At 38.7% G+C, this 238,805-nt stretch overlaps 2 protein-coding genes across 8 annotated transcripts; both read right to left on the reverse strand.

Annotated features, from left to right (window-relative positions):
- Window positions 1–29,094: 29,094 nt before the first annotated feature.
- Window positions 29,095–142,312, reverse strand: POC1B (POC1 centriolar protein B). 7 transcript variants are annotated; one of them, XM_077111571.1, is made up of 13 exons: window positions 142,177–142,312; window positions 141,474–141,558; window positions 112,485–112,656; window positions 100,517–100,696; window positions 80,878–80,985; window positions 80,658–80,773; window positions 79,353–79,486; window positions 76,978–77,046; window positions 76,111–76,263; window positions 67,692–67,772; window positions 41,638–41,715; window positions 33,131–33,349; window positions 29,095–29,445 (listed from the first exon to the last, which is right to left on the reverse strand). In XM_077111571.1, exons 1-13 carry the CDS (start codon window positions 142,189–142,191, stop codon window positions 29,341–29,343), a joined length of 1,515 nt encoding a protein of 504 aa, XP_076967686.1. In that variant the 5' UTR covers window positions 142,192–142,312; the 3' UTR covers window positions 29,095–29,340. The 7 variants fall into 7 exon arrangements, with proteins under 7 accessions (XP_076967686.1, XP_076967687.1, XP_076967683.1 ...); XM_077111572.1 differs by lacking the exon at window positions 41,638–41,715 and having other exon boundaries at window positions 142,177–142,308; XM_077111568.1 differs by lacking the exons at window positions 141,474–141,558; window positions 142,177–142,312 and adding an exon at window positions 141,224–141,292.
- Window positions 136,175–141,181, reverse strand: GALNT4 (polypeptide N-acetylgalactosaminyltransferase 4). Its single transcript, XM_077111567.1, has one exon. It carries the CDS (start codon window positions 140,910–140,912, stop codon window positions 139,164–139,166), a length of 1,749 nt encoding a protein of 582 aa, XP_076967682.1. The 5' UTR covers window positions 140,913–141,181; the 3' UTR covers window positions 136,175–139,163.
- Window positions 142,313–238,805: the final 96,493 nt, after the last annotated feature.

Below are 238,805 nucleotides of genomic sequence, written 5' to 3' on the forward strand. Positions count from 1 at the left end.
AGAGCACTTTTCCCTACAAGGTAATGGCACAGGCTCCTAGGAGCAGCTTAGCAGTTTGGAAATGAGCGTTATGAATTCAGGCAGGAAGCACAGAAGTCTGGCTCATTGCTAATACTGTGTTCCAGGGACTTGAGGTCTCTAGCTTAAATAGGCAGGGTTCCGCAGCTGGTATTGTGTAATGACTGAGTGCTGGCTCGCACACTCTCAATTCAGTAAAATTCTTCATACGTAGCATCCTAACTACATTCTAAATTTAAGAGAGCTGTTTTCTCTAAGGAGCTCCAAAAGTGCTCTGCAAAGGAGCTTGCATAAACCTCACAAACAGGGACTTGGACGGAATGAAACGTTAGTTTCAAGATGGTTTGGCAATCTGAATTTGAGCTTGTTAAATCATTTTTTAAAAGTGGCCAAGACCAGTTCTGGATCAGACTGGCTTGCCATAAGATTTATTTTCTTTAAAAATATATGTTAAATCAATGGTAATAAGTCATGTTAATAGCAGCCACCCTTGATATGATGTGATGAGAATGACGCTTTACCTCTGTAGTTACCAAACCCAGCACCCTTGTCTGACCATGAGAAAAAACATCAAGTTGGGAAGCATTCTATAAAATATCTGACTCCTCAAAACTGTCAAGGTCATCAAAGACCTTGATGGAAAGTCTGAGAAACTGTCACAGTTGAGGAGCCCAGAAGACATGACATCTAAATATAATGTGGCATCCTAGGTGGATCCCAGAAAAGAAAAAGAACATTAAGTAACAATTAAGGAAATGTGAACAGAATATGAACTTCAGTCAACAATATTGTATCAGTTTTGGCTCATTAGTGTAACAAATGTACCATACTAATGTAGGATATTAACAGTGGGAGGAATTGGGTGTAGGGTATCTGAGAACTCTCAGTACTATGTTTGCAACTTTTCTGTATATTGCAAATTATTAAATTTTAAAAATAAAATGTTTGTTTTAAAAGAGAAGGGTTAAAAGTTAATTTAGGGTGGTTCAGTGGTAGAATGCTTACCTTCCATGCAGGAGACCCAGGTCTGATTCCCCGACCATGCACCACTGTGCTGCCACCCCCCCCAAAAAAGTTGGCTCGTGGTTCTGCAAAACAAGTAATTCCAGTCCATTTCTGCTTTGAATTGAGGTTGGCTTTAAAATCCTGCTTCCAACATCTCATTGTCACTGATACTTTACCAAGAGGAAAACTGAAACCTAAAAATAGGGATGATGTCCTATAAGAGAAATTTCTCTTCTGGAATTCATGCATTTGGTTCTCCACTCAAGCACCTGGCCCATGGGCCTTGCCTAACCTCCTGCCAAGAAGGTGGGTGATAAAGGAGCTTCAGGTGTTACTTTTTAAAAGCTGTATGCATTTCAATAGAATATTTGGGGGAGGGGAAAGCAGATCCTTAGAAATGATTTTATTATGGTGGAGTTTCCAATAAAGAGACAATTAGTTGGAGGTAGAGATGGTTCTGTTGGTCCTCAAGCCCCTTCTACTTGGGCCAGCCTCTATTCAAATGACACTGGCTCCTCAGCCAGTCAGTAACAGGGCAGTGGCCATAAATCCTGATTCCTAAGGCCATGGGTTCCTGGAGTCAATCAGAGATAACATGCCTTCTTATCTCAGGTCTAGGAGACATCGGCAGTGTGGGAGTGAGTCCTGAAGCCCAAGAGAACAGGAAGCTGGAACCAGCCTTGCTAAGAGGACCCATATCTTGCTTCTCGGTCATTAATAACCCGAGACCTTGCTGCCACTATTTAACCAAGCTCTGTGCCTGCTGCAGTGAAAAGATGACAGACCTTGGACTCATAAAAGTCCTGAGTTCAAGCCCCCACTTCCAAAATTGCATTTCCTGGCCATGTGGCCTGGGCCAGGCTACTACATCTCGCTGAGCTTCAGTTTCTTTGACCAGGAACAACTAGCCTGATCAAAACCCTGCCTTGTAAGATTTCCGTGAGGATTAACTGCATCGAGTTTGCAGGAACCCCTTGCCCGATGTCTGGAGTGCAGTAGATGTTGAACAAATGTCCCTTTCTCCTCGCCTTTTCCTTCCTTTCTCACCGAGCCAGGACAGCGGGGGCAGGCACGGCCTGGGCAGCTCAGCCCCTTTCACAAATGGTTCTCTTTGTTCTCATGAGATTAGTATTTCTAATAGGATCAGGAATTCTTCTGATTCAATTGATTATTAATCCTGAGATTGGCAAATCCTCCCTTCTGATTTGTGCAGAACCAAGCACTTCATGCTCTTTTCGGATCTATATGTATTTATTATTATTTTATTGTTATTCACTGGCAAGGTCCAATGTTATTCCACCAGGGATAGTCTGGGCAGCTCCCATGCAGTTGATTAAAGTTAATTGAGCCCAAGAGCCATGCAAAGTAGACACAAAAAGAAGATTGTTTAAAACAAGGAGCCTTCTACTAAAAAGACAGCTTGCTGCAAAAGGAAGCCTGCATATCCCGGCAGAATTGTGGGAACAAATAAGTAAGAAGAAAGATATCTAAGAGGTCAGGAGTTGTGGAAGAAGGAAGCAAAACAGAACAAAAAAAAAAAAAAAAGAAAAGGCAAGTGGTCAGGCAGAGTAAACAGGAAGGGAACACTCAACACAGACTGTCTGGAGGTGAAAAAGCTGGGGAAAGTTCCCATCTGAAACCCTGATAGGAGATGCAGAAGGGAAAGATTTCCCAACATCCAGGCCATTTATGTTTCTGAGTGGCGGCAGCCGCCTCCATGGTAAGTGTGTTTCTGTTATATTGAGCGCATCAGGATCTGTCCTAACAAAGGGGCCTGCTGGACTGTATAATTTACAGGGAGCTACTATAATAAAGCTTCTGCTTCTCTTTATCTGAGCCAGCGTTCAAGTGAAACGACCAAACTTTTATTACTGTTGTTATTATTTCACAGTCTGCATTATAACATGACAGTGACACCTGTCAAGTAATCCATCACTTAGACCAAACATGATTTGGGGGGAATTCCACAGAGATGTTTGTAATTTTACCCAAAGATCCTTAGGAATCCTCTGAACCATTATGAAAAGAAAGAGAGAGAGAGGAGAGGAGAGAGAGAAAGAAAAAAAAAATGTGGATTTTCATGGCAAGTATCCTTTGCTGCATTATTTTAGAAAACTTTTAAACTAAGCATTTACACATATTTATGAAAGAAGATTTTGAATGCGTAGACCCCATAAATAAACAAACACCATCTGTTATTTCATTGCCCAAGGCTAATACCATTACCATTTTAAACTTTGTTTACATTTTCAATAGGAAAATATAATCAAAAATGCAAAAAATAGGGAAAAGAAGAAAAAGCATACATGATTATAAAACCTTAACTACTAACGAGAATTTTTGTATATTTTTCTCAGGTTCTTTTTCCCTCTCTATGAATAATTGGTTGCGACCAAACTGTACATACAATTTAGTATCATAATATTATCACCTCACCTTGCCACAAATATTTTCAGTGTTACAAGGATTCTCTTCAAAAAAATCTTCATTTCCAGTGGCACCCTGATATTATATAGAGTGGTTATACTGTTGCTTTTATTTCAATTATTTCTCTACTGTTGGGATTTCATTTGTTCCCAGATTTTACTAACAGCTCTGTATCAGAGTTGTGTGACCAAAATAAAAATTAAACAAATTAAGATCTTAGGTTGGTATAATTTTGTTATCTTGAGCCGTCTCTGTTCACAAAACCGACATTTGCTGGGTGCTGACGTGGGCAGGGTGCTGGGATACCGAGAGGAGTAAGAACTAATTCTGAACTCCCTTGTGTAGTCGTGGAGTGGAATCAGATTACACAACTTGTTGAAATGCACCTTGAGAAGTGCTCTAATCGAAGTAATGGGCCATGATCTATGGATGAGCTAATGTTTAAAAACCATTTGCATGTTCCCAGACACACAGCATTCAATAATAAACGATGATGATGATGACTGCTGCCACCACATTTTTGGTAGAATCACTCAAATATAGGTTTCCATGATTCATGTTTACAAAAAAAAAAAAGTATATAAAACCAAAGGAGCAACAAAAAGAGCTCCGTGAATGATAAACATCAGTGATGGCCTGTATATGTCCAGATTGTGCCAGCAAAGAGCAAGGATGATCAATTCCTTTCTAATTGGTAACACAGAAGTTCCTCGTGGAGCAGGCTCCTTCCCTACCCATGTTCTAGCGGTGTGATGTCATCCCAGCTTAAATGCTTTCATGTGGAATGACCCTATTCTTTTGAACTCGACATGGGTCAGAGACAGCTATTTCCAGACAAGACATAGGTTCAGTTTTGTTGTACTTCTACTTCCTATTAAACACACACACACGTAACGTTGGGGATCAAGTTAGTTGTGAACTCTAAAATTTTCCATGGGTAGGATTTTTTGCATGTAATTCCTGATTCTCACCACTGCCTCTAATATCCAGGTCCACAGACCTTAACAATGGTTAATGTTTAAAAAGTTACAGTGTGTTCTGGTTAACAGACTTGCTCATTTCCTCTTCCTGCTGGTGCTGCTTGAGTTGCAGAATTCAAGGTTGTTTTTTTTTTTCTCATTCCATGAAAAATGATGCTCAGGTCATAATAAATGTGAGATTAAAGTCACTTGAAGATAAGGAAGTTGCTGCCTGAAGGAGCAACTTAAGTTGGCTTGTATCCCTGTGGGAGTAGATTTACTGCAGGACGTGGAAATAACCCACAGTCACCGCCAAAAGATGTAAAAAGGCTTTCAGACAGGAAGGGAAGGAAATGCTGCATTAAACTGAAAGCACAGTGGGATGCAAATAAGCTGAATATAGATTCTCCAGTGAGAATCTGATCAGAGCGCTGCTGGAATTGGGTAGCTCTCTCTTATGTGGTAGTGGAAGGAATGACACGGGACTGTCATCAAATCCAGAGTACAAAGTGCTTTCAAGTCCTCTAACTATGTTCTTCCTTCTTTTATTAACTCCATTCCTCATTCATCCCCTCCATGGATGTTAGAGCCGGGGCAGCTACTGGCCTTTCTCATACATGATTTGCCGTATTTTCTTGCCCCCAGTCCATTTCCTTCCACTCCCTTCAGACTTCACTCGGCACTCAATTCACCCAATAAGCTTTCTCGTTCCTTGTCATTGCAAATCCTCAGCAGCTATCTGTCGATCAGTCTGCTCACTAACTGGGGATTTGCTTTGTGCCAGGCGCGGAGGTTGCTGCTGGGGACGCAAGGAGGTAAATCCCTGTCACTGCTCTCGTGGAGTTCAAAGTCCGTATGAAAAAAACAGTAATAAAATGTGATAAGGGTAACGCTGGAAATAGGCATGTGGAAACGCAAAGACATTCGTCCTCTGGGAACGTCAGAAGGCTTCCCGGAAAAGCTGATGGCAAAGTTGAAATTTTCGGGGGTAAGTTGAAGTTAGGCAGGAAAAGGAGGGAAGGGAAAGCTAGATGGTACATGCGGTAGGTGGTAAGCCCAGGAACAGACACTGCAGCCCCGTAAACCATGCGTGATGCATGGGCATAAGAGTAATTTTTCACTTGCTGATGAGATGTTCTCTGAATTTGGGTACATTTCCCACTCTTGACTTATAAGTTCTTCCAGAGACCAGATACCAGATTTTATTTTTTTAACTTACTTTGCCTTTTTCCCAGGGGGTCCTTTCTAGGGCCCACTGTTTTCTGAAGAGTGTACTCCACCATCCTGGGAAAGGAGCTTCCCTGATATTGCCAACTCACTGACCACCTCCTGGCACACTGCCCACCAGTGCTGCCAGGGTTTGGTGTGGCCATGGCACGATGGCTGGTCTCTTAGCTGTGGGCCTCTCTCAGCTGTCAGGATAGACCCAGGAAGAAATGCAGGTCTTTGATTCAAAGCAGGGATAGTCTACCTAAACAGGGGGGTACTGTCCACACCACTTACCCAAGAAACTCCCCAAATCCCCACCAAATACCGTCTTTCTGCTGTTCCATATTCATGGCTTTTGTGATAACGAATGGCATTTTACATCCAAAAAGCTCCGCACCAATAATTCCGACAAGATTCTATTGGATAATTTAAAAATGTCACTAAGAAAGTATCAACTGAAAGTTCCAGTCTACTTACAGGAATAGAAAATTTCGGTTAAATTTACATTCTAACCACTTAAAAAATTAAGACCTGAAAATTTCCCTTTTATTGCCTTAGATTGCCACCTCAAAAGTTGCAAATGCTGGGTGGTTCACTGTCCTCCGTTGATCCATCTGACTTTGGAGGTAGAAATACTTAGGGGGCAGACAGGACAGTGTTCTGTGAGCCTTGTAGAGCCTCCTGGGGTCCCTGGGCTTCACCCAGAGAAGGCTGGCTTCCTCAGAGGCAGGCTGAGGTGTGGGGAGTATGCATTGTTTCCGGCCACAGATGGGGCTGCAGGTAAACAGACTTCTGCCTTCCGCGAAGGCCAAATTGCCATCTTTCATGGTTGGTTAAATGGCAACCCTTCCCCTCCCCCACTGCCTGGGGTGAGGGGGCGAGGACAGGTGGGCCCACAAAGCCAACTCACAACAGAAAAGATAGCGAAAAAGCACCAAACATGTTTTACAGGCTCTGCTGCCCCAAAGTTGCCACTTCAAGGTTATAGCTTTAAAATGGACAGTGGCGGCGGCGGCTTCCCACCTGAGTCCTCCTTGATGGAAACATCCAGGATCTAACCTGTCTTTGTAAATAAGAAAGGAAAATCCTGCAGTGCGGAGCCAAGTGGGGAATTTTGGTCTTCCACTGCAGAGCTTTTAGAACTGTCAAGTAATATTTCAGGAACCTTTGTTTCGATGGCCTAGTGAACAGATCGTATTTCATAGTGAAAATGGAGTGAATGGCCTGTTTTAACTTCCATAACTGGAGTTTCCAAACCCTGGTGGTAGTCTAATATGTAAACACCTTACGGATGACGTGGCTAAATAAAAGCCACCTCCAGATCCAAGGTCTGCAGCACGGACAGGAAAGAGAGGCAAACAATATGTCCTCATCCAATAGCATCCTGGTCAAGGAATCAATCGCAAACATGTTGGAGGAACTTGTACATGAGTACTTTGGGAAAGCAAATAGTCATATCCTAATTGACCTTTGCTCCAAGCCAAATATATAATTAATATATTAGAGATGTTAATACCTAACTCAAAAGAGAATTGTAAAGGTTACGTGAGATAAGATATTCAAGTGCTTTGCACAGTAGGCAACTAAAGATAATTTGTTTCCTCCTTTTATCATCTTGGCAGTTGATTATATAAGTGATCAGATCATCATGTGTTTCTTTCTTGGCTCCTCAAAAGGTCTGAAAACCCTTCTTCCCACAGTTTTACACCAGTAGGCAGACAATAGATATTCAATGGATACTTGCTTCCAAACCTGCAATGAATCGCTTCACTCTTGTCCAAGACTTTCCTGTCTCAACCACATACAAAGGATGATGGGAAAAGTACAAAGTGCTTTTCAATGTTTCAGTGGCCTTTCCCTACATTTAGAGACAATAAGCCAACAGCATGGAACCAAAGTGGGGAAAATATGTTTTGACCTAATTAGAAGACATTGCCCAACCAGGACAGCATTATAGGAGAAGTTACACTCCAAATAGCACCCCCCCCCTTTTTTTCTTTTGCATGGGTAGGCCCTGGGAATTGAACCCAGGCTCCGGCACGGCAGGTGAGACCTCTGCCACTGAGCCACCGTGGCCTGCCCTCCAAAGAGCCTTTTAAGTCAAGTCCCAGCAAAATGTAAATTCAAATCAATTATCCGGCCAAGAGTGCATTTTACAGAATACTCCATCTCTTTACTGAACACAGCTCTCTAATCTGTTACACAACACCAGTATCCACTGCTGCTTCCTTACTGAGGTGACCAACCACAGGACAGGGAGCATTTCGGGGAGACCTGACTTCTGTACATAGACAACTTCTGTGGCTCAACACAGAAGGACATCTAAGATGGCCCAGTCTCTCATCTCACTGATGGAAAGGCTGAAGCCAGAGGAGTTCTGATGTGCCCAAGATCACCAGGCTAGTTAGAGGTTGAGTCAGCTGGAAGAACCCATATCGAATGGTTTCTAGGCCAGTTCACTCCTTCATTTATTTTGTTCAAAAATACAATCGTTTTTAATAGAGCAATTGTATAGATAAATTTATACAATAAATAAAACTTAATAAAATTGTTAATTAAATGCCTACTATGTGTTTGGTGTGTTGGAGATACAAAGATGAGCATGACATATCCCTTACCCTCAGGGAACTTACAGTCTAAGAGAGAATGAGAAACAAAAGAGAAGCAGTCAGTTACAGGACAGTGTAGAGTGACAGACTTTTAGAGAGCCATGAGAGCTGGGCCTAGGGTGAGGAGAGTGAGGCATTCACCTTAGGCTCAAATTTAAGGGGATGCAAAAAAAAAAAAAAAGAAATTAAAGAGGATGCCAAAAAATGCCTGATTTATCAGGAATCAAGATAAAGAACAGTATCAAGGTAAAGACAGGATCAATGTTAGTGACTTTTTCCTTTTGAGTCTCATGGATTTTTGCATTAATTTCAATTATTTAAAATATTGCTTAAAATATTTCTTATCTGGATTACTGGGTTTTTTTTGATGCCCCCTAAATTTTTTTTTTAATTTTTATGTATTTTTATTGAGATACCTTCACACATTATACAGTCCATCCAAAGTATAAAGTCAGTGGCTCACAATATCATCACAAAGGTGTGTCTTCATCACCATGATCATTTTTTGGAATATTTGCATCACTCCAGAAAAAGAAATAAAAAAAACAAAAGAAAAGCCCTATACATCCCATAACCCTTACCCGTCCCTCTTATTGACCACTAGTATTGCAATCTACCCACTTTTAAGACTTACAATATAGGTATGTTAACTACAACAGTGTGGAATTGACAGAGATAGTTATATATATATATGATATATATATATCAGTGGAACAAAACAAACATCCAGAAGTAGATCCATATATATTTTTTGTACTATAGTTATACAATCATTCGCAGAGATGAGGGCTACTGGATTATAATTCAGTAACTTCAGGTATTTCCTTCTGGCTATTCTAAAACACTAGGCACTAAAAATAATATCTATATAATGAATGAGTCAGCAGTCACAGTCATTCATTAAATCCTCATTTCTCAGCTACACCTCCTCCCTCTCATTTGACCTTTCTCTCAGTCTTCCTGGATACCTGGGCAGTGACCATTTCAATTTCTTCACGCCGGAAAGGGTGTCGACCTTCTGAGTACAGGAATGACACTGGCTAATATCCTTGGAGAGACTGGTACCTCTGGGTTTCAGGACAGATCTGGCCTAGGCTCCATCTGGAGGCCTTAAGTTTCTGAGAAAATAAACCTACTAAGAAACACTTTTATAGAGACTTAGAGCCCAGGGCACTCCCTAAGGTTTTCAGGAATACTGTTGGTTGGGGCTTAGCACACTGGGGTAGTGTGACATATCTGGCTCAGGCTTGTATAAGAGTAACATCCAGAATGACCACTCAACTCTACTTGAAATCTCTTAGCCACTGAAACTTTATTATGTTTCATTTCTCAAATCCACGCTGCCACGGCCAGGCTCAAAAATAATTTTAATTATTTAAAAAAATAAAAAATAATTTTGGTTATTTAAGATAGTGCATTAACATATTTCTTACTTGGATTACAGAGGTTTGTCTTGGTGCCCGCCCTAAAACTTTGCCCCCGAGACGAGTGCTTCACTTTAGCCTCAGGGGACTCTAACAGAGGCTGGCTGGGGAAGGGAGAGGAAGGCGAATCCTTTGTGTGTCCTCCAGAAGAGGTGGATTCTGCTCCCAAGAGAGACCTACAGGTTCAGAACAGGCCCTCGTGGGAGGAGTGGAGCCCTCTTTGCTAGCACAGCTCTGTCTGCCTTTCTGTTTTGTTTGTTAACACTTTGTGCAAGCATTTGTCATATTCTTGTTTGGAAGACAGGGATTGTCAGGTTTTACAACAGCTTGAAAAGTACATGCGGTAATGAATAAAGGTCAGATTCAAATACGTAGGATCCATCACTTATAACATTCCCAGGATCGAGGATGGGAGGTGGGGGGCTGGGGTGGGGTGGGGGATGAAGCAGGCAAGGCAAAAGGGTCCGAAGAGGGACTGGGACATGCAGCAGATGTGCCAGATGCTGCTGGCTATCCAAGGATGTCCTGTTTCAGAGCTCAGCTGTTTGCTCCCCTTTCCTGTCACAATCCTGTTACAGCTTTCCCTGTACAACCTTGTTAGCAGACTCATGTGACAAGCATGCCTGGTCATTCTACTGCACCAAATGGCTTGTATCCCCTTCTGTGTGCACCAAAGAGAGTCTAAAAGAATAATTTTTAAATTCTGACTAATACTATAGAGTCTGCTTTCCTTAAACCAGTGCTTAATACGGGGTTGAAGAAGGGTAGAGCCAGAGAAAGGAAGCTTCTTATCAATTCATACACGCAATTCAAGTCCTAAAATTGAATTGTGTAAGCCAGCCCACAGTTTTGGGGACTGTTACATTGCACAACTCCAGTGGGCAACTATTCATTATGATCCATATAATTGACACCCCCTTGAGTTACGCAATGTCCAGCCAGCTCAGCTATTCAGGGCTGCAATAGTTTTTGATAATCCTCTAACTATGCACTAGGGAGGAACAGCTTGCACCCACGTTTGGCTAATTCATACATCCTCATTCAGACCATTAGGTTCTCTCTGTTTTAACAAGCTGGCCTCTCAGATCCTAGAGATTTTCTCTAGCAAGACTGTTCAATGGTTTCGTCAGGAGGAGAGATTTTCATTCTCCTTCATTCCTATGGTTATTCAGAGAGAAGGAGGTGTGTGTAGTGACAAGGGATTAAGGCGACAGCGGAATTTGAGAAGATGCTGCAAGCAAAGCCTGTTAAGAAAGATTTCAAGATCTGAGTTGAACTCATATTATATTGGCTGGATTATATACAAAACAAATCTGATAAGACCAAGTATAGGACAGAGGGTACAAGAGTTGACTCCCACACATTATGGGCAAGATGTAACTTGGTTTTTCTGAAAGGGTATTTGATGGTATGTGTTTAAAGTTTAAAATCTATGCATATCAAAAGTTTTAAAGCTAGCTATAAAACTATGTACATATAACCCCACCGGAATATTTATTAGTACAGAAAAAAGAATGTAAGATTATATGCTTGCGAACAATGGTTCTCTGCATAGGATTAGGGGGGATTTTTATCTTCATTATTTCCTTTTATTTTTCTAATTAAAAAAAGGTATTCATCCAATAGACTTTTGTTGAGCAGGAAATATAGAGCAAAACAGTCAAAATAACCTGACTTCGTAGCACCTCGTGGAAGGGAGCCAGGCAATCAAGAAAATAAATAAAATATATAGTGATATTGAGGGATATGGAGAAAAATATGGTGGGAAAGGGGATATGAAGGACCAGGAGGGAAGATTGATTTTAAATATATCAAGAAACACCTCATATTTATATTTCAATACCCTGAGCTAGATGCTAAGCTTCTTGAGGGCAGGAATAAAGTCTTACTCATCTTTGTTTCCCTGAAGGATCCCAGTCTGTGCCTTGCACAAAATTAACACTGAATAAAGGTGAATAAATTAATTCTGATGAAAAATAAAAAGCCTCAGAGAAAGGTGATCGTTAAGCAAAGATGGGAAGGAAGTGAGGGAATGAGTCATTCAGGTTCCTGTGGAGAAAGCTTTCCATGCGGAACTAACACATCAAAGGCCCCAACGGGGCACAGGCTGGGCCTGTTGAAGGACAGAGGGCAATAGGAGCTGAGATTAGGGAGGCCTTTGCAGGAATTTTGCTATTAGTCTGAGTGAGATGGAAAGTCACTGCATGACTTTGAGCAGAAGCTTTATATTATGTGGCACTGGCTTCAACAGTATCACCTGGCTTCGTGAGGAATAGTCTCTAGGAGAGCAAAGATGGGCAAAGAGCACTCATGAGACTGTTCCAATAATCCAGGCAAGGCATTCTGGTGGCTCTGACCAGATGGAAGAGGAGATGGTGGGAGTGTCATGGTGCTGGATATATTTTGGAAGCATGGCCAGAGGATGTGCTGAAGGCTTGGATGGGTAGCCTGAGAGGAGAAGAAAAGTCAAGGAAGGGTTCCAAGGCTTGTGTCCTGGTTGGAGTTGCCCTTGACTGAGATTGGGAAGTCTGTAAGAAGAGCAGGTTGAGGGGGGTAAGATTTGGGATTCAGTTTTGGACAAGTTATGCTTGTAATGTCAAGAAACAGTTGAATCTGGAGTTTTGGGGTAGAGGGTATTTAAAGCTAGAAAGTTACATTTGGGAGTTTGTCAACACATCTTGGATGAGATCACCGAAAGGTTGGATTTCAGCAGCGAGGAGACGTCTAAGCCCTTACCCTGTGGTACTCTATAATTAAGGCCACAGAGATGAGGAGGATCCAGCAAGGGATGTTGAGGAGAAAAAAGTGAAGGAGGGGAAAATCATGAGTTGATGGTGCTCTGAAGCCTGCATCCCACCCACCCCCTACCACACACCCCCCACTCGAAAAAAAAATATCTTTCAAGGAAGAGGGATTGGTTGGTGTGTCAAGTGCTGCTGCTGACTGATTACATAAGAGACTGAAAGTTGTTTGTTGGACTGAGGAACCTGAAGGTCATTGGTGACCTTGACAAACCCAGTTTGATGGAATATGGAGTGAAAGCCTGGCTGGAGGAGGTTTAAGAATGAATGGGAAAAACTGGAGACAGTGATGGAGATAATCATTTCCTAGAGTTTTGCTGCAAAGGAAAGAAAAGAACTAGATCCATAGCTGAAGGTGGAAATGAGGTCAAAAGAAGGCTTCTGATGATTTGTTCTTCAAGATGGGGAAAATAAAAGTGTTTGTATGCGGATGAGAATGACCTACAGAGAAGAAAGGGAAAATTCCTGATGCAGGAAAGTGATGTTGGAGCAATGTTTTTGTGTAGGCAAAGGGACATGGGACCCAGTGTCCAAACGGAAGCTCATTCTTTCTCGGCAGGAGAAGGGAAGGTGGAGCTTTGACCACAGATACTGGGTAGAGGTGGTGGTGGGGATTGTGGAAATGATCTTCTGATGGCTTCTATTTTCTAAGGCCTCACTGAGATGGGAAGTCTGAACGAATGAAAAATAGTAAGTCAACTAGGGAAATATGGTGTGATTCCTAGGGAGTATTGAGATTTAAGGACAAGAAAATAAGTAAAGAGAGAAAAATTTTAAATGTACGAACTTTTACCTGGCAACTTTACTTCTGGGAGTTTTTCTTAAGAAAAGGATTAAGGACTTTGGCCAAGATGTCAGTGGCAAGAGTGTTTATCAGACCCGAATTTTAGAAACAATCTGAAAGCTCCACAACAGAGGACAGGTTATGTTTAACCAATTGTATATATTTAACAATGTATTAAGTGGTGCAGCCATTCACATATGCACACTGCATATATTGATATGCAAAGCTGTTGCCATGCATTCAGAAGAAAAAGAAGGTTTCCGTATTTATAAGACATTTTTATTTGACTGGGCGTGTTTAAAAATCGATGCTCCTTGCCAGGTTGGATTAAAGATTGTCACTTATTTTTGTTGGGCTGTATTTTCTAACTTTCCTATAATAAGCAGAGAGTGAAATCTGTAATGAGAAAATAGTGACAACAACAAAACCCTGCTCAATTTTCCTGCATTGTTTGGCTCCTTTACCTTTTTTTTTTTTTTCCATTTCAAAATGCCCTCCATCTGCTTTGTCTACTGCCTCAGGCTTCTCTGAGCTTCCTGAGAGCTGAAACAAACCCCTGTGATGTGAGAGGGCTGCTACCTCCCTATTAAAATCCCTGAAAGCTACACCATTACCGCCCAAATCATGCCAACTAAAAATAATGCAGTATTATTATTTTGGGGGGTGCATGGTCCAGGAATCGAACTCGGGTCTCCTGCATGGAAGGTGAGCATTCTACCACTGAACCACCCGTGCACCCTTATAATGCAGTATTTCAATGTGTGACAAAGTATTTGAAAATTCTTCAGGGAAATTGTTGGCTAATCAACAACTCAAAGGGTGGTTAGTTAACATACGAAATGTCCAAATCTAAATCAACATCTTACATTTGGCTACTTGGCACAAAGAGTACACTTACATGGAACAATAACTGAGGATAGTTAATTAGCATAAAGAAATGTTAGGAATCATGTTTCGTGGGTGAAAACATGGTGAAATCATGTTTTGTGGGAGACAGTGCTGAGACAGGATGCCTTGACCCTGCATGGACAAGGATAAGCCTCGGGCAAGCCTACCAGGCCCTGGGAGTGGGGGTCAGGCCTGGGGTCTCCCAGCCTTGTACCCACCCCCTCCATGGAGGATCATCTTGCCTGATCCCGCCCAAATGCTGAACCCCACAATTTTGTGAGCACATCAGCACGTCCGCGTCAGATGGCTTCTTTGCTGTAAGATGCTGGTTGGCCCAGTGCACGGCAGAGGGGGCCTGCCCCAAGCCGCAGGAGGTTACAGGACCGTTTGCTAACATGTATGCTTACGTTTGGCCTGTCTGGCTTGAGCTTTGATGGCGCCACACCAAATGGTTCAGGTCAAACGATGCCCACTGGACTATGAGAGGAAGCTGCTAAACTTTACTGCCAAGAACCTCATCATAATCTGTTGGCCAGATGGGTTTAGGCCATTTGCAGCAAATGAAAAAAATAATTTTCTTTGAGATGTACAATGGATATTTTCTCGGCAGTATATAAAGTGGTATAAAAGCATATTTAGAGAATTTTGCTGTTCTGATTTATCTCCTTTAACAATTTAAATTTTCGAAGTGTGCTGCCTATAGGACTCTGCTTCCAGACATGTCCTCAGTCATCCTCCTTTCAATCAGATTGCAGACCTAAGCTCCCAAAATAAACAGATTCTGTGCCTTCCCTCCCACGGGGCATTCCATGTGGGCTTCAGAAGGGCATCTGCCTTGCCACGGGACGCCACTTCCAGGTGAAACGACTGTGCCAGAATTTTAATTTCCAGCAGTAAGTTGGAATTTCTCCAACCCATTTGCAACCTATGTACTATTAATGTCTGGATTAGGCTGGATAACTTTGGAGGTTGAAAATTGATTCATGCAAATGGATGGCTGAGTAAGCAGTAGAAACATGACCTAGAATAATCTCCTGGTTTGATATTGCATAAACATGTTTTATAATCTGTTTAACAGCAAACTTGATTCTTACTGAATGTGTCAACCACAGCACGCCCTTTTCTCTTAAAGAGAGAAAGAGATAAAAACGTGTTTTTCTTCCCATTCTTAATCAATGAAATTTATTAAACCAAGAATATCTGGTGGCCCCCAGTAATACAATTTCATGTGCTTTACTTTACACCCTCTTTTCTTTTCATCTTCTCTTTTCTTTTCTCATCTCTTCTTTTTCATCGTCTCATGCAGGGCTGGAGTAAAAGCAAGTATCAGTTCTCACACTTGGAATGGTGGCATTTGGCCTCAAGTTCATTCTTTTAAATACACCTGCCTGGCACTAACCCAAAGGTCAAAGTGAAGATCACCAGTGATGGGACAAATTGACATGTGTCCTCTGACATGAATCTTTCCGGATTGAAGGAGACGAAAGAGTAGTCAAAGTAAATGTAACACATGATCCTGGACTAAATCCAAACACAAAAGAAAAAAAATTTGTTTTTCTGTACATATTGGCACAACAGGTAAAATTTGAATGGAATGAACAGGTTAGATGGTAGTCCTGTAGCGATATCAATTTCCTGCTTTTGATGGCTGAACTGTGGTTATGCAGGAGAATGTCCTTGTTTTTAGTAAATACACACTGACATTTCTAGGGGTGACCGGATCTCATGCAACTTACTCTCAGTTGATGCAGGAAAAAAGATAGATACACAATAATAAATGAAATAGATAAAAAGATAAAACAAACGCGGCAAAACATTAACACCTGTGGAGCCTGGATAAAAGGTATTTGGCAGTTCTTTTGCATTATGCTTTCAACTTTTTTGTAATTTTGAAATTATTTCAAAATAAAGTTTTAATTAAATCGCATATTAAAATGCATATGTTCGGGCGGGCCGCGGTGGCTCAGCGGGCAAGAGTGCTTGCCTGCCATGCCGGAGGACCCCGGTTCGATTCCCGGCCCCAGCCCATGTAAAAAACAAACAAACAAACAAAATATAATAAAACAAGAAAATGTTTAAAGATGTTTCCCTTTCTTCCTCCCTTCCTTCCTTCCATCCTTCCTTCCTTCTCTCTGTCTTTCCTTCCCTTCCTCCCTCTCTCTTTAAAAAAAAAAAAAAAAAAATGCATATGTTCACAATCACCATAAAACAAGCTGGAAATGTATGTTATATATTCCTATATTACAGACATAATATATACATCTTACATATGCTGTATACTTACATATGTGTGTGTATGTGTAATGCATATAATTTGCTTGGGGTCCTGCTGAATAAGAATCTGGGGGAGCTCCCAGAAACTTCAGAGGGGATTATGGTGCTTGCCAGCGTGGTGAACCACCCTTAGGCAAAGTCCTCTTAGCTCTAAGAGGTGCTGGGCAGTTTCGGGAAGGAAGAAATTCTGCTTCCCGTTCCGGCCTTTAAAGGCCCTTTCAGCAGCCCAAGACCTGATAATGACTCAGCGCAACTTCCCAGACTGTGTTCTTCAAAACACACATGTCGCTAGGAGACTTACCCAGAAAAGAGATGAAAACAAAACAAAAATCCATCTAGTTCTTGGGTTGAATAAATTCTGTAGAATGCTGCGCACGGGAGCTCCTCCCTGGAAATGTACACTATGCATAAATGTATCAATGGCTTGGAAGTGGCCTGCTTAAGTTGACTCCATTCCAGCCTTTCACAAACAGTTTTGGTGGCGGAACACTTTCCCCCACTCTACACCGGGCATGTAGCATCATCGAGGACCATGGGGGTTCCCCGAGCTTACTTGCCTGGGAAGGCCGCGTGCACCATTTGGATGCTTCAGGTACCCAGGCCTGGCTCGGCCCCCGCCTCCCAGCTCTGCCTTCCCTGTCCGCAGCCTGGCTTCCCCGGGGAATCCACCACGCTGGGAGCAGCGGCTGAATCCAGTGCTTCCGCTTTCACCCCCGGGGAAAGAAGGGACTGCGCCCGGCTCTGGTCAGACCACCCTTGAGCGAACCAAGGAAACAGGCTCGCCGGGGTAGCTAGGACCCGTCGGAGCTCGGTGCGGTGGCTGGGAAGGGCCCCCCTCATCCACACGGTGCACCCGGGCCGGGGGGGGGGGGGGGGGGGGAGGCGGGGATGGGGGCGGCGGTCAGAGCACCTCCCACGCGGGGCCTCGCAGCCAGCAGAGCCCTGGGGGCGCTGACTCGCCTCGGGCCAGCCCCCCACCGCGCAGGGCCCCCCACAGTCCCAGCAGCTCCTCCAGCTCCGCCAAGGTCGATGCCACCTGTGGAGTCAGCCTGCCCTGGGGAGGGGGGGAGGGGCAGCACCCCGAGTTTGGCTTCATCCTCTCTCCAGGTAGAGTGCTGAGCGTGGGAGCAGAGGCAGGGGCAAAACACCAAGGAAAGGTCAAGAATACCTGAGTATGGAGCTACCTTTTCCTTTTTTTCTGCTTTTGTTAGTCCCCTGCTTTCCTGCGTTTCTTTTTGTTGGTTTTTTTCTTTAAATCCCCCCACATTTCCTCTTGGTCTAGAACTCCGGGACCATACTGATTACTGTCCATCTATGTCCAGGACACTTGTGAAAAGAATATTGAACAAAGATTTCTTGCCAGTTCCCTCCCTGGAGTTGAGTTCCAAAGGTTAGTACATTGTTACACTTTCAGTAATTGCCAGATCAGTGAGTTCAACTCTTTGTAAGGAACTTTGCATGGGACATTTAGCCTATGCCAAGAAAACCACTATGCCAGGTTAGCAATGGGGCTTCACTTTGATCTAATGCAAACAATGAACAGAAATCAATACAATTCTAACTTTCTTTTCCTGTGGAATTGTTAATAATGTAGTAAGCATAGTGTTTTCATATGAACAGGGCAGGCTTTCAGGCTGGGCCATCATTCATTCATTACCCACAGGAGAGGAGAGCTGGGCCCCAGAGCTCAGGCCATCCCGCTGTAGAAAGCCTTGGAAATTGTGGGGTGTCTGTCCCAGAGCAAGCGTCCAGTTACCTGCTATTTCTGTCCTTCCTTCTCTTCCTTCCTCTTTCCTTCTCCCAAAACATTGCCCCAGAAGAAAAGACCCAGGAAACCATTGAAAATTTGTGTGACAACTTATCCCATCTACCCACCTGTTGCCCCTTTTGAAATTGGTGGCCATGTTGTTACTGTGTACTTCACTTGATCAGTTACTATGTGATAAAGGTGTCTTGCCACACACATTTTAAATGACATCTTCCATGCCTCCTGTTAAAATAGTGATCAGAGCTGACACTCTCAGGCCCTCTCCCTAACACCAAGGGTTTGTTACTCTCTTTAATCAACCCTAGAGGTGAGTTAGGTTTGAAAATTTTTAGGGTTGCTTTAGCCTACTTCTTGCCAAATATGTCCTTCACGGAGATACTTGAGTCAGTACCTGACATTTTTGAGAGTTTCATGAGATTCAGATTCCTCACGTCTATCTTAGACTCGAGTTTTCTGTGGTCCCAGAATTACTTTCAAATTTACCGGTTCAGCAGATATAAGCCACAGAAACCTAGGGTCTTGGGGTGGGAGAAGATCTTAGGGGTTCCAGCCTCTATTCTAAGCTACAAATTCCCTGCCAAGGGGTATTCTAGCTACTCTTAAAATGTCTTCAGAGAGTGGGCCACGGTGGCTCAGCAGGCAGAGTTCTCCCCTGCCCCCCGGAGACCCGGGTTGGATTCCCGTGTGCCTGCCCATGCAGGAAAAAAAATGTCTTTAGGAACACGCTATCTTCTACCTCTGGGGAAGCTCATTTTACTTTGAGATAGCACTAATTGTTTGAAAAGTCTTCATTATTTCTGGTTAAAGTCTGCCTTTCTATAGTTCCTCCACTCCTTCTACCTCCTGGAATAAAGCAGAAAATGTCCAGCATTTCTACAGAGCAGCCTTCCCATACCTGGAGCCAGCTCTTTCCTGGAAAGGAGTCTTAAGGTGGAGCACATGGGCCTGCCCTGTCCACCGCCCCCAGGAGGAAGAAGCATATGTCCTTGTATCTACGTAGCCATGTTCTACGTGTGGCTCCACCATCCTGGTCAATCCGCAGACTGACTCATGGCCTACCAGGAGGTTTGCACAAGTATTTGGTTCACTAGGGAAGACAGTGGTTAAGTCATCAGTTAAATTCTTTCTCTTATGGTTTTAGACTAGAAAAATGGGGAGAGGGTCCGTTAAATGGTAATGTGTAAAGAAAAGACAAAAAATAGTCCACATGTTAACGAAGCGTGTTAGTGGTAAGAGCCCTCTGCTGGGGGATTGTATAGCGACCGCGTTGCCTATAGCTGTGAGGGACTGCAGGATTTTGCATCATCTCCCACGCTAATTCTCAGTTCCAGGCTCAGTAGGCCTGGCTAGACTATGAGTCATCGCTTTTCCATCAAGGCTGACGGTGAGCTCTGCCTGGGTGTGCACGATGTCTGGCATTGTAATTGGGACTCTTGCCCTCTTTATTTTCACTTCTATCCTTCTAAAAATTCCTTTATTACCTGAATAAACCAAATGAATGAATCTCCTGCCTCCTCACCCCCCGACAATCAGCATCACAAGTGGAGTATCCAAATGACAACCTATAACAAGCATCGTGCTCTGTGTGCTCCAGCAGGAAGGAAACACTTTTCTGAAATCAAATATGCACCTTCTTTCCATTTTTGGAATTATCAGGGTCCAGGCTCCTGCACTGGATCAACTCCATGGAACCCAAGGATTGTCACAACCAATCTTGTGAAAATGAACCAAAACGTAAAACACTTCCGTTAGGATGAATATCAACCTGCTATTGGAGGGGAGATGATGTGGGCTTTTCTCATCTCCTAACTAATCCCTGACCGAAAGTGTTGGCTCTCATTTCAGGTTCCTGCAGTAGTATTGGAAAAAGGAGTAAAATAATTCCAGGCTCTGGTTAATGTGTTTGAATTGATTATGCATCAATTTTTTGGCTGCAAGTAATTGAAAACCTAGTAGTGGCTTAAACCATAGGGAGATTGTTCGATTAATGAAGTATCAAAGGGTGGGTGAAAGTTCCATTTTTTTTTCCCCATGAGAGTTTAGAATCTGTAACTCTGCCTTTAGAATTGTGCTTGGCCTTTTCACACAACGATGTTCAAGGCTGAAGGTCCTAAAAATCTTTTTGAGCCATCACGAGACCCCCCCTTAGAGTCAGTCAGGGCTGAAGCACGCAAGGAGGTAGGGTTGTCAGGACCAGGCCAAGTGTCTACTTCATATGTTTAGAATTCCCAAAATAAAGTTTTATTTTATGACAAAAGTTAATATATAATTATTAAAAGAAGTTTGGAAAGTAGAAAAATAAAAATTCCCTAAAGCCACCATCCAAGGACTTTTCTCCTAAGCACTGTTTTCGTACTGTCCTAATTGTGCTCTATGGAGAGTGTGATTTTTCTTTGTCTCACTTACCATATAATTTTAAGGTTCTATCGTTTTAAAAATATACCTAGTATTTCGTGATAAAATATAGACTAGAGGAGGCAGCATTGAACAGTGGAGAGAGGCCTGGCTTGGGAGTGAGGAGGCAGCACTTGCGAAGTGGGTTCTGGCACGAAGCCGTCATTATTATCTCTGTTTCCTCAAAATTAAAAGGTATTTTTGCTTAATGCTACCACTTCCAAGTCTCCGAGACCATGAGAGCTGTGGCTTTGAGACACACTCTTTAGATACGAATCAGCATAGCGAGGAGGGGCCACCAAGGCAAGAGGTCAGGAGTCCTGGATGGTTGTGGCCGTGTGAATGAATCCCCAATATTTCCAGGAAGGCCAAGTGTTCAACAGAAGCCAGATTCTGGCTGATTTTGCTGATTCCAAAATGCCCTGAGCTGCTTTTTCACGGTAAGTTGCCTGACTTTTCAATATTAGCATCTAGTTTGGAAACCAAAACAAAGCAGCAGTAGAGGCCAAAGAAAACATGTCTGCCAGGCGCCAGTTTGCAACTTCAGCTGAGCCCCGAGTCACCTTGCTCCCCACCAGGGGAAGGATGTACAGAAGGAAGGTTAAAGAGAGCTGCGGCTTATTTGGGTTATGCAGTAACTGGATTATTACAATGAGCCTAAAACACCAAATGATTATGTTAACTGTAAATAAATAGAGTCCAAGATTTTGTTATCTCTAGTTTTTCACTTGACAGTATAATTACTTTGCATTCATTGCAGATTCCAAAATGCCCTGAGCTTTGATATTATTTTCTTGGATAAGCATGTGCTATATTGGAAACAACTAAATTAGGACCCTTGTCGGCCACAGATGCTTTTATATGCATTTTTCATGATCACATCTGGTTCAAAATCAAGTTTTGCATCTCTTGCCTTAATGACTCAGCTTAAGGTGAAAATGAAAATGAAAATGATGAAAGCATTAGACAGGTGTTCCCTTGTATATGAGCTGCCACCTCAGGCAGTTTATTCTGTGCCCCCCTCCTCATGTTCCCCCCCAGTGTTGTATCTAATTTTCTCCTTTTCAGAGAAAGAAGAGATCTACCTCACCAGACCCAGGTGGGCCATTGCACATGGAGATATGCCTCTTACTTGCTGAAAGCAGTGGAGAAAAAAGATTGAACAACTTTGAACATTTCATGTGATTTTTGTCTCCGACACAGTTGTTATTAAGAGTTCTAAGAAAGCAATAACTCCAGTTTCTAAATGAGTCATCTTTTCAGATCTTGATATCCGACCCAGGTGTAGGAATGAGCAGAAGAGCCCTCTGGTTCCATCCTCAGGGCTTGGAAAGACTTCAGTGAAATTCTAGAGCAAAAGGCCAGCCACTTCTGACTTTCTCTTTGTTCTACTAACTTTTTATCTCTGAAAAGCAAAGGGATTTCCTCTGGGGCTTAAGCAGAGGAAACAGTTTAAGGTAGAGGTAGTTTTTCATTAGAATTAAGAGACACAAAAGTATCCCCAAATCAACTCAACAAGACATCCTCCCCCCCCAGCCTTGGACTGTTTCCTCTCTATATCCACAAATCCTTGTCCCACCGAGGTTTCTCTTTCTCTTTTCTGTGGGCCGTAGGAAATTCCTTGGACAAACAGTAGTGGTTTCTTAAGTAAGGCAGAGAGGTGTCTCATCTGTAAATGATACATGCTATTTTTTTCTTTCAGTTTCTTTGTATTTTTCAAAAGATTTTACATGTAGTATTTTGTTAATATTTAATATTTTGAAATAAACATTTAAAAATCAATAGGTGCCTCTCTCATCCTGCCACTTCGTGGTTTCAAAGTTCAATGAAAGGATCAGAGGTAGAAGAAAAAGCAGATGATTCATTTCCTTAATGTTATTAGATCTTAGAAGCTGCTGTTCAAAGAATGAGATGAAAGGGTGGTTTCTTGCTCATAGAAGACTGGGTTTTGCAGGATGCTTAATAAGCTACCCTAAAAATCTGTTCTAGTCATGCTTTTTATTCTAAATTAGGAATGTGCAGAAAAATTTTAGGGTATGGCAATAAAAGGAAAGGATTCATGTCAAAGTAGCTCATTTGCCAGCCTGAGATAGTCATCTCCTGTCAACACAGGGCTGGGTAAAAAGTATATGTTTAGCTGCTATTCAAGAGCCACTAAATGTCCTGAAACAAACAACAATACAAACAATCATTTTTCTATTATACTTGTTTCTCAAATTTTTGCATTCTGATTTACAGCTTACTTACACATGTTCAGTGGAAATCTAAATGACCAAATCTTAAGTTCACCATGTCTTTTATTAACTACTTTTGAAGTAAAACAATTTTTTTTTCTTTTGCTTAATGGTTAACTTTAAAATTACCAAAGAATGAACTACTGATGATCAATTCTATTTTTTTTTTTTACATTCCTTATTCTTACTTTAGTTATATTTTCCTTTCAAATACGATCAGTATTCACTTTCAGGGAGATACTTGGTTCCTATTTGAATTGTTTTGACAATATCCCACCTAATTTGACATATTGCATTTTTCTATTTTTATTTTAAAATACTCTACGTTTTGGGGTTTTCTGTCTAGCCCAAATATTATTTAGTGGAGTTAGTTTTCTTTTTCATATTTTCTGTGCAATTGAGCATTTTATTTTGTTATTTCTAAGTTTATGATTTACTCTGAATATATGGCATATAGAGTTTTTAAGTTACATCTATTATTGTGGTCTAGAATATGGCCAATTTTTATTTAAGGTCCACTTGGGGAAAAAAGTAAATTCATTTATACTTGTATGTAGTTCTTTTCACACGTTGTCTGCCTTATTAAATTTGTGTAATTTTGTATCATGTGGATTAAGTAATTCTACCTCTGAATTGTTGAGCATATATTTTGATTTCTATTCCTGTCCATTTTCTCAATTTATGTACTACTTATTTTTTGTTTTATAAAATTAGAATTTTTAGATGATTGAACTTATTTCAACTGCTTTTGTTGTGAAAACTACTTTATTATGAGAAGAATCTCAAGGCAGTCTTTTTGTAAAAAATAGGAACACTTGGGATTTGATCCAAAAGAAAATGAAATCACTGTACTTTATAAAGAAAAAAATAGTTTTGATGTCTTCTCCTCCCATTAACCTCTGCCTCTTGGAAAGTCACTGACCTGCTTTCCTAGTTAGCTCAGGCTCCTATTATGTTACATGGCTGAGTCACAGCTGGACTTATGGAAGACAACCTGGCAATTACACTGTGACCCTATATTCAATGTACATTCATAAATTCTTTGGTGCATGAAGTCTAAGACCCTGTGACTTGCTCAAGCAATATAGTTATGTAAGCCATCAGGGAAAAGGAAGCATATAGTGCATTGATGGTATAATTCCATTTAATCATCTACTGTAGACTCATCTGTTTTATTATTAAATTTCTTCATGGGTTGAAAATGATAATTTGACAATAATCTCCAAGTATTAGAATCTTTTCTTTTTTTCTCTCTCTCTCTGGAATCAAATAGTTCTACTCAAGGACAGATGGTTTAACTTGCAATACTCTTAGATGCATAGAATTCCTCTTGGGAATAAAAGACTCAAAGTTTGCTTTACACAAGGATAAAATGTTGTGAGAATCTGGAATACCTTATCTTTAGAGAATGGGCAGTAAACAAATTATATCGCCAAATGGTCAAAGGGCAAAAGATAGTGTGAAATCCAGGTAAGTCTTTCTTAATGACACTTACTTGATCCACATTCCTAGTCCTTTCTCCACTTCCGATTCTTGCCTCACCTTTATTTAGGATAATTATGGCTTTAGTGTTCTCAGGCTGAATTCCTCAGGAATTACTCAGTGGCCAGCGTTCAGTTGGAACCTTGAGGATTTCTGTGTATGGAAGACTAGTTTATTCTATATAATTATTCTTTTACTAGAATTTAAAAAATGAAGTATTAACTGGATTAAACACCAAACTTTCTTAACTGTCAGTTAATATTAGTCCTTCTTTCACAGGTTGTGGGTACCTGCCCCAAAAGTTGCAGTGCTAGAGAATGGCAAAGTCAGAGTCTGCACCCAAGTCTTTCTGGCTTCAAAAGACTGTGCATGCAAGTACTGAGCTCTACAACAAATAACAGATCATAGTAATGCCTAACTCAGCCCCAAATCTCAAGCCTATAAACTCTTATTTATACTATTTATTCTAGTCTTCCTACTCCAGTTTTAGCTGCTTTGGTTCTAAGTGAAGTGAATACCAATGTTCTGACGGCACATGGAAAAATGAAAATTCTCATTTATTCATGACTATATGTTGAGCTCTTCCAGTGAACCAGGCAGCATACTAGGTGGGAAATCCAAAGGTAACAGCGCCTGCCTTTTGGAAGAGGCAGGTTGTACCATATTGCATTCTGTGTTGTACCAGGGATATGCAAAGGAATCACAGTAGAAAGTAAGAGTTATCTGAGCCGCCTTGTAGAGGATGAGTAGGGTTTTCCAGGTAGAGAAGAGTTAGATAGGGTGACAGGGACAGCATGCTCAATGTAAGTAGAGTTGGAAAGGCAATAACATGTTCCATCCCAATAATGGTGAGACATTCAGCAGGACTGTGGATAAGATGCTTGTATGGGAATGGAGGGGGAAAGAATCTGGAGGAAGCATGCAGTGGGGAATAACCCTGGAAAGGTGGAAACTGGAAACAGATGGTGACAACCCTAGAATAACATGGGAAAGACTTGAATATCTCCGGGAATATAAACAAGCAGGATCAAAAGCTCAAATGCCCGCTTAGACCAGGTAGGCAATGTAAAGCAGTGGAGGAGAGTGGGTCTAAGACAGGAAGGAATGGGGGACTGAGTCAAATGCAACATACCCGCCTCCTCAGAGGAGTCCTTTCTACCCAGCTCCAGCTCATTGCTACCGGGGAAGAATACAGGCCCAGTATTCCAAGTATTCCCAATATTTTCTTAGAGAGACCACAAATCTAACTTTTAATATAAAATCTCAAATGTTTTATATTGGCAGGTAACTCAAAAATTAAAAAAAAAAAACCTATGAGCCAAACAAAACAGCTCAGCAGCTGGATTAGGGTTCATCCCACAGTCAAGTGGCTTGCTCCATTTCTGTTGGCTGTGAGTAGCTCAAATTTGTAGGCAAATTCCAAATCCTTGGTAAAACCCTGAGATACTGTCATGTAATCATACATAGTTAGGTAAAACATATCATATTGCCTTCTTTCTACATTGTAGTTTTCTATACATTCCATAAAAATTATTACCGAATAAGTCTTACCTAACTTATTTTTCATATATTCCACTAAACCTCACTCATTACTGAACGTCCTAAACTACTTTCCTCTGTACTATTTGAAGAATTTGTTCTTCAAGATTAAAAAAAGAGATAATCTATTTGAGATGCAAACTCACCTTTCAGTATGTCAGGCTAAGGAGCATTTCTCTTTAACCCCTTTAAAGCCCTTAACATCTACTTCAACAACTTGAATATGTCTAAGAGAAATATGTGCCAGAAAAAAAATCCTTTCTGTAGCAGTGAGGAAGATGGGTGTTGAGAAACCACTGGGATAAGTTATATTTTCCTTGGTTGAACCACATTTGCTAAAGAGGAGGGGACAGTATCACCTGATGTGACTCAAAATGAATGTGGCTCCTCTTTCTTTTTCCTCAATCAAGAAATCCTTAGACCTCAATTCCTGGTCAACCACTCACCTGAAATTTAGTTTCTTGAAATGGGCTGCTGAGGCATACTGTTCAGGCAAACTGATGGTTTCTCAATCTTAATCACTTAATGAATGCCACTTCAGTGGTAGAGGAGGAAAAAATCTACAACTTATTAAGGGTTGTTTTTACTCATCACAGAAAATAAGCTGTATGCTTACTACAAGCTAGGACTGCTCTCCACTCTGCAGCTCCATCACTGATCAACAAACAGGCAGGATTCCTGCCCTCACGGAGCTTGCTTTCACAGGATATAGGTATAAACTAATACACAGTCTGTCACATGGCAGTTAGTACATTGGAGAAAACAAAGCCTGATAAGGCAGAAAGGGCGTAAGGGAAGTTTACTGTTTCTTTACAGGGTAGGGTCAAGAAGGTCTCTGAAAAGGCAACATGTGAGCAGTGGCTGAACTGTTGTGAGGGACCCTGGGGGCAGAGGATTCTAGGCAGAGGAAGGGACAAGTACAAATGCCCCTCAGGTGGGAGTAGTTCTGCTTTTTCAAAGGCACGGAATTACCATGGTTGAAATGCAGTGAGTGAGGATGATCCCAGTGGAGGTTAGGTGAGGTCTCAGAGGTGGGGCAAGGGACCGATCATGTAGTGTCAACTCCTGGGCTTTTATTCTGAGTGAGATGGGAAGCTTTAAAAGGTCTTTTGTTTTTTTATAATATATATATATATATATATTATATATATATATATGTTTAATGACAAATCTCCACACACATACATTCCATACATGGTGTACAATCAATGGCTCACAATATCATCACTTAGCTGTATATTGTATTCATCACCATGATCATTTCTAGAACATTTGCATCATTCCAGAACCTAAAAGGTATTGAGAAGAGTGATCTGCATTGACTCAAGCTTTTAAAGAACCATTCACCTACTGTGCAACGGTGACAGTAGGAAGACAGGAGGCAAGTGCAGTCAACCAGACGAGAGATGATGGTGGCGTAGACCATGGAGGTCAGAAGTTATCAGGTTTTACTTATGTTCTGACAAGGTCTGCTGAAGGGCTGGAATGTGAGTATGGAGAGGAGTCAAGGATCACTGTAAGGTCTTCAGCTTGGGCAACTGGAAGGAGATGGAGAAGACTAGCTGCTTGGGGGTGGGGGGAGGGAGTTTGATTTTGGACATACTTAGAAATGCCTATTAGACTTCGAGTTGAGGTTGTTGATCAGGCAATTAGATATACAAGTTAAGAAAAAGAAGGGTTAGAATCATGAGGACCAAGAAGATTCCTAATGTTTTTGTTTTTTTTTAAAGAGGAGAATTCTAAAGTGATCCTCCTGAAAAAGTTTCAAGGCACTTTAATTTATATCATCACTGCTTTTGTATTATTTATAAAGGTCAGTGATGATTGTAAAAAATAGGTGGCAACAGGCTGCTGTAAGAAGTGGCTAAAGCTAGTTCAGTTAAACTGTTATCATTAGACCAGTTTATGGTCTCAGCATCACCTGTTGGGTTGTTAGAAATGCAAGTTCTGGGGCCCCACCCTGACCGAGGGATTCATAATCTGTGGAGATAGGGCCCAGGACATTAGGAAAGTGTTTTGACAAGGTCTTCAGGAGATTCTTATGCACATTAAAGACTAAATGAGCTAGATGATAAGAAGTTTAACGTTTCCAGGTTTTAACCATTTGAAATATGAAAATAATAACTCTCTTTTGAAGGTAAAATATCTTTATTGTTTGAAGCATAGAAAAGGGTAAAGAAAAATCAGTGTGACATTTCATTTTTTAGCCTTCTTAGTGAGGTTATAAAAATACAATGCTTTAGTCTTTGTAAACTCTTGAAGATGCCTAAAAGTTCACACTTTAACAGCTATAAAAAAGGCACTTACAACAACACACAATGAAATGATTACAAAAAAAAGAAACCCAACTCTTAACAGGTACAATTGAAATTGCTGTGAGAAAATTTTTAAAATCTGAACTCACACAAATAGGACTTTCTTTAAGAAAAGGAAAAAACATAGTATTTTCCCCAGTCACCTAGAGGTATCATAAACGTGGAATGGCTTCTCCACCTTTGTTCTTGATATAGGTCAATAGAAAAGCAAGGAAAAATAAATTTGACTGCTTTTCTTCAATTTGATTTCCTATTTTATTTAAGACAAAACAAAACAAAATTCTTAATTTGTAATTAAGATCTGTTAATTACAAAGATCTGCTCATTTTCATTTTGTTTCAAATCACAATTCATTAAAAAAACATAGGAACACGACGATGCAATTTTTTTTAATGCTTATTACTCAGCTGCCAGAATTACCCTAAGCAACAACATTTCTTAGGTGTGTTGTAAATACATGTGTATATACGTTTAAATATTGCTGTTGCATCATTCTGGCTTTTGAGCGCACTGAAATCACACTAACATAATCCTGAACCGTGATCACATAACCCAAATCATTCAATGCATTCATCTGTGAAAGAGAAGAAAGGTGTGCTTCCTGTATTTCTAACCCTTCATCTTCCTTCAGATTGGCCAAAGGATAAACAATGTACACCATAAATTAAATAAACCCATTGCCCTATGTTACACATGTGCTATTTATAAATAAAATAAATATATTCTTGCTTGGAAGTACTGTGGTTTCACCATGCCAGTAATTCATTTTCTGCTTATAGGATGCTGTTTCCCCCAAAGGGGGTTATTCATTAAAGAAATATCTTAATTGCTTTATGAAATTGCTGGGCATGGTCAATTTTAAATGTTTTAACAACGAAATCCAGAGACTTGGTTACTTGCATGACCAAATTTCAACTATAAATGAAAACTGACATTTTAAATAATATGGGGGGAAAATACAGAGTCACTTGAATGGTTATCAATTTATTACTGCAATTATAAATGTTAATATTTAAAATTAGTCCTTGACATTGATTTGTGTGGTCAAATTAGTCCTTAAATACACCTTTTCTGCCTTTCGCTCTGCTGCTCACTCTTAAGAAATGCCATGATCATTAGCATATGGTCCCATTGCATGAGGCATCCTCCAACACCTTCCTAAGTTTATTTACACATGTTCATTTCCATGCCTCTACTTGTATTTTTCTATTCAGCTTCTTTGCTGGGCAGCAGAGAAAAGTTTTTGCTGATTTTCAAGGCAGTCTTTGAGCTTATCCTCTGTCAAAGTCAGTCGCTGCTCCAAGATTGAAACAGTCTGCAAAACGGAAGATAACATAATTAGTACCTGGAGACCTAGTGGTGAATATGATGGCAATAATTTCTAAACAGACCCCAGAACTTGCTCTGCTTCTGGGACCTTCCACAGGGTAAAGCACTGTTGAGCAGTTTGAAGAAAAGAAAAAAAAATGATGCATTTGAGGGGAAAGGAGTAAAAGATTAGGTACCTGCAGACAAGTCTCATGTCCAATTTTGTGAAGAGTCACAACAGGGAAGAGGCTGTGCATAGCATTCTAAGTGGTGCTATAAGCTGCACAGTAGTATGGGGAATGGAGGAGGGGGTAAAATTCCACTTGTCTGGTCCAAGTACTATTTAAATGCCATCACTGGTCATTCTGTCACAGTGCAATCCAATCCACGGTGGACCATATCCATGCTGTCCCAGACTACTTTGAAAATATTGTGTCTACCACCCATTTTTCACCCAGAAGATACTAACACCTGATAGGGTAGTTAGGAGGACTGAATGAATGAAATAATGCTTAACTAGTGCCTGGTGCACAAAGTTTGATCAATTGTAGCTATTCCAACTCCTCCAGCTAATAAACTAGGATAGGATTACATAAAGAATATATAACTACTTTTAGATTTAGGAAATCTAACGTTTGAGGTACTGACTACTTCACCTTCAGTCTTTTATATATTTAAAAAAAATTTTTTTTTTTTAAATAAAATATAGATTCTCCTGAAACCACACAGAATGCAATCGCTGCTTAGTGAATTCTCAGAAGAACTCTTGATAGCCAGCATCCAGTTCAAGAACTAGAACTCTGCCAGCCAGTTCAGGGCTCTCTCCATATGCCTTTTGCAGTCACTGCCCCTGCCCTGCCCCACAGTGGCCCTGTGCTACCTCAGAGCAATGCATCTTCTTGTATTTCTTCATGGCTTTATTTCTCAGGTGTACATCCTCAGATATAATTTTTTTCTTTTTCGTTTTCAAAATGTTGGTATGTCATTTAAGTCTCTTTTAATCTACAGGATCCCCCCCCCCCTTTCTTTTCTTACAATTTGTTGGTTGACAGATTCTGGCCATTTGACCCACAGAGTTTCCCCAGTCTGGAGTTTATGGATTGCACACTCATAGTGCTGTTTAGCCTCTTCTGTCTGTAAAATGCTGGCTGGATCCAGAGGCTCGATCAGCCTCGGTTAGAGTCCTGGGAAGCCACAGGTGATGGTGTGCTCTTTCATTAGAGGAGCATTAACAATGTCTGGTTGTTTCTCTTTCTGTGATGTTATTAACTATTCAATGCCTAGATTTGTTAATTCTTGGGGATTGTAAATGACTTTCTATCATTTTTTTTACTTATTAGTTGGGGTAAAAGTTGGGGTAATTTATAAATAAGAGACACTTCCCTCAACTACTGTTTGGCTATCCACCAGTACAATTCATAAAGTAAGACAGGATCAATATTAGGTTATTTTCATCACCAAATTTCAAGATAATGAATTGGCTCTCTATCATCCAATGAAGGTAACCAACTTTTAAAGATAACATCATTTAGATTTTGCTTTTACAGTCCATTATATAGGCCATGACTAATTAATCATAATAGTGATGCTGATAATACTTTCTACAATTTGTTGAGTGCCCACTATATGCCAAACATTTTGCCAGATACTAACACACATGGCCACAGCTATACATGTTAAAATGACTGATACATTTTAACTGTAATGTTAAACAACTGTAATGACTAATACTGTTTATTGATATAATACATATTATCAATACCTTTAGCATTTGATAACTGCATTTATCTACCATCTAAAATGTAATTTCATTTTGATTTAGTTCTAATTATAGCTCAGAAGAGATAGTTATGAACACTATGCAACAAAGTTAATAAACTTTAAGTCATCTGTCTTTAAAGTGAATTGGAACGTATTTATATTATTTGCAACTTGTCCATAGATTTACTACTCTTATTTATCAGTGTGTTGTACCCGCCTTTAACTTCTTTAATATGTAAAAGAAATCTGGCCCTACAAAATTAAAAATAAAAAAAATCACAGGGAAATTCAATAAGCTTAAAGTGATTCATATAATTTTAAGTAAGGTAAAAAGAAGGAGAAAGGGGTCATAAAACTCAAAGGGTGGAGCATGGAAATATTCATTTGGGAGACCCTGATGAGGTCCTGGTATTGACAGATTGCATTTTAGGTAAGGAATTTGTGGATTTACTGGAAATAAGACAACCGAAACTAAATTTGACCACAGAGCTGCAAAGGAAACTACCGTTAAAGGATGAAAATGTCTGATAAATACAGAGGAAGTCATGTCCAGCACAATACTGAGAAATGAATACTGGTGATTTTTTATTATTTTTAATTTATTTTTTCTGTTTTTGTTTTCTTGAATACTGGTGATTTTAATAGGATTTCCATTGAGAAAATCCTACAAGAACTCCAACTTTTCATATGGTTCTTTTGTACAATCTGTTAAGACCCCAAATCCACCTATCTGCCACTTAATGAAAAAGACTCTAGGATGTTTATCTTCAAGAAAAGAATAATCTCATAACTTGCGGTTCTGAACCCTGGTTGTTCAATAGAATCCTACAGGGTGCTTAAGAGACTGATGATGCCAGGGCCCTATACCAGACCAATGGTGATGGATGCCCTGGACTTGAGACCTGGACTAGTTTTGTTTTGTTTTGTTTTAAATCCCAGGTGATTATAATGCACAGCTAGGGCTGAGAACAGATGCTGTCTAGACAAGAGTTATTCTGACTTGAAATTAGCATCTCACATGAAATTGGCATCTCTCTAATTCACATTTTAACCCCTCTCTCTGTATATACTTGCAACAATGTCCACTCTGACAAATACTGGAATCCTACACATACACATTTTTTTGTTAAAAACTCCTTCAAAGGACACAATGAATCAGCAAGGCTAGAAAAGAGGCCTATGGTGTATCCATTTCAACATACGACTTCCCTTAAATTATATCTATACTTAGTGGCCAAGAGGTGAAAGACCTTTGATATATTAAAAACCTCTATATTCCTTTTTTTGCAAAGGTAAGACAATTTCAAAAGCCTGGGTAACATTCTAAAATGGGACTGCAAAGCCATCACCACCAGGGGAACACAGCATCATGAAGTAATGATTAATTTTCACAATAGGAAGCAGAAATAAAGTAAGAGGCTTTGGAATAAGGGAAAATATATATTGAACAGTGTGAATAACTTCAGACTGAAGAATTACAAACATTGGCAATATTTCATAGTAACTAGACATGCTAATCCTAATACAATTTTCTTCTGGCCCTAAATATCTCTTTGAGAATGACCTAATATGAATACACTGCATGAAAAACTTCTAAGGCCAACACTTCTGCTCAGAACCAAATATGTTTAGAACTGGAGTACCACCACCGCTCATAGATTACATTGCTTACTTCTGGTCTCCGGAAAGCAGAGACAGCATAGTATGTATGTTTGTGTGTGTGAACAAACACACATGAATGCATAGCTCTGGGGTCACTTCACCCAAAGCCTGCTAGAGCAGCTCACTAGCACTTGACTTGCCACACAGATTGCCACCTTGAGATCACCATCTTAGCTTTGCTAACAAGGAAAAATTTTCCCCTGCTTTGGTAGGTTTACAACCTGCTGTTTTGTATTTCTTACCACACAGTGCAAAGCAGGTCAACCCACCTGTGTCAATACATTGAGTTGTTCCATAATATGCTCTAAAGCATCCGTCACAGCCAGCGGGATGCTTCTTTGGCTCTCATAGGCAAGGTCATTAATGTCTTCTGTTCTCTTTTTCAAGGTTGCTGATGAACATTCTGCTGATACCAGGGAAGGGTTCAAGAAGTATCCGCTGACCTCTTCAGCTTTGTCTGGTGGGGTTCTACCAGTGGTTTCCGTCATCTTTGACATCATAGAAAAGATAAGAAGAAATATATTTTTTAAGCTTTAAGGTGATATTTATAAAAATTTCCAGCATCCCACTTCTAAAAAGACCAGCTTTACATTAAATTATTTATCCTCAACTATAGCAAATGATGGGAATTGTAAGAAGAAAAAAAGAGCTCACAGCAAATAGAGAAAATTTTAAATTTTCCTTGAGGTTTTTTTTTCAGTGAAATACATTTTGCCTATATCTGTCTGAGGGATCAGGTATTCTACCATTTAAAAGATTGGTAAATGCAGTTTAATGATTAGTTTAAAAACAAATATTTGGCAATGAATACTCCAAAAATAAAATTAAGAAAATTCCATAAACAGCACCAAAAAGAAGAGAATACTAAGAATAAATTTAGCAAAAGAAGTACAAGACTTGTACATTGAAAACTATAAAACATCATTGCAAGAAATGAAATAAGGCCTCAATAAATGGAAAAGACATCTCATATGCCATATTCAAAGATCAGAGGATTTAATATTTTTAAGATGGCTACATTCCTTAAATTGATATATAGTTTCAATACAAATGCTATCAAAATCCCAGCTGCCCTGTTTTGTAGAAATTGTCAGGTGGGTCCTAAAATTCATAAGAACAGAGTTGGAGGCCTTACACTTTCCAGTTTCAAAACTATTAAAGGGCAGGTCACGGTGGCTCAGCAGGCAGAGTTCTCGCCTGCCACGCCGGAGACCCGGGCTCATTTCCTGGTGCCTGTTTGTCCATGCAAAAAAACTTACCTTAAAACTACACTATTTAAGACAATGTGGCATAAGGATAGACATACAGATAAATGGAACAGAACTGAAAGTCCAGAAATAAATCCTTATTTTTATGATCATTTTTTTTTACAAGATTGCCTAGATCATGTAATGAGGAAAGAGTAGTCCTTTCAAAAAATGGAACTTGGAAAACTGGATCTTCACATGCAAAAGAAGTTGGGCCTCTACCTCACAACATATATAAAATTAACTCAAAATGGATCATACATCTAAATTTAAAAGCAAAAATGATAAAAACTCTTAGAAGAAAACAGGAGAAAAATTTTCCTGACCCTGCACGAGATGAAGCCTAGTCATTTGGTGATATATCTTTTCTACTTTTCTCCCAGAGGTTTATGAACTTATTATTACTTTTTTAAACTTATTTTTGTTTTATTGTCTAGAAGGCCATATTTACCTTGAAAAACCAACCTGGTTTTTAAGCAGCTATGCTCTATACCACAAATTTTCCACTTTGGGAATGTGCTTGACAATGTTAAAGTGTGAATCTAAAATACCTGAGTGAGAATGACTTTATGCAGTGGGAAGCACTCATTAAAATCCACACATACACTCCTCCCAAACAATTCCATTCACTATCACAGAAAACTGCTCAATTCTATGTGCACAAGAAAAGCTAAAATTGTCCTTAAAATATTCAGAAGCAAAATTTCTAGCAGCCACAGAACATAGAAGAACAACTTAACATAAATAATTTTTAAAGTGATCTGTATTCATAAGAATCGATGATTTACCATTCGTGCTCTGATCCAGGAGAAATGGAAAGCGACAGATAGCACTTACCCCAGCTACTGAGCAGGTGGCAGAGAATGAAACAAAAGCATTGTAAAGGTAAGCATGAAACATATGAATAATTCTCCAAAAAGCCTGGTGTCATGATCAAGTCTGCACTCCAACCCAGGCAGAAATTTTACTAACTGTGGATATTATAAGTTGGCCAGATACAACCCCACTCCAAAATAAAATGACTGTTGCCCAAAGGATAGATTTTTTTTAAACATTGCTTCTGCTCTGCAGGCAAAGGCCTTCCTCCGCCCTGCTAACACGATTGAATCCTTTTTTTTGATCTTCAAATCTCAGCTTAGTTGTTACATCCCCATAAAAGCAGGCCCTGACTACTTAATCTACGCCAGACCTTCCATTGTATAGCATGGCATTCCGATGTTTTCCTCCAAAACTTTCAGAGTTTGAGTTCATATGTTTGTTCCTTGTCTCCCCTACTAGATAGTACTATGCCTGCTCTTTTCGCCATTGTATCCCCAGGACCTAGCCTAGTGCCTGGTACTTAGGAGGAACTTGAATAATACATGAAACCCTTACGTACAGATTTTATTACTGTCCTCAGAGATGGAAGCCAAATGCTCTACAACCAAGAGTTTTATTTTATAAACAGATCACAACATATGTATCTTGGAATGTACACACGAAAGGGTCACAGATATCACTAATGATACTGTAATATCAACTCCAGTTGTTCAAGGGACAAGGCCCTAGCCTAATTAACAAAATCAGTCATTAAACACTGGGGATGCAGTCAGGTGGTTAGTGAAGAAAGGGAAAAGGAAAATGGGGAAAAAAAAGATTAAAGACTACAGACAGTCCAAGCAATAAGCTCCAATATCGTCTTAATAATGTTTTACTTGCCTGAGACTAGCAAAAAATACATTACTACAATAAAACAAATGGAGATGAATGAAAAAGGGAAAAAGGAATGGGCAGAGAGAGGAAAAATCACCAGATCTCTATCTAGCCACATTAGACAACACACATTTCTGTCTGTCTCTAAAAAGTATTGGAACCCAGATATTATTAAAACCTTTCCCACCAACCAACTCTGCCTTTGCATCCAGTTTGTACAAGAAAAAAGCAAGATAGGCAGCCTGAGAAAGCTTCAATGTACTCTTTTATAGTATTAAAAAAACTGGGAAAGGAAAAAATATGATTATTTTAGATTCTGGCTATTAGAAGTCCAGCAAATGAGGATTCAGTACCTGCTGTTTGCAGTGTACAAAGGTCTTCTCCTATTTCAGAGTTTTTAATATTCATTTTAAAAGCAAATACTACTGAGCACTTACATCATACTAAGCATTTACCATTGGTCAATGTGGATTTGATATGGTGCCTGCCACTGCAGATGTTACATCGTGGTGAGAGAATTAAGTCAGGGCAGAGCCTAGGTCTTCTGCGGTGACTGGCACATCACAAGCACTGCTGAATGAGCAGGAAACACAAGCAGACATGATTGTAAGGCTGCACTAGAATAAAGGCTTTGTGCGTTCAAAAAAGGAAGAAATCATACCATGTTTCCTTCTCTTATCTATTACTCCTATTGCTGACATTTGAAATACAGAAACAATTGTTCATTCACTGATTCATTCAACAAATGAGGACCTTCTATGGTAAGCACCAGAGCTATAGCAAAAAAGTAAGCGGGACATGGTACCTTCTTCATGGAGTTATGGTTCTGAGGGAACCCTTTTGCTCTCCTTCGGACAAACCCATGGTTCATCTCCAAGAAGAGACATGCAGCCTCATGGAGGGCATTGCACGAATCTGAGTGGCGGAGAAACCCTTCTCACTTCAGATTAAATGACCCTTCTCCCCACCCAAACAAATAAAAAAGAAGAAAAGATACAGAGCTGACTGACGAAACAATACGACAGTCCTGAGAGCTAGATGACATAAAACACGTCACACTGGGGGGAAAAATGACTTAATGGGTTGTTTAAATGCGATGGCTAATTTTGATGCATTTCATTAGTCACTTTCATTAGAGAGTGGATTCCTTTAATGTATAAATAAGAAGTAAAAATAGCGGCACTGCCAAACAATTTTTTTATTAGGCATTTAAACATTCACCTACGTAGCCAAGATCCACATACCTAAACTACTATTATTTCATATATTAACAAAAGAACATTCAAGATACTGTGGTGCTCAATTATATACTAAAGTTTAAACATTACATTTATTTCCTTCCCTCTTCTATTCTCTCTTCCCCTTCCCACCGTCTCTACCCACCACCCACTGTCTGGGCTGCTGAGTGAGAATTAATCACCGTCTCCACTTCCTTCCCACAAGACTTTGGTTGTGCCATTAGTAGAGATGACACTTGTTATCTTGTGCTTACATCTCTGTATTCCATACTAGACAACGACCTCCTCGTGAGGGTAGGACGCATAACTTTGTCATCTTTTTCCTCAGGTGCCTAGCACAATGCATGAAACGCAGCCAGGGCTCAACATTTGTTGAGTTTATTTCAATTTATTATCTACACATTGGCGGAGCCACTCACACACAAAAGTAATTATCAGAATTTGGGAGAAGTATTAACCCAAGATTAAGCCATTCCCATTTTTTTGCCAAAAATTATTGTCGTAAATGCCTCCTCAGGGGCATAGTAAAGGAGTAATGCAAGCATATGTCACCTAACTGAACATCAATTCTTGATTTTTATCACCCCAAAGCATATTTGATGGTTCTAGTAGAATAGCATAAAATTTTTCTGATGTATGTGAATGAAAATAGGCATTTCATATGTAAAAATAATCAGTGACTTGAACTTCAGATACATATTTAATAAATGGGGTTAAAATAAGTCAGTTTGGGTTTATAACTAACATTTTTGGTCTTGATTTACATTCTATAAGGGGAGAACAAACTGATGAAAAGCAGAGGGCCTAAGAGTGGTCTTGACCTGCTTCCAGCCAAAGCAAATTTCCCATTATCGAATATTCTCAAATAGACTTGGGATGGCCATTGTCAGGGATACTGTGAGAACTATACAAACATCAGATCAGGAAATTCAACTGGATGATCTTTAAAAAGTCCTTTCCATTCCTGAAATTCTGAAATTTAAAAATTGCTACACACTCACACACATAAATGTGCAAACACACACATACACACATGTATAAAATGCTTCCTGAAATAAACTAGGATAACGAAAACAAAAAATCTTTTGCCTGGAGGAAAATAAAAGCAACTACTTGTTTTTCAAAGAAAGAATAGATCATTTATTTTCAATGACAGCATTTAGGATAGGGATTGGAAATTTCAATAATCTCTATATGGGATCTATGCTATGAAGACATACCTTTTATTCAATTCATTCACACAAACTTATTTTACTGAGCACCTGTGTCATGCAAAGTTCTAGTTTCCGGAGATACAAGAGTGTAATAGTTTCTACTGTTGCTGTAACAAAGTGCCACATGCTTAGTGGTTTAGACAACATAAATTTATCTTATAGTTTGGGATGTGAGAAGTCCCTTATGGGGTGAAGGTCTTACAGGGCTAAGGCCAAGGTGTCAGCAGAGCTGCACCCTTCTGGGGGCTCTAGGAGAAAATCTATTCCTTGTCTTTTCCAGCTTCTGAAGGCTTCCTGCATCACTCCAATCTCTACTTCCCTTGTTACATCATCTTCTCTAATTGTCCTCCCTCTCTTTTCCTTATACTGACCTTTTCATTACATTAGGCCCACCTGAATAATCCAGGCCACTCTCCCCATTTCAAGATTCTTAGCTTAATCACGTGTAAGCTAACATACTCACAGATTCAAGGGATGAGGACATGGGCATCTCTGAAGAACCATTATACTACGTATCAGAAGGTATGAATAAACAAAAGAGACCCAGCCAATTTGAGGCTTATTCTCTAGTGAGTGAAGGAGAAAATAAATATATATGATATAATACTAGGTAGTGACAAAGGTTATGAAGAAAAATAAAGCCACATAATGGTGTTATATTATGAGGGTGGTCAGGGACAGCTTCTCTGATAAAGTGACATTGAGCAAATGAAAAAGATGACTAGCCCTATGAATCTGGGGGTGGGTGGAGAGTGTGAGTGAGGGAATGGAAGTGCAAAGGTCCTAAGATAAGGATGTGCTTGGTAAGATGATGTACAGCAGAGGCCAGGGTGGCTAAAGTGGAGTGAGGGAAAGAGTGGCAGAAAATGAGACCTGAGAGCAAGTCAGGAGCCAGATCAGGGGATGCTCTGTGCACCACAGTGGAGACTGAGAATTTTATTGTGTGATGGGAAGTAAGGGAGGGCTGAGGACAAGAAAAGCCAGGAAAGAATAGATCCAAGAGGGGTAAAAGAGGTAGAAGTAGAAGCAAGGAGACCAATTAGGAGGCCAAGTCACTATTAAAGGCAAGAAATAACAGTGGCTAAGACATGGTGGTACCATGCAGAAAGGAAGGCGTGGCCATATTCTGTATGCATAATGGAAGAAAGAGATGACAAGGTTTGCTGATGTGGGTTTCACATGCTTTAATTCTACAATATTTCTTCTGAGCAAAATGGAGTTAACAATGGCTATTTTCTGAGCTGAGGAGCATTGAAGATGTATTTTTTAATGGGAAGGGTATAGAATTAAATTTTGGGCATGTTAAATTTGAGTTGGCTATTAGACTTCCAAAGGAAAAATAATGACTGCAATTGGATACATATGATTCTAGATTTCTCCTGAGAAATTGGGGCTAGAGATATAAATTTCAGAGTTCTTAGCCTAGACGGAATTTCTAGCCACAGACTTACAATCAAGAGAAGAGCTACAAAGACTCTAGAAGGTAGGAGGAGAAGGAGAAGGAAAGCAGTCAAGGAGGCAGCAGTGATGGCCAGGATTAAGTGTTGCAGAGAGGCTGCTTTAGATCAGTCACTGGGACACTGACATGAGTTGTTTCAGTAGAATGGTGGGGACAAATGCTTGACTGTAGTACATTCAGAAGAGGGGAAAGTGAAGAGATGAAGAAGACACTGAATAGAGGCAATTCTTTTGAGGAGTTTTGCTGTAAAGTGGAATACAGCAATGGGAGAGGAGGTGGAAAGGGATGAGAAGCTTAATGACATTTTCATTTTTAAGGCTGGGAAGTATATTACAAATGTGGGCTGATGGAAAAGATTGAGTTGCTGGAGAGCACTGATGACACACGATAGTGAAGGGATAATGAGATCTGCTCCATAAATGGACTGGTAGTGCTGAGGGTCCCTGGACTTCTGTTTAAATTTGTAAAAAAAATTCTAATAAATTTAAAGTGAGACCAGTTAGTATGGCTATCTACTCTAATCTGGCTTTAAAGAGGGGACAGAGAAATAGATTTAACCCAGGTTGCAGTTATTCTAGGTGTGGACAATTGAGAGAAAGGGCAAGAATATGGCCATAATGATGGACAGTGGAATCTATGGGTAAACGAGAGAGGCAAAGGCATAGGGGACAGCCAGCGAAAAGGCAACAGGTTCAATGGATTAAGTGGCCTTGGGGGTTCAGAGGTCCAGTGGGGTTGAAAAATTACCAAAATTGGAGGAAGTGATGGCCAAAGAGTTGGAGGCTTTTCAATGAGTTTACCAACAGCCACAAGGGATTCAGATGGTCACTGAGTTCATCTGAGAATTCTGGCAGAGAGTTGGCTGTTTTTCAGAAGTGACTCAGAGAGCTGCTCTATCTTTGGTTCTTTCCCTGAGATCAAAAGCCAGTGTTGACCAAGGAGTGTATGGACCAGTCAGAGAAATAGAAAAAGGAAGTATAGTCACCCATGTGCGTTATCAGGGGACCTCAACACAGGATTCATTATCAATTTCTAGAATTTCTGCAAACAAAGGGCTGTGTTCCTGAAGGAAGTACATCTCATCTATATTATACACCTGCACAATGGATTGCGTATCTCCTAAGAACACACGATCAAGTCTGATTTTAAAGTATTTCTAGGACAAAATCAGAGAATATTATGTGAAATTTGTCTCCAAAATTAAATTTGCTGGGTTGAGAAAGACTTATTGTTTGTCCCTTGGGATAAATCACACTTCTTTTTTCTAAAAGAGACTTTAGGCTCTGGGGATAAGGTTTTGTGTTAGGCTTTTTTATTCTTCAAACTAAATTTGAAATTTCATTTTTGTCAGAAGGCTTGAAAAACACACTCATATGGCGCTAAAGACTAGAATGACTGAATTCAGTCTCCTTGCAAAAGACAGCTAAGGCCACAAATTTACTGTCTGATTTTGTCTTCAATCTTTATATTCATTCCTAGAGACTTATTAGTTTTGAAGCCATGAATTGGTAGGATACAACTAGGACAAATAAAATCTTTACAAAAATTTCCTTCCATGTTTCACTTCTTAAATGAATACGAAAATGCAAACTCCGAATTCCTTAAAGGAAGATCAACATACCAATGCCTTATGCTAAGTCTAAAACAGTATACTGTACTAGATATGTCTTAATTATAAAGTACTGATAGAAATTCTCTCAATGGGGTTTCTATTATTTACTGTATTCTTTAAAAGTTTGTTAACATTTAATTTTCAAATAATTTCAAACTTTCAGGACAGCTGTAAAAATAATACAAAACCCACTGAGAGAATGTAAACATACCGCTACTCCTCCAGATACCCAGATCTACCAATTTTGACCTTTTGCTGCCTTTGCCCGCCCACCCTCCCTCCCTTCCTCCCTTCTTACCTACCTACCTACCTACCGAATCCATCTTGTGAACATTTGAGAGCATGTTGCATACATCATACTCTTGAATACGTAACATTTTCATGTGTATTTCCTGAGAACAAGCACAATTGCTTATGTAGTCACCTTAAGTGCAGTTATCAAGTTCTAGAAATTTAATGTGGATATAAAGCTGATATTTTATATTCAATTTTTTAATGTTCCAATAATGCCTTTTTTCTTTTCTTAAAATTTTATTTTTTTATTAGAGAAGTTGTGGGTTTACATAACAATCATGCATAAAATATGGTATTCCCATATACCACCCCATCACCAACACCCTGCATTGGTGTGGAACATTTGTTATAATTGATGACAGCGCTTTTTTTTTTATAATTGTATTATTTCTTAACAGTAACCTTTGTTACAGTTAATGAAAGATTATTAAAATAATACTTTTAAACGATCATCCACAATTAACATTAGGTATATTTTCCCCAACATACCACTCTATTATTAACACCTTGTATTAGTGTGATACATTTGTTTTAATTCATGAAAGAACATCCTTATACTTGTATTACTATCTATACAGACCATCATCTACGGTAGGCTGCACGTTACTCCAATAATGTCCCTTTGAACATTTTCTCCATTTCCAGATCTCATTTAGTATCATGTTGCATTTAATTGTCATTACATCTTTAGTTTCTCTTTTTGTAATTGTGGAAACAGATAGACAACATAGATCTTTCCATCCCATCCCCCTCCCAAGCATGTCATTCAAGGGGATGAATCACATTCATGATGTTGTGGTACCTCACCCACCATTCTTTACTACAGCTTCCCTTCATTCCAAACCGAAATGCTTCACTCATTTCATATTAACTCCCCAATGCCCCTGCCTCCCAACCCTGGTAGCCTGTACTCTACTACTTTCCATCACTATGAGTTCGCATATTCTTTGATATTTTCTTTGTGGTTACCATGGAGCTTAAATTTAACATCCTAAATCTACAATAATCTCATTAATAGTATTGTTTTACACTCATTACAACTAAATAGTATCATATTAGATCCTCTTGTTATTTTTTTGTTAACATTTTCAGATTTGACATGGTGATACACATAACTCAAGTTTACTTACTTTCATTGCCAAATAGTATTCCAGTGACTGACTATTGTACAATTTATGAATCCTTTCTACTGTTAATGAATAGTGACTGCTAATATGAGCATTCTTGTCAATATCTCCTTGTATAAAGGTATGAAGTTTTTCTAAACTGGCTTTATCAGATATTGTCTAAGTGCTCTCCAAAATGGCTGAAAAAACTTATTCTCCCATACCAGCAGAAAGTCCCTCCCTTTTTCTAGTGTCACCAATATGTACTAGGCATTTTAATGTTGTCAAAATTGTGGTAAGGAAATGGTATCTCATGGTTTTAACTTAACTACATATTTCCCTGATTACTGGTAACTTGAACATATTTTTATACGTAAATTGATCATTCTGTAAATTGCCTGTCTAAATCCTATGCCCAATTTTTGGGGGGCTATTTCTATATTATAATTGATTTTTTTTTTTAAATCAAGCATCTATTTTAATTAAAGTCTCAGGACAAATCTTCAGGATATACAAAGAAATAACTTGTACTTTTCCCACAGTGAGGTTTTTTTTTAAATGTTTTTTTCTAATTGTTAAATATAACATATATACAGAGAAATGAAAGAAAAAGCAATCATTTTCAAAGTACACTTCAACAAGGAGTTACACAACAGCGTTCAGGGTTTGTTATGGTTACCACTTCACTATTTCAGATTTTTCCTTCTAGCTGCTCCAAAGCACTGGAGACTAAAAGAAATATGTATTTTTTCTTTTTTGTGAAAAATAATATATATACAAAAAAGTAATACATTTCAAAGTACATTGCAACAATTAGTTGTAGAAGAGATTTCAAAGTTTGGTATGGGTTACAATTCTACAATTTTAGGTTTTTAGTTCTAGATGCCCTAAGATACTGGAGACTAAAAGAAATATCAATATAATGATTCAGCCATCATACTCATTTGTTAAACCCTATCTTCTCTGCATAACCCCACCATCACCTTTGATCTTTCTCCCACTCTTTAGGGGTATTTGGGCTATGCCCATTCTAATTTTTTCATGTCAGAAGGGGCTGTCAGTAATATGGGACAGGGCAATAGGACTAGTTGATGTTCTGGAGAGGCTGGCCCTTTATTTTATAATTGATATTTAAGAGCTTTTATATATTCTAGATACAAATACTTTGCTGTTTATATATGTAATACATCTACTCTTCTTTGTTTTAGTTTTTCAGGAGGGGACAGATTTACATAAGTTTCTATTTTTCATGAAGCAAAATTTATAAAAATTTTCTTTCATACTTTGTACATTTTGTTTAAATAATCCTTGTGGAATCAGAGTACTTAAATATATTCTTCTGTTTTCTTTTAGAAGTTTTAAAGTTTTGCTTTTCACATTTAAGTCTTTAAACTATTTGATTCTGATTTTTGTATAATTAAAAGAAAATAATTTTATTTTTTCCATATAGCTGGTTGTCCCAGTAACATTTACTGATCAGTTACACTTAGTGACTAGTTCTCTCTTCACAGACTTACAAAACCAGATCTTTTATGTATCTACTGTCCATATTTGTGTAGCTCCTTTTATGTGGTCCTTCTGTCTCTCTGTCTCTCCCAGTACCAATATCATATTATCTTAATTATTAGGGCCTAATGAGCCCCCAATCTTCAAATTTTTTTCAAAATGGTCCATGCTACTTTTGGCCCTCTGCTCACCCACATAACTTTAAAATTTCATTCAAAATGTTACTGGGATCTTTATTTGAATTGCCTTGAATTTGCACATTTATTTGGAGAAAATTGACATCCTTTTGAAATTAAGCTTCTCTATCTATGATATTCCAAAAACCTTGGAATACATGACAAATTTCAAGTTATATCACATGGGGGGGGCACAATGTACTCTCTGCATCAATTCATTCTTAGTATATGTGTTGCAAAAGCAAATATACCAGCATTACATTTATCTTAATAATGTAGGCAGAAAGCCAACAGGTCAAATTATTACCTCAAATAACCATCCTTATTAATTTTAAGAAATACAAAATTCTGACAAAATCAGAAGCATTATTTAGAATATATCTTTGGAAAATTATTTCCCATGTCTGCTTATTCTCTGAGATTTAAATAATACCATTCCTTAGCCTTTCTCACAGGTCCTATTTTGTATTCTTCAAAACTCTCCATCTGTCAAATTCAACAGAAATGAGTTGTGTGTTAAAAGTCATGTGATTTTTTTTATTGTACGTGCAAAATAATCCATGCTTTGCTTACTTGAATAAGACTTCAGTTTCCTTACTGTATTTGTTTTAATGCTATGAAGAGACAATTTTAAGACAGGAATTCACCCCATCATTGAACAAAAGATACACTGAGAAAAATGGCAAGCTTTACAGACATCTTTTAGAGGACAAACATTATATTTATATATTGTTCTATTTACTATCTAGCATAATGCGGACATTCTAGTATGATTCATGATAATTATGCGATTAAAGAGTAATAGTAACGTCTATTCACAGCTAGATATTGAGGACCATTCTTCTATCTATTAATTAATTTGAACATTAAAAATTAAAGAATAAAAGGTTTCAATGTGAATTCAGTATACACAGTATACATTAGTTGACTTTAATTTGCATTTGCAAAATAATGAAATCTTTTCTCATCCTCTCCAAAAAAAACATAATTTCCACATCCTCTAAATCTCTATTATAACCCAAGTTTGCCTCTTGCGGCAATTATTAAATTTTACTTCACATTTCTGCTTTTTGTGTTACCATTTAATTATTTGTGTTATCATATAATATAGATTTATAAATGGAATATCATGTCACACAACTTGGGTTTTATTCTATCACTTTTCTGTATTAGCTGTATAACCTTGGACAAATTGATTAAACTTTCCAAGCCTTAGTTTCCTCACCCATAAATTGGAGATGATAATATTGGGCTACATTATGAGGTTGATTATGAAAATGTGAATAGAGAGCTTAATCTCTATTTGTATTCAACTATCTATCATCATCAATATCATATCTTATCATATCCTCCCCTCATCCATCAAACTCTAAATTATATTTTTCTAGAAGACAGAACTCATAGCTTACCTTTTTTTCAGGCAGCTAGTACCCCTTATGTGTAAGGTATACAGAGTGATTAATAAAATTTGTTGAATTAAAGATATTTCTCTATATATTATATTCCAAGCCTCCCCCCATTCTTCTATCTATAAGTCTGATTTTCCAAATTAAATAGGAAGTGATTTAAGGAGAGATGAGAGCTCAATAAATAAATGAATGAGCCATATGAAGTAAATGTTGACTGAGTATCTGCTGAATGTACATTTAAAATAAAAATCACTACTCCACAATCCCCAAACAAAAAATTATTTAAGACATTCTCAGATATACTTTAAAAAATTTAAAAAGGTTTCAATTTTCAGGCAGCTGGCTGGGAAACGTATATGAGACTTAAAAAAAATAAAAGACTTAGCAGACAAAGATCCAAAATCCATTTAAAAACTGGTTCCATCATTTCAATGGATGGAAAATATTTTTCCTAACCATAATACAGGGAATCAGTCTAACATCAAGCAATTAAATCTATGAATCCTACCTAAAATGCTTAACTCCTTGATAAAGACTGTATACTGTATATAGTTCAAAAGCTATAGAATCAAATCTCCAGGAAGAATACAGTTCTTAAGTTGCTTATGAGGAGACTATCAATGGCGAACACTTTATTATAAAGAACTGATAATAAGATGCTATTATAACTGTCTGCTGTTGGACAGACGTACCGTACTTTTCCTCCCACATTTCTGCATGTGAAAGGTGTGGGTGTTTTCCCTCCTTTCTCATTATGCTAAAGCAAGAAACCCAGAAGCCAAAGACAAGGAAAATAAAGACTGTTTGTAAACAATTTATCAATTATCATGGTGGAAAATGGCTCAGGAAAAATAACATTCAAACACTACCTTAAAATTCAAGAATACTTCCCACAGATGCCAGAAACCAAAAAGAATGATATGAACTAGACTCTTCAACACTGTAAAAAGGTTGGTAATGAATCATAACTTACCTTAACACACACACACACACGAGTAAGCAGGAAGTCCTTAAAGAGGAAGCTGTGACACCACTAAAGCATGTCTACTACTCACAGCCCTTAAACAGTTTTATCTGTTTCACATTTTAGTCATAGAATTTGCCAAATAACCAGACTTACTCAAATAAACAAGACCACTTCTGATTAGTGAGATGAGATTACTGCAGATCATCTGTTTATTGTTGTCATTACCACATTAATTATGGAGCCACAGTTTATCGTTCACCCTGTGGTGGTCATGGCTTGACCAATGAACAAAAGATTTTCAAATCTGTTTCTCTGGCCCAGGTGTTGCATACCCATGTCCTATCCTTCCCTGTACTGGTACCATTATCTACCTAGCAGCCCCAAATCTGTAGTTATTCTAGACTTGCTCCTCTTTTCCAATTTCCAATCAGTGAAAAAATCTTGTTGACCCTTTTTCTTCAGTCTCCTAATCTTTATTACCTCGACTACAGCCCTAGATCAGGCCCTGATCACTTTGATTCTGGATTACTACTGCCATTGTCTCCTAATTCTCTCTGCCTCAGTCTCGCCTCCCTCCAACCCCTTCTTTAGTACATCTCCAGATTTTCTGAAACTCAAATTTGTTCTTATAACTCTCCGGCTCACAATCTTTCAGTGATTTCCCAAAAGTTCTTAGAGTGACTCCGAACACCTTCAAATTATATTAAAGTCTATTCATGATCCAATTTCATCTTCTGACTCATCCCCCGCTATTCCTCAATCCCACCCAATGCTGCTGCCAACCTCAACTGTTCACATGGTTTCCTGAAGTAACCGCCCCTTCTCAAGCCTGCTTGCAGTTGCACATGCTATTCATTCTCAGAAAAATTCTTCAAGAATCAGCTCAAGTTTCAAGACTTTCTGGGAAGCCACTTAAACAAACTTCTCTGTCGACTACACCCAATCTTCAGTTAAGCACATGTGCACACGTGCACCCCCATGCCCCTTCTTTAGCCACTCCATTAATGCACACTCCCATAGCAATGCAGGCATACATCATTACTATTGGACTTATCACAGTGCTATTCAATTCCCCAATTAGTAGGGCTTTTTGAGTGCACAAGACTGTCTTTTATCTGTACATTCCACTGCTTGGTATATAATAGGTACTCGACAAATACACTGAATAAAAGAAAGATTAATCTATTGTAGCTGTCTCCTTTGCACATCCCTCCTCCTCTATTTACTGTTCAATCCACTTCATACTGGTTTGTACCTGTATTGCTCCAAAAATATAGCTCTTTAAAGCCTACCAACAACCTCTGCTAAATTCATCAAATATTTTAAAATCATTCTCTTGACTTTCAGCCATGTTGACTATTCCCATCCTTCTTGAAACATTCCTCCCCTGGCTGCCATGGTATTATGACCCTCTCCTGCTTTTTTTTTTTTTTTTTACTTCTTTCTAATCTTTCTCTACTTCCTATGCACCCTCATCCTCTTCTATCAGACCATTAAATGTTAAAATTCTTCAAGGCCCAGTCCTAAACCCTGTTCTTACTGTTCTCTCTACTCAGGCAATCTTATCTAATCCTACCACTTCAATTACAAAATATATGCAGAAGATTCACACATTCTTACTGTCACTCCATTCCTTTCCTTTCAGCTCCATATACTTGTACAAACAGCATACCTGCCGTATGCTCCTGGATGTCTAGAAGACACATCAAACTCTACATATCCAAGTTGGAACTCATGATCGCAAATTTGGTCTTCTTGGAAAGTTCCCTACCTTGATGAATGGTATACTGTTGAACAAGTTAGAAATCCAGGAATTCTCCCTGATAATTCCCTCTTTATCCACAAATCGTCACAAATCCTATCAATTTTAGCACTTATATAACTCTCAAATCAATTTCATTATTTTGATTTCTACTAAGATGATCCTAATCCCAGCTACCTTCAACTTTCATATGAACTAATGACTTAAGCTACTAACTGGTTTCCAGATGTCCATTCAGCTACTGGCTAGATTGAATTCAAACTGCAGAGGACAGCTATGAAAAGGCCTGCATGACCTGATCCCTACAGTCCTCTGGCCTTCCTCATATAACATCTTGCCCCAACCCATTCCTAGACTCCAGCCTTATTTTCAGTTCTCAGTGCAAAGGCGAAGTCTTTGCATACACAGCTCTGCCTAGACTACTCCAGCACTCCTAAGCCTTTTACTTGAACATCTACTCAATTTCAGATTAGCTCTCATGATTCAAATGAAATCACCAGGGGATCCTATTAAAAGGTAGAGCCTAATTTGATAGGTCTGAGGTGGGACCACAGAATTTCTAATAAGCTCCCAAGTAATGCTAGAACAATCTGTCATGGGCCATACCAAATAGTGAGTCCAAATGTTTTCTCAGGGAAGCTTTCTCTGATTCTTTCTCACCCCATTCCTGGCTTATTCAAATTACCCAAGTCATACTTTCACTGTACCATGTAACTTTCCATGATGGTTCTGTTTATCTTTATAATCCTCTCCTAATTCCCTTTCTCCTACCATAGTGCCTGACACATACATTTCTGAAATGCTAATACCACAAAGTTTACTACCTTGAATTCAGCTCCTATTGTAATCCAACCAATCTTTTGTTAGCACCCTGAACGATTTTCTGTGCCTGTCAAGTTTCACTCATTGGCCATAAGAGTAATTGATTCCATATGTACTAGCCTTTCCAATCTAATGAGCTGGCAGATTACAGTCTCCATGTACAGTCTATGAGCACACAAGATTCTCTTTGACAGGCATATAAGAAACAGAGGAATCTTAGTTATCATGGTCAAATCCAAATATCCCACCCTGGTGTGAGGAATGAGAATGAGAGTATATGTGTGTGTGTGGGGGGGAGGGAGGATGGGATGGGGAGTACGGGGGAGGAGAGAGGTACAGGAGGAAAACTATAAACCTTTTGGTACATATTGGCTTTTTTTTTTCTTATTACAGAATCATTGGCTAGGCCCCTCCCTGATTAATGGTGGAGTGAGATGCTTCACGGCTCCATCTCCTAACAGAAACTTTGAACAACTGTAAGAACTGAAAGAAACATCTTTCTCGAGGCTCTAGAAAACAATAAAAGGGCTGCAGTAGCAGGGAAAGCATTGAATCAAGGCTTCTTAGAAGCAGGAGCCTCTAGTGGTGCCTTGGCTGGCCTCTCCACTCTCTCACTGGCTGTGCTTGGAGCCTCCCCAGGTACCCATCATGGATCCTGGTCCCGGTTCCAGAGGGAGTAGAGTGGTCCTTGTGCACACGCTGGGGGCACCTAAGTCTGGCCCAGTCTGTCTAGTGGTGGCTTGTATGACTCATTGTCCCAGAACTTGCCCAGTGTGTGTAGAAGGAAGTGCAGAGAGCTCTCCTACAGAATGCTGTGGGAGTAGTCAAGTAGTGTTGCTGGGGGCAAGGAAGGGCTGGCTGTAGGATTTACAGTACAGTATCTGGGACAGTGAGGAAACTTGTTTCCTAGGGAAGAGGGGACATTTGTAACAATGTAACAGGAAATTCCTAGGGTCATATGTACATGACCTAGACAGGCCTCAAGCACAGAAGGTATCAAGGAGGCCCTTACACTTTGGCTTACAGCTATTCTCACACTATACCCACTGTATAGACAAGCTCTGAAGAAGAGTACTTGCACAGGTCAGTCTTCAAAGACTGGGAAGGTGTTTTCTTTTTCTTCTTTACAACCATTCTTTAAAAGTCTTTGCCTGGCCCCCTGTTCTAGTTTGCTAGATGCCAGAATGCAACACACCAGAGATGGATTGGCTTTTAATAAAAGGGGATTTATTTTGTTAGTACCTCAGAGGATAGGCAGCTAACTTTGAACTGAGGTTCTTTCTTATGTGGGAAGCCACAGAATGGTCTCTACTGGCCTTCTCTCCAGACCTCTGAGTTCCAACAACTTTTACTGGGGTTATTTCTCTCTGCATCTCCAAAGGCCTGGGCTGAGCTGCGAGTGCTGAGATGAGGTATGCTGAGGTGCTTGGGCTGTGCTACATTGAGCTCTCTCATTTAAGCACCAACCAATTAAATCAAACATCATTCATTGCAGCAGGCAGCCTCCTAGCCAACTGCAGAAGTAATCAACAACAGATGAGGTTCACATGCCATTGGCTCATGTCCACAGCAATAGATCTAGGCACCTTCACCTGGCCAAGTTGACAACTGAATTTAATTACCACACCCCCTCGTACATGGGGCAGTCATAACATTACTTGGACACAAGTGTAAGGAATAGATGCCTCCAAGTCTAAATTTAAGTGAAAACAGACAAAAATAACAAAATGTCAAGTTTTTAACACAAGATTTCAAAACATAGAAACAGGGAGTCATAGCCCAGGCAAAGGAAATTAAAGCTTTAGAAACCACCGATGAGAATGACCAAACACAGCAGGCAAAGACCTTTATTTAACATTTTTTATTGTGAAATATGACATATATACCAAAAAAAAAAAGCCAATAAATTTCAAAGTACCTTTTAACAAGTAGCTACAGAACAGATTTCAAAGTTTGGTACTTGGTACCGGTTACTGTTTCACAATTTCAGGTTTTTCCTACTAGCTGCTCCAAGACACTGGAGACTAAAAAGAAATATCAATATAATGATTCAACAGTCATCCTCATTTGTTAAGTTTATCTTCTCTGTTATAACTCCACCTTCTCCTTTGATCCTTCTCCCAAACTTTAAGCATATTGAGGTTTTGCCCATTCTAACTTTTTTCATGTTGAAAAGGGGTGTTGACAATATGGGATGGGGGTGGTGGTGGTGGAATTCATTGATGTTCTTGGAGAGACTAGTACCTGTTTCAGGACTTATCTGGCCTAGGACCCAACTGAAAGTCTTAGGTTTCTGAAATGTAAACTGTGTGTGCAGCTTTTGCAGACTCTCAGATAGAGCCCAGAGTGTTCTTTACAGTTAAAAGGAATGATGTTGGTTGGGGGTTGGCAAACTACAGCAGTTAGCAATACCTAGCTGAAGCTTGCATAACAGTAGCCTCTAGAATAGCCTCTCAACTCTCTTAGCCACTGATACCTTATTTTGTTACATTTCTTTTCCCCCTTTTGGTCAGGAAGGCATTATCGATACCATGGTGCTAGGGCCAGGCTCATCCTTGGGAGTCATGTCCCACATTGCAAGGGAGACTCACACCCCTGGATGTCGTGCCCCATGTATAGGGGAGCCAGGCAAAGACTTTTAAAGAACGGTTCTAAATATACCCAAAGAGCTAAAGGGAAACATAGACAAAGAACTAAAGGAACTCAGGAAAGCAATAGATGAACACAAACAGAATATCTATATTGAGACGGAAATCATGAAAAGGATCCCCCAAAAAGGTGAAGACTAGAGTAACAGAAATTAAAAATTCCTAGATGGAACAGGCAGAAGAAAGAATCAATGAACTTGAGGACAAGACAACTGAAATTATTCAGTTTAAGGAACAGAAAGAAGAAAAGCATAAAGAACAGTGAACTGAGCATGAGAAACTTGTGGGACACTATCAAGCATACTAATATATGCACTGTGGAAGTCTCAGAAGGAGGAGAGAAAGAGGCAGAAAGAATATTCAAAGAAACAATGGCTGAAAACTTCCCAAATTTAATGAAAGACATAATGTACACATAAATGATGCTCAATGAACTCCAAATACAATAAGCCCAAATAACTCCATGCTGTGACATATTATAATCAGACTGTAAAATGCCAAAGAGAGAGGATTCTGAAAGCTGCAAGACAGAAACAATGTTTCACATACAAGGGTGCCTCAATAAGATTAGGTCCCGATTTCTTATAAGAAACCATAGTGGCAAGAAGGCAGTGGGATGACAGAAATAAAGTGCTGACGGCCGCCACCCAAGAATTCTATTTTAGGGAAAACTGTCTTTCAAAAATGAGGAAGACATTCAGATAAAAGCTGAGGAAAGTTCATCACCACTAGGCCAGTCCTGCAAAAGAACCTAAAGATGCTTCAAAGTGGTTGAGATGAGAAAGTTTATGCTGTATATATGTTTCCACAATTAAAAAAAAACTAAAGAGACAATGACGATTAAGTGTTACACATGATCCCAGCTGGGATTAAGCAAGGGAGAAGAAAAGGCTCAAAGGGACACTACTGGGACAAATGAAAAAATTGGAATATAGACTGCAATCTTTATACCAATGTTACATTTTTAAATTTAATACCTGCACATAAGTGACTATCACTGTTCTTAGGAAATGTACATGACAGCATTGTGTAAGAAGCATGACATATATACAACCAACACTCAATGGTTCAAAAAAAGTGTACTGATAAATGGATTCATAGGTAGGTAGGTGGGTGGGAGTGAGAGAGGGGAGAGAGAGAGAGACAAAGAAAAAGAGAAAGAAGGGAGGGAGGGAAGGTGGGAGGGAGAGAGAGAGAGAGAGAAGGAAAGGAAAGGAAAGAAATGAAAAGAAAAGAAAGAAAGAAAGAAGGCAAATGTGGCAAAAGTTAAAAGTGACAGACCTAGGTGTCTGGGGATAGGCGTATGTTGGAGTCTCTGTATCGGGTTTGCATTGGCTTTGTAACTTAACTGTCCTATAAATTTGAACAGATTTCAAAATAGAATAAAAACAAAAACAAAAAAAAGAAAACCATTCCCTAGAGTCTCACAAAATTTATTTTTTCTTACATTTAGGAAAACAATTTTAACAAAAAAACTGTGTATTAGTTAATGGCTAGCTACAACTAGAACATTTATATGAAATAAGTGGTGGCAGGGGAATACAATGGGGGAATTTAATCATAAAAATCATTTGACAGGCAGAAGCAATGCCACCTTTGCGAAGAGAATTACTGGAAAGAGTGCCAAAGTGAAAGCTAAAAATAAATAAAACATATTTACAAACATATGCACAGTATAGGATGTAAAGTTCATGACTATCATTTCACTTGATTAATAAATATGTAAAAAGTCAGTACTTAGCAGAAATAAACAGAACTTAATGCTTGATTAAAGGTTAATAATATAATACTTTAGAGAAAACTGTGGTGCTCTTAAAATACATCTAATGGGAGAGAGAATTCTTTTTTTTTTCTTCTCAAGTCTAACTATTTGGTACACCTCTCAGTGAAATCAATTTTAAATGGTGATGTCAAATAACCCCTTAAGCGGAGATTTTTTTTTTCTCCCATTCTCCTTAATGTAGAGCCACCTGCCGGTTTTCAGCTTAACTTTTTGTAAATCTACTTTTCCAAACCTCTAGATCCACTATATATAATTTAATTGGCTACTGTACCTTCATATATAAAATGAGTGTGCTAAAAAAAAGGTGATATATTTTTAAACTTAATATCTACTTGAAATTCTCCATGTCATTTAATTAGAAATCAGGAGACTGTTTTTCCTGGGGGTAAAGGGAGGAGAATGTCACCCTCTGATACATTAATACCCAAATGTCAAAAAGTCATGTGTTTATGGCAGCTATAATTCACAGAACACTTTAATATATAAATACTTTCTAGAAGAGGAAAGAATATCATAATTTTCAAATGGCATTAACATTTTGCTTTTTTTCAATAATTTTACTCTGTGCTGTATTGTACAAAAAAAATACAGAATTTTGTAAAAATAAAAATCTGAGTGAACATTTCATAGTCAAATTCTTTAGATTTTCAACTGATTTTTCAAAACACAAAATTGTCTTCACTTTATCTTAATGTTGCATTTCTAATTCTTTTGAAAATAAGTAAATATTTTTATTATATTGTCCTAAAATTTTATTAAATTGTTAAATTATTGATTATCAACCTGAAAATGCACCTTTCTGAACTTATAAAAACATTTACCGAGCATGGTACCTTGCCTGATGCTGGATGTCATTTAAAATGAATTCATTTTAAATAATGTCAACCTTAGAAAACAAAGAATGGCCAAAATTCATTTTGGAGACTGAAGCTTCAGACAAAGAACCATTCAAGTGACTCATGAAATTTCTCTGAGAGTGCCACCTCTGGGGACTGTAATAGTTCTATTAAATAATCAGGCCTCTCAAAAAGAGAGCTGCCAAGTGAGTCTGAGTAGCTGTGAACTTGGAGCCATTGGTTCCCTTGGAATTACAGTTGCTCATGATCTGAGAAACCATAGTATATTTAGTCAGGGTTCTCTAGAGAAACAGAACCAATAGGAGATATCTTTAAATATAAGATTTATAAAAATGTCTCATGCAACCATGGGGATGCAAGAATTAAAAGTTCAAAGGGCAGGCCACCAGATTGGCAACTCTGATGAAGGGTCTCGACAAACTCCACAGGAGAGCCTTGCTGGCTGAAGAAGTAGTAAGAATTCTCTTTTCTTCCTTAAAAGTCTACCATTGATTGGATTCTCTCATATGCAGAAGTCACACTCTTAGATGATCTAGATGTAATTAGCCACAAACGCAATCAACTGACTGATGATTTAATAAAACAGCCTTCTGGTTTATCAACCTGTCACAAAAAATCCTTGCAAAATGGTTAGGCCAGTGTTTGCCTGACCAGACAACTGGGTACGGTTTCCTGGCCAACTTGACTCTGGAACTTAGCCATCAAGCAAGCAAGAAAGAATGGCCTCTGCAAATAGCCTCATAGTTGTAAAAATACCTCAAAGTGCTAGGGAAAAAAAATCAACAAAAAACTATTATGGGCTTGGGCATGCTTTTGCGTGTTACCCATAAAATTTCAAACCAACAAGCTACGGGTATTTTACCAAGAAAACAGCTCTAATGAAAAACAAAAGTCAATGGGAAATTGGATTCACTTCATAAAAAAAATCACACAGTAACAAAGCTGATGGAAGCTGATGTTATCACCTATTCCCCAAAGGAAATAATACCTGCACACACCAGAATTAAAAGCAAAAACACAACTAAAGGAATGCCACATACACAAAGGAGCTCTGCCACAAAGAATATCCTTTCTTCAAAAACAATGAACAAACAAAAAGAAAATTAGTATTAGGGTAGGGGTGGGGATGTGGCGAAGTAAAAGAAAAGTAAAAACGAAGCTCCACCAAGGGATGTAATGCCATTATGTCTCTATGAAATAGATTTAAAGGTATGATAGATCAAATAATTATTCATGCCAGGAAGCTATAGCCTCATAATCAGGCTTGAACAACGTATGACAAGTATGCCATATGGCACACCTTCTGGATAATCAGTAAGAGACAAGTGTGTCTAAATTAACTGTTTTTGATGAGGGTCCTAATACTAAGTAAAGGACTTGCACTTCTAAAACCTGGACATGCAAAGGATTTAAGTACTGAACAAATGGGAGTAGACATTATGTAGAATCCCTAAGTAACCTCCACAACCAATTATTTATAAGTACTGACTCTAAGGTCTGTTTCCCTTACTGCTCCCAAACTGGAGGCCCTCAAAATTCACTTTTGTCAGCCCAATCCAGGTGCTAGCTTGCCTCTATCACTTCCTAACTACAAGACTCTGGGCAAGTTATCTAACCTCTTTAAGGTTAATTTCTAGAATTAGAGAATCCATGTACATGCTTAGCAAGGAGGCAAAATGTTCAATAGTAATGAAAAATGGTGGCTATTTTTCTGGTAATCACAAGCATGTACAAGCACTCCTAAATCTGATCCAGTTTTATACTTGTATCTGATCAAGTTAATATACTTGCCTATAATACTACATTCCTAGATGAGAAAACTTAAGATGGCAAAGTTGGCAATTCTCCTCAAATTATTTTCTAAATGTTAACACAATGCCAATCAGCATTTCAATGGGATTTTTTTTTGAGAACTGACAGAATAATTCAAAAGTTCATGTGCACACACAGCAGGCCAGAATATCCAGGAAACTTTTGAAGGAAAAAGATGAACACTATATTTTAAAAAAATACTCCAAAGCTAAAATAATTTAAAAAGTGTGATAACAGATCAAGAACAGGCTAACTGAACAATAAGACAGAGCCTCCAACCACACACAAGTATTTAAGAATTTAATGTTTGATGAAGGCAATTCAAATCAGTGATGGAAGAGACAATACATCTTGGGGATACTACACTAACTGTAACTCTGAACCTCATAGCAAATTAATGCATCGGGAATTTAAGACTTAAATGTTTAAAAAATAAGACCTTAAGAAGACTGGCTGGAGATATATTTGAAGAGTGGGAAAGAGACTCTATACAGAATGCAAAAAAATCATAAAATTAAAATAATGATATTTAAAAAAAAATTAATGTAGCTAAATCTATCCACAATCAAAAACAAAATTTAAGGGAAGATGATAAATAAGGAAAACATATTTATATCATATGACAAAGGGCCAGACTTAAAAAATACTTAATGAACCAGGCAGTAGGGAAATGGGCAAAGTATACAAATAGGAACTTCTCAGAAACATAAATGAACAGTCATGAAAATAGGTCAACGCTCACATGTCACTAAAATCTGCAAATTAATTTGATAACATTCTTTGATTATTAAACTAAAAAGTTTTTTTTAATGTAAAAAAATATAAAACCTAGTGTGTTATAAAGCATAGGAAACAGGCACTCTCATATACTAACATAGTACACATATTACATACAAATTTGTATAAGTATTCTGGAATGAAATTTGCCAATCTTTTATAAAACATTCCTATTCTTTAATCTAGTAACTCTTCTTATAGAATTACTATAATTTCCTTCAGCTCCACCAAACCCACCACTCTAAACTGTTTTGTGATGCTGAAACTGGGCTCTGCAAACTGCAGTTTTTTTCTCTTGCCACATGGCTCCCGGTCAGGCTCTACCAACTGGGAGGTCCAAGAGGAAGAGGAGAGGCCGGAGCAAGTGAGGAGTGCCTGGCTCTGCCCTGTTTGCTGACAGTCCCCTCTAAGTGTGTAGGTTCTAATAACCGCCATGCCTTCTGGGAAGACTATGCTTCAAAATGCCCACAATATTATTTCTTCATAGTATTTCTTTCTTTGTATTGTGTTTGTTTTAATTTTTTTGACTACACATTTATTCTTTCTATAAATAGGAAGGTAATCCTTTAGAAACACGTATATTCACGCTACACGTGGTTCACGGTGGAGTTCAAAACCCAGCTCTATTACTGGATGGATGACCGTGGGCAAGCTCCAACGCCAGGGCAGTAGACGATGCATGTGAGACCCTCAGAGAGAATGCAGTGGTACGGATGAACACGTTCTTTCCTTTACAAAATTGGAATCATATTGTTTGTTATATACTTTTTCATTTCCTATATTAAGGAACATATTTTTGTTTTTTAGCTTTTCATTTTGAAAATAATTTCAAACTTACAGAAAAGCTGTGAGAATAAGAAAAAAGGACTCATACTCCTTTCATTCAGAATTTCTAATTGCAACATTTTGTGACATTTGCTGTATTGTAACCCTCCCCCCATTCCATCTATATCTATCATTGTATATGGACTTTTTTGATTCTGAACCTTTTAAGAGAAATGGCAGATAGCATGTTCCTTTACCTCACTTACTTCAGTGGATATTTCCTAACAACAAGGCCATTTTCTTATCTAGCCACAGTACAGTTTAATATTGGTCCTATTATTAGGTAATTTAACATTAGTCTTATTATCTAATACTCAGTATTTATAGTATTTCTATAATTTTTTTTTTTTTTTTGCCAAATGACCGAATAATGTCTTTTAGCAATTTATCCAACCATTCAGGATCAAATCAAGGATTACACACAATGCATTCAGTTGTCAGTAATCAAGGAATGGCTATGTAATATTCCATCTATGGATATACTATACTTTTATTTAACATTGTCTTAAATGACATTGGTTGTTTCTATTTTTTTTCCTTTTATTTACTATTGCAAATAACGCTGGCATGAACATTCTTGAATAAGAAGTTTCTGTGTGTCCATCTTATTATTTCTCTAGGATGATTTACTATGTATTATTCAGGATCCAATCAGGAAAATCAGAAACCACAATGATAATTTTAATAGAGAATATTTTATATTGGGAACTAGTTAAACAGGGTCAGAAGTGTGGAAAGGCTAAAAATGGAGTGCTGAGGTACAACAGATAGTAATTGCATGAAGCAACTACCTCCTCCCTAAGGTTGGTGAAACAAAGGAAAGAGGTTGGTTGGGGTTATTAGAAACTAGACACTCAGAGGCCCCTTGCTGAGCTGATGGTTTGTTCATAAGGAGGGAAAAGGAATGTCCATTAAAAAGACATTCTGAAAAGTAAGAGGAAATGCCTGGCATTCCTTTTCCACCTCCCCTTCAACTTAAAACAAATAATAAATAACTCATGTGCTTTGGTAAAATAACCCATACAATTATACAAAAAAATGTAAGAATTTTGCTACCATCAATATTGAAACCTACCAAAATTCTCTAGTGATTTGGAAAGCAATTTAAAAAATACATATGATATAAAAACTAAGTTTTAGACTACTGATTATGATCCCAAGCAAAGGAAAAACAAAATACTGTAGGAAACAGAAAAAAAAAATTGGAGGTCAAATTATACTAAACTATTCTTCAATTGTAAAAGTCAATTTAAGTGAATTTGAAATTTAAATGGCAGGAGTGGGTAGGCTGATTTAAAACAACCTGATTTTATTTATGCTTGAGGACATATGATTGTTCTCACAGTATGATATCTTCCATTAATGCTTGACCTTCTCAGAAAGTAAAAGCAAGGACACTGAAAAACACATGAAGGACCAGCTCTGGGCCTCAACAGCCAGTTCACTCAGATTAGGTTTGTCATCTCTCTGAAGCTCTAAAATATTGTATACTGTCTAACCTCATAAAGTACAAGGAATTAGGAGAAAAAAATTTCTTTTATACACTTACTGACCAATTCCATTTGATATTAACTGTCAAGTGGCTAAATATATATTTCTAAAGGGAGCAAAGCCAACTAGGTTTACTGTATAAACAGCACCAAAAACTCAAAACTAGACAGGCACAGATGTACAGAACAGCTGAGCACTAAATTCTGTATTTTCTGTGAAACTCTGACAGACCCGCAAATGGCATTTAGCTCCACTGTGAACCATCCTCGAGGTCAGCAGGAAGCTCATTATGGGCTGACAGTCCAGGAGACAAGCACTTCTGAGCGTGCGACGGCAGTAATTTCCTGCATGAAAAGCTCACTGCTGTTCTTGCATTCCTCAGGGTGCATTTCTTCTCATCTCAGAGGATGTTGCTCTTCCACAGGAAGAGGAAGGAACCAGTTGTTACTGGATGTGTGGGCTGAGATTTGTCGGGCATTTTCTGCATGCCTCAGTCTCAGCTGTGGGAACTGTGGATGCGGCTTAGATTCCCAGGCCTGAGACAGTGGATGTTGCTGCAGCAGCCAGGACGTTGGGGTTTAGAAACACAGTATATCAGGAAGTTTGAAAGCAGAAGTAATACCTGGAACTTCAAATCTCCGGTTCCCAGCAATGTGTCATTTTTTAATGGAAATCCTAAAAACTACTTCTTTAATTTGGGCTCACAAACAGCATGTTTTATAAAATACATTTGTAGCTATGTACAAATGTATTTATGTAGATATCTACATTTTTCCTTTTTGATGTTTTCATGTAAAAAGTTTTAAAGTCCTAAATCACTTTTGTCAACACGTATAAGGACCAGTTTCTCTGAATAAAGTATTCTTTAACTAAGATTATTTTTTAAAATATAGTTAGGTTGTATATAAATTTTAGTAAAAGATAATATTCAGTAATATATTTTCTTTCTTTGTGACCTTGAAACTTAAAGTGAATGAAGCTTAAATTAGTAAATTTTTCACTATACCTATATCAAATACTTGCAATTCAGTGATTATTATAATTTCTTTTAAGTATATTTTATTTGAAGGAAAAAAAGAAACTTGTGACACACAGTGGTACTAACTAAATATTTTTTTACAGCATTTTAGAGCTCTAATTTAAAAAAAAAAGAAAAAGAAAAAGCCATGTCCCTTTAACAGACTGAAACAAATTTTATTATTATTTTTTTTACAATCCCCCAAAAGTATTTTTTAAAAGGTCACCTATTACATTCACAACTGTTAGTAGTTTTTATGACATATGGGTCAGGATGTACTATAAAAGTAAGGATTCAACTAATTTGGAAACAACCTCTTTTCCATCTCTAATAGGTTGTCTTCTAATGCGAAGAGAGCTTATAACTAAAAAATATATAAATGCTGTTTTTTCTATTTCTAAATGGCAAGAGATCTGTGAAAATATATTTTTCCTTAGTTACTTTTATTAAATATCTTATATATACTATTATTTTTAATACCTTTGGCAATTTATTTCATTTCTTACAATTTCAAATGGGGGATATTTTAAAATTATTTCTTAAACTAAGCTTTCCTCTTTCACTTCTATTGTGTCTTAGATCTGTATACATTTAACATTTTGAGCTACAGGATAAAAGAAAATACTGTATCCCACTTGACATATTTACTCTCTTTGAAATTAAGGTCAAAAGTCATTTAATAAAAGTAGGGCAAACTAGAAGACACCAGCTTGAGTTCAGAAGCCTGGATCCTACAGATTCTATGTTCTAATTTCCTTTCAAACACTTAACAGCAGGACAGCATAAAGATAACGCAGGGCAACTGAGCCCGTGTCTAAACATCAAACAACATCTGTTCCCTAAAGTTTAATATAAGGATGCAATCTTATGAACAAATATGCCACTTTATAAAAGTGCAAAAACTTTAAAAAAAGGTCCTCACTTGACCCCCACACTTAGAGAAATTTTAGTACACATAAAAGTACAGAAAGCAGCAAGTTTGGGTGGCATGATTTTTATCAATTTACCTTAAAAAGTAAATGGGGATCTGTATGCCTAAAAGCAGGCATTATCATTTATTTTACTGACTTGTTGAAATGATTCACATTTTTAAGAATCAGATGGCATTATGCTTGTTGTACAATGCCATATTGGTATATGACATAACAGGAAACAGTATTGTATGTTATACTTATAAATATTAAAAAGAATTTAAAAAAAGCAAGTGGGGAATCTGGGGACAATAAATTGCATGTTGCCATTTTACACTTTCAAGGTCTTAGGTTTTAGTTTGAGACATTTAGATTTGCATACACTGTGTTCTTTCAAATAAGTCTTTCCAAACCTCTGCTTACATCAGCAGTTAGGAACTGGAAAAACTCTGAACTAGTTATGCAATGTTGTCTAGTAACCAGGATGAACTGTTACCACAACATCCACGGAAATATTCTCTGTGTATTCTGCAAGTTTGTTCTTTATATCTCCATATTTTGTCAATACTTAATATTTTTCAGGTAGCATATACTATATGACAACCTCCATGGGATTGTATCACCTTCCTAAATTAGGCTGAAGTGAAATCTTCCAAAAAGAGAGACCAATATACCTTGCTGAAAAGTGCAAATCAAAACAATACCTAGGAAGGAAGAATGTGTTTTACCACTGAACTTCCAAAGTCATAGGGAAGGCAGTGTCTTTCACACTGACTCAAATGAGGACTTTCCTAATCGTAGAACAGAAAATAGAAAAACCACAATTCTTGTTTTTACAGCAACCTTCTGCCAAAATGATGCAGGGCCAGGAGATCATCTCAGCAACACTGATTACTCAGGCCTACACCTTACTGTCCCTGGGGAAAGGAGTTAGGGAATCCCATGGCTGACATTCAGTCTGTCAGGAAATCCTCTTGGCACAACCATCAAAACATACCCAGAATTTGATCACGTATCACCACCTCTTCTGCTTCCACCTTGGGTCAAGTCACTGCTGCTTCCTGTTCACCGTGGCAGCCATGGCCAGCCTGTTGAAGGGTAAGCCAGACCATGTCCCTCCCCAGCAGGAAACCCTTCGTGGCTCCTATTTCACCTGCCATCTGCCCTTCTATCACCGTTCCCACTGATCTGCTATTCACATGACTAGGTCCCTTCATTCCTTCAGCTGTTACTCAAATGTCACCTTTCACATGACTGCTATCCTGGTCATACTATCTGAAATTGCACCCCACATTCTATCCTACCGTCAGTGTTTTTTCTGTCCACTAGATTACACAGTTTACTTTTTTACGTGTGAATTGCCTGTCTGCCATATTGGAATGTAGAATGTAGGCTTTTATGGGAAGGTATTCTTGTTTGGTTCATGCTCCCTAAAGCCAAGTTGATGAATAGTTGCTCAGGAAATATTTATTGAGAAACATGCATCAGTGTGAGTAGACCTTCACTTTAGATTCCACCACATCTGCTATCTGCCAAGTTGGACAACTTAAGGACCCGAAATTAGACTGATGTCCTTCCATTACCATGTTCAAGTATTTTCAGATGCTTCTGAGGTATCTACTTATACCCTGCATTTTCTACCTGGAATACTTTTATCAAAATCCTATCCATCTCGAGAACTGTTCGAAGGCTTCTTCTAGACAAGTTCTCCAGTTTCCTTCAGCCCATTGATGATCTCTGCTGAATACTCCCAGTAATGACCTTTTATTTGACAATCATGTACACATGGTATCCAGTATATTGTAATTGCCTTTTAATTCTTATAGCTTTATTTCTATCTGACTAGGTTGTAAATTTCTCTCTCTCTTGCCATACAAATTTTTGTAATTTTATTTTTTATCAGAAAAGTTGATTTTCCAGAAAAATCATGAAGAAAATACAGAGTTCCCATTTACCCACCTCACACACACAGTTTTCCCTATTAATAGCATGTTGCATTGAGTTATAAATTTCTTGGAGAAAGGCAGCCAGCTTGGTTGGCAACACCCTCAGCATCTCACATAAAGCCTCTGTGCAGTAGTACATCTAGAAATATTTTGGCTGATGGAGCAACAAAAGATTCCATTGATTTAGACCACAGATTTTTTCCTATAATAAACTGCCAAGTTCTCCATTTATTGTAAAGAATTCATTTGACCTGAAACAATTCCCTAATTCTAAGGAAAGGAGATGCACATTATGTTCCTATTCTGCATATCCTGCCTGGCTGCCAGGATGAAGTTCTCTGAGAGGAGTCCAATGTTTTGACAATCAAAGGAATATTATGAAGATTATCAATTTCATTTTGGTCATTTGTAGGAAAAATAATGATAAAATGATAAATAAATACATCAAAACTTATAATTAATACCTCAAAACTTTTTGTAAAAAAAAACATTTTATATTAAGATGTAGAAGAGAAATTTCTATCTTGCTTTTCTTTTTTTATGGGGTGGGGGAGGCGGTTCAGGCCTGGAAATCCCATATGGCCACAAGATATGTCAATATGAATACTAAATGCTCTAGTAGAATTCTGATAATAAAACCTTGGTATAGTTGTAACTAAACACATGGAAACATTTAAAAGATTTAAGTGGAATCTTGAACATTAGTAAATTAGTATATAATAATTAATGTAATCAGAATAAAGATTCAGAAATTTGGGACCAACATTTTAAAACTATTTCTGTATGAAAGCCAGTATAGTGCTTTATATAACCTTTTTGCAACAATGCTTTAAAATGTAGATTGGTAACAGCTTATTTTGATCCCCAAATATTGCATCAAATTTCCTCCCTGTATTAGAGATGCAACTACAAGCCACAGAAATACCAACTGATATGCTGTATGCCATAATTTCTTCTCTGTAATAAGATAACAGCATAGATAAGATATACAAATATAAGTAGGTCTACAAATCATCCTGAATATAATTCCAAAGCATGAATAGAAGCCAGCTATTTCTTATACCAAAACAAACCTGCTTTTATTTTACTAAGAAATTTGGCAAATTAAGGTTTTAAGAGAATGTTTTTAGGTCCCATCTTGATAAACTGTATTTCTAGAAACAAAAATCAAAGAAACCCCAAAAGGAAACACTAACCATAATTATAATAAAAACCCAAACCACTTTTAAACACTACTTTTTTTGGCTTCCGGTATTTACCTGGTATTTAAATTACAATCATATACAAAAGTTTAAGCCAAAAATATTTAATACAATTGTACTTCATGCCAGAGCAGAAACAAATCCCCTTCACTGTTATGTCTGATTTCTTGTGCAGAAGCTAAAGAAAAGTAGCTAATGACAGATGATGGATTAAGAATTACTTACCACTAGACTAACAGGAAGGCAAACTAAAGTGATTTCAGTTTAGTTTTCTAACCAATCATCTATCAATAAAAGATGTATACATTGAAAATTTGAAGGAGAACACTAGAAATATTTTAAATAAAAAGCTAAATGTTTTATAGACATCTATACATTCAGAAAATTGGCTAGTAAAATAAATAAAACCAAGAGTCCTTCTGCCTTATCTGGAGGTCTGCAACTATTTTCCAGATTGTAAAAGAATCTTATTTATGTGTGACTTCCTCAGCATTATCCCAAAACAGTTTATGGAAAATATGTATTTTCTTTGTTGTTGTTTTTTGTTGTTATATTTGCTTGCTTTGTTTTTATGAAGCACCAAGAGTATAACTCAAATTATAGATTCAACAATGGATTCTTCTTTTTCTTGCTTATATATCAGGTCGAACCATGTGAAATTACCAATAATAGACCACTTTTGCCTATAAAATGATTTTATGATTCAACCTAATATTTTCCCCAGGTGGATAAAATTGCACGTTTCAACCTTATTCTGCTTTTAGTACAACTGTAAATTTGTCATGTGTCTGTTATATAGACTTGTCCTCTAGAAGTGCCCCCCATATCACATAACCTGGGTTAGAGTCTATGGTAGGTTGAACTGTGTTCCCCAGAAAAAAACATGTTCTTAATTGTAATCTGTTCCTATGATGTGAGACCACTGTAAAGAGGAGATTCAGATGTTATTTTTAGTTATGGTGTGGACAAACAGAATGAGGTTGTGCCTTAAACTTATTACAGGAGGCCTTATGAAGAAAAAGCCACATAAGGAGCAGAATTCAGAAGTCAACAGAACCCAGAGGAAAGAAAGGACATCATGTGACAGGAAAGCCAAGGACCAAGGATCACCAGCAGCCAGTACCAGAATAGAGGAGAAGGCACTGTCTTGCTGGTACCTTTATCTTACACTTCTCCTAGCCTCAAAACCACGAGCCAATACATTCCCATTGTTTAAACCAACCCACTGCATGGTATTTGTTTTAAGTAGCTTGGAAACTAAGATAGGGTCCTACAACATAAACCAGTTGACTTTGGTACCACTGGATAACCACAAAGGGACAGATATCTTACTGTCACTTGCTAGGTAGCAGTTATGTCTACCTCCATATCACACTGTCCAGAACACCTGGATCTCACAGGTCCTGAGGCTGTGCAATGTTTGAAGAGTACTGTCAAGAAGAGTGAATCTCAAAGGGAGTACCAAAGATCTCTGATGTTCAATAACATCTTCTGGGCCAGAAACATCCAATTTTAGCCTATAGACTACCTCACAAAGAGGTGAATTTTCCCATAGACCACCAATTTTTTTTGTTCCCTGCTAGGAGGGGAAAAAAACACAGCTCAGGAAAATTTTTAAGCTTCAACAGCATGGCTTTTGAGTAATTCATTCAACACAAATATATAGAATGCTTACTATAAGACAGGCAATATAGCAAGAATTAGACAGTCTAGTTAATTTTTAATTCCATAAGTTATTAATGCAAAAACACTGGCAGGGTTATTTTATAAACATGAACACTTGAAGAGATAAGACTATAGACCAGCTTGAGGTCCTAACTGCCATCAACAATTACTGGGCTTCCACCCCCTTGGCTGTTCTCATGAGAGATCTAGGAATCTTCTCTGCTACAAAGAACCCTTTAAAATTCAGAGTTCTTTCTGTTACAGGATAAACTCAAGATGCACTAGTCTTCTGCAGAATTCTTCTACAATAAGATCTTGAGATCTATCAGAGAGTTTATAATGCCATAACATCAGTTTATTTTTTGCCATACCTTAATAATCTAACCAAAATATTTAACTAAACTGATGCCACCACCAAAACCACACCATTCCTCTCATTTGTTCTTCTCACTAGTTTTGCACTGACTGCCAGGTTTGACTGTGAGCATGACTAATAGGTCTGCTTAACTAGGACCTAATTTCAACAGGTCTCTTGAAAAGATTAAGCAGATTTAGAACTGAAAAGTTGAAACTCACAGTCTTTGAAGACCTTGGATACACCGAGTAAACAAATATATATTATGTAGTTTTTATAAACAAAATTACAAGTATTAAGAAATACTTCTAAATTTCCAGAAAATCCATCTAGAATAATTAACAAAGGGAAATGACTGCTTTCCTTATAATGAAATCCCCCCCAAAAATAGTAATCACAATAACAGAAACCCAGAACACCTTTAAACACTGCTTTTTGAGTAATTCTTCCAAAGAGAAAACCAGAGGAGGTTTAGAACTTTTGAAAAGCAATTAACAAAACAGGAAACCTGCTCTGTGACAGCAAGATGAATGTTATCTGGGTGGCATCTTAATAGATGAGCTGTTGAGTATAGATTAGACCAAGCTTTGTCGTCTTGAAGGCAAGGTTGGTGCTGCTCCCCATTGTGGCCTTTTAGACACATTGCAAATATGACTTTCTATACAAAGTTCTTTGTACATTAACATATTAAGCTAATTAGTCCATATTTTATACACCCTGCCCCCTACTTAATATATTTTTTTAGAGAAATTGTGGGTTTACAGAACAGTAATGCATAAAACAAAGGATTCCCATACACCATTTCACACCAACACCTTGCACTAGTGTGCAACATGTGTTACAACTGATGACAGCACTTTTTTTATAACTGTATTTTTTTTAACTGTAGTTACTTTTGTTATAATTGATGAAATATTATTAAAATAGCTCTCTTAAGTATTGTTCATAGCTCACATTAGGTATATATTTCCCATTTTTTAAGAAAAATGAATTTGGCCAAATAAACACAACTTAAATGTAAAAAAAAACAACTTACCATGGTAGAATCAAAAGAAAGGACGTCTACAACAGGGGGGTTAGAGGTCTGCATATCGATCACCTCTAGCTTTGGATTAATCTGTGTACATACATTAACACAAAGGGAAAAGGTTACGATTACCTAGAATGCATTTCATAATATATTTTAACTTAAAATATATTGGTATGGTCATGAACATGGATGGAAAAATTTTAAACAAAATAGCCCATAGAATCTATCAATGTATATATAAAAAAATCATCATAACCAAACCAAATACTTCCCAGAGATAATGTTTTTACATTAGAAAATCAGTGTAACGCATCCATAAAGAGATTTTCAAAACAAAATAAAATGACCCACCTCAAACCCAAAAAAACTCCTAGCCAGTTTATAAACAAGAAAAGGAAATTAGAGGTGTTAAGATGAAAGATAAGAAAGGAAGAAATAGAACTGTCATTCGTATATAGTATGATTACCTACGGAGAAATCTCAAAAAAATCTTACTACTAAGTCATTAGAATAAGAGAGTTTACCAAGATTGCTAGATACAAATTAATACACAAAATCAAGTACAGTCCTGCACTCCGGCATACAGTCAGAAAATGTAATTTTTAAAAAAGACACTTTAAAATACCATAAAATTTGAAAATATATTGGAATAAATATACAAAGAAGTGAAAGAGCTTTATAAACACAATAAAGGAGGCCTGAATAAATGGAAACAAAACACAGGATAACATTGTCACCACAAATTAATACAGGAAAGATTATTTGAAGGTGAGAAAACTGGCCCACAATATGGGTCCCTGCCCACTACTACATACATAGATGGACAACAGACAAATTAGAAACCTAAATATTATGTTAAAACTATAACGCTAATAGAAAAAAATATAATAAGAAAATCTTTTTGACCTGGGACTAAGAAGGACCTCTTAAACAAAAACTTCAAAAGAAAAACTTGAGGAAAAAAAAAAGGACACTATCTGATTATACCAAAATTAACTAGTTAAAAAAAAACAATGGATGCCACAAAGTTAATAATCAGACAGTGGAACAGAAAAAGTTATGTCAAAATATGAAAACGGACAAGCACCAAAAATATGCCAGAGAACCTAGAAATCAATGAGAAAAATACAGCAATTTCAAGGAAAAAAACATGGAAGAGAAAACCTAAAAGCTAACAGCATATGAAGACTAGCTCAGAAACCTTCGTGATGAGAAACATATAAAGTAAAATAAAATAGTACTTTACAGCTATTAGACTACAAAACCTAGAAAGTTCAACAATGCCAACACTGTTATAGCAGTCTTATTCATTAGAGCCAAAAAAAAAAAAAAAAAGAGAACAGAAACAAAAACAAAAAAACAGGAAATATCTCAAACGTCAATCAACAGGAGAACAGATACATAAATTATAGGAATTACTATTGTGGCAACTTAATTAGAATACTGTATAGCAGCAAAAATGAAGAAAATGAGTGAAACACAATTATATGCAATAAAATAAATGACTAGCAGGATCACAATGCTAAATGTAACTAACCGAATCCTGTCCACATTGTACTATGGACATATCACTAGTTCATGCCAACTTCACTGCAGACTGTCATGAGCTGAAATGGACATTCCTGGACCCCAGACAAAACCAAGCTTCTCTATTTGAAGGGGGAAGTTTTCTAAGTCATACAAAAATATATTCAGTACAATTCTATTTACATGAAGTTCAAAACTACCCTAAATTAAGCAATATCTAAATTATGGATTCAAATATATAAATATAGTAAAATTACAAAAATAAAAAGCAAGAAATTGATTAGAGTAACAACTACCTATCGGGAGGTTATTTCAGAATTCAAAAAGACCAAAAAATTAGCTGAGATCACATTACCACCAAGTATTTATTAAACACTGTGGATACAAAGAAGTAAACAATGGTTGTGGCTGCCATAATTACGATTTGTCTCTCAAACAAAAACATAATTATAATGAAATAAAGGGACACAAAGATAGCAGAACTTTCTATCAAATGAATGGTACCAGAAAGAAGTTTACTGAAGAATTAGAAGAAGAAACTGTTTTCTTAGCATTTAGATTGTGAAAAAGGCTCCCTATGAAGAACTCGGGCTTGAAGAGGCCCCTTAAACGAAAGGAGAGATGGGAAGAGTTAAGGAGGAGTCCTGAGCACAGAGGCAGAACACCAACATGATACTTTTGCACAAGACAGCAATAAAAGAAAATTAAGAGAGGTTGCCAACGGTCAAATTGTGAAGAGCAAAGGAAGACAGTAAAATTCTGGGCTACAACATGTTTTAAAAAGATTAATCTGGAAGAGACATGTAGAGTTGAAAGAATATATTTGGTATAACAGTGAAGACACTATTCCAGTAGTACAGGAGTATGGTTATAAGAGGGGCTGAAACAGTGTAAGAGGAACAGATGATTTTAAAAACTCTTATTGTGTGTTATGGTTATAGCTGTAGTTTTAGAAGCAGTATAAGACTACTTGTTAGAAAGGTGGTGTTAGAAGAGGGATGTACATGCCCAGTAATCACCGTGGTACAGTAAAGAAGGGATAAACCTCTCCTGGGTGAGAACAAGTGGACTCACAGAAGGGAAAACAAACTCTAGTTCTGAGTCTAGAGTTGAAGCAAAAGTAAAAAAAAACTGAGGGTGCCTCAATTTGTCTCAATCTTAGGTGAGCAATCCAGAGACTGTGCACAGACATTTTATTCTCTTTCATCTACTGCCACCTAGTGTAGATATGAAATTGTTTATCTAGGAAAATACAATCTAGTTTCACCATCTGAGTTTGGAATTGCTCAGGAAATCATCAGCATCTCACAGAAAAAAATCCCTGATTTCTACAGATTGGGAAACTCTTGAAATAACCATTACTGAGTTATTTCACAAGTTACTACTACATACATTAAATGGATCAGGAAATTCTTCTTTAAAATTTATAGTTCTTTCTTTCCATAGAGAAAATGTGCTGAGAAGATAACATGTATAGTTAAGTATGTTCTTTGCTGGCTAACCTACAGGAATATTAATAGTATCTTATAGTTTCCCAACATGGTGTGGTGGCTTGAAACCATAGCACCCCAGAAGAGATCATGTTTTTAAATTTAATCCATTCCTGGGGGAGGAGACTTACTGTAGGTGGGAACTTTTGATTAGGTTATTTCAATTGAGATGTGACCCACCTCCTTCAAGGTGGGTCTTAATCCTTTTACTGGAGTCCTAGATAAGAGGACAGAAAAAAAACAGAGACGCTCACAGAAAAAAAAAAGCCCCAGAGAAGCTGAAAGGCAAGGAAACACACAGAAACTCAGAGAGGAAGTCACTGAAGCCAGAAAATGGAAGCAACAAAACCTGGGAGAGAACAGAAGGACCAGCAGACGCTGCTGTGTACTTTCCTATGTGTCAAAGAAGCTGAGGCTCATAAGCAGCCAGTCTTTGGGGAGAAGGCATTGTCCTGTTGGTGCCTTAATTTAGACATTTAGCCTTAGAACTGCAAACTTGTAAGTTAATAAATCTCCACTGTTAAAAGTCAGTCCATTTTTGGTATCTTTCATTTCGTTAACTTTTACAAACTGAAACACATGGGAAGAATCCTTTAACAATTAGTTTCCTTGAAATGGAATGTAGTGACTTTTCAGGGGCTGAGCCTCCCATCCTTGAACAAGGGCGTGTAACTGAGGGAACCATGTGTAGGGGACAGCTCAGCCTGCATGGCATTAAAGGCACCATCATAGTGTAACACTCTGTGTGTTCACTGTACAGGGGAGTCCATGAGCATTAAACACTTCCACTAACAAAATCTGTATGTCTCTACTGACTGCAAGCTTCTGGAGGGCAAGGAGTATGCCCATCTTGTTCACGGTTGCATACCTTGAGAAGTTAGTACCATGTCCAGTACATAGGCATTTGGTATCTGTTAATTGGATGAAATTTAATTTTGATGATATTGAAGCATTCCATCAAAGTGGTTAAAAGCACAGAACGGAGCCAGACAGCCTGTGTTTAAATCCTAGTGTCATCACTTACTAGCTGTGAGATTTAACTTATACGAGCCTCAATTTCTCATGGGACTAATAATGGTAACTTACCGCATAGAGTTTTTAGGAAGATGAAATGACTTAATTTATGTTAAGCACTTAGAATAGTACTGTTCAAGTGTTAGATATTACTATTACTACTACTATGATTAGTATTAATCTCTTAAGGACATTTGTCAAGTCCCAAAAGATAATAAACATATATCACAGCTAGAACTAAAATACAATATTGTAGAAAACTACTCATTTTTAATCATAAATGGTTATATTTCAACTGTATTAGCAGATTGAGATGAAAAAACTAAGCCTTAGATTTTAAGACTTAAACTTTTCACTTCTAGTTTTTAACAATGAATCGTGGTCAGACTATCACATAATAGTAAACGAATATTTGGTTAGATTAAAAAAAGTTTTCCAACTACGTATCATACAGGAACTCCTATGCAAATAATAGATTATTCTCAAGTGGCCATTACAAAATTAAAAAAAAATAGAACAATTATTTTATTAATAAATTCTTTAAAAGCTCACTAACCGTAATTTCTTTTTAAAATATTCTACAATTTTGCTGCAGCCCAATATTCTACAGTAACTATTTTGATGCCTTACTATTACCCAAAATCTATGACAATCCCTATGAATGGCTCTACTTCTTCCCATCAAAATATGCAAGAGAAGAAGGGATAGCTCAGAAGAACAGTGTCATGCACACATTTTAAGTTCGCCCTTGAGGAAGGAGCTTTGGTTTTATCTAGGGGACAGGACTGTTCAATCTAGCTCATGACCATCTAAAGCAGATAAAGTCAGCATGAATTAGTGATGTGCCATAGCACAATGTGGGCAGGGTTCAGATACCTCATTTAAAAACTGTCCTTCTTTCAACAAGAAAAGAAATAAGATATTCTCATGTTTTTAAATAAGAAGGAGTGCCTAGACCAGGAGCTCCATAAAAGCTCTGTAGTTACTCCAATTGAAAGGACAGGAGGGGCCTGTTTTACACAACTAGTGATTTTATACCTTATGCACAAAACCTAGGATTTTATGTTTCATGCCTTGTTTCCTGGGGTTTTTATTCTCTCATTTATTCTGAAACCAACTTGGCTATACCAGTTCTCTATACAATTAGAAATGAGTAATTTGTATATCTAGTCAGGTAGTAACCAATGTCTAAGACTGCAGGACTCCCCACTTTCACTTAAGGCAGTTTTTGCAAAAGGCAAAATGATTTCACTTAGATTGGGATTATGGGATTCAAATGAGTCACAAAGAAAACATGATAAAAGACAAATCATAAGGATGCCATCTTGGTTCAAACTCAGTAATGAAACTTATGGTTACTGTAAAAAAAGAGAAAGTAAGAGAAAGTAATTAGTCACTTATATACTATTTACATCTAAATAATACTTTTTAGTTCTCTTTTACTCATGAATACAGTCTTCAAAATTTTTTTTTAGTTCCCAGATATTTCCAAAATAATGTATGTAAGTTGACCTTGCCTAAAACTTAGAAAAAAAAATCCACCAAATTTAGTATTTCAAAGTAAAATTTACTAATCACAAATGAATATAAAACAACTTCTATCCTAATTCATGCTATTTTATTCTAGGTGATATTTTAAAATTCGTAGTTTTTTGGCTCTGCAAGGGATCCTTTATCATTAACCTAAAGTTAAGTCTTTAAAAAATTTTTGATATTTAGCAATTATAATACTTAAGGAGATGTCTTCATTTCAGAAAACATTACACCCTTGCTTTATTTTAAGAGCTTTTAAAGAAAGAAATGAACACTTTGCTTTTGTATATCACTGGACCTGAAAGTGTTTTACAAAATAAGTTATATTGTGTACTTAATTTGAGCAAACATGAATGTTTACAGGTAAATTAAGCTGGGTACACAGAGGCTGATGTTCTTAGGGCCACAAGCATAATTCAGTCACAATGTTCAACATCCTCTACAGCATAACTGAACTCTAATTTCTATTAAAAACATTCGTTTTTAATATATATTTTAAAGTGAATATATGAACAATATGGTGTGTGGCTTTGCATGTCCTGGGCCATCTTGACCCAGCAATGCAAAGTAGCCCAGGTGGTTTCACTGCTTTCTGGCTGCACTATCAGAGCACAGCAACTCAGATACCCTGTTGAAATGGAAAAGAAAGTCCAGCACTCTTAAATTGACCAGGGCTAACACTAAGCCACAGAAAAAATGACTTAAGTCTCCAATGCTGCAGTAGCGTGGTATCATGAAATACAGCTGTATTAGGAGTAAAGGGGCCCCAGCTCAGTCTGTAGCTCTGCCACCCACCACTCTGGATTGATAGGGCAGCAGGGAACCTTCTCCTGATCAAGCTCAGCCAAGCCAAACAAATGCTAAAACAAGAAACACAAACAAGACTCAGTAAAATCAGCTTAGGTAAAAATAAGAAAAGGAAATTCAAGATAAATTAAAATATATTTCAGTTCCACAGAATCAACAAATGCACCCACAAAATTGTAGAAAATTAAAAAAAATGATTCATAAATAGTTACATTTTTCTGTCAAAAAATAAGAGAAAAAATGATGACATAATCAGTGTAGCATGTAAACCTATGAAGCACACTAGTAAGTACTTTAGAAGAACTAGAAAGATTGTTGGAAGTTGGAAAGAACAAAAACTAATAAAGAACTAAAAATAAACACTAGCAAGGACAAACTCTGTTAGAAATTCCCAAATATGGCTGGATTGAACAAGCTCTAGAAAGCAGTCCAAAAAACTTAGACACATACATGTATATACACAACCAGAGACTAGCAAAAGTGCCTGCAATAACAGAAAAGACCAAAACCAGGAAGCCAGCATCAAGGAGGTGACTGGGGTGGGCAACAGGGAGGCTGGACAGCACACAAAGCCCCAGTGCAGCTCGTACACAAGGCACACTGTGAGCACTCAGGAGTTAGGTCTTAAGAACTCAATACACCTAGTCTAAAGGCAAAGAAAAGTTCTGTAAATGATGAAAAGAAACTTTGAAGTACACAGATAATAGTGATTTCTGATGTCAGCTCTTAGAAGGCAAAAAGACTCAAGGAGAATCACTCAAAATGTATAAAAATAGGTGTGCTGGTTTGAAATGATGTATGTACCCTAGAAAAGCCATGTTTTAATCCTAATCCCATTTTGTAAAGGCAGTTGTTTCTTCTAATCCCCTTTCTATATTGTATATTTAAAACTGTAATTAGATCATCTCCCTGGAGATGTGATTTAATCTAGAGTGATTGTTAAACTGGATTAGGTGGAGGTATGTCTCCACCCTATAAAAGAGGAAACATTTTGGAGAAAGTGAGAGATTTCTGAGAGAGCAGAGAATGACATAGCCACAAGAAGCAGAGAGCCTACCAGCCAGTGACCTTTGGAAATGAAGAAGGAAAACACCTCCCGGAGAGCTTCATGAAACAGGAAGCCAGGAAAGAAAGCTAGCAGATGATGCCGTGTTTGCCACATGCCTTTCCAGATGAGCAAGAAACCGTGACTGTGTTCACCATGTGCCCTTCTCACTTGAGAGAGAAAAACCCTGCACGTCATCGGCCTTCCTGAACCAAGGTATCTTTCCCTGGATGCCTTAGATTGGACATTTCTATAGACTTGTTTTAATTGAGACATTTTCTCGGCCTTAGAACCGTAAACCAGCAACTTATTAAACTTCCCTTTTTAAAAGCCATTCTCTTTCTGGTATATTTCATTCTAGCAACTAGCAAACTAGAATAGGTTTAACACCAGCTAAGTACTGAAAAAAGATAAATTTTTCTTTGAAGAGAGAACACAAATCTATAGGAACTAAATTAACTTCTAAGAAGAAAGTTACAGTTAAATAGATAGTTACATATTTTAAAATATATAGAGACAAACAATTAAATGGCCTCACTTACTAGGTTTAATGTCTAAAATCTTTTTTTTTTATTGTCCATAAGATTATATATATTTCTATTAAATGGTTTCATCTTTTTCAATAACTGTTAAAAAATTTCTTGCCCACCAGTCTTGTTCTCATTAACAGTCATCTCACCAACTCCCTAAACGCATCTGGAATGGAAAGCTAGTTTGGACTCCATACTCACTAGAAGCCTTAGATTTGATTTCTCATTTCCTATCACTATCAACAATTTCTGTTTTATTTCTGGGCCTTCGAGTAGCAAATTTGAAAGGCTTTGGCTCTATTACATATTACCAGATGTAGACAGTTCTATTTTATTAGTGATAACAATTGTTCCTCAAAGTGTGCTGTTTTAAGTCTGGATTAGGTTTTAAATAAGTCAGTATAATTTCAACTACCTAGTTGACCAATAACCCCAAAATAGAAACTTAAAATTAGAACAATTATGCACTGAATACTCACTTCAACAGTCTCTACTTTCCCATCATGGGGATGTGGTGTTCTTGGGTAGAAATCAAGAAGATGTGGTGGTGAATCAAAATGCAATCTTTTGAGATTTTTTTTAATAAGATCTTTACAATTCAATTCATTGAAGTTAGTCCTCCACAATAAAACCTATTACAAAAATCAATAACAATGGCAGTTATTGATTTCCATGTACAAGCAACAGAACTGAATATATATATTTCATAATTGATTTAAAAACAATAAATATAAGGAAACAGCCTTCAAAGTAATTAGGAAATCTATCATGTCTCAGCATCTTGTGGAAGAAGGCAGAGGGAACACCACATTTCAAACTGTCTTCATGATAGTTTGAAACTTATATTTAGAATCTATTTATTACCTTAAAATCCTCTTTATTTTCAAAGTCCAAAACTGTGTTTTTGGTTTGATCAACCATCCTATTCTATGGATCAGGCCATAAATTATTTTTTGTTCATTAAAAAAAAAAAAAGATCTACTAAAAGATATATGCTTATTGTTTTTAAGAAACTTCATATTTGAAAAAATGAGACTTGAAGAGAAAAAGATTAGGTAATAATTCAAGCAAATGAATGTCCTATACAGGGTAATCAATAAATATCAGTTATATGTCTAATTAAGTATAACAATGAGCAGAAGAATAACTGATATTTGAGCTCCAAAAGAGGACCACAATCTTCTCAGCTATGAAACAGTAAAACCTCCTAGCACTAACTTGAAATCTAAATTCATTGATATTCATCTTAACATAGACAAAACTAGCTGGTTGTAAAAATCTTATCAGTGAACAAGGATTCCTTTATCCTAAGCAAATCAAAGAGGAAGCCGAAAAAGGCCACAAACCTGTGCGTCTGCACCTCCTGATGTAAATAGCTCTCCACCTTTTGAAAAAGAAACAGCAAAGACAGGTCCCTAAGACATAAAGGGAGATAAAAGAAAAAAGTACTTGGTGATGCTTCCTCATAGCCAAAAAGACTGTGAATACCATTTTTTCATCTTAATTTATATACACTATTTATGCAATAAATGTGACAGAATTCATCCTACCAACTAAGCCAGGCAGAGTAAAGATAATCAAAGAATCCAATTATGTTAAAACACGAATGATACTAAATAAAAAAGAAATGCTTATGAAAATAAGAAAAAATGTTTTTCCTTTTAAAAAAGCCTATACACGTGTAAAATGATTAGAAATTCCTTTAAGATTTTCTGACTGAATTCTATTTACTCAATCACCAACAGAAACTGAAAGATATAAATATAGGGGATGGGAATGAGGCTACGTAAGCAAGGGCCATTTCCTGACTCCACAAGACTTTACTGAGTTCTCCATTTATACAGGCAACGGTGAACCAGTAAGAGTTTTAAGAGCAGGAGGTTAATAGGAGAAGAAGTATTATTGATGAAAAAAAAAATCACAGTTCTGTGAATGATGAATTGGAGTGAGGAAGAATGAGTGCCTGAAGAGCAGTTAGGAAATATTCAATTACCCAGGTGAGAGATAATGAGAATTTGAATTGAGTGATGACTGTGAAGTTAAACAAAACTGTACTTTTTTTTTTGCCAATTTTTCAGTCAGATAAGAGTAATTATTTCTTATATAAAAATAATATTAACATGTATTGTTTGTCCCTAATCTATATGATATATTTTGGATGGATACATTTTGTCCCTTTCAAGTAGACCATCCCACAGACTTAGGTTATTAGAGCCTTGTGTACCTTCACCTCCAGATTTTTCCATCTTCAAGATTTCAAATCATAACTAACAACTACCCATATTGAAAACAGAAAAGCCTCTTTTTATGAGGGGAATATCTTCTTCAGTTAGGGAGAATGTTCTTCAAATCATCACACTATTTAAGTCACCTAATCAAATAAATGGTGACATAGACTGAAAAATGCCATCTTTTTCCCCTTAAAATATTCTGTTTATTTTTCTTTTCCATCATTTTGCACTTCTTTCATGGATATTTTCATCTTTGGCCATATTTACTAGCTATGACTAGTCAGCCTAAATCCATGGGTAAACATATCTCTGAGCTGGGAAGGAAGGAAGGAAGGAAGGGAGGGAGGGAGGGAGGGAGGAGAAAGGGAGAGAGTGAGAGACAGTAAGAGAGCAAGAGAGTGAGAGAAAAAAGAAAGAAAAATGAAAGAAAGAGAAAGAAAGGAATAGAAAGAGAGAATGCATTCTAAAAAATTTACAGAAGTCTGACTATTTACACAGAAAGAGGAACTAGTGTTATACTTGGAAAAGTTCCTCTTTAGCATGTACAGCAGTGCAGGAGGGTGGATGTATTTGAACAGGTTCAATAAGTAGCACCCTCTTCCTCAGTGGGTTATAAACCAACCAAGAAATAAGACAAAGGAACAAAGCATATGAGAGCCAAAATATCACCTTTGTTACTGATAAAAACTTATAAGAGAATGCGGCTTTTATCTGTGGACAAGTGAGCTTTCTAGTACTAAACCCTAGAATGACTCACAAGCAACACTATATAAGTAAGGGCAGACATCCCCACATGAAGTAGCAGAGGAAACAGTGAGGGCAGGCTCACTTCTGAAGATGTTTGGCTATGCTTGCTGAATTTCTTCTTCCAAATATACCAATCAGATAAGGATTAAGTGAGAGGTGTGAGAGGCGATGAGTGCCAGAGCTAGTGGGAGAGCCTGCACATGGGAGGAAAGATCAGAAGTTGGGAATAAGCTTATCCACCACCATTTAACCAGTAACTACATTACATACTGATGAAGACAGCAGCAGAGGATTAATTTAATGGCCACTGAAAGATACACATCAATTTTGTTGTTGTTGTTTTGCATGCTGTATGGTGGGGTCACATTTCATTCTTTTTCCATGTGAGTTTCCTGTTATTGCAGCACCATTTGTTGAATTTTTGTTTTTCTTTCTTTTGTTTGCTTGCTTGTTTTTTTGGCGGGGAAGTACATGGGCTGGGAATCAAACTTAGGTTTCCCACATGATAGGCAAGAATTCTACCACTGAACTACCCTTGCACCCCCAAGATACACATCAATTTTGACAAGCATTAAATAGTATTTCCAAGGGTTGCTTCCAGAGGATAAAAACAGCTTTAAAAATAAAAAAACTTTTTGTGATAGCAGCAATACGTGCTCTACTACCTAATAAATAATAAAGACATAATAAAATTGATCAAAACTTCAAAATGCATTTAAAAGCAAAAATCTTAGTGTTAATACCGTATGTCCTTGAAGTGTATATATAAGTCTTCCTTCTAAGAGATCAAGAATCTTAAGCGTACCATCTGAAGAAGCAGTGATGAGATAGTTACCCGAAGGATGGAATGATACACAATTAACTCCACCACTGTGAACTGATTTACAGAAAATAAAAACATAAATTCAGAGAGCAGTTCTTAATTCTAAAGACACTCTTTTGCTCTATTAGCAATATTAGGTTGAAAACAAGAATCCATTAGAGCAATATGTCACAACACCAAAATTCTATACGGCTTACTAAAATGGATGAGAATTTTGTTATACTGCTTTTTTGAATTGTTACACTGTTACAACAACATAATTATATTAGTAATATAACATTAATAAATTTTAATATATTAAAAATGATAATTGTGCCATAGAAAGATAATCTTCTTGGCTCCAAACTATCAAGTCCTTGAATATATCCCCAATATAACTAACAGTTCATTACTCCTGGCTCATATAAGGTGTACAATCTACTATCAAATTAAATTTAATAATCAATTATGGCCTAGGATAGGGACTGAAGAGTGTAGAGATATATTTGGAGAAGGATGTAATCTTTCATCGTATCTGGCAATTCATTTCTGGATAGTAATACACAGTGATCAAAATGTGCTCTACCATGCACTTTATAAACAGAAAGACCTATGTCAGCTTTATCAATTATCTGAGCAAATTACCTACCCTCCTTAAGCCTCAATTTCCTTTTCTGTATAATGGGAGCAATAATACTCTTAGGGCTGCGGTGAGGATTTTACAGTGTTTGCTATTATATAGTAAACACTGAATAAATGATAGCTACTATTATTATATGTATTAAGAAATGGAAATGTGGACTTAATATTAATCTAATATTATGAAAGAAAATCAATTCACTTTGCTTTTAGCTTGAATACAGAGGCAGAGGAAGAAGCTGTTTCCACCAGTCATAATATCTATTTATGTTCATCTCCTTGTAATTCAGAATTCAGAGTCAGTTTCTATCCCTGACTTCTCATGCAATGCAGGTAATCATAATTGAAAATCTCACGGCAGCTTTTTATTTTTTAATGGTGCCTGACTGTTAGTTTAAAGTTCCTCCCTTTCCTTCCACTCTGGCATCTGCCCCAGCTTCTCAGGCTCTCTGCTGGGTAGGGCGAACTGTTTCCTAGTCAGTTCAAAGGTAGCATGTGATCTTCATTAAAAGGGCCAAACCACACTCAGAAAGATAGTCAATCAGGTTTGAGAACTTCCCAGAGGCCCCCACTCAATAAATGAGCTCTATGCTACAGAAATTGTTACCTTGATAATGCTGGAGTAATTTGTTCACTCTTATATCCCAGATTTTCACAGTATGATCAGAACCTGCTGAAGCTATGCATGTACCATTAGGGTTAAAATCCACAAAATTTGCAAACCTAGGATGAAAGAATAAATGGAATATTTCAGTTTCTTTAATCCTATTCAAATAGTTATAATTAAATGCCTCCCTAGTAAACCAACCCCTATAAAGTAGACTTACCCTACAAAATCTGAAAAGTTATTAATGCACTGCTTATTTGATGTGTCCCAAATTTTAATGGTTTTATCCTCACTACATGATACAATTAGTCTCCCATCAGGTGAAAATCTGGAAACACAAGAAAGAAGATTCTATCCATGAAAGGCACCTGTCAACCACCATCCCAACCGGATACAAGTCAGGTTGTACATAATAAATACCATATCATGTAGCTAAGTCTTATCCTGCAACCAAGATTCTTCCATTCAAAAAAAAAAAACATGACAAACACTGACAGAACCACTAAAAATGAAAATATACAATGTCGACAAACCATGCTTCTTTTTTTTACTTTTTAATATTTTATTCACATAATTTAGTTTTATGGCATCTGCTTCAAGGTCTTTAATTCAACTCTCCACTTCTTCCAAGTCAACTACACTGTTGGGTTTTGTTATTTTTTTCAATACTGTTCCTTTCCGTCATTTTTCATGTTATCCATATGACTCAAGAGAGCCTTTCATTGTTCATCTTACCAATCCTGTGGGAAAGTTTTACTGTAAGAAAAGTACTGACGTATTGAGAATTAAAATGAAGTGGAACCCAACACTTCAAGTCTGTACTATTTCCAGACTTGGGAGGTCAAAGAGCACCAATGGACTGAAAATAGGACAACTCATTTACATAGAGAAGAAATTCCCTCATGGACAAACCTACCATCCATGTACCCCATTAAGGAACAAATGAGAAAATTCTCAGGCATCTTGACTATAGCTTTTATGCTGTCACTTCCTTTAAAATCCTTTCCATGGTTCTTTCTTGTTTTTCAAACTCTTAAATGACTTTAAAAAATAGAAAAGCAAAGAATCAAAAGAAAATGAAAAAACAATTTAGAATTTTAGGAAACTATGAGTAAAATTTTTATTATTATTAATATTTTAGCAATAGCAAAACCCAAAAGTGACAAATTAGGTCAGATACTACTTATGCTTCAATTTTATTTGTAGTTTCCTTCTACACCCAGATTGCTATATAAGTCATCGGTTAAGGGTGTGTGCTCTCTCCCTCTCTCTCTCTCTCCTTTTTTTAAAGGCTGATCTAAAAATAATTCTTCGTGACAGAAACTGAAGCTGGCATTTAGGGATTCATCATATAAAAAAATATCACAGAAGCATGATTAAGTTCTATATGAAATAATCTACAAAGATTCAAGAAAAATAACTTTGCAAGGAAAAATCTTCAGGTTGGGTAGTTTGCCCTGATTTTATAACACCTAATAATATTTTATTAATATTTTCCTCTATAAAATATGTGATAAAGATTAAAATATGAAGGATGATACTATAGAAATTCTATATAGATGAAATATTTTACATAGACTCTGGGGAAAAAAATCTACTCAGTAACCCTATGAAAACAAACTTTTCATAAAAATTATAAGTAACTAATACATGGAATCAAATTGTGTTTCTTAATAAGCTATCTTTTAAAAAATTATCTAATATGAGTATTTTAAATGACAAATATTTCTAAGAGATGAACCAATCCTATTACTTTGAGAAATATTTAATAAACTATTTAATAAAATAGAAGGATCAGAGAATAATAAAGTTTAAAAACACTCACCCTATGACATTACTGGTCAAAATCTTACCATCACCATCATCAGTATTTTCCTACATTTATCGAATACATAGTATGTGCTCACAGTACGTTATACCTACTGCAACTCAATCAAATAACCCTACAAAACATGTGCTATTATTGGCCTCAATTTATAGATGAATAAACTGAGACACATAAAAGATCAATAACTGCCAGAGTCACATTGTAAGTAAGGAGAAGAGTCTAGATTTGAACTACTCAGTCCAGCTCCATTGCCAAACCTCTGAATCACTCTGAGTTAGGTCTCTGAGAAAAATAGAAGTTTATGCTACTAGCCAAATTATTTAGAGCAATATTAACACAGAAAGTTCTAAAATGGAGTAGAAACATGAAAAGGTACTCTGAGGAGGCACCGTGACCAGGTGGTGACAGGCTAAACATTAGACTAGCCTTTTAATAAAACCAGGTGTGTGTTACCATAAGCTGAGTGAAAAACATATGGCCCTTCTCCTGGAGGTATTTATGAGGAATACATTTATTTATTTATTCTTTCAAATATTTACCGAACCCCTGCTAATGCCAGGCATTGTAAGTACGATGGGAATAGAGTTGTGAATGAGACTGGGAAGATCTTCGCCTTCATGAAGCTTTTATTCAAGGAAAGAGAAAAGAGGGTTGGCATACAAACAAAATAATTTTAGGTATTGCTAAGAAAAGAACTGTAACAGAAAGGTGCTAATTTTTTTTTTCTACATATGCAATCAGTAATGCTTAACATCATCACATAGATGAATGATCATCATTTCTTAGTACATTTGCATCGATTTAGGAAAAGAACTAGCAAAACAACAGAAAAAGATATAGAATGTTAATATAGAGAAAAAATAAAAATAATAATAATAAAAAAAGAAAAGGAAAAAGAAAAAAAAACGAAAGACAAAAAAACAAACAATCAAACAAAAAAAAACTATAGCTCAGCTGCAGCTTCATTCAGTGTTTTAACATAATTACATTACAATTAGGTATTATTGTGCTGTCCATTTTTGAGTTTTTGTATCTAGTCCTGTTGCACAGTCTGTATCCCTTCAGCTCCAATTACCCATTATCTTACCCTGTTTCTAACTCCTGCTGGTCTCTGTTACCAATGACATATTCCAAATTTATTCTCGAATGTCGGTTCACATCAGTGGGACCATACAGTATTTGTCCTTTAGTTTTTGGCTAGACTCACTCAGCATTATGTTCTCTAGGTCCATCCATCTTATTACATGCTTCATAAGTTTATTCTGTCTTAAAGCTGCATAATATTCCATCGTATGTATATACCACAGTTTGTTTAGCCACTCATCTGTTGATGGACATTTTGGCTGTTTCCATCTCTTTGCAATTGTAAATAATGCTGCTATAAACATTGGTGTGCAAATGTCCGTTTGAGTCTTTGCCCTTAAGTCCTTTGAGTAGATACCTAGCAATGGTATTGCTGGGTCGTGAGGCAATTCTATATTCAGTTTTTTTTTTTTTTTTTTTTTTAGAGAGAGGGAGGAAGGGAAGGAAAGACAGAGAGAAGGAAGGAAGGATGGAAGGAAGGAAGGGAGGAAGAAAGGGAAACATCTTTAAACATTTTCTTGTTTTATTGTATTTTGTTTGTTTGTTTGTTTTTTTACATGGGCTGGGGCCGGGAATCGAACCGAGGTCCTCCGGCATGGCAGGCAAGCACTTTGCCCGCTGAGCCACCGCGGCCCGCCCTATATTCAGTTTTTTGAGGAACCGCCAAACTGCCTTCCACAGTGGTTGCACCATTCGACATTCCCACCAAGAGTGGATAAGTGTGCCTCTTTCTCCACAACCTCTCCAGCACTTGTCATTTTCTGTTTTGTTGATAATGGCCATTCTGGTGGGTGTGAGATGATATCTCATTGTGGTTTTGATTTGCATTTCTCTAATGGCCAGGGACATTGAGCATCTCTTCATGTGCCTTTTGGCCATTTGTGTTTCCTCTTCTGAGAGGTGTCTGTTCAAGTCTTTTTCCCATTTTGTAATTGGGTTGGCTGTCTTTTTGTTGTTGAGTTGAACAATCTCTTTATAAATTCTGGATACTAGATCTTTATTTGATATGTCGTTTCCAAATATTGTCTCCCATTGTGTAGGCTGTCTTTCTACTTTCTTAATGAAGTTCTTTGATGCACAGAAGTGTTTAATTTTGAGGAGCTCCCATTTATTTCTTTCTTCAGTGCTCTTGCTTTAGGTTTAAGGTCCATAAAACCACCTCCAATTGTAAGTTTCATAAGATATCTCCCTACATTTTCCTCTAACTGTTTTATGGTCTTAGACCTAATGTTTAGATCTTTGATCCATTTTGAGTTAACTTTTGTATAGGGTGTGAGATACGGGTCCTCTTTCATTCTTTTGCATATGGATATCCAGTTCTCTAGGCACCATTTATTGAAGAGACTGTTCTGTCCCAGGTGAGTTGGCTTGACTGCCTTATCAAAGATCAAATGTCCATAGATGAGAGGGTCTATATCTGAGCACTCTATTCGATTCCATTGGTCGATATATCTATCTTTATGCCAATACCATGCTGTTTTGACCACTGTGGCTTCATAATATGCCTTAAAGTCCGGCAGCGTGAGACCTCCAGCTTCGTTTTTTTCCCTCAAGATACTTTTAGCAATTCGGGGCACCCTGCCCTTCCAGATAAATTTGCTTATTGGTTTTTCTATTTCTGAAAAATAAGTTGTTGGGATTTTGATTGATATTGTATTGAATCTGTAGATCAATTTAGGTAGGACTGACATCTTAACTATATATAGTCTTCCAATCCATGAACACGGTATGCCCTTCCATCTACTTAGGTCTTCTGTGATTTCTTTTAACAGTTTTTTGTAGTTTTCTTTGTATAGGTTTTTTGTCTCTTTAGTTAAATTTATTCCTAGGTATTTTATTCTTTTAGTTGCAATTGTAAATGGGATTCGTTTCTTGATTTCCCCCTCAGCTTGTTCATTACTAGTGTATAGAAATGCTACAGATTTTTGAATGTTGATCTTGTAACCTGCTACTTTGCTGTACTCATTTATTAGCTCTAGTAGTTTTGTTGTGGATTTTTTCGGGTTTTCGATGTATAATATCATATCGTCTGCAAACAGTGATAGTTTTCCTTCTTCCTTTCCAATTTTGATGCCTTGTATTTCTTTTTCTTGTCTAATTGCTCTGGCTAGAACCTCCAACACGATGTTGAATAACAGTGGTGATAATGGACATCCTTGTCTTGTTCCTGACCTTAGGGGGAAAGTTTTCAATTTTTCCCCATTGAGGATGATATTAGCTGTGGGTTTTTCATATATTCCCTCTATCATTTTAAGGAGGTTCCCTTGTATTCCTATCCTTTGAAGTGTTTTCAACAAGAAAGGATGTTGAATCTTGTCAAATGCCTTCTCTGCATCAGTTGAGATGATCATGTGATTTTTGTGCTTTGATTTGTTGATATGGTGTATTACATTAATTGATTTTCTTATGTCAAACCGTCCTTGCATACCTGGGATGAATCCTACTTGGTCATGATGTATAATTCTTTTAATGTGTTGTTGGATTCAATTTGCTAGAATTTTGTTGAGGATTTTTGCATCTATATTCATTAGAGAGATTGGTCTGTAGTTTTCTTTTTTTGTAATATCTTTGCCTGGTTTTCGTATGAGGGTGATGTTGGCTTCATAGAATGAATTAGGTAGCTTTCCCTCCACTTCGATTTTTTTGAAGAGTTTGAGGAGAGTTGGTACTAATTCTTTCTGGAATGTTTGGTAGAATTCACATGTGAAGCCGTCTGGTCCTGGACTTTTCTTTTTAGGAAGCTTTTGAATGACTGATTCAATTTCTTTACTTGTGATTGGTTTGTTGAGGTCATCTATTTCTTCCTGAGTCAAAGTTGGTTGTTCATGCTTTTCTAGGAACTTGTCCATTTCATCTAAATTGTTGTATTTATTAGCATAAAGTTGTTCATAGTATCCTATTATTACCTCCTTTATTTCTGTGGGGTCAGTGGTTATGTCTCCTCTTCCATTTCTGATCTTATTTATTTGCATCCTCTCTCTTCTTCTTTTTGTCAATCTTGCTAAGGGGCCATCAATCTTATTGATTTTCTCATAGAACCAACTTCTGGTCTTATTGATTTTCTCTATTGTTTTCATGTTTTCAATTTCATTTATTTCTGCTCTAATCTTTGTTATTTCTTTCCTTTTCCTTGCTTTGGGGTTAGGTTGGTGTTCTTTCTCCAGTTCTTCCAAGTGGACAGTTAATTCCTGAATTTTTGCCTTTTCTTCTTTTCTGATATAGGCATTTAGGGCAATAAATTTCCCTCTTAGCACTGCCTTTGCTGCGTCCCATAGGTTTTGATATGTTGTGTTTTCGTTTTCATTCGCCTCGAGATACTTATTAATTTCTCTTGCAATTTCTTCCTTGACCCACTGGTTGTTTAAGAGTGTGTTGTTGAGCCTCCACATATTTCTGAATTTTCTGGCACTCTGCCTATTATTGATTTCCAACTTCATTCCTTTATGATCCGAGAAAGTGTTGTGTATGATTTCAATCTTTTTAAATTTGTCAAGACTTGCTTTGTGATCCAGCATATGGTCTATCTTTGAGAATGATCCATGAGCACTTGAGAAAAAGGTGTATCCTGCTGTTGTGGGATGTAACGCCTATAAATGTCTGTTAAGTCTAGCTCATTTATTGTAATATTCAGATTCTCTATTTCTTTATTGATCCTCTGTCTAGATGTTCTGTCCACTGATGAAAGTGGGGAATTGAAGTCTCCAACTATTATGGTATATGTGTCTATTTCCCTTTTCAGCGTTTGCAGTGTATTCCTAACGTATTTTGGGGCGTTCTGGTTCGGTGCATAAATATTTATGATTGTTATGTCTTCTTGTTTAATTGTTCCTTTTATTAGTAGATAGTGTCCTTCTTTGTCTCTTTTAACTGTTTTACATTTGAAGTCTAATTTGTTGGATATTAGTATAGCTACTCCTACTCTTTTCTGGTTGTCATTTGCATGAAATATCTTTTCCCAACCTTTCACTTTCAACCTACGTTTATCTTTGGGTCTAAGATGTGTTTCCTGTAGACAGCATATAGAAGGATCCTGTTTTTTAATCCATTCTGCCAGTTTATGTCTTTTGATTGGGGAATTCAGTCCATTAACATTTAGTGTTATTACTGTTTGGATAATATTTTCCTCTACCATTTTGTCTTTTGTATTATATATATCATATCTGATTTTCCTTCTTTCTACACTCTTCTCCATACCTCTCTCTTCTGTCTTTTCGTATCTGACTCTAGTGCTCTCTTTAGTATTTCTTGCAGAGCTGGTCTCTTGGTCACAAATTCTCTCAGTGACTTTTTGTCTATAAATGTTTTAATTTCTCCCTCATTCTTTTTTTTTTTTTTTTTTTTTTTTTTTTTTTTTTTTAAGGGAAGGAAAGACAGAGAGAAGGAAGGAAGGATGGAAGGAAGGAAGGGAGGAAGAAAGGGAAACATCTTTAAACATTTTCTTGTTTTATTGTATTTTGTTTGTTACATGGGCTGGGGCCGGGAATCGAACCGAGGTCCTCCGGCATGGCAGGCAAGCACTTTGCCCGCTGAGCCACCGCGGCCCGCCCTCTCCCTCATTCTTGAAGGACAATTTTGCTGGATATAGAAGCCTTGGTTGGTAGTTTTTCTCTTTTAGTAATTTAAATTTATCATCCCACTGTCTTCTAGCTTCCATGGTTTCTGCTGAGAAATCTACACATAGTCTTATTGGGTTTCCCTTGTATGTGATGGATTGTTTTTCTCTTGCTGCTTTCAAGATCCTCTCTTTCTCTCTGACCTCTGACATTCTAACTAGTAAGTGTCTTGGAGAACGCCTAGTTGGGTCTATTCTCTTTGGGGTGCACTGCACTTCTTGGATCTGTAATTTTAGGTCTTTCATAAGAGTTGGGAAATTTTCAGTGATAATTTCTTCCATTAGTTTTTCTTCTCCTTTTCCCTTCTCTTCTCCTTCTGGGACACCCACAACACGTATATTTGTGCGCTTCATATTGTCCTTCAGTTCCCTGATCCCCTGTTCAAAATTTTCCATTCTTTTCCCTATAGTTTCTGTTTCTTTTTGGAATTCAGATGTTCCATCCTCCAAATCACTAATTGTAGCTTCTGTCTCTTTAAATCTACCATTGTAGGTATCCATTGTTTTTTCCATCTTTTCTACTTTGTTCTTCACTCCCATAAGTTCTGTGATTTGTTTTTTCAGATTTTCTGTTTCTTCTTTTTGTTCAGCCCATGTCTTCTTCATGTCCTCCCTCAATTTATTGATTTGGTTTTTGAAGAGGTTTTCCATTTCTGTTCGTAAATTTAGCATTAGTTGTCTCAGCTCCTGTATCTCATTTGAACTATTGGTTTGTTCCTTTGACTGGGCCATATCTTCAATTTTCCGAGCGTGATCTGTTATCTTCTGCTGGCGTCTGGGCATTTAATCAGATTTCCCTGGTGTGAGACCCAGCAGTTTGAAAGATTTTTCTGTGAAATCTCTGGACTCTGTTTTTCTTATCCTGCCCAGTAGGTGGCGCTCGTGGCGCTCATCTGTCTGTGGGTCCCACAAGTAAAAGATGCTGTGGCTCCTTTAACTTTGGAAAACTCTTGCTGTAGGGGAGGGTCGCCAGCCGAAGCGGCTTGGGCGAGTGCCAATCCGAATTTCCCAGCCGGTCCGGGGCGCCAAGCATTGTAGGGGGGTGCCGGCTGCCGCGGCTTGGGGGAGTGCCCATCCACCGTTCCCAGCAGGACCAGGAAGCCACGTGTTTGGAAATGACCCCGTTCACCGGTCTCAGCGGCATGGGGGATCTCCAGTCCAATTCTCCCAGCTGGTCCAGGGGGCCGCGCGTTGGGGGGGGGGGGGCGCCAGCCACCAGGGCTTGAGGGGATCACCTGTCCAATTCTCCCAGCCAGCCCGGGAAGGATGGAGGGAGGGACTCCGGCTGCCTGCCGCTCCGGCCCAGGGAAGCACACGCCCCTCGGTGATCTCACCACAGCGGGTTCTCCCAGCCAGTCAGCCGTTCCAGAATGGGGTACGCAGTCTTCTTGGTCTCTGTCGCGCCTCCGGGAGCTGTTCTGTACCGTTTCTACTTCCCTAGTAGCTGTTCTGGAGGAGGAACTAAGACCCGCCCATCTTACTAAGCCGCCATCTTCTCCGGAAGTGAAAGGTGCTAATTTGTTACCAGAAGCCCCACAGATGTGAGAGGATTTTAAAGAAAATTGTGAATAAGATACTGCAGGTATCTGGCTAGTTAAGAAACCATAGACTGGGAGAAATTTCCTGGCAGTAAAGAAATCAAAGGGATTCAAACTGCAGACGAGCGGAGCATGGCAGAGGTAGCTGGGAAGGAGCTGGTGCCAGAGGGAGGGAGGAAGGACCAAAGCGGAGCTACATTACACATAGTCCCTGCATATGCACTCTCTCTCTCTCTCTTTTTGCCTTTGGAAGAGTAAAAATGAGAATGGTGTTAGTTACTTCTCCCTTTTCTTTTCCCTTTTTCTTCCTCTCCCTATTATTTTAATTTAGGTACATTGAAAATGGGTTACTGCTAAAAAAAACAGTCTTTTCTTTGCATGGACCGTGATCAGGAAATGTTAGTTCTTTCTTTGTTAGGGCTCAAGAACACAAAATTGAGTTATCAATTTTAAGCATGATAAGAGGGTATAAAATTTCTACTGAGATTAACAAGTTACTAACTCTAATTCAGTACCACCTCCTTTTAAATTTTCCGGAGAGTATGGGCCCAAGAAGGATATTACATCATTCATTAGTGACTAATGGATCAGTAGACATGGGCTGTCTGTAAGGCATCTGAAAGGTTAACTCAACTACTCTGGAATCCCTTAAAATTTATTGGTATTCATTGGAGAGAATTAGAAAATTCTTGAACTTCTTTCTGGAAAAAATGATTCATACGTCCTTGAGAGTAGATAAAGTTATATACAGGAGTTCTTAACTTGGAATCTATGGAGTTCCTGAAAGTGTATATAAAAATTTTATTTCTATATGTATAGTCATAGTGTTATTTGTTCACTGGAGAACCAAAAGGGTCCATGAATCATGAATGGTTTTAAACCGTTTTCATATGAAGTCCAAATTTTCCTTAAGATATTTCTTATCATAGGAGCAAATATTTTATTAAAAAATATTTTCTGCCTTCAGAGTTCTGGGACCAAACAGAATAGTCACTATTCCAGGTTTCTTTTCTTTTTTTTTTTTTTTAATTTTTTATTAATTAAAAAAAAATTACAAGAAACTCAAACATTCCCAACACATACACTCAGCAATTCACAATATCATCACATAGTTGCATATTCATCATCATGATCATTTCCCAGAACATTAGCATCAATTCAGAAAAAGAAATAAAAAGACAACAGAAAAATACAACAAACAGAAAATAAAAAATTTTACACGCCATACCCCTTACTGCTCCCTTTCAATGATCACTAGCATTTCAAACTAAATTTATTTTAACATTTGTTCCCCCTATTATTTATTTCTATTCCATATGTTCTACTCGTCTGTTGACAAGGTAGATAAAAGGAGAATCAGACACAAGGTTTTCACCATCACGCAGTCACATTGTGAAAGCTATATCATTATACAATCATCCTCAAGAAACAAGGCTACTGGAACACAGCTCTACATTTTCAGGCAGTTCCCTCCAGCCTCTCCATTACATCTCGGATAACAAGGTGATATCTACTTAATGCATAAGAATAACCTCCAGGATAACCTCTCGACTCTGTTTGGAATCTCTCAGCCATTGACACTTTGTCTCATTTCACTCTTCCCCCTTTTGGTTGAGAAGGTTTTCTCAATCCCTTGATGCTGGGTCTCAGCTCATTCTAGAGTTTTTCTTAATCCCTTGATGCTGAATCTCAGCTCATTCTGGGATTTCTGTCCCACGCTGCCAGGAAGATCCACACCCCTGGTAGTCATATCCCACGTAGACAGGGGGAGGGTGGTGAATCTGCTTGCTGTTTTGGCTGGAGAGAGAGACCACATCTGAACAACAAAAGAGGTTCTCTTGGGGGTGACTCTTAGGCCTAATTTTAAGTAGACTTGACCTATCCCCTGTGGGGTTAAGTTTCATATGAACAAACCCCAAGACTGGGGCCTCAGCTTATAGCTTTGGTTGTCCACATTGCTTGTGAGAATATCAAGAATTCAACTTGGGGAAGTTGAGTTTTCCCCCGTTCTCACCATTACCCGAAGGGGACTTTGCAAATACTTTTCCACTCACTGATCAAATCACTCTGGGATTCATCAGGGCATCACCTGGACAAACCAACAAAATCTCATGTCCTATACAAAGTTCCATGTACTTAAGGTGTTCAATCAACTATCTACATAAGTTATATTAGGAGATGCACTAGTCAAAGTATAAATTTGTACCAAATAAACACTTTTTGCTCTAGTCTCACACATAAGTTGAAATTTTAAACTATTAATTACCATCTATTTTTAGCATACTGCTGTAATGACATTCTTTTGTTCTTCCTCATGCAAAAATTATTCCAGGTTTCTTAAGAAACAAATCATGAATAAGAGGTACTCTGATGCCAGCAGCTACGCAACAGGAAGAGGAAGCAGCAGCAAGGAGTGGTAAGAAGACGGTCCACTAAGTACAGAGTCCTGAGTTCTAGCCAATTCTGCAGCTTCTCAGCCATGTAACTGTGTGAAACTTGCAACTACACTGGATACCATATCTTTGTTTATCTGAGGGAGTTTGGACCACACACAGACCTAAAATTTTCATGGTCTCATTAAAAAAAAAAAACAACCCACAAAACCCCAAATTGGCAGTCTCAGAGTCGGCTAGGAATTTGGTGTTTACATACTGAAGGTGTCGTTAAAGGCAATAAGCAAACATTTAGGTTTTTAAAGTGTTGGTCAGCATTAAATAGACAAAAAAACACACATAAAAAAGAGTATCTACTAGGAGCCTCCTCTTGGATATCCTGCAGGCACCTCCAACTCAACATGTCCAATCCTGGACTCAATTATTTTCCTTCCCAAACTGCTTCTTCTTCAGTGTTCCCTTTCTCAAGTCAGAAACCTAGAAGTTATGCTTGATTCCTCTTTGTCCTCCATTCCCCCACATTCCAATCCATTTCCTTAAACCACAACTGAACCTTCTGTCTGCAGTTCTCCACAAACAACAAAATTTAATCTTTAAATCTTAAACTAAATTGGGACACTTTTCTGTTTAAAATGGGTGCAGAAAGCAGTATGGCAGTTTCTTAGAAAGTTAAATAAAGAATTATCATATGACCTGGCAATTCCACTTCTAGGATATACTGAAAGAAAGTGAAAATGGAGTCTTAAACAGATACTTACATATCAGTGGTTATAGTAGCATTATTTGCAACAGCCAAAAGTTGGAAACAACTCGTGTCCATCACAAATGAATAAACAAAGTATGGTACATACAACAATGGGATAGTATTTGGCCATGAGAAAGAATGAATTTATGAGACATGCTGCAACATGGTAAAACCTTGAAAACATTATGCTTGGTGAGATGAGCAAGGAACAAAGGAACAAATATTCTATAATATCACTTATAAGAGATGACTAAAAATAGCAAACTTGTAGAAACAGAAAATAGAAAGCAGATTAGCAGTTACTGAAGATGGATTGGGGGTAGAGTTTCTAAAAAAAAAAAAATCTCTAAAATTGTTTTTTAGAGACTATTCTTTAGGATAAATTTCCAGTTGTGGAATTACCACAATAAAACTCTAGATACATACTGAAAACTTATTTCTAAAAGGACAATACTAATTTATATTTTAAAAGCCTTGTGACATAGAAAAACAAAGCAAACTAGAAGACAATGGAATAACATCTTTAAAGGGCTAAAAGAAAACATGCTACCATCCTAGATTTCTAGCAAAACTATTCTTTAAAAAAATTAAAGAAAAACTAGGAGAATTAATCACCAGGAGATGAGTACTACAAGAAATGGTAAAAGAAGCTCTTTAGTATAAAGGGAAATAATACCAGATAGAAAGTTGAATCTATAAACAGGAATAAAAAGTGCTGGAAATAGTAAACATGGGGTTAAATATAAAAGAATTTGTTTCTTATTTTAAAAGAAAATTGACTAATGTATTATGGATTTTATGTCATATATGGAAATAAAATTGTCAGGGAATGGGTAAATGGAACTATGTTGGTATGAGGGTCTAACATACAATAAAAGGTATAAACTTAAAACAAGAATAGACCAATAAATTAAGGATGTATTTTATAATCTCAAGTGTTTACCACCAAACAAAAAATAAGACAAGGAGTAAAGCTTAAACGTCAATAAAGGTAGAAAGGAAGTTTTGTTTTTTTGGTAAAATTCTCACCTGCTATGCAGGTGACTGGGGTTTGAGTCCCAGTCCATGCACTTCCCAAAAAACAAACAAACAAGCAAAACAAACAACAAACAAACAAACACAAAAATTCAACAAATGGTGCTGCGATAACAGGATACTCACATGGAAAAATAACGAAATGTGACCCTGTCATACATCATACAAAAAAAAGTCAACAGAGGAGATAAAATTGAATACAAATAAATATTCAATGTAAAAGGAAAGGAGGAAAAAGAAACAACAAACAAATGAGACAAATAGAAAACAAAAAGTAAGCAGTGATGACTTTAATCCATACATTAGTTACACAGATTTAAATGAACCAAGTACTCCCATTAAAAGGCAGAGATTTTTCAGATCCAAGTACTTGGAAATAAAGTTATCCTCTATAGTATCAACCTCAAGACTATCTACAAATATGTAAAATTACTTTTGGAAAAAAAAAAACTAAAGATGACTTCAGTATAATTCCTAGGAGGAAGAACTGAAATATAAGGATAGATAACAATGACATTAGTTGACATATATTACCTCACTTAATCCTCACAACTCCATGAAGAAGACACCAACCTTATTCCCATTTTAAAGGGGAGCAGACTAAGGCCTAGATAGGTTAAGTAATGTGTCCAGGATCACGTTAGCGAACCCATGCTCTCAAAAACTAGCCTATACCGCCTCTCCGCTGAAGCTAACAATTGTATCTTGTTATCTGAAAAATACTGTGTCAACAGAGTGGGAGCATCCAGTAACAGCAAGAGGCAAAGAGCTAGAGCTGGTCAGCATGTCTTCAGCTGGCCCAGGAGAGAGGAAATTTAGAATATTATTTTCCTAGCTTCCACTAAGGAAGCATGATAAATTTTTGTTTTAATTTCTTGGCTGCTAAATCCCAAATATCATGCAATGGGTTGGCTTAAACACTGGGGATTCATTCATGGGTTTGAGTGCCTGAGAAGTGCAAAACCAAGGCATCATCAAGATGAAGCTTTCTCCCAGAAGACTGTGGCATTCTGGGACTGGCTGTGACAATCCTTATTTCTTGTCTTGTTTTTTCTGCCACACAGCGATACACATGGCAGCCTCTTCTGGATTCTCCCTTCTCTTCTGGCTTCCATTGACTTCTAGCTCTTGGCTGCTCCCTATGTGTCTTTCTTTCTGTGACCTTCCCTCTAAGGACTTCAGAAATAGGACTAAGACTCATCTGACTCATTTGGGTCACACCTTAACTGAAGTAACCTACTTATAGAAGGTCCTACTTATAATGGGTTCACACTCACAGAAATGGATTAAGTTTAAGAACGTGTTTTTCTGGGTACATAGCTCCAAGCCACCAGTTTCCTTGGCAGGTACACATGGAGAAAATGGCTCCTTTCACTATCCTAACCTAACAAAACTATCCATCAAAAATTTTTCAACAAACTCCCCTTGCTTGAGATCCAAAGTCAATTGAGCATCTTTCTGATGATATTCTGACTTTGTCTACAAAGAAAGAAAACTGTGACTGAGGGATGCAAATGTTCTAGTCCCCTTGGAAGTTAGCATTCCTATAATCAATAAGTAAACTAGCATCTGGTTTCTATTTCAGACACTTCTAAATGTACTGAGCATGGCTTCGTTTCCTTTGAGCTCTCTCACCTATGGGTATATAGCCAAAACAGATTCTGGGTCCTACAGACTTTTGGAAGAGAAACCTGAACTAGGATGGCTCCACCAAAGCTAAGTTCTTATAAGAAGTTGGACATACTGGGAGGCTGAGGTTTAGAGGTCAATCAGGCCTTCTAGTCAATGTCTTAATTCTCTCTTGTTCTCTAGCTGCAATAAAATGAGCTAATAAAACAGATAAAACATGTGTAAGAACCTATAAGCACGTTGTACAGCAAATATAAGGAAGGTTGTCATGAAGATAAGCATACTTATTTGTTTAATTTAACTAAATTATTTCTCAAAGAATGTTCGTTTAGAGAATCCTGTGCAGAATTTCATACAAATCAATTACTTCTAACAGGAAGAAATTGACTGATTGAAAAACAACAGCCCTCAGAACTCCAAGATAAATGTATTCTATTAAGACCAGTTATGCGGAGCATATAAATTATCAATCTGAACAGGAGTCCACCAAAACAGACAAAGAAAGCAGTGAAGCACTATCAACCTTTTCCATGTACAGCACCCTCGGATTTGATACAAAAGATCAACAAAAATGAATCTTCCCTAAAGGAGCCTATGAAAACAAAGATACTGCTACACTAGAGATCAACCTAAGCCTACTCATCAACTTTTCATTGACTATTCAACTCACATTTTTAACACATTGCCTCTGAATCTCCCTGCCCCCATAACTAATACTCTCCTGGGTTTCTTACGCTGTATATGATTCTGCCTCAAACAGTTTCCTTTGAAACCCATCTTACTAGCTCTCTCACTTCAGTGTGGTCTTTGCTCAAATGTCATCTTAACAGAGATACCTTGCCCTGAACTCCATATGGAAAACAGCATTTCCCAATCTCTGCCACTGTCTATCTTGTTTCCTTACATGGTTTTTCTCCAAAGTTCTTATCACTAATAGATCTGTTTATTGCCTGTTTCCTTTCAATACAGGAAGCTCCATTTTGCTTGTTTTGCTTCTTGCAAGATGCATAGAATTTATTGAACAGTGCCTATCAAGAGCATACCCTATGAAGAAAATACCTGTAATTAATGCCAATTAGGGAAGACACAAATTGGCTGGACCCAAAGCTAAACTATGTATTTAGACAGCAATTCATTTTGTCTTCAACTCTGAGCTCTCCTCTTCCCTGAATGAGCATCATTCTCTACTCAACTGTTTGTTGACAATGTTCCTCAGAAGCTATGGGTTAAATAAGCCCAAAAATAGTAACCCCAAAGCAAAGGCCCGTGGTTCAGCAAGAGTACTGAAATTTACTGGAATTGAGACTCAAACTAACTCTATTCCTGATGGCTAAACCTGTCTTGAATGCCCAGGGCTGAAACTGGGGACAGGGCCACTCCAGCTCATAACATATAGTTGGAAAGTGGAGGAAGGACTGCTTCCGCACAGAAAACTTGGGTGCTGCTACCAGAAAAAGGGAGAATGAATGCTAGGCAGACAAAAGTCACACAGTTCCCTGTTGGTGGCTCCTCCCCAATTCCTGAGTTTTTTCCTGATGGTGACTGGTTAGAGGAAAGGCAGTCTTATGGCATCACTCATTCCAAACACCATAAATTATTCTCATTGTTGTAATAGTCTAATGAAAGGAGCCTCACTACCCTAATTTTGCTCAAGGATAACAGTGTGATGCGAGTACGCATAAAAATCTTTGACTATCTTGTGACAATGCTCTAACCTCAAAGTCATACTGGTAGAACAGGCCAATTAATAAGTAAGACCTCAGAAATGATCATGTTTCTTCCCTATTCCAAGCCCTCCAGGGTCTCCATTTAACACCTGTAGGATAAAGTTTAAAGTCTTTGGCATACAACTGAGGTGTTTCCAGGACCCTGTGACTTTCCTACCTCCTCCTCCACTTCATCAGACTTCACTTCCACTTCTGGCCACCGTTGAACAATTAATGTTCCAGAACACACCATGTTCTCTCAGCCTGCAGTGCTTTGCTCCATCTGCTTCCCTCTTTGGAAAGGTTTGCCCTCTCCTTCCCATCTGGCCAACAGGCACCTTGTCCCTTTCCCCTCCCTCATTTCTCAATCCAGAATGTCTTTCATCACTTTTACTCACACAAGTCTAGCTCAATACTCTGCTGATACACTCCCCTGTCATCTTGTTCCCATAGAACACAGCACTTAAAAATTATTTAGTAACTATTGCTTTTTCACTGTACTATAAGGATCTTGAGATCAAAACTGTGCCTTTCATCTCTACCTAACTAGAACATGGCACAGATATGTGGTACATAGCAGGGGCTATGCTAATTAAAGGAATCTTTTGAAGACCAAAATTTGATGCTATTGGAGAGCTTTCCTAAGTTCTTCTGAAGTCCTGCATTACCCTTTTTCCCCTTGACATTTATCTTATAAAAAAAAATGGTTCAATACAAGAGCATTACACAAAGTACTGCTTAGAATCTACTTGCAGGAAAAATTTTCTCTCACTTGAACAACTTGATAGTATTGCTTTTTGTTTTTGGAAGATGAAAACCATGCCAGCCACCATCATTCTGTTCATGCCTGGGCTGCACGAAGCTCAGGCTATAAATGTCATGTTGAACTTAAACCAACACATAGTGGAAGCAAAATAATTTTTCCTGGTACTAGGGGCAGCCACTTGTATCATTCTCTATTTTCTGGGTCCTGTCTTTTAGATGAGAGATCTCTGCCTCCTCTTATTACAACATCATTTCATTTATTAAAAAAAAGCAAATTATTTGATCAACCTTTTAGGACCACCACATACATTACCTTGCTAAATGAACAAATTATCAACTCAGGTTACACAGTATCTTTAAAAATGAGATGTCCAACGATGATAACAAGGATGATGGCTGAGAATTATATGGTGATCACTACATAGGAGGTACAATTCTAAGGGTTCTATGTATACTTATTTCAATATCAAAATAGCCCTATGTGGCTGGTTACTATTGTTATCATCTTAATTTTACAGAGGAGGAAATTGTGGCACTGAAGAATTAGGTAACTTCTCCAAGGTTACTCAGCTGGTTAGTGGTGGGACTGAGATTTAACCTTTGTACGGAGGTCCAGGGTCCACGGTCTGCTATTAGAATGGCCAGCCAGAAAGTGACTGGGACCTTCAGAAGGAAAAACTATTGGTTCAAAGTATGACCATCCCTCTAGTCTCTTTTCTTTTAATTTACCTAAGGTTCATCACTATAGATTATAATCAACATTTCCTGAACAACAATATCCCTTTGATAAGAATGACAATGGTTAAGATGTGGGCTCTCAGGCAAGACTGAGCCACCTAGGATCTATTCTGGCACATCCTAGTCAGGGACACCCAGGTGTGTAATTTCACACAGCAGGCACAAACCAGGTGGCTGCAATGTTTGCAGCTCTTTCCCAGTGACCATATATATCCCTTTTTTCTGAGAACCATTCCTCTGGAATCCCACCCCAGTCATGTGGCAGGCCAGGTTAACTGGTCTAAGCCAGGCATCTCACCATAACTGAGGCAACAACAGTAACACACTGCTTGAAGAAGGTATGGCCCAAAGACACAGGCTGGACCAGAGTCACTATTTGGATATGGGAGAGAGAAGTTTTTCCTCTTTGGTCACAAGCCTATGAGGACATAATTCTGGAGTTGGCAGTAACCTCAGTACTAAGGTGTTTGAGAAAATGAAGCTGGCACATAGGGAACTCCAACACAAAATACAGAGAAAGATATGACTATTCTAGAACCTGGTTCTAGTCTTCCCTCTTTAACTGAAAGTTATCAAACACATCAGGCAATTAACCACCTTGGGGATGGGAATAATTTATTTGGGTTTCTGTCACTTTCAATTAAACAATTCTTAACTTTACTCTCTAAACTCAGTTTCCTCATCTGCACAATAGGAACAATAAAACAACAGCCCTTCCCTCACAGGACAGATCTGATGGTGAAATAAAGTATGTATTTTAAGAACTTTAGCATAACATCTTACGAGAAGAAGAGGCTCCATGGCTGTTAGCTGACAGTGTTAATAACACCTGCTAAAGCACTGGTCTACCAACAGACTGTTGTCAAAGGTTCTGGTGCCATTCCTGAGTCCTTGCTTTCTGTCATATCCAATATGTTCACTGTAACTTCAAACTATATTAAGAATCCAGTCACTTCTTGCAGTCTCCATTGAAACCGCTCTAGTCTAAGCTGCAACTATAACAGCCTCCTAGGTCCCCTAGCTTCTGCCCCACCCTCCAATAGTCTATTTTCCAAATAGCAGTCAGAGTGCCACTCCTTGGATGAACACATTTCAATGTCATCTCTTCCCTCACAGGGTATAAGCCAGAGCTGTTCCTCACCTGGCCTGTCTCCCTCTGGACCTCTCCCACTCCTTCCTGTGCTCTACTCCACATGGGCCTCCCGGCTCTTTCTCAAACCACAACCACCTTAGGGCTTTCTCACTTGTTTCCTCTACCTAGGACGTTTGTTTCCAAATTTCTTTGAGTCTCAGTCTATCCCCTCTTTTAGGTTTCTTCTCAAAGACACTCCTTGTATTAGTGACCTTGCTATGAGGCAGCTCCTGACTGCCCTAATTTAAAATTGCAGCCCCCCCCAAAACAGTTGTTATTCTTTATAATACCACCACCTGATCTACTATATCTATTTTCCTATTGTTATAGTCTGTCTCCCCTCCCTAGAATGTAAGCTCCATGAGGATAGGGGTTTTTGACTGTTTTGTTTATTTTAGGTTTCTATGATAAAAATTTGTTGAATGAATAAATTTATGAATGAATTTTCCCTCAATCCTCTTCTCTGGGGGTTGGAGGAAAACATGGACTATAGCAGAAAAAATTTACAAAGTAGAATTCTGATGAAACCTTTTTTTTTTTTTTTTTTTAACATGGGCAGGTACCAGGAATCGAACCCGGGTCCTCTGGCATGGCAGGCAAGGGCTCTTGCCTCTAAGCCACCGTGGCCTACCCTGATGAAACTTTTTGAACTTACTTGGCACAGCGTACCCAGTGTGTGTGTCGGTACAAGGAATATAAGAAACGCTGGCGATACATGTTCCATACTTTGATGGACTTGTCTTCAGAAGCTGTAGCTAGATACTGGCCATCAGCGGAAAAGTCTACACTTCGAACAGGAGCAGTATGAGCTTTAAATTCAGAGGACTTCCCTTTCCTGGAAATAAACAGTTTAATATTTATAATTCATTTGTTTTAATTATAATCAATATCTAATCAATATACAGGCTTTGAAATACATAAAATGGCTTAAATCTTGTAAAAAAAAATACTAAAAGTAAAAGGCTATGCTGTACGGATAGAGGTGGCCTAAGGGTACATTGACTGAGGAATGGAAGGGGGAACTGTGGTGTATTTATACAATGGACTACTGAGCAGCTGCAAGAAGGAATGAAGTTGTGAGGCATGCAACTAGGTGAATGAACCTTAAGAAAAGTATTTTGAATCAAATATCAGAAACAAAAAGACAAATATCATCATGCCTCACTTATATGGACTAACTATAATATAAAAACTCGGAGAAATGGAGTTGAGAGCATGGGTTATCAAGTTGGGGCCTACTGATTGTAAGTAAGTTCCTATATCATAAGCTCCTACAGCAGTCACATCTATTCTGGAGTTGTAATTAAATTCTGAGATGTTGAGCTATTTGTGAATAACTTGGCTGTTTCCTGGAACTTTGGATATTTGCATGACACCTGAGACTTAGAGAGTCAGCATTACCCCATATACCAACTGTCAAAAAATTTGAAAAAGTGATCAGACTTCAACTAGAGATATAAATAAAGGTGATCTGGATAGGACTAAAGTAAATCAGAATACAGGATAAAGGATGATATTGACTAATTTGAAATTTCTATGTGAGACCAAAGGAAAGGATGTTTATCTGGTGTAAAATTTATATTTTGAGTAGTACATTATATAATTTAACTTGTATGGTCAGTTTATTTTGTATTTTAACTTGTATGGTCAAATTATATTTGAATAATATAATTACATGGAATCTTGAATAGGGAATGAGATCTTGTTGGTTTGTACAGGTTAGTGTGATGACCCGATATATCCCAGAATATTTTGGGCACAGTTCTTGGGGGACTGGGGAGAAAGGAGAAAATATGAAACTTCCCCATCTGGGGAATTCCTGATATTGATCTTGATCTTGGAGCCTGTCCCCCTGAAACTTATTTTTGCAAAGGAGAAGCTAAGCCTACTTATGACTATACCTAAGAGTCACCCCCAGAGAACCTCTTTTGTTGCTCAGATGTGGCCTCTTTCTTTAAGTTAACTTAGCAGTAAACTCACTGTTCTCCCCATTAAGTGGGACATGACTCCCATAGGTGTAAATCTTTCTGGCAACATGGGACATGACTCCCAGGGATCAGCTGGTACCCATAATCATGGGATTGAGAAAGCCTTTTTGACCAAAAGGGGGAAAAAAGATATGAGACACTGGGAAAAGCACATTTTTATAACTGTACTACTTACTATAGTCCATGGTTTAACTTAAGAATCACTACTTGTATTGTGCAGTTCCATGGATTTTTTTCTTTTTGGAAACTTTGAAAGTAATATAAAAAATAATATATATGAGAGAGCCTTCAGGGAATAGTACTGTGAGGTTTCAAGGGAGATTTATATGAGTAGAAGTCAGGAGTATAGTTTGGCCTGAATTCAAGTAAGACCTGTAGAAAACAAACAGAAAAAACTTGGCATTTGTAACGACGAACAAGTCAAGAGAGTCAGCAGCACCAAAATCTGCCTTGATCTTTTAGTTCTACACTCCATATTCCAGCAGGCTGACCTGCTTTCCTTCTTTCTAAAGGCTCTCCTTCCTTCACTGTAGGTTGACCTAACCACTGAGTCCTGTCCTAACAGGAAGCGAGAAGAAATCAAGAGAGGAGTGCCTTGTGCTTGTTGTGTTGGTGCTTAACTAGTTTCTAGTTCCTCATCCTGCCTGTTGTAGGCTCCTTTCCTCCACTTGTTTACTTGCCTTTTGAGTCCAACTTCTCTTCACCTCCCACTATATGAGGAACTCACAGTCCCGATCTGCTGCATACTTGTTCCTACCTATCCTTTCTTAATCATCTAGTCACTGGCTGTGGGGCCTGTGTGAAAATATGGCTGCTAATTCATTCCTCTTCTCAGGAATGGGAATCCGTTTTTCATTTTTTTGCATCTGGCTTCTTGCCTGACTTACTCTGCCCAATCAAATGTGGCAGAAATTATGCTGTGTAGTCCCCTTAAACGTATGAACAGCTTCTATGTGGAGTTTCCTGTGACCTAGCTGCCATGCTGTTAAGAAAGTCCAGTTTGGGAGGGGCAAGACATAGACTTAGTGAGGTGTGGAATTCAATTTATCCTCCAGAGCAGCCAGTAAATAGCCAGCAACAGTACAGAACAACTGCCAGGGCCACATCAGTGACCAGAAACAGTGCACACCGGTCTGGACAAGCTGGACTGGCTGAGACCCCCACACAGAACTGTAAATCCCTCAAGCCGCAGAGGCCAGCGCTCCTCACCCCATGGGCATGGCAGGCTGGTTTCCCAAGGGGAAAGAAAACAGACTTTCCTAGCAACAAGGGCTTAGCTTAACTCCACTTGCGAAATTAATTAACAAAATCTGACTACTGAAAATAGGCTGCCAGCTCAGAAAAACCTGGAATAAGAACTAAAGGTACTAGGCAGTTTTTGCCCTGGCAGAGAGGGGGCAGGGCTGACAAAAACAAACAAACAAAACCAGAGGCTTTTTGAGTGGGACAGAATAAAATACTTGAAAAGGGCTGGGCCCTAAAAAGAGGGGGCATATAGAGCCTAGATATACAGAGCAATGTACCAACTTAGCCTCTTGATTAACAACTCAGGGCACAATCCTGTTCTGATAAGGATTTTTGTTTTGTTTTGTTTCTACTACTTAACAGCTCATAAGATAGAACTGCAAGCCTTCTCAGGCTCCAATGGCCCAGGAAAGGGTGAAATCAAGCATGTCTGAGAGACAAAGTTACTAGTTAGGTGGAAGAAGTTAATTTTCTAAAAGCTGTACCTTCTCCCAGAGAAAGGTGGAGACAAGCTCAAGCGGAATCCCTCCCTCAAGGAATTCAGGCCCCAAGGACTGAAAAACAGAAGCAATTAATGCCAACCTCCAACCTCATGCTCTGTCTCAACCCATGCCCCAGCAGGGAGAGTCTGCTGAAGTTAAAGGTATCGTATCGCTTTACACTGCTGGGAAATCATGGGCAGATAAGTGCCATATACTGGGCAGGATAGGAAAAGCACAGAGTCTAGAGGCATCACAGGAAAGTCTGTCAACCTTTTCCATCAGTGAAAACTGATGTGGGCTACTTATTTCTCTCTCTTTTTTTAAAATGCAGATTTCACATAAAGAATGGACAAGCTTAGAATACAATAATTTGACGGCCAGTTAGCTAAATGGACACCAGTCTTCCTTCATTTCCAGAAAGAAGAGTGGTATAAAAGGTCACACTAGGTTATGCTGAAACTATAGTTACCAGCTGGCAAGACTTCAATAAAATATATTGATTTAGACACTGGTGAAGTTTTTTGAAAGTGGGAAAGGTAGCTGTCTGCGTCCACACACTTGGGGGCTACTTTTTCCTACTGAGAGGAGGCTAGTCTGGTCTGGGAAAATCTGACTGGGGTCTATAATATATAAGTAGCCCTCCTCAAACAAACAAACAAACAAACAAAAAAGGCTCCGTATAGGCAGGGCAAGAAACAGAAAAATAAGAACTTGAAAATTCTAATCAGTTAAACAGAACTTATGCTATAAGTCTAGAATAAGCTGAACTGAATATCAAAGAACAGATAGAGAACAAAGCCATCCAGTAAGAGAATCTTAGGTGAAAGAGTGAAAACAATTTTCAGAATAAACTAATTAAGGAAATAAAATGCCTAGATGCCAGCAAAAAAAAAAAAGTCATTCTAAGAAAATCAAAGATATGGCCCAATCAAAGGAACAAAACAACAATTCAAATGAGATACAAGAGTTGAAATAACTAATTCAGAATGTTCAAGCAGACATAGAAAATCTCATCAAAAATCAAATCAATGAGTTGAAGAAGGATATAAAGAAGGCATTGGGTGAACAAAAATAAGAAACTAAAAGGTTGAAAAAAATCACAGAACTTACAGGAATGAAAGGCACAGCAGAAAAGATTAAAAAACAATAGAATCCTACCACAATAGATTTGAAGAGGCAGAAGAAAGGAATAGTGAACTAGAGGACTGGACATCTGAAATCCGACACGCAAAAGAAAATATAGGGAAAAGAATGGAAAAATATGAGCAGGGTCTCAGGGAACTGAATGACAACATAAAGCACAGGAATATATGTGTTGTGGGTGTCCCAGAAGGAGAAGAGAAAGCAGAAGGAGGAGAAAGACTAAAGGAGGAAAATTATCACTGAAAATTTCCCGTATCTTATGAAAGACGTAAAATTATAGATCCAAGAAGTGCAGCATACCCCCAAACAAAACAGATCCAAACAGATCTACTCCAAAACATTTACTAATCAGACTATTAGATGTCAATGAGAAAGAAAGAGTTTTGAAAGCAGCAAGAGAAAAGTAAGCTATCACATACAAAGGTACCCCAATAAGACTATGTATGGATTTCTCAGCAGAAACCATGGAGGCCAGAAGGCAGTGGTATGATATATTTAAGACTCTAAAAGAGAAAAACTGCCAACCAAGAATTCTATATCCAGCAAAACTGTCCTTCAAAAATGATGGGGAAATTAAAACATTTTCAGATAAACAATCACTGAGAGGATATGTGACCAAGAGATGGCTCTGCAAGAAATACTAAAGGGAGTACCAGAGGCAGATAGGAAAAGACAGGAAAAGACAGGAGAGAGAAGTGTGGAGAAGAGTATAGAAATGAAAACTATCAGTAAAGGTAAAAAGAGAAAAAATATTTGATATGACATATAAAATCCAAAAGGCAAAACAGTAGAAGAAAACACTGCCTTTACAGTAATAACACTAAATGGTAATGGATTAAACACCCCAATCAAAAGACATAGACTGGCAGAATGGATTACAATCAACAAAACAAGAAGTGGGTTCTTTGAGAAAATCAATACAATTGATGGATCCTTAGCAATGTTGACAAGAACAAAGAGAGAGGATGCAAATAAATAAAATCAGAAATGGATGAGGAGACATAACCACTGGCCCCACAGGAATAAAGGCGATAATGAGACGATACTATAAGCAACTACATACTAATAAACTAGACAATGTAGATAAAATGGACAACTTCCTAGAAAGGCATGAACAACCAATATTGACTTGAGAAGAAATAGATGACCTTAACAAACCAATCACAAGTAAAGAGATTGAATAAGTCATCAAAAAGCTCACCCAAAAAGAAAAATCCAGGACCAGATAGCTTCACATGTGAATTCTATTAAGCATTCAAGAAAGATTTAGTACCAATCTTGCTCAAATGCTTCAAAAAAATTAAAGAGGAGGAAGGCTACACTAACTCATTCTATGAAGTCATCATCATCATCCTCATACCAAAGTCAGACAAAGATACTACAAGAAAAGAAAATTACAGACAAATCTCTCTAATGAATATAGGTGCAAAGATTCTCAAAATTCTTACAAATCAAATCCAGCAGCACATTGAAAGAATTATACACCGTGATCAAGTTGGATTCATCACAGGTATATAAGGATGGTTTAACATAAGAAAATCAATTAATATAATACACCATATCAACAAATCAAAGCAGAAAAACGACATGATCACCTCGATTGATGTAGAAAAGGCATTTGATAAAATTCAACATCCTTTGTTGATGAAAACACTTCAAAGGATAGGAATAGAAGGGAACTTCCTCAACATGATAAAAGGAATATATGAAATATCCAGCTAACATCATCCCTCAATGAGGAAAGACTGAAAGCTTTCCCCCTAAGATTAGGAACAAGACAAGGATGCCCACTGTCACTACTGCTATTCAACACCGTGTTAGAAGTTCTAGCCAGAATAATTAGACAAGAAAAAGAAAAGGCATCCAAATTGGAAAGGAAGAGGTAAAACTCTCACTGTTTGAAGATGATATGTTACTATACGTCAGAAACCCCTAAAAATCCACAGCAAAGTTACTAGAGCTAAGAAACGAGTACAGTAAAATGGCAGGGTCCAAGAACAGTATCCAAAAAAGCAGTAGTGTTTCTATAGACTAGTAATGAGCAATCTGAGGAGGAAATCAAGAAAAAAAAATTCCATTTACAACTGCAGCCAAAAGAATAAAATATTTAGGAACATATATATATATATATATATATATATATATATATATATATAACTAAGGATACAAAAGACCTACACACAGAAAACTATAAGAAATTGCTAAAAGAAATGAAGGAAAACCTAAATAAATGGGAGGGCATACTGCGTTCATAGACTAGAAGGCTAAATAGAGTTAAGATATCAATTTTAAGTAAATTGATTATAATTTTAATGCAATACTAATTAAAATCCCCAAAACTTTGCAGAAATAGAAAAACCAATAACCAAATTTATTTGGAAGGGCAGGGTGCCCCAAATAGCTAAAAATATCTTGAGAAAGAAAAAGACTTTCTCATCTACGGACAACTGATCTTTGATAAGGTGTCACGCCAACTCACCTGGGACAGAGCAGCCTCTTCAATAAATGGTGCTTAGAGAACTGGCTATCCATATACAAAAGAATGAAAGAGGATACATATCGCACACCTTATACAAAAATTAACTCAAAATAGATCAAAGACTTAAACATTAGAGCTAAGACCATAAAACTTTTAGAAGAAAATATAGGGAAATATCTTATAAAACTTGTAATAGGAGGCAGTTTCCTAGATCTTATACCCAAAGCACAAGCTCTGAAGAAAGAAACAGATAAATGGGAACTCCTCAAAATTAAACACTTCTGTGCATCAAAGAACTTTGTCAAGAAAGTAAAATCGCAGCCTATACAATGGGAGGCAATATTTGGAAACCACATATCAGACAAGGGTTTAGTATCCAGAATATATAAAGAGATTTTTCAACTCAACAACAAAAAGACAAACAACCCAAGTAAAAAATGGGCAAAAGACATGAACAGACACTTCTCAGAAGAGGAAATACAAATGGCTAAAAGGCACATGAAAAGATGCTTAACTTCACTGGCTATTGGAGAAATGCAAATCAAAATCCCAAAGAGATGTCATCTGATACCCACTAGAATGGCCATTATTTAAGAAACCAGAAAACGACAAGTGCTGGAGAGGATGTGGAGAAAGAGGCACACTTACATACTGTTGGTAGAAATGTAAAACGGTACAACCATTCTGGAAGGGAGTTTGGCAGTTTCTCAAAGCTAAGTATAGAACTGCCATATGATCCAGAGCAATACCACTGCTGGGTGTTTATTCAGAGGACATGAGGGGAAGGACACATGTGGACATTTGTGCACCAATGTTTATAGTAGCATTATTTACAATTGCCAAGAGATGGAAACAGCCCAAATGTCCATCAACAGATGAGTGATTAAACAAACTGTGGTATACACATACAGCAGACTATTATGCAGTTTTAAGACAGAATAAAGTAATGAAGCATGTAACAATGTGGATGGACCATGAGGACATTATGCTGAATGAGATTAGCCAGAGGCAAAAGGACAGATACTGTATGGTCTCACTGATATATTAATGAGTGAACTTGGAGAATTTCAGTTAAGAACACAGGTTATCAGGAGACAGAAAAAGGGTAGAGACTGGGTAATTGGTGTTGAAGGAACACAGATTGTGCAACAGGACTGATTGCAAAAATTCAGAAATAGATAGCACAATACTACCTGATTATAGCACAATAATACAGATACATGGAATGAAGCTGAATGTGACTATGATAGAGGGAGAAGGGTTAGAGGCACGTATGAAATCAGAAGGAAAGACAGAGGAAAAAGACTGACATGGTATAATTTAGGAATGTCTAGGGATTTTTTTATACAATGATGGTGATTAAATGTACAAATTAAAAAATGTTTTTGCATGAGGAAGAAAAAAGGAATGCCAGTAATGTAGGATGCTGAAAATAGATGGTATATGGAAAAAAGTGCTATCAATGCAAGCTAGGGTCTATAGTCAATGGTAATAATGTAATATGCTTCCAATGAATGTAACAAAGGCATTGGGCCAAAACTAAATGTCAACAGGCAGGGGGATTGGGAAAGGGGTATGGATTCTTTGTGGAAGAAAAGGAAATGTCATCAGATAGAATATGGCGGTGGAGGCATGTCTGTATACTTAGGCTGGATTATATGATGTGTGAACAAATCAATTTAAAAATGAACACAGAGAAACAAGTGCTAGAGAAAGAGATGTTGTACCTATTCACCGTCAGTAGGGAAATGAGAGGTACAGCTCCTTGGAGGGCAGTGTGGTGGTTCCACAAGGGGCTGGGGGGGTGTTGCCATATAATCCTGAAACCCCATTGCTCAGTGATATACTGGAGGAGCTGAGTGTGGGGGCCTGAATGGACATTAGCACACAGTTGTCTCTGGAGGTACTGAGTAGCCACAAAAAGGAATGAAGTTGTGTGGCATGCAACTAGAAGAATGAACCTTAAGAGCTGTAGGGGAATGAAATGTCAGGAACAGAAAATCAAATATTATCATGCCTCAAACATATGGACTAACTATAATATAACACTCAGGTAAACTACAGCATATTGTTTAAATGCTGTAGTTTACCTGAGTGTTAAATGTAAAGGGTCCTAGATTGTAAGCTCTTACAGCAGTTATATATATTCAGGAGATGTAATTATTAACTCCAAATTCTCAGACACTGAGATGTTTGTATATAACACAGTCTTTCCCAGAAACTTCAGGTATTTATGTAATACCTGAAGACTCAGAGTTAGAGCTCTGAAGCTATGAAAAGCAGTACTCCATATAGGAACTGTTTAAAAAGTTGAAAAAGTGATCAGACATCAAGTAGAGTTATGAATGAAACTGATGTGGATAGGACTAGGGTATATTAGAAGACTGGGTAAAGGATGGTATCATCCATATATAATATATATTTTTTTAATCCATATTTTAAAACTTCAACTTCTGTGTGAGGCTAAAGGGAAAGATGTTTATTTGGTGCAAAATTTGTATTTTGGATAGTGTATTTCATAATTTAACTTGTATGGTCAGTTTAATTTAACACGATTAAGTACATGGAATCTTGATTAGGGCATGAGAGTCTGTTGATTTGTCCAGGTTAGTGTGATGCCCCGATAAATCCCCGAGTGATTTGGACAGCGAATAAAGAAGTATTTGCAAAGTCCCTTGGGGGAATGGGTAGAAAGGAGGAAATATTCAATTTCCCATTTGAAGAATTTCTGATATTCTCACAAGTAGTGAGGACAACCAAATTAACAGGTCGAGCTCTCGATCTTAGGGTTCACTCCAATGAAATTTATCCCTCCAAAGGATAGTCCAAGACTACTTAAAATTAGGCCTAACAGTCACCCCCAGAAAACCTCTTTTTTTGCTCAGATGTGGCCTCTCTCTCTTTAAACAGACACAGGAGGTGAACTCACTGCCCTCCTCCCTTACATGGGGTGTGACTCCCAGGGATGTCAATCTCCCTGGCAACATAGGACAGAAATTTCCAGATGAGCCGGGACGTGGCTTCAAGGGATTGAGAAAACCTTCTTAGCTAAAAGGGGGAAGAGAGAATTGAGACAAAATAAAGTGTCACTGGCTGATAGAGTTCAAACAGAATTGAGAAGTTATCCTGGAGTTTATTCTTACACATTATATAGATATTCCCTTTTTAGTTTATGGTGTATGGGAATGGCTATGGTGAAGTACCTGAAACTGTAGAGCTGTGTTCCAGTAGCCATGCTTCTAGAAGATGACTGTATAATAATATAGCTTTTACAATGTGACTGTGTGATTGTGAAAACCTTATGTCTGATGCTCCTTTTATCTACAGTATGGACAGATGATAAAAAATATGGATAAAAAGTAAACAAATAATAGGAGGAACAAAGGTTAAAATAAATTCAGTAGATCGAAATACTAGTGGTCAAAGACAAGGAGGGGTTCAGAATACGGTATCTATGAGTTTTTCCTTTTTTTCTTTCTTTTGCTGGAGTGATGCAAATGTTCAAAAAAAATATCATGATGATGTATACACAACTATGTGATGTTATTGTGAGCCACTGACTGTACACCATATATGGAATGTTTGTATGTTTTTACAATAAAAATTTTAAAAATTAAAAAAAAGAAAGTCCAGTTTATCCTGTTGGAAGAGAACACATGGAGTAGAACCAAAATGCCCCAGCCAATAGACAGGACCACTGTCCCAGGCTTGTGAGACCTTAGAGCTGCCCAACCCACATGCCAGTCTAATGAATCCACGAGTAACCTCAGCCAACCCCAAATGAGGCAGAAGAACTATCTTGACAAACCACAAAATTGCGAGACATAAGTTATTTTTTTAAGCAACCAAGTTTTGGGGATTGTTATGCCACAACAAGTAACTGATACATCAGCTTCCCTCCAAATGTCAGGATCCACCATTGCCATGGTCCCACCATGACAGGTTTAGAAAGAGAGGCCAGAAATATCTGCAAAAGTCTAATCATTGTACTTAGATTATTTAGCCAGTACAAATGAATGTTTGTTTATACTTTTAGCTCATCTATCCTGGTGCAGTTTGTTCACTGAAGCTTCCTTGAATTAGCAGTAATGGGGGACTGAGCTGTGTTGTGCTAAAGACAGAAAAAAATACTTGCCCCAAATTCCCAAAGTTAACGGCTTGGAAAATACTTCTCTATGCGGACCCAAATCCAGTCTTTCCTTTTCCAATTTCTCTCTCCCGTACCATCCACATTATCATTTTAACATAACCTTTCTCTTCAATAGTTTTTACTAGCATCAGATTAATATTCAGATTTCCTTTGGGTGGTAGCAAAAGAAAATTCATCGGCAGGGGTTTTACTTCAAAATGTCTAGGCCTGCTCAGCCAAATATAACAAATCAAATCCTTTCACAATAGTCAATGAAATGCTGAAGTTATCTTCTGAAGTATTTACACAGAAAATGATATGATGTATGGGATTTGTTCTAAAAATACTCCAGTGAATAAAAAAGTGGGAAATAAAATGAAAAAAAAAATTGGCAGAATACTGATAATCATTGAAACTGGATAATGGGTATATGGGCTGTCATTGATCTCTTTGTTCTAATTTTCATAGTGTTTGAAAATTTACATAACTAAAAGTTCAGAATAAATTATGCCCCAATAATTGCTTGAAATGATAAGCTATCAGCATAGTTTAAAAATATATTATAGAGAGATAGTTGTAATAGAATTTGACCTTATACAAATGCAATGATTTATATCTTTCTTTAAAGGTTCAAACAAGAAAATTATTTAACAAGAAAATTCTGGAGAACAATAATGAGCAGTACAAATCAAATAATAGATGTGCAGGGGTTTTTAATGGGATTAGAAAACTCCTAAAGGATCCACAAAACAGTGTTAGGAGGTTAATAAAACATCTAAAATAGAAAAAAAATTGTTATATATGCCAATGTGTATCTTTCTATGAATATGACCTAAAGCTTACACTGGATTTACAAAAGGACTAATATTCCCCACCCCGCCCCCGCCAAAAAAAAGCTTGACATACTAAGCATAATTGCATGGTTACAAAGAGTTTTCAAATAGAAGGCAAAATTATGAATTAAAGATGAGGAAAATTTGTATGAAATAGTTTTACTTTCTAGTGGCAGTACACCTCATGTGTGATTTATACTAAGTATAGTGTAGGTAACTGGGGAGTTAAGGCATTTCCAAGATATGCATAAGGATCAGCCCAGCTTAACTTTCCTCCACAATTCTATACCCAAAGCATATCAAGTACTTCTTTGTTTCTCTTACTTATCAGGAATCCAGAGCCTAATGGTCCTGTCTCGTGAGGCAGATGCCAGTAAGTTTCCAAGTGGAGAAAACTGCACGCTGGTTACAACATCCTTGTGACCGACATATCTGAAAGCTCTAGCTTGTGGCTTGAAATTCCATAGCATGAGAAACGTATCCCAAGAAGCAGTAGCTATCGAGAAACAGAAGAACAAAGTCACTGTTTGTTAAAATGCAAGTGTAGGCGTGTCTCCATACAAACGGGTAGCATATCCAACATGATAACAAGGCATCCACGTCATTGAGGGGCTAGAGGTTGTAAGGCTAAGTAATGACAAAAATATTTTTCAAAGAAACCCAAAGCTGCATCACTAATACACAAGTTTGGCTGTGTCCTGTAACCACACGGCATGATTACTAGACCTTGTATTTGGTTAGAGTTCAATCTACTAAAAGGACTACTAGAAGGAGGTATTACAGTAAAACTGAGTACACTAGAATAGAGTCAGCTTTGTCTCTAACTATCTGGGAAAGTTACTTTACCCTTCAAGAGAACTGAACATTATTCCTGAGAAGTCTGGATGAGAAGATTGTTTTTTCCTTTATTAGAGAAGTTGTGGGTATACAGATGATAAAATTAATTAATTTAATTAAAGTCCATGGTTTAACTTAGGGTTCACTATTTGAATCATGTAGTTCCATGATTTTTAATTTTTATTCTGCTACCATATATGTAATCTAACATTTCCCCTTTTAATCACATTCAAATATATATTTCAGTGCTGTAAACTGTATTCACAATGTTGTACTATCATCACCCTATCCATTACTAAAATATTTCCAATGTTCCAAATAGGAACCCTGTACATTTTCTTTTTTTTTTTTTTTAACATGGGCAGGCACCAGTAAATGAACCTGGGTCTCTGGCATGGCAGGCAAGAACTTTACCATTGAGCCATTGTTACCCGGAACCCTGTTAACTTCCCACTCTTCCTTGGTAACCTATATTCTAGGTTTCTGACTCTATGAGTTTGCTTATTCTAATTGTTTCAAGTAAGTAAGTTCATTTTTCCAGTTCATGAACACAGAATGTCCTTTCATTTATGTAGATTTTATTTAATTTCTTTTAGCAATGTTTTGTAGCTTTCTGTGTACAAATCCTTTACATTCTTGGTTAAGTTTATCCCCAGATATTTTATTCTTTTAGTTGCTATTATGAACAAATTTTTTTTCTTGATTTCTTATTCCAATTGTTCCCTGCTTGTACACAGAAACACTACTAATTTTTATGTACTGATCTTGTACCCCAACACATTGCTGAAATCCCTTATTAGCTTTAGTAACTTTGCTGTAGATTTTTCAGGGATTTCTGTACATAGGATCATATCATCTGCAAATAGAAAAGAGTCTTACTTCTTAATTTACACTGTGGATGCCTTTTATTTCTTTTTCTTGTCTAATTGCTGTGGCAAGAACTTCCAGTACCACTGCTGAATAACAGTGGGAAAATAGGCCACCTTGTCTTGTTCTTGATCTTACAATGGAAGGTTTCAGCCTTTCACCACTAAGTAGGATGTCAACCATTGGATTTTCATATATACCATTTATCGTGTTGAGGAAATTTCCTTCTATTCCTATTTTTCTAAGGGCCTTTATCATGAAAGGGTTCTGTATTTTATCAAATGCCTTTTCTACATCTATTGAGATGATCATGTAAGTATTTTCCTTCACTCTGTTAACATGGTACCTTACACTAATTTTATGTTGAACTGACCTTGCACACCAGGGATAAATCCCACTTGATCATAGTGTATATTTCTTTTAATATGCTATTGGATTCAGTTTTCTAGTATTTTGTTGAGAATTTTTCCAACTATATTCATTGGACATATTGATCTATAGTTTCTTCTCTTGTGGTATCTTTATCAGGCTTTGGTATGAGTGTTTCCTACCCTTGAATTACTGGGAAGAGTTTGAGCAGAACTAGAGTTAATTTTTCTTAGAATATTTGTTATAATTTCCCTGTGAAACTATCTGGTCCTGGGCTTTCTTTGTTGGGAGGTTTTCAGTTACTGATTTAATCTCTTTCTTGTAATTTATTTGTTGAGCTCTTCTATTTCTTTCTCTTTTTTTGGCATGGGCAGGCTCTGGGAATCAAACCCAGGTCTCTGGAATGGCAGGTGAGAAATTCTGCTGCTGAGCCACCATAGCAACGCCCTTCTATTTCTTTTTGAATATAAGCAATTTGTGTATCTAAGAATTTGCCCCTTTCATCTATGTTATCTAATTTATTGGTATGTATTTGTTCACAGTATCCCTTATAGTACTTTTTATTTCAGTGGGATTGGTAATAATGTATTCCTTTTATTTCTGATTCTCTATGCTTTCTTTTTTCTTTGTAGTTTAGCTAAAGTTTTGCCAATTTTGTTAATCTTTACAAAGAATCCACTTTTGGTTTTGTTGAGTCTAATGTTTCCTTGCTTCCTATTTCATTTATCTTTGCACTAATCTCTGTTACTTCCTTCCTTTCAGTCATGTTGGTTTTAATTTGCTCTTCTTTCTCTCGTTCTTCCAATTTTTAGTTTTGGCCTCTGATTTGAAGTCTTTCTTCTTTGTTAATGGAAACATTTAAAACTATAAATTTCCCTCTCAGCACCACCTTCACTGTACCCCATAAGTTTGATATTTTGTATTTTCATTTTCATTTGCCTCAAGATATTTTCTAATTTCTCTTCTGATTTCTTCTTTAGCCAATTGGTTACTTAAGAGTATGTTTAATTTCCACATACTGGTGAAATTTCATCTTCTGTTACTGATTTCTAATTTCATTCCATTGTGGTCAAAGAATATACATTGGGTGATTTCAATATTTTTGAATTTACTGAGACTAGTTTTATAACCCAGCACATGATCTACCCTAGAGAATGATCTATGTGCACTTGAGAAGAACATGTACTCTGTTTCCATTGGGTGCAGTGTTCTCTATATGTTTGCTAGGTCTAGCTGGCTTAGTGTATCATTCAAATCCTGTACTTTCTTATTGATCTTCTCATTAAATGTTCTATCCATTATTGAGAGCAGTGTATTAAAGTCTCTTACTATTAACATAGAACAATTTTTCCCTTCATACCTGTCAGTATTTGCTTCATATATTTTGGGGCTGTCAGGTACATATACATTTATAATTGTTACATCTTCCTGTTGAGTTGTCCCCTTTATCAACATGTAATGACTATCTTTGTCCCTTGTAACTGTTTTTGACTTAAAGCATTTTATCTGCTATTAGTACAGCCATCCCAGCTCTCTTTTGTTTACTACTTGCATGGTATGTATTTTTCCATCCCTTTACCCTCAACCAATCTGTATCTGATTTTGAAATGAATCTCTTGGAAACCACATACAGTTGGGACATGCTTTTTAACTATTCTGCCAATCTCTGCCTTTTGACTGGAGCGTTTAATCCATTTACATTTAAAGTCACTATTGATAATGCAGGTCTTTCTTCTGTCATTTTGCTATTTAGTCTTAGTCTTACACCTGTTTTTGCCCTTCACTTGCATTAAGCCTTCTTTTATATTTATTTGCTTTCTTGTTGTTATACGACATTAAGTGCCTTTTTCTATCTGGGTATATATTTCATCTGTTTTCCTTGAGGTCACCATGGGTTAAAATATAACAACCTAAATATATGACATTTATATTTTGTTTGAAAGAAACTTAACTTCAATATGCTTTTCCTATACCCCTTTGCTCCCCAGTTTTTTGTATTTGTTACCACTTATATCTTTGTACATTATATACCCTAAAACCTAGATTCATCATTAGTTTTTGTGCATTTGCATTTTAGCATCTGTAGGAAGTAAGAAGTGGAATTATATACAAAACAATACAATAATACTGGCATTTATAATTACCCAAATGGTTACCTTTACTGCAAATCTTAATTTTTTTTTATGCTGCTTTGAACTACTGTCTAGCGTCTTTTCATTTCAGTCTGAAGAACTTCTTTTAGCATTGCTTATAGGGCAGGACTAATGGTGATGATGTGATCCCTCAGCTTTTGTTCATCTGAGGATATCTTAATCTCCCCCTCAGCCTTGAAAGAGAGTGTTGCCAGACATAAGATTCTTGGCTTTCAGTTGTTTTACTTCACCATTTTAACTATTTCAACCCACTGCCTTCTTGTCTCTATGGTGTCTGATGAAAAATCAGAACTGAATCTTATTGGGATTCTCTTGTATATAACATGTTGCTTTTTTCTCTCGCAGTTTTCAGAACTCTCTCCCTACCTTAAAAGAGCTGACACAGAGGTGACACACACAGACACAGATGTTTGGAGAAGAAGCCCGGGTGATAAGCAAGGACTCACAGAAGTAACCAGACCTTGAAAAGAAAAAAATTACAGCCCCAGGAGATACTAGGCTAAGAGACAAACCCCAGAGTTATGTCCTGAAGCAGCTAAGTGAGGGCCTACAGATGCTTACAGAGGAAGCACTGAAATCAGAAGCTGGAAGCAATAGAACTGGGGGCAAAGAATCAGGGGATGCCAGCCTGTGCCTTTCCATGTGACAGACATCAGCCTTCTTTGGAATCAAGGTATCTTTCTCTGGATGTCTTAGTTTGGAAATTTTTATGGCCTTAGAACTCTAAACTTGTAACAGCAAATCTCTTTTGTAAAAGCCAACCTATTTCTGGTATATTGCATTCCAATAGCATTAGCAAACTAAAGCACATGTATATGGGTGCATTTGATGGTGTGCTACAGTGTCTTGAACTATTTTCGCTTTTAATGGTTTTCTTTCTGTTCCTCAGCCTGATTCATTTCAAGTGTCTTGTCTTCAAATTCACTGATTTTTTTTTCCTGCCAGCTCCATTCTGTTCTTGAAACCCTCCCAGCCATTTTTAAATTTCAGTTACCATGGTGTTCAACTCCAGTAGTTCTCTTTGATTCCTTTTTAAAATTTCCCTCTCTTTACTTAGACTCCCATATTATTCATTCATTGTTTTCCTGGTATCCTGTAGTACTTCCTCTGTACGTTCCTTCATCTCCTTAAGCATTTTTAAGGTTATTTTTTTAAAGGCTTTTTTCAGTCTGTCCACATTCTCATCCTCATTGCTTTTTCTGGAATTTTTATCCTCTTCCTTTTGATGGTTCATCATTTCCTGTTTTTTTGTCTTGTACTCACTTGTTGCAAACTGTACATTTTAATATTTTAGAATGTTAACTCTGGGATTTACTCCCTGGGATGTCTGTTTCCTGGTTTTGTAAGAAACTGGTCATAAGGCAGAGATTTTCTTGAACTTCAGCCCTCCTAACAGGAAGCTCTGTCCAAGGTGAATGCACTATGCAGGGTTTTCCCTGTTGTATTGGGCCTCTGTCTTGTACTGAGCTATTGCTTTTTAGTTGTTTTGGAGTTCCCCTGTTCACAGAAGTTTTGTTGTACCCTTCCTCTTCCACCCAGCAGGACTTTGTCCCCGACTGTCTGCCTCTATAGTTTTTTACACTTCTTTCATTGTCTCCTACTGCTTTTGCCTAGAGGGAAAACTCTGAGAGGAGGGTTATCCAAGAAAGGACTTTCCCAATTCAGTTTTTCCAGGCCAAAACAGGGCCAAGGACCTACAAAGGGGGTACAGACCACCTCCAGACTTCCCTGTAGAAGGGGGTCAGGAAGGGCACCCAAAACTTCTCCAACGGCTCCCCAAAGTTGAGCTTTCCTGGCCTGCCCAGTAAATGCAGCCATTCAGCCATCTCCTGTAGCACTGAGGAGGCTCTACATCTTTAAATCTCCACCGCCTCCACCACCTCTGTCCAGGGAACAGTTGAAACAATAGCTGCCCTCAGAGCTGGACCCAACAATTCAAATGCTCTACTCAAAAGCCATTATCAGTGATCAGCTATGCACACTCCTGTTCTTGGGGAAGAGGAGTTTCATGTCTTTTTCTGTTTGCAGCAGCTAGCCTGGGACTGGACCCTATGACGGCCTGTTGTGAGAGAGGGGATGGGCTTTGATAGCCACTGCATGGAGAGAGCAATTTACAGTTCTTTGCCATTATTTATCAGCCTTTTCCATTCTTCCCAGGGTGCTGTACAGTGTTCTCCTGATCTCTTCCGGACTTTCAAAATAGTTGCTTCAGACAGTTTCTGCCTGTTTAATAGTTCTTTTGGTGGAAGAATTGAGTCCTGGAGCTCCCTATTTCACCATCATCCTTGGAAGTCCTGAGATGATTTTTTTTTAACATTTTCATTGTACAGTACAACATACATACAAAGCAAAGAAACAAACCAAAAAGAAACAGTTTTCAAAGCACTCCCCAACAAGCAGCCACAGGTCAGATCCCAGAGTTTGCCATAGGCCACCACACGATCCTCCCAGACCCTTCCCTCCAGCTGCTCCAGAACATAGGAGGCCAGAAGGCTTAAACATTTTTCCATCACCACAATTGACTCTTCTGAGATGACTTCTAAAAAAATTTATGTGAAAATAATTTCACCCTTACAGAAAAGCCACAAGAATGGAACAAAAAACACTAATATGCCCTTTACCCCGATTCACCTGTTAATATTTTGCTTTATAATTTGCTCTTGGGCTTGTTTGTGCTATCTCCATCTATCTACACACCTACCCAAGCATGTATTGTACACATGAACCGATACAATTTTTTTTCCTATACCATTTGAGTGTAAGTTGTATGCCTGTGCCAATTTGAAGCTATTATGCATCCCAGAAAAGCCATATCCTTTAATCCACATTCAATATTGCTGGGTGGGACCTTTCTGATTATTTCCATGGAGATGTGACCCACCCAACTGTGGGTGGTAACTTTTGATCAGATGGTTTCCATGGAGATGTGTCTCCACCCATTCAAGGTGGAGTTGCTTACTGGAGTCTTTTAGAGAGAACCATTTTGAAAAATGCTTCAGAGCCACCAGAACCAAGAGAGCCAAAAGAGTCAGAGACCTTTGGAGCAGAAAGAAAACATCCCTGGGGAAGACTTACGAAATGGGAACAGAAAACTAGCAGAGGTTACCATGTGTCTTTCCAGCTGAGAGAAAAACCCTGAACATCATCAGCCTTCTTGAACCAAGGTATCTTGCCCTAGATGTCTTAATGTAGACATTTTCACAGCCTTGCCTTAATTTGGACATTTCACAGCCTTGCCTTAATTTGGACATTTTCACAACCTTAGAACTGTAAACTTGCAACTTAATAAATTCCCCTTTTTAAAAGCTATTTCGTTTCAGGTATATCTCATTCTGTCAGTTTGCAAACTAACACAATGCCTCACGGCATCTTTATTCCTAAATACTTCAGTGCTTTTCCTAAGAATAAGGATATTCCCTTAAATACCCATGACACAGTTATCAACTTCAGGAAATTTATCATTGATGAAATTCTTTTGTCTAATCCTCAATCTGTGTTCCAGTTTTACCGATGATTCAGTAATGCCTTTTATAGATATATAAAATCATCACAAAAGTTTCTTTCTACTCTGCAATTTTATGCCAGTGTATGATTAATAAAAAAAACATATGGGTTAGACATTAGCTTAAGGCTTTAACAGAAGGGAAACAGATGCATTCAGTGGTACAAATAAATGTCTTGGACAATGAATGAATAAATAAACAAAAGAAAGATCAATTTAGCTTTTGTCTAAAACTTAAAATTTTCATTATCTCCATGTAATCCCAGAACAGCCCCATAACAGGAAGCAGGTCAGTGAGAGTCATGAAGGCTAAACTATATAAATCTTAGAAAGACTGCAACTCTATAAACATCAAATACAACTGGTATCATTGTTAAAAGAGAAATAAGACCTGGTTATATAAAGCCACTAGAAAGCAGAGATATCTTTAGCTAATAGATAAAATTCATTTGGACTTAGCCTATGCATTGTTTCCATGCAAAATAGAAAAAATGAACTTATACGTATTAAACTACAATGCTGACTATTCTTTAAAAAAAAAGAAACAGTCTAAAATGCTGGTGTTCCACCACAGCCCAACCACGATATTAAACAGTTATATGAAAGACTAAGTTATTTGGGACTGTTTTAGCTTGTTAAAGCTTCCAGAATGCAATATACCAGAAATGGAACGGCTTTTAAAAAGGGAATTTATTAGGTTGCAAGTTTACAGTTCTAAGGCCATGAAAACGTCTAAATTAAGGCACCAAACAAGAGGTTATCTTCAGTTATGAAAGGCTGATATCGTCTACAACATTTCTGTCAACTGGAAAGGCATGTGGCTGGTGTCTGCGGGGGTCCTTGGTTTATGGACACCTCTCTCAGCTGGGAAAGCACATGGTGATGTCTGTGAACTTTCTCTCCTGGCTTCTCATTTCATAAGGATTCCCTGGGGGTGTTTTCCTTCTTAATCTTCAAAGGTCTCTGGCTATGTGGGCTCTCAAGCTTTTTCCAAAATAGTTCCCTCTTAAAGGACTCCAGGAAGCAACCCCACCTTGAATGGATGGAGACACATCTCCATGGAAACCACCTAATCAAAGGTACCACCCACAATTGTGGAGCTCACATCTCCATGGAAACAATAAAAAAGATCCCACCCAGCAATACTGAATGAGGATTATAGAACATGTTTTTTCTAGAGAACATAACAGTTTCAAACCAGCACAGGGACTAATGCAGGCAAAATAGGGAAATAATGAATTACCATATGCATTATACTCTATTTGAGTTCTATGTATAATGCTGCGAACAAGATACACAAAATAAGAAAGACAATCTCTTTACTCAATGAGTTACAACAGCAAGGGAAAGACAATCTCTTTACTCAATGAGTCACAATAGCAGAACACAGGACTCCTATTAAAAACCATTCATTCATTTTGGAAAGGGTGTTTAGTGATCCTCTCTGAGAAGGGGACATTTGAGCAGAGAACTAAGTGAAATGAGGTAAGCCAAGCTAAGACGTGGAGAAAGAGCACAATGACGAGTGCAAAGGCCCGGAGACAGTAAAGTACCCAGAACAAGTGAAGAGTTCAGTGTGCTCACAGAGGTGAACTCACAGAGGGAGGACCAGGATGGGGAGCAGGCACAAAGGAGGGCAAGGGGGAAACAGGAAACAGACCGCAGACAAGGATCCACGGTAAGAGGTACAGATTTTATTCTAAATGTAACAGAATACTGAAGGATTTTGAGCAGGATCATCCTGTGATCTGATATAAGCTTTAAAAATATCACCCTGACTGTGAGAAAAAGTTGTTTTTTTTTAATAAATGATATTGGGTCAAATGGATATTCATAAGGAAAAAATGAATTTTGATTTCTACATTTTATATCAGACTGAAAAATATGAATTCTAGATCTAAACATGAAAGACAAAACAATAAGCTTTTGGAAGGAAACAAAGGAGGGTATCTTTAAGACCTTGGCACAGGCAAAGATTTCTTAAACAAGATGTGAAAAGCACTAGACATGAAGGAAAAGAATGATAATTTCTACTAACTAAAGCAAGTTTTTGTTCATCAAAAGACATTGGTAAGAGAATATAAAGGCAAATCAGAGAGTAGGCGAAGATATCTGCAATATATATATATATCCAATAAAGTAAGCACATGCAAATCTACAGGAATCCTCTCAATCAATATGAAAAAGGCAGACTACCCAATATGAAAAACTAGGTAAATGGCTTAAATTGGCACTTCAAAAAACAGGATATCCAAGTGGCCAATATTCATATAATAAGTTTTTTTTTCATGTTTTTTAAAATTTTTACTGACAAAACAAAACATATAAACACGAACATTCTTAACATATGACCATCCCATACTTAGTGTATAATCAATGGCTCACAATACCATCACAGAGTACTATATTCATTACTATGATCATTTCTTAGAACATTTGTATCAGTTCAGAAACAGAAATAAAAAGAAAAAACTCATACATACCATACCCCTTACCCCTGTCTCTCATTGACCACTAGGTATTTCCATTTACCCATTATATTTTAACCTTCGTTACCCCTAATTTTTTCCTATACCCCTTACCACCCGCCTTTACTGATCACTAGTATTTCAATCAACTCAATTTATCTTAACATTTGTTCCCCCTATTATTTATCTATTTTTTATCCGTATTTTTTACTCATCTGTTCATATCATAGATAAATATAATAAGGTTTTAAATTTCATTAGTCATCAGGAAAATGCAAATTAAAATCACAACAAAATATCACTACATCCTCATCAAAAATGGCCACAATGTAAAAAGATAAATAACATCTTGAGGGGGATGTGTAAAAACTGTAACTTTAATATAATGTTGGTGGTTACAACCTCTTTGGAAATTTCTTTGGAAATATCTACTAAAGCTGAAGGTACACTCCCCTCTTGACTCAGCAATTCCCTCCTAGGTATATTTCCAATAGAAAAGCTTATGTATGTTCTGCCAAAAGACATGTATAAGGATGCTCATGTAAGTACTATTTAAAATAGACAAAAAATGGAAAAAATCCAACTAACTATCAGAGTAGAATGGATACAAAAATTTTGTAATATTCTGACTGTGTATATACTACATATTTCAATTCTGTGAATTATATGAGGTTGAAGAAAAGGTAAAACCATCTCTGGAGTGAGAAGTCATCAGGGAGATTACATGAGGGGAAGGGTGGTGTTTTGGTTTGTTAATGCTGTTGGAAATGCAATATACCAGAAATGGGTTGGCTTTTATAATGGGAATGTATTAAGTTACAAGTGGACAGTTCTAAGGCCATAAAAATACCCAAACTAAGGCATCCAAGGAAAGATACTTTAAAAAAATATCTTTATTGACAAAACAAAACAACACATAAACACGAACATTCTTAACATATGAACAATCCCATACTTGGTATACAATCAATGGCTCACAATATCATCACATAGTTGTGTATTCATCACCATGATCATTTCCTAGAACATTTGGATCACTCCAGAAAAAGAAATAAAAAAAAGAAAAAAAACTCACAAATACCATACCCCTTACCCCTCTTCTCACTGACAACTAGTATTTCCATCTCCCCAATATATTTTACCCTTTGTTCCCCCTATTTTTTTCCTATACCCCTTACTACTTCCTTTCATCGATCACTAGTATTTCAATTTACTCTATTTTAACATTTGTTCCCCTTAGCATTTATTTTTCGTCCATACTTTTTACTCATCTGTCCCTACTGTAGATAAAAGGTGCATCAGACGCAAAGTTTTCACAATCATACAGTCACACCGTGAAAAATGTATCATTATATAATCATCTTCAAGAAACATGGCTACTGGACACAGTTCTACAGTTTCAGGCACTTCCCTCTAACCACTCTAATACACCTTAAACTAAAAAAGGGGTTATCTATATAATAAGTAAGAATAACCTCCAGGATAACCTCTCAACTCTGTTTGAAATCTCTCAGCCACCGACAAAAATTTTTTTTCTCAATCCCTTGATGCTGAGTCCCAGCTGATTCTAGGGTTTCTGTCCTATGTTGCCAGGGAGGTTTGACATCCCTGGGAGTCATGTCCCACATAGAGAAGGGGAAGGGCAGTGAGTTTGGGAAGGGGGGGTGGGGAGAGAGAGAGAGAGAAAGAGGGAGAGAGAGAAAGAGAGAGAGAGGCCACATCTGAGCAACATAAGAGGTTCTCTAGGGCTCATAGGCCTACTTTTAAGTAGGCTTAGCCTATCCTTTCCAGGGATAAATTTCACATGAACAAACCCCAAGATTGAGGGCTTGGCATTGATTTGGTTGTCCCCACTGCTTGAGAGAATATCAGGAATTCTCCGATTCGGGAAGCTGAATTTTCCCCTTTCTCACTATTCCCCCAAGGGGACTTTGCAAATATTTCTTTATTCACTGTTCAAATCACTCTGGGATTTACTGGATTTATTGGACATCACATTGGACAAACCTACAAAATCTCATGCCCTATTCAGGGTTCCATGCAGTTATGGTGTTCAATTAAACTATCCATATAAATTAAATTAGAAAATGCACTGGTCAAAATATAAATTTTGTACCAAATAAACATTTTTTGCTTTAGTCTCACACAGAAGTTGAAGCTTTAAAATATGAATGACCACCTATTTTCAACACCCTGCAATATTGACATTCCTTTGTTCTTCCTCATGCAAAACCATTTTTTAATTTTTACATTTAGTTACTATCATTGTACACCCTAGGTATTCCTAGATTATACCATCTCAGTCTTTATCATCTATCTTTCCTTCTGGTTTCAAACATGTCCCCAGCTCCCCTCCTCTATCATTCTCCCATTCAGTTTTCTTCAGTGTACTGACATTATTGTACTACAATCAGGCAGTATTGTGCTATTCATTTCTGAATTTTTACAATTAGTCTTGTTGCACAATCTATATTCCTTCAGCTCCAATTACCCAATCTCTACCCTATTTCTATCTCCTGATGACCTCTGTTCTTAACTGAAATTCTCTAAGTTTATTCATTAATGTTAGTTTATATCAATGAGACCATACAGTATTTGTCCTTTTGTTTCCAGCTAATCTCACTCAGCATAATGTCCTTGAGGTCCATCCATGTTGTTACATGCTTCATGACTTTATTCTGTCTTACAGCTGCGTAATATTCCATTGTTATGTATACACCACAGCTTATTTAGCCACTCATCTGTTGATGGACATTTGGGCTGTTTCCATCTCTTAGCAACTGTAAATAATGCTGTTATAAACATTGGTGTACAAACGTCCATTTGCGTCCTTGCCCTCATGTCCTCTGAATAGACACTCAGCAATCACATGGTTGGATCATATGGCAATTCTATATCTAGCTTCCTGAAAAAACGCCAAATTGCCTTCCTTAGCAGTTGTACCATTTCAAATTTCTACCAGTGGTGGATAAGTGTGCCTCTTTCTCCACATCCTCTCCAGCACTTGTCGTTTTCTGTTTGTTTTTGATAATGGCCATTCTGGTGGGTGTGAGATGATATCTCATTGTGATTTTGATTCGCATTTCCCTAATACCCAGTGAAGGTGAGCATCTTTTCATGTGCCTTTTAGCCATTTGTATTTCCTCTTCTGAGAAGTATCTGTTCATGTCTTTCGCCCATTTTTTAATTGTTTGTCTTGTTGTTGAGTTGAACAATCTCTTTATATATTCTGGATACTAGACCCTTATCTGATATGTCATTTCCAAATAGTCTCCAATTGTGTAGGCTGCGTTTTTACTTTCTTGACAAAATTCTTTGATGCACAAAAATGTTTAATTTTGAGGAATTCCCATTTATCTACATCTTTCTTTAATGCTCATGCTTTGGGTTAAGGTCTAGAAAACTGCCTCCTATTACAAGCTTTATAAGGTATTTCCTTACATTACATTTTCTTCTAAAAATTTTATGGTCTTAGTTCTAATGTTGAGGTCTTTGACCCATTTTGAGTTAATTTTTGTATAGGGTGTGAGATATGATCCTCTTTCATTCTTTTGCATGTGGATATCCACTTCTCCAAGTATCATTTATTGAAGAGACTGTTCTGTCCTAGGTGAGTTGGCTTGATTGCCATATCAAAGATCAATTGTCCGTAGATGAGAAGGTCTATAACTGAGCACTCTATTCAATTCCATTGGTCAATATATCTATCTTTATGCCAATACCATGCTGTTTTGACTACTGTAGCTTCATAATACATGCTTAAAGTCAGGTAGTATGAGACCTCTGAATTCATTTTTCTTTCTCAGGATATTTTTAGCTATTCAAGGCACCCTGCCCTTCCAGATAAATTTGGTTACTGGTTTTTCTACTTCTGCAAAGTAAGTTTTTGGGATTTTAATTGGCATTGCATTGAATCTATAAATCAATTTAGGTAGAACTGACATCTTAACTATATTTAGTTTTCCAATCCATGAACACAGTATGCCTTTCCATTTATTTAGGTCTTCTATGATTTCTTTTAGCAATTTCCTGTAGTTTTCTGTATATAGGTCTTTTGTGCCCTTAGTTAAATTTTTTCCTTAATATTTTATTCTTTTGGTTGCAATTGTAAATGGAATTTTTTTCTTGATTTCCCCGAGATTGCTCATTACTATTATACAGAAACACTACAGATTTTTGAGTGTTGATCTTGTAACCTGCCACTCTGCTGCACTCATTTATTAGCTCTAATAGTTTTGCTGTGGATTTTTCGGGGTTGTCGACATATAGCATCATATCATTTGCAAACAGTGAGAATTTTACTTCTTCCTTTTCAATTTTGATGCCTTGCATTTCTTTTTCTTGTCTAATTGCTCTGACTAGAACTTCCGACACAATGGTGAAAAACAATGTGACAGTGGACATCCTTGTTTTGTTCCTGATCTTAGGGAGAAAGCTTCAGTTTTTTTCCCATTGAGGATGATGTTAGCTGTGGCTTTTTCATACATTCCCTTTATCATGTTGAGGAAGTTCCTTCTCTTTCTGCCCTTTGAAGTGTTCTCAAGAGAGGATGCTGAATTTTGTCAAATGCCTTTTCTGCATCAATTGAGATGATCATGTGTTTTTTTGGCTTTGATTTGTTGATACAGTATGGTGTATTACATTAATTGATTTTCTTATGTTGAACAATCCTTGTACACTTGGGATAAATCCAACTTGGTAATGGTGTATAATTCTTTTAATGTGCTGCTGGATTTGCTTTGCGAGAATTTTCTTGAGGATTTTTGCATCTATATTCATGAGAGAGATTGGTCTGTACAGGGAAAGATACTCTGATTCAAGAAAGGCCTATGGGTCTGGAACACCTCTGTCAGCTGGGAAGGCACGTGGCCAGTGTCTACTGGTCCTTTGGCTTTTGGTTTCAAATAGCTCCCCCGGGGTGTTTTCCCTCTGCATAGCCAAATGTTTTTGTGTTGGCTCTGAACTTTCTCCAAAGTGTTTCCCCTTTTAAAGGATTCCAGTAAACTAATCAAGACACAACTTAAATGGGCAGATCTTCATCTAATCAAAAGGTCACACCTACAATTGAGTGGGTAATAAAATTTAAAAACCTGAATGAAGTGGGTCACACTTTATCTTCAGTAGCTTCATCAAAAGATTCTACCTACAATGGATTTATACCTACAGGAACGGATTAGATTTAAGAACACGTTTTTTTGTTGTCGTTCTTTGTGGGGGGGATGTACATACAGCTTCAAACCACCATAGGTATACACGGGGTGGAGGATGCTGGGATAATGATAATGTCATGTCTCTTGATCTTGGTTTTGGTTACATGGGCATGTTCACATTATGAAAATTCATCAAGTTGTATACTTACTGCTTCTGCGATCTTTGGTACATATACTTCAATAAAACATTTAGAAAAAACAAACAAAAAGTATTACTTTGGCTTTTGTATGGAGACAGGGAGACAGGGAGACAGAATTGAAGGAAATCAATTAGGTGGCTATGGCAGTAATCTGGTCAGGAGATGAAGATGGTCTGAAATAGGCTGGAAACCATGAAAGTAGGAGAGATAGGTAAACTCAAGATGATACATCTGTGAGGTTTGCTAATAATGAAACATATGCAAAGTGAGAGGAATTTTGCCTGGGCATTCAGGTGAATTGTTGAGCAATGTGTCTGTACAGTATGGTAGTTAAAGGAGAAAGTTCTAGAACTAGATTCCCTGGGTCCAAATCCTAGCTGTCACTTATTACTCATCTGTCCTTGGGCAAGTTACTCAACCTTTCTGTGCCTGAGAACTTCAACTGCAAAATGAAGTATTTGAAGTATTAAGTGAAAAAATGCTTGTGATTTATGTATGGAACACAGAAAACCCTCATTTTAGATACTATTGCTATAGTTTTTGCTTTTGTTACTGCTAGCAGCAGCAGAAGCCTAGAGAAAGTAATAAAGACTGGGCACTGGATGGATCACTTAGGAAGTAAATACAGATAAAGAAGGCCAAGGTACTTCCCTTCAGGATGAGCAAAGGGAGGAGTTATAAATGAAGTAGGAGGGGGCCAGGGGACTGTGTTCTATGGGAAGACAAGAAGTATTCCAAGAGGGTGACGTGCTGTGCCAAATGCTTCAAAGAGGCTGAGTAAGATCAAACCTAGGCAAGACCAGCTGCAAAATTTGCATGGCCTGGCATAAAATGCAAATGCCAGGCACCTTGTTCAAAATTATTAAGAATTTCAAGACAGCAATGGCAGAGGGGCCCTCTTACATGTAGGAGTCTTGGCAATTGCACAGGTTGTATGCCAATGAAGCCAGTCCTGGGCCAGAGATCAAATGATGGCTTTGCAGCAAGAATTGTTTCAGTGAAGTAGAGGGATCAAAACTAGAATGGAGTAGGCTGAGTAGAAAATGGGAGAGAGCAGAGGAAAGAGTTAATCTAAGGTTTATAGGTTTAATACTCAATGAATGTCAGAAAAAAAAATGTCATTAGAGATCAGAGGGCAGCAACAATTAAATGGGGGTGGTTGGAAAAGAATATGAAGCTTAACCAAGAAAGGCATACAGAGGTTGAGCCTTTACAATTTTGTTAGGCAAAGTGGACTTCTTAAGTTTGTTCTCCATATTCTCCTCCAGAATAACTGGAACTGAATATTGCACACAGTCGATGCTCAAAAAATACATAATTTAGTATTGATGACCATATACTAACATTAAAGTAATACTTGCTATATTAGCATAGGGCCCATTAAAGAGAAGTGACTGAGAGAGCAGGATGAACAAATGGTTTAAAGAAAGGGGATAGCCTAACCAGAGGGTGAGGATAGCATTTCAGAAGAGTGAGACACTAGAAGCACCCCAATTATAACACTGTGAGTCAGGGTATATGCTACATTTTCAGGAAAACAGAAAGAGTGATAATTATAAATTATAAAAATCTATTAATGCATTCTTATTGAAAACTGTGAAAACCAACACTGAATTTTCCTCTTTACTTTCTGAACTTTCTTCTTAGGAAAGAATTATACCATCAAAATCTGTAGCATGGTAACAAAAGGTAACTGATTATTGATGACAAGCTGTGCCATGTCAGCTTGGTGTTTGCTTTCTTACATTTCCATTTAACCACATCCTATATAAACATTACCATTTAACTTAAAATGTCAAAGCTTGTGCTATTCATCTTCTGACCAGCTTACTTTGAGATAAAATGTCAAAGGGAGGAAGTTAATGTAAAAGGTTAACTAGTAAATTTACCCCTTTAAAAAAATGATATCCTGTAACAATAATACACGGTTTCAAAAAACCCTTGTTAAGACACCAGACAGAACAATGTCCACATTCACCTAGTCCAGTACTTTGTCTCTGGAGGGGACAACAAAGAACACACGAATGGAAAGCATGTTTGCCCTCTATAGTCTAAAAGGCCAAGGTTGCCTCAAGTAGCAATAACTTCTATTAGCATACCCAAGCTCTATCACTCTCACTAATGTAACCTAAATCAAATGCAGTTACTCCAGTAACACTATTTTCTGAAAAGAACTGCCTCCAGTCTTTATGTTTACTGTTAATTAGGTTGTAGTCCTGATTTTTAAGGCATGGCCTTTCTGGTGTCTCAACCAAATGCCTGAGGTGCTAATATTTCTCTTTGGTGGACCTGGGGACCTAGCAGTGCCCAGCCCTGCATGGTCAGTGGTGTCAGCGTTCCGCTGTCAGCCTGGCAGTAAGCCACATCCGTTACGCCTCGTAGATCCTAACCCTACGCATGAGCCATGCATCCCTCACCACACGATGCCCCCACAGACTTCTCCAGCTCTCCTCTCCTCAGCAACCTCTTTTCAGGAACCCTGCCACACAGATTCCAGCTCATTACAGCCCAGAACTCTGCCTCTGCCTCTGCAGCTCAGTTCCACTCTCTGAGCAACAGCAGAAGACGTGTCCCCAGGAAGAAAGCCAAGGAGATCATGAGGCTCACCTGGTGTGTTTCCCTTCTTGAAAGGATGAGAGCTTTACATTGCCTGTTGCTCAATGCTTGAAAATAGTTGCTTTATATACTCTGTAGTTTTATAGTTGTTTTTAGTGACTAGAGAAGTTTGGTACCAATTTCTTTGTTATAACAAAAGGCAGGAATCTGCCTTAATCTTTTTAACATCTGTATAATACTCTATTACAAAGCTATACCTTAATTTGTTTAATCAGTTTATCTACTGATTAGTATTTCAGTTGCTTTCAGTTCTGTACTTCTACAAACAATGCACATTGTACTTATGTTATTTCACTTATGTACAAACATATCATCATGATAAACTCCTAGAATTAGTGCTGGGTTAAAGAGTAAATATTTTGTAATTTGCTAAAAAGATCCATGTTCACATTATAATGTCTTTCATAAATTTGTTTGGATTATATTCCCTCTCAGGCCTTTTCATTCCATATTCAAGAGAGTCCTAATAATTCAGAGTACTTTCATGAAGAAACTCTTGAATTTTCCTACTTCAGTAGTTCCGCTCTTTATCTATTCCCACTATATCTTTCTTCAGACTCCATTACTAGAATTAAACTCAGATTTCTAGTTGGAGGGTGCCATGGTTTTTGCACTTACAGGCTCATATTGGCCTTTGGGGTGATAAAACAAAGACTGAGCTGTCTTCTTGGGGAAAAATAAAGTTTCTATGGAAATCTAAAGAATGTAATTTTCAATAATTATTTTTAAGAAAAGGAAAGAAAAAATAAAACTAATCCCCAGACATACATACCTACAAACCTAAGGTGAAGTAAGGCAGAGGGCTGTACAATAGAAGGATGCTATCCCAATCTAAACAAGATAAATTTCAATACTCTAATAATTTCAGAATTAGCTTGTAACATTCACCTGTAAAATAATTTAATTGACTGTACTAACTTACAATTCCTCTGCCCTGAATGAGAAAGTAACTAAGTAAGTTTTCCTTTTAGCTGATACCAAGTAACTAGTTTACTAGTACAAGCAGGGTCTAAAGCAGCTGTAGGTGCTTTAAAAATAATCTATAATAATGAAAATCTAGAGAAACTTAACTTATTCAACTTTACACCCTTTGAAGACCAGTAACAGCAACACAAATCTTTTCTGAGCTATTACTATAAGCCAAGTACTTTTAAGTACTTCATAATCATCCTTTTATTTATCCTCACAACAAGGTGAGTAAATACCATCATCCCTCATTTACAAATGAGGAAACTGAGACTTAGTGGGGAGACTGGTAGAGCTGCATTTTTAACCCAGGTTTGTCAGACTCCAAAATTTGGGCTTTTAAGCAATGAGAAAGAGATTGACAAAGCATGATTTATCGATTATTTCCCTTAGAATTACTAGGGATCTTGTTAAAATTCATATTTCTAGTAAATTACCCTCTCTTGAGTGAGACAGGAATATGAGTGTTTGGTAAGTTTCCAGATAATTCTGGTGCATGTTGAAATTTACTGCTCTCTGCTACACTGCCTCTCAGTGCATATACTAAATTACTTTAGCACTGAGGAGTAATATTTTAAACTACAGCAGTCATAGAAGTTTCAATAAAGCTTCTACACAGGTTCCCATCAAGAACCATAATAGGAAATTTCTGACAAACTTTTATTATGGTTTCACTGCAGAGATAATAACCTAAGAATCCCCAATTTTGTTTTCTGCTTCTATTCAGTCAGAAAAAGGACAGATGAATTTATTTTTTACCATCATTTATCCTACAAACCCCTCCCACATTAAGTAGGGATTGAGTGCATGACAGGGTAACCTTGAAGGTATGAAGAAAGCAGGTAGAGATGGGGAGCGACAATTTCAATGCTAAAATTACATAATTTTAAATAGAAACTTCTAAAGGACAAAACATAAGAAAGTAACTTTTAAACTCTTCTAATGCTTGTATAAATTTGAGTAGAGTCCTCTTGGAAAGAGATTAGATTAGGCTAATGGAAAAGAGCACCAGAATTAGACTGTAAACCAGGTTCAACCAGGCTCTGCCACTTATTAACTGCATAGCTTCAAGCAAGTTAGTGAATTTTCAGTTTCTGCATCCATAAAAAGGGTGAACAACACTTCTTAAGCAATCGTCCCCCTACCCCTTACTTCATATCACCTCCCAATCCATTATGTGAAACCCAAGAGTCCACCACCTTTCAAAGGGTTTCTGAGACTAAATCTGTCATGCTTTACATTCTCATGTCCTCCAGTTATTACCAAATACTTAAGCCTCTCTGGTCATCAATCATCCTGTAAACTCACTCCCCAATGATCTGAATATCCTCTTATCCCAACGTAGTACCCATGCCTTCTCTCTTTCTCCAAAGCTTCCACTGTGCCGGAGGGACACTCACAATATGACTTGCCAGCTCTCATAGACCCACACCCTCCTCTCTATAAGTTCCTCTTCTTCAATAACTACCTAAACATTGACTGTACCTGAGTACATGAAACTCTTTCAAAGGACAATCATTTTCTCTTTTGCACCTCACCTAAATGGGGTCATAACTTCCTCTCCCATTTCGACTCCTGGCATTATTAGTTCATTCAACAGATCTGAACTCCTATGATATGCAAGGCATTGTGGGTGGGAAGGGGAATCCCAGGTAACAAAATAGACAAACTCTCCAGATGAGGAGCTTAAATTCAAGTGGAAAACAAGTAATATATTTTTTCAAGTTATGCTAAAAGATATGAAAGACAAAGCAGGAAGTCATAGTCAGAATAGTGTGTGTGGGTGGAATCCTGAAAGTAGATAGAATGACTAGCAGCATTTTACAGCAGAGCCATAAAGGACAAGGAACCAGCCAAGTCAAAAGAGAGGCAGTGGAGAACATCTCAGACCAAGAGGAGAACAGGGTCTTTCACTTGAGATCTTGTCCCCATTAGAACCTGAGAACTTCCCAAATCACTAAATGAAACTCACCATCCTCTGATAACTTGCTTTCCCCCCCAAGATCACTTGCTCAGTAGCTTCCATCTCACCCATGGATCTGCTGGTCTATGTTCTCCATTGAGGCTCTCTTCGCATCATCTTTGTTTCTCTCCTTATCCGATTTGTAATCCCTCTCTTGCACATGCATTCAATCCTTGGATACTCCCTACTTCCTTCAAGTACCCCTGGCAAAATCCCAATCATCCTACCTCTATTGTGACTATACCTGTGCCAGTGAAGATTGTGGAACACCCGTCCTCCCACAGATAGATTGGAAACACTATGAATTCATGATCACTCATTTCACATGGATCTTCCACACTTCTCAACAATGCTCAATTCTCTAATATTCCCTCCTTCATTTTCTGTAATGGCTATTTAATATTTTCTCTCTCTTCAATAATCCTACTCCACTTCTACATCCTGGCTTTCTTGATACCTTATACTCTACTGACTTTCCCTCCTTCCTGACGGTCTTGTCTCAGATTCTTTTGTTGTCTCCTACTCTGGTCTAAAGGTTAGAGATCTTTAGGACTGAGAAAGAGCCACAGTTCCCATTGTTCCCACATGATCTCATCCATTTCCATGACTTTAAATACCATTTAAAGGCCAACGATTCTTAGATTTCTATCCTTATCAGACTATCACCTTAGTTTGAAGACTACCACCTTAGTTTAACCAAAATCATCTCCTGTTGGGATTACTGTAATAGCTCCTAACTATTCATCTACTAATAGTTCAAACCCCCCACAATAGCCAAAATGATCTTTGATCTTTTTTGAGGTATCAATCAGATCATGCCATTGCTTTAGCCCTTCAGTGACTTCCCATGACTCTCAGGACAAAACCCTAAAACATGGTCTCTGTCTTAATTTCCTGTGGCTCCTATAACAAATCACCACAAATTTAGTGGCTTAGAATAACAGAAATTTATTCTTAGTTTCAGAGGAATGAAGTCTGAAATCAAGGTATCCGCAGGGCTGCACTCCATTTAGAGGCTCTGGGGGAGATTTAGTTGCTTACCTCTTCCAGCTTCTGGTGGCTCTGGGAGTTTCTTGGCTTGTTGCTACATCATTCCAATCTCTGCCTCTGTCTTCTATGTGTCTCTTATAAAGACACTTGTCACTGGATATAGGGTACACCTGGATAATCCGAGATGATGTCATCTTGAGAGCCTTAACTCAATTCCATCTACAACAGATCCTTTTTCCAATAAGGTCACACCCACTATTTCTTGGAATTAGGATGTGGACATATCTTTATTTGAGGGGCACCATTCAGCCCATTACAGCCTCCAAGACCCTGAATAAACCGGCCTCTGCTTTTCCTCCACGACTTCATTTCCGACCACTCGCACTCCTTCATTTACCAGGCTCCACCTACGCTGGCTCTTTTACTTCCTTGTTTGAGCACACACTCTTACCTACTTTTTGTCTTTGCATATTCTATTCACACTCCAGCCTTTGCCTAGCCACCTCCTTCATTCTTCAGGTCTTGACTTAAATCTAACTTCCTCTGGGAAGATTTCCTTAATTCCATAAACTTAATGTCAAGTGTTATCATTCCCCAAAGCATCCTGCTCCTTTCCTTCATAACATCTGGCTGTTTTCCTGTTTCACAGTTGTGCTTGCACATGGATTTGTGTGTTTACTTGTAAATATCTGTCTCCACCACTGGAAGGTGAACTCTTTATACTATCTTATGAAGCACATTTGCTTTGTTCACCTCCATATATATACTCAGAACATAGGGAAGCATCTGGCACACAGTAAAAGCTCAATAAGCATTAACTAAAGGAGGACTAAATAAATAGAGGCCCTACCCTTTCCCTTTCGAACCAGATAAGATAAACGGGTGGAAAAAAGGTCAGAATGGTGACCAGACAGCCTAGGAACACTGCTGGTCTACAGCAGACAACGGGTTCATCTCTCCCAGTTTAACTTGCAGTGATCAAGCCTGGCACAAATGAATAAGCAGTACAGACCATTAGCAAGTTAAAAGGACTTTACTAGTCTTCGGTTCTGCCATGGACAACTATACAACTCAGGGACTCACTTCACCTTCCTGGGGAATTACAATAATCTCCACATTCTCTCCAAGAGGATTAACTGAGATGTCTTTGAAATTCTAGGAAAAACTCCAACACAAACTGATTTCCACATCCAGGCTAATACTAAGCTGGGAGAATCATATATTTATCTAACTTTTTAAATTCTGCTGAAGTGCAAAAATGAGTCAAGTATTATTAATATTAAATGCTGTAGGCCTGTTCTAAAGTCTAGCTTGCATACAAGGACAAGGTAAAAAAGAAATATTTTTTACAACAATTCAAATGCACAGCCTCTTTTTTTCCCACAGAAGCTTTATTTTACTTAAGATGTAATTCAGAGATCTAATTCACCATAAAAGCTGCCCTTTTAAAGGATAAAAATCAGTTTTTAGTATATGCCCAAGAAAGTGTGGCACTAGTCAGGAATCACTAGAAAACAACAAAGATGCCACTGGTGGAAGGGTATTGCAACATATGGACAGGGCGATGCAGAGAGAAGGATGAAGAAAGTTTGACGCTATATGATCGGACAGCTGAACTGGGTTTTGGAATTAGTGCTAACGCGCCCAGGTGCCCATTCACTTCCTTTTGTGGTGGTCCCAGTGGTTCTATTCACCTCTGATCATCTCCTGTTTGTTCATAAGTAGTTAATGCAAAAATAAAATAACACCATTTCAGAATCTTTGCTGGGTAATGACACCTTGCAAAATCACGTAGGAACCCCGACTTTCTTATATTTTATTGTCTGCATTTTCAAGTAAGTAAAAGAATTATAAGTTTAATTTATCCATGGTATCATTAATAAATGTGTACATAGGGGCAGTGATCCCATGAGAGTAAAATCATCAGAATCCATTTGCAAAAATAATTAGGCATGCATTTATTTTATTCGCCTTGATCAACACTGCAAATAAGAGTAACAAAAAGAAAAAAAAAGGATAGAAACTGGTCTTCAAACAGGAAAATAAAACAAAAACACAATTTAAAAGAGATTAATCTGAACCATTACTTTGTGCTCATTGTATACTTCCAGTCAAAACCAAATATTTTATGACTTACAATCAAGACCCCAAGCCAACTAAGACAACTTAAAAATAATCTTTTGTTTGATTTGCTAACATGTAATGAATACACTGGAGCCTACTACTGGGTGAGTAAACAAATTTTCTATTACAAACAAATTACTCTGAATTATAGAGATCCTTGAGATGATTAGGTTTTTTAAATGACCGCAATAAATGCCTAGAATATCTATTCATAGTTTTAGACACAATGAACCTTTAAAATTGAAGCTCCTTGCCTACCAAATATTTTACTAAAACTGTTAAGTATGCAAATTAACTTAGAAGGTCACTCTTGAATTTTCTAGAGCTTTGGTACCAATAAATTAGAGTTAGAGAATCAAAATATATTTATACACAGTTTTATGATGTGTTTTGAAATTTATTGTAACATGTCTATATATGAAAATGTGAAAATCTTGTTCTGTTACCTACACCATTAGAAATAGTCTAATTATTCTGAATTACTGATGTAAATAGAGCGCCAGCCTAAAGTTTCTTCCGAAATGATTTTTGGTCACACCCAGCAATTTGAGGCAAAAGGTAAAGATTAAGAACTTTTCTTTTAAAAGTCTCTTGCCCCTTTTGACCAAAGCAGCAAGATATCAGCAGAAAAAAAAATTCCAGTAAGTACTTCAGAATATACGAATTTTAGTTCTCCAATCTGGTAAGGGGGCTAACAAAAACAATAAAAAACACACAGAAAAAGAAAAAGGGTGGTTTAAAAAAAAAGGAGACTGGGCAAGGGGAGGAGGTATGTTTGGGAGAATACCTGCTGTCAATCAACCCTTTTGAAAAATTCAAAGTTTTATTATAAATCCTTCTGAAATTACACCCAGGGTCATGCACACTCCATAAGGAAGCAGGACCACTCTTGAAAAACTTTTAGGTTGCTAGGTAACTTAGAGAAACTATTAACACATTTTCATTTCATGAGGTAAAAAAAGAAACAAAATGTTCAAGATATATATTTTTCTTGAAATGGTTATCCTAATTAGTTTTCTTAAATTCAGTTTCTGCAGCATTCCTTATCTTCAAATAATTAAATAAACATCCAAAACAACTTCATAAGTTTTTTGGACTACTTTTTTATGGAGCATGACATTTTTCATATATCCAAACCAAAATCAAACTCACCGAGATTTTATTCTAAACTCAGCCTACAATTTCTGGATACAACACTGGAATAAAATTTAAAAAGCAAAACACTTTTTTTTAAGCATGTTTACTTCTCAAATAATTTAATTTAGGAAATATGTATATTTAGTCCAAAAGATTATTTTTAGAGTTTGAAAAGTTTTAAGAACAAAATTAATTCAACAGCTGTCAAAATGAAATTACTACAAACACTGACCGCAACAACTTTCTACCCAAACCAAAATAAACCACTTCAACTGAGCTCAGCTCACTTAATTTTTAAAACCATTTCTCTTTTCCATTTTCATAACTGGATAGTATGTTGCTCAACAACATTTCCTATGTTAAAAGTGAATAGATAAAATGTATCATTAAGATTGCACAGTGATTGAATCTGAGAAGGACATAATGTACAATCATAGCATTTCAAAGCAGGAAGAGATCTTCAAAGAGCTAAACCAGTCTTCTCATTTTACAGATGAGGAAACTGGGGCCCAAGTACATCAAATGACTTAATTAACCAGTCACATTTCTCAGTTGAGCTGAGAAATTCACTCAGCCATTCATTCAACCACCTCCTGAAAGCTGCCAAAAGCCAGACTTGGTGCTAGGTGCTAAAAACAAGTTGGAAAGCAGTTCTCATCAGTGCCAAGGTAGTACTTTTTCCTTATCTTCTTATGATAAATACTTAAATTTCCTAATCAGACAGAACTTGTAGAAAAGTTCTGGAGCCTTTGTGGAAGCAAGACCACTTTCAGTTTCACACATTTCAGTAAACACAGTTGGGTCTACCTTTGGAGAGGCTTCAACTGTGTTTACTTTAAATAATTAAACATTAACAAAGGCACAGTAATTCAAGGAAGTGCAATCAGAAAGTGCCCTACACACAAAAAAAAGTTCACAGAGAGAACAGCTTACAAAATCAGAGCAATTTGAGGTATCAACATAGATTATTTAAGTCCAACAGCTTAGGTTAACAAAGTGTGTAATGTAAAAATCTCCCTATCTCATTCAGATATAGGTATATTTTTTCTAAGATGTACATATGCTAAAAAGACCTCCAAACTGACATTAAAAACTCTTCCGATAATACATATATCTAAACTAGGCCCATTTCTTTTTAAGATTTTGATTTCTACTTGATTAAAGGAAAATTCAGTTTAAAAAATAAGCAAACAAAATAAAAAATTCAATGATTTGGTTGAAAGAAATTAAAATTCTATTCACAATCAAAATAGTAGTAACTCAAACTGCACATGTATGAGTTTTATTCTTAAAAAAAGGATGTGCAGTGAACTTACCCATCATCATATATCATACCTCATTTTGCTTGGACTTTTACATTATTTAATATTAAGTCTGGCACTTAAATGGTTTGTGCATCTCAATTCAGCTACTTCTTCAAGAAGTAAGGGACCATACTGATAAAGCTCTTAAACAGAACCCATAAGTAAGGCACTTTGAAATATTAAACAGCAGCACATGGTGTACACAGTTCAGTGTAATATACCAAAATGAACCACAGTTTTTAGAGCTCTGGCAGATGACTCGTAGGTGATTTCTGATAAAATATGGTCTTCAAATGGAGGCTCTCTGGCTTTCCTGAAGCTACTGTTAGTGCACAACAAAAGTGCAGTTGTGCTCTTCTATTTCTCAAACCTCCAGATTTGATTTTTATCTAGATTATTACAAGTTCTCATTTCTACATTCGGCCGGCCCTCAGGTGTCCGATAAGCACTGAGACACAGACTTGAGTGTGGGTGAAAAATGGTTCCATCATCTTTAAAATGCCAAATAATGTTTGCTGGTATAGGGAACCCATCTTTAGGACAATTTTGCATTCCTACATATTTCTTTTGCTCAGGGACCTCCGCACATAACTCTGTTACAGAATTAAACCGTATTTCTTTGTTCGAAGTATATTCAAAGAATTGATTGCCTCCTTGACCATGGCATCCAAACAGTGAAAGGTTAGCACCTGTCGGGTTGTTTTCAGGAGAATTATAATCTAAACATTCAGAAGAGATTCCTAGACTGCGAATAGCCCCATGCCAGCCCGGCCTATCCTCTGGGACGTGCAAATGAGAAAACACATTTTTCAAATACCAGTCAAAGCTCTTGCATTTCAGCCGTTCTCGTAGTAATTTTCTTTCAGAAATATCACCGTAAGATTCTTTCCTGGCTGGAGGATTTCGATTGTAGAAATGCTCTTTGTACTCATCCATCCACACTTCAGCTGCCCGAGCAGTATTCTGTAGGAAATTGGGCCTAGCATAAGGTGCCCGCTTTGGGAATACATGGCCCACGTGGGAACAGGGGTGGATCTCCAACTTACCACCACACTGCCATACCCTAAAAGAGAGCTCTAGGTTTTCACCTCCCCACACTTCCATTCCAGTGTCATATGTTCCAAGGTACTCAAAATATTTCTTGCTGACAGCAAACAGTCCCCCAGCCATGGTGGGTGATCGGATTGGGTCAATTCTCGATTCCCGCCTGTCCCTTTCATCTTTGGGGACAGAGTGCCACTGGAATGTTAAACGCCAATCAAACCCACCAATCATGGGCTCTCCTGTCTGCATATAGAATTCAAAAGTATTCCAATCAATAGTGTCTATAACAGGACAAACAACCACTGTTTCATCAGTACCAATCCTTTCTAAAAGTGGCTCCAGCCAACCAGAATTACACTCACAGTGACAATCCAGGAAGGTGAGGACATCCCCAGTAGCAAAAGTGGCTCCAATCAGGCGGGCCCTAACCAGCCCCTCTCGCTTATTGGTCCGAATCAAGCGCACCCTATCTAGGTTGCTGATGTAACTTTCAAGCTGTGTCTTCAAATAAACTCTGTCACTCAGATCATCAACCAAGATGATCTCCTTCAAAAGGACTGCAGGAGAGGTTTCTAGAACACTGTGAATGGTGCGGAGCAAAGTGGACCATGCTTCATTGTAGAAAGCAATGATAACAGAAGTGGTGGGAAGCCTCCTATATTTGAATTTCTTGGATTTACACTCATACATTCTTTTATCCTCGATGTGGCGGTGCAGGGAAATCCTGTCACTGAGGTAAATATTGATGGCATATCTCTCAATGAGCTCTTCTTGCTGCTTCAGTTCACCCTCGTCGAGTTGGAGCTTGCTGGCTCTCCCCCACTCCCCCAGTGCATGGGAGTCTGCAGGGGGCTTCTCAAAAAGCGGCTGAGACAAATCCGCCTCCTTTTTCTCGGGTTCAGCGAGCTGTCTGGCCCCCCGCTTCCTCGCAAGGCCGACTTCTGGGGAGGCACGGAAAGTGGAGACTGAGAGCTCTACTACGATATAGGCCACTGTTAAAAGCGCCAGCAGGAGGCAGCTCTTTCCTGCCCAGGTCCACCTTACGGCCATCCGGATTCTCATGGCTAGGGCGCAGATGCGGCCCCGAGAGCCGCCAGGCTGGGGAAGCGCGGCGGGACACACAGCTTCAGTTCCGGGCTCAGGTGGGGGCCAAGGTCCCGGCAGGTCCCCCCTTTCCGGGCAGGCGGTCGGCTCCCCTCCAGACACAGGAGCTTCCCAGAGACCACCTGAAACCTCCCGGTCCTCGGCCTCCGCTACAGTCCCAGCTCCTGCCTCCCCACTTCCTCTTGCTCGTCTCACAACTTTTCACAAACTCTGCAGCGAGCACCCCACCCTCCCCGAGCCGAGGACAAACCCCTCCCCTTCTCACTTACTCCTCCTGGTGGTTAGTTGGCGAAAGGCGGGCGCCGGCGCTGTCCTCGGCGGGCTGGACCTGGCACGCGGGGCCTGGACCCCCGAGGAGGCCCCCACCCGCACCCGGCCAGCCCCCGCCAGGCTCCCCGAACCTCCGAACTCCCTCGTCCCCACGGATCCCAAGAGGGGCCCCGCCAGGAAGATATCCAGCCAGGGAAGCTTTTGTCGCATCCCAAAAGGAAAAAGAAAAAGAAGGAGAAGACAACTTACCAAGCTGTTTGCTGTCGGGGCTGAAATCCACGGAGGTGATGGCGGCCTTGTGGCCTTTAAAATAACGCTCCAGAACGGGGTCCTCCTGGCGAGGAGAGGTGTCAGGTTTCAGCCGCAGGTGCAGACCTCAGCGCAGCCCCCAGCCCCGGGGGCCGGCCCGGAAGGTCCCGCGGGCAGACGGGCGGGCCAGGGGCGCGCGGGCGCGCTCGAACCCGTGTAGGCGGAGGCCGGGCTCCACGCGCGGGTGCCGCGGGCCGGAGCGCTCATCTGCGCTTCCCGGATTCGCTCGCGCCGGAGGCATCCCGCGGGCCGCAGGCTAAAACGAGCGCTGCGGGGCCCGCCCGGGGACCGGGAGTTGGGAGCGGCGGGCGCGGCCCCGGCTTCGGCACTTTGCGAAAACCTCCCAGGTGATTCTGACGTAGGCGCTCCTGGAGGCCACGGCGCTGCCGGGGCTGGGACGCGAGCTCCAGGACGCGGGGAAGGGTGCCGGGAGCCGGGCTGCGGCTGGGAGGGCCGCCCTGGGGCCTGTTAGGCGGGAGGTGGGCGCCGCGGGCCCAGGGGCCAGCAGCTGCGGGCCGGGCTGCGGACGCCCGCCTCCACCTCCCGCCAGGTGTGGCCGCCGCTCCCACCCAGCCCGGCGGGTCGGGGTCCCCGGAGCCCCCCATCCCGCCCCCGCCGCCACCCCCACCCGGGCCGTCCTTACCGGGGCGGAAGCCATGTGGGGGGCGCTCGGTCGGCGGGGTAGGGGGAGGTTGGGGGAGGGGAAGGGAGAGGACGGTAGGGGGGACCGTGCGGCGACCGGAACCGTCTGCCCCGAGCGGCGGCGCCTCCCGGTCACTACAACAACGGCGGCCCAGTTCAACCCAGCTCTTCAGGCGTGGCCAGCCGAGCCCCGAGGCCCCGCCGGCGCGGTCCAGAACCTGGCCTCTGCGGTCCGGCTGGCGGGACGCGCGGGGGTCAGGTGCGATCTCATGTCTAACTAAGACTCTGGCTGCCCGGGGCTGAACTCCGGAAGTGGGGGTTTAACCTGGAGTAGGCGAGACCCCGGTGAGAGGTGCGGAGACGCGGAAGGAAGTCAGTCTGCGCTCGATGCAATCGGTGTTCCATTTCATGTTAAGGAGACAGCGCTCGCTACCTTCCAGCAGGTGTCTTGGAGTTGATGACCGGAGGAGGGCTTGGATCTGATGGGGCTTCTTGCTGGTTATTAATATGCTCAGAGAAACTGAATTCCCGGAGGGCAGATTTGAATTTGTCTCATCACTGCTTTCACCACACTGTCCTGAGAGATAGATGCTGAATACTCGTGTTGAATGAATGAATAAATGTGGTATAGCCACTTGATGTTTTTTCTCGAATAAATTTTTATTCTTATCTGCTCACTTGCATTATTTTTAGAGCATCGTAAGTACACAGCAGCCTAATTAAAGTCTTTAGAAAGAGAAACAAACGTTTTTTGTTTTGTTTTAGTTATTTGGCTACATAGTAACTATAACCAATTCTACAGAGGGCTTTCTTGCACAAATCATTTGCACTTTACAAACAGGATGAAGTTGGTAGAATTACAAAATGTCATCAACGCTTACAAATTACTAACTTGATTCTTAGATATTTTACGTACAATTGGCCCAGATCACACACACAAACAGCTCTTCCAATTCCAAGTGCATATCATTTTATACCCTGCCTCAAAGGATGAAGCTCTCAGGTGCAAGTTACACAAAAAATAAAAACTCTCGCGGTATGAGATGACAAAACAGGCAATAGTAAAATACACGTTTCTGCAAATGCAAGGTACGCTAAGTACCTTAGTTACAGGTCCTCTAGTTATCTAGTAATAGAGTTCAATGTTAATGAATACTGTTCATAGCAATTAAAAAGGAGATAGTTTTTAGATTGCAGTATTAGTTTAGCTCAAGTATATTATTAAATATCTGCTAAATGTTTCGCCCCCGAGGGATACAAAGATGATTGAGTTATTGTTACTCCCTCAAGGGCTCAGCAGTCTAGGTTGAAGAGTAGCATATTTTAGCATACATAGGATGACTTAGGGGGCCCATTCCCAGAGATGCTGGTTCAACATATAGAGCATTGCATTCCTGGCCCTACATGTAACAAGCTCCTTGCGTGATTGACATGCAGGACTCCCAGCCCAGCACTTGAGAAACATTGCTCTTGTCTAGGAGATGATGCGTTAAGAGGATTGATAGCAGCAATTTGTCAGCAAACTGTGGCAGAACTCTAAGCTTTGCTTCATAACCCCAGAGTAGTTTTGACTTTTTAAAAGTTTTGCTTTTTTTTAAATGGTGGAAACTCTGAGGAGTTAACAAGCCCTCTGGATCTCTCACTTGATAAAGCCAAAATAAATCCATTACTGGGTACTGCAGGTTAACAGGAAAAGGTGGGTAAAGAGGCTCAAAAGAAAAAAAAGAGCTTTATAGGTGCATGTTTTTGAAGTATTTTAGTAAAAGTATTCAGTTTTTTTCAACTATCAAAATATAAAGGTCTTGAATTAAATAGAAGAAAAAATTATTTATTGTCCTATTGCCTAAAAGTTAGCCTTTAAAAAAATGTATTATCTACCTATGATGTTTTCATTACATGGCAGATGCTTCTCTAAGTATTTTATAAATTTTGACATTTTATTCTCATAACAATCTTCTTAGAGAAGTATTATCATTTCCATTTTTAAAGATAAGGAAATTGAGATGCTGAAACATTAACTTTCCCAAGGCACACAGCTAGGAAGTAGCAGAGTGGGATTTTTTAAAGCTAGCAGTCTGGCTCCAGATTCCCACTGTCTTAATCACTAAATCGTGATATCTTTTGTATGTTTGAAAGTCACTTTAAATATGAAACTTTTTTTTTATCTTAGCAATGGTTTTAGTAGTTTTACAAAAAGAAAAAAAAGTAATATTCCCTTTAATTCCATTCTACTGCCCTCGTTTATTACTTCAAATGCCCCTTCCATGATTGCCTTCTGTATTTGATTTTGTTCCTTTTTGTTTTTGCAAAGAGCAAAACTCAGAGGTGAAAACTTGGAGATGTGTCCAAAGTTGGAGAAGTATTTTCTAACCTCAAGCCTGATGAGTTCATATGATTCCACTTGCTTCAGTGATTATTAGGAATGTCCCAAAATTACAAAGTAATCATTAACCTAAATGGGAGCCTCAGGCAGGATCAATACTTGAAAACCTATAAGGTATCATTGGAGACTGGGTACAACAAACCAATCCTTTAATTAGCCCTCCTGTATCTTTTTTTTTTTAATTGAGATATATTCAAGCACTATACAGTCCATCCAAAATATACAAGCAGTGGCTCACAATATCATCACATAGTAGTTATTCATCACCATGATCATTTCTAGAATATTTGTATAGCTTCAGAAAAAGAAATGGAAAAAAGAAAAAACCCGTACATCCCATATCCCTCTCACTGATCACTCGTATTGCAATCTGACTGTTTTTTTTACCCCTTAACCCCCACCCCCTATTGTTTCTTTATTTTTTTGTCCTTATTGTTTTACTCATCTGTCCATACTCTGGATAAATGGGGCATCAGGCACAAGGTTTTCACAATCACACAGTCACATTGTAAAAGCTATAGAGTTACACAACTCTGTTCAAGAATCAAGGTTACTGGAAAACGGTTCAGCAGTTTCAGGTACCTTCCTCTAGTCATTCCCATGCACCATAAACTAAAAAGGATTATCTATATAATGCATAAGAATAACCTCCAGAATAACCTCTCAACACTGTTTGGAATCTCTCAGCCACTGAAACTTCATTTCTCTCTTCACCCTTTTGGTCAAGAAGTCTTTCTCAATTCCGTGATGCCAGGTCCCAGCTCATGCCAGAGAGTCATGTCCCATGTTGCCATATGAGCAACAAAAGAGGTTCTCTGGGGATGACTCTTAGGCGTAATTGTAAGTAGGCTCAGCTTCTCCTTTGCAGAAATAAGTTTTGTAAGGGCAAGTCCCAAGCTAGAGGACTCAGCCTATTGAATTGGTTGTCCTCATTGCTTGTGGGAATATCAAGAATTCCCTAGATGGGGTGTTGAAAATAGATGGTCATTCATATTTTAAAGCTTCAACTTCTGTGTGAGACTAAAGCAAGAGGTGTTTACTTGGTACAAAATTTATATTTTGACTAGTGCATTTCCTAATATAACTTATATGGACAGGTTAATTGAACACCATAAGTACATGGAACCTTGAACAGGGCATGAGATTTTGTAGGTTTGTCCAGTGTGATGCCCAGATAAATCCCAGAGTGATTTGAACAGTGAATAAAGAAGTATTTGCAAAGTCCCTTTGGGGGAATGGGGAGAAAGGGGGAAAATTCAACTTACCTATTTGGAGAATTCCTGGTATTCTCTCAAGCTGTGGGACAACCAAATCAATAGGACGAGCCCTCAATCTTGGGGGTTGTTCCTGTGAAACTTATCCCTGCATAAGGATAGGTGAAGACTACTTAAAATTAGGCATAAGAGTCACCCCTAGAGTACCTCTTTTTTTGCTCAGATGTGGTCTCTCTCTCTCAGCCGACACGGAAAGCAAACTCACTGCCCTCCCCCTCTCTATGTGGGACAGACTCCTGGGAGTGTAAACCTCCCTGGCAACATGGGACAGAAATCCTAGAATGAGGTGGGACTTGGCATCAAGGGATTGAGAAAACCTTCTCGACTGAAAGGGGGAAGAGATAAATGAGACAAAATAAAGTGTCAGTGGCTGAGAGATTTCAGAGTTGAGAGGTTATTCTTACACATTATATAGATACCACCTTTAAGAGTAAGGTATATTGGAGAGGCTAGAGGGAAGTGCCTGAAACTGTAGAACTGTGTTCCAGCAGCCTTGTTTCTTGAAGATGATTGCATAATGATATAGCGTTCACGATATGATTGTGTGGTTGTGAAAACCTTGTATCTGATGCTTCTTTTATCTATAGTAAGGACGTTTGGAAAGGTAGAAACCCCAGGAGACACAGTTGGTTGAGAGCCAACAGAGTTGTAGACATTTGGAGCTGCTTGGAATGCCAACAGAGCAGATGCCTAGACAGGGACGTTTAGAGATGCAGAGCCCAGCAGATGTCACCATTTACCTTTCCATGAGATGCTAAGCAAGCCAGAACCCAGAGTTGTGTCCTGGAGGACCTAAGTGAAGGCCCAAAGATGGTTAGCAAGGAAACCACTGGCATCAGAGTCTGAAAGCTGTTTGAAACTGGAAGCCAAAGGACCTGCAGAAGCCAGTCACATGTATTTCCAGCTGACAGAAGTGTTCAGAGTCATCAGCCTTTCTTGAGTCAAGGTATATTTCACTAGATGCCATAGTTTGGATATTTTTATGGCCTTACAACTATAAACTTGTAGCTTAATAATTAATATTTTTAAAAGCCATTCCATTTCTGGTATACTGCATTCTGGCAGCATTATATGAAAACATAGATTTTCAGCACTCACACCATACTTTCAAAATCAAAACCTCTGGGGTGAGAAGAAAGAATCTGTACCTTTAGCAAGCTACACTGGTGATTCTGACATATTTATTGTCAGTATGAAGAACAGATAAGCAGAGAGAGAGAGATGTGAAGATGGAAGGCGAGTTAGTGTTTGCTGAAATACTTTAGGGGGCAAATGCAGAGTTCCTGTAGAGGGTCAAGAGTCACAGGGACAGAAAGATGGTGTTACGGATTGGAATGTGCCCCCCCCCCCCCAAAACCATGTTGAAACAGAAGGACAAATATTATCATGTCTCACGTAGATTAACTGTAATATACACAGAGAACTAAAGAGCATGGGATACCAGGCTCAGACCTATTGTAAATGGTCCTAGATTGCAAACTCTTATAGCAGACACATCTATTCTGGAGTTGTAACTATTATTTCTAAATTCTGACATATTGAGCTATTTTTGCATAACCTGGTGATTCCCAGAAACTTCAGGGATTTATGTGGCACCTGAGCCTCAGAGTTAGAGCTCTGAAACTGTGGAAGTCACCATTACTCCAAGCAGCAACTGTTTAAAATGTTGATAATGGGATCAGACTTCAACTAGATTTACGGATAAAGCTGATCTGGATAGGACTAAGGTAAATCAGCATGCAGGATAAAGGATGATATTGTACATATTTTAAAATTTGAATTTCTATGGGAGACCAAAGGGAGAGTTGTTTATTTGGTGCAAAATTTATATTTTGGATAGTGCATTATCTAATTTTACTGGTATGGTCAGTTTATTTGGACACCATTGTATTAATATGCAAGCTGCCAGAATGTAATATACCAGAAGTGGAATGGCTTTTATAAAGAGGAATTTAATAAGTTACAAGTTTACAGTTCTAAGGAAGTGAAAGTGTCCAAATTAAGGCAACAACAAGTGATTACCTTCACTCAAGAAAGCCTGCTGGCCGTGCAGGAAACCCGAGTTCAATCCCTGGCCCATGTACTTCCCCCAAAATTGAACGAACAGGCAAACGGAAGAAAAAACAAAAATTCAACAAATGGTGCTGCAGTAACAGGATACACACATGGAAAGGAAAGAAATGTGGCCTTCACTATACAGCATACAAAAATGCCGGCAGCATTAGCAAACTAATACATGATCTGTCTTAGTTTCCTAGGACTGCCATAACAAAATACCACAAACTGGGTGGCTTAAAGCAACAGAACTTTATTGTTTCACAATTCTGGAGGTTAGAAGTCTCAAATCAATGGTCAGCAGGGCCATTCTTCCTTTGAAGTAGGATAGAATCTGTTCCATGCCTCCCTGCTGATACCTGGTGATGTCTTGCCAGCAATCCACAGCATTCTCTGCCTGTCTTCACATAGTTTTCTCCTTATGTCTGTCTCTACCGTCTGTCCAAATTTCCTCTTAGATGGTCACAAGTCACGTTAGATGAAAGACCCACCCTATTCCAGTATGGCCTCATTTTAACTTACCTAATTTCAATGGTAGCAATCCTATTTCTAAATAAGGTCACAATCTGAGTACTGGGGAATAGAACTTCAACAAAACTTTCCAGGTGATTTTAATATACATGAATATTTGGGAACCACTCAACAGATCATGATACAGGCCTTCTTTAAAATGTACTTTGCTGCCATTTTATCTAGGTCTTAAATCAAGTCCTATTTCATATCCAAACACCTACCTCTCTTGGCCAACAAAAAATTTAAGTCATTGCAGTCTAGCATGTGCACACTTTGGAACCTTTGCTAGAATTGTTCCTTTAGCCTTGAATGCCTGTGTTACTCCCTTCCTCTAACTAGTCCCCGGGAAACCTACCTCAGAACATGGCACATGCCATATTACTGTGAAATTGCCTTTTTCTGAACCAAATCCCCTCTTATAAAAATACAACATTTCTTCCTTTGGTTCCCCATAGTATGCTACTTGGAGTAAAACTTAGCACTATTTTATGTGGCTTCGTATGTGTCTACAGATGTAATTGCAATGAAATGTCCATAGGCACAAGGACTGTGTTGTATTCATTTTGATATCAACCTGTGGCTACCCCAGTTACTGACACATAGAGTAGAGTCTCAATGAATGTTTGTTTTATCAATTAAGGACTTATAATGTGGTAACTAGCTCTGTATTCACTGGAAAGACCTGTAATAGAAAGAGGAAACGTGATCATTGACCTCAAACAATAAAAAAAACTTTAACAAAATACTTGCAAATCAAACCCAGCAGCACACAAAAAAGAATTATTCAACATGACCAAGTGGGATTCATTTAAGGTATGCAAGGCTGGCTCAACTAAATAAAATCAATTACTATAATATACCATATCAACAAATCAAAGCAGAAAAAACACATGATCATCTCAGTTGAGGCAGAAAAGGCATTTGACAAAATTCAACATCCTTTCATTTTTTTTAAATATTTTATTGATAAGTCAACACAAACATACATTCATCCATAGTGTACTCACAATAGCATCACATAGTTGCGTCTTCATCACCATGATTATGTTTTAGAACATTTGCATCACTTCAGAAAAAAGAAAGAGGAAAAAACTCATGCGTACCATACCCCTTACCCCTCCATCTCATTGATCACCAGTGTTTCAATCTATCTAATCGATTTTACCCTTTGTCCCCCTGTTATTTATTTTTGTTCCATATTTTTTTCCTCATCTGTCCATACCCTGTATATAAGGAGCATCAGACACAGTTTTCATAATCACACAGTCACATTATAAAAAGTTATATCTTTATTCAATACTCTTCAAGAATGGAGGCTACTGGAACACAGCTCAACAGTTTCAGTTAGTTCCTTCCAGTCACTCCAATCCACCATAAACTAAAAAAAAGGTATCTATATAATGCATAATGATAACCTTCAGGGTAACCTCTTGACTTTGTTTGTAATCTCTCAGCCACTGAAACTTTATTTTGTCTCACTTCTCTCTTCCCCCTTTTGGTCAAGGAGACTTTCTCAATCCCATGATGCTGTGTCCTGGCTCATCTCATCTGCTAGAGAGATTTACACCCTGGAACTCATGTCCCACATAGGAGGGAGGACAGTGATTTCAAATGCAAAGTTGGCTTAGATAGAGAGGCCACATCTGAGCAACAAAAGAGGTTCTCTGGGAGTGACTCTTAGGGATAGACTTCTCTTTTGCAAGAATAAATTTCATAGGGGTGAACCCCAAGATCAGGGGCTCAACCTATTGAATTGGTTGTCCCCACTGCTTGTTAGAATATCAGAAATTCTCCAAATGGGGAAGTTAAATATTTTCTCCTTTCTCCCCAGTTCTTCAAGGGGACTTTGCAAATTCTTCTTTATTCATTGCCCAAAATACTCTGGGATATATTGGGGCATCACACTAACCTGGACAACCAACAAAATATTATGCTGCATTCAAGATTCCATGTACTTATGGTGTTCAACTAAACACCATAAGTGTTTAAACTGACCATACAACTTCAATTAGGAAATGCACTACTCAAAGTATAAATTTTATAAAGTACAAATTTTGCACCAAATAACCATCTCTTCCTTTGGTCTCAGATGTGAAGTTTTAAAATATGAACAATATCATCCTTTCTCCTGTATTCTGCTCTACCTTAGTCCTATCCAGATCAGCTTCCTTCATATCTCTACTCAAAGTCTGATCACTTTTCCAACTTTTTAGCAGTTCTTTTACGGAGTACTGCTGACTCTCATAGCTTCAGAACTCTAACTCTGAGTCTCAGGTGTAATATAAATACCCAAAGTTTCTGGTAATGACCAGGTTATAAATAAACAGCTCAGTATCTCAGAATTTAGATTCTGTAACAATTATTTCTAAACAATAGTTACAACTCCTGAATATATGTGACTACTGTAAGAGATTACAATCTAGGACCCTTCACATTATGCCCCAACATGATAAGCTATGTTCTAGAATTCAGTTCACTGAGTTTTTATATTATGGTCAGTCCATATGACTGAGGCATGATAATATTCATCTTTTTGTTCTTGACATTTCATTCAACATACAGTTCGTAAGCTTCATTCACCTAGTTGCATGCCTCACAACTTCATTACTTCTTTCAACATCTCAGCAGTCCATTGTATGCATACACCATAGTTCCCCCTTCCATTCTCATACATTGTACCCTTAGGCAACTTCCATCTATTTTGGGTTGCCAACCCTTTGATGTTGCCTTGATTTGAACATTTTCCTAGCCTCAAAACCATGAGTGAATATTCCCCTTGTTTAAGTTGACACGTTTCATGTTATTTCCTTGAACAGCCGAAAAAACAAAAAGAGAGTTGGTACATGGAGAGTGAGGTATTGCTAATACAAATACCAAAAATGTGGAAATGGCTTTGGAATTGGGTAAAGGATAGAGGCTGGAAGAATTGTGATGTGTTGATAGAAAAGACCTAGATTGCTTTGAAGAGACTATTTCTAGAAGCATGGATGCCAAAGAAATTTCTGATGAGGCAGACAGAAATCATAAATGTGTTGTTGGGAACTGGAGGAAAGTTGATCATTATTTGAAAGTGGCAGAGAACTTGGCAAAATTGAGTTCTGATATCAGATGGAAAGTAGAACTTGAGAGTTATAAACCTGTATGTTTAGATGAGGAGATTTCCAAGCTAAGTGTGGAAAGTGCAGCCTGGTTGCTCCTTGCAGCTTAGAATAAAATGCAAGAGGAAAGAGATAAGCTGAGAACTCTTTCTCCCTGAAGACTGTGGTGCTCTTGGCTGGCTTTCAGCGATCCTTGGTCCTTAGATTATCACATGGCACGGCAACATGGTGGTATCTCCTGTCTTTCTCTTCTCTTTTTGGTTCCACTGATTCTCAACCTCTGGCTGCTCCATCTGTTGCTTTTTCTCTTAGGTCTGAATTCTTTCCATTTATAGACATATCCAGTAATTAGGACCCATCCTAAATGAGATGGGTCACACTGTAATTGAATTTCCCTCATCAAAAGTTCCTACTTACAATGGGTTCACACCCACAGGAATGTATTAACTTCAAGAAGATATTTTTCTGGGGAACACACAGTTCCAAACCATCACACCAGTCACCACAAGAACTAAGTTACTTGAAGGTAAGTCTGTAATAACCATAGGAATGTTACAAAATATATGTATAGTAACCATATTGTATTTTTATAACGTCAAATATACTTAAGGTATTTGGCGTTCAGAGATGTTCTTGTTATGAGAAAAGATTTTATGGAGGAAGAGGGACTTCAACCCCAATTAAAAAAATAGTAGGATTAGAATAGATCAATGGTTCTCAAACTTTAGTGAACATTAGAACCACCTGAAGGACTTGTTAAAATATAACATTGTGTGCAAACATTGTGAATGCAATTAATAGCACCGAATTTTATGTTTGAATGTGGTTAAAGGGGGGAAATTTTAGGTTGTATAAATGTTACCGTAATAAAAAAATTTAAAACCCTCCAGGGCTGCACAATATAAAAATGAACACTAATGTAAACCATGGACTATAGTTATTAGTACAGTTATAAAAATGGCCCTTCATCAATTGTAACACACTAATGCAAGATGTTAATAATAATAATAGGACAGCTTATGGGAACACCATATCTTATGCCGGATTTTTCTGTAAACCTGCAATTTCTGCAACAAAAAGAAATGCAGATTGCAGTGTTGTAGCTGGGGTTTCTGTTTAAGTAGGTCTAGAATGAGGCCAAAGAATTTGCGTTGCTAACAAATTCCTGAGTGTGATGCTTATGCTGCTCAGGAACCACTCAGAACTACTAGACAAGAAGAGAAAGGGGAGAGGTGTTGAAGGGGAAGAAAGCACATGAATAAAGGCATCATGTTTATGAGACGAACTTCAATAGAAAGGCAGACACTCTAGGAATGGGGGATTATGACATTATTGGAGTAGTGGTAGTGGGAATGCAAAGAGAGATGGATCATATGTGCAAGTGTGACAAAATGAAGGGATGGGACAGGAAAGCTGTGAGATGCTGTCCTTGGTCCTGAATCAACCCTGCCTGTTGGCTGTTAGTTGTCTTACCTACCCCAAGATACTGGTAAATCCTTTCCTAAGGTTCACAGTTTTAATTTTTAACCTTTATGAAAATGCCTTAGCTTTTACTATCTCGACAAATAAAACCATGTTTACCTAGGTGATCCCATGTGTTTTGACAGTTATGTCAGATTTCCGCTTGCAAGAATTTTCTTTCTCCCTTTTCCTCTTGGAAGAAAAGTGGGTACAGTCCTCCATTCCCTTTCCATCCAAATCTTAATCTTATGCATTGAAAGGTCAGTTGAGATGAACTATCATTAGGATCTGCAAAGTTACTGTCAAGAGGGGCAGGGGGAAGCTGGATCCAATATGGCTGACAGGTCTTTGGTAAAATGCCATTCCTCAAAAAGGCCTCCTAGAGCACTCCATTTACTGTGAATCCCCCTTCCAATTGTTTTATGTCACACTACCATGTGCTTACATTTCTTCATAGCTCTTGCCCTTCTCTCTGCCTTGAATATTCTCCCTACAATTCTTTACATGACTCATTTCTTTCACTTCATTTTGTTCTCGTCACCTTTTCTAAAATTATTGTGCCCTCTCATTCTCTATCTCATTAGGCTGCTTTGTTTTCTTCAAAACAAATCTCTTCCAATTAAAATATGGGAAAATGATTTGAAGAGAAATTTCACCAAATGAGATATATAAATGGCCAATAAGTATATGAGAAGATGTTGAACATCATTGGTCATTAGGGAAATGCAAATCAAAATCACAAGTTACTGTTTCACATCCATTGGGACAGTTATAAATAAAATGCAGATAATGCAAGTGTTGGTGAAGAGGTGAAGAAACTGGAATTCTCATTCATTGCTGGTGAGAATGTAAGTAAATTTCTGGCTCATATGTCCAACTTTTTAACTTTTTTAAAGAATGAAACAATTTGGCAGTTCCTCAAAGAATTTAACATAGTTACTATATGATTCAGGAATTCCACTCCTAGGTATAAAACCAAGATAAATGAATACATATGTCCATACAAACACATGTCAAAAGTTTATAGCAGCATTGTTTGCAGTAGCCCAAAGTGTGAACAACCCAAATGGCCATCAACTAATAAATGGATAAACAAAATGTGGCATGTCAGTATAATGGAATATTATCGGGCAGTAAAAAGGAATGATGTTCTAATACATGCCACAATGTAAGTGAACCTTGAAAGCATGATGCTAAGTAAAAGAAGCCAGACACAATAGGCCAAGTGTTGTGTGATCCCGTTTATATGAAATGTTCAAAAATAGGCAAATTCATAGATACAGAAAGTAGATTAGTGGTTGCTAGAGCCTGAAGGGAGGGAGGGTTGGGAAGCTACTACTAGGGAGAAAGAGATTTGTTTTTGAGTGATGAGAGTGGACTGTAATTAAATAGTGGTGATAGTTGTACAATTTTGTGAATGTACTAAAAACCACTGACAGGTACAGTTAAAAAATATAAAATAAAAGTTTTTCTTGAAACAAAATAACAGCATATCTCTCACCAGAATATAAGTCCCGCCTCAGTAATCCTCATGGGAACAAAGGTCTAACTCTTGGAGGCAGCATGCCAGGATCCCTTGATGAATCTTTGACTCCAATTCCATAAACGCAGGGATACGATCTTGTTGACATGCTATGTGCCAAAGCAATGTCTAGCACATAGTAGCTTTTCTTTCTTTTTGTATGCTGTATGGCGGGGTCACATTTCATTATTTTTCCATGTGACTATCCTGTTATTGCAGCACCATTTGTTGAAGTTTTGTTTTTTGTTCGTTTGTTTGTTTTTTGGTAAGTGTATGGACCAGGAATCAAACCCAAGTCTTCTGTATGGCAGGCAAGAATTCTATCACTGAACTACCCTTGTGCTCCGCATAGTAGGTTTTCAATAAAAATTTGTGACTTAAATAAAAGAAGAAGTGATTATTTCTTCCTAGAGAATCAAGGAGTTTTGTGTAATTGTTTATTATAATAGATTTGTCATTTCAGTACAAGAAAATTAAGATTCTTTTAAAGATTGATTCTTCCATACAAGAAGAAAATCCCAATTCTAATCAATTCTAACTTAATTTTAGTCGTACATTTTAAATTGGCCATTTCAGTTTTCTTCCCAATTATAAAAATCACTGAAGGGTACATGGGTAGTTATTACTGAAGCTTTCTACGATTTGTGATCTTATAGTAGAACCATTTCAATTTATACATTTTCTTGTACAAAACAACTTTTGTTCTATAACCTCTGTCACGAATCGGTGGCCCGAGGCAAGTCCACACACTTGTTTTGTTTGTCCACTAAAGTGTTCTAAACGTTTCAAAATTTAAACACCCATAGGCAAGACAAGTATTCAAACTTACTCAGTACATTTCCCTCTCATTTTTGTACAGAGGCCTGACACACATTTAAATGATCTCCCTGGTCCTTTGTATCTGTCATGAAATCTAAGTTATGATGCTTTAACAAACATCTCCCAAATCTCAGTAGCTTAATAAATAAAGCAAGCTTATTTCTTGCTCACATTACATGTCCCCAGAAGTCAAGTAAGAATTTTACTCCCATGTCCTTGTCTTCCTCACGGCATAACATGGGGAAGTTACTGTCATGAGCACTGCTGCCAACTGCAGTAGCTTTTAAGGCTTCATTGACCAAAGCAAGTCACATGGCCAATTTTCATTTCAATGGGATGGGAAAGAATAATTGTCCCCCAAGGAGAAACTGGCAAAATGTTATACAATTTACCACAGACTTGGATTAATTTGCATTTGTGGTCCTTGTTCTATTACCCTCAAATATTGAATGCAAAAAAAAAAGCATTTTATTAATCTGACAATAATAGAACCTTTCCTACCTGACAATTAGGGAAATGTGTGTGTCAGTTCCTCAACTTGTTTTGTGCCATAACACATCTGAAAGTTAATATATTTCCAAACTTAGATTCTCAGTTGCAGCAAGACAACCCCAGATGAGGCCAGGGACTGGCAGTAATCTTTGTTATTTCTTTAGGAATGTGGGGATAGGAGATAAGGGATATAGTCTGAGGTTTTATTTATTTTTTATTTTTTATTAATTAAGGAAAAAAAGGAACTTAACACAACATTTAGAAATCATTCCATTCTACATATGCAATCAGTAATTCTTAACATCATCACATAGATGCATGATCATCATTTCTTAGTACATTTGCATCGATTTAGGAAAAGAACTAGCAAAACAACAGAAAAAGATATAGAATGTTAATATAGAGAAAAAAATAAAAATAATAATAATAGTAAAAAAAAAAGAAAAGGAAAAAAAAAAAGACACAATCAAACAAACAGACAAACAAAAAAAAAACCTATAGCTCAGATGCAGCTTCATTCAGTGTTTTAACATGATTACTTTACAATTAGGTATTATTGTGCTGTCCATTTTTGAGTTTTTGTATCTAGTCCTGTTGCACAGTCTGTATCCCTTCAGCTCCAATTACCCATTATCTTACCCTGTTTCTAACTCCTGCTGGTCTCTATTACCAATGACATATTCCAAGTTTATTCTCGAATGTCGGTTCACATCAGTGGGACCATACAGTATTTGTCCTTTAGTTCTTGGCTAGACTCACTCAGCATAATGTTCTCTAGGTCCATCCATGTTATTACATGCTTCATAAGTTTATTCTGTCTTAAAGCTGCATAATATTCCATCGTATGTATATACCACAGTTTGTTTAGCCACTCGTCTGTTGATGGACATTTTGGCTGTTTCCATCTCTTTGGAATTGTAAATAATGCTGCTATAAACATTGGTGTGCAAATGTCCGTTTGTGTCTTTGCCCTTAAGTCCTTTGAGTAGATACCTAGCAATGGTATTGCTGGGTCGTATGGCAATTTTATATTCAGTTTTTTGAGGAACCGCCTAAATGCCTTCCACAGTGGTTGCACCATTTGACATTCCCACCAGCAGTGGATAAGTGTGCCTCTTTCTCCGCATCTTCTCCAGCACTTGTCATTTTCTGTTCTGTTGATAATGGCCATTCTGGTGGGTGTGAGATGATATTTCATTGTGGTTTTGATTTGCATTTCTCTAATGGCCAGGGACATTGAGCATCTCTTCATGTGCCTCTTGGCCATTTGTATTTCCTCTTCTGAGAGGTGTCTGTTCAAATCTTTTTCCCATTTTGTAATTGGGTTGGCTGTCTTTTTGTTGTTGAGTTGGACAATCTCTTTATAAATTCTGGATACTAGACCTTTATCTGATATGTTGTTTCCAAATATTGTCTCCCATTGTGTAGGCTGTCTTTCTACTTTCTTGATGAAGTTTTTTGATGCACAAAAGTGTTTAATTTTGAGGAGCTCCCATTTATTTCTTTCTTTCTTCAGTGCTCTTGCTTTAGGTTTAAGGTCCATAAAACCACCTCCAATTGTAAGTTTCGTAAGATATCTCCCTACATTTTCCTCTAACTGTTTTATGGTCTTAGACCTAATGTTTAGATCTTTGATCCATTTTGAGTTAACTTTTGTGTAGGGTGTGAGATATGGGTCTTCTTTCATTCTTTTGCATATGGATATCCAGTTCTCTAGGCACCATTTATTGAAGAGACTGTTCTGTCCCAGGTGAGTTGGCTTGACTGCCTTATAAAAGATCAAATGTCCATAGATGAGAGGGTCTATATCTGAGCACTCTATTCGATTCCATTGGTCGATATATCTATCTTTATGCCAATACCATGCTGTTTTGACCACTGTGGCTTCATAATATGCCTTAAAGTCCGGCAGCGTGAGACCTCCAGCTTCGTTTTTTTTTCCTCAAGATACTTTTAGCAATTCGGGGCACCCTGCCCTTCCAGATAAATTTGCTTATTGGTTTTTCTATTTCTGAAAAATAAGTTGTTGGGATTTTGATTGGTATTGCATTGAATCTGTAAATCAATTTAGGTAGGATTGACATCTTAACTATATTTAGTCTTCCAATCCATGAACACGGTATGCCCTTCCATCTATTTAGGTCTTCTGTGATTTCTTTTAACAGTTTTTTGTAGTTTTCTTTGTATAGGTTTTTTGTCTCTTTAGTTAAATTTATTCCTAGGTATTTTATTCTTTTAGTTGCAATTGTAAATGGGATTCGTTTCTTGATTTCCCCCTCAGCTTGTTCATTACTAGTGTATAGAAATGCTACAGATTTTTGAATGTTGATCTTGTAACCTGCTACTTTGCTGTACTCATTTATTAACTCTAGTAGTTTTGTTGTGGATTTTTCCGGGTTTTCGACGTATAGTATCATATCGTCTGCAAACAGTGTTAGTTTTCCTTCTTCCTTTCCAATTTTGATGCCTTGTATTTCTTTTTCTTGTCTAATTGCTCTGGCTAGAACCTCCAACACAATGTTGAATAATAGTGGTGATAATGGACATCCTTGTCTTGTTCCTGATCTTAGGGGGGAAAGTTTTCAATTTTTCCCCATTGAGGATGATATTAGCTGTGCGTTTTTCATATATTCCCTCTATCATTTTAAGGAAGTTCCCTTGTATTCCTATCTTTTGAAGTGTTTTCAACAGGAAAGGATGTTGAATCTTGTCAGATGCCTTCTCTGCATCAATTGAGATGATCATGTGATTTTTCTGCTTTGATTTGTTGATATGGTGTATTACATTAATTGATTTTCTTATGTTGAACCATCCTTGCATACCTGGGATGAATCCTACTTGGTCATGATGTATAATTCTTTTAATGTGTTGTTGGATTCGATTTGCTAGAATTTTGTTGAGGATTTTTGCATCTATATTCATTAGAGAGATTGGTCTGTAGTTTTTTTTTTTTTGTAATATCTTTGCCTGGTTTTGGTATGACGGTGATGTTGGCTTCATAGAATGAATTAGGTAGCTTTCCCTCCACTTCGATTTTTTTGAAGAGTTTGAGGAGAGTTGGTACTAATTCTTTCTGGAATGTTTGGTAGAATTCACATGTGAAGCCGTCTGGTCCTGGACTTTTCTTTTTAGGAAGCTTTTGAATGACTGCTTCAATTTCTTTACTTGTGATTGGTTTGTTGAGGTCATCTATTTCTTTTTGAGTCAAAGTTAGTTGTCATGTCTTTCCAGGAACCCGTCCATTTCATCTAAATTGTTGTATTTATTAGCGTAAAGTTGTTCATAGTATCCTGTTATTACCTCCTTTATTTCTGTGAGGTCAGTGGTTATGTCTCCTCTTCCATTTCTGATCTTATTTATTTGCATCCTCTCTCTCCTTCTTTTTGTCAATCTTGCTAAGAGCCCAACAATCTTATTGATTTTCTCATAGAACCAACTTCTGGTCTTATTGATTTTCTCTATTGTTTTCATGTTTTCAATTTCATTTATTTCTGCTCTAATATTTGTTATTTCTTTCCTTTTGCTTGCTTTGGGATTAGTTTGCTGTTCTTTCTCCAGTTCTTCCAATTGGACAGTTAATTCCTGCATTTTTGCCTTTTCTTCTTTTCTGATATAGGCATTTAGGGCAATAAATTTCCCTCTTAGCACTGCCTTTGCTCTGTCCCATAGGCTTTGATATGTTGTGTTTTTGTTTTCATTCGCCTCGAGGTATTTACTAATTTCTCTTGCAATTTATTCTTTGACCCACTCGTTGTTTAAGAGTGTGTTGTTGAGCCTCCACGTATTTGTGAATATTCTGGCACTCCGCCTATTATTGATTTCCAACTTCATTCCTTTAGGATCCGAGAAAGTGTTGTGTATGATTTCAATCTTTTTAAATTTGTTAAGACTTGCTTTGTGACCCAGCATATGGTCTATCTTTGAGAATGATCCATGAGCACGTGAGAAAAAGGTGTATCCTGCTGTTTTGGGATGTAATGTCCTATAAATGTCTGTTAAGTCTAGCTCATTTATAGTAATATTCAGATTCTCTATTTCTTTATTGATCCTCTGTCTAGATGTTCTGTCCATTGATGAGAGTGGCGAATTGAAGTCTCCAACTATTTTGGTATATGTGTCTATTTCCCTTTTCAGTGTTTGCAGTGTATACCTCACGTATTTTGGGGCATTCTGGTTAGGTGCATAAATATTTATGATTGTTATGTCTTCTTGTTTAATTGTTCCTTTTATTAGTAGATAGTGTCCTTCTTTGTCTCTTTTAACTGTTTTACATTTGAAGTCTAACTTGTTGGATATTAGTGTAGCCACTCCTGCTCTTTTCTGGTTGTTATTTGCATGAAATATCTTTTCCCAACCTTTCACTTTCAACCTATGTTTATCTTTGGGTCTAAGATGTGTTTCCTGTAGACAGCATATAGAAGGATCCTGTTTTTCAATCCATTCTGCCAGTCTATGTCTTTTGATTGGGGAATTCAGTCCATTAACATTTAGTGTTATTACTGTTTGGATAATATTTTCCTCTACCATTTTGCCTTTTGTATTATATATATCATATCTGATTTTCCTTCTTTCTACACTCTTCTCCATACCTCTCTCTTCTGTCTTTTCATATCTGACTCTAGTGCTCCCTTTAGTATTTCTTGCAGAGCTGGTCTCTTGGTCACAAATTCTCTCAGTGACTTTTTGTCTATAAATGTTTTAATTTCTCCCTCATTTTTGAAGGAAAATTTTGCTGGATATAGAAGTCTTGGTTGGCAGTTTTTCTCTTTTAGTAATTTAAATATATCATCCCACTGTCTTCTAGCTTCCTTGGTTTCTGCTGAGAAATCTACACATAGTCTTATTGGGTTTCCCTTGTATGTGATGGATTGTTTTTCTCTTGCTGCTTTCAAGATCCTCTCTTTCTCTCTGACCTCTGACATTCTAACTAGTAAGTGTCTTGGAGAACACCTATTTGGGTCTATTCTCTTTGGGGTGTGCTGCACTTCTTGGATCTGCAAATTTAGGTCTTTCATAAGAGTTGGGAAATTTTCAGTGATATTTCTTCCATTAGTTTTTCTCCTCCTTTTCCCTTCTCTTCTCCTTCTGGGACACCCACAACACGTATATTTGTGCGCTTCATATTGTCATTCAGTTCCCTGATCCCCTGCTCAAGTTTTTCCATTCTTTTCCCTATAGTTTCTGTTTCTTTTTGGAATTCAGATGTTCCATCCTCCAGTTCACTAATTGTAGCTTCTGTCTCTTTAAATCTACCATTGTAGGTATCCATTGTTTTTTCCATCTTTTCTACTTTGTTCTTCACTCCCATAAGTTCTGTGATTTGTTTTTTCAGATTTTCTATTTCTTCTTTTTGTTCAGCCCATGTCTTTTTCATGTCCTCCCTCAATTTATCGATGTGGTTTTTGAAGAGGTTTTCCATTTCTGTTCGTATATTCAGCATTAGTTGTCTCAGCTCCTGTATCTCATTTGAACTATTGGTTTGTTCCTTTGACTGGGCCATATCTTCAATTTTCCGAGCGTGATCTGTTATCTTCTGCTGGCGTCTGGGCATTTAATCAGATTTCCCTGGTGTGAGACCCAGGAGGTTGAAAGATTTTTCTGTGAAATCTCTGGGCTCTGTTTTTCTTATCCTGCCCAGTAGGTGGCGCTCATGGCACTCATCTGTCTGCAGGTCCCACCAGTAAAAGATGCTGTGGCTCCTTTAGCTTTGGAAAACTCTCGCTGTGGGGGGGGGGGGGGGGGTCGCCAGCTGAAGCGGTTTGGGGGAGTGCCAATCTGAATCTTCCAGCCGGCCCGGGGATCCGCGCGCGGGGAGGGTCGCCGGCCTCCGTGGCTTGGGGGAGCGCCTGTCCAAATTTCCCAGCCGGCCCAGGGCGCCAAGCTTTGTGGGGGGGGGCACCAGCCGCCGTGGCTTGGGGGAGTGCCTATCCACCATTCCCAGCCAGACCGGGAAGCCATGTGTTTGGAAGGGACCCCGGTCGCCGATCTCTGTGGCTTGGGGATCTCCGATCCAATTCTCCCAGCTGGTCCGGGGGGCCGCGCGTTTGGGGGGGGGCACCAGGCACCACGGCTTGAGGGGATCACCTGTCCAATTCTCCCAGCCAGCCCGGGAAAGGAGGGAGGGAGGGACTCTGGATGCCTGCCACCCCGACCCGGGGAAGCCCGCGCCCCTCGGCGATCTCACCGGAGCGGGTTCTCCCAGCCAGTCAGCGGTTCCAGAATGGGGTACGCTGTCTTCTTGGTCTCTTTCGTGGCTCCGGGAGCTGTTCTGTATCGTTTCTACTTCCCTAGTAGTTGTTCTGGAGGAGGAATTAAGACCCGCGCGTCTTACTAAGCCGCCATCTTCTCCGGAAGTCCCTGAGGTTTTATTTTAAAGTAAAAGATCCACAGGTGACTCTGACATGCTGCCTGCCAGGGTGCTGTGCCCTCCTTCCCATCATCATCCCCTCAGTCCCATAAGGATTACTCATCTAGAGTGTCAGTGCCTTCTGAGAATACACACATTCAGATAAACGATCATAGGTTGGAATTAAAACATTACAACCAAGATATAACTCAATTCTGCTTATTTTAGTTAAAAGCTAAGCACCAGTGCATTTTCAAGTAAATATTAGCAAGTAATTGGGAAAAGCAAAACTCAGAGAGTAGTCTGGAAATTTCCATTCCCTTACATAAAATATTAAGTGAGAGTCATTCATTTTAGTATTCAGTGCTATAGAGGAAATATAAGTATTATTATCATCTGCTGCCTGGCAGGTAGTAAGCATTTAACAAAAATTATCCCCTCTCTCTCTTGTCCCTCCTAAAAGTTGGGGGAACATTCTCATCAAAAAAAGGAACAAGAAGGACAGCATGCTGTCTTCCCTTCCCCAGCCCTATAGATTCAGGCTGAATCTCATGGAGAGAAAACAGAGTAAGAAGCAGAAGAAGCTTTTCATGACTGAATCTATTAAGACTCTTGGGCCCAGGCTGCACTGCTTTGGCCCCCAACAGGCAAAGTTCTAAACAAGGTGAGAAAGGAAGAGGCGCCCTCCCAGGCTGCATAAGCCCTGGCATGGATGTGGGTACAGCGAGGCCTGCAGAGACCTTGCTGAGTTGCTGTGAGTACTAAATTGAATAATTTAACTCAGTGGTTCTCAGCTAGGGACACACTTGCCCTCCAGGGCACAAAAGGTGGGGTGAGGTATGACTGGCATCTAGTAGTAGAGGCCAGGAATTCTGCCAAAGATCCCACAATATAGGGGCAGTCCTCCACAATTACCTGCATCAAAATGTCAATAATGCTGAAGTTGAAGAGCCCTGGTTTGAATGAAAGCACTTAGCAGAGTGCCTGACCCTTGTTAAATGTTCAGTACATGCTGATGGACTCTTAGGAGCTGGCCTTCCCTTGGCATCTGTAAGGTTTTAAATAATGGGCGATACCCTAAACACACCATGTGCACCAAGATTTCTCTATTATAAGACAAACATTTTCAAATCACTTTTGAGTTTTTTTTTCCTTTCAATTTTTTTATGTGTCTCCCTACATATATGTATATCGATGTCTATTTATACACAGACACAGAGGCAGATATGTGATACATGTACCATAAGGAAGTTTGTGCATAATGGTTGTTTTTTGGGGTGGTGGTACATGGGCGGGGAATCAAACCTGGTTCTCCCCCATGGCAAGTGAGAATTCCACCACTGAACTATCCATGCACCCCCAGTTGCTAACATCTTAAACTATAGAAAAAGTAGTATATAGTGTACTCTTCTAAGTTTCTAAGCTTCTATTTCTTAAGTTATATCAGGAGTTTTTGATAGTGCCTGGGGATGTAAAGAAGTAATCTATTCATATGTTAGCTCATTTATTATCATCAGTCACATAAGCATTAATTAGCTCTCCTCCCTCTGCCGCTAGTACTGCTGTTGAATTCTGCACATGCTAATCTTTCTCTATGTGAATATCCAGAACCAAAACTAATGTCGAAAACATTAGCTTTGGAAGTGGCCTTGAGAAGCAAGCATTTTAATCCCCTCCTTTTAAAGATGGGAAACTAGAGGTCCACAAAGTCTAATTGACTTGCAAACTCTATTCAGCTAGTCAGTGACAGAGCCACGCCTACGAGCTAAGAATCCCGGTTCAGGGCTGCTTCTCCAACAACTCCTCATATTTATTCAAGGTGAGCTCATCAGAAGAGGTTTACTCATCTTAGGTGACTAGTGACATTCTCCAGGGAATATAATTTTGTTTAAATATAGGTATTTTAGTTTGTTAAAGCTGCTAGAATGTAAGGGGATTTACTTAGGTTAAAAGTTTATAGTCCTTTCGACTCCCGGTGCCTACCCAAGCAAAAATAAATTTAAAAAAAATTATAATTCTTCAGAGGAAAGGCAGCTAGCTTTCATCTGAGGTTCTCTGTCACATGGGAAAGTACACGGTGAAGTCTGCTGGTCTTCTCTCCTGGCTTCTGGGTTCCAATGGTTTTTCCCAGGGCAATTCCTTTCTGCATCTCAAAACATCTGGGCTGAGCTGCAGGTGCTGGGATGAGGCATGCTGAGCTGCTGAGCTCTTGTGACTTCTCTGTTTTAAGCCCCCAGCTAAAAAAAAAAGATAGTCTTCTCTGAGTTCCATCAAACCTTGAGAGAGTTGGTTTTAAAGAACCATCACCAGCTTACTTTGGAGTCTCCACATGAGTGAGACTTTCCTGCTTTGTACCTCTCCTCCCTCCTCTGCTTCAACCGGGGAGACAGAGACCTCCTAGTAAGTGGGGAAGGAAGGGGAATAGAGTAAAAAGCCACCATTCTCCATGTTAGAAAGAGACAATGGCCACCATTCCCCTCTCTCCACCCCTACCCCAGTTCATTACAGCTTCTAGTGGAAGCAGGCAGGATGGAGTTGTGGGAGGGAAGCTTAGTGTTGAATGAAGTTTGAAGGTTTCACTATTATATAGAGAAAGACATTTAATTACTGGAATAAAACTGTTTTGTAATTATAAATGACATGAAGATATTTTATTATTAATGGAAAAACTGATAAGGTATGGGGTTTCATCCAGAGGCAGGTGAAGAAGTGGCTCTTTAGTGGGGCTTCATTGGCAGGGTAGGAAAATAATTAAATTGTTCTGTACCTGCACTCTGCAAATATTGCCCAGTTACTATAAGTGCTTTAGATAATTCTAGCTTGTCAACTCAATTCCAATGGACTTTCATAATGGTTTCAGGAACAGTTTGATCAAGGCTGTAGCTCTTTTTCCCAGTGATTCTCTTGACTCTGCCCTCCCTCCATGCTAACTTCCCAGACTGGCAGTCTTTATTGGCTCTAAGATGGCTGTCAGCAGCAAGTGCAACTGCAGGCTCCCTTTTCACTCCTGAAGGAGAGAGTGTTTCTTCCCCAAAACAAAGGACAAAACTCTCCTCAGTTTCCTATTGAGTAGAACACCTGTGAGCCAGTTCCTATGGTTGGGAGCATGTTGTATACTAGTTGGATTAAGCCTGCCTTAATGAATCCAGTCAATGGAACACAATTGAACCACCCATGATATTCCACAGGAACTAGGAAAAAAAAAAGGCAAATCCAATCAAAAGTTATAGTTGTTACCCAGTATGATAGAAATGGAATGGGTGCCAGTGAGATGGCAAAAAAAAGTTCACCCCATAGATCAGAATATAACAGAGGGACAGAAGAGAAGAGAGGGACTTGGAGCTGAAGCCTTTAAGGAGGGATAGAGATTGGGAGTGGGTAAGGGCCAGGGCAGGAGTGGACTGAGAAGTGGGGCATGTAAGGAGCATGTAAGGACCCTGCAAATGGATGAATTAATGTGAGAATCCTGGGATCTTAAGCATCATGATTATTGAAAGAAGTGCACACAGTTCTAAGGAAAAGTTGTAGAGGTCATTGTAGACAAAGCTAAGAGTCTTTACCCAAGGAATTTGAACACTGTTATCAGTAGGGTTTGGCAGGAACAGGATGGTGCCCTAAAACAGGGTAACTGAGGAGAGTTTAATAAAGGGACCATTTACAAAGATGTAGGCAGGATTAGGGAAACGAAACTGATATAGAGCTGTGCCATGAGACCAGCAAGTGCAGGAAACTATTTCCACCCTGAGGCCTGAAGAGGTAAAGTAGGAAACCAACAAGAGAGAACCAGACATTTTTGAATCTTCATGATAGCTGTGGCCTTTGGTAGAAGGGTGCTGCTAACTCTTAGCACCTGGTTGGGAGGGGTCTGGAGAAATAATATCAAACTATCTCCTCCTCTGGTGACTGCCATTGGTGAAATGCAACTGGAATTCAGAGGCCGAGGGAGCTCATGGACATGCTTTACACAGGTCAGCATCCTGGTGCCCTGAGCAGAGCAGAAAAAGTGGAGAAAAATCTGGAAGGACAGAAAACACTTAGCACAGAGCAAGGGGCAAATACTTGTAGAAACAGACAGAAAATATCAGAAAACATCCTGTAGGTCATGAAGGCTTTGAAGGTTTTGAAATTAAGAGCACTGCTGGCCTCTAGAGGGAGCTCAAGGATTTCTCTCCTTCCACCCTGAATTCCTTAGAAGAATCAATGACGGCTAAGGACAAAATAAACTGCAAAGAAAAAAGCGCTTCACCAAAGGCTGGAACTAGAAGCAATAAAGGGATTGGCCTTGGAATGGGAAATTTCTTCTTTGCACTTAGATCTATTACTTTTGGATTGGTCTGGAATAACAGGTTAAAATAATCACAGCTAATTGTATTGAGTATTTACTGTGTGATTAGTTCTTAATTCTCATTTGGTGCAACTCTGAGGTAAGTACCATTCTATCCCATTTTATAGATTAAGAGACTGAGGTCAAAAGGTCAATAACTGATAGAATCTTGATCTGAGCTCACATTACAGTGGCCCACTCTCTGCTCTTTTTCTTCCCGTGCTGCTGATTTAGTCAGTTAGGTCAAAGTTTGCCCTTGCTTAGAATGCTTAACAAAACCAGGGCAGAGTCAAGGGAAAAGGATACTTGGAAAGGGAGAAACTTCCTATGTTAGGATTTATCTTCATTGAACAATTTTAAGAACATATTTAATGATGGAGCACTGACTACCTGCCAAGCTCTGAGTTGGGTGCCAGGGATACCCACCTGCACGAGGTGAGTGCCGCAACAGCGCAGTACTTCAGAGATGCTGGGGCCCAAGTGATTGGATTTGAATCCTGGGTCTATGACATGCTACTTGTATGACCCAGGGAAAGTCACTTGAGTCACTCAACTCTCTGCTCCCTCATCCCTAAAATATAGATAATATATAAATACAACACACTTAGAACAATGCAGATTGTTAATACTCCAAAGATGTGAACTGCTGTTCCTACAACATACTATAGGACTTTTAAGAGTTTACAGTAGAGTGGACAGAACCAGAGGACGAAGATCAGGTTGTTGGCCAAGTGCAAAGGAACCAAAGAAGCCATGTAGATTAGTTGGAGGCTAGAAGAGCTAAAAGAATTCTTGAGGTTCTCCTTGGTCCAGCTCTAGCTGTTCCAAAGCTCTAATTCTTGGATGACAGATAGGGTTTGTCTGGCACACCAGCTCTGGTCAATTGATTCCAGCTATTTGAACCACTGTGACAGAGGGATTCTTGGGCTGTGTGTAGTATTAATGAGAAAGAATGAGATGATAGAGGATGGAGAGGAGGCAGCACATGTTTCTTCTTTTGCCTGGAATGTCCCTTCAGCAGGGGCAGCTGGGCAGAAGTCAAAGTTCCTTAATACCATCAAAGTTTAGGGCAGCAAACACCTGGGTATGCCCAGGATTGTCCTAGTTTTAGCACTGGAAATCCTGCATCCCAGGAAACCTCTCAGTCCCGGGCAACTCCAGATTAGCTTCACAGGCTTTTTCACTACCTGACAACACTTAAAAAATAATAATAATAATAATAATAAAAACTAGGAGCTCTGACCCATAGAGATTGTTTTCATCTTGCCAGTATCTGCCTGTGAAAATGCATTTTATTCTGAACTCTGTAGCTCTCTTCTTTCTCAGCTATTTTCCCTACTATATCCATTGACGTCTTAGCAGGAAACAGATGGCACCCTCAAAGGGGTTTAGCTGAAAATAATTTCATGCAGAGATTATTTACAGAGATGCATGCATGGTCAAGGAGCCAACAAAATCTGGGAGACCCCAGGGATTAGCCCTCACAACCAAGTCCTTCAGGGACAAAGGAAGGGAACAGTGTTACCCACCTGGTGAGAGCTGGGGCTGGGCAGGAGAACCACAGGCTGGGACCTGGGTCTTCTCTCTGAACTGGGTCAAGGCAGGAGGGCTAAGAAGAAGTAGCAAACCACCCCCATCTCGCTCTCCTACTGTCCTGTGGCCTCTCGCCACTGTCTTCCTACTGGAGGGTAAGGAAAACCAGGTAAAACCCACGGATCCGTGGAGAACAGCCTCCTGGGTCACACAGTATGACAAGAAAGGGTAGAGAAGGGGTCTGAGAACCACCAGCCCAGGCCACCCTGTTGCCACCCAGCTTCCCTTCTAATCCTTCACTTAGCAGGAGACACTCAGGCCCCCAACAGGGGAAAAATGCTAAGTATCAGCAGCTGCTCTATCACTGAGGGATGTTGTAGGTCAACCATCTCCCTTCTGGAACCTAAACTATGGTATTGGTCACCATGAGGATTCTTCATGAAAGGTAGCAAGGAAAAGGAGAAAATAAACAATAACCACTGAGCTCACCTTAGTTGATAATCCTGACTTCCTTCTTCCACCTCTCATCCTATGAGTCCCTCACCCTCCACTAACATCTTGGTAGGTAGGGTCTTCTTACCTGATGGGGTGAGCCAAGCCTTTACTCCCACGGCATGCAGGTGCTTAGTGGACCCATCTTCCTTGGTTGCCACAGTCTCTATTGACCATGGGACATGGGAGTGCAGTGCATCTTCTGGGCTCCAGATATGGTGCTGTTCCCATTTTGTAGCAACAATCCAATTTCCCCTTGATGATCAGATCAATCCCCCTGGTGAGTACGGGAACCCAATTCTCTGCCCTTGATCAGTGGCATGAGCAGCCTGAAATGGCCAGGAGGCATTTTCCCTATTTCTGAGAGGGAATATTCCTCTCCTTTTGGCATGAGAACCTCAAGTCCACTAGACCCAATGTTTCAGGGACAGGAAGAAAATATTCTTGAAGTAGATTATTAGGTTGAAAAATGTGTATCAGTCAGAGTTCTCCAGAGAAACAAAACTAATAGGATAATATATAAATATATATGTATGTGTTTATGTGTGCCTATGCATATACGTGTATGATATGTGTGATGCATATATATGTATGTGTGTGTCTCTATATGATTTATTTTAAGGAACTGGCTCACATGCCTGTGAGGGTTAGCAAGTCCAAAATTTGTAGGGCAGGGCAGCAGCCTGGAAACTCAAGCAGCATTTTATGTCGCAATCCTGAGGCAGAATTATTTTCTTCTCCAGGAACCTGTTTTTGCTCTTAATGCCTTCAAAGTAATTGGATGAGGCCCATCCACATTATCACGGATAATCTTCCTATACTTAAAGTCAGTGGATTGTAGATGTTCACCACATATACAAAATACTTTCACAGCAATACATAGATCAGCATTTGATTAAATAACTGTGTACAACAGCCTAGCCAAGTTGACACATAAGACTAACCATCAAGCAGAGAAGCCACTCCCACCTCCATTCCTTGCTTTCCAGAGCCATGTCTATTTGATCACTGATTTAAGACATATACCACATAAATGACACAATACCTCAAACTCCTGAAATGTTGTCTCCCAGATGGCACTATAACTGACCCTTCAATAGGTCATTCCATCAAGCTAGCTGCTTCCAAGTAATGTAAGAACAATGGATTCCACATATATGAGCCCAATACCATAGTTGTTTCACTGTGAATGAGTTGCTTGGTTTAAGGCAAAGATGTGTGCTATGCCATGGGGGTGAATAAAGCAGTCTGTAGACCACATGTGGTGCTTCTTGCAGAAGTATCAGGGGCAGGAAAGGAAACTCACTTTCCAGAATATGCAACATGCAACTATCTCCGTGAAGACAAATTACTGCCCCTTCCATAATATAGGGGTCCAATATCAACAATTAGATAGCTGGCTCACCCAGAAAATGGTACCAAATAAGAGCTCAGTATTGGCTTCTGTTTTAGCAAATTAAATTCTCTACAGTGGCAGTGACCAAATCAACTGTGGTTAGAGAAACCCATGTTGTTGTTCCCACATACTGTCTCTACTCAAGTTCTCATGGCAACTTTGTACATGAGTAAGCATGAAGATGGCCAAGGAAGGAGGTTTGCCAACAACCAAGAGATTGTCCATCTACATACCTCCTTATTTAGCCTTCTCTGCAGTGGATGTTCTCTAGGGAGTGGGGCAGGGTGAGCATTTACATTGGACTTGAATAATCTTCGAAGACTGTGATCATTCTCAAAGTTCCATTTTAAAATTTCCTTCCAGGAGAGCTTGGCACCAATCCTCCAATCAAATTTAGAAACTGCCAGGTCCCTAATAAATTGATCATCCCATTAGCTACTGTCCATGAATCAGTGTCTTTCAGGAATCCTCAGTTTATCTTTCCTTTCATGTCAAGAAGTCCTACCAGATGTATTGCCTAGTTACATCTGCTGGGAGATTTCCTTCTGACTTGCCAAGATACGTCCTTAGGTCAGGATAGTGCCCGTACTTCCATTGTTAGTTGGTCGTAGGGAATTCCCCATGAGGCCAGAGGTATGGGTTCCGGGAAAGATGTGAGGCAGCAGATATAGACACTATGGTAGTCTGAGTCATCTTGCTCATGAAGGGAAGATGAGTGCCAAGAATAGATCTGGGAATGAAGAGCAACTCACTCACTATTGGCAAATTCTTCCCCTGCAATTTTAAAAGAAATGATTCTTCAGCGAGTTTGCTCTTAATTTGTGTGAGAAAACCCTTACTGTTTTAATGGCATCATTATTCAAAGCCAATAAGACATAAAGGAATATCTTAAGCATTTTTGACAGATCTTTCTGACATGTAACATATTTGACAGCCCTTAAATGATACACAAGTTAAAAGTTGATACATTTGCTATCTATTTAATTGCTTTTCATCAGAAAATCTATTTTGGAGTGTGAGCTTCTGATAAATTACCTCTATTTCATATTTTTTTTAAAAAAATTCCATTTTCATATTTTTTGTCTTGGAAAATCAGATCAATTTGATAAAATCAGTTTTATATAAGCATTTTGAAACTGTGAAATCCCAGTATGGGGTCTTTAAAATAAAGTGTGTGTTAACTAATCTAGGATGTTAGCGGTCAGGAAGGAAAGCACAAGGGGACATCTAGGGGCTGGTAATGTATTTCTTTATCTGGGTAATGGTTACATGGGTGATATTATTTTGTAAAATCAAAACAAGCTGTGTACTTGTGACAGATATACTTTTCTATATGTAAATTATACTTCAATAAAAAGGTAAAAAATAAAATGTCCTTTATTTAATGATGACCTTCTTGCAAAAGTTTATAAGAACTAGAAGCTTGATTAGAAAATTTTTGAAAAATGCTACACAATTAGTTAAACAGTCAGCCCTTCAAAAATATTTATTTCAGGTCAAGAATTCAAGAAATTGCATTAGAAATAGTCCACGATCTAGTGGGGAGATCAACGTATCTACATAAAAACAATTAATTTGTTGACAAAAACAAGTATTTATTGAGCACCTGCTACATGCCAGTCAGTAGCCAGGGCACCTGGAATTACATGAGTAAGCAAAACAGGCAGAACTCCTTGTCCTTGTGGAGCTGGTACCTATGGAAGGGAGACAGATAGCTAATTAACAACAAACAACAAGTAAATTATCTGATATGGTGGTAGGTGATAAAGGCTATTAAAGAAAATAAAACAGTGTAGGAGAAATAGGGAATGCTGGAGGGAAGTTTGAAATTTTAAGTAGGAGGTTCAGATAAGCCAACTGAGATGGTGATACTTGAGCAAAAACATGAAGGAGAAGTTAGGCAAGTGTGCGGATGTGGAAAGAGAATCCAAGCAGCGGGGAGGGTTTGTATAAAGACCTTAAGGTGGGAGAGAACTGAGCAAGGCTATGGCAAAGAGGCCAAACGGAGGAACGCAAAGGGAGCTGAATTGATGTAAACCAGTTATCTTTATGCAGTGGGGTGAGATAACTAAGAAGAGAGTACAAAATAGGGAAGAGAACCAGGCACCAAACCCTGAAGACTGCCAAGAGAAGGCCCAGCAACAGAGAAAAAAGCCAGTTCTGTCCTAGGCCTCCCAAGCCTGAGACAGGACTGGACCACTGAACACTGCTTTCCATTGTAATGATCGCCTCCCGGGAAAATAAGTCCAAGGATATTTTCCAGTCTCTTTGTCAAGCCATGATCATGAGTAATTACATAATACTCAGGACATTGAAAGGGCTTCCTAATTACTGCAGGTGTCGAATGAGCTATTTCAGGGTTCTTGAATGGGCCAACGTCTCTTGAGGCTTGGGCCTGTGTTGGAAAGGCCTGGTGTTCTAAATACATTATGGCAGGAAATTTCTTTTTCTTCATCTGTCCCCGGTGCTTAGACCTAGAACAAAGCCTAGCCCACAGTAGGTGCTGGATAAATGCTGGATGGATGAATGAATCTGTTCTCTTTAAGGTCTGGTCAAGATACTACTTATTTGAATGATTGCATGGATTACCCACCATGTGGAAAGATCTGTGCTCAGCCTGAATAAAGGTAAAGAAGGTGTGATCTCTGCCCCTTCAAGTGGCCTGTAGTCTTCATGATAGGATTGCTCCAGTTAAGGCTGTTAGGCTGAGAGCAAGTCACTTCCCAAAACTCAAAATTCTACTCTCTGGCAGGGTCCTGAGAAGAGTAGTGTGCTTTGGGTTACAACAACTCTCATTTTAGCAGAGGTTCCAGGGTTTTCAAAGTAAATTTATTTTCTCATTTGGAATAGTTTCTATTTTTGTTATATAAACTGTACCTGGCAATCCTTACTCACTCTTAACCCTTGAAGAATGGAGGAAATGGTGTTTCTGAACAGTTACAAGTATGGAGTTCATTTTAAAGAAACTTCAAAAGACTTGGGAAATGAACTCCTGGTTCAGGACCTTATAACCTTAATTAATCTCTGACTTTGAAAATTTCCACAGTACAAAACACACACTAAAATTAATATATGAGATTGCAACCAGCTAACACAATGGTACATTGTGTAGAAGTCTCTTTTGTGACCTAACTCGATGGACTTCGTGGATATATGAGACCCCAAGCCAGGTATTTGTTTGGCCAAAAGGTAACAATATTAAGGCTACATAAGTCCATAAAAGAAAAAAAAAGAAGATAAGTAGTAAGAAAAGTTTTCAGAGATTCACAGCTCAGTCTTCTGTTAGGAGGTAAAAAGGTTTTTTTCTTTCTTTCTCAAGCATAGGCTTAGGCAAACCCAAGTTTTGTTCTTTGTGGTGGGCTTATGAGCAGGATAAATGGAAAAAGGGAAATTCCTGGCAAGCCCTGGCTTGGAGATGGTACAAAAAAACCTCAGTAAATATAGTGTATTTCCTTCTTTCCTGAACCCATACTAACTTGCCCAGTAAAACTTTCTTGAGTCCTTTACTGATTCCAAAACTTATTTTAATTCTTGCCGTTTGCTTCTTATTTCCTTTCCCACAGATGGTACTGGGTAAAATACAAGCTTGTAAAAGTAAAGCTTATAAGATTTTCTTTTCTTTTTTTGGCTTTAAAATATTTCACAAGACTACATGATAGTTCTACCTCATCCACCCACACTTACATTTTTCTTCCCCCTAGAATTAGCAGGGATAAACATTCAGTTAGGCAGAAATTTAGAATAAGGAACTTCATCCATCATTCTCCTGCCCCATAAAGGAGTTTTAAAAAATATTGAAGGGGTCTGGTTCTGATATGATGGAGTAGGTATACTCCTTCTATCCTGTCTTTCCCACAGAACGTAGCTATAAGACTTGGAAAGAATATAAGAAGTAGCTGAAGTCTCTTAAAAGTAAATAGTAGTGGGTAGATTATAGAAGAAGATCAAAATGTTGAGTTTACCATTTTATTTCCCTCTGGTATCCCTTGGACTGAACTCAACGAGGCCTGAAACTTCAGAAGTGGTCACTGAGGCACAGAAAGATCTCCAGGAAAGGCCCTCTAATTCTGGCTCAAAGAGCAGGAAAGGAAACTCCTAATATTCAGTGAGACTGGTAGAAACCTTTTTTTGTTTTCTTTTCTTCATTCTCTCATTCTGTCATTCACTTTAGCCCCTACAGAGTTCTATGGCCACATCAGTGATGGTGTTAACAGAGCCTACAGGAACCAAAATTCTGAGAAAGGGGAACATTCTGCTCCAACCAGAAGAGCTATGGCCCTAAGAGAGTGGGGTAAATGCTTGTGGTTTCTTCTTTTTCTGTGTTCTCTCATTGCTTGGCCCCACATGTAAGCACAGTTGCAGGAAGTATGTAACCGAGTAGAGTTACTAAAGCCCCAGCTTTCTGGCCAGTACCATATGTGAGAAGGGAAACAAAATGGGGAGCCCTGAGAACACAGAAGGTACTGGAGAAATCATGGAGAGAAAGGAGCTCAGGGTTGTGACCCCTTAAAATTGTTTATGAACTCCTGGGTTCATCATCGATTTGAAAATGCATTTATCTAACCCTAATCCACATAGACATCAGGAATTGAACAACAGTGCCCAGATTCCAGACTAACCACTGGGACAGATCCAAATAGGGCTACAAAAGCTCTTGAAACTGGACTGGCAATGGAACCATAGCCCATAGAAGGTGAGTCATAACTTGAGGCTAGAACTCAATTGTGTTAATTACTTGCTAAAATAAAAACATCAATATTCTTTGTAGGATAAAAACAAGACCCATAATCTATCAAAATGTCTAGAATGCAATCCAAAAGTATCAGTATACAAAAAATGAAGATCATGACTTACTTGGGAAAACGCAATCAAGACATGCCAATACCAAGATTACACCGACAGTGGAATATCTGACAAAGGCCTTCAATCAGCTATTGTAAAAATGCCACAAGTGAAGAAACACGTTATTTAATAATAAATGGAATGATAGAACACCTCAGCAAAGAAATAGAAGATATAATGAAAAACCAATGGAAACGTTAAGAACTGAAAAATACAAAAAAGAGAAAAAACTCTTTAGATAGGTTGATAGCAAAAATAAGTTGTTAGATAAAATCATCACTGAATTCGAAGGCAGGCCAATAGAAATTATCCATTTGTACAAAAGGAAGGAAAATGTAGAAGAAAATGAGCAGATACTTGGGGACCTGTGGAACAATACCTCGACGTCTAACATTTGTGTCTTCACAGAGTCAGGAGAGGAAAGGAGTATGGTATTGAAGAAATAACAGCTGAAAACTTCCCCCAAAAGAAATAAATTTACACATTTAAGAAGCTTGGCAAACCTCCAAAAAGATAAACCCCAGGAAATCCACCTCCAGACACATCATATTTAAACTGCTAAGCACTAAAGACAAAGAGAAAGAAACCAGAGATAAAAAAATGTGTTACTTATATTAATAATGATTCAAATGATTGTATTTCTCATCAGAAACTATGGAAAAGAAAGAAAGTGTAATAACGTTTTTCAAGTGCTGAGAAAAAAAGACTATCCACCCAGAGTTCTGTAAACAGTGAAAATATTCCTTAGTAATTCTCAGATAACATAAAATTAGGAAAATTCACTGCTAGCAGATGTGCCCTGTATGAACTGCTAAAAGGAAATTCTTCAGAAAGAAAAGAAATGATACCAGAAGGAACCTTATAACATCAGAAATGAAGAGACATGGTAAGTTTCTCAAAAAATAGAATATCTTTCTTTTATTATTTTAAAATATGTTTGATTGTTAAAAGCAAAAATTATAACATTGTCCAATAAAATTTTCAATATATAAAAATATAATATATAAAACAATGACAACACAATCAGGGGAGTGAAACAATACCTAAATGCTGGTAAAGTTTCTATATATTCCACTTTATGTGATATAATATTGATTCAAGAAAATTTTGATGAGTTAATTATATGTATTGTAATCCCAGAACAACCATTAAAAAATTATACAAGGAGGTATATTAAGAAGCATAATAGATGTTTAAAATGTTCAAAAGAGGAGAGGAAGGGGAAAGCAGATGAACAATGTTAAAGAAAAAAAACAGAAAATAAATTAAAATATAATTCCAAATGGTCTAAACACAACAATTAAAAAACAAGGATTGTCAGAATGAATTTATTTAAAGGAAAAAATGATGCAAACTATATGTCGTCTATAAGAAACTTAGTTCAAATAAAACAAATTAAGTCAGTTAAAAGTAAATGGTGGAAAGCTTATACCATGCAATCACTAATTGTAGGAAAGCTGGAGTAGTTATATTAACATTAGACAAGGTAGACTTCAGCAGAAAGAAAATTACCAGGGAGGGACATTACATGATAATAACAGAGTCAATTGTTAAGAAGACATACGACCTTAAATATGTATGCAATTAATAAAAACAATTTCAAATTATATGGAGCAAAACCTGACAGAAGTGAAAGTAGAAAAAGATTAAATAGACAAATCAATAGTTATAATTGGAGATTTCAACATTTCTCTCTCAGAAATTGTTAGAACAAGAGGACAGAAAATTAGCAAGGATATAGAATAACTGAACAGCACCATCAAATAACTGGATTTAACTGACATTTATAGGACATTCCACCCAACAGCAGTAGGACATCATGCATTCTTCTCAAATGTGCATGATACTTTCACCCAAGTAAACCATATCTTGGGCCATAAAATGAACCTTAACAAATTTAAAATAATTGAAATTTTACAAAAAATGTTCTTTGATCATAATGGAATCATCCTACATTTCAATAATGGAAAATCTCTGAACACTTGAGAATTACACAGCACACTTTTAAAAAATCTGTGGATCAAAGAGGAAGTCTCAAGGAAATTAGAAAATATTTTGAAAAGAATAAAAATAAAAAAACACATTGAAATTTGTGAGACTCAGCTAAAGTAGTGTTTAGAGTGAAATTTATTACACTAAATATTTACATTAGAAAAAATTAAAGATTTTAGTTCAATCATCCAAGTTCTCAATTCAAGAACCCCCCAAAAAGAAAAGAAAAATAAACCCAAAGCATTGAGAAGGAAGGAAATAATAAAGATAAGAACACATACCAATAAAATAGAAAAAAGAAAAGCAATAGAAAAATCTTAAATCAAAACATGGTACTTTAAAAAGATAATTTTATGTCTTTTAAATATCTTTTAAAATAATTTGGTATATAAGTTATAAAATTATGTATATATAATCCTCTGTAAATGATATATATAAACCCATACATATATTTTTCTCTCTATTTATAAGCCACTAGTAAGACTGAAAAGAAAAAAAAAGGCACAAATTGCTACTATCAGAACTGACAGGGAATATCATGTCAGACTCCACAGACATCTAAAGGATAATAAGAGAGTACAATGAACAACTCTACAAATATAAATTTGACAACATAGATAATACGGACCAATTTACAGAAAACCACAAACTACCAACATTCACCCAATAGTTAACCTGAATAATCTTATAGCTATTAAAGAAATTTAATTCATACTTAAAAACTTTTTACAAAAAAAAAGGAAAGAAATTTCCAGGTACAGATGGTTTTACAGGGGAGTTCTACCAATATACAAAAGAATAATACACCACGATCAAGTGGAATTTATTCAGGAAATGCAAGACTTGTTCAATAGTTGTATGTCAGTTGATGTAAGCCACCATTTTAACAGTTTAAAGAATAAGAATACATATCATGGATCTAAAGACAAAATGTAAATCTGTACAATTTTTAGAAGAAAAAATAGGAGAAAAGTCTTCATGACCTGGGGTTAAGCAAAGAGCTCATAGACAATGAGACTAAAAGCAAAATCCATACACAAAGTATCTAGTTGATATTTTGCATCTTTCCATTGCGACACCACATCATGGACTATCAATGCCATCTTTTTCGTTAGATATAGAGTAGTTAGTGCCTTTTAATTTAATCACATTAGGTAAACAATTCCTTAAACTACAGAACCACTCCAGAAAACTCACTTTTAAGATTCTATTCCTCTAGAACCACTCTTGGTACCAAATTAGTAACAGACAGGGTTTTCCAGAGAAACAGAACCAATAGGATATAACTGTGTGTGTATGTGTGTGTGTGTGTTTGTATGTGTGATATCATGATTGTGGGGTCTGACAAGTCTGAATTTCATGGGGCAGGCCAGAGGCTATAAATTCTAGTAAGAGTAGTGTTGAAATTTTGAATCTGAATTCCTTAGGCTGGAAATTACTGTCATGGTCAGGTTCATATGTCAACTTGGCCAAGTTGTAGTACCAGCAAGTGCTGGCCTGTCTGTTGCAATGAGGACATTTCATGGAATTAGATCATGATCACGTCAGCTGCATCCACAGCTGATTCCATTTGTAATCAGCCAAAGGGCTGTGTCTTCTGCAATGATGATGCTTAATCTAATCATGGGAAGCCTTTTAAGGAGGATTCAGAAGAGACAGGCTCTATTCCTGCTTCGGTTGGCAAGCCTCTGCTGGTACCAAGATGTATTAGTTAGGGTTCTCTAGAGAAACCGAATCAACAGGGAACATTCACAAATATAAAATTTATAAAAATGTCTCATGTGACCGAAGGAGTGAAGGAAAAGTCTTGAGGCAGATCCCTAGAACCCTCAGGTCTCACTCTAAGACCAACTAATTAGATGAGGTCTATCCACATTTTTGAGAATAATCTCCATTACTTAAAGTCAACTGAGTGTGGATGTAATCCCATCTATGAAATACCTCTGTAGAAACAAGTTGGCTAGTATTTGACCAAACAACTAGACACCATAATCTAGCCAAACTGATACATAAAATTAACCATCACACCTGTATTCAAGTGTGATACCAAAATTAAAAATGTTTGCTGTGCAAAATACATTGTTAAGAGCACGAAAATATATGCTACAGGCAACAAACAGGATCCATAGTTGCCAAAGGTTCAGAGAAAGAAGGAATAGGATCAATATGTGGGGCACAGGGGAGTTTAAAGGCAGTGAAATTCTTATGGCTGATACTGTAATTGCGTATCCATGACATTGTGCCCGTGTCGAAACTCATAGAACTATACAAGACAAAGAGTGACTTCTAATGTAAACTATGGATTTCAGTTAATTATAAGGTATCAATATTGATTTCTCATTGCAACAAATGTGCAACATTAGTGCAAGGTGTTAATAATAGGGAAAATGGTAGCTAGGATGTACAGGAAGAGGGTATGGGAACACTGCACTTTCTCTGAAAATTTTCTGTAAATCTTAAACTATTCTAAAAAATAAAGTCTATGTATTTAAAAAAAAGACACACTACAAATTGGGAGAAAATATTTTCAGATCACATTTGCAACAAAGGATTTATATCCAGAATATCTAAAGAATTCTCAAAACTCAATAACAAAATAAATATTCCAATTTAAAAATGGTCAAAAGATGTGAATAGATCCTTTAATCTTTAGAAGATGTACAGTTGGCAAATAAGCCCTTGGAAACATGTTTAACATCATTATCCTTTCAGGAAATGCAAATTAAAACCACCACGACATACCACTGTACACCTAGTAGAATGACTAAAAAAAAAAAAAAAAGACTGAAATATCAAGTGGTAGCAAGAAAGAGGAGCAACTGGAACTCTCAAAATTTTGTGGGTAGGGATGTAAAGTGGTACAGCCACTCTGGAAAAAAGTTTGGCAATTTTTGATAAAGTGAATCCCATTCCTAGGTATATACACTCAATCTCATTCCTAGGTATTTACCATAGGGAAATTAAAAAATTACATAAAAACCTGTGCACAAATGTATATATAGTTCTATTCATGGTCACTAAAATCTGGAAACAACCCAAATGTCCTTCAACTGGAGAACTGATAAACAATCTATAATGGAATACTACTCAACGAAATAAATAAACCAACTACTGAATCATGCAACAACTTGGATGAATGTCAGAGGAGTAAAAGAAGCCACTCTCAAAAGGTTTCATACTAAATGATTACATTTATATACTATTGTTTATAACTTTTTAAATTGTATAATGTAACATATATACAGAGCAAAGAAAGAAAAAAGCAATAGTTTTCAAAGTACTCTTCAATAAGTAATTACAGGACAGAAACCAGAGTTTGTCATGGGCTACCATACCATCATGACAGCATAGTATATACCATTCTTTAAAAGACAAAAATGTAGTGATGGACAATAGATCAGTGCTTCTCAGTTTCTCATCTCTTAAAGGTTAAGGGTGGGAGGAGGGTGTGACAGCAAAGGGATAACAGGAAGGAAAGTGGGGGGTTAAGGAAGGGTTCCGTATTCCGATTGTGGTGGTGGTTACATGAATCTATATATGTGTTAAAATTTCTAGAACTCTACAAACGCAAAAAGGTCAATTTTACTATATGTTAATTTAAAAAACGAGGTTAGAGAAAACAGAAGATCGCACAGATTTATCAAAAAAGGTAGAAAAACAGACTTTTACACAATTTTCCTCTTCAACTTACTTGGGGAAAAAATAGTTTGGGCAATGTACCTTCAGATTTAATACTATATGTTTGTTCATTCTCAACTGCCATCAAAGCAACCATGAAACTTGAGTCACCCTGTGCAGATCTGGAACAGATAGCCGGGGGAGAGGCCAGGTTATCAGCACGTTAATGGCTTGGCCTGATGCCATTGTTAAAAGGGACAAGGAGGACATTCAGACCTTACTGGAAGTATTCAGTCCATGAGACAAGGAGACATGCTTTAGTTTTAATTAACTTTCCTACAATACATTCCAGGAGTTTGTTAGGTGAGCAAACGGTCAACTTCAAGATTCTAAGCTCCCAAGAAAGAAAAACCATTCCCTTGCCATATTCCTCAAACAGGACTCTGTTTAGGACAGAACTGTACCACTAGGTCCAAAGGAAGACAATAAGCTGTTGTCATTTGCTAGACTGAAGCTTCCTGCAGATTTAGCTGCCTTGTACACAGTTGTTTCCAGCACCCAGCACATAATAGATATTCACTTAGTGTTTGTTGGATTGAGTTGAACATGAGAGGATGGCTTTAACTTGCTAGGATCATTTTAGGATCTCTAGTTCCAGACTGCGTTAGCACTCATAGTAAAAATAGAAGAAAGATATTGGTAGAAAAGAAAAGGGTCTGGGTGAAATATATTTATAGTTAGAACATCGTATTCTAAATTCGAAAAGGAAGGCATCATCTGGGATCCTACTGATAGAAGTCAGGAGAATTGGCCTTGATGCCAGCCTGGGGACTGGCACTCCAGCAGTCACAGAGGAGGTGGCCAAGGACATAGCTCATGGAGCGGGAGACCAGTGAAACCACTGTACCATGTGGAGGAATAGGTGGGATCTTTTAAAAACATCAGGAGTGACCTGGGAACTTGATTAAACTTAGCTTGATTAATTTTCTAGTTATCACAGAAAAAGCAATGGCTATTGTAAGAACACACATGGATTTAAACTGGAAACATACAACTCAGAAACTGAAGCAGACTAGCCTGGACCAGCATATTTGCTGCTCAGCTATTTGCCTCACTTTCCTATCTTCACCCACTGTCTTCCTCGGTTTCTTCACTCACTGTCTTCCCACTACTAACGGGCAGATTCCTTAGTATTTTCAAGTTCCAGTGGGTTACAGAATCTTATTGGCGCACAGTACTGTATCCCAGCCTAGCCAATGGATTATCTGCACTTGGGTCATAAATGCCTGTAGCTGGGACTGTGAGGTACAGGTGTGGTCACAGAATGTCAAGGACTGGGGTTATGGCAGTTCCCTTCCCAAGGGGGTGTGAGGGAGCAGGAGGGGACATTTTAAGTACAAGGGGTTCCTCTGGAGTTTGGGGCTGGGACTGATATTGCCTTGGGAACATTCTTCTTCATTTATATTTCACAGCAAATGGACGGGTCAGGAAACGTCAGTGGCTCTCTCCAGACTAGAGGGGAAGCTTTGCACAGAATGACTGTAGCACAATGTGTGTAGTTGTTAGGTATGCTGCAGTTCCGCACAGACAGATTGTTGATCTCCTGGTGTTTGAGGTACCTTCTGTTAAATTGGAAGTTGAATTACATCCCCCCACCCCAACATATGTCCAAGTCCTAACCCCCAGTCCCATGAATGTGACCCTGTTTGGAAATAAGGTCTTTGAAGGTGTGTTCCGTTAAGACAAAACCAAATTGGGTGGGCATTTCATCCAGGAGGATTGGTGCCCTTCTAAGAAGGAGAAAAGACATACACTGGGGAGACTGCCATGTGACAACACGCAGACATGGGGGAGACTATACACAGACCATACACGGTCATGGGGGAGAATATCATTGACAACATGCAGACACAGGGGAGAATGCCATGTGACCACATGCAGACACGGGGGAGAATGCCACATAACTACACGCAGAGATGGGGGCATATACACAGATATGGGGGAGAATTCCAAGAGTAAATGTAGACAAGGGGAGAGTGCCATGTGACAACACGCAGACACAGGGGAGAAGGTCATGTGACTACACAGAGACGGAAGTGTTTCATCTGCAAGCCAAAGGGTACCAGGGATTGCCAGCCACCAACATAAGCTAGGAAGAGGCAAGGAAGGGTACCCCCCTACAGGTTTCAAAGGGAACGTGGCCCTGCAGATACCTTGATTTCAGACTTCCAGCCCCCCAAAGTATGAGATGATATATTTCTGTGTCTTTTGAGGATACAGTATTGTATGCAGTTAAAGGCATGTGTTTAGGACTGCTTGGGTTCCAATCCTAGCATGGCCCCTTGCTTTGTGATCCTGAATAAATAACAGCCTCTCTGAGCTTCAGGTTTCTTAGCTATCAAATGGGGATAAAATATTGGTCTCTTTGATTGTTTAAAACTAAATTCTGTTCTACCTAAAATTCTGCATGGCATCCCATGGCTCAGAATAAAATCCTAAGCACTCACAATGCTGACAAAGCTCTGAACAATGTCCTTGCCTCTGAAACTTCATTTCCTGGCCTTCGCCACTGCTGTGCTCTGCTGCAGCACATTGGCCTCCTGGTTATTCTTTGAACACTCAAGATATGCTTCTGTCTCAGCATATTTGAACTAGCTATGTGTTCTGCCTAGAAAAATATTCTCCCAGAAAGCTTCAAGATTCACTCCCTGCACACGTTCAAGCCTGTGCCGAAATGCCACTGTCTCAGTAAAGCCTGCCATGGCTATTCAGTTAAAAATTGTAACCATCCATCCTCCTCTCTCATTCTAGATTCCCCTTGCCCCACTCTACTTTTCCATAACACATATCCCTTTCTTCCACAGTACATGATTAATTATTGATCTTGTTTATTCTCTTTAGCCTGAATACAAACCCAGAGAACAAGGATTTTGTCTGCTTTCCTCTTTGATCTGTCTCCAGGACCTTGAACAGAGACTGGCACAGAGTAAATGCTCAGAAAATCATTTAGAATGAATAAATGGATGAATAAGAGAATGCCAGCCCCCTTCCAGCTTCATTTCCTTCTTTTGCAACCTCAAATTTTGATGATTACCTGCATCACCCTCTCACCCTTCATTCCTTCATTTATTCATCTGTTTGTTGAACAATTATTTATGTGTCTATGCTATAGCAGACACTAGAGATAGGGCAGTGAACAAAACTGAGTCACCATTTTCTTCCTTGCCAATAAGGCAAGCAATAAATACATAAACAGATAAAAATATACTAAGATGCTAGATGCTCTACTTGTATGTGCTGATGAAAATATCAAGCAGGTTAAGGTCAAGAGTGCTGCTTTATAGGTAGAAAGGGTGCATCTAGCAATAGAACAGCAAAGGTAAAGGCTCAGCAGCATGGGCATGGTCGGCATGTGGCAGCTGTGTCCCAACAAAACATAGGGTGGTACAACCACCATTGCCATACTTGGACCTGATCAGTGAATGCTGTTCAGGGAACTCCCACCCCTGGGCAGATGGCCCACTGTAGAGCTATTGATTTACCTGTTGGATGTGCTCTCAGCTCTCTTTCTCTTATTCTGATCTCCTTTTCCCACTTGCCTCGGCAACTATTCCAAACATTCAGTGCCTGCGCAAACCGAAAATGGTAACAACAACAATAGCAAAAAGTGACATATATTCACACTTTCTATGACCCAGGGAACATGCTGGCTTTTTTTCTTCCCTACTACATTTATCTCATTTAACTCTCACCACAAACATATAGGCTAGATACTGTTACCTTACAGATGAGAAAAAAGCTTAGAGAGATTAAGCAACTTGATCAAGATCCTTGCATGTGTCTGGTGGAGCTGAAGACCAAACCAGAGCTGTACTGCTGTAATCCAAACTCTAGCCTGACCTTATCAGCAAATTCCCTTGCCTCATCTTCTACTTCACTTTCTCAGAAAACTGAGCACCCAGAGGTGGTCAAGCATGGAAGACTTCATACTTCATACAATAGTCCAGGAGACTATTGATTATAAGAAACACTATTATTTCATGTAACACTAAGAAAAATAATGCAGCCATCAAATTATAGAACAATGCTAAAATAATCCCTGAATCAGATGTTTCAAAGTAAAAAATACACTGTATGCAGGAATTGATTATTTTTGAATATGGTACCTTCATACCCATCAAAACCTCCTTCTTTGCTATATCAAAAGATGAGGCATCCCTCCTCAAGACTGAAGCGGTGCTGCTGCATTTTTTTATCTTTCTCTTTCTTGACCTTATATTATTTCCTTTGTCTCCTGTGTTTCAACTCTACCTCCCTAAGATTAAAAACATTTTCAAAACACTTTACCCTGAAAATCATTTGCTTGACCCTATGTCATCCTCTAGCTATTATTTCACTTTTCTCTTTCCCTTCTTACTTCTTCCTTCTTGTCTTGCATTCATGTTGAATCTATAAAGGCTATCGCAAAGACATTAGATATTGTGGCCTAGATACAAAGCCTAATATATGCTTGCGTGTCTTTGTTGTAGGCATATATTGCTGTGGTTGTTCTCAGCCCAACAAGCCTTCCAATGGGAAGCCAATCTTTCCCCACCCCATCCGATAGAAAGACTGTTGAACAAATGTTGTTTAGGAGGACTGACTCCCCTGATTCCTTCCTTCAAGAGTGTCACACAACCCAAACCTGGCCCAAATACTACATTATGATTGGTAGTAATCAGGTTGGCACAAGGATCAGGGTCCTGTCCTGAACTTTTCTCTTGGACCTCTCAGGAAAGATGCACTCTTTCTGATGAGATCATTCTTGCAATGCTGGTGGTCATCTTGTCCATGTGGAAAGAGTCTGTCCAAGATTTGTAAGAAATTATGGACCCTGTATGTCATGATTAGGTTCATGTTTCAACTTGGCCAGGTAGTGGTACCTGATCATCTGGTTGGGCAAGCGCTGGCCTGTCTTGGCTATAAAGACATTTCATGGGCTTAAATCATGATTACGTTGCCTGCAGCTACAGCTGATTGCATTTGTAATCAGCTAAGGGTGGTGTCTTCTGCAATGAGTGATGCTAAATTTAATCACTGGAAAAGCTTTTAAGGAGGATTCAGAAGAGACAGCCACTCTTCCTGCTTCAGCCAGTGAGCTTCTCCTGTGCAGTTCCTCCAGACCTTTCACTGGAGTCCCCAGTATCACAGCCTGCTCTATGGATTTTGGACTCTTCCTTTCCCATGGTTGTCCAGCCAGCCTCTCCTGAGAGTTCGTTGAGGACCTTCATCGAAGTTGCCAGCTTGTGGTCTGCCTTACAGACCTTGGACTCTACATTCCCCCGGTTACATGAGACACTTTTATAAGTTTTTTTTATCTACGGATATCTCCTGCTGATTCTGTTTCTCTAGGGAACCTTAGCTAATATAGTTTGGTAGCAGGAGTGGTTCTTAAGAAACAGAATCTTAAAAATGGATTTTTTACATTGGTTTTGTACTCTGACTGGACTCAAAGCACTAAGGACTCTATTTCCCATAAATCAGAATGACGCTGCCAATCCATGGGATGAGCTGGCAAAAAAGAGTCAAAATATCACCATTGGATTCTTCTAATGCTTCGCTTAAATGAAGCCAGGCTCTGGGGGACAATGTTTTTGACACGTTTACAGAGTTCTGTAGAAATAGAAGGTAGAGAGATGTTGGCTGGTTGTTGTTAGATATGCTGTATGCATCGATGAGGGAAAAGGATGAAGGCTTCAAATGAGAAGCTTCTGTACCATATGTAAACATTTCTATGAGTGCCCTGAGGGAAAATCTTATTTCCTGTATGCACAGACTTGAGATCTCCAAAAATCAGATTCAGAATCTTATTGTTATAGTAGCAACTTTGCAATGTAAACTGAAATCTCAATCTTACATGGTGTCTGTTATTAAAGTGAGGGCATTGATTGGAAAGGAGTGGGCTGGCGACATATGGATTGATAATGATGATAAGGGGAGGTTGAAACCCTAGATTGTGCTGAGTCTTTTCTAGATAACCCTCTAACAGTCTGTCCTGAGGACATAGCCACCCCCCATCCATCCTGCCCTGAAGGAATTAACCCCAGAGTGATTAATTCTGTTTTACCAGATTAATGAATGCCCTGAGGCAATTGGCTTGGAAGATAATTCTAATTCTTTTCATGACCCACCCCCACCACCCCTCATTTCTTCCAAATCTATAACTAGATTAAAGTCCCAACTGGCCCCAAAAGGTGAGGTACAAAGTGTCACCCATGAGGAGGTATGTTATACTCCAAAAGAACTGCATGAGTTTTCCAACTTATATAGACTGAAATCAGGGGAATATGTGTGACAATGGATTTTAAGGGTGTGGGATAATGGTGGGAGAAATATAAAGCTGGATCAGGCTGAATTTATTGATATGGACCCACTAAGCAGAGATTCTGTGTTCAGTGTTATAGCTTGAGGGATTAGAAAAGGCATTAACAGTTTGTTTGGATGGTTGGCTGAACAGGGATCAAAAGGTGGCTGACATTACCTGAGGTTGAAATGCCAGACTGCCCTGGTATAATGTAGATGAGGGGATCCAACAGCTTAGAGAGATTGGAATGTTAGAGTGGCTTTATCATGGAAAGTCTGCTCCTACACCCCAGAAATGTCTGGTAGATGCACTTTTTACCAGAACTATGAGAAATAAGTTTGTGAGACTAGTGCCATCATCCCTGAAGAGCTCTGTAGTTGCCCGTCTCTGTAGGTCAGATATTATTGTGGGAACTGCTGTCACTGAGCTGGAATCCTTAAACACAATAGGGATGATCAGATCCTGAGTTGGCAGAAGCCAGGTGGCAGCATTTAATTGCCAAAGACAAGGTAGATGTGGCTATCATAATGGAAAGCAGACTCAAAGCAAGAGTCAAAATAATCTGACTCCCAGAGACTTGTAGCATTGGCTAGCAGGCCATGGGGGACCTAGAAGTACAATAGATGGGCAGTCTACTAAATTCTTGTTTGATTTATATAAGCAAAAGAGTTCTAGGTCAAATGAACAGAAGTTTAACTTGAGTTGCAAAAAGAGAGTAATGGCCCTTAGTCAATTTCCAGACTTAAGACAGTTTACAGACCCAGAGTCTCTTGAATGAGGGGGAGGCCAGGTCCCTTTAGGGGAGGACCTATTACATTGCCCCAAATTTATACTGTTAATCTTCCTCAAAGCCTTCCCCAAGGAGACCAATGACCTTCTACCAGGGTGACTGTGCACTGCGGAAAGGGAAATCATCAGGTATTTTGGGGATTGTTAGACACTGGTTCAGAAGTGACATTAATTCCAGGGGACCCAAAATGTTACTCTGGTCCACCAATCAGAGTGGGGGCTTGTGGAGATCAGGTGATAGATGGAGTTTTAGCTCAGGTCAGTCTCACAGTAGGGCCAGTAGGCCCCTGCCCATTCTGTAGTTATTTCCCCAGTTCCAGAATGCATAATTGGAATAGACATGCTGAACAACTGGCAGAATCCCTACATTGACTCTCTAACTCATGGAGTGAGGGTTATTATGATAGGAAGGGCCAAGTGGAAGTCATTAGAAATGCCCCAACCTAGCAAAATCACAAATCAGAAGCAATACGGATTCCTGGAGAAATTGCAGAGATTACTGCCACTCTTAAGGACTTGAAGGATATAGGGGTGGTGATTCCCACCCACATCCCCATTGTGGAGTGGATTATAGTAAACTCGACCAGGTGGTAACTCCAATTGCAGCTGCTGTTCTGGATGTGGTATCATTGCTTGAGCAAATCAATTCATCGCCTGGTACCTGGTATGCAGCTATTGATCTGGCAAATGCTTTTTCCTCAATAGCTATTAGTAAGGATCACCAAAAACAGTTTACTTAAAGCTGGCAATGTCAGCAATATATTTTCACCATCTTACCTCAGGGGTATATCAATTCTCCAGCTCTATGTCATAATTTCGTCCACAGGGACATTGATCGTTTCTCCCTCCCACACTGACATCACACTGGCTCATTACATTGATGATATCGTGTTGATTGGACCTAATGAGCAAGAAGTAACAACTACTCTAGACTTATTGGTAAGGCATTTGTGTGTCAGAGGATGGGAGATAAATCTACAAAAATACAGGGGCCTTCCACCTCAGTGAAATTTCTAGGTGTCCAATGGTGTGGGGCATGTTGAGATATCCCTTCCAACGTGAAGGATAAGTTGCTGCATCTTGCCCCTCCTACAACCAAAAAAGAGGCACAATGCCTAGTTGGTCTCTTTGGATTTTGGCAACAACATAGTCCTCATTTGAGTGTGCTACTTCGGCCCATTTATCGAGTGACCAGAAAAAGAGCTAATTTTGAGTGGGGACCTGACAAGAGGAGGCTCTGTGACAGGTCTGGGCTGCTGTACAAGCTGTGGTGCCACTTGAACCATGTGATCCAGCAGATTCAATATTACTGGAAGTGTCAGTGGCAAATATAGATGCTGTCTGGAGCCTTTGGTGGGCCCCTATAGGAGAATCACAACACAGACCCTTAGGATTTTGAAGCAAAGCTTACAATCTGATGCAGATAACTACTCTCCTTTTGAGAAAAAGTTTTTGGCCTGCTACTGGGCCTTAGTAAAGACTGAACACTTAACCATGGGCCACCAAGTTACCATGAGACCTGAGTTACCTATCATGAGCTGGGTGTTGTCTGTCCCACCAAGTCATAAAGTTGGACATGCACAGCGCACTTCATCATAAAATGGAAATGGTATATATGAGATATGGCCAGAGCAGGTCCTGAAGGCACAAGTAAGTTACATGAGGAAATGGCCCAAATGTCCATGGTCTGCACTCCTGTCCACATAACCTTCTCTTCCACAGACCAGAGCTATAGCCTCTGGGGGAGTTCCTTACAGTGAATTGACTGAGGAAGAGAAAACTTGGCCTGGTTTACAGATGGTTCTGCACGATAGGAGGGGACTACCTGAAAGTGGACAGCTGTAGCACTACAACCCCTTTCTGGGATGTCCCTGAAGGACAATAGTGAGGGGAAATCTTCCCAGTAGGCGGAACTTTGAGTGGTATACCTGGTTCATTTTGCTCCGAAGGAGAACTGACCAGAGGTGCCTTTGTATACTGACTCATGGGCTGTTGCTAATGGTTTGGCAGGATTGTCAGGGACTTGGAAAGAGGATGAGTGGAAAATTGGTGACAAAGAGGTCTGGGGAAGAGGTATGTGAACAGACCTTTCTGAGTGGGCTAAAAACATGAAGATATTTGTGTCCCATGTGAATGTGCACAAGAAGGTAGCAGAGGAAGGTTTTAATAATCAAATGGATTAGATGACCCATTCTGTTGATACCAGTCAGCCTCTTTCTCCAACAACTCTTCTCATTGCCCAATGAACTCAAGAACAAAGTGGTTATGGTGGTTGGGATGGAGGTTATGCATGGGCTCAGCAACATGGACTTCCACTCACCAAGGCTGAGCTGGCTACAGCCCCTGAGTGCCCAATCTGCCAACAGTGGAGACCCATACTCAGCCCCCAATTTGGCACCATTCCCTGCGGTGATCAGCCAACTACATGGTGGCAGGTTGATTACACTGGACCACCCTCATAATGGAAGGAACAGTGATTTGTTCTGACTGGAATAGACACATACTCTGGATGTGGGTTTGCTTTCCCTGTATGCAATGCTTCTGCCAAAACTACCGTCCGTGGACTTACACAATGCCTTATCTATTGTCATGGTATTCCACACAGCATTGCTTCTGATCAAGGAACCCACTACACAGCAAATGAAGTGTGGGAATGGGCACATGCTCATGGAATTCTCTGCTCTTATCACATTTCCCATCATCATCCAGAGGCAGTTGGATTGATAGGCTATGGAATACTACACATAACCGTAATACTTGACCCACTTACAGAATACATAGCTTATGGTGGAATGGCCGTTTGAAATCTCAGTTACAGTGCCAACTAGGTGGCAATACCTTGTAGGGCTGGGGTGATGCTCTCCAGGAGGCTGCATATGTTCTGAATCAGCATCCACTATATGGTGCTGCTTCTCCCATAGCCAGGATCCATGGGTCCAGGAACCAAGGGGTGGAAATGGGAGTGGCACCACTCACTATTACCCCTAGTGATCTACTAGGACATTTTTTGCTTCCTGTCCCTGTGAACTTGAGCTCTGCTGGTCTACAGGCTTTAGTTCAAGAAGGGGGGAGTGCTTCTACCAAGAGAAACAACAATGATTCCATTGAACTGAATCTAAGGCTGCCACCTGGTTACTTTGGGCTACTTGGTCCCTGGATCAACAAGCCAAGAAGATTACTTTACTGGTTGGGGTGATTGACCCTGACTATCAGGGGGAAATAGGACTTTAACTACACAATGGAGGTAAAGAAGAGTTTTCCTGGAATATAGGAGATCTCCTAGGGAGTCTTTTAGTACTACCACGCCCTGTGATTAAAATCAATGGAAAACTGCAACAATTCAATCCAGGCAGGACTACCAATGGCTCTGAACTTCAGGAATGAAGGTTTGGGTCACCCCACCAGGCAAAGAACCATGGCCAACTGAAGTGCTTGCTGAGGATAAAGAGAACATGGAATGGGTAGTGGAAGAAGGTAATGATAAATATGAATTACAACCACATGATCAGTTACAGAAACGAGGACTGTAGTGCTGTTTTGTTCGTTGTAGTGTTTAAGTTGTAAGATATAAAGTTTAAGAATGAATATTACCCAAGGACTTGCACCTTATTCTGGGGGAATTTAATGCATTTCTGGTTGTAAGCAGGTCACTTGAGTATTGTTAGGCAAGGAAAAAATGTGTCTGTCATTGTTTTCTATTTAGAAATTAAGTATGGTTTAAGGTGATGTGTATAGCTGCCAAGTTGACAAGAGGTGGACTGTCATGGTCAGGTTCATGTGTCAATTTGGCCAGATAGTGGTGCCTCATTATCTGGTCAGGCAAGTGCTGGCCTATCTGCTGCTATGAGGACATTTCATGGACTTACATCATGATTACATTGGCTGCTTCCATAGCTGATTGCATTTGTAATCAGCTAAGGGGAGTGTCTTCTGCAATGAGTGATGCTTCATCTAATCACCAGAAGGCTTTTAAGGAGGATTCAGAAGAGACAGCCACTCTTCCTGCTTCAGCCAGTGAGCCTTTCCTATGGAGTTCATCCAGATTCTTCATCAGATCGCCAGCTTCACAGCCTGCCCTATGGATTTTGGACTCTTCCAGTCCCACAATTGTCCAGCAAGCCTCTCTTGAGAGTTCATTGAGGACCTTCCACAGAGTTGCCAGCTTGTGTCCTGCCCTACAGATCCTGGGCCTTTACATTCATGGCTGCCCAGCCAGCCTCTCCTGAGAGTTCATGGAGGACATTCATCGGAATTACCAGCTTGCAGCCTACTCTAGACTTTGCATTCCCATGGTTACGTGGGAAACTTTTATAAATTTTATGTCCGCAGATATCTACCGCCAATTCTGTTTCTCTAGAGAACCTTAGCTAATACATCTTATGTCATTCCTTGATGTCCTGGATCCCAACATGCCGTATACCAGGTTACTCCTGGACTTTTCAGATACATGAGCTAATATATCCCCTTTTTGCTTATGCTGTTTGATTTGTGTTTCTGTCACTTGCAATAAGAAGTCCTAATATAGCCTTACAATTTTCAAATAGTCCTCACATGCATTATTTTATTTGATACTATGGTTTTGGAGGCAGAGTATATGTTTGTCTTGCTCATGACTACATTTCTGGGACTTAGTATAAGGCTAGGTCCATAACACGGGCTCAAAGACATATCTGTTGAATGAAGTGGGAAGCATATATCTTATTATTACCTCTATTTTATAAAGCAGGGTACTGAGATCAGAGAGCTATTTAGGTGTAGAATTGGGTTTGAGTGGACAAAACTAAGGGGCTATGGTGAAAGCCTAAATTATGGGGGACGCAGTGTAAATAGGATGGATTTGAATTACAGAATGGGTGTCCATTTTAGTCTTTCTTTTGGGATTCTGAAACAGCCCCTAACTATCTCTCCCATCCATTTTTGTCCCTCTGTGATCCACTCTCCACTCAACAGCCAGGGTAATCTTGTTGCAATGCCAAATCAGCTCTTAATCACTCTTCTGCTTTGAGTCCTCCAATGAATTCTTTCAGGAATAAAGCCCCAAATCCTTAATACATCCCATATGGTGCTCATTATCTGGCTGCCTCCAGCCTATCCCTTAGCTTCATTCCCTCCTACCCTCCTCAATATTTCCTTTGCTCCAGCCACAATAGCCTTCTTTCCATTCTAGAAAAATACAGTTTTTTCCCAACTACCTCAAGCCCTTTGTATGAAATACTTCGTCCCCCCGTCTTCACCTAGTTAATTCTTACTTAACACTATGTTCTTAGCTTCAACATCATTTCCTCTGGAGCCCTCCTTGAGCCTTCTTCTCCACTCTCATTCCAGATCTGACCCCTTGCATTCCACTCTTGTCCCTGTGTTTTTATTTCATAGGACTTATCAGTTTGTAAAGACTATTGATTATAGAGTCTCCAAAAGACACCAGAATAAATAAGTAAAATTTGCAAGGATCTCAAAAAGGGGAAGACAGGAGCTTTATTTTTATAGTTTGGGTTTGAACTCAACTGGTTTAAGGGCCTCTGATGGGGACTGTGTAAAGTTTTTTATTTAATAATTTAGGATTGGTGAACAGAGTGAGGTGAGATTCTTAAAGCAAATCTTGATAAGTAAACAGTCATTTGATGAATGAGCAGTTTGTCCAGTTAAGTGATCTATTGTCCTGAGGAATTGAGTGTTTGAGCAGCTTAAGTTCAGATAAATAGATTTTTAGGAAGTTCCTAAAGCAAACAGTAAAGGTTTGTTTAATAAAACTAGCATATGGCCTTAGCTCTTTGGGCAAGAATTCCTGGAACAAATAGTGAAGTTATGTTGATATAGGTAGCCTTAGTTCTTTCTTGAATTAAGCCATGTGGATACAGGCAATCTTAGGTCTCAAGATGTACCTGTGTTTAGGTCCTTCTTCCCCCAATAGCATGTGTGGCAATTTAATTTTACCTTTGATTAATGCCCATCTCTGCCACTAGACATTATATTATGTGATGGAAGAATCCATGTCTGTTTTGCCCACTACCAGCTACTGAACCTGGTACATAAAAGGTATTCTACTAATATTTGCAGAATGAATGATATCTGAACAACGGTCTGGATGGAAGAATGAATGGGGAAAAAGTTCAGAGATTACTTTGTCCTCAGTCTTGTGTTACAGTGTTTCCAGAAATGGTAGGCTGGGTACTGAAAGAATGCATTTAGAAGGAAAAAATAAGTTCCCGTTTGGGAAACTGAGTTTACTTTCCAACAGGAAACTCAAATCTAGAATTCAGGAGCCATACAAGCCAGGGCACTAGATGAAAGTTTTATGAATTTTCTTTATTCAGTATGGCTTAACACATCACAGCAATGTGGAGCTAGGGGAAGGTTATTATTCCTTCAATTCTGATTCTATCAGAGAAAAATTCTTCTCAAAATTCATTCAAGTTTAGAATCTTTCTTAATCTGGCTAGGGCAAGGCTCATTAAAATGTAATAGGTGGTAAAGATGGTAATAAATACATGCATAGCACCTCCCATGTGCCAGGAACAATTCGAAGTGCTTTGCCTCCATTCACTCATTAAGCCTCATAATAATCCTATGAGGTAAGTACTATAAACACCTCATTTACAGATAAGGGACATAAAGAAGTGAAGAAAAACTGCTTGCAACTACATGAACTAGGACTGACCATATGAACATTAATTTATTATTCTGGGGGAAATTCTTGCCCAAGAAAATATAGTTGCGGAAAATTTGTTTCTTTAAGAATTGCCTGGTCAACTGGGCAAATCAGATTGTCTACTCATTAAGATTTACTTCAAAACCTTTACCTTGTGAGTTCATCAATCCTAAACTAGTATATCATAAACTTGGCCCAGTCCCAATCAGGTTCCCACACTAAAATCCCATTTGAACCTGGCCTCCAAACTTTATACATATCCATCCTTCAACTAAGATTTTGTCCCTTACTAAAGTAAGCAATAAACTTGTCTGTGTTGGACTGACATGTACTTTGATAACATGGACTTTTCAGTGAGTCAGTAGTTGGCAGAATCAAGAGATTAATGTCCTGTGCTAGTGATTGGCCAATGTGTTCACTAATGATTGTGCAGAGAGGGAAGGAAAGCCTGGATTTACCATACAATACCTATCTCACTTCGGTGGAGAAAGTCAAGTTTCAGGAAAACAAAAGGTAGGATTCTTTGTATCTGTTGCAGAGCTCAGTGAAGCACTTAACAGAACTGACTTGCATATGGTCCTAGATTAATGCATATTAATCTAATACTAATTGCATATGATACTTAAATGAGAATAGCCAAAACATCACAAAACTGGTCAGGTGCAAATAAAGGTCAGAGAAGGAAGTTCCCCAGGTACTCAGTCACTGGTTTGAATTCAGAAATGGAGTTAAGTTCTACTTACCCCATTTACCAGAGATTTGACTTTACATGATTAACTTCTTGGAGCTTCAGTAGCTCACCTGTAAAATGAGAATAATATTAGTACATAAATCATAAAGTTAATATGAGTACTAAGTGAGACAGTGCATGCCAAGAGTTTGTCACAGGGTAATAGGCGATATTTATTATTATAATTATATTTATTTGCAGGATTTTAGGGCTTGGAAAGAGAGAAACAGTGGTATACTAGAAAGGTGCTAGAGAATTCACGAAGAAGAACCAGAATGTATTATAACCTAGGAGTTCAGTGTTGTAATTTTCTTTAGGAGTTTGGTGTTTTGGTATTTTTCCAGGAAGATTGGTTATCAAGGCCAGAGGGATAGTTTCTCCAGCTGGATTCTTTCCATTGGTTGTTAAAGCACTGTTGATCTCTCAAAAGAACTGCCTAGGCAGGGTTTAGGAGAGTAACAGGAATTTGACCTTAGAAGGTCAAGAACTTCGGATCCTGTGGGAGAGGTGAAATCTGTCAACAAAACACTTAAGCGTTTTTGTGGTGATGTGTAGGAGGCAGGAACTGTTCTTTTCTAGATACTATAACTTGTGATGCCAAAGAACATGTGCTCACTGAGCCCCAGGTTGTTCCTTTACAAGCCTGCTTATTCATCAGCCAAGCAAGACCTGCTCAGAAGTTTAGAGAGAAGGTATTAAGTGAACCCAGTGCCTAATGTATATCACACCATTTTTATGCATGGCCTCCAAAGATGAATACTCATGGGGAGTGAGACCACTTTTCTCACTATTTCTAGAACTACAGAGTTAATATTTATTTTGTGTTTACCACAAATCACTAGGCATTATTCTTTGCATGTATTATCTTATCTAATCCTTCTCAAAAATCTCCCCAGTTATGATTATCCCCATCATTGAACTTTGCTTTATTTACTTTTGGTTTCTTATTAATTACCCACAACTTTGTGAAAGAGCCCTGGAGTCAAGAAGAATTCAATGATATATGAGCAGAGAGGAAAGTAGTGATGTTATGGAATGACTCATGCCCCCCTCCCCAAAAGACACGTTCAAATTCTAACCCCCGATCCTGTGGATGTGAACCCATTTGTTAATAGGATTCTTGAACATATTACTAGTTAAGGTGAGGACAAACTGAATCATGATGGGCCTTAATCCAATATGACTAGAGTCCTTATAAACAAAAGAAATTTGGGTACAGCAGTAGGAGACAGAAGGAGACATCATGTGACAGAGGTAGAGATTGAGATGTGGATTGCAGACAAGTCACCACCAGATTGCAAACAATTTCAGAGAAAGCATGATCCTACTGATACCTTGATTTTGGACTTCTCTAAAACTGTGAGACAATAAATTCCTTTTGTTTAAGCCAATGAGCCTGTGATACTTTGTTATAGCAGCTCTGGAAAATTATGAAAGTTTTTATTTTGGTACTGGGACATGGGATTCTGGTGTAACAAATATCTAAAAATGTGGAAGTGGCTTTGGAATTGCTTAATGGATAGAAAGTGGGAGAATTTTGAGGATCTTGATAGTAAAAGCCCAGATTGCCTTGAAGAAACTCTAGGCAGAAATAAGGAAATTGAAGGTGATTCTGATGAGACCTTAGAAGGAAATAATGAACGTGCTATTAAAAACTGGAGGAAATATTATCCTTGTTATGAAAACGGCAGAGACTTTGGTGAAATTATATTCATTGTTGGATGGAAGGCAAACTTGCAAGTGATGAATGTGAAGATTTAGCTGAGATTTCTAAGCAAATTATGGAAGGTGCAGCCTAGTTTCTCCCTGATGTTTATAGTGAAATAAAAGAGGAAAGAGATAAGTTAAGGACAGAATTGTTAAGCAAAACAGAACCAGTATTTGATAATCTAGAAAATTCTCTGCTTATCCAAAAGCATACTTTGAGATTAGAACCAGGAGCAGCCCTAACAGGGACCTTCCTGAATTCCTAAGAGGTCAGTCTCCAGAGAATGAGGCTTTGTCTGAGAGAATTGCTGAATGACTTTTTGCTAAAGAGATTAGGCACCTGACTCATTGATCCAGTCAACAATCTCAGAGGAAATCAGGAATGGAGATGCAATATCCAGGAAAGATCTGTGGAAGATCATTTTGTCTTGAATTGCACAGAAGATCAACGTTTTTCGGAATTTTGAATCAGCAGACATGCCGTCAGCCTGGCCTACAAGAGACAGAGATGGGACAGAATGAAGGAGAAATAATCCAAGGGCAGAGCCATGGATGCAAAGATCTGGACTGCAGGAACCTCCTTGGTCAAAGAAAGAGAGACGGGCCACCGCCTTGGTGTTTGGGGAGGGTGGAACCTCTACCCTGGTATTTGAAGAGAAGGTGGCCACAACCCTTGTCTTGGAGAGGGTGGGGCTGCTGTGAGCAGGCCCAGAGGACAAAGTATCAAGTCACAGATTACACTCAAACCTTGAAATCTACTCTAATTTAGGGGTTTGGACTTGCTTGGGACCCATGACACCTGTTTTTTCTTTTAATTTATGTTTTCTGGAATGAGAATGTCTACCTTATGCCTGTCTCAGTATTATATTTTGGAAGCAGATAACTTGTTTTCTGGGCTTCAGAGGCCCACAGATGGAGAGGAATTTTGCCCAAGGGTGGAACATACCCATGACTGATCTAGATGAAATTTTGGACTTGAAATTATCACTGACATGGCCTAAATCTTTTGGGATGTTAGTTTTTTGGGGTGAATGACTTTTGAACAGGGGAAAAACATGTATTTTGGGTTCGGAGAGCAGACTGTTATAAACTGTATCATGTTACCCACAGAGACACATTCAGGTTCTTAACCTGCTGGTGTGAACCCAATTTTACTTTTATTCTGTTTTTTTAACACGGGCAGGCACCGGGAACCAAACCTGGGTCTCTGGCACAGCAGGCAAGAACTCTGCCGCTGAGCCCCATCACCTGCCCTTGAACTTAATTTTAAATAGGATCTTGGAAGAGGTCAGTAGTTATGGCGAGGCCAAACTGAATCAGGACAGATGTTAACCCAGTATGACTGAAGTCCTAGTTAGCAGATGAAATTTAAATAAGGTAGGAGGAAACAAAAGGAGAAAGATGGCCATATGACAGAGGTAGGGATCGAGTTATAGATTTCTGGCAAGCCATCATCAGGACCTTCAGAGAAAATATGATCCTGATGACAATTTGTGTAGTATTTGACTGAATGTAGAGAAAAGAAGAACATAGAGAATCAACAAAATAAGTTCAAGAAAGAAGGAGTGACAGGATGGGAAGATGGCAAGTGAACCAGGAAAGTATAACAACTTTTACTTAAGTGGTGATAACTTAAATAATAACTACATATCTTAATGAGGGTCTCTAAATATAAAGACAGAAGTCTTGAGAATGAATAAGTTTATAGAACTGGAAAGGATGGACTATTTCCTGCTTCTAATGGCCCACATGGAAAGTTGGGCAGTTTTACAGACTTCAAAAGAATTCTTAGAATAAGGTAAAAATCATAAAATAGAATACTGCATGTATCTCACACTTATCTCCAATTTCATTTTTGCGACTTGATTGAGTTAACACTGTCTTGAGATGTAATTCCTATGGGTTTTAATTCATTTCATCTCTTATCTCTCTATAAAAGATATGAGTGATTCATTTCTGTGCTATTTATTACCACTCCTTTCTCAGAAACAGTCAAAATATAAACAAAAGTTCTTCCAAAGTAACTCAAGGGCAACTGCTAAGCACTGCCAGTGTTGTGAGGTAAACATATATCCTCTCACAAATGTTCTACTTGATGAACTGGGTGTGTTTCCAAGTTTCAAACAAATGATTTATGAAGCTATCTTGATAGAACACCACCTCAAAAGAAATGAGATTTGCTAAATTTTCCATAAGTCCTTCAACAGCAACTTGGTCAACATTCCTGAGTGTATTCTATGGGCAATGGCCAGAACAAATGTCCATGGGGCTACAGAGATGAATGAACACAAACTGGGACAAAAATTACAACATAAAGTAGAAATGAGTAAATGCTGCAAACCACACAACGTTTAAAGAAATCAGAGGAGGAAATTGTTAGATGAGGGCATAAGTGGGATTTGAATTTGGTCTTGAATTTATAAATGAGGTGGGATAGTATGTAAGTCTGCCAAAGATGCCAGAATGCAACACATCAGTGATGGATCAACTTTTTTTTATAGTATATATATATTTTTTTATTAATTAAAAAAAATGAAATTAACACAACATTTAGAAATCATTCCATTCTACATATGCACTCAGTAATTCTTAATATCATCACATAGATGTATGATCATCATTTCTTAGTACATTTGCATTGATTTAGGAAAAGAACTAGCAAAACAGCAGAAAAAGATATAGAATGTTAATATAGAGAAGAAAATTAAAATAATAATAATAATAATAAATATATATATAAAAAAAGGAAAAAGAAGAAAAAAACAAAAACAAAAGATACAAACAAACAAACAAAAAAAACTATAGTTCAGGTGCAGCTTCATTCAGTGTTTTAACATAGTTACATTACAATTAGGTATTATTGTGCTGTCCATTTTTGAGTTTTTGTATCTAGTCCTGTTGCACAGTCTGTATCCCTTCAGCCCCAATTACCCATTATCTTACTCTGTTTCTAACTCCTGCTGGTCTCTTACCAATGATATATTCCAAGTTGATTCTCGGATGTCGGTTCACATCAGTGGGACCATACAGTATTTGTCCTTTAGTTTTTGGCTAGACTCACTCAGCATAATGTTCTCTAGGTCCATCCATGTTATTACATGCTTCATAAGTTTAGTCTGTCTTAAAACTGCATACTATTCCATCGTAGGTATATACCACAGTTTGTTTAGCCACTCATCTGTTGATGGACATTTTGGCTGTTTCCATCTCTTTGCAATTGTAAATAATGCTGCTATAAACATTGGTGTGCAAATGTCTGTTTGTGTTTTTGCCCTTAAGTCCTTTGAGTAGATACCTAGCAGTGGTATTGCTGGGTCGTAATCCATTCTGCCAGCCTATGTCTTTTGATTGGGGAATTCAGTCCATTAACTTTTAGTGTTATTACTGTTTGGATAATATTTTCCTCTACCATTTTGGCTTTTGTATTATATATATCATATCTGATTTTCCTTCTTTCTACGCTTTACTCCATACCTCTCTCTTCTGTCTTTTCGTATCTGACTCTAGTGCTCCCTTTAGTATTTCTTGCAGAGCTGGTCTCTTGGTCACAAATTCTCTCAGTGACTTTTTGTCTATAAATGTTTTAATTTCTCCCTCATTTTTGAAGGAAAATTTTGCTGGATATAGAAGTCTTGGTTGGCAGTTCTTCTCTTTTAGTAATTTAAATATATCATCCCACTGTATTCTAGCTTCCATGGTTTCTGCTGAGAAATCTACACATAGTCTTATTGGGTTTCCCTTGTATGTGATGGATTGTTTTTCTCTTGCTGCTTTCAAGATCCTCTCTTTCTCTTTGACCTCTGACATTCTAACTAGTAAGTGTCTTGGAGAATGCCTATTTGGGTCTATTCTCTTTGGGGTGCGCTGCACTTCTTGGATCTGTAATTTTATGTCTTTCATAAGAGTTGGGAAATTTTCAGTGATAATTTCTTCCATTAGTTTTTCTCCTTCTTTTCCCTTCTCTTCTCCTTCTGGGACACCCACAACACGTATATTTGTGCGCTTCATATTGTCATTCAGTTCCCTGATCCCCTGCTCAAGTTTTTCCATTCTTTTCCCTATAGTTTCTGTTTCTTTTTGGAATTCAGATGTTCCATCCTCCAGTTCACTAATTGTAGCTTCTGTCTCTTTAAATCTACCATTGTAGGTATCCATTGTTTTTTCCATCTTTTCTACTTTGTCCTTCACTCCCATAAGTTCTGTGATTTGTTTTTTCAGATTTTCTATTTCTTCTTTTTGTTCAGCCCATGTCTTCTTCATGTCCTCCCTCAATTTATTGATTTGGTTTTTGAAGAGGTTTTCCATTTCTGTTCGTATATTCAGCATTAGTTGTCTCAGCTCCTGTATCTCATTTGAACTATTGGTTTGTTCCTTTGACTGGGCCATATCTTCAATTTTCCAAGCGTCATCCATTATTTTCTGTTGGTGTCTGGGCATTTGATCAGATTTCCCTGGGTGTGGGACCCGGCTGGTTGAAAGGTTTTTCTGTGAAGTCTCTGGGCTCTGTTTTTCTTTTCCTGCCCAGTAGGTGGCGCTCTTGGCACTCGTCTGTCTGCGGGTCCCACCAGTAAAAGATACTGTGGCTCCTTTAACTTGCCAATCCGAATCTCGCAGTCGGCCCGGGAAACCGCGCGTGGAGGGGGGTCGCTGGCCACCGCGGCTTGGGGGAGTGCCGGTCCAAATTGCCCAGCTGGCCCGAGACGCCAAGTGTGGCAGGAGGGCCCCGCTATCCAACGTTCCCAGTCGGACTGGGAAGCCACGTGTGTGGAAGGGACCCCGGTCGCCAGCCGCCCCGGCGAAGCGCGCGCCTCTCGGGTATCTCACCGCAGCGGATTCTCCCTGCCCGTTCAGCCATTCCAGAATGGGGTACACTGTCTTTCTGGTCTCTGTCATGGCTCCGGGAGCTGTTTCGTATTGTTTCTGTTTCTTTAGTTGCTGTTCTGGAGGAGGAACTAAGACCCGCGCGTCTTACTAAGCCGCCATCTTCTCCTGAAGTCCTCAACTTTTTTTTAAAACTTATTTATTTATTAATTAAAAAAATTTAACAACTAACAAATGAAAACATTAACATATGATCATTCCGTTCTACATATATAATCAGTAATTCATAATATCATCACATAGTTGCATATCATCATTTCTTAGAACATTTGCATCAATTCAGAAAAAGAAATAAAAAGACAACAGATAAAGAAATAAAATGAAAACAGAAAAACAAAAGATTATATGTACCATATCCCTTACCCCTCGCTTTCATTGATCACTAGCATTTCAAACTAAATTTATTTTAACATTTGCTCCCCCTATTATTTATTTTTATCCCATATGTTCTACTCATCTATTGACAAAGTATATAAAAGGAGCATTAGACACAAGGTTTTCACAATCACACAGTCACATTGTGAAAGCTATCATACAATCATCTTCAAGAAACATGGTTACTGGCATACAGCTCTACATTTTCAGGCAGTTCCCTCCAGCCTCTCTATTACATCTTGAATTACAAGGTGATATCTACTTAATGTGTAAGAATAACCTCCAGGATAACCTCTCGACTCTGTTTGGAATCTCTCAGCCATTGACTCTTTGTCTCATTTCACTCTTGCCCCCTCTGGTCGAGAAGGTTTTCTCTCTATTACATCTTGAATTACAAGGTGATATCTACTTAATGTGTAAGAAGATTTGGAATCTCTCAGCCATTGACTCTTTGTCTCATTTCACTCTTGCCCCCTCTGGTCGAGAAGGTTTTCTCAATCCCCCGATGCTGAGTCTCAGCTCACTCTAGGGTTTTTCTCAATCCCCCAATGCTGAACCCCAGGCCACTCTAGGACCCCTGTCTCACACCTCCAGGAAGGTTCACACCCCCGGGAGTCATGCCCCACGCAGACAGGTGGAGGGCAGCGAGCCTGCCCACCATGCTGTCTGGAGAGAGAGGCTACATCTGAGCAACAAAAGAGGGTCTCTTGAGGGTGACTCTTAGGCTAAACCTTAAGTAGGCCTGACCCATCCTCTGCGGGATCAAGCCCCACATGAACAAACCCCAAGACTGGGGGGCTCAGCCTACAGCTCTGTTTGTCCACACTGCCCGTGAGAACACCAAGAACTCAACCTGGAGAAGTTGAACTTCTCCCCGTCCTCACCACCCCCAAAAGGAACCCTGCAAACACCCTTCCACTCACTGATTGAATCACTCCAGGACTCACCAGAGCATCACTCCGGACAAACCAACAAAATTCCATGTCCTACCCAAGATTCCAAGCACCCACGGTGCTCAATCAAGCTATCTACACAAGCCATACTAGGAAATGCACCAGTCAAAACCTAAATTTTGCACCAAATAAACACCTTTCACCCCAGTCCCACACATAAGGTGAAATTTTAAAATAGTAATTACCATCTATTCTCAGCACCCTGCAGTAATGACATTCCTTTGTTCTTCCTCATGCAAAAACATTTTTAAAATTTGTACATTTAGTCACTATTATTATGCACTCTAGGCATTCTTAGATTATACCATCTCAATCTTTATTGTCTATCTTTCTTTCTGATTCCATTTATGCCCCCAGCCCTCCTCCCTCTATCATTCATTCTCACATATAGTTTCATTCAGTGTTTTAACATAATTGTATTACAATTAAGTAGTATTGTGCTGTCCATTTCTGTGTTTTTATGTTCAGTCCTGTTGCACAATCTGTATCCCTTCAGCTCCAATTACCCAATATCTTACCCTATTTCTGTCTCCTGACAGTCTCTGTTACCAACAAAATATTCTAAGTTTATTCACTAATGTCAGTTCATATCAGTGAGACCATACAGTATTTGTCCTTTTGTTTTTGGCTAATCTCACTCAGCATAATGTCCTCAAGATCCATCCATGCTGTTACAAACTTCATAACTTTATTCTGTCTTACAGCTGCATAATATTCCATCGTATGTATATACCATAGTTTGTTAAGCCACTCTTCTGTTGATGAATATTTTGGCTGTTTCCATCTCTTTGCAATTGTAAATAATGCTGCTATAAACATTGGTGTGCAAATGTCCATTTGTGTCCTCGCCCTTATGTCCTTTGAATAGATACCTAGCAATGGTATTGCTGGTTCGTATGGTAATTCTATATTCAGCTTTTTGAGGAACCGCCAAACTGCCTTCCACAGTGATTGCACCATTTGACATTCCCATCAATAGTGGATAAGTGTGCCTCTTTCTCCACATCCTCTCCAGCACTCGTCATTTTCTGTTTTGTTGATAATGGTCATTCTGGTGGGTGTGAGATGATATCTCATTGTGGTTTTGATTTGCATTTCTCTAATGGACAGGGAAGTTGAACATCTCTTCAGGTGTCTTTTGGCCATCTGTCTCTAGTGCTCCCTTTAGTATTTCTTGCAGAGCTGGTCTCTTGGTCACAAATTCTCTCAGCGATTTTTTGTCTGAAAATGTTTTAATTTGTCCCTCATTTTTGAAGGACAATTTTGCTGGGTATAGAATTCTTGGTTGGAAGTTTTTCTCTTTTAGTAATATAAATATATTCTCCCACTGTCTTCTTGCCTCCATGGTTTCCGCTGAGAATTATACACATAGTCTTATTGGGCTTCCCTTGTATGTGATGGATTGCTTTTCTCTTGCTGCTTTCAAGATTCTCTCTTTCTCTTTGACCTCTGACATTCTGATTAGTAAGTGTCTTAGAGTACGTCTATTTGGATCTATTCTCTTTGGGGTATGCTGCACTTCTTGGATCTGTAATTCTAAATCTTTCATAAGAGTTGGGAAATTTTCAGTGATAATTTCCTCCATTAGTTTTTCTCCTCCTTTTCCCTTCTCTTCTCCTTCTGGGACACCTACAACATGTATATTTGTGCACTTCATATTGACATTCAATTACCTTAGTCCCTGCTCATATTTTTCCATTTTTTCCCTATATTTTCTTTTTCTTGTCATTTTTCACATGTTCCATCCTCCAGTTCACTAATCCCATCTTCTCCCTCTTGAAATCTACCATTGTAAGTTTCCATTGTTTCTTTTTCATCACTTCTATTGTACCTTTCATTCCCATAAGTTCTGTGATTTGTTTTTTCAGACTTTCGATTTCTTCTTTTTGTTCATTCCTTGCCTTCTTTATATCCTCCCTCAATTCATTGATTTGGGTTTTGATGAGGTTTTCCATGTCTGTTCATATATTCTGAATTAATTGTTTCAGCTCCTGTATCTCATTTGAATTTTTGGTTTGTTCCTTTGACTGGGCCTCATCTTCAATTTTCTTAGTGTGAGTTGTTATTTTTTGCTGGTGTCTAGGCATTTAGCTACCTTAATTAGTTTATTTTGAAGATTGCTTTCACTTCTTTTGCCTAGGGTTTTCTTGCTGGATGAATTTGTTGTCTATCTGTTCTTTAACATTCAGTTCAGCTTTTTCTGGACCTCTAGCTTAGGTTTTGTTTAACAGAGGAGAATTTTTCAGTTCTTGTTTTCTTGTTTCTTGCCTTACTTGTATGGTGCCTTCCCCCCACCCCACCCTTAGGAGGGTCTATGTAGGTATTATAGACCCCAGCCGGATTTTCCCAGACCAAACTGGTCTCCTATCAGGAGGAAAGAGTCACCTGTGTCGGTTTTCCCTGAGGGTGAGACCCAGAAGGTTGAAAGACTTTCCTGTGAAGTCTCTGGGCTCTGTTTTTCTTATCCTGCCCAGTATGTGGTGCTTGTCTGACTGCAGGTCCCACCAGCATACGATGATGTGGTACCTTTAACTTTGGCAGACTCTTCCTGCTGGGGGCGTGATGGAGACAGAGGAGAGGTTGTAGTCTGGTTTTAATGGCTTCAAATTACCAAGCCCTGGTGTCTGAATTCCTTAAGGGAGGGATTCCACCTGATTTGGGCATCACCCCTCCCCTGAGGAAGACACAGGCTCCAGACAAGCCCTCAAACGAACTTGTTTCTGCCTATGCCTGGGGCAGTTGCAGCCTGAGAAGTCCTGCCGCTTTATCCAAAGGCAGTCAAGCCTTTGTAGAAACACAGCCACAAAAACTTGTTTCTTTTCTTTTTTTCTTTTTCCGTCAGCACTGCCTTCTCGGTGCCATGGCAAAAATGAGCAACATCCGCTTTGACCAGGTTTGCCTGAGCTGGGGGCCTATTTTTAGTAGTCAGAATTTGTTAGTTAATTTCAAAATTGGTGTTTGGTTGGGCTCAGCCCCTGTTGCTGGTGAAGTCTCTTTCCTTTCCCCTCTGGGAAGTGGCCTGTGGGGGAGGGGAGCCAGCCTCCACAGCTTGGGGAACTTCTGGTTCTGGGGGGGGCTCTCAGCCTGTCCAGCTGGTCTAGACTAGGGTACACTGTGGCCCCAGGAGCTATTCTGTACTGTTTCTGGTTATTTAGTAGTTGTTCTGGAGGACGAACTAAAATGTACACATTGCTAAGCCACCATCTTGCATATTCCTCTGGATCAACTTAAAAAAGGGGATTTATTTAGTTAAAAATGTATAGTTCTTCAGAGGAAAGGCAGCTGACTTTCATCTGAGGTTCTCTGTCACATGGGAAGGCACACGGCGATGACTGCTGGGCTTCTCTCCTGGCTTCTGGGTTCCAACGGCTTTTCCCTGAGGCAATTTCCTTCTGCATCTCCGAACACCTGAGCGGAGCTGTGAGTGCCGATAAGAGGTGTGCTGAGCTGTGTTAAGCTGCTGAGCTCTCTTCTGACCTCTCTCTTTTAAGCCTCCAACTAATTAATTTAAGCCTCACTCATTGTGGAAGACACTCCCCTTAATGGATCCCTAATGTAATTAGCCATAGATGAACTTCACACTCTGATGACTTCAGGTAACAGAAACAGAACAAGGGGGCATCATCACCTGGCCAAGTTGAAACCTGAACCTAACTACCACAGATAGGGAAGGGATTTGTTGGAAAGAGATGGATAAATAGCCTAGTTTGACTATTTTGACTGAAGCTGAGTTTGACTGAAGTAGGGATTAAGCTTGTTGGGGTCCAGTGATAAACACAATGCTATTAACTTATTGGTTTGCTTTCTAAAGAAAGCCTTTAATGATTGGATTTGAAGAGGTTTTCTTTGCTGTTAATGAATAACATAAAAAGCATTGGTACCACATAGGTCCCTCTGCCTTCCAGGTACACTTTCCACCTCTCTCCTTCCTGGCAGGCAGGCCCATTAGGACTAGATTTAGGGTCTTCTTTTTCTTCTGGTTTGGCCAATGGGACAAACTGCAGGAGATCCAAGAAAAGGAAGTGGGTGAGGTGAGAGGACTTATTTTCCAGGTTCACCTCTTGCTGGGTCACCTTGGGCTGCTGCAACCCACAGATATAGTTTACAACTCTTCTTGGCCTTTGGGTTCTGATAACCACTCCTTTTCCTCTTCTCATTGGGCCTATAGGTGGTGTGATGATTTTGGTTCATGTGTCAACTTGGCCAGGTTATGGGGCCCAACACTGGCCTGTTACTACAAGGACATTTCATGGCTGGTTAATAAACCAGAAGACTGGTTTATTAAATCATCAGTCAGTTGATTACATCTGTGGCTGATTACATCTATGATCAACTAAGGGAGCATTTTAGCAATTAGGGAATCCAATCAGCTGGATTTAATCCAATCCATTGAAGACTTTTAAGGCAGAAGAAAGAACTTTCACTTTTTCAGCCAGCCAGACTCCCCTGGAGACAACTTTCATTTGAGTTGCCAGCTAATGGCCTGCACTATGGAATTTGGACTTGTACATCCCCACAGTTGCATGAGATATTTTTATAAGACTCATATTTAAGATATCTTCTTTTGGTTCTGTTTCTTTAGAGAACCCTGACTAATACAGCTTGGAGCCAGAAGTGGGATGGTTCTAGAGAAACAGTCTGCATTTAGCTGGCCAGGTTAGCAGTATACCTTCATGTCCAACCTCAGGGGTATATTAACCCTCCAGGCCTGTGTCATAATCTTGTCTGCAGGGACTTTGATCATTTCTCCCTCCCACAAGACATCACACTTGTCCATTATATTGATGATATCATGTTGATTGGAGCTAGTAAGCAAGAAATAGCAACTACTCTAGACGTATTGGTAAAGCATTTGTGTGAAAAAAGATGAGGATAAATTTTTTAAAAATACAGGTACCTTCAACCTTATTGAAATTCCTAGATGTCCAGTGGTATGGAGCATGTCTTGATATCCCTCTTAAGTTGAAGTATAAGCTGTTGTTCTGGCCCCTCCTATGACCAAAATAGAGGCACAATGTCTAATTGGCCTCTGGATTTTGGAAACAACATATTCGTTATGTGGGTGTGCTACTTTGGCCCATTTACTGCATGACAAGAAATACTGATAGTTTTGAATGGGGACCAGAATAAGAGGAGGTTCTGTGACAAGTCCAGGCTACTGTGCAAGCTGCTCTGCCACTTGGGTCATATGAGTCAGCAGATCCAATGGTCCTGGAAGCATCAGTGGCAAATAGAGATGCTGTCTGGAGCCTTTGGCAGATCAATATAGGATCACAATGCAGGCACCTAGGATTTTGGAGTAAAGCCTTACCATCTGCTGCTGATCACTACCCTCCTTTTGAGAACTGCTTTGGCCTACTACTAGGCCCTAATACAGACTGACTACTTCATCATGGGCCACCAAGTTACCATAAGACCTGAGTTGCCTGTCATGAGCTTGGTGTTGTCTGACCCATCAAGCCATAAAGTTGGGCATGCACAGCAGCACTCCATCATAAAATGGAAGTGGTATATAAGAGATAGGGCTCAAACAGGCCCTGAAGGCATGTTACATGAGGAGGTGGCTAAAATGCCCATGGCCCCCACTCCTGCCACCTTACTTTCTTTTCCCAACTATAGCTATGGCCTTTTTAGGAGTTTCTTACAATCAGATGGCTAAGGAAGAGAAAACTTAGGTGTGGTTTATAGATGGTTCTGCACAATATGCAAGTACCACCGAAAGTGGATACCTGCAGCACTACAGCCCCTTTCTGGGATGCTCCTGATGGACAGTGGTGAGGGGATATTGAACTGGGAAGAACTTTGAGCAGGTTACCTGGTTGTTCATCTTGCTTGGAAGGTGCATTTGGATATTGACTCATGGGCTGTTGCTCATGGTTTGACTGAATAGTCAGGAACTTGGAAGCAGCATGATTGAAAAATTGGTGACAAAGAGATCTGAAAAAGAGGGATGTGGATAGACTTTTATGAATGGACAAAAACCATGAAGATATTTGTGTCCCATGTGAATGCATACCAGAGGGTGACTTCAGCAGAGGAAGGTTTTAATAATCAAGTGGATAATATGACCCATTCTGTGGTACTGTCAGCCCCTTTCTCTGGCCACTCCTGTCATTGTCCAATTGGCTCAGGAACAAAGTGGTCACAGAGATAGGGATGGACTTCCATTGACCAAGGCTGCCACCAGCAGAGATCCACTCTCAGTCCCTGATATGTTACCATCCCCTGAGGTGATCAGCCTGCTATCTGGTGGCAGGTTGATTACATTGGACCACTTCCATCATGGAGTGAGTAGCAATTTGTCCTAACTGGAATAGACACATCCTCTGGATATGAGTTTATCTTCTCCACACACAATGCTTCTGCAAAACTACCATCTGTGGACTTAACAGAATACCTTATTCACCATCATGGTGATTCCACACAGCATTACTTCTGATCAAGGAGCCTAGTTCAAAGCAAATGAAGTGTGAGAATGGACACATGCTCGTGGAATTTTCCAGTCTTACCATATTTCCCATCATCCAGAGGCAGTTGGGTTGATAGAATGATGGAATGACTTTTTAAAGACCAAGTTATGGCACCAATTAGGTGGCAAAACCTTTCAGGGCTGGGTCAATGTTTTCTGGAAGTCTATGTGTGCTCTGAATCAGGGTCCATTCTATGGAAAACTTGAAGTTTGAAAACTTGATTACAGTGCCAACTAAATGACAATACCTTGAAGGGCTGGGGTAATGTTCTCCAGGAAGCTGTATATGATCTGAATCAGCGTCTGCTGTATGGTGCTGTTTCTCCCATAGCCAGGATTCATGTGACCAGGAATCAAAGGGTGGAAATGGGAGTGGCTCCACTCACTATTACCCTAGCAATCCACTAAAAAAACTTTGCTTCCTGTTCCTGCAACCTTAAGCTCTGCTGGTCTGTGGGTCTTAGTTCCAAAAGGAGTCATGCTCCTACCAGGAGACACAACAATGATTCCACTGAACTGAAAGTTAAGACTACTACCTGGCCACTGTGGGCTTCTCATGCCTTTGAATCAGTAGGCAAGGAAGGAGATTACTGTACTGGCTGGGGTGATTGATCCTAACTGCAAGGGGAAATGGGACTGCAATTACACAATGCAAGTAAAGAAGAGTTACCCTACTACTATACCCTGTAACTCAAGTCAATAGAAAACTACAACAACCCAATCCAGGAAGGGCTACCAATGACCCATAAACTTCAGGAATGAAGGTTTGGGTCACCCCACCAGGCAAAGAACCATGGCCTACTGAAGTGATTGCTGAGGGTAAAGGGAGCATGGCATGCTCAGCCTGGGCTGAGCTGCAAATGCTGAGATGAGGTATATGGAGCTTCTTGGGCTGTGCTACATTGAGCTCTCTCATTTAAGCACCAGCCAATTAAGTCAAATGTCCTTCATTGCAGCAGAAACACCTCCTAGCCGACTGCAGATGTAAATCGGCAACAGATGAGGTTCATGTACCATTGACTCAAGTCCGCAGCAACAGAACTAGGTACCTTCACCTGGCTAAGTTGACAACTGAATCTAACTACCACAAGTTTAAGAGTGAATGCTACCCGAGGACTTGCACCCTATGCTGGAGAGATTTTAGTGCATTTCTAGTTGTACACACAACAGCTGAGTATTGTTAGGTGAAACGTATGTCAGCTATTGTATTCTATTTAGAAATTTGGTATGGCGTAAGATGATGTATATCTGGCCTAACCATTACTGCAAGGACATTTTGTAGCTGTTTAATAAACTAGAAGTTTGTTTTATTTACTCATCAGCCAGTTGATTGCATCTGTGGCTGATTATATCCATGGTTAACTAAAGGAGTATCTTCTTCAATGGGAAAATCCAATCAGCTTGATTTAATCCAATTAGTTGAAGACTTTTGAGGGAGAAGAGAGAACTTTCACTTTTTTCTTCAGTCAGCCAGCCTCTCCTGGAGATTTCTTTGGATTTGCCAGCTAATGGCCTGCCCAATGGAATTTAGACTCTTGCATCACCACGGTTGTGTGAGACACTTATGTAAAATCTTATATTTACAGCTATCTCCTGTTCTTTCTGTTTTGACTGGAAACCCTGACTAATACAGGCACCAAGAATCTGTTTAGACCATGGGACCCCATGCTCTAGACCAAAGTTTATTGGAAGCTTTTCTGGACACCTATTTCCAGATTGAGGTGATCAGTTATTCTTTTGGGGAAACTGCATTGAGAAATTCTGGAAAAGCTTCAGAGGAGGTGAATTCAGGCATTGTCTGTGCTGCTTTTGCCCACCAAGGTGACTGAGAATGAGAGGAGGTTGGTCTGCTGAGAAATTTACTTATCAAAGTTGTCTGAGTTCTGAATGTTTTTTCATTCCTTGGTTCTAGTGCCTCTTGTGGGCCGAGCATATTCTTGTCTTCAGGTCTCAAGGGAATAGCTTTGCTTTCTTATAATAAAACTTCCCAAACACCATAATTTTTGTGGATTTGAGCATGCCCAAGTAATTTTCTATTACTTGCATTCAGAGTCTTAATTCATAGAAGATCCAAAACATACAACCCCAGTTTAAGGATTGCTCACTGTGTGCCAGACTTCACTTGCCTTATCTCATTCAACCCTTTTAGCCACATTGCAAAGTAGTTTTCTTGTGACTCAGCTCTTTCTTGGCTCAATAGTTCCTTCCAATAACTTCCTCTAAGTGCCCCCCAATTATTTCTGATGTCCCCAAAGGGGGACCTCAAAGTTGCTCATAAATGAATATGGTAGCCACCGTCCCCACACATTGGCTGTTCCATTTCTTATTAATGACTTCACCTAGAGAAGTTATTGCTCAGCATGACATGACTATGTCATCACCCTAGGTGCCATCTACAGAGGCTCCCAAAGGGTCTGGTCCCCAAGATGCTAAGACATTTCTGAGTATGGTGATGAGATCAGGGGAATGGCTCCTCTCATACTCTGTGTCAACTCAGTCCTTTGATGGTTCTTTATGTGGCCAGAAGCTCTTAAAGTGTTCAAAAAGATATATGAACTAATGGCAGAGCTTTCCAACTGTGCATCATAGTATACTGGCCTACCACAACTGGCTACAGAGTGTCATGATGTTGATTCTTCTGGCCGTTGGGACAGTTTGGTGGGGACAGGGTGCCTGGAGCCCCAACATTGTCATTAGACCCTGAAGAGTCTCATTTCATTAACCCCGATATGGCATAAAGATACTGTCATTTTTCTGTAAGTACCATGTCATTAAAACAAAAGCTTGGGGTTCTCACCATCCATACGAACCCTCCATCCTGCACCAGCCACAGGGGACACAAATCCAACCTGGACAAGGTCAACAATAAGCATTGTGCCTTTACTTGCATGCTTGCCTGTTACTGGTTTCCTGTTCTCTCTTTGTTCAAAAGCAAAATTTGCATGCAAATGAGTGGAGGCTAATTGTGTGTATTTATAAGTAGGAAAGAAGAAAGGTGTTGTCTATACTTTTATTAGCTAGCCCCCAAAGCCTTGTTTTATATGTTATCCCCCTCTTACCAATGAGACAGTTTGAGAGAGTTAATCTGCCCGAGGGCATATACTGAGTGACAAAACTGGGATTCCAGACAAAGCTGGAATTCCAGAGCTAGGCCTGTCTAACTCCAGAGCCATGTGCCTGATTCCTCACTATTGCCCAATCCCTTCTTCTTAATGTTCCATTGATTAGGGTAAAAGCTTCAAACTCCCATTTAGGAAATAAGTTCTGGGGCAAACAGGGAGTTGCACCTCTCAGAACTCTATTCAAGACTCTGTCCCAAGGAATGTGATGAGTTGGCAGCCTCTAGCTGCCGCTTCGGGATTTAGTGCAGTGTATATGGCAAGGACATGCTCTGCTAGGTAGCTCCGGTCAGTAACTGAGCATGGTAGGGGTATTAGGGCCTGGCCATTTCTGCCTAACATGGGACCCTTCTACAGACAATCTAGGAACTAGAGTTACCCTTTGGGCTGCCCGGAATGGTCTCAGAACTGCACTGTGGTCTGAAGCTCTTTCTACCCAATCCTCGGTCTTTCTTCTTCTCACAGGGGTCACACCTGCATCGTGGTCTAAATGTTCACCCTGCCAACTTCTGCCCCTTTACCCCTTTATTGTTCATAGGCATTACCCTCAATAAATCTTATACCCTTCTAACTCTGTCTTGGTATCTGCTCCCTGGTATGTGTTCCTTAACACAAGCTCCTTGAAAGAAGGAGCAGCCCATGCTACATAATTCTTATTATCCTCCACAGTGCCCAGTCCAATATTTTGCACATAATAAGTTTCTTGATAGTTTTTGAATGGACAAGCAGTTTTTCATGATGGCAAATTAACGGTTTCAATGTCTTCTTATACTGATTCTGGGGAAGCTCAGAATAATCCAGACCCAGGATGGCTTTAAAGCATCAAATTCACCTACATATTTGTTCAAATGAGGATCCCTGGGCCCTGCTCGCAAAGATTACAATCCAGAATGCAGGGGTTAGAACCAGGGCACTCCATTACTAGTGATCACTCCTAGGAGATATTGAACCAAGAAACACAGATTTTGAGAATGACTACATGGCTACAAAATTCTCTCCTTTCCCCACCACACTGCAGTTACTGGCCTCAGGTGACCTTATGAATTTGGGAGAATCTCAGCATATCCCAGGATCATATGTTATTTATCTCCTGGCTATGTTCCAGTCTGGCTCTTAAAATGAATCAGGTCCCAAGAGTAGAGTGTAAAGACTACCTTGAACTTGGAAGAGACATAAATTGGTGGTACTTCTAGCCGACCTCGGGATGTGGGTTGGGAGTGTGGAAAGTAAACAGCTTCACTTCACAATGTGGATCGCTGCCATGTGAGTCATTGTTGATACAATGGTTCCGTTTGGCTCAACCCTTTCCCTTAGTCCAGCAGATTTTGTCTCTTCATCTCTTATTACTCCTTTAAGAATTATCACAGACATCACTTTCTGTCTCCTCCAGGTACACACTTTCCAAGCTCCCATTGCCCCTTGTTCTTTGTTCCATGAGGGTACATTATCTTTACATTGCTTGCTTTATGTATCTTTTTTTACCCATTAGCCTACAAATCCTTTGGAAGTGAAGACCATTTATTTTTATCTCTTTATCCCATTGCCAAATACAGTACCTAGAACATGGTAGGAGCTCAACTAATGGGATGGATAGATGGATTGGATGGGTTGGTGGATGAATAGAAAGGTGGACGGAAAGAAAGAAGGATGGGTGGATGGAAGTAGGTGGACTAAAGGTGACTGGGCATCTTCCTGTGACAGTTTCATTTCACATTAATTCCCACACCCATATCCAGTGTCACATGAACTTAAAAGTAAATTATTGGGCAGGCCTTGGTGGTTCAGAAAGCAGAGTTCTTACCTACCATGCCAGAGACCCAGGTTTGATTCCCGGTGCCTGCCCATGCAAATAAATAAATAAATAAATAAATAAATAAATAAATAAATAAATAAATAAATAAATATGTCTCCGAAATATATATTCTTTCATTTTATGGATTCAAGTGAATTAAAATCTACTTTAAATGAATTGAAAATATGTATGAAAACATTAAAAAAACCAGAGTGAAGAATTTTGTTCTAGTCAAGCTGAATATTTAGATTATAGGAAGCTGTGCAATATAGCAGATTTTAGAATCAGTCTGAGGTTAAAATCCCATTTTGTTATTGACTGGTTAAGTAGTTTCAGCTTCCTCACCTGTAAAATGGGATCAATAATATTTATATCATAACATTTATATAAACCCTAGCCAAGTGCTTCACACATTGTTAGAACTCAACAAATATTAATTACCTTCTTCTCTGGATAAAGCTTAATAGCATCTTTGTATTTGGAGATCAAAACCATGCCGCCAGTTTTTTTTTCTAATTTCCAAATGCATAGAAATTGATTAAATGCTCAGTAAATACATGTTAAATGAATGAGAAAATTGTTTCATTGCTTCTGACTTATTCCAAATTCTAATTTTAGTTCCCTTCAGCTTTAGGAAGTAAATTAAAAAGCATAGCAACATGACTCAAAAGAGTAGATTTTTCTATCCAGCAATCTTGATTTAAATCTTGAGTGGTTGACTTTTGAGAAGAGTGCAAATGTTGGCATTATCGTCTTTATTAACAATTTGTAAAGAACTGGGATCTCACACAGCTGTGTGCAGCTCAAAGATGTACCAAGCAAAGAATAAATTTCCTGCCCACACAAACCCAGGCAAAAAACCCACAAGCTGTCTTATGTTATTCTGACAGCCCAAGCAAGGTTTCTTATTTTTCTCAAAGAAACTTGACAAAATTACATCAATTTTCCACTATGTGGAATTTCTGCCTTATAGGAGTTTAAAGTAGATGATATATATGTTTTAGTAAAGACTAAAGCCTTAAAGTTACAGATTTGATAGCTCTGACTCTAGCAAGCTATTCAACAAGTAAAGTTTTCCTGTTTTAAGCCTCATGGTGACGAGGGGTATGGTCTGGACTGTTCTTTCTCATGCCCCTCTTCAAGATGCGTTCATCTAGACACCAGTACATTGTACTCAACATTGCAACCAAGGCCCAAGTCAAAGTGAGTCAGCCTTCTCGAAACCCTGTTGGAGCCCACCACTCATTTAAAATGGAAAGCAATGGCAAATGGGAGCCCATCAGTACAGAATACGGAGAGAGGGCATGCTGGTTTGAGACTGTTGTGTACCCCAGCCATGTTCTTTCAATCCTAATCCACACTTGTGGGGGGCAAACCTACTGTTAAGGGTGGGATCTTTTTGGTTAAATTGTTTCATGGAGATGTGACCCACCCAGTTGTGGGTGGGACCGTCTGATTAGGTGGTTTCCATGGAGGTATGTCTTTACCTGTTCAAGTTATGTCTTAATCCATTTACTGGTGTCCTTTAAGAGGGGACAATTTTGGGAAAAAGCTCAGAGCGGGCACAGACAGAGATGCTTGGAGATGCAGAAAAAACAATGCCCCTAGGGAGGTTGTTTGAAATCAAAGCCAAAGGACCAGCAGACACCAGCCACATGCCTTCCCAGATTGTTGAGTCAAGGTATCTTTCCCTGGATGCCTTAGTTTGACATTTTCATGGTTTTAGAAGTATAAATTTGCAACTTGATAAATTCCCGTTGCAAAAAGCCAGTCCATTTCTGGTATATTGCATTCTGGCAACATTAGCAAACTAAAACAGAGGGCTAAAGAAATTTAGTATTCTCAGTAGAGCTGAATTCTAGGCAAGGACCAAGGAAACTCATCTACTGGGTATTACTTATATTAGAAGCACTTACTGTCATTATTTACGTATGCATTTTTTTTATAACCTGATTCTTTCCAAAAGGAACATAAAGATGCTTATAAGAAAACAAATTGGGTGAATGGAGAAACTACAATAGGGAACAAAGAAGACCTCTGTGGAAGGTAGTACTCATAGCACCCACCATCAGCTCTATTATACTTGCTAGCAGTGGGCTTGAATTCACACATGGCTTGAATTTTCCTACCAGTCAATGAATGGTCACTTTACATGGTTCACAGTGTTCAAATCATAAAAGAGACTTGTTGCTCTGGAGATGCATAACAATGTCTGATATTGAGAGCCAAGGGAGATGTATTTATTTACCCCATGAGTTTGTGAGGGCATAAGTTTGTTTTATAGAGGTTTTATACCACACCCCAGGCATGCTTGGATTAGACCCTGCTAATCCAGCCTCAGAACTCATTCTTGAGGACTCCATATACACAAGGAACACAGATAGCAAGATGGAAACCAAACCACTACTTAGTATATGCTCAGCATTCAGTATTCCCCAAGCCAAGGTTCTCTGGTAAAAGCCAACCTTGGCATGAAGCTAAGTCTTGAAACAGAAGTGGGGCCTCCTATCTCCCCATTGGAAATACACATGCAGGTATGCCTATAAAAGGGGGTCAGGGCTCCCAAAGTATCTGCGTGTGCTTGCCTCCCTGATTACTTGGACTAGGAGGTAAAGAACAGGGCATAGATAATCTGGGAATTAGAGTGATGTTAGCTGTGGGACAAACCACCCTTAATTTAGTGGCATGAAACAATACAACCTCCTGTTATCCCTCATCATTCAGAGGGCTGACTGGGCTCAGCCAGGCAGTTCTAACTCAGAGTCTCTCCCATAGTTACAGTAAGACTGTGACTGGGGATGGAAACATCTCAAAGGATTCTCCCCACACACCTGGTGGTTGATGCTGGCTGTCAACTGGGACCACAGCTGGGACTGTCAGCTGGAGCACCTACACCGGTCCTCTCCCTCGAGGCTGGGCTGCCCCGCAGCATGCGTCTGGGTTCCAAGCGCAAGTGGGGAGACAGAGAGACAGAGAGGCAGGGTGCTGGGTGGGGTAGAGAGAGAAACGTGGACAAGGAGAGAGAGAAGGAGAAAGGGAGGGAAGGAAGAAACCAGGTAGAAGTTACACCACCTTTTTATTTTTGAATAAACTTTATTTTGGAATAATTTTAGATTTACAGAGAAGTTGCAAAGAAAGTACAGGGAGTTTCCTGACACCCTTCACCTAGGTTTAGTTTCCCTAAACCATCTTTCATTAGTACAGTATATTTGTCAAACTAAGAAACCAACATTGACACATTACAATTAATTATATTCCAGACATTATTTAGACTTTGCTCATTTTTCCAGTGATGCCCTTTCTCTCTTCCAGGTCCAATCCAGGATACCATATTGCACTTATTTTTGTATCTCCTTAGTCTCCTCTGGCTTATGACAATTTCTCAGACTTGTTTTTGATGACCTTGATAGTTTTAAGGCATACTAGTCAGAATATTTTGCAGCTGTCAAATTGGATTTATTTGATAGTTTCCTTATGACTGGACTGGAGTAAGGAGCTTTGTAAAGAACACCACAGAGGAGAAGCACCCATTGGGCTCATCACATCACATCAGCAGTACATACATTCATATGTCACTGATTGCATTAACCTTGATCACTCTGTTAAGGTAGTGCTTGCCATACTTCTACCCTGTAAAGTTACTATTTTCCTTTTCCATGCTTTACTCTTTGGAAGCAACTCACTAAGGGTAACCCATACTCCAAAAGGGGAGAGGGGCTAAGTTCCACCTGCTGGAGAAGGGAATATCTTTATGCCTTATTTGGAAATCTATATGGAAGATTGGTTTCTACTTCCCCATTTATTTTTTATATCAGTGTGGACTCATGATTGTTTAGTTTATACTTTGGGCTATAATCCAGTACTACATTATTTATTTTGTGTCTTGAATTGTTTCAGCTTTGGACATTGCATTTTCTTTTAGTCTGGTTGCTGTGTTCTTTTGAGCTGCCCCCATCTTTTCATTTTTTGAGCACTTAGTCTCTGGCACTACAAGATACCTCAGGTTCACTTGTATTTCCTCAACCCCAGTCCTCAAATCAGCTGCTTCTACAGTGACACCTTATTCCCTTTATTGCAGAATGGTATTGCATCACCTTTTTATGACCCATCCTTAAGTCACATAGAGTCTCTCTGCTAGTTGAGAGCCTCACAAAGATTCAGGTTTAAAGGAAAGAGACATTGGCTCCATAACTTCATGGGGCAGTGGAAAGATGACATTTTAGGAAGAGTCTTGAATGGGAAATATAGTTAGGGCTAAGTTTGGAAAATACAAATTGCCATAGGTGGTCATGGTATCTCAATGAGAAGGTGAAATTTGGGCAAAGAATAAAGGAGGTCATGCAGTCAGCTATGCTGACATCTGTGGGAAGAGTGTTCCAGATGGAGGTAATAGCTAATGCTCTTATGGCAGGACTATACCTGGTATAGTTAGAGAATAGCAAAAGAGCCACTGTGGCTAATGGAGGGGGAATGATAAGGAGAGACATAGGAGATGAGGGTGGAAAGGTAAAGAGAAGGGGATAGATTAAGTAGGCCCCGAGGATTCGAGTGAGCAGCCATTGCAGTATACTGGTAAGATCTGACTTCTATTGTAAAGGCATCATTATGGCCAAGCATTGAGAGTTAATGTCAGGACAAAGTACCATGAACTGGATAGCTTAAAATGACAGAATGGTATTCTCTTACAGTTCTGGTGGCTAGAAGTCCCAGATGAAGCTGTTAGCAGATCCATGCTGTCTCTGAAGACTCTAGGAGAGGATCCTTCCTTGCCTCTCCCAAGCTTTGGGCAGTTACTGGAAAGCCTCAGTGTTCCCTGGCTTTTTTTTGGGGTGGATGGTCTGGGAACTGAACCCGGGTCTCCCACATGAAGGGCAGGCATTCTAACTACTGAACTACCTGCGCACCCTTTCCTTGCTTTTGACAGCAGAATTCTAACCCATGCTTTTGTCTTCTCATGTCTGTCTTCCCTCTGTGTCTGTGTTTCTTTGTCTCCATGTCCAAATTTCTCTCTTCTAATAAGGATACCAGATATTCCAGTCTGCCTTACACCTGAATGACTACATTTTAAGTTAATTATATCTAATTAAGTTCAGACCCTATCTCTAAATAAGTTCACACTCTGAGGTTTGGGGTGGACACGAATTTTGGTAGGACACCATGCAACCCAGTGCAAGGCACAAGGGTAGAAGGAAAGAAAACTATTTAGGTTTCTATCTGCACAAGCTGACAGTGGCTTTGACCAAGGTGATAGCAGTGGAGGTAGTATAGAAATAGTTGAGTTCAGACATATTCTGAAGCTTGAGCTAACAAATTTCTTATTGGATTGGAGGGAAATCAAGGATGACGTCAAAGTTCTTGCCTAAGAAAGTTGCCATCAAGTGAGCTAGGGGAGACTATGGATGGGGGGAAGATTGGAAGCTTATCTTTGGAAATGTTGATTTTTAGACATCTATTAAACATCCAGATGGAAATATCAAGTAAGTCTTGGATATACAAGTCTTGAATTCAGGAAAGGACTCTGGACTGGAAATATACTTGGGATGCCATTTGCATATAGAGTTGTCCTTTCCTTAAAGTCATGACGAGATCACTAAGAATGTGAGTAAAGATAGACAAGAGAGTTGAAGGGCTGATCCCTGGTGCATTCAACATTGAGCAGGAACCAGCCAAGGAGACTGAGAGGGTGTAACCAATAAACCAATAAAATAAGAACCGAAAGAGCATTCTTGCAGGCAAGTAATGAATGTGTGTGAAGGAGGAGGAAGTCAACAAAACTGTCAAATAATTTCTCTAAGTCCAGTAAGAAGAGTCTGAGAATCTGATCAATAAATTCAGCAATATGGAGGTGACTGATGATCTTAACAAGTGAAATTTATGTGAGGATATAAGAGCAAAAGCTTGATTGCAGTGGTTTTTGCTCCAATCAAAACAGTATAGACATAGCTTTGAGGACTTTTGCTGCAAGAGGGAGTAAAAAATATGGTATGGTAATTGGTAGGAGGAAAATGGGTCCAAATATTTATTTGCCCATGAGAATAAGTTAGCAAAGATTAAAAAGCTGATGATTTAGAAGAAAAGGGGTGAATTGTTGAAGCAATGTCCTTGCATAGATGAGGAAGCATGATATATGGTACATATGGTGCTTTAGTTAGGAGCACAATATAATTCTTCTGATTCCAGGCAGGAAGACTGAACATGTAGCTGTAGATGTGGAGGTGGGGGGGTGGGGGGGGCGGGGTTGAAGTCCTCTTCTGATATATTCAAGGTTTTCCGTCAAGTAGGAAGCAAGGTGTCTTAGTTTGCAAGCTGCTGGAATGCAATATACCAAAACTGGAATGGCTTTTAAAAAGGGGAATTTAATAAGGTTACAAATTTCCAGTTCAAGGCCTATAAAATGTCCAAGGCTTATGGGTCAGGAACACCTCTGTCAGCTGGGTAGTCATATGGCTGGTATCTGCTGGTCCCTTGCTCCTGGGCTCCATTGCTTTCAGCCTCTGTTTCCGTGGGGGTTCCTCACTTTGCTTCTCTGGGGCCAGCTTTCCTCTTTTGGCTCCCCTTGGCTCTCTCCAGGTTCTGGCTTACTTAACATCTCATGGGAGGGCACATGGCAACTTCAGCTGGGCTCCAAGCACATCCACGTGTCGGCATCTGTGCCAGCTCTGCTCTCTTGGCTCTGCTCTGTTAGCTCTGAAGCTTCTGTTGTTTTTTTAGGTTTCTCCAAAATGTTTCCCCTTTTAAGACCCACTTGGAAATAATCTAATTAATTAATTTAATTAAGACCCATCTGGAATGGGTGGAGTCACATCTCCATCTAATCAAAAGTCACACCCACAATTGGGCATGTCACATCGCTGTGGAGATAATCTAATAAAAATTTTCAGCATACATTATTGAATCAGGATTAGAAGAAACACTGCCTCCACAAGATTAAATTCGGATAAAAACATGACTTTCCTGGGATATGTAATACTTTCAAATGGGCACAGAAGATCAGCAGCTGAGAGAGAGAATGTGGAAGGAGGGATTGGAGGTTTGAGGGAAGGGGAAAGGAATAAAACAGGCACCTTACAGAGTGAGAAGGTAGATGAATTAGGGAGGAGACAGTCTGAATTCCTGCTAGCACCATGAGGCCACATTCATGTTGGCAGAAATTCAAAGTGATACCAGTCGGTGTCGTGTGTGTTTTTCTCCAAACATCTGCAAAAGCAAGTGCTGAGTAGGCAGGGAGGTAGATTTAGCCAGAGTATGATGAAATGAGAGATGGGTAATGGTGATGAGGATGTAAACAAGGGAGTTATTATCATGACTGTCTATAGAATTTAAGCTGAGCAAGAAAGAGTAGTGAGGACACATAAAAGGGGTAAAGAACGGTGAAAAGGTAGTTGGATGATGGATGGCTGTGGGATTTTTGTTGTTTGTGGTTATGGGGTATGTGCTAGTTTCCTAGATGCTGGAATGTGATAAACCAGAAATGGGACCACTTTTAAAAAGGAAATTTAGTAAGTTAAAAGTTTACAGGTCTAAGGAAGTGAAAGTGTCCAAATGAAGGCACCGACAAGAGGTTACCTTCACACAACAAAGGCCGATGGGCCAGGAATAGTTTTGTCAGCTAGAAAGTCACGTGGCTGGCATCTGCTGGTCCTTTGCTCCTGGGCTCCATTGCTCTCAGCCTCTGTTCCTGTCGGGGTTCCGCAACTTTGCTTCTCCGGGGCTGGCTTCATCTCTTGGCTTCCCTTGGCTCCCTCCAGGTTCTGGCTTGGTTAACATCTCATTGTGACGTCTGCTGGGCTTCAAGCATCTCCAAACATACATGTCTCTGTTCTCCAATTGTTGGCATCTCTGTCATTTCTGCTCTGAAGTTTCTGTCGGCTCTGTCATTTCTCCAAAATGTTTCCCCTTTTAAAGACTAGTATATGGCTGGGATGAGGTGAACTTCCCCGCTAGCTCAGCTGGCTCAAAGTAAGGGAGAGCATAGGCTTTCTCCTTACCAGCTTCCCCAGAATGTGGGGCAAAAAAGATAAGAGAGGGGTGAATTCGAAAGCTGTCGGGGTCAAACATAAAAAATGGAGTCAGACTCTTTATTACCAATATATACCACAAATCTATTAGTCAGCAAGTATAGTACGATGTTTAAAATCTTAAGCTTTGGAGTCAGGCTGTAGTTGACTCTAATCCTAGCTCTTAACTCCTTATCTATTTAGGATCTTAGGCAAATTACTTTGTTTCTTTGCTGCATCTCAGTTTCTCTTCCACATGAGGTAACAAAAGTGGTCAACTCCTGGGTTGTTGTGAGGCGTAATAATGTCGGTGAACAGCTAACATAGCTTTGAATTTTAGCAAGCCACATGATTTCTGAAAATTCTGTGATTGATGTTTCCATTTTAAGTATGTACAATCTTCATGGCTGTGTGGCCAATGACTCCTGATATGGCATTTTTCAAAAATTAATCTCTCCTAATTTTGACAGCATTACATGTTCACTGTACAAAAGCTAACTTGTAACTTTATGTTCTGTCCTGTTTAAAGTCCTCTAATAGTTAATTGTTAGAAAACGAGACTTAACACTAGGAAAACCAGGGAAGGAATCCTGGATGAATCAGTTTGTGAAGTAAAGGGTTCTTTTTTATTAGGTATTATTATTAAATTATCTTTGAAGTTTAATTTTTCGAATAGATGTACTCTCATATCATAGAATATGTTTAGTTCATCTAGAGAAAGTGAAGGCATGACTTTCTGATATTCCTCAATTAAGTGTTTATTGGCATTTCTTATACACTCGACATTCATTCATTCATCGACTATTACTGAGAATGACTACCTTTGAAACACTGTGCAGGACAGTGGAGTTGTGCACTGTGAATAAGGAGATACAGATTTTACTCTCCATGGGCTTTGGTAGTCTAGGGGGGAAAGTGGACAATCAAATAATTTCCATTTCAACAGTCAAGACTTTTGACTGCAAAAGGCAGAAACCAACTCTGGTTACCAAAAGGGAAAAGACAGATTTGGAATGATGCTGCATAGCCCAAGATACCGCAGGAAACCTGGAGAATGATCATGCTTAAAAAAATGGACTATTGTGAAGGGAGCCTGGGTCTCTGCACCAGGTCAGAGCCTGGTCAGGGCATTCCTGCCGTCTCTGCTGAGTGCCGTCACAGACCTCACTGCTCCCACTGCAGCCACCACCATTGCCATATCAGCCCTAACTGCCTTTGCTTTTTTACGGCACTTGCTCAATATATATTCAGCATCCAGCAAGAACATCCGATTGGCCGAGCTTGTGTCTTATGCCTGGAGCCTTGTTTTGGAGTCAAGGAGCTTAGGTACTGGTTTCTGTGAAGGGAAGTATGGGAATGCTGGGCAATCAAACAACCAAACAAGCACAACATATCCTTAACGCTATCAATGGAAAAATTATACTGGTTAAGTGACTTGAAGGGGTGCAGGGGTAAAGCACTGCTAAGGGGGGAGAAATTCAGCAGTCATGCAACAAGGGCGAACAAGACCTTTGGCACGTCCAGTCTCCTCTAGGGCTTGAACTGCTGGTGTCCCTGCCTCTTGGGAAGGCCTCTTAGTTCAGCACAGTGTTTCCCACACCTCAGTCATCCACATGCCTCCTTCCTCTATGGCCATATCTGTGCACCATCTGGACTCATCTTTACAACCATTCCCTTTAAAACTTAAATACCTCTGCATGCATCACTACCGTAAATGGAAAGCCAATAGCATTTATCATAAATAGAAAATAACTGTAAGAAATAAAGCTATGAAGACCTAGCTAGATACTTTTCTGGAGGTTGTGATATTGTGGCCCACTTTCAGCAAGTGTTAGGTATTTAAAACATGATGACATGAATGGGAGACTTTATAATACAAATTTAAACAGGATAGAAAAGGAACACATTTTCAAACTTTGTATTTCAATACCTTTAAATGCTCTATTGGGTTCCATTTTAAATGAACTTTTTATACCACTAGTTGTACATGTTCCATTCTTTGGGTGGTAAATATTAGAAAAAGACAGGCTTAAAAATTTGCAAGATATGAGTTTGAATTTCAGCTCCTTCACTTATTAGTGCTGTGATTTTAGGCATATTATGTAATATCTCTGAGCCACAGTATACCCATCTGTAAAATGGATGCAATAATATCAATTTTCCAGGTATTTTACATAAACCAGTGCTTCCCAAACTATACCATGCATATGAGGCATCTGTAGATCTTGCAAAAACATAGATTTTGATTAAGTAGGTCTGGGTTGAGGCCCAAAATGTGCATTTTAAACAAAATATCAGGTAATGCTGATGCCACCAAATTTTGGACCATACTTTAAGTAGTAACTTATGAATCTGTGCTGTTCATGTGGCAGCCACCAGACACATGTGGCTATTGAGCACTTGAAATGTGGCTAGTGCACCTAAGGCATGGAATTTTTACTTTTATTTAACTTTAGATTTTAAAAAAATGAATGGTTTATTGGTAAACTTTTTAATGTACATGAAACAACTCGTGAATCTATCTTTTCAACTGTTAATTTGAAATCTAAATATCAAAGGTGTACTTTCAATGAAATTTTAGCATCTGAATGGAAATATGCTCCAAGTGTAAAATACACTCTGGCTTCTGAAGACTTAAAATTAACTGGTGTAAGATAACTTATTAATAAATTTTCTATTGACTGCATGTTGAAATTACATTTTGGATATATTGGGGTTAAACAAAATATCTCGTTAAAATTAATTTCACCTGCTTCTTTTTACCTTTTTTAATGTGTGCCTTAGACTGCCACAATAAATGCCACATGATGGGTTGGCTGAAGCAACGAGAATTTATTGTTCTACAATATCAGAGACTAGAAGGCTTGCTTCCTCCTAGGTTCTTTGGCATTCTGGTGCAGGCTTGCTGGCATTTTTTGGGGTTCACTGGCTTGCTGCATCTCTGCCTCATGTCACATGACGATGGCCTCTGCTTTCTCTCCTGGGTTCCTGCTGACTTCCGGGTTCTGACACCTTCCTGTGGCTTTCTCTAAGTCTGAATTTCTTCTGTTTATATAGACTCCATAGGCTGGATTAAAGCCCACCCTCATTCAACTGGGCCACACCTTAACTAAAATAACATCTTCAAGAGGTCCTACTCAGAATGGGTTCACACCCAAAGGAATGCAGGTTAAGATTAAGAACATGTTTAAATTGGAGTACATAATTCATTTTACCGCAATGTGACTTCGAGAAAATTTAAAGTCACAAACGGGGTTTGCATTATATTCCTATCGGACAGTGTGGGTACCGGTCGGTAAGCCTAGGGCCGGGCTTTGTCAGCTCCCTTCCTCCTGTCTGGATTTGGCTGGGTGACCTTTGGCTGCAAAGAGGAAGTGAGATGGTGGAAAGAGACAAGGTTGGCAAAAGCCAACCTTCCAGCAAGTTCTCCAGCTCAAAGGCTACTTCTTCTGCGTTGGGTTATTTCCACTGAATTCTAAGGCAGGCTCTGCTTTTTGGAGAGGTAAAAAAAAAAAAAAAAAGAAAGAAACATGTCCAAGTGCATTCATTGCTCAAAGCTGGCTTTCATGGGAAGTGAAGTTCTCACTTCAACAGTTAAGGGTCATTGGCAAAGGGCCCACTCAATCTGACCTCCTCCATGACATTAGGGGGAGTTAATTAAAACAGCTTGGGCTCCTGCAAATGTGCTCATTTTCTCCTGGTCAACTCAGCAATTCCAAAGGCGGTTAAAAGTGTAATGAAGAGCAGTAATGAAGACATCTGCAAAATTTGATGATAACCAAGAAATTAGCAAAAAGAAGTTTACAGAAATGAAATTCACTTTTCTCATATCATACATTATAGAAACCTCACTCCCTATTCTTGTAAATAAAAAACTTTTTTTTATCCCTCCAACTCAGGCAAATATTTACATGTAGAATCAGATCTGGAACAAATCCAAAGAAAACTATTAAGGCTGGTAAAAGTTGCTTCTGTATCAGAGGCTTTGGGACTCTGGGTCTCAATGAACCTTTCAAAATAGAAACTGACAGCCTTGGTTGGAAAGTGTGGGGGGTGACTCAGATGTTTCTGAAGAATGTTTGACTACAAAGTAAACAGTCTGAATAGAAAATATTAAATCAATGCTGTTTCCACATTCCATATAACTGAGTACACAGTAAAATGTACTGTACAGTTAAAAGGCTTGGATAAAAGTAACCATGAAACAATTAGGGTTTAAGTGATGATCCGAACTTTGTGTTATTAGTTGTGTTGGCAGGAGACAAAGATTTTTTTCTAATTATATTTGATCTTGACATGAAGTTGTACAGTTCGCGGTAAAGGCATGATTTTAGAGACATTTCTTCGTAAGCCGTCTTGTCTTTTCTTTCCCCACATCAAACCATGAGAAAATACTTAGTAGATATATCATACCTTGAGTAGAATGCCCTTTTGGTAATCAACATGTCATTATTATTATTATTATTATTTTGCATGAAACAGTACAGTAAACATTTATTATTCAGCTTCAGGATTTATTCCACTTAAGGTGCAAGCAAAAGGAAAGTAAGCTTAGCAAATTCATAGCATTAAGAGTGTAAGGGAAAGGTTTAAATGCTAGAAGACACCATGCTGGAAGCACACATTTATAATCCAATGTTTCTGTCAGTTTCCAAAAATCCTATTATGCAACACAGCTATTCTCATCTGGATGCTTTTATGTGTTTAAAAGCAACACCATCCCCTATCTCAAAGAATCTAGTTAATTAAGATAAGCTCTTTCCCATTAGCCTGTTTTAGAGAGATATTTACTGTATTTTAAACATCTATAATTCAATAAGTCTTAAAGCACAGTGAAGGCAGAACTACTGCATACCTGATGAGCTCATAGATCATAAAAAAAATTCTGTCTCCTCTGTGCCTTTGGACTAGCTGTTTTCTCTATCTGGACTGATTTATCTCTCCCAGTTGGCAAAACCCTGTTCATTTCTCAGTTTTTGCCCAGGGGATTTCTCTACCAAGCTTCCTTTAACCCTGGATTCCCACCTTTGTTGAAATTTATCACTCCCTGTTCAGCATTGTTTTTTTTTTTTAATATGTCTCCCACATATATGTATTTCCATATCTATACACACACACACACACACACACACACACACACACACAGAGGCAGATATGTGATATGTATATTATAGGGACTTTAGTTCACAACATTTTTCTTTTTGTATTTTGGTGCATGGGCTGAACCCGGGTCTTCTGCATGGAAGGTGAGAATCTATCACGAACTACTCGTACTACTCCGTATTGTTTTAACAGGTAAGGTGTTATTACAATTATTCATGTATCAGTCTCAGACAATGGCGATTGTGTCTCATTCAGTGTGGTACCTTCTCTGCCTAGTACAACCCCTGTAGAGGTTAGAGGCTCAATGAAAGTTTGTGGATGGAATTAAAGGCATCATTTAGAGGTATCAATGTAACAAGATGTTTTATTGTAACACTGCCTTGCTTGGTCTGCTCTGCCATTGTCACTTAGCTCGGGTCTTCCAAGCATGTCCTTAGCACCCTAGAACTATGACCATTTGGAGTTGACTTTCACCTCCCTCTGAGTGATGGAGAAATGGCGGCTCTGATGATGACCCTCTAATCAAGTTATGAGGGTCCTACTAAAGAGTGGCTGGGACCACTGGTGGCAATGCTTTCAGGAGGGAGGTGGCCTTTACCACATAGTTGCTGGGGCCTTTAATCACACAGCTATGTTCACTTTCCTTTCTTTTTTCTTCCTCAGGGACAGCCTCAAGATTTTCTGCTCTTTCCCTCAGCTGACAGGTTGCTAAGACCGATGGGCTATGACCTGTACAGTTTTATAGATGCTGATTTTCTCTTCCTCTGAGGTGCCCTCTCATTCCTCCCCACAATTTGGATTGCATTGTGCCGTTCCTAAATCCATCAAACTTGTTTGTATACATTTGAAACCCCAGCTGTGGACAGTTCAGCAGGCTTGGCTGGACATGAGTGGTGGTATTAACACATGGAAAAGCCTCTAATATCTATACCAACATTTTAAATCTAGGTGACGGGATTCCAGTAGCTTGACCTTTGCTTATTTAAGAATTACCATAGATTATTCTTATAATCTGAAATAACAACCAAAGGCTATTTATATCTAGGGATGTTTCATAATAAATAGAATGCAAGCGCTCTCATATAAAATGGTTTCCAATCCCATGGTGAAAAGTAATGTCCCAAAAGGGAAAATGTAGAATGCTAGAGTTTTCTTAATACAACTATTTGCTGAAACTTTCTTTTGTTATGTCTTCAAATAAACTCAGTCATGTCACATGATAAATCTCAAAAGAGCTTTATATTTTTGCACATACTAATAATGTCTCACTTATTTAATACAAAGCCAATTGTAAATTATCCAAGAGTAGCCCAACTCTTTTGGGCTACTCCCTTTTCCAAAAAGTAGAGAGGGGGAGAAAAAGAACACTAACATAGAACGATTTAATTCAGTCTTTTTTTTTTTGCATTAAGTAATGTTTTGGAGAACAAGGTTAAAATAATCAAAAATACAGGTGGATCTAGTATTCGTACTAACAGGATCTTCCAGTTCCATAGGGAAGCAAGAGCCACTGCCAAGTCCTTTCTTGATCTACTTAACTAAATTTACCACCTGTAGCTCTGGAACTCCTCCAGATGCATGGCCAAGGTTGCATGGCCTTCAATGGACAAGCTCTGTCCAAGTTCTCCATTCTTGAAAAAAAGGAAAACCAGTAATTCAAAATACAACAGCTTTCCAATGTTCTCTTTAATTTTCTACAAGCATTGAAGCAAAATCAACTATTAAGCTAAAAAAGTTTCTTGAAGACTTGTAGAAAGTGCTAAAAATTATGACTTTAGCCATGAGTTACAAACGTGTTTTGTAGAGGGAAGAGGAATTGGAGGGTTTGCTAACGTTAAAGAGAATTTACATCAATTTTCATTATTTTGAAATAAGGATAAAAATAATAAAACTTTTAAAGCCTAATACTTATAAAAAGGGGCGATACTGTAGACCTAGATTCAAGGATTAACTTTGTTTTTAATTAGGATTTTGGGCAAGTCACAGTCCCTTAGGAGCCTTAACTCACTCATCTATAAAATGAAAAGATACTATGATTATCTGGTCCAAAGTGCTGGCTCTCTGTAGCTCTAAAATGTTAGGACTGGAATGGCTATGGTTTCTGTATAGATTCCTATGGGGCAAGAAGGTAACACAAATGAGTGAAACAGAGTGAGATGTAACAGTGAGACTAAGAAGAATTTTTCTTGAAAATGAATCCTTATTAGCAATGTTTTATTATTTTGTATTTGATAGAAACAATAAATATATCATTTTTCTCTTAGTTCTGCTATGAGAGAACAATATAAATGGTCACTGACATTTACAGTGACAAGGGGGAGAATGTAGGGAGTGGTAGAAACTGTGGAAAACTGGAGAGGGCAGGAAATGCACCAAGTTATTTATTTTTTTTGCATGGGCAGGCACTGGGAATGCGAACCCAGGTCTCCAGCATGGCAGGCGAGAACTCTGTCTGCTGAGCCACCGTGGCCCACCACATTATTTTTATCATATGGGAATGAGGGTCTAAGGCCAAACATTTGGATGCTTTTAGTGAAATCTAATTTTCAATGTAGGCAATCAATTAAAAATATTTTAAGAAACATCTTGTGGGCCTTTACCTTTCTGACCAAATTAAACTCATGTATGGTTCAAATAGGGTTCACAGGCTATCAATTTGCAATACCTGATCTATTTGTCTCCTTCATTATACAGGGGTCAGCACATATGAAAAAATTCGCTAATTAGGAAAGAAGGGAAAAGGATAATACCACTTCAATATTCTTATTATCAAAACCTTTAGGAGTATTTACCAAGTTCTTTCTATATGGTCTAGCACTTTCTGACTTTTCTGCTCATTTGCTTTATTAAGCTAAAAGGATAATAGAGGTAGATCTATATATTATCACAATAACCCTGAGAGGTAGGTATGTATACCATATCCATGTTAAAAGGTAACCATTTAACAGATGGATGAAATAAGGCCTATGGAGACCAGATAACATGTCCTAAGTCATGCAGCTAATTTCTTGCAAAGATGAGCTTAAGCTATCACATGGAAATATTTAAAATGTTATGCTAAATGAAAAACACAGGCTATAGAAAGTATGTATGAGTTTTAAACATTTTTTGCATCTTAACGTTTGTAAATTTTTTCACATGAAATAAATGGAAGATATGCCATATTACACTTAACAAGCCCCTTTTATTAAACACTTGAGTTGCTGTTAAAATCGTGTAGGACTCTTTTATTAAAACAAAAAACTGAACATTTATTTAAACTTATTAATTGATGTCTTATATATCCCTCACTTCATGAGATGTTGGCCTCCAAGGGAAGTATGATTTGCAATTTATCTCTGGGTAGCAAGGCTTTATTCCCCCCCCCAAAAATAGAAAAAGCTGCTTCTGGGCTTCTTTGAACTGTAAACAGGGATTCAGATCAGTCACATGAACTTTTAAGGTATTTAAGCAAACATCTCTTCAATAGTCAAGTCTCTTAAACTCTGGCCTGAAAAGAAGGTAGGTTCCCTCCAGCCTTGCAGAATTGCACAAGGGACTGCAGCAGCTTTCTCCACTACCAACTTTTGGAAACGTTATTGAGATTGATGAACTAAACCCTGAAAGCTACCCCAATTAGCAGGATATATTCAGGAGTCCCCTTGTCACCTATACAGATGACATAAAGTGACTTTTCTCAATCTTCCAGTTTCATAGCAGTAGGTATACAAATCCCAAATACCACAATTTCAAAGTAGTATCTGCAAATGCTGCAGACATATTGGGGAAAGGGACCATGATGATGGTTCAACTTGAAAACACAATTTTTACTATTCAAACTAGGACACTGTTGAGAGTAAAAGAGGTGGGGGACACCCTAATCATCACACGGGACAGCAAGCTGGTACACTGAGATTGTGCCTGCAAACCAGGGCATGTGGTCACCCTATCATGAAGAACTGTTGGAGAAACTGGAGATGCTAAACATGGAAAGAAGACAGGAGTTTGGAGACGGAGCATGAAAGCTGCCTTTAGGTATGTGAAAAGCTCTATGAAGAACTGGTTTGATCTGATTCCAGTGCTATCACTTTGGAGCAACTAGACAAAACCAAAGAGGCACTGAATGGGCTGCTCTGATATAATGGAATGGTCATGCATTTGGTTGCTGAACCCTTCGGATTCAAATCCAAGATGATGTTAATTAGCTGTGTGATCATAAACATGTTTCTTAGCATCTTTATTATGAAAGGGGAATAGAGTTGTAAAGACTTACTGAAGTAAAATATAAAAAGGCAGTGATTCAGAATAGGGGCTAAAAAATGTTGGGATGTGCATAGTAACTATTACTGGAAATATTTAAGTATAGGGATAGATGACCAGTTAAATAATGTTATAGGAACATTTAGAGGTCAGTCAACTGAATAGATAGTTGCAGCCAACTTTTTTTATTTGATCAGCCAGTTGTTCACAGGAACAGAGAAAAATCAATTAGCACTTTTTATGAGAGTATGAGATATGGTGATTTTAGGTTAAAAAACTCATTTTAGAGAATTATACTATTAAATATTATATCATAAATATTTTAATGCAATGTTATATATTCAGCATAAAATTTGGCATTTCCCTATCAACTGGTATATAACTTTTACTTTCAACTATGAAAGAAAAGCATAATATGATAGAAATAAAATTTAAAAAGATATACCACTTGATTTTGAAACCAGTATTTAAATATAGACTAGAATTTTGAAAACAAGAGAACTTTCATGACCTGATATTTGAAATCTTTTCATTTTGCTTTCACCAAAATCAACTAGCTTGTTTAAATATTTGGGATAATTTGTTTTTCAAATAATGAGATAGAGAGGTTTAAGTCTGCTATTAGCAATCATGTTTCCCGGTTTGTTTATAATCACAGTAGATTTTTAAAAAGTTAACTTTAATATAATCACCTATAAGCCTTCTCAACACTGATTTTAGAAGTACTAGAGACAATCTGATTTTTTAAAAGCATTTTGACCAATAGAACTTTATTTTGATGGGTAAATCTATAAAACTATTACTTTATAAGCTCTTCATTAATTTCCTGCATTTCAGCATTGTGGTTTTCAAAATTCCCTGTTTAACCCAGTAGTTTCCAAACTTTGGCTGCATATTGGAATCATTTAGGAAATGTTTAAAAATCCTGATGCCCAAGACATGTCCAGACCATTAAATCCCAAGGCCTGGGGTAGAGGCCTGGCACCAGAAGTTTTTAAAGCTCCTGAAGTGACTCCAATGTGCAATAAAGTTTGGGAACCACTGAAGAGGATATGACCACCAGCAATAAAGCAATTGTAAGTGGGTGACAGTCAAAACCATCAGAGCATACAGTGGCATTCTGTTAAGTAAAACATAGTGAGAAAGAACTGTGGGACGGGGCCACCACCACATTCATCTCATCTCCACCTTCCAGATGTGCAAGAGGCAAACAAGCTGCTTCCTTTTAAGGGGGAAAATAATGTTTCTAATTATTAAAAATGCATAGGGAAAAATGCAAACACTATCATTTCTGAGCTGAATCTCTTGGGCAATCTTCAAAATGCCTTGAGTGTTTATAAACCAGTTGGGCTTTAAGGGCCCTTCCAATTCAGACTTTTTTTACTTAAACAAACCAACTTGGGTAAGCAGTTTGTTTCTGTTCCTATTGAGTCAGTAGTACCGCTTTCACTTGCCTTTATAGTTATTAAAGTGCTTTCACGTTTGCAAGTTCATCTGAATATCCAAAGCAGAAATTGTGATACTCTACCTGATGTGAAAACTGAGAGCTCAAGATATTAACAGCTGGTACAGGCAGAGTTGAACCAGAACCCACGTGTGCTGACTCCTAGATAAATGCTCTTTTGACACAATACTACCTTTCAGTACATAACAGAGATTGACTCTTCGGGCCTCAGCTCCTTCAGTCAGTGAGGAAGTTTTCTTCGGGAAAAACACTTTGATCACTCCTCTCTCACACGTCTGTTGTGTTGTTAAGGATGGAGAGCAGTAGGGGCGGTGAGAGCGGTAGGGTGGTGCACGTATTGTGAAGAGATAGAAAGTAAAAAAGAATGCCAATTTACTTTGTGAGAGAAATGCAGATCATGACGCTCTACTAACCAGGGGTTCATGTTGGTTGGGCCTGGGCCTTTTTAAATCATCACTCCCAACTAAAGGAACTACTGTACAATGGGAATGGAATGTTTCCAAATTCACTCTCATCCAAATTTGGTATTATGGCTCAATTTGTGACATCTCCCTACCTGACGATGGAGAACCCCAGAACCTGAAACTGAGCCCATTAAATCTCTTAGAGTACTCAAAATAAATGCCATTAAACTACATTTGAGTCTGTAGATTGAAGTGTGTGTTGCTCAGGCGACACACTTGCTGTAGTTAAATACAGCAGCAAAGCAACACTAATTGGGTAAATTCTTTGGCTAAAGAGCAAATATGTCCTGGGAAGATGGAGTGTTATACTTTCAGGCTCTACAGTTAAAACAGAATTGATGTTTTTAAATTGTGTTTCAAGACTCTCAAGTTTTCTTTAAATATTTGAATTGCTACAGGTATAATAGAAGAATTATGGAAAAATATGATCCAAAGATTAGAACATGACCTGCAGGCTATAAACTTCACAAAGGTTATGAGAAATCGCATTGTCAGATCACTAATAGAGTCTTCCACTTCTCTGAATGTGTCTATTGCTACCACAGGCAATCACAATACTACTTCAGATTTAGATAATAATTTAAGACCTTAAGTCATTGTAAAAAATTTGTATTACTACTGAATAATGATCAGTTCTACTGAAGTGTTTTTAAAGAGCAAATGAAACACCATCCAAAGCTTTTTTGGGATATCTATGCATGTATGTGTCTTGGTGGGAGGAGAGGGATGATGTGGGCAAAGTAGTGATATAAGATGATTTTGGACTATGTAAATGGACTGGTGAAAGGAGAGACACAGGGTAGGGTTGTGGAAAGAACCACTAAGAAACCAAAGGGTATAGGTCAGAGGTAAAAGAGGAAATAGACCAGGGTAATAACAATGGAAATAAAAAGAGACTGACAAAAAAAAAAAAAAGTACTTGAAACTAAGGAAAAAATGTTTGTGACAAAATAGGAAATGTAGTCAACAGTATTTCAACATCAGCTACTTTTAGAGTTGATGGTTATTTGTGTGTAGGATAACAAACATTTAATTTCCCACAATTGGCTGAACAGATTGGATTAATGAGTACTAAAAGCTGGTAGTGGTTTCTAAAAGTGAGGCAAATCTGTCTTACTCATTTATTTTGGTTTTGTTGTAAAATGTTTATTTCAACAAAGTAGGAAAGTTTATCGTATGGGGTAGCATTAGCTGAGAAAAGTTGGGGGTAAACTAGATGACAAAATCAGGTGTCAAAGTAATATGAAGTGACTAAAGCAAACAACAGTTTAATATGGATGGAAAATCCTTTTGTGGGGATCAAAAGTTACGAAGGACAAGGAGAGGCAGATGTCTGCTAAAATACAAGTCATAGATCTGGTTGACAGAGAGAGGAAGAACGGAACAGTGTGTTCTAGAGTCAAAACAAGCTAAAACAAATCCTGACTCTGAAGAAAATATAAAGGTTTGGAATAAATGCAGTAAGTAATGGCCCAGAAAAGAAAAGGAAAATTAAAGCATTATTTGAGCATTAGGAAAATCAGGAAATGATTGTCAATTTTGGCCACCAGCAAAAGCTAATAAGATAAATGAAGTTGAGGGTGATAAATGTTTATGCATCACAGTGGTGAATAGTCAAGGAGGCAAAGCCATTTAGGTCAGTGACAGTGGGTGTGAGGCAGCCAATCACAGTGCCTTGGTTAGGAGGGTGTTGACAAAGGTTAGAAGGCATTAAAAAAAAAAAGTTAAATTTATTCCTAGGAAAGAAGACCCGTATCTCACACCCTATACAAAAGTTAACTCAAAATGGATCAAAGATCTAAACATTAGGTCTAAGACCATAAAACAGTTAGAGGAAAATGTTGGGAGATATCTTATGAAACTTACAATTGGAGGTGGTTTTATGGACCTTAAACCTAAAGTAAGAACACTGAAGAAGGAAATAAATAAATGGGAGCTCCTCAAAATTAAACACTTTTGTGCATCAAAGAACTTCATCAAGAAAGTAGAAAGACAGCCTACACAATGGGAGATAATATTTGGAAATGACATATCAGATAAAGGTCTAGTATCCAGAATTTATAAAGAGATTATTCAACTCAACAACAAAAAGACAGCCAACCCAATTACAAAATGGGAAAAAGACTTGAACAGACACCTATCAGAGGAGGAAATACAAATGGCCAAAAGGCACATGAGGAGATGCTCAATGTCCCTGGCCATTAGAGAAATGCAAATCAAAACCACAATGAGATATCATCTCACACCCACCAGAATGGCCATTATCAACAAAACAGAAAATGACAAGTGCTGGAGAGGATGCAGAGAAAGAGGCACACTTATCCACTGTTGGTGGGAATGTCAAATGGTGCAACCACTGTGGAAGGCAGTTTGGCAGTTCCTCAAAAAGCTGAATATAGAATTGCCATACGACCCAGCAATACCATTGCTGGGTATCTACTCAAAGGACTTAAGGGCAAAGACACAAATGGACATTTGCACACCAATGTTTGTAGCAGCGTTATTTACAATTGCAAAGAGATGGGAACAGCCAAAAAGTCCATCAACAGACGAGTGGCTAAACAAACTGTGGTATATACATACAATGGAATATTATGCAGCTTTAAGACAGGCTAAACTTATGAAGCATGTAATAACATGGATGGACCTAGAGAACATTATGCTGAGTGAGTCTAGCCAAAAACTAAAGGACAAATACTGTATGGTCCCACTGATGTGAACCGACATCCGAGAATCAACTTGGAATATATCATTGGTAAGAGACCAGCAGGAGTTAGAAACAGAGTAAGATAATGGGTAATTGGGGCTGAAGGGATACAGACAGTGCAACAGGACTAGATACAAAAACTCAAAACTTCTTGGAATGGGGTTTCAAAGAAGCAGAAAAAGCTAAGTTGGAATGGAAGGAATACAAACAGCAAAAACCCTCCTATTTGAGGTTTCCTAGCTTCTAGTCTAGCCATCTCCAGAGAGCAACCAAGATTTTTTGTCAAAAGTCAGGTTAGTTTGCTCCTCTACTCAAAATCTTCCCATAGCTTCTCATTTCATTCATCAAGAGCCAAAGTCCTTGCCAAGCTTGTAAACAGATTGTCAGGCAATCTCCTACTATGTCTCTAAGCTTAGTTTTCCATTGGTTTACTCCATCCAGTTACACTGGCTTCTTTGCTTTTATTCAAACTTGTTAAGTTTCATCTACTAGAACCTTTGTCTGGAAAGCTTTTCTAGATAGCCAAGCACTTGGCTTATTTCCTTTAGGTCTCTGCTTGAATGCCATCTAATCCGAGGGTTTCTCTGACCACACCATGTAACAAAGCATCATCCTCTACCACCTGACATAGGTGTGTCTCTCCAGTCACTAGAACAGAAACTCCCTGAGGAAGGATGTTGTTTGGTAGTCCCCACAGCCTTTAGAACAGTGTGAACTCCAAGTACTGAGTATTGTTGAATGAATGGAGGGTGGCAGATATGGATAAATGACATGAGAGAAGCCTCTGGCCAGTTAGGTACTCTTTTGGCAGGAAAAGGGGAATACCAGGTACTATTATGAGAAGTTGCAAGAGTCCCAAACTCCCAAAACTTGGTGTGTTGTTACTGTTACAATCTACTCCCTCTCCCACCACTGCTACTGATCCTAAGAAGGGAAAGATTAATGATTTATGACTAGGCTTACCCTCCTCCGAGTTTGAATCTAACTGAAAGAGCAGTCTTAAGATTAAAGGATTTAAAAAAAAAATTAAAAGAATCCTAATTTGAATTTATAACTGTCAATAATGCAGGCCTCCATGAGGTCCCATTCTTATTTTTTTATATTCATTCTCAAGCTACACATTAATATATGTAAGCCTTAGACAAAACATTTGTGATTTCAAAGGCAGCTTTATAGAAAAGAAATTAACACTTTTTCACTAAGATCAATGTTACCTTGAGATTATAAAAATCAGCAAGCATCTCATTTTACAGGCTATGAAGAGGGCCAAGTACCTATTCACAGAAACTATTAAAAAATATTTTAAAATGGTACTAAAGCAGTAGTGAAATAATGATTGAAATGTTATTTTAAAAATTGATAATTTAAAATCCAATGTAACAAGTCACTTCTTTGGGCTAAATATTAAAGCATTAAGAATGTTCACCTAGGCACATATTGCTGAACAAAATAATTCTTCATTAAATAAACACCAAACTGTCTGAAAGTAAAATACCCTACTAATTTCCACAAATCTCATAAACAAAAGTGCAGACTCTCTTAATGTCCTGTTTTCCAAGTTAGGTTAAAAGGTTGCCTATGAAGTACAGAAACATACCCATCTTAAAAGCACTGATTCATTAAATTCTCTAATTAAAGTATATTTCAGCCAGAAGGTCTGTTTATAAGGAAGGTTTTCATCAGTGATTCTTTGTTTCAGTCTCTTAAGTTATCCTCTAGGAAGGTTATGAAGATTTTAAAATTATCTCTGAAGCATTTGATAACAGAAAAGAGCTCAAAGGGAAGGGTTAAGGGTTAGGCACAGAGTTTTAGGCATTGGGTGCTGACTCAGGTTAACAAGATGCTAACATTACAACAAAGACCAGTGGTTACAAGTTCTCAAGAGGGTCTGCCTTTAAATCCCATTTCTACTTAGCCATGTGACCTAGAGTAAGGGAAATTCTCTAAGCCTCAGTTTCTCCACTTATAAAATGGCAGTGGTAGTTCACTGGGTTAATCCATGTAAAGTTAAGTTTAGCATATAGTAAATATGCCATAAATATTAATTTATGTTGTGACAATATCCCTTTAATAGCTAAGGAAAAGTATCAGTGCTTATACCCAATGCTCTGTAAAGTGTTTTGGAAAGAACGTGGTCCTGGTAACCATGATTAAAAATTACAGAGAATCTTAGACATTTCCAGCATTGAGCCCAAACCCAGACCTGTGATTTGGGAACCTAGTTTTCTTAGCATACAGTGCTGGTTAAGGAAGTTGTGCCAGAAACTGATACCATAAAAGCACATTTGCACATTTTTTCACTTTAATTCCCCACTTTGAAGCCATCAATATTTTATTGCTCAATAGTCACACCTTGAATGGAGAATACAGATCGAACAGACCCACATTTAGCATATTCATCTGTAAGCTGAAAATTTTTTTCTAACAAATTGGGAAAACGTTAAAGAAATAGCTTTTAAGACAACATAAAAGTATACTCTCAGCTAAGAGTCTAAACGGAATAATCAACATTTTGAAAAGTAAATGGTAAGGATCAAGATAATTTTCTTTTTGACACCTACTGATGACAGAAGTACAGGAATAAATCAGGACCTCTCTTCCCACATGAAACATTCTTTCTGATATTTTTAAAAAGAGGTAACATCTTTTAAAAATTATTTTTAGTTAGGTGGCATAATTATAACAAAA

Source organism: Tamandua tetradactyla, chromosome 7 (genome assembly GCF_023851605.1).
Source record: "Tamandua tetradactyla isolate mTamTet1 chromosome 7, mTamTet1.pri, whole genome shotgun sequence".
In the NCBI taxonomy this organism is placed as follows: Eukaryota; Metazoa; Chordata; class Mammalia; order Pilosa; family Myrmecophagidae; genus Tamandua; species Tamandua tetradactyla.

Coding starts and splice junctions, on each gene's coding strand:
- POC1B (XM_077111571.1), bottom strand. Junction 41,716..67,691: donor TTTCTTTTGATTCTACCATG/GTAAGTTGTTTT, acceptor GCTTGTTCTCAG/GAAATACACATGAAAATGTT. Junction 29,446..33,130: donor AACTCAATGTATTGACACAG/GTGGGTTGACCT, acceptor TCCGTTTTGCAG/ACTGTTTCAATCTTGGAGCA.
- GALNT4 (XM_077111567.1), bottom strand. CDS start 140,912: ATGAGAATCCGGATGGCCGTAAGGTGGACCTGGGCAGGAAAGAGCTGC.